At 32.2% G+C, this 288,358-nt stretch overlaps 6 protein-coding genes and 3 long non-coding RNA genes across 13 annotated transcripts; 5 read left to right on the forward strand and 4 right to left on the reverse strand.

Moving 5' to 3' along the window:
• Positions 1-5,033: 5,033 nt before the first annotated feature.
• Positions 5,034-8,486, forward strand: LOC131853099 (uncharacterized). Its single transcript, XM_059203915.1, has one exon. It carries the CDS (start codon positions 5,340-5,342, stop codon positions 8,484-8,486), a length of 3,147 nt encoding a protein of 1,048 aa, XP_059059898.1. The 5' UTR covers positions 5,034-5,339.
• A 1,389-nt stretch (positions 8,487-9,875) lies between these two features.
• On the forward strand, positions 9,876-44,855 carry LOC131853015 (uncharacterized). Its single transcript, XR_009357964.1, has 6 exons — positions 9,876-10,179; positions 15,083-15,171; positions 23,669-23,731; positions 23,931-24,011; positions 24,350-24,417; positions 44,692-44,855. It is a non-coding gene; the product is annotated as an uncharacterized LOC131853015 (long non-coding RNA).
• Positions 44,856-66,069: 21,214 nt separating this feature from the next.
• Positions 66,070-90,419, reverse strand: LOC131853000 (RING finger and SPRY domain-containing protein 1-like). Its single transcript, XM_059203785.1, has 10 exons — positions 90,353-90,419; positions 85,947-86,137; positions 79,465-79,645; positions 78,249-78,419; positions 77,685-77,892; positions 71,870-72,129; positions 70,315-70,532; positions 69,854-69,998; positions 68,695-68,810; positions 66,070-66,613 (listed from the first exon to the last, which is right to left on the reverse strand). Exons 2-10 carry the CDS (start codon positions 86,132-86,134, stop codon positions 66,526-66,528), a joined length of 1,575 nt encoding a protein of 524 aa, XP_059059768.1. The 5' UTR covers positions 86,135-86,137; positions 90,353-90,419; the 3' UTR covers positions 66,070-66,525.
• A 6,781-nt stretch (positions 90,420-97,200) lies between these two features.
• Positions 97,201-213,568, forward strand: LOC131853020 (uncharacterized). The gene is made up of 16 exons (XM_059203811.1): positions 97,201-97,678; positions 139,736-139,879; positions 191,905-191,967; positions 195,919-196,055; positions 197,006-197,187; positions 200,424-200,552; positions 201,889-202,009; positions 206,002-206,283; positions 206,575-206,764; positions 208,447-208,575; positions 209,364-209,595; positions 210,090-210,263; positions 210,625-210,830; positions 211,948-212,063; positions 212,296-212,382; positions 213,410-213,568. The coding sequence occupies exons 1-16, from the start codon at positions 97,201-97,203 to the stop codon at positions 213,566-213,568; spliced, it is 2,829 nt and encodes a 942-aa protein (XP_059059794.1).
• Positions 213,569-230,666: 17,098 nt separating this feature from the next.
• Positions 230,667-236,567, reverse strand: LOC131853100 (protein LSM14 homolog A-like). Its single transcript, XM_059203916.1, has 9 exons — positions 236,335-236,567; positions 235,121-235,447; positions 235,029-235,088; positions 233,717-233,823; positions 232,530-232,755; positions 232,203-232,390; positions 231,464-231,600; positions 231,125-231,271; positions 230,667-230,814 (listed from the first exon to the last, which is right to left on the reverse strand). Exons 1-9 carry the CDS (start codon positions 236,453-236,455, stop codon positions 230,667-230,669), a joined length of 1,461 nt encoding a protein of 486 aa, XP_059059899.1. The 5' UTR covers positions 236,456-236,567.
• A 4,994-nt stretch (positions 236,568-241,561) lies between these two features.
• LOC131852975 (maternal protein tudor-like) lies at positions 241,562-256,974 on the reverse strand. The gene is made up of 10 exons (XM_059203746.1): positions 254,667-256,974; positions 254,386-254,586; positions 252,884-252,981; positions 251,779-251,925; positions 248,513-249,465; positions 247,685-247,833; positions 246,871-247,032; positions 246,317-246,483; positions 245,676-245,911; positions 241,562-245,275 (listed from the first exon to the last, which is right to left on the reverse strand). Exons 1-10 carry the CDS (start codon positions 256,827-256,829, stop codon positions 244,032-244,034), a joined length of 5,520 nt encoding a protein of 1,839 aa, XP_059059729.1. The 5' UTR covers positions 256,830-256,974; the 3' UTR covers positions 241,562-244,031.
• Positions 256,975-259,201: 2,227 nt separating this feature from the next.
• Positions 259,202-262,810, forward strand: LOC131853033 (uncharacterized). Of its 3 annotated transcripts, XR_009357967.1 has the most exons (5): positions 259,202-259,358; positions 259,732-259,872; positions 260,208-260,322; positions 261,529-262,158; positions 262,585-262,810. It is a non-coding gene; the product is annotated as an uncharacterized LOC131853033 (long non-coding RNA). The 3 variants fall into 3 exon arrangements; XR_009357965.1 differs by lacking the exon at positions 259,732-259,872; XR_009357966.1 differs by lacking the exon at positions 259,202-259,358 and having other exon boundaries at positions 259,382-259,872.
• A 2,180-nt stretch (positions 262,811-264,990) lies between these two features.
• LOC131853038 (uncharacterized) lies at positions 264,991-267,717 on the reverse strand. Of its 3 annotated transcripts, none has more exons than XR_009357969.1 (4): positions 267,560-267,717; positions 266,423-266,551; positions 265,783-265,890; positions 264,991-265,055 (listed from the first exon to the last, which is right to left on the reverse strand). It is a non-coding gene; the product is annotated as an uncharacterized LOC131853038 (long non-coding RNA). The 3 variants fall into 3 exon arrangements; XR_009357968.1 differs by having other exon boundaries at positions 265,783-266,035; XR_009357970.1 differs by having other exon boundaries at positions 265,783-266,035; positions 266,419-266,551.
• Positions 267,718-283,394: 15,677 nt separating this feature from the next.
• Positions 283,395-286,034, forward strand: LOC131853101 (uncharacterized protein K02A2.6-like). The gene has a single exon (XM_059203917.1). The coding sequence runs from the start codon at positions 283,395-283,397 to the stop codon at positions 286,032-286,034; it is 2,640 nt and encodes an 879-aa protein (XP_059059900.1).
• Positions 286,035-288,358: the final 2,324 nt, after the last annotated feature.

Here is a 288,358-nt window from a genome sequence, read left to right on the forward strand (position 1 = left end):
AAGGTTTTCCGCAATTTGATGAACGCATAATACGCCGTCTAAGACATAAACAGGGAACAAATGGTAATTAACAATTCAATATAATATCTAGTTACAGATATTTAATACCAAATACATATATATATACTAATAGTCATATAACATTACCTCAAAAATCGAATATTGTTAGTGGCGGCTTACTCTGCTTACACCATGTTAATTTTCTATACTTTTATGTTGGCTATGTGACAGTTAATGACTTCATTTAGCATATTAGAACTACTCTGTCTCTTTTAAAAATTCCAAGATTTGTAGTTTTGTACTTATATCCTATATGTTCAGAAAAATCTTGACTTATTCCAAAAAACAGCAATATTCATAATATTAATACTAGATTTAAAGACAAACTTGCTGTCCCCAAGTATCGTTTAGAAAAATCAATAGGTCTTTTATGGGAATAGGTATAAAAATTTACAATAAGATACCAAAGGATATATTAGAATTACCCTTAAATAAATTCAAAACATCTGTTAAATCATATTTACTGAGCAAAGCCTATTACTCACTAAACGATTACTTAAATGACGAGCGTGCATGGCAAAAGTAATTCAATTGAGTTTCTTGCCAGTTCTTCTCAATTGGATCTATATACCGAACTGGACGGTAGGGAAAAAAAATAATAATGTAAAAACTTGACGTTCATAGGCGGCTAAATTGTCCTACATGAGTAAATGATTTTTGAATTGAATTGAATTATAGTCAAATGTTACTTTATCAGTATAACATATAATGTTACATAATAATTAAAGTCTAGTTTAATTAAGTCTATAACTCAGAATGCCTGGACAGATTTGAATGATTTATGTGTATGATTTGTGGGATTTTTCTCGGCTCTGAATAGAAGTACTAACCTAATATAAAAAAAATGGGTAAAATTCGTGGCAAGAAAGATATTTTGATATATGTAATCAATGCTCAAATGAAAATTTAAAAAATATAACAAATGCAAGCAGTCGGTCTCGAATTGATTGGTCTGAATAAGTCCAGATCCGTCAATCATCAGTTCATCCGGTTAGTACTTAAGTCGCGAAACCCGACAATCATTGTCTGTTTACGTTTATTGACAGACAATACAAAGTTCACGGGGTCAGCTGGTTTATTGACTCTTTTCTTAGAGTATTTTTGCGTATATAATCATTTAATTTGATCATTTTTTTAATACAGTTATATTATTACACCCGCCTGCGCTAACAGTTTACGCTGACGGGGCAGCAGTGGAAGATGATAAGATGATCATGAAGTCACGTCAGTTCAATGTGACATAGTACCAGGAACTTATCACGGAGGAGGTCAATCTGACATGGTACATTGCTAGCAATGGATCATTAATCCATATTACTAACAATCCTATTCCCTCCAATTCTGCTATGTTACTTCGTACAATTAAACTCAATTCCTGATTCATGAAAATGCTAAGGTCTAAAAGCAAAGGCTAAAATTATTTTTTGAACAAATGGATGGTTATGAACAGTATTACTTGATGTTCTTGTGCTGTTTATCCATATGTACTATAATTCTATGTTCTGTCTGCGGTAATGCTATGCTGTGCAATTAGTTCTTTTAGTGTAAACTCCACTCTTAAAGTCGCAAACAGTCTGAATTAGTTGGATCTAAATCAGAAAACAACCTTAATTGGGTTCCGCTGCATTCATTATCAAATAGACAATAGCCGGTATTGCATCATACTAATCGACGCCCTCGCTGTTGGCGTTCCGGCAAAATGAAAATAAAAAACTTAGGTAGTCACCTGTGCACTTTTGATTTCGTACGGATCCTAGTGCACCGGCAATCTGCTCCAAATGACTACCCGTTAGAGAGGCCACAATCGTGCGTTTCATTTCTTATTCGGGGCCGTACTTACTCAAGCGTCAGCAAGTGAAAAAAACTAGTTCATTGAATGCCGTAGAAAAGCCCCACAGCACACCTAGGATACACGAATACTGTGGATAAGGCATTTTTATTCAATTAGTATTATTTATGTTATCGGGTGTGTATGTTTTTAATGTAATCTTTACACTCTTTTCAGCTTTGAAAATAATATTTTTGTTACCCTTAGAAACGTGTTCTTTTAGTAATTGAAATGGCAAAGTAGTCCATCTGATGGTAAGTGGCAATCATCGCCTATATACATACTTATTATACTTAATCAACAATACCGATATCTCGCTATTATGTGATACTCGTTATACCACTCAAGCGTTACCACTTCGGATCCCAAAAATGGCTTGCCTCTTATTCTGTATTTTTTATTTTTATTGGGTTTACTAAACTGGATATTATATTATCTGTGTAAAGGTTCTCTGTGTCTTACAGAGAACATAACTTTACACAGATAAAATATTTAACCATTATAGCCATTTAAGTAATACATCCTACTAGAGACAGCATGCATAGCTTAATTTTTACACATCAAAAATGTACAAATTGTAATAAGTATTGGCCGTAACAGTTTACAGTATGAAATACTAGATGGCGCTGTGTCAATTCTAAAACGCGCTATAGTTTCGTTTTGATCATTACATGTATTCGTTGTAATGCAAAAATTAAATTGTCAATTAACCTTGGTACGTCTTTTATTTGTATAATACTTCTAGAGTGTTAAACATTGTGGTCCTTATCGAAGCCGGAAGTAAAGTTCAATTTTGAGTGGCTGGCAAGTTTTTGTGTTCGAGTACCGACGCAGTGGTGGATTGCCGCTTATGGTGCGTGGTGTCGCCGGTCTACGAGTGCATCGAGAGCGCCTGTCGGATATATCCGATAGGGGGCGCTGTAGCAGCCGGGAGAGAAACCACCAAGGAAAGTGAAGTTAAAGTGTGAGTGAGTGCCATAATAGTGAGAAAATAAAAAATTGTAAGTACTTTGAAATTATTAACTTAGAAAAATTTCCAATAAAAGTAGTGAAATTGGACTTAGAATAATTCGAGAAAAAGTGAACATACGGGGAATCCATGCCGGTTTTCAATCAGAGTTAATACAGTTTCAAACACTTAGAAAAATAATTGATATTTTGAACTTAGAAAATTAACGCAAAATTACTCAATCTACTGGACATAGAAGAATTTGTGCATCAGTGCTGTTATAGACTTTAAATAGTTTTAGATAAGTATAATAGTTAAATAAAAATATTGTTTTTATTTCAAAGTTTGTTTATAAATTAATAGGTGTTTCAATAGAATATTTGGGTTGTTTATTCATTGTATTGGTAAGAGTTGGTAAACTTTGTTTCTTTATTATTTCTAAAATTGTATTCTTTTATAATGGAGTCGTTAATTAATATACAGGATGATATTAAAACTAAAATTGTGAAAGCCAGAAGTAATTTTAAAAAATCACCTAAGGAACGTTTAACACAGGCTTATATCGAAACTAGGTTGGAAAATTTAGAAAGATCTTGGCTACAATTTACCAACACTCATTCAAAAATTATTAGTGACATACCTAAGTCTGAAATTGCAAAGTCTTCTTATACTCAAACTGATATGTATGAGCAAACTGAAGAGACTTATATAGATTACAAGACTGAATTAAAGGGGTTATTAACAAAATATTTAACTAGTACCGATACAGTGTTAAGTAAAGAAAAGGAAAGTCAGTCTCTCACAGTAAAATTATCTAGAATTTCCATTCCTGTATTCTCAGGACAATATTTAGAGTGGGTTAGTTTCAGAGATTTGTTTCTGTCTTTGGTACATAACAATAAGACGTTAGACGATGTACAACGTTTACATTATTTAAAAAGCCATCTCTCTGGAGAACCAGAACAATTACTACGTCACGTTCCTATCACACAGAGTAATTATAAAGTATGTTGGGATCTTATTGAGAAACGTTACAACAACAAAAGGTATCTTGCTAATTGTATTTTAAAGAGGTTCATGAGTCAAAAAAATGTAACGTCAGAGTCATCTACTGGTCTAAAAGAGCTTTTGGATACAACAAATGAGTGTATAAATGCATTAATAAATTTAGGCATTAATGTAACTTCGTGGGATATCATTGTAATTTATATAGTTAGTTTAAAATTGGATACTGAAACTAGAAAATTATGGGAAGTAAAAATTAGTGAAACTGGTGATGACTTACCTTCTCTAACACAATTTAAAAGTTTTCTTGAGAGTAGATTTAGATCGTTAGAATTTTTAGATAACAGATCTGTAAAAGTAAATTATTCTAATCGCACTCAATATAATACAAAATCACTTCATGTAACTACAGTATTTTCATGTGCTTATTGTAATGAAAACCATAAGATATACAAATGTAAAAAATTTGCAAAAGCAAACATAGACACGCGGCGTAATTTTGCTCAAACCAACAGTTTATGTTATAATTGTCTAGGTTCTAAGCATTCGGTTTACTCATGCCAACAAACCACTCGTTGTAAAATATGTAAGAAAAGACATCATTCATTACTACATCCTAGAAGTATAGTACAATCAGCCGATAATGAAGTAGGTAGTGATCAATCGGCTAATAGTGATGTCGTCGTACCAACGACATCAGCAACACAAGACGAAGCTAGAAATGTCGTAGCATGTTTTTCTAGGGTTGACACCCAAGTGTTATTGGCCACCGCTTTAGTTAAAATTGTTTCAAAGACTGGAAAGAATATCACCCTCAGGTCGTTGTTAGACCAAGGTTCGCAGGCTTCATTTATTACTGAAGCAGCAGTTCAGCTTCTTGGGTTAAAGAAATATTCAAGCAGAAGTCAAATATCAGGGCTAGGAAGTGATCAGGCTGGTTCTTTGACCTCTAAGTCTGTAGTGTTTTTAAAAATTCAATCACTCCATGACCCCAACTTTGTTGTTGATGTAAAGGCTCATGTTTTAAAGAAGCTAACTACTTTTCTTCCAGAACGAAAGGTTGTCTTACCAGTATTAACAGAACTGTCTAAATCAGATTTAGCAGATCCTACGTACACCACACCCAACAAGATTGACTTGTTATTGGGTGCTAAAGTTTATGGAATGATCTTGGAAGAGGGTCTTATTAGGAGATCATCTCAATCATTAGTTGCTCAAAAAACCAAGTTAGGTTGGATATTGTCAGGAGAGATAGAATCTTCTGGTAACAATGAGAAAGAGTGTTGTTACTCAATTGTTAGTTTGCATTCTCATTGTAATGAAAACGAACTCCTACGTAAATTTTGGGAGTTAGAATCAGACAATTCCAATCTGAATCGTAAACATCTCACGCCTGAAGAGCAGAGATGTGAGGAACTGTTCGTCGCCACTACCAAACGAGATTCATTCGGTAGGTATGTTGTCAAATTACCATTTCGTGATCAAAATCCAACTTGTATGTATGGTAATTCTCGAGATATAGCAGCTCGTAGGTTTTATTTGTTAGAAAAGAGATTATTAAAAAATCCTAAGTTAAAGATGGATTATTCAAATGTCATAAAGGACTATTTAGATTTGGGTCATATGGAGCTGGTACCTGATGATGAACGTGATAACAAAAACGCTGTTTATTTGCCACATCATCCCGTCATCAGAGAAGATAAAAGTACTACTCAAACACGCGTTGTGTTTGATGCTTCGTGCAAAGATTGCAACGGTGTATCCTTGAACGATGATCTAATGGTTGGTCCGACTCTTCAGTCCGATCTGAGACATCTTATCATGCGCTGGCGATTGTATCCTATATGTCTAGTGGCAGACATAACTAAAATGTATAGACAGGTGAAGGTTTTTCCTGAAGATACAAACTTTCAGCGTATCTTGTGGCGTAATCCAGATAATCAAAAGGATGACTTACAACATTATAGGTTACTCACAGTTACTTTTGGGACTGCTGCTGCACCTCATCTAGCGGTAAAGACCTTACAGCAGGTTGCTATTGATGAGGGTAATAAATATCCACACGTTTCTGAAAGAGTCCTCAGGGATTTTTATATGGATGACTTGTTGACCGGTTGTCAGAACGTTGAAGAAGGTCAAAGGGTCTATAAAGAAATGAAGATGTTACTAGGCTCAGCAGGATTCCAACTCAGGAAATGGTGTAGCAGTAGTGAACGTTTGCTAGAGAAAATAAAGGAAGGAAACGAGGATAAATTAAGTAATCTAGAACTAAAAATAGATTCAGTAATGAAGATACTTGGACTTACATGGAATCGACGCTCTGATGTCTTCGAATACTCCGTTCAGTTGCCGCCACTGAGCGAACCTGTCACTAAAAGAAAGGTTATATCGGATGTTGCACGATTGTTTGATCCTCTTGGCTGGATCGCACCCACCATTATAACTGCTAAAGTATTCATACAGAAGCTTTGGCTTTCTGGAATCGATTGGGATGAAGAACTTCCATCTCAGTTATTAAAAGAGTGGATTATATACAGAAACGAATTATGTTTACTTACCAATTTACAAATTCCTAGATGGATTAACTCGAGGGCCGATGACAAGTTAGTTGAATTACATGGTTTTAGTGACGCGTCGAATGTGGCATACGCTGCTGTAGTTTATGCACGTATAGTTAGTAGAAATGGTGTAATACATGTAAATTTACTTACCTCTAAAACCAAAGTTGCTCCTGTTAAACAGATATCCATTCCCAAACTCGAACTGTGTGGCGCCGTCTTGCTCGCGAAACTGCTCCTGGAAGTGTCAACGGTTCTTACTGTACCTAAAGAAAATATTCATGCTTGGACCGATTCAACGGTTGTACTCGCTTGGCTAAGAAGTCATCCGAGTAGGTGGAAGACTTTCATTGCTAACCGGGTTTCAGAAATACTAACGGTTCTTGATAGTAACCAGTGGTCACATGTCCAATCAAAGGACAACCCTGCGGATTGTGCCTCCAGAGGAGTCAAGCCTCAGGATTATCAAAATGATTTGTGGAGCACAGGACCACTTTGGCTGAAATCAGAAAATATTATTTATAAAAACAAAGAGGTAAATGATACAAACTTAGAAGAGAAAACAAACAAGGTATGTTATGCAACTACAACCGAGGAATTTAGTCTATGGAATAAATACTCATCATTGCGCAAACTTGTCAGAGTTGTTGCTCTATGTAGACGATTTCTTCTTTCACGAACTGCTCTCCAACCTGAAAAGAAAAACAAATATGTTAGTAATGAAGAATATACTGAAGCTTTGAATGTATGTATCCGACAACATCAATCTATATATTTTCAAGAAGATCTGTATAATTTAGAAAAATCTGGAAAACTTAATAATAAAAGCAAACTTACCTCTCTCAGTCCATTTGTTGATGATGTTGGTGTCTTGCGAGTTGGTGGACGATTACAGTATTCTCAAATGTCTGAAGAAATGAAACATCCTATCCTCATTGCTAAGAAATCTCATTTTACTCATTTATTAATTGCTGAGGCTCATTCCAGAACTGTTCATGGTGGACCTCAGCTCATGATAAATTACTTGCGAACCAAGTATTGGATTATAGACGTTAAAAATATGGTTAAATTGTACGTTCGTAAATGTGTTGTCTGTATTCGTCATGGATCTATTGTAAAACATCAGCTAATGGGTCAACTTCCTTCGGTAAGAGTTACAGCTTGCCGACCTTTTTTTCGTAGCGGTGTAGACTTTGCCGGTCCTATCAGCATTCGTACTAGTAAGGGTAGAGGTCATCACTCCTATAAAGGTTATATATGTCTTTTCATCTGCATGGCTACTAAAGCTGTTCACCTGGAGGCAGTGAGTGACTTAACCACTCAGGGTTTCTTGGCAGCTTTTAAGCGCTTTGTAGCAAGGCGAGGACATTGTGCCGATATATGGAGTGATAACGGTACGAATTTTATAGGTGCTGCTAGAGAACTTAAATCACTTTTTTCTACAGAAAGGTCTGCTATAGCGACAGAAATCGCAAATTCACTTGCTTGCAATGGCACTAAGTGGCATTTTATCCCTCCCCGCGCTCCAAACTTTGGTGGACTCTGGGAAGCAGGGATAAAGTCCACAAAATACCATCTTCAGCGCGTAATTGGAAACTCCACACTTACATATGAGGAAATGGCAACAGTCCTGACCCAAGTGGAAGCTTGTTTAAATTCCCGGCCACTCTCTCAGATTAGTAACAACCCTGGTGAACCATATGCACTTACCCCAGGGCATTTTTTGGTGGGAGAGCCCTTAGTTGTAGCTCCTGATTCAAATTATGAAGCTTGCAACCTTAGTAATCTCAAACGTTGGCAACTAACACAAAGGATGTTGCAGCATTTCTGGCGACGTTGGTCGCAAGATTACATTACTCAATTCTTTCATCGTCGTAAATGGAAACATCTCATTCAAGAACCAAATATTGGTGATGTAGTGTTGGTAAGGGAGGACGATTTACCACCTGCTAAATGGTTGTTTGGTTTAATAATTGATAAACATGAAGGTTTGGACAAGATTACACGCGTTGTTAGTCTTAAATGTAAGGGTAATATTATTAAAAGACCATTATCTAAGATATGTTTACTGCCTGTAACAGAATAAGTTGATTTGCAATGGCAGTCTATTTTCTAAGTAAATCTGTCAATTTGTCAGAATTTGTTATTGTTTAATTAAGCTTAAAGTAATTTTGTTAAGTATGTTAATTTCTACTCATGTTTTGTAATAGTTTTATAGCATTTTTGTTTGTCTATTCGCTCACCTTTAATATTGTTTATTTTGTATGTTAATTTTATTTTTTTGTAGTGATGAACAACTAAAGTACTGTAGTTGTCCATGGTGGGCGGTATGTACAAATTGTAATAAGTATTGGCCGTAACAGTTTACAGTATGAAATACTAGATGGCGCTGTGTCAATTCTAAAACGCGCTATAGTTTCGTTTTGATCATTACATGTATTCGTTGTAATGCAAAAATTAAATTGTCAATTAACCTTGGTACGTCTTTTATTTGTATAATACTTCTAGAGTGTTAAACAAAAAATAAAACTAAACAGTAATTTTATTCCAAGAGTATTCTTACAAAGCAAGCTGCGGCGGATAGAATAGGAATAGGTAAAATGTTATCGATATCTTTGAATAACAATCATTCATATCCATTATCGTGTTTGACCACGTTGATGTCTCATTTATCAATTACGTGGGAGAGTAGGCAGAATAGGATGTTGTGGAGATGTACGCGCGGTGCGGACTCGCGTGGTTGTTGACACGTCGCCGTCGGCCCGTTAAACGTATCGCCATTCGTTTCGCCTCCGGTCGGTGTCGACCGGAGGCGCTCGCTCCACTCAGCGTTTTTTGACAGCCGTGAATCATGACGCGCTATCGATTGTGATGGGAGCGAGGCGCCTCGACGCAAACGTGCCATTTAGGTACTTGGCCCGTGAATTAGAACTATACGTTGATATCGAAATCGTTAAATTTCAGCTATTTTGTTACGATTATACTTTATATTTTTATTCCCATACTCATTTCCGAAATATATTAATATTAACGTATATTTATTGTATTGTATTATAAAGTAGCAAAAAATTTCGTCGACCGGTGCCGGTCAATATTGTAAAGATGTTTAGAATTTTTGTCGTAGTTTGTAATGCGAGGCAATATTTATCTGTTTACATCAGGATATTTAATTTAAATTTCATGGGGAATGAAGTCGTGGTAACGAGAGCTAGTACCTATTCATATAATTTCATGCCGTTTGACCTTTGGAGGTGTTCGGTTGGGCACCTGTTATCGGGGCAGCAGTAATATGTCGTGTTGGTGTTTGCGGGCATTGAGGATGGGTGCGGGCGGGAACGCGTCGTGTTGCGGTACAGTGAGAGTGGCATGGTAGCGGCACCGGCCGCGGTCGATGAGCCCGCCGCCGCCGCAGAGGGCAGCACGGAGCTGTCGGGCGGGCGGGGCGGGGTGGGCTGCCTCGTCTCCCCGCGCCCCTTTCACCCACCCGTCTGCTCGCGCACTATGTAGAACCGCGCCGCGCGCTCACTAATGCGTCATACCGCCATCGAAATTGACGTGCATGCTGTCGCTCCTACTCGTCATTTCGCGCGCGCCATGTGAACTTCGGTGTTGACTTATATACGGGCTGAGATTAGTTCGATCGATCGATACGCATATTCGCAACTCAGTTTGGACACTAGTAACCATGAACAGTGACTTTGGTGCCCGTAGCAGTTCCCGTGACACTGGAGTGGTGCACGAGGTGGGCGCACGTGCACGCACTTTGATTCCGAATCTGAGTAAGTTTTGAGTTGGTTTATTTTAAAGTGTGAGTCGGGCGGTGACGTCGGCTGGTCAGTGGTGGTCGGCGAGGATGGTGCGGTGTTATTTCGGCCGGAATGCGGCCTCCGCCCCGCCGCGCATCGCCGGCGCCGAGCGCGCCGCGCGTAGCGTAATAAATAAAGGCGGGGCGCGGCTGCGTGCGCGCGCACCCTCCCGCGCCCTCCTGCCCTCGGGTCATTGACTCGCGCCCGACCGCCGCCGCCGACGCCGCCGAAGACAACAATTCTCAGAAGCGGCCCGCGCTCTTGGCCCCAGAGTGCTTCTTGTGGCCCTCGCCGAGACCAATGTCAATGCCGATGGTTTGGTTAAACGGCGGCGGAAATGCTCACCGCACAGCGTTCCTGTAGCATCCCATGACTGCAACGTCGTTTAGTTACTTGTCGCAGCATTCCGGCCATTGACCCCTACGTCCACACCTGGCCTCCTGACAACACCACCCTTCGTCAATAGCACGACTATAGAAGGCAAGAATAGTGTAGACCCGGTCTTTATTTTTGCGAGACCGGTTTTATAAATAGCCCAACCAACGTTTTTATTTCCTGTCGACAGAGCGATGCCGTTTGCCTGTGCGCCTCACGATAGCGGCATTTTTAGATTTTTTGTTATCCAGTTTAGTGGGTGCAGTTTTATTTTCCTCGACGTAGCTATACATCGCTCTTGATCTAATAACTTAGTTTTTTTATCTTATCGTTCGCCTATAACTCAACTGGACTTGTCTGAGAGCTGTTTGACGTTGGTATACGCCGTTTTTTATAATGAAGTCTCTGTAGCATTATATATTGTGTTTGTGTTATCATTGACTTGGTTATGATCCTCGTGTGGAACGGGTGAAATTGAAACGAAATGATCGACATTAACAAAACGAGCAACCCACACTAAACCGATTGTTTTACAAGATTACCCGGCAAACGCCGTTATATTATCAGCATTGCTCGTTTCGTGGAACGCTAAAAATAAAGCGTGAACTTCCCGGTTGAATGGCGTCGTCGGTGCGGCAGAGCGCGGGGAGTGGTAGGCAGCCATTGCCCTCACCCGGTTTGTTTACAACATGGGCTTGGTGAACAGACCGATCCTACATGCACCCTGTTAGAGATATATTAGGGTGCACAATCGCTCCCCCATACGGCATACGAGCGACCCCTGCGCTCGCGCCATCTGCGCGCGCACGATTAAAATAAACTGCCACCGACAGATAGCTAGCACAAAAACGAGCTTCGAGTCGGTCGCCAGGTGCAGTGCGACCATCCACAGCGGCGAAGGTGCGCCTAGTCTTAGGTCAGTTACTGCCACGAGATGGCGTAGGCCGAAGACCCCGCGGCTGCGTGCCAATGACCAGCTCGCCTCGCCGGGCCTCTCTCTCGCTCAAATCCACGTGTTCTTCATGTCAGCATACAAACTAGACATTGCAATGTTTTTTGAGCCTTCCATGAGAGTAAAATTGATTTTAAGTAATTGACTCTGAATTTCTATTGCATCTATTGAATTCCTACTGGAATGACTATCATAGACCTTTTCCACCCTGATCCATAAAGTACATTAATGGGACGGCACATATTGTTCCTTCCTTATGCACCATTATTGTTAGTCATTCCAATAAAATAGAAAGACTAGATTATTAATTAACCACTTTATAAGCAAACACTGGAGACTACCAACTGTTAAACTCTTAAAATTAAAAATAAACTTATATTAAAATACAATGAGTGCTTTAAAATAGCCATCGGCGTTGTGATTATAGTACATTTTGTATTAAATTTTCAATATAACAATATCCTCGGAGCTATAAAATATTTGAAGTAATGCGTATTATGAGAAAAACCACAAGAAGTTTTATAAATTGTTCTACAAATTAATTGTTATAATGTCATAACAAATTACGTGATTATCCATTGTGTGCGTATTTTCTCGCACACTGGATTTCAACAACTGAAGTGGGATTGCTTGGGCTTGCTATCCAAGCATCCTATATGCACAAATAATACAAAATTACTTTTTCATAAATAAATGTTATATTAGTCACGATTATTGTTGTTAATAGTGAAAAACAAGTAATAAATGTGGTCAAATATATTTGTTGCGAGCATGATTAGTTGTGCGAGCGGAGGCCGCGTGCGAAGTGGACTGCAACGAATCCATTGCCGACGCGGACACACGAATGGCACACGCAATCCTCGGTATGCGAAGAAAGCTCATCTCTCTTGCATCTATTGGAAGAAACATACATAAATCTACTATTAACTCGATAACCTCCTTTATAATTTTTGCTACTCAGAACGCACATATTTTTACCGTATATGAAATTTACATTTTGAAATAAAGACATTTGTAATTCCTCAATTTGCTATCATATGTGAAATGGCCGTCTCCATGAAATCGTTTAACATTTAACCAGACATCGTAGTCCATATATCCTACAATGAAGGAAGTACTTTAAACTAGTACCTCAGTAATGTGTTAACTTTTATATTAAACCAAAGATTATAAGATTATAGATTAATTGTAAAATAACTCACACATTGGTATCCTGGGTGTATATTTGTAGCTGTTGTAACCAAGAAGCTTGAGAATTGTAACTGTAAAAAACTCTATTAGCGAGTAGTTAAAGAAATTCACGAAAGATGACAAAGAATAATGATACTTGTGTGTTGCGTTACACACGAATAGTGTATAATGTAAACGAAGATGTGAATTTAATGTAGTTATCTCGTGATGGCGTTCAATCGTATCAATTGAACGCTGTAGTACATGTTGCACACGGCTGCGCACCATCTCATCTCACTGCAACGTTGTATTGTATGTCGCGCATTGCGTTTGGAAAGCTATTATTCCAAGCCATGCTCGATCGGTTGCTACATCGTTGAAGTCCCCACCCTCTTCATCTCATCCAGAGAATTGCAAATGTGGAATTTGTTCCTGGCACTTGCCACGCGTCTTTTCTGCGCTTATTGTATATTAGCGTTAGCAATCGTAGCGGTTGAGAAGTATAGATAGATATATAAACGGTTTAGTCCATAATTGTTTTGAAGAAATATATTATAGTCTGCATTCCTTCCTCTTGTGAAGTATTACATCCATTTCTTTAACAGTTGATACGATACGTTTATTGCGTGGACTGATTAGATTTTCACTTTCCAAGCTGCTCTGTGCACGGTATTTTAGTTCTGTCTAACAATATCCCAAATGTTTTCTAAATGTGCCATAACAAAAGCTGCGGACTTAGTAAACAGACTAGACGGGTACTAATTACGACGATTACAAATTAATATCAGTACTTTGTCCAATGAAATTAATGCCATGAAGGATTTTGCAGTTTATTTGTAAACTGTCTGGAATGCGAAATCGTCAGTTTTAGGCGAGTTTACAGTAATTGTTCTATTATAGGTAGATAAACACGGAAAGCATAAATAATACTAGCATTTATGTGCTCAGGCCGTTATATAATATAATCAATATGAGCGGATATTATAATTCTTATTAAACTTGGTTCGTCGCTGCCACAGTTGGTAACTTGAAATGCTAAGATACGTGACTTGGAATCGTATTATAGAATTTGAATCGACTTTGCATGCCCTGGTCGAGCGATGGATCATTGTCGCATCTAATTTACAGCCTTTTAGGATACGAACGACTTATTTAATATTCAAGATCTTTTGGAATACTTTAACAGAAACGGCACTATGATTGCAGTATTGCTCAGGCATAGTTGTAATAATTATCAATTGGTTATAAAAAAACAGTTGCATAAATCGCATGCTATCGTAGTCCATTATTAGTGTCGTAGTCCATTTAATAATGCTATAACTTAGCATTTGAAGGATACGTGTTCGTAGGTAGTTAGCTAATTAGTTATGCGACGGAATGTCTGTTAGTGTAAATGTTGGCCTCTGATTTGGCTGCAAGTTGCTAAAAACTGGTTTCGGTCTTGTAATGACGTCCACGCGACATTCCGTTATACTAAGTAGAGCGTCGCTGCGTGCATTCCATATTAACGTTATTTATGTATGACAGTAAGTAATATTCACATTTTCATACATTCTGTTACGGTTCTTTCGACCTTTACACCACAACTTATGCTTAATCAGTAGAAATGAATAAATTCCTTATAAACTTTAAGTAAATATTTCACAAAATGCATGCGTTTAATTGATGAATTTACATAGCATCGTGTAATATAATACGCTATGACTTCCTAATGAACTAATTCTGTCAATTGTGGTGAATATGTCGAGGCCGTGTTTAACGTCCGCATTACTAATTAGACAATTGCGAATTACTTGGATATCACAATTAGACATTCGCATTCAAAAGCAATATTTAAGTTTAAAATATAAATATAAACAATTAGTATAAGTATGAAATAATCCAAACGCACTTTACGCAATACTGGAACAACTCAACAAATACTGGGTTCAATACGTTAAAGCCTCTTAACTAAAAGGGATTTGTGATCGCGGGAATGTTGGGGCGAAGCGTCTATTCGTAGCCAATGCGCAGGTAGTCGACCGTTGGTATTCAACAAGTTGCCCTGAGACACAAAAACTTTAGTCAAGATTGCGCATTCTTCACCATTTATGCATGTCTATTGTTAGACTGCATTCTGAATTCCGTTATCGGTAAATATTTAAAACAAAGTTTTACAGTCAAATTACTCTTGCATTTTGTTCTTACGTTTTTTCTTAATGCGGCATAATAATGATCTTATTCAGGTTGCGTTGCAGCTATTTCTCTGCCCGTTTGTTTGAATGGAAACCAAGTTTGTTCAAGAACAACTCTCCTTACAATTATTTTAGCATTCTGTTTAATTGTGTATAATTCGTATTTTTAACCAGGTTTTTAAAATTAAATATTTTTTTGTTTCAGAAATGGAGACAGAAATTAAGAAAAAATGACGTATCGAGGTTTCAGTATGCCTGACTGCGGGAAAAATGGCTTAAACATCAAGCTTCCAGGTGAGGATTTTAATATGATAAATAATTTTATAAACTTAAAAAACATAAACAAGAATTGCATATACTTTAATTTAAAAGATATTATTTTAACGTCTTATATCTATTTTTAACATTAATGCTACTGTCCACTACTAAAATCATAAAGTACGGCTCGTAGATTCGTATTAAAAGTATTCAATATCGTGAACAATCTCTTAGTTACGTCTATTTTTTAGACCTGTTCAGCCGTCTTGTTGTAACAATGTGTCAAACAGATTTTGCTTCATTTCTTTGTTCTTTAGGGACTATCGTAAAAATTAAAATTACATGCCAGTACTTTTGTACTCTAAAACTAAATTTCACTTTACCAGTGAGAAAATTAGAGGCTCAGGCGCACTATCCAAAGGATCGGCTAAAATACTTTGTATGTCAACTTCCAGTATATGCTCTGTCGCATTTTTAGAATAGATTAAAATTGTAATTTATTCATAATTTAAGAGCTGCGCTCTTATCGGTGGAGCTTTTGACATTTTCCATCAATCTTTTTAGTTGTTAATAATACGACACGACTCCAACTTTTTCCTTAACCTGCTTGATATAACTGTGTAAAATTGTAAGGAACAATTAAATAGATTTAACTGTTGCTGTTTTACTGTTCTTTGTATATATTTATTCGTTAAGATAACGTACGAGTGTAACGTTCCGTGAGTGCGTTATGCGATACGGTTGTCATAACATCATAGTTATCGCGCGGTGACGTTAACGGCTTGTTTGTAGTAACGATTGTTTTCGTACGGGCCAATCCCTATCGCCCGATATGTTTATATAGATCGATTACTGGGGCTGTACGGGGCTCCTACTGCTGCTTTTCTTCTCATATGATGATCATGTTAAGAATTTGTCGGTATTTTGGCTGTTCATATAACAGCGTTGAGAATGCGTAGAGGAAGTGACGAGGAACACGGTTAAGGATCTTGTAGATTATCTCTAAAGTTTATGAAGTTGGTAGTAATTCTTTATAGCACTTTTAAGGACAAGTTTTCAAAATTTCAAATAACCGTTTGGAGATTTTGTTGCAAGTGAGCACTTAACTCAAAAAGAGATCTCTTCTAGGCAACCCAAAACAGCGTGACACATAAAGTGGTGTGTGGGTCACAAAATGTATGGAATTTCAGAGAAAATATTTTAAAAGACTGAATATTAAAATTTTTAGAAACAGACCTAAATGAGATTATACTGATGACATTAAAGATATTTCTTTAATGGACCGAATAAATTTATTAAATTTTTGCATACAAATAATACCTTACCGAATGCAAATATTCCATTTTGTTTAAATTTACCTTCGTTATGCTGTTTCAGTTACAGTGTTCTTTAGACGCTGTAATAGGTGAATACACTACACTGTCTTAATACCTAAAATTTATTTATATGCAGTTAAGAAACGTTATTTTTTAATAATGAAATAGTAATTAAGATGGAACAGCGACCAACGTTGACAAACTAGTCATGAATAAATAGCTTTAAATACATGAGCCTATTGATAGTTACAACTAAATGTGTAGTACAATGAATGAAGTCGACAGCGATAAGGATCCGTTGTAATGTCAAAGTCACAAACGCATACGTGTTGAAGTAGTGCAAGGCAAACAAACATACGTATTCGATACGACACGTTATTGGAGTATTCATAAATTTACTTTTATATAGCCATATGACATTGTTTGTGACAGCGCTATCAAATTGGAATTTAAAAATGAATCTGTATTATAGTGAACATGTACAACCTTGTTTGAAAATAATATGAGTTGAGTTTCGTGTCAGTTCATCTCAGTAGATTTGACATATCAAGAGTCTATAATCTACACGAATAAAGATATAATTTTATTTAAACACACTGTTCTAATAGGTCATTCCTAGTTGTATTATACTCTATATAATAATATTTTTGAATTTATTTTTAACTAACAATATAATTATGAATAAAAAATGCTACTCATGTATTATATCATTCGCGCATATATTTTAAAAAGGTGAAGGAAATATTCTTCCGATACTTCCTTGTGAGAGCAAATTATTTTAATGACTATGTTGTTTATTCAATGTACGGTTTAGTTACGAAGCTTGTTATTAAAGTTAAAGTGCTTGTCTTTTTATACAAGCAAGGAAAGTCGAGACTGTCGTATCTGTATTTACATAATCAGCACCTCATTGCACATTGGAGATTATTATAGTGACAGCTTACGTAGTACATTTTATATGTTGTGTGTTTACTGACTGTAGTTGTTATGTTCCTCGTGTCAGTGATTGCACTTAGCCTGTAAACAAATATACAATGTTTAACGGTAGCAATAGATAACCCTCGTAGATACCTAACTTACACAAACATACAAATTATATATAATTAACCCTTAACATTTAATAATAACGATAACAAACCAGACGATTTATTATTAAGATGTAAATCATAATCTTTTTCCTAAACAAACACTTTGTAAAATCTAATTATCTAAATAAAAACCTAACTAATCCAAAGATAAGATAAAAACAGTGTAGAATATTAGTTTGCGTAACTTTAACATCGCACGCAAATCGCAAAATGTTTTGCCACATTTTTCATTGTTGCCCCGATCCTACAGGTGGTGATATTAAATAGCCTATAGCAGTCGGGTATAATAAACCTATGTAACAATGAAAACATATTTAAAATCGGCTCAGCAGATTACCCCTAACAAACTAACATACAAACTTTACCACTTTATATTATTAATATAGATATCTCATTTGTCTGTGACTATCTCGGTGTAAAATATTATTTTTTATGATATTTTTATAAAATATCATTTTACATTATACCAGATATAATAATATATAAGAGTACCATCAACTACTCTTTCCAACAGTGAACGGTAAAATATTATTCAAATAAATGTAGTATTTCGGAATCTTACCCTTTCCATTTTGTTAATTGTATATAAAACATTATCCTCAAGGATTAAAAATTATGATATATATGAGATACTATAGGGTAAATACTAGGCTTGCGTTGTAGTTATATATTTTAGTGTTTTGTTATATGATAATTCTGTTATCTTGATTAGTAAATATTTAAATAGGTGTGAATATATACATCGCATAGAAAATATAGTATAATTATAACATTTACAACTTCTTGGTTATAAATTCTCAAAAGTGTGAGACCAGTAGATTACTATCAATGTAAATTAGCCAGCATAATCTGTTGCACTGAGTGCACAGATCAGCCGGTTACAAACTTGAATGGTGTTATAAAAGTTGGCGAAAAAACATGTGTCGTTGAACCCGATGAGGTGATGCACTACAGTGGGCCGTTAGCTTTAACCGAGGTCAGGTAAGTTATTGTTAAAGAATACTTGCGCCTGCCTGGAATTATGCGAAACGACTCAGCTGACTGTTTTACACCCTCCATTTTATTACCAAGCGGAAATTGCAAGAATTCGTGTTCACGTCATTACTTTATTAGTATTTTTTTGGGTTGAATTTAAAATATATAATTTTGTAATTTGTGATCAAGGGTTGTGTTTTATTCAATTCTGCATTGACTAGTTACGTAGTGACTGCATTGTTATCGAAATCGGTAGGGTTGCAACCCCCGCATGTGATTGTTGCCCGGTGTTGATTGCAGTTAATGATTTTTAATGAATCAAATATGTTCTTTATATACATATTCATTATTTTTATAACTAGCTGTCTCCCGCGGCATTGACTGCGTGTAAGTATTTTCTTTTAATTCGTACTATTTAGGAAATAGATTAGACATAAATAATATTTTATATGAAGTATCCGTTAGCTTATACGGATGCACTTGGTGTTATGTAATTATCCCATAGGAGTCCGTTACATATTTAGAATTGCACTGTTTCGAAATGCTATATTCTACCAGCTATGTGTCATTATGTAATTGGAATGTAATTGGAAACATTTGTATAATACTTGGTAGTGTAACCTGATAGTTTCTAATGCATTGTGTTGAGATATATCTTAGTTACATTTTATATTTTTACTTTTCGTATAATTCGATTATACTTGGTTATTGTAAAAAAATATTAAGCTTTCTTAAAGGTCGGCAACGAGCAAGGGATACCCCTGGTGTCCATAGGCTACGCTAACCGTTTAGACCAGACGGCCCATATTCTTATTTGCTACCTACGTTGTATAAGAAAATATTGTGTAGAGTTGGAATCTCTATAATACAGTAAATGCGATAATATATACACGTCGAATATTAGAAAATTTTAAAATATTATATTATTCTGAGAATATGTTGTAAATCTGTGACGATATGGCGAACGATACAAAGTATAAACTCAAACTACCCTTATTTAAATCGCTCAATTTGTGAAAATACATACATGTTCAATACCACACATGGCTGGTGTTGAACTTAAACATTTGAAATATTGGCCAGTTCTATCACTATCATTTCTGATTTCAGAATACAAGTAACCTCGCGTATTATAACGTCGTGACCATTTAATTTTCTGACCAACTATTAGAAAACGTTGGAACAAACATTATTAGGATAAAACGTAACGTACTAGCTTATTCATAAGCATAATCAAGTATACAGAAATTTTACTTAAGAACCAGATTAATGTTTGAGTAAATAATACGTCTAACATTATTGCAGTACATATGTTTACATTATAAAGCTTGTTTCGAATTTATTAACGAAGTATTTTAACCGTAATGATAATAACATGCTACTGAGAAAATTGCGTTATTTGGGAGTATTCCGGATATCGAAATTATGTTGTATTGATGAATATAAGGTAATTGGCATTAATAATCCGTATATTGTTTGGTTACAAAAATATGTTTCATTTCTAAATTATGGCTAGTGGTACCAAATTCACGTGCTGAACTACGCAACAAGACTCATACAAGCGGCGAAATTGCAAAATGGTTTCTATGAAGGGAGCGTGTAAGACCTAAATTCGTTTTACCCCAGTCGAAGGGGGGCGGGTATTTCACAAGCGCCACGAGTGGTAAGCGTGGCTACCACGCATGCGCTATACAATCGATTTCTAAATAAGTACAACAGGCTTTTCCGATATTCGCGAAAGATATCACGAAGTTTTAACTTTATTACTATTAGGAGACCGCCTTTACGATCCTTGCTTCATTAGCGGAATCTGATGGCGTTCTGACGTGATACATATCTGACAACAGTACTGCTTAACACATATTCATTTGTTTTTATTAGGTACTCTAATAGATTAATTCTCCATTTGGCTGTTAGTTGAAATGATAGCAATATAAACGTACAAATTTTACTGTACGTCAAGAAAACTTTAATTTACGACAGAAAATAGATGTTTAACACTGATATTGTGTTGATATCTGCATGGTTCAAGCGTGTTGATAGTCATTATAAGTGACAATCCTAGGCATACATACATATATAGTCTACTATTAACAGCATAGTCTAAAAAGTAGGTAATGAACACAGTATTTGGACGATAAATGTCATCTTCAAAGAGGTTTTCCATCGGACTGTATTTTGTGCTGCAACTTAATGATTTTGTCTTGAATCTAATCAAATCAAATAAAAATATCATTACTAAGGTAGATCTAATACAGACTTATGATATGTCAAATCTACCATCATTTCGGAATGATTCGGAATGAACAAGATAAAGAACATCATTGATGTCTATGATTCATTAAATTATTTTGAAACCTACAGTATATACCACAGAAATTCTCTATTATAACAGAAACAACTGTATTTGTAAATTGTTTAAATTTATGCAGTTGCAAATTTGAGCTAGTTGATATAAATAGCGTATATTAGGCATTCGTATAAACAGCTTATAGTTTTGAACACTAACTAACTAACTAACTAACAACATGCACTCTGTTATTTTAATGCAAACCGGTCATTTGTTGTGGAACAATAAGCACGCTGTGTTATTATTTTACTGCCGCCTATTGAAATTAGAATTTAGGGTAATATATGTTTGCTTTTACATTTAAATTCTCTCACTCCCTCTGTTGAAACAAGTTTTGTAATCAGTTGTTTAATATTTTAGGAATTACGATGATGATTATTATTTACACGTATAATTAGTAAAGATCACGGAATCTTGCATTGAAACAACGGTTCAACATTGCCAAAATATCGGGAACTCACTAAAAACAAAACGTAGTAAGATCCCGTAATTTTACTAATTATATGTACGTATAATAATGATTAATGAATTGATATTTTCACCAAGAGAAATTGTAAAAATGTGTGTATATTATTACTTATTCATTAATTCAATTCTAACATTCGGAAGTCTTACTTCACAGCAATACTCAATATTCTCGCACACACACAACATTTTGATTGATAAATTTTCAATGTAATGTGTATAAAAAGGCGTCCGAATTTCTTAGTAGAATGCTATAAAAATATACCAATAATTAGGCGTTAAGGAAAATGTTAGGCTCATTTATATTATTTACGTTTAAACGTATTTTATTTTTAACGTTAATTTTACTACAGAATAAAATTGTACATCTATAAATAGTATAAAAAGTATACTTATTTTCGTTTTCCGGGTCCTATTAAAAGCTGCATTGATTTTGCTACGATTTCTACTATACTTTCGCGAATTTCACACGGAAGGTTTGTATGTATAATACATATCTATACCTATATAGTTTTGCGGTTTCTGTCACAAACACTAAACCCGTGCAAAGCCGAGATGGACGCTAGTTTTGAATAAATGTGTGCGCAGTAGACTATAAATGCAGCTCTTTAACGAAGCTTATGAATGCAAATGACTTGTATTTTTATTATTAGAGGTTTATGTAAAGTGACTAAATTGCGTATCTACTTTGAATAAATTAACATTTCGGCCACCTAATCTTAATCTATATAACAGAGAACTAGAATAAAGTTATTGAAGAGTTAAATGAAACAATAGCACTGATACATATATTAGGTATTTAGTTATAGCTAATTATAGAATGTCGGTTAACTATTACACATGCTGCATGTATATACAATTATTAACGTTAGAGCAGTGACGTCAGCAATTGAGTTAAACCACAGCACTCATTATTTAATGATCATCAAGTGACTAGCCAACGTCAAATTACAACAATAGTCACACATACTTAGTTGTTAAAGGTGTTGTTTCCGTCTTTATTATTAACTCGGCATGTGTACAGTTTAAAATTGAAAGTTTTACGTCCGATTAGAAATGAGGCTGCTGTGAAAAGGAAAATACGCTCGGTCGAACTAACTTTGTGGGAGAAACTCTCTAGGTTTGTGGAAGTTGTATTCAGAAGTTGTAACAATTGTGTAGTATTTTATATTTAACTTACCTCTTTACGTACCCTCATTGATTTGTTACTCTCTGAGCTCATTTTTTTGTTTCTAGATGAAGTCAAAAGTCATTAACGAACTCTGGCTGAATTCTTGAAATTCCTACATGAATTTATACTAAAAATGTTTAATTAAATCATCTTATCTGGAAAAGGAATATTCCAAAGTTATTAGTGAATTTATTTTTGTAACATATCTGTAAGTAGAAAAATTATGGCACGCCTTAAATTATAGATCGAGCTCCTAACAAGTTTGCAGACTATATATTTATATGTTCATGGGTGGTAATCGCCTGTTGCCCAGATCCATTCTTGACAATGTTACAACTTGATGGAGTCGCATAGCGCCTTAACCACGGATGTACTTTAATATTCATGTAATTGTATGGTTCGCAAGAAATTATTGGCGATAAATTTCTGTAATATCTATGAGTATGTGTATCATAAGTACTCTGAATTATATTTTACATTTAAATTATCAATACCATATAATTATTGAATAAATGATTTACTTTCAAGTTAAAATGTTAATTAAAAAATTTAAAATGACTGTTTTCATAGGTTTCACTAGTTTAAATTATATTTTTATTCTTGAGTCCAAAATTATATTAATTTATAAATGGATTTTTGGTTCATTATTTACCGTAGTATTTTCAACGCAAATATTTTTTTGTTAACATAAAATAACCTATTTTAATATCGGAAAGACGAAAAAGAAAAAGATGCAAGCAATAATTCCAAGTATAGAAGCATCATCACAGTCTTATTAAAATCTGTCCAAAACCGTTGTATATTACACGTAACATAGAGAAAAAATACGGTATTTTAGAATCTGTTAAAATCCACCCAAAGAGTGGGCACGACCCGAGTAGCTGGCGCCTGCGCGAATCAGATGTCAGGGATGCGAGGCTTCCAGGTCGTTCCTTGGTGACTATAAACAGACGCGCTACACTTGAGCCAGTACGCCATGTGTGGCGGACGTGACAACTACACCGCTGCATCATGTCACCACGATCATTTCAATTAAACTACTAATACATCTTTCTTATTAGGTATTGATATTTCCTAACATTTAAGAACGTTTTAATATATTTTAATAACACTTAGGTTGAGGCATTTTCCAATAATAATCTAAAAGTTTCGTTTGTTTCTTTGACAGGCGAAAGGCGTTGGAAGTAATCTCAACTTTTGGCAGCATTTCTTGAATTCTGAGACATCAATGGTAAGTATTATAAATTCCATTTAAATAAGTTTATGTGTATGCTCTATGCGATAATATAATTATATATATACAGTATTTATGTGTTGTGCTGTGCAATAGCTGTGCGTCTCTTAATTTATGCGATTAGATATAGTTATAAAATATTAATTTTAGATAAGTATTGACTTCTGTGGATCAAGGAACATCTCTGTTGTTACAGAACCCCTGTGGATTATTATGGCAAGACAACCGTTGGCGTTGAAGCTAAATGATATTCTCAAGCTGTTAATCACAAATTAAGGTAATTATCGAAACATTTTAAATTCTCTTACATCTTTCTATATTAAATTAAGCGTAGATTTAAGGAATTATCTAGCAAATAAGCTAAATATCCGAGCGAGTAAATTGCAGGTGCGATTTGCACAACAGTTGAAGTAACAGTAGTGATAAGAAATTGACGACCGGTAACTTTGTTCTATCTGTTTCAGAGTTATTGGATCGTTGTTTCTAATCAAATGTCCATTGAAAATGCATTGAGTGCCAATCGAATGTTATGTAGATCTATAAGCCCGGTGTCGCTGGCGTATTAATTTAGAGTGGTATAAAACATTTGAACGGGTTTTATGATACATTTGACAGCTGGGAACAGTCCGGTCGCTGCGGCAGGAGGGGTGCTGTACTGACAGCTGATCACTCCACACACGCAGGTATGTAACAGAACGCGGCGTGAGAGAAAAACTAGTGTTACCCATTGTTATACTGCAAGCGAATACAGAAATCGTTTTCAATATAATGTGCATTTTTCTCTCACATTTCGCTGTTAAGTCATTATTTTATTTAATTGCGTTGTTTCCACATTACATTTTATTTTGAACATGTCTTTTTTTGCGCCTTGGCGATTTATTTTTTGTCATCACCTTGAAATTTCGACATTAAATACCAAACGTTTTGTTTTTTTTTGCAAAGTCAATAGTTCATTATATTTGGATTGGCAATCAACGTTATTGTGTAATAGTATTAGGGCTGCATGATTTCAGTTCGTATTATTATTTCTCTATTAGTAACTTATACAACTAATGGACAGAAAATGAAACACATATTTATTTAATTACTTAATTTTTACTTATTGACATGAAAATGACTACGTATGTGAAAATAGAAAAATAATAGTGAATAGAAGACTGGCCATACTTAGTCTATTTTTTTCTGCGGCGTTAGCCTGACAGTTAAAATTAAATACACTTCTACCATCAGCTTTATTTTCGTTCAACTAGAAAATGTGCTTATAAATAAAGATCTAAAATATAGTTGCAGTATATATTTTTTTATTTCTATTTTGTAAGTGACGGTCTAAATTTAGGTAACTTTAGCTTTTTAAATGGCAAATAAATAAATCTGAACTGAAATAAGTCAGACAGAAATATAGTTCAGTTTTACGACAAATGATGACAATATTCAATATAGAAAGAATATTAAATACCAAGTTTAAAAGAAATGTTTACAATTGAGGTTTATGATTTTTCTTTAAATTTACTTTTAATTCTACGAAATCACAATTTAAATATATATATATATTGACGAGTACAGTTCGCCTCTATACGGAGTACAAATTTATTTGTAATCGGGTTATAGTATATATCTACGAATAACCAGATCAGCTACTTCGATATTTTATTCTACTTAATTTCTATCAAAATTTATATAGATTTTTTTTTGTCGTACACAACACTAAAGTATATTTACATATATTTATTATATATATATATGATGAGGAAATCTTGATTTTTTTAAAATTATCCTACTTTCATTTTTCAATTTTTACGTCTTAAAGCAAATCAATTTTATTAGACTATATAACTGTCATAAATTGAGATGATAGTATTATGAATAATAAAGGTTTCTCGCTTGCTTCTAACACAATTTGAGAGATGTTACAAATTTATTACTTTATCTGCTTTCATATTTTTGGGTGTATTCACCACTATTATTTTGATTAAACATCGTTTAGTAAATACCATTATTAATTTTTTTTTGTTCCGAATCTTCATCTGCTTTAATCTGCTTTGATTAAATAATCAGTGCTTTCATTTCACAAATATTGATGTTCTTAAATTCTTATTGTATTAACCGATTTTTAATTGAGAATTCTATACAGGTTGGTCAATTCTCCACACTTTTAACTTGATTATTTTAATTTTGAATAGCAACAATTCATATCGACCAATAATATTCTCCCGTGTATAATTAGTAGATATAATAATTTTATTATATCTACTTACTTACTTATATATACTTACTTAGTGTATTGGTGTTAGCCTTATTGCCAACATATTAAATATGTTTTCTCGTATTTGTATATTATACGACAATAAATATTCTTCCCAAAATATTGCCAGTAATTGGTTCGTTTAATCAAGTTATAGTTTCAGAAGAAAATTATTTGTTCTTTTTTGAGTAAGCCCAATACCTTTTTTGCCGTTAAAAGAAAATTAAGGCTTATACTTTCTATAAAGTAGAAGTACTCTACTACTATAGTTACTACAATTACTTAAAAACAATACAAAGCAATACCATCTACTAAATTTCAGATACATTTCAAATATTCTATGAAAATACTCCCTACGTTACGTTTAGCTACGTATTTGTCCAACTACGCCAAGCAGGGATGCTACGGGAACTATCTAACGAGAACTCATACACAAAATATGAGATTTTACTAAGAAAATTAAAAAGTGATCAATAGCTACACTACAATTCAATGAAACAAAAATATCATATTCACGTTAAATAAATAAAATAAAAACCTGTACCTATTTTTAATTTTGTTAATTTCGTTATAAGTAGAGTCGGCTGCTTGTGATCTATTACGTCATATTTTTTGCACGGTAAACCTCTTCATCCGGCGGACTTCGAAAGCGACTTAACCTTTACAAATAATTGTCACTGAATAATTTAAAGGAATATGAGCTCAATTGTTCTAATTCATAGACGCGATTTTATTATAATTGTTGTGAAGCACAAACTAATTTTGTTTATACTATATAAAGGATCCGATAAATCTATCTATACATATAAATAAAACGGGAGTGCCTGTTTGTAATATCGAAATAACCGTTCTTTACTACATGCATATGAATATAAATACGGTGCATACACCAAAATAACATTTTTTACAATTTTTGTCTGTCTGTCTGTCGGTCCGTTTGTTCCGGCTAATCTCTGAAATGGCTGGACCGATTTTGACGGTACTTTTTTCGACAGGTAGCTGATGTAATAAGAAGTATTTTAGGCTACGTTTATTTTAGAAAATAAAGTTAAATAACCACGCGGACGAAGTCGCGGGAACAGCTAGTCTATAATATATTAAGTGCGCTCTACTAACTACAAAATTTTATTAATTGATTCGAATATTTATGTTCGAATAATTCAATCGATAGATTTTACAATTATGTATATTGTTTCCATATTAATTTCAGAAGTAACAGATATACAATATAAGTACCGCACAAATACAGCTTTAAAAAAAACGATACATCTTTTGAAAAGGACCTGAAAATTCGTTTCATATTAATAGATCCCCGATTTCAGATATTCAAAGTAATGCAAATAATTATATTATATAGGAACTGCCTTTATTGTCTTTGGTAAAAATAAAACCATAAAGCCTTATAGCTATACACAAACATTGCGTAATGGATTTTCTGGGAAACATTTTGTGATAACTAAGAAGTGGATCTTCCGCGTATTGCACTTAATACCCTGGGAAGATATATATCGTAAAGTAAGCACGTACACATGCACAAGTTGCAGTGTAGTAGATATGATAGCTCACTGTGATATACCTAGCCTTTTGTAGAAAGTAAAATGACTCGATACGTATATCATTACAAAACAATTGAGCTGTGCCGATTCTGTTTAATGGGAAAAAGTATTTATGCTTTTGTTATAAAGGTTAATAAATGTTATTAATTTTTTTACTATATATTTATTATTTGACGACATACTCTACGTCAAACTCATTTCATGATTTCTTTTACCCATCTATGCTTGTCACAAATGTGGCAAAACATGTATTTCCATAATATTAAATTAAATATTTATAGCATTTCGCAAAGTTAAATTCGTGTTTTGTATGAGGGTTTGATATGTGACAAGGGGTGGATCCCACTTTGTCACATAATGTCACACTTTTCTTACCTCGCACGTCGTACCTCTACCTCCCTCTTAAATTGTGACGTAATTTAGGGATTCCCCTTTAGTTTTGGTCACAATGGCTTTTAATATTTATATTATATTTATCTCATAATATATATTTTTAAATAAATTAAATATTAGTAATGCTATAATTAACTATAATAAAAAATTGTCAGTATTGCACATATATCTGACCGCGCCTTCGTCCGGGTGACCATGATTCATTGGAACGTAAAGTAACTTATGTACTTCTTTATACTAAGTACTATGTACGTATTTGCTAAAATTCTTGGTGCTTATTTAAACTGTTATGGCGTAAAAGCGTAACAAATGAACAGAATCACTTTTGCATTATTAATATTTGTCAGTTGAATTGCTCATATAGTTAAATAGTGCCATCTAATAAATTTTTGCATTATGTTTTTTATATTAACAAAGACATATAAAGATTATAATGTTTATACGTCTTTCTTTGTTATGTCTTCTAATAAGAAAAAAAGACCCGACTGCTAATTTGGTTTGAATATTTACTTTTATAACAATATATAATAATAGTAGTAAAGCACTAATCAGCATTGGCTACAGTAGGTGCTTAAATAGGTATCAACCACTGATATAGAAATTTCACTGACATCCCGTGATCACATCATTCTGCACACTGCACAATATATTACTAACTATTATGCTTTGTACGACGTATAGTTGCAAAAAACTCTTAGATAGTCCTTTAGTCGATATTACTCATCAATATAAACAAACACAAAATATATTTATTTAACGCTAAATTGATATTGTAGTATCTCAACGCTTCTATAAAATAAATGTGTACGTAATGAATGAATTTAATAGACCAATAAAGTAAGTAATTATAACAAAAGTAGGAAACAACAATACGTAATCTGCTCTTATAAAAACCGTAGAATTCGAATAAATACCTGATCAATTGTATCAGTATTATTTCTGTAAAAATATTCAAGAGCACGAAAAGATTTTCTCAATATACCTACCAGTTATAAAATACGTAATATGTTATGAAAAGGTATCTTCTCATGATGCCACTTCTGAATAATAAAATAAGTAACGGTACTAGATTTGATCCGTTTCATTGAACGTACGTTTACCTTTTTTATTGTAGTACACTTGTTTATTTTGTAATGGTATTATTTCAATAGAAATATTGAAGAACACGCTTGTGTTCTTTGTTGTTTCCTCAACAGGGCACTTACTTGTATTGAAAACGGAATATAACATGAAATATGTTATCTAATTACGATACTTATGAAGAATGAAATATATTGTATTTTAATATAGCTGTTGTTTGTTCCATTCAATGTTTTATTTATTTTTTATTTTTATTTATTTATTTATTTAATTCAGGCTACATGGCCCATATTATAAATACCTTATAGACTAACATACATAAGAAATAATAATCAAATATGTAAAATAAAATTGTCTCTATGGTCACGGCACTGACGACGGCAATCTGCCACGGTAGCGCCGATAGACCACCCCCTTCGGCCAGTAGTCCTCCTTCATTATAGTATGCCAATTTTTATAAAACTCTTATAGACTAAAAACTTAAACTTAAACAAATACTTTATTTACGAAGCACTTCATATTTGTTATTTAGATATACTGCATACATCTTCATTATCATTTTAATATCTCCGATGTACCTCTTGATATCGTGATCATCGACGTCTGTAACTTCACTCCCGGGTCTCGCTCTTATATTTTTACTAAAAAAACGAGTAATAATTTTCTTCCCTTTTGCCATATTAGCATTACGTTACATATATAGTTTTTCATATGGTCAAGGAACAGTCTTTTAGTAGACCATCTAAGTTTCTATGAGTTATTTCTTACGATTTCACGTCTATAAATACTAAATCACTCGTGGTGTAATTAGTATACGTAGAAAGTTTAACATGAGTTCTCTCACGACTTAATGTAAGTTTTCAATAAGTTTTTTTTTTCAACAACGCAATTATTACTGTAGAAATCGTTAGCCGTCATGTATATGTCAACTTTAGATAAAAAGACGTTTTAGAATCCAGTATATTTTGTGTATCTACAGAATTCATAATAAAACGATTTACTTAATTGTTTATTAATTGATATAAATGGTCTCACATGTTATTTTTAGACTAGAGATTTTCTTATTGTTGAAGAAACTGTGACAAGTAAAAACTAGGTATATAAAAGTGAAGCCATTTTCCCCTAAATTTGTGTTAGGAAATGGTAAAATACCTCAAAATCTGTCACAAAATATTACCAATAATAATTTAATATATTATACAGGTGACTTCTCCCATTGTAAATGTGGCATAATAGATACATAGAGGCAAAATGATTGATACTATAATTTAAAAAGAAATTAATCATATTAAAAAAAATATATATATACAGGTTTATATTTTATTGATAGCTTCACGTGTATATAACACGTCGCGTACGAAGCACAAATAATACATACGTAAGTAAGTTGATATAGTTAAACACCGAAATACAACCAAAATATTGTAATAGATATAATTCATACTTATATAAAATTATTTATGAGATAGGCACCCAGAATTGAGCTGGACGTTTTACTTGTAATTCTTTATCTAGGCTTCGTTTTAGTGTAATCGGTTCAATGATCTCACTTGGATCTAGATAACTACTTCTATATAGTAAATTGCCTTGATCCTTTGTAGCCATCTTACTTCAGAACATACAAAAACATTATATTTAATTCAATGGTCTGGAAAAATATTAACGTTGTTCTGTCATTATTTTTGTCGTTCATTTCTGTACATATTTAAGCTCTTTGTTCTTTTTTGAAAACAAAGCGCATTGGTGAATAGTATACTCGTAATTAAATGAGAAACTCAAACCTCTATGTTGTAGAAATATCTAGTAAAACTATTTATAAAGGTACCAATGTTTTAATAGTAATGGTAGAGACAGTCAAGTGACATATATTTGGTTTTATAGTATTTGATTAGAGAACACAAATAAATAAAATATATAAATATCAAAACAGTCTCTCAACATATATTGAGAAACTCTTTTGATATCAATATATAATATTTAAAGTTTACTTTTTGTATTCTTTAATGAAAGTTATAAAACAAAATTATATATATGTCACTTCACTGTCTACCATTTTACCATTAAAATATTTATCTCTTTATAAATAGTTTTACTGCATATTTCTACAACGTAAAGGTTTCAGTTTCCCATTTATATAAACGGCATGCATTTCATAACGATACCCAACAGTCCGTTTTGACAGCCCACGTCCCCGGGAGTCTGAACTGTAGCGGCCGAATGCATTTTCAATTACACGACGCGACGGGACGCAAGTATTATTTCCGTATGCCAAATTGTCAGGCACATTTTAACGTCGACGTACCGGACGTATCCGCCATATATAGATGTACTACGGGTTGTTGTCACACTCTACTTGTGACCATTTTAAAGCAATGGATATTATGACCTATTTAATATTTCAACCTAATAACATGTTTAAGATAACAATATTTTAATAATACAATGAATGCGTGCGTACCTTATCAAATTGCAATTTCAGAAATCATAACTGTGTACATTTACAAATATTATGTGTTGTTCTCTAGTGTATTAAATATAATATATTATATAATAATTTTCGATAAGTCTTATAGTTTCAGAAAATTATTTAGTATTAAGCGACTCTACCTCTCGCGGCCGCGCAATTAATTTTAACATTGCGGAAACCTAAATTTATCCTAACTTCAAAACTATTCGCTTAATTAAACCAAAACAAGTGTATTTCTAAACATATAGCTTTAAGATATACAATGGACCCAATGATATTCTCCATTGTGTATACTACTGCTGATTATGCTTTATATGTGATAAATATATGTATATAATTAATAATATATTATATATACATATATATATGTTTCACCCAAATGTCCATCAGTTGAATTGTTCATTCATTTCGTATCTACATATATTAATATACAAAATTATGTATGGTTGTAATTAACATAAAATATATACATATAATATGTAATGCATAATACTAAAATACCTGAGTGATGACAGAAATATTCTAAAAGACATGTTGTATTTATTGCTTGTTAACAATTTTCATGTTTATTAATATTTTACTGTTTGTATTATAATATATCGGGCGGCTATAAGTGTAACTGCATCAGTCTTGTTTGATAATTACTATTCTCTGATATCTTTATGATATGTACATAGCTGTGGCGTCGTGGTGTTTTGCTTTTTGCGATTGATTTGCATTTCATATTATGTATTCAATACTACGAAATATTTATATACGTTTGCCGCATAAATAAAAGTTAAAACACATTTTTATACATATTTATATATGTATTAAATCAACAGCCTTACCAGCTCTATAGTCAGAATAAGGCATGACGCCACCTTTCATAATCAGACTAATTTAAATGAAGCAGTTACACTTGTGCCCCTTTGTTGTTGTAACCTTTAGCACCTCAATCCAGGCCGGCCCTTGCTCCCTGCCCTATGAAAGACATGGGTAGTGAGATGTCCTGTACATCACAATTCTCACTACCTTGTCTTTCATGCGGATCGAGCATATTTCTGCATTCTTCGTGAACTACGAACAGAAGAGCTTGCATTGAAGACCTTCCGTATGATATTGTACTTGTCTATGGAGTATGTACCTAAATTTTATATAAAACTGTATCTGCTATATTGTTAACACAGTAATATAAAAGCGTTTTCTGATTTATTTGTTATTAATTATATGTAGTGATTGCTGTACAATCGTTAGTTGGTTATTAATACTGAAAAAGGATACTCATTATTTAAACAGATTAGCTTCTTTATTATTCTTAAAAGATTTTATAATATAAATATAAACCATTTAAAGATTAAGATTTTGCACTTCAATTAGTTTGAGTCTAAGTTATTTATGACTAACACAGTCTAAACAGATAGTATAAATAATATCTAAAATATGACACAGGTATATATGTGGACGTATGAATAAAAATCTTTTTACATTTTGAACTCCTTGTAGCGTTAAGAAAAAATAAAAAATATCTTATGGAAAGTGATGATTACGAGTTTTGCAGGCATCAAGCCGCTAAATCAGTAATAAAAAGAGTAATGTAAATAAGAAAAAATCCAAATAATTGATTTATTGAAATTATTTATTTATTAAAACCGCGGAAATAATAATTCGAGTAGATACTTACATAACAGGAAATAAATAAGAAAGGCAAAGGTCATGTTGTTATTAATAACAGGAAAAAAATAAACTTGTGTTTATTTTAGACGTTTTCTGACGACTTGGACCCTTAATGTAATTTTAGAAGATTTACTTTACAAATTTGAAATTGTAATAAATATAAATAGACCAGTCACCCATGTTTTGGAATAAATTCCGTTAGTTTTCTGTCCTATGACATCGTTACACACTTTACTTTGGGTACAGTAATTAATTAATCTTAATGTTTATTTTTCACGATATGAGTCAAAATAATTAATAATGCCTAAAATATTTGTCGATACATTAAATAATAACCTATCTTTTGCGTCTTTGATAGAATAAATTACATTTTACCGACTGAATAATTTTATCCAACATATTTACTCACTTACCCGAGTCAATAATCATTACTCCAATCTCTTTTTATACACAAACACTCTGAAACGACGTGCTACTATGTAATCCTTTTCTATTCAATTAAAAAACTTTAAAATTTTCTATATGTAATTTAAATATTAAACGGTGATGTAGTAAAAAGCTGTGCACTCTATACATATTCAATTGTCACAGAGTAGAACTGAGAATCTGAGGTTTTGATATACAATATATACACAGTTGGCGTTGTTAAGAAAATATATAATTTATTTATTTATTAGATTTCTATTTAAAGAGAAGATTAAATTGTCTTTAGCTTGTTATGTATAATTAGGTTTATATATTTTTAGTCAGTCTTCTTTACTATCATATTGAGTTGATGCGTAGGTATATAATCGTATATATCTTGGTTGAAACTTTGTTATGATCTCATTAAATTTGACCACTAAGAAGAAAAAAGACAGAATATCCTCATAGAAACGGATAACCGTTGCCAATAGCTATGATTTTAGAATAAACCAAATTTGTATCATGCTTCTGTTTTATTAAGAAAATTTCTTTGTGTATTGTCAAAATTACAGTAACACATTTGCTTGGTTTTATGAATTTGGGTCCCAAGTGTTAACACGTTATTCTTATCATAATATTCTTCAAATCGATTCATACTTACATTTTATATTCATTAAACCGAGACCTACCTCTTTATAAAATAATCTTTATTTCCTAATTTATTGCTATTAAGACTTACCTGTTCATCTCGACTGTTTTATAGTCATATCCACGTTTTGTCACCTAATGTAGGACACCCACGCTACGATACTATTATACATAACTAACATTCTGTTGAAATTTTCCGACACCGTGTAACATAGTGATGAGAACTGTGGTATTGTTCATTATCTTCAGTTTAATTTGATAATTGCGATCTTACCGAGTTGGTTTTTTTTCTTACTAGCTGTTACCAGCGACATCTTTTGCAAAATTTTCATTCCCTATTCTAGATTATTGTTCAGATAAAAGATAACCTATGTACGTTCTCGTGTCATAGTGATAAATTTTAATAAGTAATGAAAATTAGTAGATATCTATAAAAACGTAACAAACGAGCAAACAGAGATACCTTCGAATTAATAATATTAGTATTAAAAGTATGATTTATTATAAAAGTCACTAGTTATGATCAGCAACTTTGTCTGCTTTTGGACATAAAATGTAGCCTATGTCCGTACTAGTGATACTATCTATTTCGTTCCATCGTTTAGTCGTTGAATCATAAACAGTAGTAATTTCCTACACTTTTAGTCCTCGTGCAGACCAGCATGATAGGGTAGTATATAGGGTTCTTAATTTTAAACTATATAAATATTATTGATCCCACTGATTTTTTAAACATTTAAATGGAGGGATAAATTTTCCGTTCCTGTGGTGATATGCTTGGTGGACGTTTGCACGTAATAAGGAGGAGGCCACCCATTTGTTAAAATGGTCTAATAATGCAAACAATTTTAGAAGTTTCTTTACTGCTTTAATTAGTTAATAAGTATTATAATGCTTACTATTTTTACATAAATTAATAATTGTTAACGCCATTAACATTGACGTAGCATTAACAAAACGTTCTAAGATGTAATTAGGTAACACATCAAAGTTCATTTCATGTTTTTGCGTTGCTTTCGCTAAAGTCTTTAAACATTTAGAGTATACCAATTTTATCAACCGAGGCTTATATTATGTTTTTTATTGAGAACGTCTCTGCTATCTAAATAATCTCGATGATTCTTTCCGTTATTTATTTCTATATCCGAATTTCCAATACCGTGCTTTAGAAAAAGAGCCTACCTTCAACTTCAAATAGTCTGTAGTTGTAACGGGTATTTCAACAAGAACTTTGTTTTTAAATCACATCGAAACTATACGACAGTTTTCACATTTAGTTTGTGGCATATCTGTTTTAGAAACTTGGGTAATTTCACTGGAAAATTAAAGTCACTATGAAGTGAGAAGTACTATAGAATTTACATTTCTTAATATTCGAGATATTTCGGTCAACACAAACACCCTTCAGATACCGGTGTTAAGAATTTGGTCAATAAAGAGTCGACTGACTAATACTTAATGTTTTTTTTTCGGACTACTCTAACGTTGTTGGCCTCAGCTGGCCTTTACAACTTCACAACGGACCATAGGGGCCGAGTGCAGATGGCGCTCCTAACTCCGGCTTACTTAGATATTTTTTTTGTAAATACATACCTACATAGTATATATAGTAAATACCCAGACCGATACGAACAATCATACTCATTAGATCGATTTGTCGCACGGTGCACAAATGTTAAACAAACCCCCGACCGTCGAAAGTAAAGCGGTGTGCTAAAGCGCTAGACCACCGAGGGCGCCAAGTTGAAGTAATATTATTATTAAAAACAATTATAACATATTGGTATAGTGTATATATATTTTAAATAATAGTTTTGTGCAACACATATATTCATAATAGTACGAGTATTATTATGTATATAAATACAACAGTACGTTATGTCTGTCTGTGTGTTTATTATCTCTTAATAATGAGCTGGTTAAATTTTTAAGAATCTTAATGAAAATTGACATGATTTTTTTTTCGGACTACTCTAATGCTGTTGGCCGCAGTTGGCCTTTACAGCTCCACCGGACGATAGGGGACTAATGTAGATAGCACTCCAAACCCACGGAAAGACTTATGCAGCGGCTGAAGGCCAACTCCCGCCTGACGGATACGACTTTAGTTTGAGGGCACCGCTAGGGGGTCGTACCTCGGCTCAGGCCGTCGTAATTTCTATATATAATGTGTATCACAAACGAGTATTCGATTGAATTCGTTCGAGAGAATACATCGCTGTCGTGAGCCACAGTGTTGGTGAAGATCCAATTCTTTACAATGTGCAAATTATTGATGATGGATATCTTTAACATGTGGTTTCAGCAAGACCAAGCCATAAGTTACACAGCCACCGAACAGTGAATCTATTGCGAATCATATTTACCAAATGCGGAATGTTATGCACTCCACTTCACAGCTGAAGAGCTGTCAAGTGGCTAGCTCGATCATGTGATTTAACACTGTTGGATTATTTTATTGTAGGGTTATGTTATACGGAGCCAATCGAATGCATTGCGGCCTTAAAACTCGTTAAAACTTAAGTCGTGGAGTAATTTACGAATTAGACCCGCCATTTTGCTAATATTAGTCGATATCTGATGCCGTTTTCATTCATAATTGCTAAAATTTTGCTTTTTTTAAACTATCACAATTTGAATCAATGTCATCTAAAACTATTATTTTAATTTGTAAACAATGTTCTTGTTAAAAGAACCCTTTATTACACATAGATAGTCTTTATGTGGGGAATAAAATATTAATTAGGTATTACTTCTTCAATATAAATTTATTTGATCTTTTATGTTACTATATGCGTTAAACATGCAATTATATAAGTGACAGGTCTTTAATATTGTAATAATATGATTACATTGAAGCCATTCAATAGTTGAATTATTATTAAATCAAATATAACGAGGTTGATTCGCGTAGTATAGTGCGTACTTATCGTATACGCTATATATAATTATATCGGTAGTAATGACACAATCTATTCGTAATATAAAATGGCATTGACCTTAATATATACTTGTCTGGTCATTGACAATGAAGTCAACGTACTAGCAGTGGGATTTATTGAAATTTCTGTAAATAAAAAATGTGTGTATATCAATATGTTGAACATATCTATTTCATATCGGTACGTATGTATCTGAGGCAGTATATATAGATATCGTTACAATTAAATATATAGGTGAGGTACATAAAATATTGATTAATCCTTAAATTTCTTCATTAATACTTTTTGTAACACTAAATGTATTTAATATCAATATGTTGAACATATCTATTTCATATCGGTACATATGTATCAGAGGCAGTATATATTGTTATCGATATAATTAAACATATAGGTGAGGTACACAAAATTTTTATTGATCCTTAAATTGCTTTATTAATACTCTTTGTAACACTAAATGTGTTTAATATCAATATGTTGAACATATCTATTTTATATCGGTACATGTGTCAGAGGCAGTATATATAGCTATCATTATAATTAAATACATAGGTGAGGTACATAAAATATTGATTAATCCTTAAATTGGGTCCTTAATACTGTTTGCAACAGTTTCCTAAATATGGTTGGTTACATACCGTTTAGCTCTTCCCACAGACTATGGTTATATATTGTTCTATATTAATAGACAACCGTATCATCTTGCTAATACGTACCTCCCTGTAAAATAATTGACAAAGCAAATACTAATATTAATAGACAAACGAATACCTGCAACCCCCAACCCCCAACAAGAGGGGCGAACCTGGGGGTCTACTTCGAAATTACAAATCTGAATATTCGGTTTAGACCGATACTTGATCGCATATTTTGCATACCTTTGTCAATATCAAATTATTAATCCAATTAAAATTGTTTGGAGTAGAATATTGCTGCTGTGTAGGGATTGATAGCGTAATTGTTTTGTTATGTTACTCGTACATACGCTCTGTGAGCCTCTGTGAGCCTCTGTGAGCCTCTGTGCCATGGGTGCGTAATAAAAATATCACTTGGGTGGACCTATTGATTAACAAAGAGTTTTGATTTCACTTCATTCAGATTATTTACTTTATTTAAAAAAAAAGTTTGTAACGGTTGTTATACTGATTTTCATGTGTTGATACATATTGAGCAGATTAAATGATGTTTAGTACTACAAATCATCCACTGACGGGTTCGCTGCGCCGTCGACTTTACATTTCTTTCATTTAGATATACTTCATGTTCTTAGTTAGGCTATCTCTCTATTTCTGTGTCTATGTTAGCCTCTTTTTCAAACGACGTACTAATTTAACTGGATTATTTATTTATGTATTCACAAATTGTATTTATGAGTACAATTTTTTTAACACATTAAAGTTATAAAAATTGTACTCATAAATATGATTGATTGTTTTGATTTGGATATTTCTCTCTGTATTATGTTTAAAGTGTTAAAGTATTTCTATCACCGTTTGTTCAGCATAGGATTAGATGGCCCTGTGTGAAATGTCCCAAGTAACTATTATTATAAAAAAAATAACACTTATGTTTGTGAAAATAATTTATGTTATTATGATGATTTAAACATTTATCATAGTACTGTAAGAAAACTGACACGAACACAATTAACACCACCTTTTTTTTAACTGGGGAAAATCTACATGGAGACATGGTACTGCTGGACTCTTATTGACTATAAACCCCCTTAAAATATGTTCCTTCTCTTAACCTTTAGTTAGAATTTCGTGATGCGCAAGCAATCTGCCACAACCCTGACGCGACACTTACGACGACACCACCTAGAATATTCAAATGTCTCCGTTTTCTCTACAACCATACTTATAAACAGACCTCGGCTTAACTTATACATATTATAAAAACTGATATATGTGGGAAGTTATATAAGAAATAATATTATTAGAAAACTGCATTCATTTTTTATATAGTAACTAATGAGTAATGAATTGATGGATGTTGTTCTGTATGAACTAAGAATATTGAACTTGCATTAGTATAATTATAAAAAAAGATAGAGCGAAATCGGTCATATTTCAAATTCTTGTCCTAAACTGGTCTAGGTTGCGAACTCTGAAAAAGGGCAAGCACAACAGATCTATGTAGGTCGTGATGCTAAGTCCAAGCACCTGACAATAGCACAAAACCCCAATAAAGAAATGGGGCTTCTCTATAATTATGTAATTATTTTGCATTGCTATGCAATATATTTAACTATTATTTGTACAACAAATTACATTTCCCTCCTTTCCTTTGTTTCGATGACTCGTTTATTATATTAACTCGACGCTAATCATGTGGTTATTGCAATATGCACCGTAATTACAGTTGTCATATCTGATTAGAGAGTTAAACGAACTTTCATGTATTGATCTGGAAAACAATGTATGTAACAAAGGAACAGGCATTTCAAATATTTAGCGTCAAACCGTAACAAAGGTAATGAAGCCTATAACCATTTATTACAGTAACAATCCATTTTGTGTAAAATGTACCTTCAATTATCCATATCGTGCAGGTAATAATGCATATAAAACAGGACTGCATATGCTAGCGGCACATACTACGTACACAATGGTTTGGGAGGAGCGCCACTCCTCCCTTCTAATGTTTCTCCCTCCTTGCAGTTAATGAACGTCAAGTACCATTTACTGCACTTTGATTATTATTTTTGCGGAAATGCGGTAGACCTTTTAATTTAGGCACGTAGCTCAAATAAAAAATGTATGGAAAACTCTAGCAAAACCGAATGTTTAATCTACATTTACAATTGAAACAACAGCTCGATACATAAATTTTATTCTCACCTACATTTCTCAGTTATATCAGGATCAAGACCGAGGTTATTTCCAAATAAAAATAAACCTTAGTAGGAAACCTGTATACTGATTTTTTGTTGTCTAAAATTTTTTTAATGTTTCAATGACGCCTAGCAACCCTATTCGTAACGATCAAACTACTCATTACATCGTAACAAGTAACTTTATTTGACTTCGTGTTAGGGTTTCGCGTGTTTTAGAGGCATCAACGAGGTGACTAATGCATCGAATGTCCATTAAATAAAAACGTTTTAAAAGCCTGAAAATAAATCAAATTGTAGATATACTTCATGGTTTGCCAGCATCTAACATTTCGCCAATACGAAGTATAGTATTTTAGAAATATAAATATATTTTTGTCAAATAATTATAGGAATAGATATAACAGCAAAACTTTGCTTTTGGTAATTTTATAAAATTCTAATATTGTACTAGGATTGTTTAAAACTACCGAAACCATATAACAACAACAACATAAAAATCTTTCTTTTTATAATGTTGTATTGTCTACTTGTGTATGTCGTGTGTAACTAATTTGTTATGGACGGGATTTTACCACATGTACATTTACAACATAAAACGAGGACATGCGAAGGTAGACTAGACTCCCTATAATCTACAATCAATCTACTGCTATTCAATTTACTCGTGATTATGGCATATTACGATAAATTGCTAGTGCATTTAGTTTGTAGTTGCCTAATCGTTTCTGTGATTTACTGTCCACTGTTATATGCAAATATACCCTTTACTAATAGCAACGTTGTGTTCATATGGTCTAATAAAAGAAATTAGATATTCAGTCGAACGAAGTTCTTGTTGGAACTGTATTTTTACAATGTTTGAAACATACTACCTTTTCACATAATTATTAATTCTGGTAACTTATACATAATATTCTCTATCTATACCATACTCTTCCTAAACGGTTTGACAGATTATTATGAAATTTTATATGCATATTCAGTAGTTCCGAGAATCGACTACTATCAATTTTTCATACCCCTAAGTGAAAAGGGTCCACGCCTAACTTTTTATTTATTTAACAATTTTTTATAATGATGCATTAAAATACATACTACCCTAAGTTTTCACCCTACTGGTGATAGAACCCCTATAATAGCGATATTAGTACCTACATGCTAAAACGTTTACCGGGACACCTAATAGATATGTATATACAAGTCTAACTCTATAGCAACGTAGGATCCTATGAATAGACTTCAGACTAATTTACCGTTAACTACTATTCAATCTATGCATAGTACGAATTTGTGGTGAACGTACGTCGGTGTTATAATTAACACGTGTCCATCACTGCGAATACATTGGAAATTAATCACGCTGCCTTCAGCAGACGTCTATTCAATAGTCCCCTGTACTAATAATCGCCTTGGACGAACAAAGGTGTCAGTAGATCTATAGAATAGCAGTCAGCTGCACCATGCAATCAAGGGCTGATGCATAATATTCGATAGTGGGTGGTAGGTATTTCACTTCAATAATTTGAATCGTGATTCAGTTATCTTAATTTAAATATCAGATAAGACATTAAATAAGCTTAAAGTAATCAATAATTACGTATTTTGAACTGGAATAATAATATTATAATAGTTAAACAATACTTGTTTTTCAGTTTCGATACAGACTTAGCAGTAATTTAAAATAACAGCAATGTAATTTATAAATATAACTTAACTACAATACAAATAAGAACCAAAATTGTTTATAGTTCTATAACAAGGCCAATACCTAATATTATGACTTATAAATAATATATCAACAATAGACATTTGCCTTTCTGGGAATTAATTGGATACTTTCTAAGTAATATAACTAATAAATAAATCATTGTGCTTATTATTATCTACCTGTAGGCGAATAATCTGTTTTTATCACAGCTTTCATACGCAAATATACCTACCTACGTATATTGTGGAGCAGTTATTATTTATTGCTTTCCCTCATATACTTACAAGCTCGCCGGCTTCAATGAATAATATCTTTGTGTGACGTCAGTTATGGCCGTGAAAAACAACCACATTTACAGCTCGAGAAGGTTGAAAATACTAAAACAGATGTCGCTGTTTCCATCGCTGTTGACACCCAGGACTCGTAATTAGCAACTGAGGTTATCAATAATTGCCAAGGAACTCGATAGAATATTATTATATTTGTCAAAGTGGAATAATTATTGTCATATTAGGTATTCTATCAACATAATTATTTGTATAGTTTATAATACATGTTACAATGGAGCACTGATATCTATAGCACAGGTGTAGTACCTAGTTTAGGTTATCAGGGTCCTCATTTAGTATTGCGCAACTTTCTACCATTTGATTGTTCAGCTAACTAACCTCAACTATTATGTACTGCTCCTTTTTAATGTTGGTAAACTTGTGGTGGTACAAATCAGCATGATTGTTATTAATTATTGGTATAACTGATCTTATGTAATTCAGCATTCCGTAGGAACATAGGTGTGCGAACATAGGTAGTATGTGTGAGTCACTTCTCGGAAAAGTTGGAATCCGATAATTTGAGCAGGAATCTAACACGATCTCTCATAGCAGACGTTTGTATGATGTATAGAGTGCGGCTTTAACTATGGCGGAGTTCTGCATTTCTCTTGTATCGAACAAATATTTACGTATTATCCCACTACGTTGTAAGCAATAGAGTTGAAAATACAAGTTAAATATCACAAATTGCAGATTGCTATTCATGAAATCTGTCTTGTCCTTTTTAGCTCCGTAGCAGTAGTAATCAGTATATAGGTATTTTAATCTCACAAATGGCAAGTCACGAAACAATAGTGGTCATTGTATCTATAGATGACGATCCTCGCTTTCCGTAGTCAGTCGGTGAGCTTGTTTGCATCAAATTTCTTTTATCATTTCTATAGGCTACAGTTATGCCATTTACTTCGCATTCGGTATATATATACATATAATTACGACATTACTATGTATGCACAATACCATATTAGCGTCATCGATCCATAATTTATTATGAAATGTATAATGTATTCAATAATAATCATTCGATGTCAATAAATCCCGTTACCTACCTACCTGCCTTGTGTTTCAACGCTGATTCCGGCGACATTTTTAAACATTGACTCATTTTCAACTTTCGACCATTTCTATTAGTGTATGTGTGTGTGTGTGTGTTACAACTTAGAAGATAGAACGCACCGTTATGTGTCATAGTACTGAATACCAAGAATGTGACTATGAATGATACAGAGATCATGGTATACTTTTGAAACGTTCGAATACAAATATTTAAACTTGAGATGTCTTATATATATTATCTGTTACTGTGCCCAATATTTTCAAAAACACGTGTTAGTTATTATATAACAATTAATTAGTATATGTTAGTTATGACAGATTTATTATTTTACATTAACGTTATTTTCTTTAATATGGTGTTTTTGGGGTGCAAATCTTAATCTTAATAAGACCCAACTTGACATACGCAATAAATACTATCTGATGTGAAAAAAATATATCGTATGAACTAGATTAATACACGTTGTGGTCAACGAGTTAGAAGTGTACAGTTTTGCAAAGTTTGTTATTAATGTTTCGTTGCTTATGAAGAAGAAAAGTGTATAATTGTAAAACGTATTATGCAGAACTACACTGTAATTACAGATGTATGAACTAATGAACAAGAATTCTCAGCACTGGATATAAAAAATAAGCCAACATACGATTTTACAGCAAACCATGCATTTATATGATTGTGTGGTTAATGTGATTGTTGCTATTTCCATCATTGTTTTAGCATGTTACATTTTCAGGCCGGATAGACATTCAATGTGGCCCTGCCATCAAAGTTGGTTTGTCATAGATCATGACGCAGCTATCACAGCCAGCTTTGATGAGCATGGCCTCATTAGTAACAGCACACTAGTCTCGTACCAAATCCGCAGTGTGACAGAACAGGAGATGAGCCGTGCGATTCTCGGGCCTAGCCTGTCAAAGCGGTGGTGAAATGTATATCCGTCATCATATCACAGCCACTTTGATGTGGTCGGTTTACGGAGATGAGCGCTACCTAATACGACTACGGCGGCTGGACAAGTCCGTGGCCCATTCGTAAAAATGGTTGTGCCATGTCGCTTCATCATATCACAGCCATTTTTGACGAGTTGGGCTGTGAGATGTCACTACGTAGACTAAAAGAGGCGGAACTGCGACTGTTTCTGGAGTGTTTTGTAGCTCACAAAGTGGTTGTCATATGTGTACTATGGTCATATCACAGCCAGCTTTGATGAGCGACAAGACAGCACCGACACCACATCGCCTTATTTATGTTTTGTATTTGCAGACTTTGGCGGAATTGGCAGCTGTGAGCCGGCAAAGTGGTTGTGACGTGATACTTTCCATTGAACATATCACAGCCAGCTTTGTTGACTTTACTGTTGCTAAATTACATCTGGAAGAATCGCAAGATATTTTTTATTATTAAAATATTTCTGTACCTTTTATCTTTGTTGAATGTATAACTAGTTTAGTATTGTAATTGTTTTTATCTTTAGTGTTTTTTTGTGTAACTACTTATTACTACTAACTTATAATAACTTTTAAATTGTAATTGTTCTAAATATAAATTGTTTTGTATACATATATCGTTTTCATGTGCAGTTATACCAACAACATTAAATTTGATTGTAACTTGTTTTTTTTTGTCTTTCAGGTTCCTACCAGATATCAAGCTTCTGGTTTACCTATCAACGTGTAGCATCTATGTTATATTGTTTATGCTAGTTTAAATATAAATGTATCTTCTATTTATTTGTTGACTCGGAAAATCTAAATAGGTACTTACAGATTTGTGATATATGTTAATAAATTTTGTACCCACACTAAGTTGTTTGTATATTATTTTGTAACCTTCCATAAAACCACTAATTAAAACATTCAAAAAGTTATGCAGCACTAGTAGACAGGCTGCACACAACCTTCCAATTAAATCTACTCCACATGAGATAATCGAAGTAATCACACATTACTTTACATTTTTTTTTGGACGATAAACACATAAGAGCATGAATAGAATAGAATAGAAAATAATTTATTCAAATAAACTTAATTTAAGCACTTTTGAATAGTCAACATTTTTTTTAATCTACCGCTTATTCGAAAAGTTGTCTCATCACAAGAAGAATAAGCAAGAAACTTGTGTGTTGCTCTTTTAAACAATCCTTGTGAATTTACAAGTCGAAACATGTGAATACAAACTACCATGTATTTCTAAATCCTACTAATTTTAAACACGTGAGACTTGGATAAATGTATGGACTGGTATTTGTTGCTATTTGAAATATATATATATTTAAAAATAATTGAAAGGATTTTAATTAAACTACAGTATTATAAGTTCTACAACAGAACAACGTAGGCTAAAAATTGAAAGGATGTGTAAATTGGACGAAATGTAATAAGTATCAAGTTATAGGTACACTAATATAATAAGAAATAATAAGTCGTGGAGATAATATATATATTTAATTTGAATGGGTACTATACTAACAATGTGTAAAATACAGTATTTAATTACAATTACTAAAGTACTATAAATATTACTAATTTACAATATAGACGACGAAAAACACGTCATTCAAAACCGAGCAGTTTGTTTGGCAGCTAGCATCAATTTTATAAGTTACAACGTGATCATAACTAAATTGTAATGCGTAAAAACATGATTAATATAAAGATATACATATTAGTTAACACTTAGGCGATAACATAATAGTACAAATTATTAATAAGTATTGAAACTTTATAATATTAATTAGAATAAAGTTTCAATTCAATCTTATAATTCAAAAAATTCAATCTTCTAATAATAGTAATATAATATAATATCTCAGGACAATTTACACAACGCCATCTAACCCTAGGCTAAGCAGAGCTTGTGTTATGGGTACTAGACAACCGATATAAATTCATGGATACATTTTTTTTTGTAAATAAGTACATATTATACATAGAAAACACCCAGACCGATACAAACAATCATACTCATGAATACAAATGTTTGTAACCGTGCGAGGAATCGAACCCACGACCATCGGATAATAAAGCGGTGTGCTAAACCACTAGACCACCGAGGCTATAGAATAATAGGTACAAATTCAAAAGAGAATCCTTTTGCATCCAATGGTCTTTAGTTAAGTCTTGATTATTATGCGTCGAGTGGTCGAATTATCAAAAGCATATTATTTAAAACGAGATATTATATCCCAACAGTTTTATATAATACGAAAATGGTACTCTAAAAATAGGTGTGCTTGAAAATGTTGAACCGTATATGTCGTGCATATTCATGAAAATAAAAACATATTTTTTATGTGACACAAAATATTTGCGAACTCTGCAGTTCACTCTCCCGTGATGGGCGGTGCTATATAGGAGAATTTAAATTTTAAAACACGACACCATCTGTAAAATCAAACTACAAACTCACATGCCAGAGGAGTTTTTAACTGCTGAACGTTCTGATGAAAAACTTTGTTGTCATATGAGTGCATTTAGCACTCATATGACAAAAAAGTTTTGCTTTGCTCGACGTTCTGAACAAAATGTAAAAAATTGCACCCCAATTGTAGAATTGCAAAACTCTCTTGAAGTTGAAGAAACAAAGGTCGCGTATGTACCTTTTTAGGATTCATAAGGCACCCAATTCAATACTCATGTATTATACAGAAACATCATAATCGGACCACTATAGAATGCGTGGTTGTTCATCCGGCCAGCGTCCGTTTGGGTCATTGTCAATGCTAATTTATAAACGAGTGCAAGCGTAGTGCTTGTTGCAAGTATAACCAGATATTTTATTCATGACGGCCATTTCTACAGCCATCGCACTCGTTTTTATTCAACACCTCACGCCTAATGTCTGAATATTATAAGATCCAGCGAGACAGGGATACCCATGCAGACAATATGGTATAAAATGTGTCTCGTTTCATCCATCCGACCACCGGCTTGATTTATTAGTAGTTTTTCGCTTATAAGCTAGAAAATTGATAGTGAAATGACGATACGGAAGCAATTTGTCGACGGTAAGAATAACACGAGTGGCACGTGTCGAATACGTTCATGTCTATATCTATAGGTGATAGTTATTATAGCATACAGATACCGAGTTAGATATTTCAAGGCAATACTTGAAATTTAAATTAATTATGGCTAGTAAGACAAACTAAATATTGTCTAAAGCATTGCCGTGTCTAAACTGTCACCCCACCTTACATTTTATTGTTGATATTTAGTATATAAGATCAATATATTCACTCCTTAAATCCTCATTGCTGGTTGGCACTATTTTTTTTTATTAAATATTTATATTTTTACGATCATAATTGTTTTTTTCATAATTTTGTCGACCGTAAGCATTATTTCGTATAATGCTTACGGTCGACAAAGTTTGTTCTCCATATAATATTATATTACAATATCTTATACTAAACCTTTGATTACCATGATTGTTGGATGCACAGACCCCATCGTACTACACACCCATAGTGCCATTCTGGCATGCAAAGAAATTATATACAGAGAAATAGCAATAGGATCGTACTTTAACAATTGCTTAAGATATCTTTGACGTGGATTTCCAGTACTAAATGTTGTCAACATTTAGTACTGGAAATCCTGGAATGGGACTTAGAAGATACAGGTAAGTGGATGGTTTGTATGAATTAACAAAATTAACATTCTGTTTAAAATTGCACATAGTAATTATAAAGTACGTAAACCACACGTAAGGACACACCCAATATTTCTTGTTATCGAGGGTAGAATTATAGTTGTCACTATAGTTCCATTCCTAGAATTTTACATAACCCTAACTATAGGTTGTATATAACTTCGACTAGCTTATGATGTTTTAATGCCGTTATGACCCATATTTTCAATGAATGTATGTTGAATAAAGCATTTGCTTACGACTGTTTTAGCCTACAAATACCGCGCTGTTAAATTATCATATTTCAATTATTACAGACTGTTATAATATGTCAAATCTACCGTCAGTTCGGAGTGTTTTCCGAGCTGGGAAGAACTGATAAGAAACTCAGCTCTTATTCTTTTCAAATGAGCTTGTAGGTACAAGTTTACATAAAGACAGATTCATTTTTAAATTCAAATTAGGAGTATGTGTATAAAATTATTGATGTACTTTTCTTATTTCCTACTCTTGCGATAGTGATGGTATCCTTCATATATCTATGTAATATAGTATGTACTTATCACAGGCCTTCAACTGATATCCTAGGGAACGAAATGAAAGAATGAGATATGCATTTTTCCTACCTTACTGCATGGTACTGTTATGTACTAAATAATGGTAATCATATTTACAAGCTCACAAGGATTTGGCTATTTTCCAAAATTTACGACTAATTAATCATATTATAGCAACGTAACACAGTTATTTAACTAGCACGGAAGGTAATGATTTTTTAACTGTACCCTCAAAAAGTATAATTCATGTGATTAATTTTGATTGAAATAAAATATTGTTATAATTACACTTTTAAATATTTCTCAGGAATAAGAGTAGGTGGATATACATATGTTCGTTTGATTACGGCTCACCTGATGGTAAGTGTTGATCGTGATCACAATATCATCTATTGTACTTGTAATATGATTATTATGAAGATTGCTTTTAGCAATAAGGCCGCCTTCCTGTGACGATACGTATCCTTTGTTACATTGTTTGTCATTCTAAAGTATTTAATATTTAAAGTATATTCTATCTATCTATCACATGATGCCCGTGGTACCACTCACGCATTACCATTCCGCACTATACTAGCCTATGTCACCATACCCTGTTATTTCGCTGTACTACAAATACACATAATATGTTGAATGAACATAGAGGTTAATATACATAATTGTATTTGAGTAATAAATTCTGTCATTGTTAAAAAATATATTGATAGATTAAAAGTTACGTTTAACATCATGTTCGTATTTTATTAAAAATATCCATTGAAATCTAGGTCATTTCACTCGGAATATCTCCCAATTCAACATAATACACACCCTTAAACACATCTTACTTTGGCGGTTAAAGTATTTACATGCATACGACTTTAAACCAAAGTATACCTCAGTAATATGAGTGTAGTGGAGGGAAGGCGATTGTAACGAATGGCAACTAGCGACCTCATTGCTAACAATGTTCCATATCAGATCCTCCACGTTGTCTCCCTCGAAACCATCGTCGTCGTCTAGCATTCTCCACTGGTGCCCTGACAGCGAATAACGTTAGCGTGGCTGCAGCATACCATTAACACTGCTCGTTATCGACATCATCCCCACATGTTAGAACCTAAGCGGTCTCGGACAATGCGGTTTCAGAGGAGCTTCCTCCTGCGTACATTTCATGAACTACCTGCTGCGATTTTCTCACGAGACTACAGCATGAGGTTTTCAAGAAGGATAAGGTTTCTGAAGGATCCGTAACATGCAAGTAACACCCCTGGTGTCTCAGGTAATCATAGACTACCGTTACCATTTATCATCAGATGGGCCGTATGCTTCCGCCACCGTAATAGTATAAAAAAATCATTAAAAAATGTAGTCACAATATATATATCTATATTTATTTAAATATATTTAGCCAATTTGGTGTTTCACTAACATGTTGTTACCAACGATGTATATGAAAATACTAGCTGTGCCCGCGGTTTCCTCCGCGTTAAATTTCAATATAAAATATAGCATATGTATTATTCTGACGCATAAGCTATATTACTGTAAAGTTTCATCAAAATCCGTTCAGTAGTTTTAGAGTGAAAGAGTAAAAAGCTTACAAACTTCCGCGTTTACAATATTATCAAGATGTAGTAGTTATAATGTATTCCAGACCGTCACTAACAATTTATATCAAGGAAAATTTTGCGTATCGATGCCCATCATCGATCGTCGACCGCCATTTGGACGCTGTTTGCGCGCGCAACGACATGGCGTTCAGTCCATGAGGTGTGACAACATTTCTAAGAAATGTTCATGTACGTACTATATACCTTCGTGATTCAATGAACACATCATTATGTCTGCTTTTGGCACTAATGGGGGCGTATACAATCTGGATAGCAGGATATCTATTTTAAGCTGCAAAGCTACTTTTGTCTTCTAACAACACTTTTATTTAAGTATTAATTATGAATTGAAATTGTCTAGACACCTACGTCATTCAGTACCCATGGCGCACAGGGAATTCGTTGCGTGCTGTTAATATACTCCAGAATAATCGATTTACCTATTTGGAAAATAGACGATTAATTCGAGCATGAAAGAAATCGAAGCGTCATGTCAAATTTGTGCACGAATGCGGGAACCTAATGCAGGAGCTGGAAAAAACTGGTGCGGGAACACAACGACTATTATTAAAAATCTTTATTAATCGTAACATATATGTATATTTTCCAAAATGGCTCACAGAGTAGTATCAAAAATGACATAAAAACAGATTATCAAAATAATATAAACTTTATAACAAGAATGGTGGACAAGCTGCCAGGAAAATGTAAAATTAAGGGTTCTTGCATTGTAGTAGATATTATTTAGAATTTATATGAATAGGTAGGTACATTCAGTAATTTACACGCGTATCAGTATAATAACAATCACTCACTAAACGATTACTCGAATGACGAGCGTGCATGGCAATAGTTGTTCATGCCCCGTGCATTTTCATTTAATGTTAGTATGTCTAATACATCTATATAAACATACAATGTAATTAAACTGGCTTTTAAATAAAAAGTTATTGAGTTCCTTGCCAGTTCTTCTCAATTGGATCCATATACTGAACTGGACGGTAGGGAAAAAAATATAATATAAAAAAATTTACGTTAAGCGGCTAAAATGTCTTACATGAATAAATTTTTGAATTTGAATAATTAAAGCTATAAGTATATTGTCAATCTTTGGTAGAACTGATGCCTAGAATCAATCATTAAAAGAGATAAAGAACCATAGCTTGTAATATCTTATATTTATAGTTCAATTAATTTTTTGGATGATATCTGAATAGTGCACTCGGTTACATAGATGACATAGATTAATACCAGTGAAAAATTATAGGATCAGCTTGAAGTCAAATGAGTTAGCACATCGTGATGAATTCACTGAGAATTAACGACTATGGTGTCATGGAGAAACATAGAAAACACCCAGACGATAAAGTACAAATGTTTGTACCGCGCGAGGAATTGAACCCACGACCATCAGAAGTAAAGCACTGTGCTACACCGCTAGACAACCGATATCGTCGATGGGTCCGTTTGAAGGTCGCTCTCACACGATTCATTATTATCATTCAGGTCATCGTACCCTATTAGTAATAAACTCAACCCTTATTATGTGTATTAAAGCAACAGACGATACTATGAAATCAAGATGTTTATTAAAAGGAAATTTCTATTATAACTGCAGTACCTGTATGTACGAGATATAATATTTGATCCTACAGGACATTGTATGTAAGTCAGTTCAGATTATAATGATACCCATTTTTAACAAATTTTTTTTTGAGGACGTTAGTAAAAAAATAAGTAAAACTATGTATACGTTTTATAACGCTTTATTATTCATTTTGTGACTCCAAATAGTTAACAATATTTAATACAGTTTACCTAAACATTTTAATTCTCGATATGCAATACAGGTTCGAGAAATATAGATGTTATTTATTTACACACTCTAGTAGACACTTAGTGATAACAACACTTAAGAGTTTATAAATTTCATTAAGAGTAAAGCTTGTTAAATCCATTAAAGTTAATTGTATTCTAAAATATAATTATATTACTAAAATATAATGAACAAAGTTTGGTAATCTCGATAAATTAAGTTTTGACTAGTGCCGAGATGTCTGTGAACACACAAATCACACGGATTTCATTCAATATTAATAAAAATATATAATAAATAAGATAGTAAGTAGAAGAAATATTTAGTATTAGGTAGTATAGATATTACATAAGCAAGTAAAGAATTAGTTTTTTATTTATTGTTAATGATGAATGATAATGAATATTCACCACTAAAATTAGTAGTAGTTTTGAAATTACCAAACTTTAGTAGCCTATTATATATACATACAATTATAAAAGCTTAAAATAGTGCAACTTAAAATAACATTAAGGCATAGCATATTATAGTTATTCATTTGTAAATTTAATAAAATGTTGAATTAAAATTGGTGAGTAGGTACATACTAAGTGTCATGTTATTTGATGTAATTATACTGTGTGCATGTGCACATGGTGCGGGTGACTGTCATTAATTTTACATTTAACAATTGTTTCATTTAAGTTAATACAGTTATTAATGATTAAATATATCACGAATGTGGTACAGCTGAAATACTAAATGATAATTTGTAAATCACGGCAACTTTTAAGAGTGAAACGAAACGTTAATGAAACTGTTAAAAAATTGTTCTAATATTATAGGCCGTAGCTGGTCTTTACAGATGTACGAAAATATATGAACAACATATTGCTATTCAATTTAGACTGAAAAAGGAATAAAAGAAAAACAAACGCTTGTTGGGATTAACTCAAACTTTATATGGACGTATTGCATTTGATGTCAAGGTCCATAATCAGTGATGCACCGGAACTATGGACTTTTGCACTTAATTCTTAAGTATGTACCCACATCATTAACCGATTATGAAGGGACAATGGAGATGTTATAATTGATCATCAATTTCAGAAACACAACACTAAAAAGTATGTACAAAAAATACATTTGCAGTACTTATCAGTATTTTTAAAATTTCTTATCAGAATATAAACTTGCCAAGTTCTCATGGTTACTACAATGAAATTACAGACATGTACTAGTACTATAATTAATATATATAATAACTTCAAATTTATGTACAAACTACGATTTTTCTTTGCCATTCAGTTTTCTTATATAATTTACATGTCATTTACTAATAATTAGATACTATATTTCTATTCCTAGGATACACTAACTAACTAATTAGGTCGTTTAAGAATATATAATGTATTATTATTGATTATTATATTCTAGGTATCTGAACGTGTATACAATATGAGAATATATTTTTTTATTAACCATTAATTTAATATTTGTGAGATGACGTGATTAAAAAAATAGACTATAATATTTATATTAATAAGTGATATAAATTTTTATACTATTATTATATAATACATACACGTTGATTTGCAAATTAAAATCGCTATTAGAAAATATGGTATCGTAGAAGGGTGAAAATTTAAGGTTTCATATAATATTTTTTTATACACAATCCTTATCAATTAAAAATTGAAGCCGATTCTCAGAATATGCATATAAAATTTCAAATAAAGTCAATAGTCATAAATCAAGCCGTTTCGGAGGAAAATGGTAACTAACAGAGATTAAGTGCGTAGCGGTTTCTATGTTGATTGTCGCATGCCTAATCCTTGTTGTTATTTAAATATAAGTAAATCAATATTTATTTAAGAGAGCAACACACAAGTTTCTTGCTTATTCTTCTTGTGATGAATCTGCATTCCGAAAAAGTGGTAGAAAAAAAAACTTGACTATTCAAAAGTGAAGTTCATTTGAATAAAAAAAAACTAGACACGAGAATTTTATATACAAGATTAGGTATAACTGAAATTTTGATTACATTGAAGCAAATTATAATTTATTAATATATTTATGTAAACATCAGGTACATTTAATGAAAAACTAAGGTTAGGGGGAGATTACAACAGGGAATTACGTATGAACTTAATACGTCTAGAACCTAAATAGGGCTCGAGTCAGTTACAAGTATTTAATAACCAGTAATCAAGCATTGAAATACTAAATTGCACAAAATTGATGGGGTGAGTGCACGTGCGTGCAAGGGTAGCAAAAGTAATTAATTTTATACGTACATATCGCAACACATTTATAAAACAAACGAACAAACAAACAAATTATTAGTCTAACCGGTGCATAATAATAAGTAATAATAATAATGTATAAAATAATAATGTATATATATAAGGTGTATTTACGTACAATGTATGTAATTTAAATATAAACCCATAACACTGGACAATACAACGCCATCTATTCCTGATACAAATACATAGATATACCTTTTTTTTTAAATATATACATAATATACATAGAATACACTCAGACGGATACGAACAATCATACTCATGAATACAAATGTTTGTACCGTGCGAGGAATCGAACTCGCAACCATCGGAAATAAATCAGTGTGCTAAGCCGCTAGACCATCGACGCTGTCATAATAATTAACTTCCCATATTATTAAATGTAATTGATCAGTTTAATGATAGTGCAAAATCATGTAAGTAACGTGAATAATTATACATATGGTGTCATATCACGAGATATGCAACGTTGGCGTGGTTTTAATTGATATAATATAGGTAATGTGTTTTATTTCATAACAATTCACACAGCACCAACCAAGTTATGCTAGCGAAACTTGTGTTATGTTTACTGGATAACTGATACAAATACATAGATTATTTTTGTAAATACATATATATTATACATAGAAAACACCCAGATCGATACAAACAATCATACTCTTGAATACAAATGTCTGTGCCGTGCGAGGAACTAAACCCGCGACCATCGGAAGTAAGGCTGTGTGCTATACCTAGCGGTTAACCACCGAGGCCGTCCATCTATAAGTTTGTTATTACTAAAACAATACAATAACTTTGTTCAGCTTACTGAAACTGCTATAATTTACGGAAAATTACATTATTTCACGAAACTATTATTAAATTAAACTAAATTAAGAACTAATAGAATGTGATAACGCAATAAAAATAAATCTTAAATTTAATAAGTCTTGTAATGGTGTTTTATGTGAATATATATGTATATATATACAGTTATAAGATGTATTGTAACTGTTATGACAAATTACAAATATACTTACACGTCTAGTGACAATAATCAAATACAATATAAGTTATATATAATGATCAGGGTTCATGCTCGCTTCTAAATTATTACGACAATTATTTTACTTTAACTGTGGTTTAATTTGATATTGTCTTGTGGCATAAATGTAAATATAATTTATATTAATGCGTAAAGTGATAATGAATGCCACAAGTCATATATTGCGTGAATAACATTGTATATTATATACATTATACTGTGTACATACAATTGTGATTATTTAAATTATATCCGAGAAATGATTTACTAACAATTTGTTACTTAAATTGTACACAAAACTAGTTATGATTAATTTTAATACTTTATACATTACTTTCTTTAATTACGGGTAGGGTAGTTACTATACATTTATGGGTAAAATAAAAATAGATACTATTAAAATAAATACATTAGTTATATTTTACATTTAACAAACTTTATTTACTTCCAAATATCTTTAGATTTAATTAATTTATATATATAATTATTTATTTATAATTATTTATTTATTTTATAAGGCTAATTAACCATGCATCGTATGACATAATATATTTTATACCACATAGGTAGGCAAATAAGCATACGGCCCATCTGATGGTAAACGGTTACCGTAGCCTATGAACGCCTGAAACATCAGGGCTGTCACGTGCGCATTCATATAATTATTTTATGTCTTAATAATATGAACAGATATGAATTAAAATGTATATCGGACTAACTGTAAGGGATAGATATAATACCAACAAAGAATTAAAGCCAAGCGATGGCAAAAAAAACTAATTAATAAAATTGTGCTAAATTGGCGAACTCTAAGCCAAAGTTAGACTATACAAAATACAGTGAAGTGAGAATGCTCTATTTGTGAACTAGCTTAACTACTAGTAGGTATACTTTGCTACTTTTTTACTTTTTCATCGAACACATTAACTGCTAAGAGCCATATGTACAAGAAATAATAATTTACATTATTAATTCTACTTAATAAAATACTTTGTTAATATATTTCTAGTCCTACCTACCATTGAACAAATTTATTTAACATTATAGAGATCACCACGTATACAGCTATAAGAGAATTAGATTTATTTATTATTTGACAAATAAAACATGTTATTAATTAAATTTATCATTCTAATCATTGTTCTAATAACATATAAATATAAATACGGTACATACACCAAAATAACATTTTTTTCAATTTTTGTCTGTCTGTCCGTTTGTTCAATCTAATCTTTGAAACGGCTGGACCGATTTTGACGGGATTTTTATTGGCAGATAGCTGATGTAATAAGGAGTAAATTAGTCTACTTTTATTTTATATTTTAGAAAAATAAAGTTAAATTCCACGCGGACGAAGTCGCGAGTATAGCTAGTTGTAAATATATTTTAGAAATAGCAAAGTAAACGACATTTATCTATAAGCGACAACAAATAGCATTCGGTGTTAGAAATCGGCCATGATCGTAACATTGACCTGGGTTTGTATGCAGCCTTTGATTGGAGTAATCAAACACTACTCCACTCATACTAGTACAAGGTTCAATGTTACTATCAACGCATCATTCTCTATCAATTGGTAAACAAGTGCATTTGTAAGGTCTTTCCGTATAGTGCATACAATGTTGCGATAACAAAAAGCTTAATATGTAATATTAATTAATAAGATACTTTGTTAGATTATGATAGGTACATGTTTACATTTAAATAATAAATGCAGTGTATTGAAAATAACAAATTACAATGTCTCATGTAATCATATATAAACACATCTATACATATAAATAAAATTGGAGTGCCTGTTTGTAATATTGAAATAACCGTTATTTAAGACATGCATATGAATATAAATACGGTACATACACCAAACTAACATTTTTTACAATTTTTGTCTGTGTGTCTATTTGTTCCGGCTAATCTCTGAAATAGCTGGACTGATTTTGGCGGGACTTTTATTGGCAGGTAGCTGATGTAATAAAAAGTAAGTTAAGATACTGTTTTTTTTAGAAAAATAAAGTTAAATTCCACGCAGACGAAGTCGCGGTTACAGCTACGGTATGATATTAATTTAAAAGCATAAGTCATAGTACGTATGGGGTAAGGGCGGCAGATTGTTCTCAATGTAATATAAATAACTTCCTACAAGTGGTTTTCATTCGCGACTTCCCTGACGTGACCCAGACAGACACATTTCATGACAATTGGTTGATCCGTTATGTTGCTAAGAGACAACAAATACCCACTTTCACGCTGTTATCGTTACTAATATTATATATGTGAATGAAAGTTGTTTGGACGCGAAATATTTGTACATACATATACATTGACATAACATAATAAACAATGGGAGAATGAACGAAGACTAATTTTTACCGATAGTAGGTAAGGAAGGAGCAAAGGAGCAAAGGAGGAGCAAGGAGTTTAGTGCAAAACTAGTTTATAATATTCATTAAGAGAGGGGAAAGAGGATAGTTAGTAATGTCGACAATATACCCATTGCTAGCAATGTACCATCAGGTCAGGGTCATGTTAAGCCACGCGGTTCCCCCTGGAAACCGTCGCAATAAATTCCTGGTGAATTTGTCACGATATGCTAACTGAGCTGACCTCATGCTCATCTTTTCATCCTCAACTGGTGTCCCGTAAGCGTAAACCATTAGCTCAGGCGGGTGCACTGTTCCATTATCATTACAAAAAGAAACATTAAGAATTCACGTAGAATCTTATGTACAAATATAATTTAAAACAACGTGTTTTATTATGTAGGGAATTCGGTTTAATTTCACATTAACTGAGGGTACTTAGAAAACGGCAAACTATGAAGAAAATAAGTAATAGTATTTTTTAAAATTTAAACCAGGAACACAATTTAGATAAATTTAGACTCAATGTAATGAAGATAAGATTTCCTTTTGATTATTTAGGTATTTGTATGTGCTTTTAAGTGTAGTATTATATTCACACTATAATAAAGCCTACCAATTATCCTCACTCCTTAATAATATTATAAATGTGAAAGTATTGATGTCTGAACCAGTCAACATGTAATTTTGTACACATGTTCTTGGTAGAATAAACATAACATACATTTTATTAAAAACAACAAATTATTTTGTTCAAAGCGAGCGAAACCGCGGGTAGAAGTAGATACATATTTTATTAATATATGGTTACGAAATGGTACGCGCACTTGCGCTGAGGGTATATTCTTGATATTAGAATGAACATAGGACACTTTTTATTTAAAAAAAAACAAATTATTTTGTTCCATGCGAGCGAAACCGCGGGAAGTAGAAGATACATATTTTACTAATTAATGGTTACGAAATAGTTTGCAAAGGGTATAAAGAATAATAGAATGAGGATGAAATCATAAGTTTCCAGAGGGGACCGCATAGAAGTAGCTTCATTACCAGCATAGATTCGTCCCTAGCTCTCATTACAGACGAGCCCCTTTCCCCACTATACCTACATATTGGCAGTGTGTAAAAATTATTCTATTAATTACAAATTGTTTACAATCGTAACAGAATAATACTTGAAAGGAGGAAGTTCATCTTATATATAATATGCGGATATAATTGATGAAACACAGCGAATGTATTGATAGCTATAGTCAGTTATTGAACACAGATATTTGACACTACCTAATTTAGAGATTTGTATTTCATTTTAATGGAGATTTATATTGTGCGTATGTATATATATATATATATATATATATATATATAATATAAAATAAATAAATAACACTGGACAATTAAGACGGCGCCTTCTAGTCACACGGTAAGCAGAGCTTGTGTTATGGGTACTAGACAACTGATATAAATAATTATAGTTTTTTTGTAAATACATGTATAAAATATCCAAACCGATATAAACATTCATATTCATTAATACAAATGTTTGCACTGTGCCAGGAATCGAACCCGTGACATTCGGAAGCAAAGCGGTGATAGACCGTTAGACCACCGAGGTCGTCGATATAATTTGTTTGCTATTAGATGCTCTCTGTTTAATCTATACATATAAATAAAATTGGAGTCTGTTTATAATATTGAATGAGAAATAACTGTTTTTTACTACATACATATGAATATAAATACGGTACATACACCAAAATATTATTTTTTACAATTTTTGTCTGTCTGTCTGTCGGTCTGTTTGTTCCGGGTAATCTCTGAAATGGCTGGACCGATTTTGACGGGACCTTTTTTGGCAGGTAGCTGATTAATATGCAGTAACTTAGGCTACTTTTATTTTAGAAAAATAAAATAAAATTCCACGCGGACGAAGTCGCGGGAACAGCTAGTATAATACAATAACAGAAGGACAAAAGATACACAGATATGTAAATTGATGTTAAAGTTGTTCTAAACTAAAGAGTATGTATCTATAGCAAAACTTTTTCTAAATTAGAACATATAATAACCAATAAAATATAATAAAATAACCGATATTTTGAACTAATACTATATTAAATAGATATGACTTTATCTTTATAGATTTAAATACTTAAAAATATAAATTTATACATATTTAGAACTTAAAATTTACTACGATATTCGGTTTATTTATCACGACGAATAGGGACGAAGGAAAAATAGGGTTGACAAATTTATAACATTTATTTATTTCTGTGGTTATAAGTATCTGCATATAATTAAAACAGTTTTTTTTTATTTCACTATATACTAGTTACTAGTGCATACATGAATATGATTGTGCTACTATTCAGAAGATCGCGTAGAATCACGACAAAAACAACCACAATTTTACTAAATATTCATGTATATGAATATTGTACGTCTATTTGATAAATGAGCAGATTTGATAGGAAAATAATCTTAAAACAACATAAAAATTATAAATTGTAAAAAATTCAATAAGAGGTAAGGTATGCCACGGTAACATTAATACAATATTGGTCAACATATATTATATTAGAAGACGTCTTATAAATATATACATATTTACATAGTAACAAAATATGTATGTCATTATACATCAAAGAGAATTATTGTTACATTTTAAAAATAATAAATATACTGCTATTTAGTTATATTTTAAATATATATGTTTGTTAATCATTATTATTACATAGTATAAAACAAAGTCGCTGTCGCTATCAGTCCCTATGTATGTGTGCTAGTCTTTAAAATTACGCAACGGATTTCGAATCGGTTTTTTTAATAGATAAAGTGTTTGTAGAGGAAGGTTTATATATATAATACATGTATACACGTACAAAGCCGTGGCGAGTAGCTATAAATGTATAAAAATTAAAAGACTATGTACAGATTCATAAGATAAATAAAAAAATAACAGTATAGCCTCAAATTAAGAGACCAAAATAAAGCTTCTTACAGTAGTACTGATTACATTTAGCTCATTGTTCCACATCCGTAACTCTAAATTCGTACTCCCTACTCGCCTTAATTATAATATTAATTTTAAATCTTTGAATATGACTTATTTAGTGACAATTTTGTGAATATTTTTTAATACACTAAACTACTAAAGGCCTCAAGATTTAAAGCAAACAAAGTTAGCAATATTATATAAACTTGATAACATATAGCTTTAATTTTGAGTATTAAAAATGTTTTAACGGCTATCAGTACCTAAACCTATAACAGATCACACAGTAAATGTTAATAATATTATAAACGCAAAGGTTGGAAAGTATGGAAGTTTGTTACTCTTTCACGCAAAAACTACTGAACGGATTATGGTAAAACTTTACAGTAATACAGTTTATACATAAGATTAACATTGAGGCTATAAATTTCGCGGGTAAATCCGCACACATAGCTGGTATTAAATAAATACTTTTCAATGAAGATGGAAGATAAATGTTATTTCAAATTACTCATTATCTATACCAAACGTGTGTATTGTAATCTTTTAATTTTAACTACATACATTCTTCTTTTTGTATCCTGATTTAGAATTGAAAATTCCATATATCTTTTTATTTTACGTCCAAATATGACTGAGTACTAACCAGAGTACATCCGAAACAGATTTTCAGAATAGATTCAGTAGTTAATAAGTGTATTTTTGTTTTACATATGTACTTCTTGTGGTGTCCTCTTTTAGGATAATGCAGTATAAGGTAACACAACCAGATAAAGCAACATCAATATTTTCCATAGAGTAGATAGACACAGGACAGGTGAAAGTACACCAGGACCTCTTCAATTCGAACGCCCTACCCCTAATTTACATTAAAAATCTCCCGAAAAACTAAAATTAAATGTATGAGACACTAAATAAAATGACGTTTTCTAAAATTCTAAATTTATTCATGTAGGTCTATTACAGACTCTTATGATATGTCAAATCCACCGTCAGTTCAGTATGATTTCGAGATGAGAAGAACTGACAAGAAACTCGGTTCGTATTCTTTTCAAATAAATTCAAATTTGGGAGAATATAGTGACCACCAGCATATGCTATTACAAAAGCAAAAAGTCTAATTAGTGTTCGCAACCTGAACAGACCAATCCCCACAAGCAGCAAATGTTCACGAGTATGACGGATTTATAAATGAATATACATACAGTTAAAATTTCAACAAACTTCACGATACTATTCTTCTTATTTTTATTCGATACGCTCTTGTCAGAAAGGTCGTAGTCATTATGTTCTAAGGTGAGAGATGTCATCCGCCGTACAACAGCTCGCCATTTCTCCTTACTGGCTGCCATACTGGTACACTCGTGGAGTGAATCATACTATAGTTCTATTTTAAAGACGATACTTCATCATTATTATATGGTAGAAAACAAAGTAGCTGTCGCTGTCTGTCTGTCGGTTTTTTTGTAATAGATAGTGTGATTCAAGAGGAAGATTTATTTATATAAACATGTACAGGTGTACCTGTGCGAAGCCGGGGCGAGTAGCTAGTATTTAATAAAATATACCATATAAATACTGTTTACTACAATCCTAAAACCGAACTGGGCCTAAATTTTTGAAATTCGGTTTAAAGAGGTCCTGTTGCAGTGCCTTGACAATTTACGTGTATAAGGGAGGCCTTGTATAGAACTGAGTATGATAATAATGAGATATGGATGATAAATAATAGCTAACAACACTAGGCTGGATATCTGGACGGAATAATATAACAATCGGATGAATTTAGTAAATTTTATAACGACTAGATTGATATCTGTATAAAGTATAATAAAAATACTAAAAATGTGTTTAAAATTAATGGCTACTTACGTAAAAAAGTGTATAGAATTTAAAAGTAACTATGGCGATTTAATTGTGGCATTATTTTTAAAACTTATGATAATTTGGAATAATATTTTATAACTTTGTGCGGGAATTTATTGAAATTACTATGTTTTCGTCTTTCGTGAACATTGTTTCGAATTGATACGGTAATCTTCATCAGGGCGATTAAATCTTATTATACAAAGAGTATCGCCTCGCAGACAAAAACATAGTAAGTTGATCAAAATCCCGTACATGGTTATAAAAAAATAACTGTATCATTCAATAAATTTATTTTAATTCAATCTTATCAATTAAAAGTATAGTTATTGTTGAAAAATAATATATTCTCCCGTCAAATACTTTGGTATAAATGTCACCATAATATTTATGTGATATGTATCATGAACAATTTATATTTGCTTTTTTTAACTTCAATTATTCAAGTTATGATAATTTTTTACATCACGGCTAGCCAGGAGGCATCAGAAAGAATCATGTGCTTCTCCTATCCTAAAAGTTATCGCTTTAATACTTCAATATAATAATACAGTGTAATAATCATTACTTTCATTACTTCATATATTAAATTGAAGAGTACTATAAAATTAAACTATAAAATTATTTAAATAACCTTAGTATTATTTTAGTAATTTTACTAAAATAATACTAAGGTTACTAAATATGTTTATAGTATTACTAGCTGTTGAGATTCTGCTCGTTTGAAATATTTTTTTCACAATACTGTATATGTGTATAAACAATATTTCTTATTAAATGTCTACACCCTATAATCAATCCCAAAAATTACAACAATTCCGTATGGGGCTTAATTTTGAATTTTCACTTGCAGCAGTGTACACTTTTATACTCCCTGCACTTCTGGAAGCATTATGGTGTTAAAGCGCAACTTTTAAAATAAATATTAAGGTGACATTAAGAAATATATGTACTTATTTCCAACTACATATAGAATTGTCTACGACAGGCAAAGTAATGAAAAAGGATTAAATATATACATATATATACATGTAATTTCATTAAACACCAAATCCGACATTTATCCATATAAAAATAGGCTTTACTTTTTATTATAACCCCTCACAAAGAAACTAAATTGTGCATAATTAGATGTCCTATTGGCGTAAATAATTATTGAAATTGCTACATATTTGTGAATGTGTGACTACTTTGTAACTATAATATATAATAAGATATTTAATTAACATTACAAGCTGCTAATTAGAGCCACATCATATCACCCTGAAGGTAGTGGACATCACAACCAAGTGTAAATAAAATGTTGCAATAACTCAATCAACTTAGTCGTATTATTTCTATACTACAAACTAGTTACGACCCTCGACCTAACCCAACCACCTACGGTCAATAACAGATAGTAATACACATCCTGGATAGTTATGGAATGTTCCAGAAGGATTTAATGAATCAGGCAAAATGATATCTCCACAGCTACTTTTTGATGATTGAATTTAGGAAGTTAGTGCTTTATCGGGCTTGATACAAAATAATATTTCAAATGTAATTTTACTATATGAAAAATATGTGTAAATTTTCTAACTTTGTTCTTAATATTGTGTTCTTTACTCAAAAATCAATTTAAAATGAAGCGAAATGAAATAAATTAATGCTATCAAATACATTTATTCTAACTTCTATCATTTTATAACGAATATAAAGCACATTCTATTTATCTAGCTATAATTCATTTGCATATACCTTAATTTACTCAATTATAGGGTAAAAATTAACGAAACCTATAGATCACAATACTATAAGCAGTATCTATGAATTTATATATTTATAAGACACATTAAACAATTTGAAAGCTTGCTAATGGCCATATATTTTATTATTGTACTAATATATGATTATTTTAATTTACAATGTGACTATGTGTACCCTACAAATTAAAAAATTTAAATTTTCAGTACTTTACGAATACGCATAAAATTTTCATAATTTGTACAAAATAAAAACCATAGATTATTTGTGACAATATTGATATAGAATAAAAAATATTCAGTGTAGTTGAGACAAAACCCATACTGTAATCATATTTAAGGTTACTGCATTAATCTATTATTCCCCAACTTGACAAAATTCTGTCAATAGTAAATATAGTAAAACTGAAATAATATGTAGTTATTGTATAAAGTTGAAATTTATGAAATATATAATAGAATAAAGAAAACAGTAAAAAGTATACGGATAAAATAATAATTTGACGCGTTTATTAAATAATATTAGATTCATATTATATACTGTATATGTTACAACATAAATTGAGCATATTTTGATAAATATTTTTTTCCTTTATACAAGAATAGAATATTATTACTTATTATAACATGTTATATATTACTCGCATGAAAATAAAATGCTATGACAATTACATAATCTAGTAAAACAATTGGTTCGGATTCTCGTTACGGCAGCAACCATGCACTGTAATATAATACTAAGCAACAAAGCCAAGCCAGCACGAGGCCACATATACGGGTGATATTTGTCTTCGTGACAACTATTTGTCTCCCACACCAAATCACAGATGAAATTATGATGAAATACGATGAAATTACGATGAAATTATGAAAAAAACAAACGATTAATCATAATATCTTATTAATATTATAAACGCGAGAGTTTGTGATTATGAGTGGATGTTTGTTATTCTTTTTAACGGATTTTCATGAAACTTTACATTTATACATAAGAATATCAAATAAGCTATAAATTTCACGCAGGTAAAACCGCGGGCACAGCTAGGACAATTAACACAGCGCCATCTAGTCCAACGGTAAGCAGATCTAGTGTTATGGGACAATTGACTTGACTTGATTGCAATTGACTTACTAGACAACTGATATAAATTTTATTTTTGTAAATAGATACATAAGGCATAGAAGACACCCAGATCTATAGAAACAATCACACTCATGAATACAAACGTTTCCACCGTGCAAATATTTAGAACCCGCGACTATCGGAAGTAAAGCGATGTGTTAGACCGCTAGACCACCGAGGCCGTCTAATATTGTCTTATCGGAGAGAAATTATCTAGTTTAGTTACAGTTAGTAACTAAACTAGAAAATTCTCTCGGAGACTTTTTAAATTCTCCTTCGTTTCTTAATTATCTTACAATGTGTGCTAAATTTAGTGTAATTCGTTAAAATATTGTCGTATATTCTCACTATGATATATCTTGTTCTCAATTAATGGAATCAAAAATAATTTATTCATATAGGACATTTCAGACGTTATGAACGTAATTTTTTTGTATAATATTTTTTTTTCCTTCCGTCCAGTTCTGTATTCAATTAAGAAGAACTGGCTAGAAACTCTATTGATTTTCTTTTTTAAAATCTAGTTTATTTAAGTATGTAAGTGTCTATATGTAATATTAAATGAAAATCCCTTGCATGAACAACTATTGCCATGCACGTTTGTCATTTTAGTAATCGTTTAGTGAGTAATAGGCTTTACTTTTCTCTTGGGATATAATGTAATATTACAACCGTATCTTAAAGTGCGTGGTAATAGGATAAAGAATATTTGCCACTCGGACAAATGTCACCCCGTAAATGCTAGCTTCTACGGTAACTACTAATTATATAGTTTTTAAACTTTTTAGTACACATTATTAATATAGTTCAAAATATGTTTTTAACACGAATAATTATATGGCAAATAAAGGTATTCAATAACAAATAATATTAATTGTCGACGAAATATGGATAATTTTTATTCTAAAATAAATGTGCAACCTAGTCGAAACATCGACAGAGGTAAATAGGTAAATACCTTCATCTTATTAATATTATAAACGCGTGAAAATGAAAATGCGTGAGTATGGATGGATGTTTGTTACTCTTTCACGTAAAAATTACTTAACGTATTTTGATGAAACTTTACAGTAATATAGCTTATATATCTTCAGAATAACATATAGGCAATAAACTTCACGCGTGAAACCGTAGCCACAGCTAGTTAGCTATAAAATTATTCGTGTTAAAACCTGTTTAACAATATTAATAATTATATCGCGTCAGTCTCTGAGAAACGAGTCAGCCGTATCACGTATCGCTATCCCAACTGATACCTGACACATGTTAGGAAGTCTCGGGGTCGTAGATCGGACACTTGATCATCTAATTCCAGTTCCTCATCGGCATCGCATTGTATCTGCATCGGTGACGGAGTGCTGACTCTAGAGGGGGTGGGGGATTCATCCAGGGTGATGTTGGGGCTGGGCGACTCGCTTCGCTCCCGGCTGCCGGGCAAACTCTGGGAGCGAGACTTGTCTTGTCATGTGTCCTCTATCCTAATATTTACTATGGCCGCCCGGCACATTGGACACTCCTTCAGTTGCGAGGTGCACAGCGAGCAGAATCCCCTGTAATATACAATTTATTATTAAAAATAACATCGTTGCTTTAAATGTTATATCTATATGTAATATATAGAATATACCATTATATTACTAGAATATGATTGGCATGTGTTCAGACAGGAAAATGGTTGTGGTTTCTTCCTACATTTTCATAAAAGCTAGCCGTTTTCTTATTTAGGATATTACAAGAGTTAGTAGCGAATTACTAATACATGCAAACTCAGGTCATACTATGAAACTATAACAAATGTAACATAACAATTCAACATTACAAAATATATGCAACAGTAGGTTAAAGTTTAGCGAAATTATCGTGTTTTTGTCATTGTACTTATATAACATATATGTACGTATATGCGCAATTTGAAAATTAATTATTACAGGATATACACCAATATGACTGATGACGATGACTATGCTATGCTATATGTCGAGCTTGCTTGCATAGCATAGTGGTGGTCTAGTGGTTTAGCACACCCACTCACTTCCGATGGTCGTGGGTTCAATTCCTCGCACGACGGTCTGGGTATTTTCTATGTACATATATTACGTATGTATTTACAAAAAATATCTATGTCTTTATATCAGTTGCCTAGTACCCATAACGCAAGCTCTGTTTACCGCGGGACTGGATGATGTTGTGTGAATTGTCCACGAATATTAGATATTACTAGCTGTCCCGGCAAACGTTGTTTTGCCATATAAATTAAAATCGCTATTAAAAAATTAGGGTTCATGCTAGAATGGTGAAAATTTAGGATTGTATGTATTTTTCAATCCTAAATAATAATAAAATGAAAATAAAATATGGCGAAAAAATAGAAAAATTATTATTAGGGGTGGATATTCCTTACCACATAGAGGTATAAAAATATATAGTAGCCGATTCTCAGACCTACTGAATATGCATATAAAATTTCATAAAAATCAATCAAGTCATTTGGGAGGAATATGGTAACTAACATTGTGACACGAGAATTTTATATATAAGAAGATTTTATATTATGTTAATTATTTCTGTTACGAAACTGTTACTTGCTGATGGGGAAACCTATCATTATCAACTACTATACTACAACTACCTAACAATATCTCAACAGTTGTGCTATTCTTGACCAATAATTAAGATAAAAAATGTATTCTTTAATATCGTATCCTATATATAGACTTGAACATGCTTGAACTGCGCTATATGCAGCGTGTTGCTATAGGGTAGTGATAATTTTATATAACAACATGAAAGATAACATTATGCAAGTGTCGTGGGTTTATTTGCAATTAATTACTACCCATATTGATAAAGACATATTTGTTTTATGTTACATTTTGTATACATTTTATTCATTTAAATATCAGTATCAACACAAACAACATATGTGTAAATAAGCCGTTGCATTGATTTAAAAAATAAAAAACAACGAGACTTCGACTGAAGTATGGATGTTTGATGTAATCTAATTCAAGTCTGTCCAGTTGCAAACTAAATTAGTCATAAATTTCAAAATCTTAGTCATAAAATTAAAAATGAATAATATAACATAAAAAGTGTATTTGGTAGTCAATTTACTCAAGAATTTAAGCGATTTGACTTTGCTGTGATAGAAAAATAATGAATACTGAGATCAATAATGCTATTCATTTATTAATTAACCATATATAATATCAAATTTAAAAATAAATTATGAATGCCAGACATTTTAGCCACTTATGAACGTCAAATTATTATATTAATAGTTATTCCCTACCATCCAGTTCAGATTATAGATTCAATTAAGAAGAACAGGCAAGAAACACAATTAAATTTCTTATTATTGTTATTTAAAAAATGTTTACTTATATAGGTGTCTATGACTAACATTAAATGAAAATTCCTATCGCTATTAGGAATCAACTATCAAACATAGACAACTATGTATGATGTTAAGTTTATTTTTACACAATTTATAAATATCTGACAAACAGTAGACGTACATAAAACTGAAAGAAAAACCAAAATCGTAGTTTACTGTAACTACGATTTTAATTTCTCTTTCAGTTCTGTTTTTTTTATATAAATAAATTTAAGAAGACGAATAAATAATTACCTGTGACCACATGGAATAAGAACACAGCAGGCGGTGTCGTCAAAACAGAGCGTGCACGAGTCTTCCTTCACGCTGGAACACCTCAGCTGTTCTAAATATATCCGCCTTGGCACGACCTGTGCAAATATTATTTAGTAAATACATATTTACAAACAATCATACTAATGAACACAAATGTATATAATAGTGAGCGATAATTCGAACCCGCGTTCTTCGGAAGTAAGGGCTGCTAAGTAGCTAGACCACCGAGTCATGGATGTGCTGTAGACATATACCATGGCGAAACCGCTATTTAGCAATAAGTCAGCCCTTTGTTACCTCAATATTGTAATTACGTTGTTTTTTATATTTGGTATACATATTAATTTATGCAATTGTTATTGTCTTCTTGTGAGAGGAACAATAGAGTTTCATTCATTCATCCATATATGTTTTTCGGACGACTCTAATGCCGTCTGCCGCAGCTGGCCTTTACAGCTTCACTGGACGATAGGGGGCGAATGCAGATGGCACACCAAACCAAAAGAAGTCCTTATGGAGCGGCTGAAGGCGAACTCCCGCCTGATTGAAACGACTTTAGTCTGAGGGCACCGCTAGGGGTTCGAACCTCGACTCAGGCCGTCGTAATTTTGATCCCTTCCGATGGATCCCCAGTCCAATGGACTGGGGCTCCATCGGAAGGGGTACATGTCTGTGATATAAAAAACGTTATATACTCTAATGACTACAATGGGGATGAGCAACAAGTGGCCAGCGAGCTACTTGCGGCCCGTAAAACATATTTTTGAGGCCCGCCAAACATTCATTCAACATTCATTCAATCAATATATTGTTATAAAGTTAATCATAAAACTATGGTATGGTATACATTAAACTGTAACATTTCTTGGGACCAGACTTGTTCAAACATGTAATACGAACGTTTGCATTGAACTTTGTTCAATTGAACAAAAATCTATACTTTCTGAAATTTAAAAATTTGTTAATTATAATGTTTATTATGAATAAAGTTTTGTAGATTATTAAAAGGTATTACTATTTAAAGGTACTTTATGTGCAGCCCGCCAAAAACTTTTAATATTTAAATTGTCCCGTCGATTAAAAAGTTTGCTCACCATGGGTCTACTGCATTGTTACCCCTTAGGAAATGAATTCTTACCTTCTTTTGCTCATCAGTGAGATATCCATGGGCGTTGAAAGATGAGAATGGTCTGTCTGTGGGTGGATACTTGAACGGCTCGTGACCAAAGTTAAATCTACATTGTTGAAATGCCATGAAGCTAGCCGCTGCGAAGAAACCCAATCTGATGTATAAAATAAAAGATGTTAACGTATAAGTTATGATGAGGATATTAGTATGACATATTAATAATAAATAATAACTGTGGACCATTCAAACAGCACCATCGGTAAGCAGAGCTTGTGTTATGAGTACTAGATGACTGACATAAATACTTAGATAATTTTGTTTTTTTTAAATGCATAATATACATAGAAAATACCTCGATCGATACAAATAATCATACTAATGAAATGTTTGTGCCGTGCGTGGAATCAAATCCGCGACCATCGTCGAAGATAGATAGAGATAGAGACATACAAATGTTAAGAATTAATTACCTGGTTGTTTCGAATATTTCCTTACAAGATTGGATGCGTAGCCCATTGATGTAGAATATGACTTCTTTGGTGTTAATGTCTATTAGACAGCCCAGGATGTCGCCGGGCCTCCACGCGGGCACCTCTGTTACTGCGGACGGTCGTGCCCTGTACCACACCAGTTTACGGCACCCGTCGTATGATAATGAATATAGGTCATCGCCGATGCCGAATCCTTCCTGTATTGTAAACAAAAATAATTAATAGTAAATTTATTGTGCACAAGACAGATACAAAATGGACGTAATTATGTTTTTATATTTATACTATTTCCAGATGAATTTATAGATGATAGCAATATATAGCAAGAATAAGTTTATTTGCGGACAACGTTATAATTTTAATTTTCATACTGCTTTCTTGATATATGATAGCGTAGCGGCTTTTGTATTGATTGCCGCATGCATCCTTATGTAAAGTGCGAATACTGTAACTACCATATAGTAATTTTTGTAGCTGTGACGTGGTCGTGTGGAATGAGTAGTCATGCTCACTAAAATGTCCAGACATGTGGCGGCGTGGTGGGCCGGGTCAATGGGCTCCCTAAAATATGGTCGAGCGCAGTGATGGCTGGCTCATCCGTCATACTCGTGAACGAGTGCTGCTTGTAGGGACTGGTCTGCTCTTATCACTACGACTGATTTAATCTTATTGCATGATTATATTTGACCCAAAAAATTAGTGCTTGTTGGTAGTTTGTATTCACACGTTTCGACTTGTAAATGTAAACTTACAAGGATTATTTAAAAGAGCAACACACAAGTTTCTTGCTCGTTCTTCTTGTGATGAGACAGCTTTCCGAACGAGTGGTAGATAAAAAACAAATTGTTATGACTATTCAAAAGTGCTTAAATTAAGTTTATTTGAATAAATGATTTTCTATTCTATTCTATTCTAAAAAAAAATTTAGAGGTGGACTACCCCTAACACTTAGGGAAATGAAAAATAGATGTTGGCCGATTCTCAGACCTACTCAATACGCTCACAAAATTTCATGAGAATCATGGGAGAGAAATATGGGAACAAAAACTGTGACACGAGAATTTTATATATAAAATTAACTACTCCAGCCGCAATTAGATACGACTAAAGTTTCTTTGATTTATAAGTATATAATATTAATCAAATGTTACTTATATGTATACATACATGAAACAATAATAATATTTATTTCAACATATAATTTAACTTAATAAATTATTATTATTTTTGATACCTGACATACAAACTTATGAATACTTATGACACATATGTATGTGTCATAAGTATTCATAAGTTTGTATGTATATAATTATTATATAATTTTATAGTATTAATAACATAAGAGGTGTGTTCCTCTTTTGTTATTAATACTATAAAATTAGTTTCTACTCCATTTCTATCTATAAAAACCTATCTATTTGTGTCGTACGAGGAATCGAACCTGCCATCATTGAACGTAAAGCGGTTGTCTAACGTAAATCGTTAGATCACCGAGGTCGTGGAACATCAAAATCGGCAGTTTATATAGACTTACATGATTCAAAAAATGGCTATTCTTGGTTGCCCATCCAATCTGCATGACCCCGGGCGTGACTATCAGCGACTCGTAGTACCAGCAGCCGTCGTCCACTTGGAACGTGCAGCGAACACTTTCAAAAGAGTTCGAATCGCACCTCGCCTCCAGACCGTTGCACGAGATCTTGAGGTACTCGCTCACGTCGTGAGAATTTAGTATCACATTTATGCCGGACATGTCCACTAATTCGTAGGATAATTTTCTGTCCTCTACTATAACTGTAATTATAAATAAATAATGTACTTATAAGTATATTAGCATAAAATAAATAACTATGGACAATAAACACAGTGCCATCTAGTTAACCAACTAGTAGTAGAGCTTGTGTTATGAGTACTAGACTACTGATATAAATACTTATACTTTGTTTGTAAATATATTCATAATATAAATAACAAACAGCATCATGAATATGTTTGTACCATGCGACGAATCGAACCCGCGACTATCGGAAGAAAATCGGTTCTATACCACCGAGGCTGTTGTCCGTATATTTTGTTATAATTTATAGTAGGTACCTATTTGTGACAATGCAATCGCTACGTATGAATCCTATCTGTCACCGCAGTTATTAACTGTTGTGTTAAATTTATACTTTATTTATTTAAATATATTACTATTTGCAATATATGTAGGTAGTTAAGTGAATCACAAATACAATTGTTGTAGGGTAGGTTGCGCTCTCTCGAATTAAATGTTATATAGTGAACGGACGTATTTTATTGTGCTCCTCAAATAACTGATATCAGTACATATTTTACAGTGGCGACGAGGAATAAAGTGCTTATGAGCGTGTACTTAAAGGTCGTAATAGTGATTTATAGTAAAAGTATAAAATGTCTGTGGGCAAAATCGGACCTTTCGACCTTGACAAAGACAACTGGGAAACGTATGTCGACCGGCTAGAACAGTATTTTGTGGCGAACGCTGTGAAAACGGAACTACAAGTGGCTACCTTAATAACAGTTATCGGAAGTGATGCGTATGACTTTATGGTTAATCTGTGTACGCCGACGAAACCCGCAAATAAAAGTTATGCTGACTTAGTGACACTCATGAAGGGACACTTGAATCCTAAACCCAGTATGTTAGCGGAAAGATTTAAATTTAGGCAGCGTATACAAAAGTCAGAAGAAACCATATCTAATTTTGTGGCGGAATTAAAAAAAATTAGCAAACAATGCGGATTTTCGGCGGATAGTTTAAGAGAAATCTAAGAGATCAATTCGTGTGCGGATTAATCAATGATGATATCAGGCAGAGGTTATTTACTGAGTATGACACGATCCCGTTCGAGCGAGCATATAAGATTGCTGTGTCGATGGAGGCAGCCGAGACGAACGCGGCCTTGATAGAAGACTGTACCAGGAGCAGACCAGGTGACAGTAGGCAAGGGGCGGCGCGCTCAGCGGCGGCCGAGCTGCATCACATCGGACACGCGGCGGGCGGCGGGGGCAGAGCACGCGGCCGGTCGGCCGCCGACCATTATCGCCGGCGAGCTACGCAGCAATACGAACACGGTCCAAGCGGCACGAGCGGAGCGGACGGGGGCACGAGCGGAGCGGACAGGAGACAATATACACACACCAGATCGAACAGAAACCAGAATTACAGCGGGAAAAATAGATGTAACGTATGTGGGGGGAACATGAGTCTGTTTCATGTAAATTTAAGGCCTATGTTTGTAGAGTGTGTAATCGAAGTGGACACTTAAAGAAGATGTACCCAAGAATACAGAGTCATAAATCGCTGTACAATTTACAAGAAGAACAGGTGCGGTATTTGGACAAATCGGACAGTGATAATAGTGACGAGGTAAATAATTATTCATTACACACAAATTTGAAATGCTTTGGACCATAGACCGTCAATATAAATATTGAAGGTGTATGGTTAAAAATGGAAATAGATACTGGGAGTGCTATATCATGTATAAATGTGGATTGTTACAATAATTATTTCAAACCTTGTAAGTTAAAACCTTGTAATTTAGTGTTAAGGTACTATACAGGGGAAACTGTATCCCCATTGGGCAAAATTACACCGGTAGTAAAATACAACGAGTTATGCAAAAAATTAGATTTATACATAATAGATAAGGGGAAAACTTGCCTATTGGGTAGAAATTGGTTAGAAGAATTAGAAATAGATAAATCATTGTCGGCATTGTCATGTTACAGAATAGGGACTTCGACGGATACCTTTAATATTAGGGAATTCAGTTCCAGATACTGTGAGGTGTTCGAGGACAAGTTGGGACGGTTCACCGGAGGCACGGTAGGGTTCCGGCTGCGTCCGGACGCGCGGCCGGTATTCATGCGGGCGCGGCCGCTCGCGTACGCGCTGCGCGAGCCCGTGGGCCGCGCGCTCGACCAGATGCTGAGAGACGGAATCATCAAGCCGGTCACTACCTCCGACTGGGCCACGCCCATCGTACCGGTAATGAAGAAGGACGGCACCATACGGGTATGCGCAGATTTTAAGATCACTCTCAATAAATGTCTCGAGGTGGACCACTATCCCCTTCCGAAGGTAGAATACTTACTTACAAAATTGCATGGCGGGAATAAATTTACAAAATTAGATTTATGGCAAGCGTACGCACAGTTTGAGCTAGACGAATCAAAAAAATACACGGTAATTAATACACATAAGGGATTATTTATGTACAATAGACTGATCTACGGGTTAGCGTCGAGTCCTGGAATTTTTCAAAGAAAACTGGAGCAACTTTTTGCAGATATACCGACAGTAGGGGTGTTTTTAGACGACTTAATTATTACAGGCAGGGATGACGAGTCACACATACAGACATTACATAAAGTTTTTGAAAGGTTACAAAAATATGGGTTAAAGATAAAAAAAGAGAAATGTACATTTTTTGCAGACTCGGTAACGTATCTAGGGTTCGTTATAAGTAAAAAAGGGGTTCATACCTATCCTGAGAAGATCGAAGCAATAAAAAAAAGCCCCTATACCAAACAATATTACGGAGTTACGTTCCTTTTTGGGACTTGTAATGTATTATGCTAAATTTGTGCCTAATCTAAGTACAGTATTGAGCCCACTATATCACTTATTAAAAAAAGAAGTTAAGTATGAGTGGAACGTGCAATGTATGAATGCATTTAATAAAATAAAATGTATGTTAATTTCTAGTGTAGTATTAGCCCATTATTCGTCGGAGCTGCCTATAGTGCTGACGACGGACACCAGCAGTACGGGAATAGGAGCCGTTATTTCACATATTATGACTGGAGGACAGGAGAGGCCAATAGCGTACGCATCCCGAGTTCTCAATGCAGCCGAGAGATCCTATTCTCAGATTGATAGAGAAGCCCTGGCTATAATTTACGGGGTGCGTAAGTTTCATCAATATCTGTATGGCCGGAGATTTACGCTCCGAACAGATCATAAACCGCTTGTATCAATTTTTGGAGATAAAACCGGTATACCGATAATGGCAGCTAGCAGGTTGCAGCGCTGGGCTGTAATTTTAGCGGGATATGACTATGCCATAGAATACGTACGAAGCCAGAACAATGCAGCATTATCTCGGTTACCGATAGGAAAAGAAAAATTAAAGGGCAAAGAAATAACTTATTTAAATTTTATTCAAAATTTTTTACCAATAACAAGGAAAGTAGTACAAAATAGTATTATGAAGGATGATATAATAATGAAAATAGTATATTTTTTACAATCAGGGTGGCCGAACGATTGTAAAGATGAAACCCTAAAGCCTTTTTTTTATTCGCAGAAATGAGTTGTATCTCGATAGGGGTTGTATAATCTGGGGCTATCGGTTGGTGATACCTAATGCATTGAGAGCGGAGTTACTGAAAGAACTACATGTTGGACATTTAGGAATTGTTAAAATGAAGAGTATAGCACGCGGTATTATTTGGTGGCCAGGTATAGATTTAGACATCGAGAACACATGTAAGCAGTGCATCACGTGTGCGGTAGAGGGCACTGCACCACCGCATGTACCACCGCAACCGTGGCCCTATATTAAAGAGCCGTGGTCGCGTTTGCACATTGATTTCCTAGGACCATTTCAAGGTAAAAGGTTTTTAGTAATTATAGATGCTACAAGTAAATGGCTAGAAATATTCCTAATGGCGAGAAGCACGGGAACAGCGGTTATAAAAGTACTCCGTGAGACTTTTGCACGGTTTGGGCTTCCCAAGGAAGTTGTTTCTGATAATGGACCACCATTCAGTAGTCGAGAGTATGCTGAATTTATGGCAAACAATGGTATTAAAACGACGTTTACCCCTGTGTATCACCCCTCGGAGAACGCGGTCAAACTGTGCAAACGCGCGATTAAGAAATCATTAAGAGATGGTAGTGATTTAGATGCATCATTACAAACTTATCTGTTAATGTATAGAAATGTAGAACACAGTACCACTGGAGTACCGCCTGCGATGCTATTACAGCGTAGAAAGTTAAGGTGTAGGCTGGATTTACTACGAGAAGATAGGCAGGTAGAAATACAGGAATCGCAACAAAGACAAGTACATAACGCAGGCGGTACACCAAAAACTATTAATGTAGGGGACACCGTATGGGCGCGAGACTATACAGGAAAAAAGTGGATAGAAGGTATAATCAACAATAAAGTAGGTTCTAGAAATTATATTGTAAGTAGGGAAGGGGGTCCATCCATTAAAAGACATGCAGATCAGATCAAAAAAAGACGTAGTAGCTGTTATGGTGTGCCTTCAACTACACATATAGTAGTTTCATCGCAACATACGAACACGGGTGTTGATGATTCCGTAACTGAGTCCATGGATATGCAAGCTATTACACAGTTAGGAGCAGATGTAGAAATTTCAGGTGGAGGTGAGGTTCACGTAACTTCAAATTTGGCATTATCCCCTGGAGTTTCTACAAAATCGGATATTGATAACCCCATAGAAACACCGGTGAGCCGTCTCAAACGATGTAGGAAGTCTGTACATAGATATGGGTTCGACTTCGACTAATGTAAAAAAAAAAAATGTTTTATTTGTAAAATATAATTGTACTAGTATATAAGGGTGGAGGTGTAATATATGTAGGTAGTTAAGTGAATCACAAATACAATTGTTGTAGGGTAGGTTGCGCTCTCTCGAATTAAATGTTATATAGTGAACGGACGTATTTTATTGTGCTCCTCAAATAACTGATATCAGTACATATTTTACACTATTGAGAGAGTGAAGTGAGTATTTTCACATTAAAACATCTCGCTCTTTGGGATGAGACAGCTTTCCGAATGAGCGGTATTAAAAAAAGTGATGATTCAAAAGTGCTTTTAAATAAATTATTTCAGATTCTACTGGCTGTGCCCGTTACTTCATTCGCGTGGTTATCAAAAACACTTCATACATATTTATTCGGTTCAGTTTATAATATTAGTATAGATTCTATTCGGAATAACTATTACATTAAACGGTAGTTTTTGGGTAGACATAGATCAGAACATTTGATCTTGTCCTCTCCTAACGCATACATACACTTCATAATTACATACCCCCTCCGATCGATCCCCCGTCCAATTCAAACGGGGATCGGTATTACGACGGCCTGAGCCGAGGTTCGAACCCCTAGCGGGGCCCTCAGACTAAAGTCGTATCCATCAGGCGGGAGTTGGCCTTCAGCCGCTCCATAAGTCCTTCCGCGGGTTTGGAGTGCCATCTGCACTCGCCTCATATCATCCGATGAAGCTGTAAAGGCCAGCTGCGGCCAACAGCATTTGAGTAGTTCGAAAAAAACTTACATAAATTATCTAAGGCCCACTTCGCACAGAAGCCAACCTGTCTCCACATATGGTCATCGTTATCTGATAGCCTCTCCAGCACCAGTAAGGGGTTCTCCGGTTCACGGTCCAGTCTATTTTTTATAGTCAATTTATTTTCAGTCGTATGTGCGAATTTCTCTAGAGCAATCAGCGCGAACAGAACAATACACGCATCACGTTTGCTTATCTGTCAAAGAAATGTGTCATAACATTATTATTAGGTTAACTTTGATCATAATTGTAGAGCTAAAATTATCACTATTATTTATTTATTTCATATTATAATAAATTTGCACCATGCGAGGAGTCGAACCCGCGACCATTGGATGTAGTAGAACAGCGTGTTAAACAGCTAGACCACCCAAGCCATATTTGATTGTGTACGACGACCTCATCATCATCTGCTTCTTTCTTATCCCATTTACATATTTGTGGTCGGCGTAATATGTTTTTCTCTTCCATCATCACCGTTCGCAATTATCTCGTTATTTACTCCCTTTCGTACCATCGTTGTGTAGACGACAATGAAAGTAAAAAACAAACCAGGAATGTGAGTAGATAGTCGAGTGTGTTCTCAGTGAGCACAGCGACGCTGTTAGGTCCAGCGAGCTTCTCAGCTATGCAGCCGAGCACCACGCAGATGTTCCTCTCCACGCGGATGTTCAGGTCACCAGTGTTGGCGCGCTCAGAACACAGGCCGAATAACTGCGTCACCTGCAATCATTACATTATTCAATAGCAATATCCATTACAACTATCTTTATAATAATACTTTGACGGTCAGTAATACAATAAATATATGAACCGATGTTCTGGTGAAATAATCTCGCTATTGTCAGCCTCTCTTCAAATGTTGCAGTAAGAGCAATTGCGAACAATCTTATTTTCTGTTACGCGTGGATTAGAAAATATTGAGTCTTCTATAGGAAATGTGATCCTGTGATGATCCTTCGGTATATTATTGTAAATTTTGATACAAATTCACAATAAGATACCGAAAGATATACTGGAATTACCTTTAAATAAATTCAAAACATCTGTTAAATCATATTTATTGAGTAATGCATATTACACACTAAACGATTACTTGAATGAAACATGCTTGGGAATAGTAGTTTGTGCACGGGATTCTCACTTAATGTTAGATATAGACACCAACTAGAGTAGAGAATGTAAATAAACTGACATAAAAAAAATCAATTGAGTTTCTTGCCAGTTCTCAACTGAATCTGTATTCTGAACTGGAGGGAAGGAAAAATATTTAACTTACAATTCGAAGTTCATAAGCGGCTGCATGTCCTACATCTATAAATTATTTAATTTGACTTTATTTATTTGGTTCAAGTGTTGAATGATAGTTTCGGTGTCACTAAATTGTTATTCTAGAACCACTTTAGACTAAATTACTTTTCAACCCAACTGTGAAAGCGGTAGTAAAAATTGTATTGTATACTAGCTGTACATGAGACTTCGTTCCCGTGTAATTTAACTTTAGATTTGCATTTTTCTAAAATAAAAGTAGCCTAAGTTACTCCTTATTATATCAGCTACCTGCCAAAAAACGTCAAAATCGGACTAGCCATTTCAGAGATTAGCCGGAACAAACAGACAGACAGACAAAAATTGTAATAAATGTTACTTTGGTGTATGTACCGTATTTATATTTATATGCATATAGTAGAAAACGGTTATTTCAATATTACAAACAGACACTCCAATTTTATTTATATATGTATAGATGTATAGATAATTTACTAACCCTTATCACTGAATCTTTGGACGGCAGCGGACAGTCGTCAAACAAGATAGTGATGGCGGAAGGCCCAAAAGGATCTTCCAAAGGTATTACATTCACCATGGACGAAACCACTTGTATCCAGCCCTCTTCTTTATCAGCTATCACATGAAGCTTCACCAATGAAACTGGGGATTCTTCATCACTGAAATTACAAAATGAAATAACATGACTTATAAAACATATTTCTAATTAAAAAATGCACTATATTACTAACTAGCTGTACCCGAGACTTCGTCCGCGTGGAATTTAACTTTTTTTTTCTAAAATAAAAGTAGCCTAGTTAGTAGTAGTAGTTACTCCCTATTACATCAGCTACCTGCCAAAAAGTCCCGTTAAAATCGGTTCAGCCATTTCAGAGATTAGCCGGAACAAACAGACCGACAGACAAACAAAAATTTTAAAAAGTGTTATTTTTGTGTATATACCATATTTATATTCATATGCATGTAGTAATAAACGGTTATTTAAATATTACAAACAGACACTCTAATCTTATTTATATGTATAGATTACTAATATTATCCAATTTCTACAAACTGTTTTAAATTAAAAAAACATTTATTCATGTAGGATATTTTAATCAGTTATGAACGTATTTTTTTTGTATTATAAATTGTTCCCTACCAGTTCAACAAATAAACAAGAAACTCAATTGAATTTGGTTTTTGTTTAATCGCCAGCAGGTTCGCAGGTTTTGTCTTTTCTAATTCCATCTAAATCTGTTAATGTATACAGATTAATAATACTAGAATGAGATTTTATGTATATAATAGATGATTTCTTATAAGTTTCAGTAACAAAAATGGCTGTTGGTCCGATTTATATTAGGTACATGCCTTATCTATGAGGTATTTGTAAATATTTATATTATTGTGATTGCAGATAAGCTATAAATAGCGACAACGTCCTTTTTATAGTAAAATGTACTCTATTCATAGTATTTTCAGTAGTATTTCAAATGACGCACGTTCTTCAATGAAATATATCTATATTACTAGTCGACCAAACGACGCAAACGTTGTTTTGTCACATAAATTAAAATCGCTATTAAAAAATAGGGGTTGGTAATAGGAGGGTGAGAATTTTGGGTTGTGTGTATTTTCTAATGCCACATTATAAAAAAAACTAAATTTTATCAAAAAAATAAAAAAGTTAGGGATGGACAAACCTTATCACTTAAGAGTATGAAAAATAGATAGTAGCTGATTCTCAGACCTACTGAATATGCATATAAATCTCATAAAAATCAATCAAGCAGTTTCCGAGGAGTATGGCAACTAACAATGTGACACGAGAATTATACATACATATAGGATAGGATTATACATTTGTATCTAACAAATAATATAAACCAGGATATATTTTTATTTATCATAACTCTAATATACATATTCGAAATGTGTGATATATATGTATTAAAAATCATAATACAGTAAGCAATAAAAATAAGTAGGTTTAAAACATTATACACATTATTATATAACAAGTACATAAACAAGGTCAGGGACATGTAAGCTATAAATTGCGAAATAATAACGCATACATAAACTATTGTTACAATACAGGAGGTACTCGCATATTTTAAATATATTCATATTCTGGAAACGCATTGGCAATCATACTGTAATTAAACGCACGCATATATCTTTGTATAATATCATATAAAGTAGTAGCAGCTAAAATAGTGTGTTATATTTTTTTAGATTTGACGGCCTCGGTGGTGTAGCGGTTTAACACACTGCTTTACTTCTGATGCTCGCGGGTTCGATTCTTCGCACGGTGCAAAGATTTATATTCATGAGTATAATTGTTTGTATCGATCTGGGTGTTTTCTATGTATGTATTTACAAAAAGAATGTTTATGCATTTATATTAGTTGCCTAGTACCCATAACAATTTTATAATTTGCAGTCGTCCCGTGGTTAAATTGCGACCATAATTAATAATAAATTGTGATTGTATCAGGGTACTGCTGTCAAAGATTATTAATAAAATGGTATATAATTCTGAAACGTAGTTATGCTTTGTTCAATTTATTTTGTTTAAGAAAATAATGTAATAATCATTATAAAAAACTTCCCTTTCGCATTCTTTGTGTAATCCTTAACTTTTGGATATTTTATATACTTTGTTCGTACAAGCAGTATAAAGTTTTGTTTCGCTTATCAATGTATAAGATTATAACCCAGGACAATGCATACAGCTCTTTAGGATCAAACTATGCACATACAGTACTAAAGAAGTAACTGAGATAATGTTTTTTTTGTAATTACATAATAACCCAGGATAGTGCACACAGCGCTATCTAGGATCAAACTATGCACAGGCAGTACTGCAGAACTAACAGAAACTCTTCATTTGTTTTTTAATTACATAATAACCCGCGATAATGCGCACAGCACGCACAGCTAGTACTAAAGAAGTAACAGAAATACTAACATTTTTTGTAATTACATAATAACCCAGGATAATGCACACTGTACTAACTAGGATCAAACTATGCACAGGCAGTACTGCAGAACTACAGAAACACTTCATTTGTTTTTTAATTACATAATAACCCGCGATAATACGCACAGCACGCACAGCTAGTACTAAAGAAGTAACAGAGATACTATATTTTTTTGTAATTATAAGTGTAATTATATAATAACCCGGGATAATGCACACAGCACTATCTAAGATCAACCTATGCACAGCTAGAACTAAAGAAGTAATAGAAATACTATATTTCTTTGTAAGTACTTAAGAACCCAGAATAACGCACAGAGCATTATCTAGGATCAATCTATGCACAGCCGGTACTAAATAAGTAAAAGAAATACTTTTTTTGTAATTACATAATAACCCAGGATAATGCACGCAGCGCCATCTAGGATCAAACAATGCACAACCAGTACTTATTTTACGGTTAAGTACGTACTGACCGGATTTTGATAAAATTTTACAATAATATATCTTATGCATCAGAATAATATATAGGCTATAATTTTTATTAAAATTTATATATTGTACTTTTCGCAGCTGAAACTGCGGGCACAGCACAGCACAGTTATATAAATGCGAAAGTTTGTAATATAGATGTTTGTTATTCTTTCACGCAAAAACTACTGAACGGATTTTGATGAAACTTTACAATAATATAGCTTATGCATCAGAACAACATATAGACTATATTTTATATTGAAATTTGACGCGTGTAATACTTATTTAGGACCAGCTGTGCCTACAGCTAGTCCTAAATATGTTAATATTGATTTTTCTACTATCTACGTACCTACATATAGGCACCCTATATTAATGATATGGGCAAATGACAATAAACAAATAAACGTTGAACATTAAATGATATGACTGGTAATAGTTCCCTATTATCACGTATTGCCAACCTTTAATAAAATAATCGATTGCTTTAACATACACTAGCTATGCCTACAACTTCGTACGCATGGTAAATGGTATAAGAATCCGTATAATTTTGGTAAATTAATGGAAATAAAATACAGTGCTATATGAAACGTCCTGCCGAGGTTTTCTCACGAGAAACGCATGGGGTTTTTCAAGAAGGGTATATTAAGGTTTCTTAAGGCTCGGCAACGCGCATCACTCATGGTGTCTATTTACCTGGGCCATTAGTAGCTAAATAAATATTTGTTTGTATGGAGATCGTCCATAAGTGTGTTTTTTGAAAAAAGTAATATCTACTTAACGTATAAATATTTTTATACATGTACGATTTATTTGTATATATGATTCTATGAATTAGCAACCGGAATGTAGACATGTACACAAACAAAAATGTTTAATACACAAAATGTACGTGTATAAAACTCCGTATGTAGTAGATCTACATGTATTATACGTGTGTAAATCATAATGTCTTCTCAGAAGAGACGCACAGCAAAAACCAAACGTTCGCTCGTGAAGTGCATGCTCCAGTTTCCACGAGTTGCAATCTATGCAAAAATTCTTATGTAGAATGCGTAGGATGGTAACGTACGCGGTGAAGTATAGCAAAATTTATATCAACAACAACACTCTCAAAGTAATGTTAGTGAAAGCATATTTTTATGGTAAACAACTTACCGGCACACCCTATGGTAAACGGTAACTATCACCTATATACATCAACAGCACTATACATTCATATGTCCCCTCCGATCGATCCCCCGTACAATTCAAACGAAGATAGAAATTACGAAGGTCTGAGGCGAGGTTCGAACCCCTATCGGTGCCCTCAGACTAAAGCCGTATCCTCGTATAATTAAACGCAAAGCAAGCTGATACCAGCAGAAAAATGTATTTTATTTTTTAATAATTATATACCATAGGTCTAATATGACATTCTGCGAAGCCCGCGATATTTATATTATTAGACTGGTGTATACATTCATTAGTTTTCATTGGGTTGTAGCCTATTTGATTCCAAACACAAAAAATAGTTTAAGTAGTTTTAAACTAATTTAATAATAACAATATTAAATTGAAGCCTATAAGTAGATAAACACAGATAATTTCGTGAAGGATTTTTTTTTTGGAATTATATAAACTAGGTGGAGGGCGTCGATATTCGCAACACAGTTTTATACTTCTGTGAATATCATCGTTTCTTCAGTAAATTAGTACACATGTTTTCTGTATTAAGTAAATAAATAAATTATAAGACAATTACTAAAATCTACTCAGAATAGAATTAATAGTAGTAACAAACATTCTATGTAAAAAGAGTTGAAGTAAAAACACCTTTTACAAGATCAGTTCAAAACATACCAACATAGGAAAATTGAATAACTTTAATTATCAATTAGTATATTACCAACAAATGTACGAATACAAAATTTATTCATAGCATTGGTACTTAAACATTGAAAAAAAAAAATCTCACACGAAGCAAAGTACAAATTTTTATTTGCATAAAAGTGTAATTTGTTATTTTTCATCAGAATGCTGAACAAAGGTCAATATCTTTACTGGATAAGTATATACCATATTTTATATAGAGGCTTTTTTTATTTGGAATTCCATCCATATTATGTTAGTAACCAAGCTATATAGGTACTATGTTAATAAATATACTAGCTAACCCCGCGAACTACGTTCCGTCTCAAAGATAAACATGTCAAAGGTTTTTTAAAGTTACGCAATAAATTTCTGAACGCACCCTGTTTGACAGGTATCAGCAGTTTGTATGGGAAAATAAAATTGTTGATTGTATTATTTTACATCAAATTTATATTTTTATATACATTACTTCAAATTTTATCACCGTTTAAACCTTCCATGGACTGCCACGAAAAAATTGACCAAATCGACTCAGCCGTTCTCGAGTTTTAGCGAGACTCAATCCATTTTTATATAGAAGATATATATAAATATATGTACATATATATATTTATCAGTTCATATAACTGTGTCGAAGTAAGCATATGCTTTCGTTTTCAAATCTAATCAAATAAAAAACCATTTATACTATATAATCAAATTGTAGGACGTTTTAGCCGCTTAAGAACAACATTTTTGTATATATTTCCCTACCGTCTAATTTAATAGGTATACCCACACATTGTGTGTCTTTTTAAGATAATTATATAAGAGTTAGATGAGTAGATACAGATTCTCAGTCATCTGTATCCTGCACTGGCATATTAGTTTGTTGCCCTAGTCATTAGTGATATTAATATCAATAATAAATAATATGTGCTCAGTAAATCATGGACAATGAAGTGTTTACGTAAATGTTAGTTTATATCCGCGACGAGGTTCGTGTCATTGGTTCTTATTGATTTAATGGGATAAGATGAAGGTATCCTCTACAAGTACTATATATAGTACTTGTAGAGGATACCGAGGTAAATTGAGAGACTAGCTTCCGAGACGCCAAGAAGGAACGAAAAAAAAATTCCCATAATTTTTAATAATTGCAAAAATAAATAGATTCAAATAGATGGGATGAATGTATGTAAGTGTGATCTGGGGATAATCCTATAGACTGTAAAACTATTTCCAAAAAGATACAAGTACTATACATTTAAAAATAGAGACGGGTCGGATAATCATTAAGAAATAACTATCAAAAATTGTCACATACCTTTTAATAATTGTAGAAATAAATAGATTCGAAGAGATAGGGAGAATGTAAGTGTAATCTTGAGATAATCATAAAGATTGTAAAAACTATTTCCAAAATCGGTTCATTATTTACGAAAATACTATATAATATAATTTATACTAAGTGTAATCTTAGAAAACATCTTTCAAAACATTTACATAATAAGCCTTAGAGTTGATGCTAAATTCAAAACAAATATTAAGCAAACTTATGTAAACAATTATTCATGAACTTCACCTCACCGCTTGATTACCAACAGTTGAGTGCAATCCCAAAGGCTTATTATTATGTCAATGCTCAAAGATCATCAGTAGGAATATAAATGTAGCCTTACTTGTCAACGAATGAAGCTATCAATGTGAGCATCTCGAGGACGAGCTGGTCGACTATTAGTGAGTCGACAACTTTAGGCAACTGCACCCTTGGTTCCACTGAAGTCAGGGACGCCGCAGTGGTTGCTGCAGGCGGTGCGTACGCCCCTCCTTCATGTGGTGCCTTATCTTTGCACCAACACAGGCCCATTACCTTTAAATAGTATAATTGATTAATACATTTTTAATCTGCCACAAAAAAGAACCACTATATCTAATAAAGTTCATATATATAATAATAATTATTATTATATATATATAATTGATAATTAATTTTTTAATCTGCCAACTTCTTGGATTGTAATTTATTAAAATGAACCACTAAATCTAATGAATTTAGACAGACCAGTCTTACGTTGGGAGGAATGACTACTCCCGAGTTCGGATACAGACTGTAGTTATTACAATAGATTACCCGTTATATATATGGTTGGTACCATATACACGACCCCTCCCCGGCAATAATAAAAAATATACATACAGACATAGTTTGTATATTTTTTTTTCCATTTAATGATCAGTATGCAAAATCTGATCAAACTGGATCAGATTTTGACAAGAATCAAATGAAGTGAAATTGTTAAATTTATATAGTTATTTTTATTTCAAACCATGGGAATAAAAATTAAAAGATGGATAGTAAATCGGTATTTTGTGAGCATTTTTATATATAAGATGTTTAGATAAAACAATACCAATTCTGTTAAATAAACAAAACAAAAAAGGTTTGCATAATATGAATGAGTAGTCAGCAGCATACATATATAATTAGACAGTGATCATATCGAAAAAACATTAGTTTTAAACACAATTCTGTTGTTACTTTATTTTTATTTTTAAATCCTTGGTACTAACAAGAAATCATTAAAAATGTCTGAAACCTTTTTATATTATTTTTCTTTTTTGGATTTTGGACTAAATCCCATTATCTGCATTAATGTGATATAATATATATTCGTAAATAGAGATTTGACATTGATTTTATCTAAACTTCCTACTCAATTTTTTTTTGTAGGTCGTGGGAGATAATGTCAATGTTAAAGTTCCCTTTAAAGAACATTAATAACTATTTAAAGTAAAAATTAATTATAAGTTTAAACATATTAAAAATAAGCAACAATAATTATTTATTTAGTTAATAAAACAATGATAACATGTTGTACATAGAAACAGTTGAAAAAATAATTATGTCTTAATAATTTTAACTATTTATAGCAAGTCTTAGTACATACGTCTGTCATATACTCATAATAGTCAAATAAAGTTCGAATTTAAACAATAATGTGACCAGTTTTGGCACAATAAATCAAAATAAGTCTACAAATACGTGAATAATAATATTGGAGATAGAAATTCTGATTCATTAAGTTGACGGAAAAGTAAATATTAATTTCGGAAAAGTTAATATTTGAAATACACATTTTTTCAAAATAACTTGATAAAGAATATATGAAAAAATGATTTAAATAAAAGTTGAGAAAAAATAATTCTGCACAAAACAGGTCCTCTTTACGCTGTTAATCAATATTCATCTCATATTAATATTTTAAGTTACTTATAAGTCCATTCTAAATATAACTTCTTTAAAATTCCAGTAAATAATTTAGCCGTCACAAATATGTCGGATTATATATGAAATTAAATAAATGTAAAACATCACATTAAAATTAAGTACTTGGAATTCATCAAGTAAAATCTTATCAAGTTCATCTGTATTGGGAATGGAATTTGTACCATATAACATTACTAAACACATAATGAGCAGAAATTGATACCCCGACTCAATTAATAAACTGCATACATACTGTAATATTAACTTTATTGACCACACCCAACATGCATATATGAGAGAAAAAAATCTGACTCAACAAATCTAAGTAACTTCCAAGTTGTTTGTTTCTGCGAATCGTTTCCTGTCACTAAGATTATATTGTGGTTTCATCTTATATTGGAATGCTACCACATCCATAATTATCTAATTGGCATATATATAACTATTTACTTAATACACAAAATATTTTCTAATTACTCATTAAAATTTTCTAAATAAAATAGTTTCAATTAGTTAAAACTATACATAGCAACATTTAATGCTACAATTCAACTTTTATGTACACACTAATCTATTATTACAGTATATGGTATACTACTACTAACATTAACAAAATTAGTATTCAAAGACAGTTTACAGACAACCTTTATCAGTATATAACATAACAATAAATACAATATTTAGTACAGAAATATGTAGTAATGTTCAAAAGTATTTAGAATATCAATTCATATCCATAGCCGTACCGTAAGAAACACTTTCATCCTTATATTATATTGAGACTCACTTTCACTGTTTAATATTAGTCACCATTTTCATCCAACTATATCTATAATTTATTGATTATTTCCTCTTTCTAAAATCAGGTGTATTGCCTATATCTACAAATAGTTCTATAAATATCTTACTTCTTACTTCCTCTAAATATTGCCTTAAGTTCTTTTATCATTTGATTCCATCTTGATGTCCTGTTTATCTTTTCTGTAGTCATCCGACTTCTTTCTTTATTATATGTCTATTTTGTCTATCCATTAAACTATTATTTTTCCTTAAATTTAGATAACTATATCTTCATCATTTCATATGAAATGCATATATTCTAAATATATGATATATTAATTTATATATCCTGCTGTGAGCATCATCATTGTTGTGTTGTGATGTGTGATGTAATAAATATTATTCAATTCCATATTTAATACTCTATGCAATATTTAATGTCTAGCATAAATCACTACTCGAGGGTTCGGATACAGATCACATTTATTATTATAGATAACATGTTATATACATATATGGTACACTATACACCACAGACCTTCAGTCTAAGTACTACAATTTCAGGAATTAATAACAACAATAAACCAACAGAGAAATAGGATCATCTTACTAAATGCATAATTCATAAAAAAGCCAGAAGCTCTGATTTTGTATGACCAACTGGCTAAACATACTGAAGTAACCTTAAAAATATCAACATAACATAAAAATATAAAACCTCATAATTACAATTGAAAAAGAAATATAATATATACATATATATATTATATTTAAGTATTAACTAATATATTAATATATAATATAATGCAAATGTATTTACATAGTTGTAATTTAGCATCCCCTCCAAGAAACACATTATACAATTACAATTTTTGCTGTATCAAATTACAGGCTCAAGTTAATTAATATACATATCCAATGAGAAATTAAAAAAAAACCTTTAATAACTACTACTACCATCATTGGGTGCACAGATTCTAGGGCACTACACACAGTCCCACACAACATATATATATGTATATATTGTATTATTAGTAAAAAACAATCTTCAATTCTATGACAATACAACCAACAAATAATAACCATATTTTTGGAAAATGTAAAAATATGAGAATAACATAAATAATAATGTAATTTGCCTCGCTGTCTAATGGTGATATTGATTCTAAAACCTAAACTTGGAAGTGACATCAGCACTGAGCTGGCACACAAATTAAATAAAGACATATCATAGCTTCCTATGACACCCTGAAGGTCAACACAAAAAACCAACTAAAAAGTTGTAAACACAATTATGTAGAGTTATTTTATAATATCTTACATCTTCTTGACCTCAATGTTAAACACATATTTTATATATTTCTTAGATTCAACATTGCCCTGGAGATTTTATTATAGGAGTATATATATATTTATACATGTATATATATAAATATATATGTTAAATGACATTTTAGTATAATTTGTCTAAAATAAATATGATGAATATCAGAATTCTCAGATTTATTAATTTGAAAATTTAATAGCAACAAAATGCTAAATAGAAACATCATGAACATACATATTTCGTAAAATAAAACATTGTAACAAAATGATATGATAGTTTTTAACAAGAACAGAAAGTAAATTTTCTACAATACCTAACTACCATTCATACCAACAGTTCTTGTTTCACACATTCTGAACATTAAATAATTTATTCATAGTCAATATTTACAATGTAATCATTTATACACTATTGTCTATTATGTTCAAATTTAGTTTCAGATTTAAATGGTTTTCATTTTAAATAAAGGAAGTCTAAAGGAAGTCTAAAACAAGAACAAACAAGAGCTACGTTATTTTAGGGAGGAAGTAATTACTATACATAGATATTTACTTAAAAAAGTTATTTTTATATCTACATATATATGATGTTGATAGGCTTTTATAATAAGATAAGTATAAAAATAAATATCATATAACACTTATAGAAAAAAAATGCCATCTGGGCAGTGCGAGTGTGAATCATAATATTAATTTCACTTATTCACTTACCGTAATTTACTCTTCATTTCTTTTAACCACTATAAATACTTGTTGGCGACTTAGTGACTTCACAAACGTTATTAACAAGAGAAAAGTAATTAAGCATTGAATAATAAATCAGATAATTTTATTTTTGTAAACAGTCTTGAAATGAAAACGAATGAAATGAAACTAGAGAACGAAATCGTGAGCTTGAATGTGAATGTCAGTTGGTTCTTAAGTCAAAAAAATCAAATGTGTCATTCCGGCCGTCATAATATGTCATTCCTGCCGTCATAATATGTCATTCCTGCCGTCATAATATGTCAATCCGGCCGTCATAATATGTCATTCTAGCTTCAAAATGTTCACAGAGTATGCTCGAACCTTTTGAAAAATTGATTAATAAAGAAAGACTGTATTTACACTCCATAGTGATAAATTCCCTACAACTTCTATTTTTTTTTTGTCGCCAATTTACCAAGTATTAAGAAACTAATTAGGTGTGTGGAGATTAGCTAGCAATATTCTAAGTGCCACTCATAACAATCTCTTTCCTCTCAATATATTGTGTTTTCTATTTTTTATTTGGTCACTTGTTTCATTCTCTAGCGTTTGAATTTCAGATTTTTGGGTTAACATTAATATGGTAAAAACTACTATAACCTCCAAACTTTAGTTTTGTTTTTCGTCCTTACGAATCCCACCCAAACATTTTTGTCTACCAACAATGTAACGCGACACAACATCAAAATATAACCCAATTTGTGGGGAAAAACCTTCAATATGGCATCAATGCACGTAGCATAGACAACTTAGCAAATAACCACTATGTTTAGAAGACCACCTCGGCATTTTAACATTATATATAGAACTTCTTTTTATAATCTAGATAATAGCAGCAGCTATAATGTAAGCGGAAAAGATGTTCAACAAAATTTAATTTGATTCTACTGCGAAAGTAGAATCAAATTAAATTTAAACCTGGCACAGAGTACACTATCTAAGGATTCTAATATTGAATGATGATGAATGACATCAGTTTATTATCAATCACAGTTAAATATTATTTATATCTTCGTCCACGAAATGTAGCGGGAGCATTTAAATCAACACTAATATTATAAAGAGGCAAAGTTAGTGAATTTGTGAGATTGTGGGTCGTAATTATGCATTCACTGAAGCGACATTTATGAAAATTATACTGATTATATACATTGATTCAATTCGATCTATTATCAAATGGACGACTGTAGGCTATATATACATAATATTTAAAAACTTATCAATTTATTTTTTAATTTCCATTTTTACTTCTTCTAATTTTGATTTGGACTGTAGTGTACGTACCAAAATCATCCACTATCAAAAATTGTTCATCGATGCGGTCACGTAATCGATTTAGTACAAAAAGTAAATTTTATTTTGTTAATATCACTACTAGTGAGTCGGATAGTTATATAAATATAAGTAGTAAGCATATATATATCTATATATATTGTGGATAATAATGGAATTGTGCACCCGCCTGCGCTAACGATTTACGCTGGCGGGGTACCAGTGGAGGATAATAAGATGTTCATGATGAGGTCAGGCCATTTAGCTGGTATCTAGGGGGAACCGCCTGGAGGTCAACCTGACATGGAACATTACTAGCAATAAGATCGTCAGTCCACATTACTAACAATCCCCTTTCCTTCCTAGTAGTAACTATATTACATAATAGTTACTTCCTTGCTGGCTACTGTTATGAAAATACCTTAAAATATAAATAACCTGAATGCTCATAGTAGACAGGTGAGTATTAAAATAATGAATGTCGAACATACAAATCACACATATTGTTTGTCTTTCGACCCGGATACTAAGGTCTACCGTAGTTTGTCTTCAGCAATATTATCTTTGGTCTGAACGATGATGAGATCGTTAAGAAAATGCTACACAACATATTTTACTTGCGCATAAAGTAGAAATGTATAGATTGTTTTTTTTAATGTATTACTTTTTTGGGTATCATAATTATTACATAATTTACGAGATCAACATTATTTACAATGAGTATAAGATACCTCTATTACATTTAGATGTCAAATTCTATACGCGATTTTATAAAGAAGAAAAAGGCGGGAAGATTTATTTTACGTACGTTGTGTGTTGTTTTTTTCTGCATGTGAAGTTTGCTGATTGTCTTTATGTTATTGCTGATTCCAGAAGACCCAGAAGACGCCGTGTAATAGAATCTATAACAATATATAAAAACAGACTAATTTCAATATTTCACTTATTTTATTCATCATAATGTAGCGAAATCTTCAGAAAAAAATACTATCCGACCACCTGAAGTTCAGTTAAAAATAATAACATAAAAGATACGTAGATTTTATTTTGTAGACTGTTGATCACTTTCATGTATATAATATCTTGCGTTCAATAGTTAATTTGGTTCATTGAGTTTATGTGACAGCGGTGAATCTATCAAATGATATACGATATTACACAAAACTAATAATAATAAAAATAATCCTGGACAATTAACACAGTTAGTTCAAGTTTTAGTTAGTCCCTGGGTAAGCAGAGCTTGTGGGTACTAGAGAACTGATAGATATACGTAGTTCTTTTTATAAATTAATACATAACGTACACAAGAAAACACCCAGACCGATACAATCATACTCATGAATACAAATGTTGACACCGTGCGAGATATCGAACCCACGACCATCGGAAGTAAAGCGGTGTGTTAAACCCCTAGACCACCGTGGCCGTCAAAACTGTATAATATATTTTATTTACCATTTGTCATTCCACTTATTTGCATAAAAGGAAAACTTATTGCCTTATTTATTTAAAAACTCAACGATATTTGATTTATACGAGAGTCATCTATTCATTATTGATTAAAATGAATTGTAGGCTTAAAGTTGATTACGATTGACAGTCATTGATCAAAAGTTGTTATAAAATATATTGTAGGCGATACAAAGTGTATTGAGTTATCTTTAGTCTGTTTTTTAATCCCGGAGACAAATTTAACATTACCGATAATACCAGATTATAATATTTTTTAAATAGAGTTGTGGCACTATCGGAAATTAATATTAATTACCCATTTCTATTGGTTATCAGAAATAATATGAGGATGTATATTTTAAACACATTATTACAAAAATGTAATATGTACGTAAATTTTAAAAATCTATCGTGGAAATATCATTTAAAGTTTTACAACTAATATGTTAAAATGAAAGTTTCCGATTAGACAAATCGGTATGGCAGGTACACCACTACCGCGCTATAGGTGGTAACATTATTTGACAATTTGACATTTACACCTGTCAATTTAGTATCCGTGATCAAATTACAGACTATAGTAGAAAATATGATAAATTATTGGTAGTAAATAGTACTATGAAATGAAAGGAAAATTCTTGGAGGTATAGATGCGTGACAACTTTGTTCTTCGGATGAGGCATGAGGCATGAACTTGTAAGTACCATTAGTATCACAACTTGATGTACTTTTCAGTTTTTAGTGCCAACGGCGACATCGCTTTTCTATGATGGTCGCGAGTTCGATTCCTTGCACCGTACACATTTGTATTCATGAGTGTTTGTGGTTTGTATCGGTATATATTATGTATGTAATTACAGAAAATATCTAAATATTTATATCAGTTGTCTAGTACTCATAACAAGCTGTCACAGAAAAATATCAAACATTTATATCTACTATTATGTACAAATATATAACAATGGGCAAGCTCTCTCTTGCAACAATGAGCGGCCTTATCGCTGAAAAGTGATTTCTTTCAGGCAACCTTAGGGTAGAGAGATGCGATTGTACTTGAGTCTGGTCGAGATGTAACAAGGCAATTCAATGTTCATTATGCAGGCCGAGATAGGAGGCTGTACCACAGGTGGTTGAAGACGCATCTCAAGATTAAAAATATCTGCAACAGGTACTAATATCGTACTGAAATGAATACCAGACCATGATCATTGATTGGTAGAATTTACGCTAAAAATACATTTTGTATTTATAATATATAATTCTGACTTCTCGAAACTTTCTGTTACTATATGGTATATAAACATTTATATGATATATAGACTTTAGTCTGTGAGCATCACTAGGAGTTCGAACTTCAGCTCAGACCGTCGTAATTTCGATCTCCGTTTGAATTGACGGGGGATTGATTGGAGGGGGATTCCTCTTATTTGAACACTAGCTACTCGCGCCGGCTTCGCACGGGTATGTGTGTATTATATACATAAACCTCTCCCTTAAATCAGTCTACCTATTGAGAAAGACGTTTCAAAATCCGTTGCCTTGTTTTAAAGATTTAAGCATACATAATGACAGGCGGTGACAGCGACTTGTTTTATATTATCTAACAATAATAATGATAGTGAATCCACTCTCATCATATCATTTGACACTGGTACTTTTGTCAGTATCAAGCGTTATTACCATTGATTACCTATCGCGGATGATATTAGCTTTTTATGGGACTGTTCCTATTCCTTCGTCATGACCCAAATTCTTAGCGGACATTCACATGACATACTGTATCTGCATCGCTTATACATTATCGATGTCAACACGCGATCATGTGGCAATATAACGGTATAATCTATTCAGTAATATAAGTAATATAATGCATGCAATAATAATCATACAATCCTTACTCGTTACTAATATTATAAACGCAAGTAACTCTATCTGTCAGTCGCGCTATCACGCCAAAATAACTAAATCAATTAAAATTAAATTTCGTACAGATTCCTCGAGAGTCGAAAGGATATAGGCTACTTTTTAATGTGAAAAAAGGATTGTAAGGAATTGAAAGAGGAGATGAAAGGTTGTATAGAAAATATCATAATGTTTAAAGTTAAAACCTAGAAACTTATTTTATAGGCATTTGATTAAATATAAAAAAAAAAAAAAATTGAGTGTGTAAATTTTTTAAAAGTAGATAAAACAAATATCTGATGAATGTTTGTATGGAAATTCGTCATTCGTTGTCTACTCCACGTGGACGAATTCGCGGCCACAGCTAGTTTAATATATAAATATCTCGCGAAACAGTTTAATCGAGTTTTATGTAAATTTTGGTGTACATTTTGATAACTCTGGCAATAGTTATTATTTATGTATCCATTTAGAGATAACTAGTTATTTTTTATATCCGTAGTTGATAATGGTAGCCTATTCAGAAGTAATTTGTATAGTCAAAAGTCAGCTTGTATCATATAATATAAATGTAAATAAACTTCACTCTTTACATGAGTATAAATTTAAATACAGAGTGTAGAAGGCGAAATCCTGGTGTAAACCAATATATGAGTTTATATACAACCCTTAACATAAAAAAATGTTTGCCTCATGTCTGCCTAATATTAGATGGATTATCAGAATCGTTGTACAATAATGACGGTCGGATCGTATAAAATCAGGGATATTTTATTCCTTCTTGAATAAAATGTTTCACGAATTAAAACGCGATAAAGTAAGTCGCATACAGATAATTAAGTGTCTCAAAACGTTCAATACAGTAACTAATAATATAAATAAAAGATTATTTGGTTATATATCATTATTATCATCATTACATAGTATAAATCAAATCAAAGTCGCTGTCGCTGTCTGTTCCCTATGTAAGCTTAAAATTTTAAAACTACGCAACGGATTTTGAAGTTTTTTTTTAATAGATAGAGTGATCCTAGAGGAAGGTTTATATATATAATACATGTACGCCCGTGTGAAGCCGAGGCCAGTACATCAATATCTCCAGAAAATACAAATATTATTGTAACCATAATTTCTTGTAATTACATATAAAATATTTCATAAAAATGTCTTTTATGCGATTAATTAATTAGGTCTATTATTTTTGTCTTTTTGCAGCGACATAAGTTATTAATTTTTCCATTATTCTGGTGTCTGACCACTTGTGTTTAATGGCAAGATCAGGGTGCCTGTAATCTTAAACGAATACCTAAAGAACCTTCAGTGAGGGCAGGAGCACAATGTTATTGTTTACCATAAATACACGCTCTCGTGAGGTGTTGCAGGCGCAGCGGTATTCCAGCCTCCCCTGCGGTGAACTAATCGCATATAATTAGTCAGTATCTACTTGTATATTCACAAGTAAATACTACTTGGTTTATTTTTTATTGCTCTTGAACTTTTAGTTGCAGAACGATCTCAAAAACGTATAATATTCTTGTTGTTTATAATTTTTTTCAGTAGATAAAAATTATATTATATAATATGTTTAATTCAAAGAGGTACCTGCGTGCTTTATTGAAGAAAAATAAAAATTATATATAAATCTTGATGTATTCACAAGTAAATACTTCTTGGTTGATTTTGTATTACTCTGGAAACTTTTAGTTACAGAACGATCTCATAGACGTATAATTTACGTATTGTTTACATATTTTTTTCAGAAGATAAAAAAATATATAATCTGTTTAATACAAAGAGGTACTTGCGTACTTTATTTAAAAAAAAAAATATAATATAAATCTTGATCGGGTTTCAAATTCGATCCGTTCAATTCTGTAGCACGATCGCGGCGAGTTATTTACTTTCTGTGTTAGTTCGCAGTACGGCTGTGGATGGAGTATATGTAATGTTTAACGTGTCTAATTGATGAGAGGCAGTGACGAATGTTTATGGCGGGTATGGTATCTCGACGGTGTTTGTGTAGATGGTCGTTTTGATGGTCGCGTCGCGTTGTCGAAACGGGCGGGCGGCTGCGATCGATAGGCGGGCGGGCGGGCGCGGCGCTGCAGTCGACGATCCGCCCGTCGCGGCGTCGTCGCCGTCTTACGACACTCCGGCGACTGCCCGCGTCGCGACAACACGCGACGATGCGTGGCGACCGTGCCGCCCGCGACACGCGCCATAATAAAGATCACGAAAACTTAAAATCGTCACTGAAAAAGGGGACCAGGGCCAAAAAGCATAGGGTGGTATTTGATGAGAGCGCAAATGAATTTTTCGAGGCCGATTATATTATCGTGGTGCGAGACGAATGTGGGTATTCCGATGAAGGAGAAGGCGAAGAATGCTCCGGTTGTGGAGCATGCGAGCGCCACCAGGAACCCGAGCCCGGGGCGCTCAGTCCTCCGGAGGGGTACAAAGATATGGGGCTGTTCAATCGGGACGGGACTCTACGGGAACAAGCGTGGTGGGACGCCGGCGACGTGGTTTTGGTGGGCGAGAGATCCGGCACGGTGTTCACGCCGCAGCACCTTCAACTGCTACGTCGACTACAACGTGAAAGAATGCTCCGTTCTACCATTTGTGCCGACTGCGACGCGCACGCCGCGCTCCACCAGCCTCTCGGTGAGTCACCTCTGTCCTCGCCAAGGACAAACGTAGTCCCGTCGTCCTCGCTCCCTCTACTCGTTTTACGAAGCTGAGCGTTTGTTCATCTATAGTCCGCAACGCAGCTGGCGATCCACAGTCGATGATAAACTTGAATGAAAAAAACCTTAAAGTATACGAGCACCTTTCACACTTAATCGCTCGTTAACCTGTTCTAATATAACAAAATTAATATTTCATAAATACTTATTTTACAGTAAAAACATACAAACAACATGTTTAGGTTACGGGATTCTGCAAATGCGACTGTGGATGGATAATGCTTCGCGACTGGAATACGCATTTGCTGGTAACTTTCAATATCAGCGATTCCTAAACGTATTATATAAATGAATCAATTACAAGGAGCTACAGCGAAAACGTCGGCGAATGCGCTTGAACTAATAATAAACAGTTTCGTAAGAATCATAATAACGTATAAAGTCATTTGGGATCGTTATCAGAACAAGTGACGTAGACAAGGCGTCATGTTTCAAAACACCCGACAACCCATTGTCCTCGTCTAAAGTGAGAGCACTCGATGACTTTAGCCTTTTTTCGCGTTCATGGTCGAGCAAAGACGCTCAGACTGTTTACCGAATATTGCAAGACAATATTATAGAATTTTCTCAATAAAAACATACGCTACGTAGGTGTTTTACGCAAAATAATAGAAATTCCGTATTTAATGTTTATAATGTTGAAGGTACGCCTTGTAAACAAACACGTTAACCGATAAATACGTAACATCAATCAGTACGTTAGATTTTTGTTTACAAACGTTATTGTGTTTTAAAAAGTATTTCTTTCCAATAGTTAAATGACAAATATATAACACGTACGTACGTAAAAATAAAACACGTAATAATTGATAAACAAATGTTAAGGTAAATAAAGTTTTAATATTTCTTTATCAGTCTATTTTCAAATCGTAGTTTGTACCTACGTATACTTATCATTTATTAAATTAACATGACATAATCATTCTAATCAACAATGAAAGTACAATTATGATAGGTATACTGAAATAACAGTTTATATAACTAAATGAATTAACCAACATATTTAGTTAGTTTAAATACTATATTTAGTTTCTCACTATCTCCGAAAAGTCTATTGTAATCACAATTAGGGAATATGCATATGATTTAAATAAAAAAACATTTCAATAAAGTTTTCTCTAAAACTTATCTGATTAAAATATTTCAAGAGAGTAAAATCGTACCAAAAAGTATTACGAAAATATAGTTGTGAACGTACTTTTCATGAAAACAGCACCCTTTCAGGTATACAATAATTTATAATGTATATAAATAAGAACGCAGTTTTAATATTCGTACAGAAAATATGAAGTACATTTCAAGAAGAAACGGGTGAGGTCGCTGAATGTTTTTACGATTCAGAGACACTACACGATAAAGCAAATTCTACGGTTTGAACTAGACGTGGTCGAAAAGATATTCCAGACGAAATTGAAAATTCAAATTACTACGTCCATTTGTTGTGTATACTGTCAGAGATAACGTAATACATTAGTACTGTCATAAGTGGTACCTACTAATTACACTGCTACTGTATTCGCGTGACACTTGGAATCGAATAACGCTTATAAAGTAAACGCATTTAACTGTGCATACAACAAATAATTGAATATGATCCCGATCGCCTGCCTGCGAATATATTTGCATCGAATATAGTGGGAAATAATATCGAATTTATAAATGGGTTACTATAAAATGTAAAATAAAATAATTATATTCGGATGCTTCATCGAGGTGTTTATTAGAGGCTTTTTATCATTCATCCCATTAATCAATGAATCCAAAAGGCGAATAACAACATTACATTTTTAATGGATGGTAATTGAACGGTGCATTTGGTGTTTTAACGGTACATACACACCGGCGGGGCACTAGTGTAGGATGATAAAATGAGTCAACGTGTTGTATACTTTACTGACTAATCGGAAATGTATTTATTATTCTAACTTTATATTTAAATTTACAGTTATTTTATTCTTGTTTATACTTAAATGTCTTGACAACCGTTTCTAATATATATCTGCGTATTCCAAGACTTTTTCTGTATTTTCTTTTTACCTAAGTATATATATGGTATATACATATAAAATAAAACTGCAAGACAACGTCACGAAGTAACTCAGCCCATCATGGAAAATTGACCAGGAATTAACGATAGTCTCCAGGGGAACTGATTGAAGGTCGATTTGACGTGACATATTACTAGCAATGGGTCAACTAGTCCCCTGAAAGACGCTCCTCCATTATTACAATCTTCTTTCTTTTTTTTATATATAAAAGTGAAATGACATTTGTTAGTCTTGCTACAACTCGAGAACAACTGGACAGATTTGGCTAATTTTATTTTTGACATATTTTTAGAACTCCAATAATGTTTAAATGGTGAGAAAATATGACATGGAAAATAGAAAACATAACTATTTAATTTCCTCTTACGAATATTTGAATGCATTCTGATACATTATAGAAAACAATTGGTGACATATTAATTTAGTGTACCAGGACATATAAATTACTGCATGTATAGATAGGAAATAGTTAAGTAATTGAGGAATCCACTCTCCGTATCAATCAATTGTACTACACAAATAAAGCGCCAATAAACATTAGTCAATTCAGCCCCTGAGCGACTCATGCTCGCTACAATACATGCCTATGACGTGTCAGACGGACGTGGTGCACGCCAATACATCATAGGCGGTAATCCTATTCAGCGGCTTTCACGGCCAGTTAAAACATACCAACACTACATGTACGATATATATGTAACACTTTGTGATTTCGAAATGGAGTGAATACTGCTGATTAACGTTGAAATTTGAACGTTTCATCTCTATGTCTTATTGTTAGCTAATATATAAAATTCTCGTGTCACAGGTGTCGTGTTTATAGTCCTCTGAAATGACTTGACCGATTATGATGATATTTTATATATGTATATTCAGTAAGTCTGAGAATGTTGTTATTGAATGGTTTATAACAAATTTTTATAACCCTAAGTGTTAAGGGTGCCTAATAACAATTTTTTTATAAAAAAAATATGTTTATTACAGTTTTTTTTATTATGTGGCATTAAAAAATACATATAGCCCCAAATTTTCACCCTTCTACCATCAGCACCTATTTTATAATAGCGATTTTCATTTAGGTATATGGCGAAACAACTTTGCGGGGCAGCTAGTTAATATATAATAATAATTATGAACGCGAACGTTTGTGAGTATGGATGTTTGTTACTCTATCACGCAAAAACTACGGAACGGATTTTGATGAAACTTTGCAGTAGTATAGCTTATACATCGGAATAACATATATGCTATAAATTACACGCGGGTGAAACCGCGGGCACAGCTAGTTGTATATAAAGCGTAGTCCTTTTTTGCTCATCCGTGAATGCGTCACATTTCTTATCGTCATTATTCAACATTTCTTATACTTTACGTCATTTGTTATATGAACACACATACAAATAACCACGTTTAATGTCAGTGTACATACTGTAATCATTAAATAGCTATTACCTGCGAAGTGTTCGTATTTTATAAGAACTATGTTATATGGCATAATCTGAGATCGATTCAATTGTTTAGTAGTCTAAACGTAACATTTATACAGATGGACAGACAGACATGCAACTATATTTGTATTCGCATGGAACTATATTCATACTTTAAAATAAAAAACAACGTAATTATAGCAAACATATACTTTCAAAACATATGAAAAGTCAAGAGGATATGCTTACGGAAACTCAATAAAAAAAACGTGGGTTACTAATTATACGCATAAATAATGACCGCATCAAATGTGATTGGGCAAAATATGACCCAGTTAACAAAAGTTTTCCTACAAAAATCAGTATTAACCAACTATTAATTTTATGTAGTAATTTTTTTTAAACCATTTAATTAAAAAAGATAAAATGAATTGGTATTTAGTGAACAAGTAAAAATACAAACAAAACAAAAAGTAAAAAAACGGTTAAATTAAAGTAATTTCAATGCATTTAGTTAGATGAACAAAATAACTTATATTAATATCCGAAACCTTATTATAAATCTTCATATATCTTATATATAACATTCTCGTCTTATAAGTTAGTTACCATATTCCTCCTAAATGATTAACTTTAATATATTATTTTTGTTTGTCATATTTTGGTCTGAATCCCATTGTCTGCATTAATGCGACATAAATATTCGTAAACTAGAGATGTTTATCTAAACTTCCTACTCTATTTTTTCTATAGGCCGTGGGTAAAGATTTCATACAGTATATACAAAATATCGGAATAGGATTAGGGTTGTCACCTTTTTTGCAGTGAAAATACATTGGTTATTATAGGTAAGAAAAAACGGAGATAATATCAAAATAAAGTACAATTTATTTTTCTTTCTTGTTATTGTTTATTTTAAAACATATTTTTTATTGCTTTTTGCAGTTTTTATCAAATTAGTATCTCTATTAAATAATTGCACGGCATCTTTACATTCTATATTTAGATTAAAATAAATAATGAATAAAATCGATTCAGTCAGCACCAATCGATAAATTTCGTTTAATGAAAAGATACATTCGACTAAACTTTTCAAAATCTCAAAGAAATCAAATCTAGCGAAATAAAGTATTTTCATCTACTTTATTGTTCACATAAAGCATAGAGTACAATTACCTGAAATAACGTACAATACTTTATTATAAAGTACGGGTGGTAACCCTAAATAGGATGTACATACTCAAATATTCCGTATGTTTTGAAACTGCGGTGCTCGCCGCTCGTCTAGCTCGCTATCACTGAGAATTGTACTGTAGTAATGTAGGTACCTAGTGTACTGTAGTAACCTGTCTCGATGCAGCACGATGTTGGTCTCACGTCTGAGCGACATTCAATCAGGTAGTTGGGCGTCGACTTGTTTACTATTGGTCATAATTTATATTATTATTACGAGTTGCTGTTTTCTTATTATTTCTATTTAAAAAATTGATAATCGTGCACCTATAGGGATAAATATTATCGTATCTTTAAATTCTTTAAAAAATATTCGTAGTTTCAGACTTTATCTAGCATAAATAGCATAGTGTGAGATTTTTTAAGATTATAAGTAGAAAATAATGAAGAAAATAGTGACTAGTAGATGGTGAGGGATGGAAACTAAGACGTCGGCGACGAGCAAAAGAAAACGGCACCGGTATGGTCGGAGAAGATTGTGTATTTGACTTATGTCATATAAAAACAATATAGGTATAATATTATAAAAAACATAAATAATAAAAAAGTCGCTGTCGCTGTCTGTATGTTTAAATCTTTAAAACTACGCAACGGATTTTGAAGCGATTTTTTTAATAGATACAGTGATTCTAGAGGAAGGTTTATGTATATAATACATATACGGGCGAAGCCGGGGCGAGTAGCAAGTGTATAATAAATAAGTTCTATCTCAACAAGGTTAACATTTACGGGATAATACCAAACTACTAGAACTAGATGAATACGCTACGTTTTGATTTAGCGAATGTACCTACCTATTAAATTACAGACTATTAAAAACGATCATCTATACGAGTTTAGTTGAAAAAGAAAATTAATTTAGTGTGACACCAGATTTGTTCGTTGTAGTAAGTAAGTATGAAGTAATTAAAGAAGCGATGTTTCGTCTCTCAACTTGTATCTTCTAATATAGAAAAAGTTATAATATACTAATATAGATAAAGTACTTGTATCTTGTTTATTGCTATAGGCTACTAGTTATCGTAATTATGATTGATACACCTATTCCGAATATAGTACAAACTAATGTCTATGAAAAATAAATAAATCGTTTATGTATTACATTTCCATACATTACAAGATCGAAATGATTTTGTAGTAAAATAGAGTCGCTGCAAATATAATTTGAAATTACCAATGGGGTCTGTATGAAGTTCCCTTAACACAGTTTGGCTACATAATTCATTATTAATGCTTGTACGAAATTCGACATCTATACATAGGAGTGTTTGTTTATTGCGTGAAATATGGATCGAATAAAACAGTGTAGTGATACAGTATAGATATACAATTGGGGCACCAGTCGACTAAGATAAGAGTAAAAAACAGACAGTTTGGTCCAAAATAGCAAATTCATCAGATATCAAGCACGAAGATATCTATGGAGAACTGCGTAGAGATTGACATGACTGTGTTAACGAGTAGGTACACTATGGGGAGGGCAATAATGACTACTCGTGTGTAAATTTAACAACTTTACTACTATTTTCAATATCATTATTATATTACATAGTATAAAACAATGTCGCTGTCGCTGTCTGTCCCTAAATCTTTAAAACTACGCAACGGATTATGAAGCGGTTTTTTTAATAAATAGAGTGATTGAAGAGGAAGATTTATATACATATATAATACAGGTACATCCGGACGAAGTCGGGGCGAGTAGTAGTCATATATAAAATTTTCGTGACACAATGTTGGTTATCATACTCCTTCTATACGGCTTGACCGATTTTGTAAGATTTTTTTATGCATATTCAGTTGGTCTGAGCATTGGCTATAGAGGATAGAAGAGTAAGTTAGCAATAGGGACTAATGGTTCCATTCCTGTCTATATACCTATGACCTATTATGATATGAACTTGTTTATATCCAGCAGAACTCCCTAAAGACCATTATTTTGATTGCGAAACTCGTCGCGAGACTGAAGATCTAACCAGGCATTCTCAACTTACCTTCGTCCACTGAATACTGTTAGCATAAGCCCATTACAGGCGCTATATGGATAGCGCCTAGCCTTTTTCATTATTAATTAAAAAAAAGAACTTTAATTCACATTACTAGCAATATCATTTGTCTCTACAGAGAAGTCTTATGGTAGAAATCGATCTATTTTAATAGGTTTGTAAGATAATGCATCCACTTATTTTCTAAACAGTTTTCACTGGCATTTATTTCAAATCTCTAGAGTTTGTATAATTAAAAACTGAAGTAGATAACTCGTACTGTAGATTACAAGTCATATAAGTAAGAATCTAATTTACATACTATACAACTCTCATTTATTATTATTTAGTAATTTATTGGATATTTTCGAAGATACCATAAGTAGGTACTCTTATGGTAATTACCTACTTAAAACGTACCCAAATATATTAATTTGTAAATATGTGTTTAAGGATACTTTTAATTTTATTGGAAAATCTGTTAAAAACCTGTTTGATGTTCGTAATCTTATATATAAAATTTTCGTGTCACAATGTTAGCTACCACAGGTACTCCTCCGAAACGGCTTGACTGATTTTTATAAAATTTTATTGCAGTAGGTCTGTGAATCGGCTACTACCTATTTCTTTTACCCTAAGTGATAAGAGTTGTACACATTTTTATTATTTTATGACTTTTTTTATTTTAAAATTTGTGATGTATCATTAAACATATATACAACCTTAAATTATCACCCTTCTATTCACCAACTCCTATTTATTAATAGCGATTTTAACTTATATGGCAAAAGAACGTTCAGTCAGTAAAATATGAATCACTCCATTATTTATTTAATGTAAAGACGTGAATACATAGAAAACTACTCATTATATAAATAAACGAAATGCAACTATAAATATTATATACCTTGATAATTCTCCCATTATGAGGTCGTCTTCAAGTTACTAAGCGGATTACTAGTCGCACTGAGAATTATAACAATCGTGAGAGACACTCGCTTCTCATTACAATAATAAATAGATTCCTTACTCATATTATATTGTTTTTAGTTGCACTGCAGTTATTGTAACTTGACCTGGTGTTCCCACCACATTTATCTCTATTATGTCATTCGTGAAACTTGATACTTTCTTCAGTACCTACCTTTTTACTTACACGTAGGTAATCACGATGCAGTTAATATTGAATTTTACAACATACGAGCGAATTAATTATCTCTAATTATATGTATGTAGAAGATAATACTATTATATATTTACAACTTTTACAAAAGCTCTTGTTGTTCCGTTTGTCTTTTTGTAATAATGTAAAGCCTAGAAATTTTATTTCTGTCATCCTTGGTGATCTAGCGGTTTAGCGAATTGTCTTATTTTCCGACGGTCGCGCGTTCGATTCCGTACGTATCCGTTAGGCAGAAGTTGGCCTTCAGCCGCTCCATAAGTCTACCCGCGGATTTGGAGTGCCATCTGCGAATGCAGATTATGGAGCGGCTGAGGGTGAGTACCCTCTATCGTTCCGTCAAGCTGACTCTATCATTCAGACCAGCTACGGCTTCTAATGATGTTAAGCATTGGAATAGTTAAAAAAAAGTAAAGGTACGATAACTTGTACGGTGTAAGCACTTGTATACATAAGTATGATTGTTTGTATAGGTCTATATGTTTACAAAAGAAAATGTATTTAAGTATTTACATCAGTTGGCTAGCAGGTACCCATATCGCAACCTCTGCTTATCTTGTGACAAGATGGCGCTATGTGGATTGTCCAGGGTTATTTTTATGAAATATACTTTAGATATATAAATCGTAGATCATTCTTATATAATTGCATAAATGTATACAGAATAGCATGTTTAATTTGTACTAAAACTCAAGTTTATTGTTAATTAAAACTCGCTCTAACAGCTACTGCAAGTTACGCATTCATGGCTACTTAGGGCATACCTAAATGTTATGCCTGGCCCGAGTTCTGTACTAACAAAATATCTAACACCAGATATATATATATATAGTTAATTTTAGCTACGGGAATGTAAACTGAAAATAATCCTTTTCTTTTTTCGGACTACTCTTATGCTGTTGACTGCAACTGGCCTTTACAGCTTCACCGGACGTTAGGGGGCGAGTGCAGATGGCACTCCAAACCCGCGGAAGGACTTGTGAAGCGGCTGAAGGCCAACTCCTGTCTGACGGATACTACTTTAGTCTGAGGGTACCACTAGGGGTTCGAACCTCGGTTCAGGCCGTCGTAATTTAGATCCCCGAACTGGACGGGGGATCGATCGGAGGGGAAAATAATTCTTCTAATTAATTATTGTATTGCTAAGAAACGAACGCACCTAACCCAGGCAACTCTATGCTTGGCCCGTTTCGAAATAAAATAAGAATTTAACATAAACTGCCAAGTGTCGAATACAAAATAAAATGTAAAAATAAGTTTCCTTGAAATAAATGTCCCATTCAATACTTTTAGCAACAAGCGAACGTGACAATGTCACAAAAACCCGTGTATGATTTTTTAACTCAAATAATCATTCACAAGATTTAGACAGCTTATGGTCGCTACATTTTATGTACTTATGTGTCCATATACGTACTGTAAAGTGAAACAACTTAAGAGGCGGTGGCACTGTAAATGAACGTGATGATAATTTTGTAATACACTTACATGTACTTTTATAGTAGTAATTAAGTACATGAAGTGAAAATATATGAAGTAAAAAGATACTGTGAAATTTAATAACCTTCTAATACATACGCCTTAAACATATATGTATATATAATAAATAATCGTTTCGTATTTCGCTGACATTTTTGTTCTGGCTAGGCATAGTAGGATAGACAACCCGAAAGTGAAACTGTCCCGTAAAAATCGGAAAGATAGTCACTTAAGAATGAATTAGCATACATTCAGAAATATCTACATATGTACTTCGATCCTCTTTTAAAGTCCTCTTCATTCCTCGCCTTCACCCCCTTGAAATTGCGTAGGGACTCACCTCGTCTTATACACAATTATAATATTTTTAATAGCAGTCCACGAAATTCCTTCGATTCATAGAGTCGCATTTCGCAGTCTCGTATCGGCTGTCTTGTAGGCGGCTGCGTTAGTTGAGGAAAAAAAGGTAATCTTTTACATGATTTTTACAACATATTCTTGTCAATTTAAAACTCCAATTGTTGTATCACTAATACCACTAATTATATATTAATTATTACTATAATTAAATTAATAATAGTTATATTAACTATCATGAATTTAATAATAATAATAGTAATAATATAATATATTTCTTAATTTATCTCTTTATTAATTAATGAATTTCCATACTTGACTTTTTCATTGGTGTTTTAAATTCAAATTTGTAAATAAGCGTCAAATTATATAAATGATTAAAAATTATGTAAATTTCACATCTATAATTTTATTTAGAACTTAGTTTTATTTGAAGTTATTGCTTCTGTGAATGCTTTTACAATGTCCGTTTTTCTGTAGTCACATCTAAAGACATCGCTGGCTATCAGGCAAGAGTAATGTCATAATATTTATGTTCTTGTTTTCATACAGTGAATGTATGAAACAATATCAATAGTTTACATTAAGTTATTCCTTTGTTTATTTCATATAATCGGATTTATACAATAGTGGTACATATATATATGTGTGTATATGTACCACTATTTAAGGTAATTCATATATATTTTATTGGAATTTCTAATGTGGAGTTGCATTTACAGTATCTGAAACTAATGAAGTACTATTGAATTAACGAATTACTTATATGTATCTACAATGTATATACAGAATCGAGCTAATATTTAAACGCAATTATTTAGACTGTTTTCAAAAACAATTAAATCTGTCTTCATCGCCTCCGATGGATCTCCCTTTTAATTCAAACGGGGATCGAAATTACGACATCCTGTGCCGAGGTTCGAACCCCTAGCGGTGCCCTCAGGTTAAAGTCGTATCCGTCAGGCGGGAGTTGGCCTTCAGCCGCTGCATAAGTCTTTCCGTGGGTTTGGAGTGCTATCTGCATTAGTCCTCTATCGTCCAATAGCATTAGAGTAGTCCGAAAAAAAATCATGTCATTTTCATTAGGATTCTTAAAAATTTTACCGGCTCATTATTAAGAGATAATAAACACACAGGCAGACATAACGTACTGTTGTATTTATATACATAATAATACTCGTACTATTATGAATATATGCATTGCACAAAACTATTATTAAAAATTGTATACCCTATACCAATATGTTATAATTGTTTTTAATAATAATATTACTTCAACTTGGCGCCCTCGGTGGTCTAGCGCTTTAGCACACCGCTTTACTTTCGACGGTCGGGGGTTTGATTAACATTTGTGCACCGTGCGACAAATCGATCTAATGAGTCTGATTGTTCGTATCGGTCTGGGTATTTACTATATATTACTGCTTACCATGGAACTAGATGGCGCCGTGTTATTTATGCAAGTTTATTTAAATTAGATAATTTAATGTAGTTCTTCATTTCAACTGCAGGTACTGTAAATGTTAAAAGAATAACTTATGCCAGCTTATCAGTGTATATCACTTTTAATTTTGCGACGAGAGGATGAAATAACGACCGATCCTCAGTGTTCGGCTTGAGTTACCTAATTTAATTCACAAATTGCTTCTTCAAGAGTCTTACTACGTTCAAGTCAAGGAAAATTTTATCTTCATTAATTATATCAACTGTACAAAAAAATTAAGTACCTTCGTTGATAAATAATGACAAGAATTAAAAATACTATGACAGACGAAAGTAATTTATATTTAGTTTCCTTTCATGGAAATTTTTCAACCATAAGCCGCTGTTCCTTCTGGTAAGAAAAAGCTAAGCTAACTACCGTTACTATACTAATGAAGCAGATCATTGAATATTTTATTTTAAACTACTACTTATACAAAAATTATACATAACCTCTTTCTATCATCATATGAATTGTAGGTAGCGGGGATGAATTATGAGTAGATACATACTTGTCCTAGATACAACCAATTACCTCTCAATTACCTATGATTTCTACCATCATTACATGTCTGGCGGTCCTCCCCTTCACCCTCGTAGGAAAAATCCTATGTAACTATGCCGACATACAATTCAAAACCTTCTCACCACCCCAGTGATTTTTTAACATAAAATATTTCCATCATAGGTAATTTCACATATTCATCCTATATAATTGCCCCCTCCATACTTAATGAATTTCTAATGTTATACTGTGCCGGGCCGTCCTTCCCATCCTACTAGCTAACAGCTATACTTATGTATCTATACCAAAAAAATACATGTAACCTCCCCGTCACCCAATGATTTTTGGAATATATTTACATACGTAATTTTACCTACGTAAGCTCTTATTATTGTTTTTACAAAGAAGCGTAGGAAGGTATTAGGACAGTACATTTTATTTTTCTTATTAGCAAAATTGTTTTCTCCTTGTCAAGATTACTAATTATAATGTTAATTTGAGTGCTTTCATCTAAATTGACACTATTCAAAGTGTATTTATTGGAGTCTGAAATGTAGATTCGCCGTGGGGAATAATTTACATATGGCGACGAAACAGTAGATTTATTTTCTCTTTGTCAATGTGATTTTTGAGGGTAGAGAGAGAATTAACGGTGGACACACAGTTTAACGTATGTTCTACGATCCATTGGACATCAAACGTATTTGGACAGAGCAAAAATGGACGACTTTGCTTTGCAGGTGGGCGCTGCGGTTCGGTTCGCCGATACCGCAAACATTGTTTGTTTGCGGTATCGAGCGGTGACTGTAGGTGCAAGTCTGAATAAAAAAAAACTATATTGTAACAACAGCCATTGTTCAACAGATAGTTAAAACGACTATATATCTTTTTATACCTTATCTTATTCTACTAAACCGGCATTTTAAATACTGTCGAATTTATTTAAAAAATTGATAGAATTTTATTCATACCTAAAAGTCGAACACTAATAAGTTACGACTGAGTAAACTAATTATTGCAATTATTATTTTTTATACTTTGACTGAGTAGATTTCTTTCGATACGCATATCTATACATATCAACTCATATAGGTATATACCATATACCCTCCTCCATAAGCGTCAATAATATCTATGTATCTGTGGTCACGAATAATTACTTCTGCTATAATTTTAAATTACTTCTACTCTATTACGACTCCCTTATAAGTACTTATGTCCGACTTATAACGTTCGTTGACTTTCCGATTTAAGTCGCTGAACCCACGAAAGGTGACCGTCACAATATGCAGTGTGAGACGACCGAGGGTAACGTACTCCAGCCAAAACCATCGCCAAAACAATCAATATTAGTGCAATGGTAACATAAATTGATTCTGTTAAGACATTTAAACTTATTCATTTCGTTACTTTGTTTTTAATCTTGATCTTTATAGAACCGTACTCCTTGTGAGTTTTTGTTGTCGTAAACTTAAAATTATATTTTCCCACAGACGAATTTCATTCAAGTGTCATTCATTCTTATTAACTGAAACCGCTTTTGGCTTTGAGCAGTAGAGTCATAAAGTAAGCCTATAGATAATTTTATAATGGCATACAACATCATCTATAGGATTAGATCATCATTATCCTCTATTTCCTTTATCCACTTTATTTTGGGATTGGTGTAACGTGTTTTTCTCTTCTATCATTATATAATAGCATTAAAGTTTCTGTTTTATATATTCAAGAATTTATTAAAAAAGTCCATCAGAAAAAAGAGCGCCAAGATATTTTTTCATATTTGTTCTTGTCTTTCAAATAGGTATTTTTTATAAATATAATATTTGTTTCAGTTATAATACGGAAACTGGAATAAACAATAATATAGATAAAATTTTATTTCAATTAATTAATAAATCACTGTTGCATACAGGTTGCACTGTAATCGGTAATCGGAGCGTATGATTTTGATTTTTCCAATTTGGTGGCGTTTTCATTTCGTTTATAAAATTAATACGCATGAAAGAATATGCTTCCCACATACACGTTACGTTATAAATAAATTGGTGCTCATTATGCATTCCATTAATTAACAAATTGAATAATGGCTGAATAATGTCACATGGCATCGCTGTGGCTGCTAGCAATTTGCACAATTGTACATGCCACAATTGCGCTCGTGAAATATCACAATAAGCGTTGTTCTCGCATAAAATAGTTCATATTAAATGCGGACTTTCATTGTTGATGCCTTATGAAAACTCGCACTGATATTTACCACAATGTTGTTTGTTGTGTTTACTACGATGTGTTTTAGATATTGCGGCCGCTCGTCTCGCAGCTTTCGCTTTCATTAAGCCCTTTACTTTCACTAGATAAAACCTCAAGTTCTAAGTAGTAATTTATGATGTCATTATATTATATATAGTTTAATGAAAATACGACTAAGTAGCAAGTACTATTAGGATTCGTATAAGAAACAATGTGATAAAAACATCTGACGGGACTGGAACTGGTATGAGTGGTGTGGAAAAGGCTGAGTGTGTTTCCAATTAGGCCCTGGTAATGTAAAGACTTAAGATCTCTAAGGATCTTTTTAGCATCGTATGAATGTATCCACTTAACAATTTTTGCGAGATAATCGGTTTATAAATATTGAACGGAACAACATTATTACCTATGTAATAGGTACGGCATGTAAATATTTTGACTAATTTTTTTCAACTGTAAGGTTCAAGACTTTCAAAACGTTATACCGACTAAGATTATTTTAATGGAAAACTTCTAAAGTGGTCGTACTTTTAAATACCTTGTTATTCTTTTGCACAACATACATAGAAGTATGAAACAATTAAACAGATAATGTTATATATTGTATAATTTTCAGCGTAGCCAAATATATTATAATGTTACCACAAATATCGAGCGGTTGTGTTTAATATTGTACAAAATACATCAAAATAATAATTGTTAATAATAGTTTTTGACGAAACAGTTTCAACTTGTAATTTAATATGACTCCTTTAATTATATTACAAAACACGCCAATTCAGTATATTATTTCGAGATTATTTATAGAATGGTAATATATTTATAGAATATTTTCTCATGATATAAATATGCTAAAATATACTATTAATATCCTTATATTGCGAATCTATCACAGCTAAATTGCTAAATCAATAAAAAGTGAAAAGTTTATTAAGCCATTGACAGTACCTACACTGTAGAGTTTATTGATAAGAAAATCAAGTTAATATTGTTCACTTCTTCGAGGCTCTCTGAAATTGAAAAGATCAGAAACAAAGTTTTCAAACTGTCACGACTGAATTTATCAGTAAGTAGTATCAAGTTTTATTTTGCACCGCGAATACGATATTGTTTACTAGACAATGAGGAAGTGAATATGTTTTAATATTGCTATTGATTATATATATATATTAGTTTTTATAATTTTGTATACCAATACCAGCTGAACTGTAGAAACTGTGAATTAATGAAATATAACAATGTGATCTTTATATAATCTTTAACATTTACTTTACATGAATATATGTAGTCAAGGTGTAGACTGTATAAAGATAGTACAGTTTTAATTGTTGTTTAGTAACATTTACTTTATAATTGAATGAATTTATATTCGTCGGCTAATGGGGACGAGGAGCAGTTTGGTCGCCGAACACTCAACACTAGGCTTCCGAGCTAGCTCGGAAGCCTAGTGTTTATATATCGGATATATCCGAGCTCTATTCAACGCCTGATGAAGCCTCGTTCAGAGGTGAAATCGGAATATGATAATAACGGAGAGAAATTGAGCAATAGAGAAGGATGTAGCGGTGGCCAGGTTTACACACTGAATATATGTGGTGGCACAAAATCTAATAAATTCGGAATTCAACAAAATAATTTAAATTAATTAAATAATATAATATGCTTCCGCAAAATAATACCTAATTCGATAAAATATAAATTTACATTATAGTTTTCTTGTATAAAAATATTCAGTGAACCGTATCAACAGATAGTCTCTAAGTCGAGACCGCATCGCCGGTGGCGCCTCGACAGAAAATGAGAATTCCTTTGTCTGCGTAAGGTGTTTTATTTTATATTCGACTTGAAATATTCAAGCTAGCAAGCTATCTGTTGTAATATAGTTGCCAGAGACGTAAAGAGGATTATGAGCATCTCTGAACTATTGTGCTCTAGGGATTCTCTCCGTGATGTCATTCCTGAGAGAATATGGTGTAACGGCCCGTAACTACTTCTACTGTTTCAGAACACAGGGCACAATTCTATTGTTTGGTGTCTTTTAAAATACATCATATAAGTATCTTAGTAACTGTCGTATATTTGAAACACAAATCTGACTAATATTATAAACGCGAAAGTTTGAGTATGGATGTTTGTTACGCTTTCACACAAAAAATACTAAACGGATTTTTATGAAACTATACAGTAATATAGCTTATTATACAGCAGAATAACACATAAGCTATAATTTAATAAGATAATATGTATATTTGCCGAAATATAATGATAAATGTTAAGTAAATGTGATACAAACTAGGTTGCGCAGGTCAGTTAGTAATGAAATAAATTATTGAATATCTTATACATAGAATAAACATAAAAGGAAAGCGCAAGTGTTTGCTGGGTATAGATCAATAAATACGTGGTTAACTGTAAACTCACCGCTTCGAAATGTCTACATCCGATTGAAGCGTGAATATTAAATACTAATATAATGCACTATTCCGTATTTCATATTTGTGTGTTCACACGAGATTAAAAATTAAAGTAAAAACTGGAATTGATATTCTGTTTGCTTAATTATTTAATTGGTATATTTAGTGCATATAAATATAGGTAGACAGGACAGACCGACATAGTATACGTTAAATGTATAACGGTTTGAGTGGTCTATTTGTTTGACACACCGCCTTTGTTGGTACGGTCGCGGGTTCGATTCCTGGCACGTTTTATTTTTTCCGGAGCATCACCAAAGCGAATAGTGGGCCGTCGACTTAAAGGCTAATTTAAAGGCTCTACCCATGTCACAAATATTTATATTCATGGGTATCTTTGTTTTGTATTAGTCTGGATGTTTTCTATGTATATTATGTATGTGTTTTCAAAAAAACTATATATATTTGTACTTATATCAATTGTATAGCACCCATAATAAGTTCTGCTTAGTTTGAAACTCTTCTCTGTTCTCTCTACTCTTCTTGAAATTTTGACTCTAACAGAATTGCCCTAGGGAATTATTATTGATTATTTAAGCTATTATATTATTTTGTTGAGATTTACAGAATCTATAAAAATACCAATAGTTATTATCCATCAATCCAGAAAGTTATTTCGTGTAACACCACACTAGTCTCACAAAACGAGTAGGTAAACAACATATTTTTTATAGTTACTTAGTTTAATTACTAATTGACAGACTGAGAACTGGCATTGTACATATATTATTCAGCTTTAATAAACGTAATTCCCAATGAGGGGTATGATTAACGAACTTTGTGAAAGGTCCTACCCACACCTTGGTATCTTAAACAGGACCTAGGGTGGGTGATTGTGAACTTGGGATCTTATATTTATAGTTCTACTATCTATAAATATACTGACTCTATGATTAGCTGAGATGAACATTTTTATTTTTAGTTTGATTAGCTTTAGATGATATGGCCGGCAAGCTGAGATTTGCCACACAAATGAATCACGGCTTTTAGTGACTCTTTTGGTTAACTACCTTAATTCGTTTGGAGGACAATTATTTTAGTCAAATGTCGGCCTCTATGAACAATTATTTTGCAGAGAAAACTACCGAGTATAATTTGGATGGGTTAGAAAGATGTTAGGAGAAGTTTGTATTGTGTAGAGTTACAAGGATATAGGATATATAAAAATATTTGAGAAAAAACATTGTTAAGTCGGAAACTTTTCAAACTCATTTACTGGTGTATATCAGTTGTCTAATACATATAATACAGGCTCTGCTTAGCCTGTGACTAGATGGTGCTGAGTGCATTGCCTAGTATAATTATTTTTAATTTCAATGCCTTCGAACTCTGTAATTTTACTGTCCCATCTCTGCCTTAAGCTTATAAAGTAGATGCAAACGACTTTGTACATAATACGACAATAAGAATTTTGTACAAATAATTTATGAAGTTTCTAACTTCTGAGGTAGGTATAGAAAATATTGTGTCTCAGAAGTCAGTCCACTTGCATATTGTAAGTGAATTTGTCAGGCAATTTTAGAATTTAAATAGGTAAGTGTAATCGCGTTATGTGTGTACTTGTGAGTGTGTGTCTCTGTGTCTGTGCGTGTGTGGGTATGTGTTTATACAAGTGTCTCGATAGAGTGTTATAAAACCATTACTCATTGACAAGGCTGTTAAGAGATGTTTTGTGGCCGCAAACTTTCTCTAAATAAAACCCCATTCACAGTATGCACAAAGGAGGTATAAAAAAGTAAATGAACATCTTTTGTGCGTCCTTTACGCCTTGCTGCTACGATATGCAATTGACGTACCCTTCCGGTGCGCTATCTGGATTTCCTGTCGATGTATGAAGGTTTATAAAAATAACGTTTAAATCATACGTCGGGTTTCGGAAATGAATTCTGCATGCGTATTTATTTTATATTTTGACTTGAAATAATTTTACTGTATTTAAATTCTTTATGCTTATTTGTAGTGATGAATAATACATATGTACTTATATGTATATATATATATACTAGCAGATCCGCCCGACATTCCGACACGCATTGCTGTGGCTAAGGTTCTTGAATAAAATAATATTACGATTATAAAATGAGATGTAACCTATCTTTCAAGTTAGATCAAATTGCACACAATGTGCATATCAAATTTGCAATCGGTTCAGTAGAGTCCATCGCGGAGAAACAACGTGACACGTAATTTTCATACAATATATTATAAAATTATACATATAGATGTGTTTTATATAAGAGTATATAAATATTTAAAATGTCACGTAGAATTACCTAGGTAGGTATTGATAGATGTAGATATAGATGAAGGTATATCTACATCTATCAATACCTTTATTACGTATGGAATATTATCTTTGGTACAATTGATTTATTTTAGTTAGTTAAACAATATAATCCGAGATGACGCACTCTGCCTGCATTAATTCATTGTAATCTAAGTTAAGTAATTAATTGTTCTATAGATTATTATCTAGAAACAGGCTTCTCCAACAGTACATCGCTATCGTTTGATAGATTATTATCTAGGAGAAACAGGTTTCTCCTAAACTAGTGTAAATTTGTATGGTATGTCTTGTATTGTATCTACTGTATGATAGTCGACGAAGTAACATTAGTTAATAATTAGGTATTCTGTACCTATCCCATACGAGGCATTTATATTAATATTAATACTAGCTTATATTTAAATAGTTAATATACGTAGAAACAGATTATAATCTTAATATTTTTACTAAATTGTAGGAACATTAATAACTTCCTCGTATTGATAGTTCTACTTCTATAGGTCACGGCATATTTGTCATTGGTCTATTATAAGCTAGCTACTCGCCCCGGCTTCGCACGGATGTACATGTATTAAACATATAAACCTTCCTCTAGAATCACTCTATCTATTAAAAAAACCGCTTCAAAATCCGTTGCGTAGTTTTAAAGATTTAAGCATACATAGGGACGGGCAGACAGCGACGGCAACTTTATTTTATACTATGTAATGATAATTAAATAATATCATAATCTCAGACAAATAATAGTAATCTTAGAACAATGTGATATTGAATACAAAATATTTGTGCCGTATAAGGAATCGAACCCGCGACTATTGGAAGTAACGCAGTGTAACCGCTAGACGACCGAGGCACACTAATATTAATATTAAAAATATACAAATCGTTGGTCGTGTTGTTGTAATAATAACCTAAGTAGATACTCGTAGTAGATGGTAATAGGTTTATTTACGCTATGAAAACTACGGTGTCGCCTCATAACTTTACAACTCTCGCTCTCGGTGGGCGCCTACGATGTCACTGTCGCTATTTCAATTTTCAACACTTTCACTCGACAAACTTCACAAGGCGGAGCTACTCCATTCAACAATATTTTTTATTCGTAGAAAAATATAGTTGAATGGAAATATATTTACATTTTCTGTATCGAATTTCATTATTATTTTTATATTCATTGATATATTAGACGTATCAACATCGAAGTCTTATTTTTTGTGTAACAAATATTTAAATGAGGTAATTACTTTCATTTAAGGGGCTTAGGCCGGGAATTACTTTCGTATATCTTTGAATGAATATATCGTAAAACTACAATAGATGTATAAATGAGAAGTGAGACGGTGTTGATGAACGATAAACCTAAAAGTTATTTGTATTGTCTTCATAATAACTGTATTCATACAGATATTAAAAATGAGAAACTGTGTCTCTCTGTCTGTTATTCATTCGTGACTGAATAGATCTTAATGAAAATTAATTATTTGAAGATAGTGCTGCTGATGTACATATACTTTTATACTTCATATTTACATTGTATCTTCTATTAATATGTTATTATATACTAACTGTGCTTTAAATGTCAGTAAAAAAATATAGCCTATATGTTATTCTGATAAATAAGCTATATTACTGTAAAGTTTCATTAAAATCCGTTCAGTTGTTTTTGCGTGAAAGAGTACCATCTATACTCACAAACTTTGGAGTTTATAATAGATATTAATAAGAGCTTTGAATACCGAACGATTTAGTGTGTAATAAAGAATTGTGACAGACAACCAGAGATAGATCGGTGTTGCTAAACCAGGCGAGGCTATCGAATGTTTCAAAAAGAATCTGTCAACAGCCAGTATTAGTAACGATCGATAATGAGAATTATCGATTACATTATCGATCATTCGGTGCAATTTTATTTTTATCTGCAATTCATTCTAAAGAATCTACCGAATGACCATGAATTTACTTTTTCCTCTACCATAAGTATACTTAGACGACTGAAAGAGAATATAAGAAATGAGTCAGAAAAAATATTTTACGTTTGTAAAATAAGATTTCTGAACTAGACTAATATTATCTACAGTAATACTATTTATAGATGCTTATTTGTTTTCTTTTACAACAGAAATGAAAATAAAGCTTTCACTATAAATTTTGTAGTCCCATAGTTACCCAAATGGCTAAGGCAGAACATCTGTAAAACTGCCTGTATTAAATCACAGCCACAAAACTTTTGCAGCATTTTCGTAGCGCAAGTTCTTCATCTTCTTGTGAAGTTTAATGTAGATTCATGAAACTTTACAACAAATGATGGAACAAAACACAATATTTATAGTTAAATAACAGTTGAAAATTTAAGACAGTAGGCACTTTCTTCTTACCATAAAATATTTTTTCATTAGATCCAGATAAAAACCTTTTTCCATTTACCAGTTTAGCCTACTACCAGTATCCAAAGTGTTAGAATTAAAAAAGTTTGTTCATTTCCCTTATCCCTTTACCTATCAATGTAAAAACTGTATGCCCATATATAGCTCTAGTACTTTGATTACAATATGTAGGTACTATACAATAATCCAGGGGTAAAGGGATAGTTAGCAATGTGGACTACTGACCTCATGTCAGGTTAACCTTCACGAGGTCCTCCCTGCAAACTATGGTGATAAATTCTACGAATTTTCTACGATAGGCTAATTGACCTGACCTCATTCTCATATCATCCACCACTAGTGCCCTGTCAGCGTAAACCGTTAGCGGACGGGTGCACCATTCCATTATCATTAAAAAAAATAACTCAATAATTTTTAACCAAATTTTATTATTACTAATTTTCTGATTCATAATCAACCGATCTTAGAACTTAAAACATAGCTGCTGCAATTCTCACAATGCATATGTGACACGTTCCTGGCTAATTTTTCATACCTATTACAATAACTACAGTGAGGCCGTTGTATTTACGTATGACCTTCAGACAAATTTAGGGCTAATCGTTCCACTTAACGTTAGGGCTGCCAGCATTGATCACGTTATTTTAGACTAGACAATTCTACGCTTTCACGGCTCCCGATCACTGGGACTTTTCATGTTAAATATAGCATATATTAATCAGTCGTATGAATTTTGAAAGAATCTTTTGAATAGTGATCTCGTCTAATATCCTTTTCTCTGTTATAGTATTATCGAAGGTTAATTTAATTTTATATATTTGGAATTGACCACCCGCCAGAAACTAAAATGCAGTTTTTTAGAAACTTTTTGCCACACATTGTGAAATCACCTTCCAGCTATGGTATTTCCGAACCGATACGATATTGAAACCTTCAAGGAAAGAGGTTATTCCTTCTTAAAAGGCTGGCAACGCACTTGCAATTCTCCTGGTGCTGCAGGTGCTTATGAGCGGTATCACTTACCATCACTTACCATCCAGTGAGCCTCAAGCTTGTTTGTGCTATAAATATGAAATATAAAAAAAAATTCTAATAAAATAAAATAAAAATACGTTTATCTGTTTAGACTTAATTTATTAACTTGGAGAAAATTGCTTCCATTTAGACTCTTTTTTTTTAACTTGAGAGAATTGCTCATTATGGCGCACCCACCTCGAGGGAGGCGAACGAGTACTCTGAGACTCACTCACTAAAAACTCCCAGATGTCACCAGGCGCCTGTTGCTGAAATCCCGATCGTCCGAGATGATTATTTATTAAACGCGCTTATGATAAGTTAAATATGCCGACAGATGGGAATGTAGTTCGAGCAGAGTTAAACAGCATAAAAGTTAGCTGTGACACTTCTAATAAAATTATGCACAGTTCCTATTTATTGATATGATATAGAATACTCTTAGAAAATTAGATTTGAGTTTGAATCCATTGTATTTAAATATATATTATTCACTGCACTTACAATACAAAATAATAGCAATTCCTTACGATGTGCATACAATAAAAAATAAAAATGTTTTGTTATAGTAGGTATTATTATAGGTTAGCAATATAAATTTACAAATAAAACTACAAAGGATTATCTTTTCATTGAAAAAATCAACCTACATGAACGAGAAAATTTAAACTTTCTAGTTATAAGCACGAGTCACAATTACTCTAAGGCAGTATCGTTAGATTTATTCTATAAATTTGTATATTTTAATACTAATTTTGAGGCGTTTATAATTTATATTTAAAATATATTATTGAACATATATGTTCTGAGTGCTCTTAATTTTCTCTTTGCATAATAAATGGGACTCTGGAACATGTATCTTTTAGTAGTTTTCATAAGTTCCTTCTACACAAAGACTGTAATACTTAAAGAAAGAAAATACATAGCTAATTAGGTAAAAAGGCCAATTAAAAAGCAATTTTGTAACAATGATTAGGTATACAATTATTATCCTAGATCTTCAGTTACAAAAAACTTTCTAAGCTATATAGTAATTTAGCTTCCTACTCTACAATTCTAATCAAATCTATTACGTCACTAATGACCGGATAATTAAATAAAAACAAATTTGTATTGACTTAAATGCATCACAAAATTATTATTTCATCCAATAACATGAGTTGTAGACAGCCCTAAATATTGGGGACCTCACTTAATAATTGACTATTAACGATTGTGTGTACTCTACGAGTACAAGAACAATAGTATGATTGTTCATAATTTTTAAACATTTTAAACAATATGTTAGTTAATGTTAAGAATTAAATAATACAATATTTATTATTAAGAATAAATAAATAATATTGCGATTTATTAAACTTGTTATGCACACATTTAACGAAGTTCATAAAATAATAACATTTATTCAAAACGCAACACACAAGTTGCTTTTTCTTTTTTAAATGAATCTGCATTCCGAATGAGCGGTAGAATAAAAAATAAGTTTATTCAAAAGTGCTTGTACTGAGTTTAATCGAATAATTTCTATTTCTATTTACTTAAAAAATTATAGAAAATTCAATTGTGATTTTTGTTTGAGAAAAACATATTTAAGAAAATTAGGCAAAAAAGTTTCATCTATATTTGCTACAAATTAGTAACCTACAGTATTTTGTATTTTTTTTTTACCAAAATGTGGGCAATAGTACGAATGGACTGTATGCTTGATATTAATCAAACAATGGATAGAAAACGGTAAATATTTATAATAAAGGTACAGCAGCAAGGCAAAAGTGTCAACATAGAAATGTCTTGATTTTATAATTTCTTCCAATAAATTGCACATATTTTGAAATGTATGTAAAGTATGCAATGAAATGGAGTGCAATACAAACGATCTGTATGGAATAAGTGGGTACAAATCAAACGATTTGGTCCTATTGAAGTGCACCGTTACGGAAATTTCAGCCTTATCAAAGAGCAATACGGATGATTGGCATTTGATGTCAAGACCAACTGAAAGCTTTAGTCGTAAGGGCCCTATACAGGTGTGTGGGGTAGATGCTCGACGTTGTTTCGGGGATTAGCTGTATGAAAATGTGTTGCAGTGAAATGCAGGCACTGGATCGCTTGCCTCGGGCGCCTATTATTTGATTCTATTCACGATTCCTCTGATATAATTGGACGTGTCGGTTTCGAGCAATTAGTTACTGTAGCTCTATTTGGAGTTTGTGTATTAATTTACTACAATTATTCGACGTATGTTGAATTGTATATACACACACATATAGTGATTAGACTATAATTATTTTAAACTAGCTTTGCCTATGGCTTCGTCTGCATATATTATTATATAACTTTCGTCCTCTGACTTTCAGCAGCGCTAATTTAAAACTGTAATACACAAATAAAGGTGCGTATGACGGACTTAACACTTGTGGTGTAATGAGTATATATTATTAAAAATAACAATGTAACTAAAATTCTATATTTAGATTAAGCGTAATCATATTAATAATAAAATAAGTAATTCTTCTACCCTTAACCAATACATTGGTGAAAACCCCATCGATCACTATTCACGTGTCTTATTTTACATGTTTTGCTATTTATAATCCTACAAAAAGAAAAACATCATGATATGTAACTAAGATACTATTCCTTAAGTAAATTAGTGTCCTTAAGCAATTCATTAGTGAAAAATCCATCAAAACCCTGTCACAGATTTTTCACAATACTCATTTTGACGGACAGACGTATAAATAATAATTTAAGAAAAACGTGTTAGGCTATCTTTCATAAATAGACAATAACGATAATAAGAACCCTGTTAGTTTTATAGTCACAACTAGTCATGACTACTGAACAAGTAGTAGAAATACTTATTTTTTTGTAAATATTACTAGTATCTATATATTAATATGTGTAAAAAAAATTTAGTACTTCATTTTACGAAAACTACCCGGACGGCTATAGCTATAATTGATCGCTATATCATATATATGTATACTCTCTACTATTAGTAGAATTAGGATTTCTGTAAACGATACCTGAAAGCAATCAGACAAGTGTAAAACAATTAACAGAGCACACAATAGGAAATCACATGAAAATTCTCATTGGAAATGTGGTCTGCACGTACAACGGTATTTGTGGGCCAATGTGCAAATATTCCATACGTATTGAGTTAGCACTCATCATAACCACAACATTTAACGCCGGTGGGATCTATTAACACTTTTTGATTGTTAAAATGACAAACACTTTGATATCAATACTTGTCATAGGTAAATGTAAAACCTATGAATATTGTTACCTAACATGTGACCACGGAAAATTATAGTTGGTATTATTTATTAAATCGCTTTAAAATCTCTGTTTTCGTATCAAATGTTTTTTTTTAGAAAATATTTCGGCCGGGCATTATATTCGAATTTTACCTTTGTTGTTGTCGACCGCGGACCGGAAGACGCAGCGTGCGAAGGTCTCACAAGGTGTACCGACGATCTGGTCAAGATCGCTGGAAAGCGTTGGTAGTGAGCAGCGCAGGACCAATCGTCGTGGAGATTTCTGGAGGAGGCCTTTATGCAGCAGTGGACGTCTTCTATAAATAAGAGAAGGCATTAGATACATCACATTGCTTCACATAAATAAATAAAGTTCCGATTTGATTTTCTCAAACGTACTTCTAAATAGACCCATAATAATAAGAGGGAAACTTTTCTAAATTGGGTCGGTCTGAGTGTTTTGGGTTATGTACTTATGTACAGTTATATATTATTCGTATATCTATTTGCTCATTGTATACGAATCTATTTTAGAATATGTTTCTAGATTCGATAGTACAATTTAACAAAGGTTAAAATTGTGCTTGGTGCAAAGATAACCATATTTTGCCGTTGAAACAATTAAAATGCTTATGCAGTAAAAAAAATATTCTTAAAATAGTAGTAATATAATTCATAAGGTATCTACCTAACTTATTATTTGTCGATAAAAGTAAAAGCAATCTAAGTGTATCCGATTCAATAACTTAGAAACTTCTTTTAAGTATACTTATTGGGACTTTTTTTACCTAAAGAATTATTTAGAAGTTAAATATGTAAGGTTTTTTATTTTATTGGTTGTTGCTGTCTCTAACGCCTAATTTTTTTTTATTTTTCAACTTTTTTTTATTAAGTATGTGGCATTGAAAATACATACAACCCTAAAACTTCACACTTCCATCACCAGCCCCTATTTTTTAATTGCGATTTCAATTTATATGGCAATACCATGTTTGCGTGGTCAGCTATATATATATATACGTAATGAGTACAATGGTTATTTATTTCATATTCGTAGGTATGTATATATGTATATCACTCTTGCTTTTACAACAATTACTTTTAAATGACGAAACATTTTCCAAATACGTAAGTGCTTCTGGATCTAAAATGTAATACCTTAGTACCCTTTCTTTATTATACTAAAACTCGCACCGTAATATCAATGTAAATTTTACTAAAATACGTAATAGAATCATTTTAAAAAGAGCATCAAATTTTCAGCGTTCAGGAAAAAATGCTGACTAAACTATATTGTAAGGTAAAAATATAGCAAAACCTGGCTTGCTGAAGTGGCGAAGAATGTCATATATGAATATTTCGCATATTTTATTTAGCTTCTCAAGTTCTTTGCATTCTTTAAAAATATTGTACGTTATTTTTGCATCGTTTCTGTAGACTACCTCTTCTGGTCGTATGTTTTAGCTTTTAATATTATACAACAAGCGAGAGAATACTCGTGTATTTTTCAAATACTGATTTTTTTATTTAGTGCCATATTCTGCTAAAAATATTCGGGTTTTAAATATGAAATGAAACCAAATAATTAAAATATATTTAATAATCTAAACCACTAAAAACGAAATAAGGAAGGTCATCGTTCTTGCTTTAAAAATGATGAATTTTCATACAACTCAATCAACAACCTAAAACACAAATTTTAAGCTTCTAGCTTTGAAAATGACGACGATGACTTCCATACAATCTTTCCCTTTCAACCCCTTACAACTTTCTTTATTTATATTTAATCAACAGCGTAAATAAGTTTCAAGATTCTAGCCTTAAAAATGACAATACTGCCATACAATCTTTTAACTCACCTTTTAACCCCTTATAATCAAATTTTCTTTATTTATGAATAATCCTAAAATATATGTTTCTAGCTTCAACTCGAAGATAGAAACTTATTTTTCTGTGTACTATTTCATTTATATCGGTTCAGTAGGTGTGCCATGTAAGCTAGACAGACAGACAGACATAATTACTTTCATATATATAAGGTATTTAATAAACTAAAATAAAAAAGCTTTGGTTTTCAAAAATGTTTCATCGTTCTAGGTTAAAAAATGAATTTCCATAAAAACTTTCATCCCTTATTTTATTTTACGGGTAGGTTTTACAAACAAGTTTTCAAGGGTAAATGTTTTACAAACTTTAAATGTCATATTTATTTATATTTAATCAACAGCCTTAAAAATCAGTTTCAAACTCCTCGCTTAAAAAATGACGACTCCTCCATACAACCTTGCTTCTCCCTTTTTCAACCACTTTTTCGCATTAAAAAGTAGCCTATATCCTTTCTCAGGGTCTAGACTATATGTGTACCAAATTTCATTTAAATTGGTTCAGTGTTAGTGTGAAAGCGAGACACACTGCCAGACAGACAGGCAGACAGAGTTTCTTTCAAATTTATAATATTAGTAAGGAAATATATATATTGAATGTTTCGTAGTTTTTCTGCTGGTTGTACACATAAATCTAACTGAACCATAGTACTAGCTCTTGTAGAGAACAAGAGTTTCTTTATGGACAATAAGCTCTAAATCCTCTTTGTAACGAAGCGCACTCAGTTACGATGGGCACAATGCCGCATACATTACAGTGTCTTAGCACTAGTTGCCCTATATCGTGTGAAATAGTATAAAAATCGTGTTTTAACCCAGATACATTTTTCAAGTATTATTTAAATTCAGCTAGACAACTGTTATCATTCATTCATCCATATCCAAATAGTTTTAGAAATTAATTTGATTTTGTTTAAAATATGTTAGGAATGAAACTTATGTTTATATAATTTATTTTGTTATTTACAAGATACATATAGTACATATAAATATATATGAATAAAATATATGAAAAAGTATACAACATACTTAATCGACTTACATATCTGACATGATATAATGAAAACAGCAGATAGAACGTAACAAATAAGATAGGTCTAATTCTGAAATTTCATTGGTTAGTTAGTGTTACTTTATAACAGAAACACAGTTTATAAATCAAACTGCTTGGTAGTCATCAAATTTACCGTCACATATATCTAGTCACAGAAATTTACCGAGGTAGGGAGTCCCCTACCTCGGTCAATTTCTAGTGGTCAAGTATTTTGAAGTCACAGACGTCCATTACAAAAAAAGAAAAATTAAATTGATTTTTTTTAAATATTTGTACGATGAATAGATGTGCATAGTTAATCAGCGATTATCTAAATATATGCAATATAAATATACCTATGTCCTATTTGCTTATAATTAAGATTGCGCTAAATATATTAACTGTGTTGTAATATATTACCTATATACATTGATGTCCGTATAGCTACATATTTTATGTCGTATTTTGTAAATTAACAAACAGTTTCAACTGTTGTAAATACAATTTTTAAATAAGCATTTAGCATAGGTTTACCTAGAAACCTCTTTAATATATTTTGCTAAAATGGATATTTAACTAAAAATGTTTACGTAAGATATTTATGCAGTAAACGGATTTACATATAGGTTAGATGCGAGGGAAACGAAGCGAAGACCCGTTTAGGTTTCCTTTAAGAAGGATCTCTTCAGGGTTATGTTACTTCAGTTAATATCCTCTACATCACGTAATTCAGATAATATGAATTCAGATATATATTAGCGAAGGTATAACATAGTTTTCATTGCCTATGTCATCATACTACTAATTTTAGTTTATATGCTCACACTTAAACTATTACGATTAAAAATATATATACAATAACAGTGCCCGTAGATAAGCGCGCGATAAATTAAAAAAAATATATCACCTACGTGTTATTCTAGCTAAGCTATATATATATATATTGTAAAGTTTCATCGAAATCCGTTCAGTAATTTTTGCGTGAAAAAGTAACAAACCTCCATACTTACAAACTATCGCATTTATAATATTAAAAGAATTAATAAGATATGTGCATATTTTACTGTAGTGATATTATTACAGTTTGCATATTTTTATATTCTTATATCTAATTACATATTATAAAAATAAATAATATAAACAAAGTGTCACAAATAAAATAATATTACATTATATACAAACGAAATTAGCCTCAATACTACAAAAATTACATTTTCATTTCGTCTGTATTTTCTGTATTCTATCTCATTCAATGAACGTTAAAATGATCAAATTATTAAATTAAAAATGCGTATTTCGATTTCGCTACCACAATCATGTTGTAAATATTAAGATATTTATTAAATTTTCAGTGATCCTGGACACCCATTACGCCCACGTTGTATACGAAAACACTGTTCAATATTTATGGAGAGATGGAATTTATTCTTATTTTTGTGGCCAATATTCTTGGTGTCTGTTTCTAAATTTATATTTTCCATCCTTGCTAATATTATAAATGCGAAAGTAACTCTGTCTGTCTGTCTCGCTTTCACGTCAAAACTACTGAATCGATGTAAATGAAATTTGATACCCAGATAGACTAGACCATGAGGAAGGAGAAAGGCTACTTTTTAATGTGAAAAAAGGGTTGTAAGGGGTTGAACCCTCCTTTGAAAGGTTGTGTAGAAGAATCGTCACTTTTAAAGCTAGAAGCTTGAAACTTATTTTTTCGACTGTTAATTGAATTATATGGAATTCTGTATCGTCATTTTTTTTTCTAAAACGATGAAACTGTTTCATTTGGTTTTTATTGGGATAGGTTATTAAATACTTTTTCATTATTTGGTCAAGGTCACTATTTTACGCGGACGAAATCGTGGGTATAGCTAGTCTTTTATATAAATACTCTTTTTAAAAGTTTCTCTGTTTACACTTAAACACTGAAGGTATATTTGAAATATTTTATTTTAGCACTTTCACGAATGAAAGGAGCGGGCGCGCCGGTAAGCTTGCAAATGTTGCTTACATTTCTGTGATTTTCCAAGTCTTCTTGCTGTTCTTGCTCATTTTAAAATAATTATTATATTCATAACCTTATACCAGTGTAATTAAGAGAACACTGCATAATGGTGCAGGTAACTAGTTATATACTAAGTACTAAACGTTTTTAACATCAATTACTAATGAAACACATCTGTATGATGTAGCTTATTTAAAGATATTAAATATCTCTTAACACTATAATTCAGAATAACTTTATTATATCACTAACAAGTAGTTGTGATATACAATACACCGAATTCACGAGTTATTGTTTTTAACCTAATACGAATTCCGTACATTGTTTCAAGCCAGAAGGGTGTCTTATGATGCGGGTTCTGAGAATATTCAATTCAGGAATTCATTCGCCACATCTTTAAATATAAGTAATAGATAGCAAATACTTTCCAAGGACATTGTATCCTCTCAAATGAAGAGACAGAATGTACTCAGAAAGTTGTGAGAAATAATATATTATCCAGATAAGAAACTTACTTTATATACTATGATAAAGTTCTTGTGTACCTAAGTATGGACATATACAACATTTTATCTCGAATGAAACTACATTCCAAGTAAATAAATAAATAACTCTGGACAATTAACTCAGCGCCATCTAGTCGCACGGTATGCTGAGCTTGTGTTATGATGTTAATGGTGTACTTAGATATTTTTGTTGTAAATGCATACAAAATATATACAGAAAACACCCAGATCTATGCAAACAATCATACTCACCAATAAGTTTGTCCCGTACCAGGAATGAAACCCCCGACTAACCGGAATTAAAGCGGTGTGTTCAACCGCTAGACCATCGAGGCCGTCTGTAGTAGGACAAGAAAGAATAAATAAATAATTACACTTAAAACAAATTTTTTATTCTTAGAACCGTATATAAATACATGTCGATCTCATTCAGTTTATATTAGCTGTAACCGCGACTTCGACCACATGAAACAAAACAAACAAACCTTGACCAAATAAAGAAAAAATATCTAATAATCGAAACCAAAAATCCAAAGTCAAAAGTCCAAAAATGGGACTACGTTTAAATTACAATTTAAACCCCTTAAAACCGTAACATTTTTTAATGTTATATTTAATCAACAACCTAAAAAATAAGTATCAACTTCTAGCTTTAAAAATGACTTTTCTTTTAACTCCATCTCCCCTTTGAACTATACTAATATATATATATATATATATATGTATATATATGTACGTATATCTACTGCGAGAGGCTTCACAAGTATTTATCAATTTGCTACGATATTCGATATTACCGCAGATAATTGGAATAGGGTTGACAATTGTTACTGATAATATCTCCTGTCCTGGTATGCATGTATGCACATAACGCTACAATAGTCTCGTTGCCGCTTACCCGGACGACTGGGAGTCAGTAGTGGGCGGATCCGCCCACGACTTTCATTCTATGAAATAGTGTAAATTTAATATTTCATAACTCAAAATGTTACTTGTGTATTCAGTGACAATAACTAAAATTAAAGTATCAAATAAAATAAGGGAAGTAATCTATTAATTGAGTTATATCTCTATATTGGATCTAAGTTAGAAATATATATTAATTAATCTATACATATAAATAAAATTGGTGTGTCTGTTTGTAATATTGAAATAACCGTTTTTTTACTACAAGCATATTAATATAAATACACCAAAATAACAATTTTTGTCTGTCTGTCTGTTTGTTTCGGCTAATCTCTGAAATGGCTATACCGATTTTGACGGGACTTTTCTTGGCAGGTAGCTCATGTAATAAGGAGTAACTTCGGATACTTTTATTTTAGAAAAATAAAGTTATATTCCACGCGGACGAAGTGGCGGGAACAACTAGTTACAAAATATAGCAAATAAATGAGAATTTAAATGATAAAAGTTACCAATATTCATATATTTAGAAAATTGTAGCAAGTAAATTTAGAATTTCAATGATAAAATAATATCGAAACTTATCTAAGTATTACTAAAGACCGTGTCACTGAATATGTTTATGACAGCTAATTCAAGAAGTCGTTAGCACAATTTAATGTACTAAATTTAAAATAAAGACTAAAAGTATTGTGAAAGGCACAGGAGTAGGTCGTGTGTCGCTCTTGAAACGTGCTTCTACATAATTAAGAGCTTAAAAAGTCCTTAAAGACGCTTACAGCTATCGAAATAATATACATTAGTTTAATGTGCTTAGGAACATATTAAACATAAATGAGTTTACAATCTATCTAATTATACCGATAATTTTATTCATATATATGTATACATAAATAAAATGAACGACTAAGATTTCATCCAATCCTAATTTATTCTTTATATTGTACTAGCCACTGCCAGCCAGGTGTACATATGTTATATATAAAAACCTTCCTCTAGAATCACTCTATCTATTTAAAAAAACACTTCAAAATCCATTGAGTAGTTTTAAAGATTTAAGCAGACTGCGACAGCGACCTTATTTTATACTATGTAATGATTCATCTAACAAGCTTGAATTTATAGAATTGATATATTAATGAATAAATAGGGGGTTTCGAACTCAAATTATGTTAAGTGCAGAATATAGTCCATACGCAACTAACTAACTGTAAGAATTAAGATTTTTCATAACGACAAAGAGCAAGCATATGAAACTGTCTAACTATTTCCCCTAAAACAGCCATACGATTAATTTTATATTATTAAGAAAAGTTAGGGAGTAACATTAAAGTTAAAACAATAAAAAATGTCAATACTATTAAAGATAACTTTATGAAATTTAAACTGTTCATGATGCTTCATAATATTATTATAATATATTTGTTATTAAGTTTGGCGATATTACAAACCGTAATACCTTGGGATTTTTGTGGTAAACAAAAATAATAATAATAAGAGGTGTTTTTTGAGGGTTAACATAAAAAACCCTTGGGTTTTTATCTATATCTTTATTTTACACGAGTAAACTGAATGAGTCTTAATGATACATGAATATAGATCATGAGATCGTACAGATGCTATCTCCAAAAAACGTTTTATTAAAACCGACGAAGTTGCAGGTAACGGGTACTTTACTATAAACTTATTTCAATCAAAACATACAGCACTCGGGGCAACGTGCTCCCTTATTTAAAGTTATTTAACGTCATTAAATGTTTTATAATTAAAAGAAACGACAACGTCAGAAGTTGAATAAATAGAACGTACAAGTTACGGTAAACTGTAATATGTTCTTAATTATTAGATTTTCTACGATGGGAACCTTCTAAAATAAATAGTAGCCTCTAAAGGGGATTTCATTTAGTCGATGAAGTCAGATAAGATACCTAGTTGGTTGTTATTTGAACGAACTTCATTTACTTTCTATTCGTTTAGTTCTAAGTGTTATACGTTGTTAACGTTGTTTACAACAAATCTTTTAATATTGCACTACAATATATCTCGCATTAATATATAATTTTGAATGCACCTGAAATTCTATAACGTTTCATAATTAATGTTTCAAACATAACAATATCTCATTAAAATATCAAAATCTCAAATTTCGTGCAATGTCGATAATTTTAGGAAATAAATACAATGTAGCGAATAATATTATTATTATGGGCAATGAAAATATTAAACAGTAACATTTAGTTTCAAATGTATATAAATATAAATTAAAATACTTGTTTGTTTTCAAAATTAAGTAATAATTTTTTCAAATACTATTACAACAATTGCCTTACTCCGATTCTGACATATTATTGTATAACATATAAATACTTATTTATACCTTTCAAATTAAATATTTGCGTATATTGGTATATATTAAGATACAACGATATCTTCGACATAAACTGACAGATATATAAGAGTAACTTCTAATGCAATTTAATATTTATTTCTATTTCACTTCCTGATAGATATTTTCGTATACTTTTCTTATTGAAACATTATATTAAAATCTATGGAAATAAATTTACTTTATTTTTATTTTTTCTATTATTTCGGGCAACTTAATAAATGGTTTATAAACTTATTTTTAGATATAGTTATAGTATGAGTTCTTATCTGTGGTTATACTGAATCACGAAATACACTGTACAATAAATGATTACCGGAATTTAATAAAGATGCGATGAAATCGGTTTTATATTAGATGCTTACTGTAAAAGTAAAATGTTGTATGTAATTACTAGTATTCAAATATTTAACAGTCGAAACACAAATAAAAACAAACTCATATCAAAGTGATTCGATTTTCATCATTATTATGTCCATTTTATAAAACCATTCCAATCTCTCGTTTGTTAGTCCAGGCGTTAATAAAATATAGTGAAAAAAGCAATCTACCGATAATACTCGTAGAAATCAACTAACGAGTATAACCAATTCATTCCGCTTGAAGATAATAAAAAAAAGAGTATCCTACAAACTGGTTGAACACATAGAATAGTAAGTTTTGAATTGACTACTCAAAAGGGTTTCACTCACAAATATAAAAATATAAGTATTTTTATTCGATATCTCTGATATGTTTTTTAATTATTATTCGCTGTTGCTAGCAACAAATAAATATAATATGCTTTAAGTCTATGGTAATAGTATCTAATACAGAAGTCCCATAGGGTGGCACCGTTGATTCTTTTTCTATCTTTTTTCCATGATTTTGTCTATCATACGCTGCTCAGTGAAAATTAATTCATGTCATTGGATAATTAAAACAATATACGTCATAAAATCTATTGAACTGTATATTTTTTAATTAATATCACTACTATTTTCTTAGATGAGCTTAGTCAGAGTTATTGGGTACGTCTCGGTGAACGCAAGACTTCAGATACTCATTCGCTTCGAATATTTGAATCCAAAGCCTGATGCCGTCTCTTAGATTTTTCTCTGTTATCAATTAGTAGATATATATTAGAATAAGTCAGAAATAAAAAATTTTATAAAAAGTTTTTGGTGTCGGTCACATGTAAATCCACCATGCCATCATGCCACCACACCATGTGCGCTGTAGCATGGTGCGGGTGACAGTATCATTAATGCTTCGGTTCACTCTTAAAAGTTGTCGCGATTTACAAAATAAGACTTAGTATTTCAGTCGTAATATATGAAATCAAGTTGTTAAATGTAAAATTAGTAACTGTCACCTGCACCATACTACAGCGCTCACAGTATAGATATTTTTTTTGTAAATATGTACATAATTTACATCGTAGACTCTCAGATTGATACAAATAATCATACTAATGAATACAAATGCGTGCGAAGAATCGAACCCGCGACCATCAGAAGCAAAACGGTGTGCTAAACCGCTAGACTACCGAGGTCGTCAAAATATTATTTATGGAAGATGTTGACTTAAAGCTGAAGCATGCGGTGAATTTACAGTGTAACCCCCCGGCTGGTACAGTAAATACTAAGATAGTATCCACCTATTCATACCTATACTAACGTATTCATACCTACCTCGTATATCCGTCTCTTTCTTTTACACGGATGATAAAATCGATAAATTTGGATTTATAGTCCAAGCGGGTGGTCGTAAAAAGTATGTTACTGTGATTTTACTAGATTCTTGTTGTAAGCTGCAGAAAGAAATTTATGAAGTCTATGTCTGAATCTGAATAAAATAGTGTGTAATAAGTCGAAAATTAAATGAAATATTTAATGCTTGAAAAGTTTCACACATTTTATAATTTCTGACATGCAACCGACAAGACTTGTCTGTTGCATGTCAGAAATGTTAATTCTGGTTATTCTTATAATTAAAGAGCCGTATTTATATAAATATTAAGTACCTACATTTTTTACAATATCAGTATATCCACTACTTATTAATGAAATATTTATAAATTATACATGTTCGTACTATGTATTGTATTAAATATAACAATCAAATAAACAAAATATCTATCTATCTAAGTACTCCTGAATACTGTAGTAAGATTTACTTACTTATGTTACACTTTTTGAGGTGAATTATATACAACTAGCAGACCCGGCCATGCATTGCTGTGGCTAAGGTTTTTGAATAAAATAATATTGCGACTATAAATTGAGATGTAAGCTATCTTTCAAGTTGGATCAAATTACACACAATGTGCAAATAAAATTTGCGATTGATTCAGTAGTTTATTAGTCCATTGCGGGCAAACAACGTGACACCTATTTTTTATAAATAAAGTTAGTGTTGATATAAGTTGTCCCATATCAAAACGATCCACCTCATCCCAGGGAAACATCTTATTTAGTATGAAAATAACATCCTGATAAAATTATCACGACAACCGTCTAACTGGCCTTACTATTTCATTGGATTTTCATGGAGGATAATACCTCCATTGATACGTCGCCAGAATATACCACTAGTGCAGACAGGGGCACCTGGGCACTATTCCATTAGCATACAATTACAACAAATATAGGTAGCTACACTCATATGAGTATTACCTTATTATTATAAACGCGAAAGTTTGTGAGTATGGATGAATGTTTGTTACTCTTTCACGCAAAAACTACTCAATGGATTTTGTTGAAACTTTACAGTGATATAGCTTATACACCAGAATAACACATATGCTATAAATTTCACGCGAGTGAAACCGCGGGCGCAGCTAGTACAATATATACGTATATGCAGTTACAGGTTAATTTTACCCTGCTCCAACCTAGATACTGCATAATGCAAACTTTTCGAAATGAATAATAATAGGTACTATATAATAATAGGTATTATATAGTAGGTAATACTTATGTCTAGTCTTAAAATAGGTGATATACCAAATGTAATAATACAAAAGGTATCTGGTATTAAATATTTTATAATAAAATTGTTTTTGTTTGTTGTCAAAGCTTAAAGTTGGCTAGCTGAGATTCCTATGAGAGAATTTCGGCATTGTTCTCTTATAATCTTAATATCATACAATTGCTAGTTCTTTTCCGCGAATTAGTACAGCTTTTTATTTATATAATAAAAACAGCAATTTATATAATAAAAATCTCATCTCATTTACAAAACGCGATCTAGACCCAAAATCACAAATGTTTTTGTCGTGCGAGGAATCGAACCCACGACCATCGGAAGAAAGGCGGTGTGCTAAACCGCTAGACAACCGAGGCCGTCACTATGTACTGTAATAACTATGTATTGTACAATAAAGCATTACAATGAAACAAACACTAATATAACGAGATACGCGTAATGTAATTATTTTGTCCTTTGTACCACAAGTGTCGAATAATCATATCTACAAATAGTATTGTCCATAATAACTGAATCTGATTTTGTAAAGTGCTCTTCACAATAAATCAGTAATTCCATTATGCGATTGATACGTACGTAACATTCATGAAAAGAGCACAATATGCAAAATGGATAATAGCTCTTATTGAATGTTTAAAATATCAATGTTCAATATAAATTGTATATTACACGATAACGTACGAAATAAAAGTATAATATGCAAATTTATTATACATATTTTGGTATTGATATTTTCACAATGCACAATTCGCGGGAACTGTTTTATTGTAAACACAGTTATTGATATAGGTGATAAAAAATGAAACATTTTATACACCGGTGCTACAAACGATGTTATTGTTTCACCATAGGTTATGGGAATAAAACAAAAGCGACTGCACTATGCTTGTTACCTACACTGAAAAGTCCAGGTTTCAACAATGTAGAATATTAAAGGCCTGCAGTGAATTTTCGCATACTAACACTGATCGTGATCGTTATCACTAAACTGCGGATGCTGGGAGGATTCCAATCAAAAGGCTATTCTTCTCGATACATTTCATGTGACTATCATATGCTTCGGAGCACAACAGCAATGTTACACAAAGACTATTAATTTCTTCTTTCACTTATATATGCATTTTCCACTTATAGCTTTTATAACGAACCGAACTGTGTACACAATATGTTGATTCTATTTTTAATGTCAGTAGGTAGGACTGTTATGGTCAAATTAGTAATTATATCTTGTATTCAATAATATACATGAGTATATGAAACACACATTTCATCTTTACTATTCATATATTTACTTCAAGTTTGTAAGCTTAAATAATATTAATTAATTAAAAACATATTGTGGTGGTTATCTCACTCAAACTAGACTGAAATCTGCTTTAGCGGGGCACGCTGGTGAATGGTTACCGTTGACGGTAATACAAGCATACCAACCGCTTAGGGTTCTTAAATTTATTAACAAGCACGCATTAGTAGATATATTTACCTACATTGCGACTGTATTTACAATAAAAAATATATTAATGTATTCTATAAGTTGGAAGACAATACAAGCCCTGCTCTGCAAAATTATTAATTAAAGTTTGTTTATTCCTGTGAAATATGTTAAATCAAATTAAAAATCATTTATTTATGTAGGACATTTTATCCGCTGATGAACGTAATTTTTTTGTATTTTTATTTTTTTACTATCGTCCAGTTCAGTATACAAATACAATTGAGATGAACTGGCAAGAAACTCAATTGAATTACAGTTTTTTTTTAATTGCACAGTATGAAGAATAGCAAGAATATATATTTATAAATATATGAAATCATATATACTTAAAAAAAATAATCCTTTGTTTGACATCTTCAATATTAACCTCATTTCACTGTCATGTGTAGCCTAGCTTATATTAGACCAAATTTTTGGCAAAGTTTGCGTAATAAAATGTGTATAATATTGAGCACAATATGAAGAATACGGAAAATATGTATGTAATAAACACAAAATCTCAGTTGAACGAGTCGTAAATAGGTACAAAGAGAATATAGCTATTGTGAGTTGTGATATAAATGTGAAACTTTAATAATACTATACATAATATAGAATCTACGTAACCATTGAGAAACTTCTCGGTTTTTCGTTACTTCATTGACTGTAAATGTATTTCGTAGGAATCGTTATTTTTGTAAACATGCTTTTATCGGGATTCCTTCAGGTGTTACAGTTCATTACTCCGACTTAAATGGAACATTTGTGTGAATGAAATCCAATTACTAATTTAAAACTCAGCTTCGAGCGTATGGCTTTATTTTATTTAAATTACTGAATCCTTATAACATAATATTTTATTACAAATTCTATTTTCTACAATAGAAAATAAATATTAATTACGAAACATACGTTTAATTAGTGTAAAGATAATATACCTTACTTTACCTAGTTTTATATATGTTAATATATAAAACTAAAAAAACTTGTAGCCGTTTTTTACCAACATTATGCGACATGGAAAATTCGGCAAAGCTTACACAGCGCCATCTAGTCCTAAGTTTAGCTAGCTAACGCTTGTGTTATGGGTACTAGATAATTGATAAATACAGATATATATATTTTTTCGTAAATTAATACACATACACATTATATATAGAAAACACCCAGACAGATACAAAATACATACTTATGAATACAAATGTTTGTACCGTGTGAGGAATCGAACCCACGACCATTGGAAGTAAGGCGGTATGCTAAAATGCTAGATCACCGTCACGTCCGTTTTAAATTCATAGTTAATATTTATCATATTTGACAGTAGAACCTTAGTAATTTAAAAAATTGATAGTTTTATTAAATATACGGAATAACCATCAAAAAGCGGTAATGGTTATTCACGAAATATAAATGTAAGCTGTAAAATACGTTGCAAATAGTAATTGTTAGCACTTAGTTTAATACTCGTTGCAACTACGCATTTACGGATATATTTTATTTTAATCCGCTTCGTATTACTTGTTATCTCGTATTACCATCACTTCACGGAATAATAAATTTAATAAAATTATTTTATATTTCCGGAAATTCATTTCCAGATATATTACAGTGTTAAATATTAAATGCATTTACAATTATTCTTAACCTGATTTATGCAGTGGAAAATTGTGATCTAGAGGAAAAGAATATTAAATATTGAAGATAGCAGATTGCCGTCGCAGCAAGCATTCTTTTATTAGAATAAAAATTGCATTCAAAGATTTCAACCGTAGTCTACTCAACGTCGGTAAATCGCAATAGAAAAGAAACTTACATTTTTATTAAACGAATCAATATCGCGTAATATGCATGAATTCTCTCGTAAACATTTCGTCTGACATTTAGAGAATACTATGAAATGTTGCAATATAGTAAGCTATATTGCAACATTTCATACTATCCTTATCTTAGTCCTTAAGCCTTAATCTTTACATAGTATAAAGCAAAGTCGCTGTCGCTATCTGTCCCTATGTAGGCTTAAATCTTTAAAATTACACAACGGATTTTGAAGCGGTTTTTTATAGATAGAGTCATTCAAGAGGAAGGTTTATATGAATAATACATGTACACTCGTGCGAAGCCGGGGCGAGTAGCTAGTAATATTATAAATGTGAAAGTAGGGTTGTTTGTTCGCTTTCACGCAAAAACTACTGAACCGATCATCACGAAATTTTGTACATATGTTCTTAGAGGTATTAGAATGAACATAGGATACTTTTTTATTAAAAAAACAAATATTTTTGATTCAATGCGAGCGAAGCCGCGGGTAGAAGCTAGTAATATTATTAACGCGAATGTTTGCGAGTATGGATGCATGTTTGTTACTCTTTCACGCAAAAAGTAATAATCGAATTTTGATGAAACTTTACAGTAATGTAGCTTATACATTAGAATAGCATATTAATTAAATAGATATTGTGTAAATTGGGCGAAATATAATGATAAATATAAAGTAAGTGTGATACAGACGAAGTTGCGCGGGTTGGCTTCGGGTATTTTAGAAACTTTTGCCGGAAAAGTATCATCATGACCATTATTTTTAAGTTATCGTATAAAGTGCATGGTCTCACCTTTTCCGAGCAGATTGCTTTGTAGATTAGGTTTTCGTTTTAAAGACACCTAGGTATATAAATACCTATACATTGTAAATAAACTGGCTTTTAAAAAAAAAGTAATTCAATTGAGTTTCTTGCCAGCTCTTCTCAATTGTATTGGTAGGGGAAAAAATTATAATGTAAAAACTTGACGTTCATAAGCGGCTAAAATGTCCTACATGAAGAAATGATTTTTGAATTTGAATTTGAATTTTAACGTCAAAATATTACAGTGTATGCGTGATGACTTTGTTCTTAGAAATTGCAACACATAGAAATTGCTACGTGTGTCATGTAAGGACGTGACAACCCTGTTCATGTATATGCAATAGCCACCGTAAATAATGTGGACCATCGGCTAGTTATCATAAAGACCAGGTGACCCACAGGATATAAATTTCTAAATGATTATTTATAGCCAACTTGAATGGTTTTAAGTTACCTATAAATAAACATTCAGAAATGCTTGTTCAATGAAAATGGAAATCAATAAAATGGCTATATCTGTCCATGGACAAGGTTTTCTATAAATTTAACATAAAATGTGTTATATAATTAAGAATTGATTCAAATATTAATTTAATTGTAATAATCTTATAAAAGTTTGTTGCTCTTGCACGCAAAAACTACTGAACGGATTTTAATGAAACTTTGCAGTAGTATAGCTTATACATCAGAATAACACATAGCCTGTGTTAAAAAATTTCACGCGAGCGAAGTCGCGGGTATAGCTATTAATTAATAATTGTAGGGAGAATACAAAAACATTAGTCATAATTTGATTATAATATTGATTTAATGTTGCAGAAATGGAGTACAGTTACGAAGAGGACGAGGGTAGTGACGTAGACAGAGAGTTGCGTCCAGTGGCGCGGCGGACCGCTAAACATATCGCCGCCGGAGAAGAGAGGCCCAGGATCAATTCCAGCCAGCAGACCACTCCCACTGACGGTAAGTAACATTACAATACTTATAAGATATATAAGATAAGACAAAAAATACGGTTGGCTTGCATTATTTACACTACATATACCATTAAATATCTGCGTCTTATAAATGTAAGAGAGCACTGATACAATAGCACAGGTGTAATACCTAGTTTGGAATATCAGGGTCCTCATTTTGTATTGCGCAACTTTCTGCCATTCAATTACCTAGCTAATAGCTCTCCTTTTTAATCTTGTGGTTGTACAAATAAAGCATTATTATTATAGTCGCACTTTCTCAGCTTTTGCTGGTTTTTTTCCAAACTTACGGGCCAAAGAAACCAAGTATTATTATTATTATTATCATTTATATATATTTTATATATCTCCCTTTTTACTGGGTTAATACGTTTATTTATTGTTATTATTTTTGTTAATTAAAAAAATATACTGTGTTCTTCTGAACCGAAGTAGCTATCCATACTGGACGGTAGGGATAGCGATAAAAATATGACTCAAGAGGCCGATGTATGAAGTCTTATATTAATAAATAATTCGTAGTAGGAGTTTACGCTTGTCGGCTAAAAATAATACGTATCTTGTATATATGTTAAATATCTAAATCAATAAAAAAGATACGCCCATTATTTTTTTTGTATGGGATTAATTTTTTTTATATAGCAATAGACTCGAATCCACAACCAATGAAATTGTACCCACCACCACTACCTATAAAATGAAAATTAGACCCAATAATTATAAATTATTGCATTTATTTTCATAATCTAAAGGTTTTATTATACCAAATAGCCCAGATAAAGTAAGCTCAAGTTAAGTAAATCTTTCTGTAGTAGTATTATTTTAAAATTAACAAGATTATTTTACCTACTGACACAAAATTTAAAAATCTGTATTTCAATATAAATTTTAAACACTTTTGAAGAGAACAATTCAATCATTTTTGTATATTCCGCAAGCGGAATGCAGCTTCAGCCAATTCGATTTACACAAGAAGAATATATTATTTATTTTCCAGCATTTCAGTGCGCATTTCTTGAATACTACCTGAATAAGATTCAAGTATGTTCGGTATATGTGGCCATTATTCGTTTCACATATTCCCAACTTTACAAATACTGTAGTATAATATGTATTGTGTACAGTAAATACAATTTTTGTTAAGATAAATAATAATTCTTGTATTATATTAATATTTATTTATCTCTCTTTCTTATAGAAATGCAAACCTTATTCTCTATTTTAGACGCAAATGTGGATTTTTCAAAAAATCCTTCTCTTATTTAGATTACTCAAGAAATTTACTTCCTCGTGTTTCTAATTTCGGCTTTACGGCCTCAAATAAAGTCGTTGAGTCCCAATTAGCACTTCTATCTTTACGTTAAACTGTAAGCTATTATATTTCCCTCGTAATTCAAGTTAGCTGTACATTATTACTATAAATAGAATCTATAATTATTTTACCGGTGATGCGTGGAGCACATTTGCAACTCTGATAGTTATCGATTATTCAATTAGTATGCCAATTTGCATTGATTTGCATGCATGAAACAAAAGAGACCAACCTAGGATGCTTGTACTTCTAATGAATACTTGGGTAAGTGTATACACTTACACCAACTTCGTATAACTCTGGAATCACAATGTTGCACTGTCTAAGTGCGGTAGTGTGGTTTGAAAGTTATGAGCGTACTGTTAAATTAATGTAATGTAGTAGATATGTATAAATAATATCCTATGTTAATTTTCATGCTTAAGCTATAAACATTCAAAAGGAAGATGCCTTTATGTTACAATATTTAAAATTATATAAGTCAACCGTGAAACAATTAAAATTTGAATAGAAATAAGTATAGGTACTATTCTTATTCACACAACAAATGGTCCATATTAATTTTGCATGCCATTTGCCTTCTAAATTACGTATGACTTTTCAGACGAAATAAAGATATTTTTATTTGATAAAATACATTAAAAACCTCTACAAAAATAATCATTGCGCTCCAGCAATTACTGCATTCGCACGTTTCAGGACTATAACCGGCTGCATACTAATTTAATTATGGTTTGTAGCACTTCCACTATGAAGCTGGATCTAACGCCACTCTATTTATAAAGTGTGTCAGGTGAATAGGGTAGGAGTTACACAAAATATTCAAATAAACTATATTTATGGTACAATGTATAACTGAAAAAATATCTTCATCAGTTGTTAAGATAACACACTGTTTTTCTTTCATACCCACTGTTAGAGCAAAGTAAATACTTTATAACGTTTTTCTTTGGTAGTGTATGAATACACCTGACTTATACATATTTCATATCTACATATTATTATACTATGCTAATATAGAATTTAGTTAATTTATATCTCTCAGTATAAAGTGAAATCTGCCAATTCAAATCATTTTTAAATCTTTTACAAGCGAATTATAAGTATACACGAAAATACTAAATAGTTATAGAATATTATTAACATATTAGAACTCTCAAATTTTGCTCATTGGTTTTTAACTATATATCTAAATATATATATATATCCATTCTTGCCTGTTCGCAATCCTCTCGTTATTTACTCTTTTTTTAAACATATCATCTTAAACACAGTCCATCATCTCTTTTTCGGTTTTCCTCTGCCCTTATAATCACACACATTCAAATGTAACACCTTTCTTAAAATATTATCATCACTAGGTATTACATTCCCATACAAATAAACGGTTACTCTTCAACCTTTCCGACATCATCGACATATACTATGCTACTATGTATTTATATCAGTATACTATTTAAAAGTTGTTATCTGTTTTATTAGAGAGATTCATACATAAACGAGATCGTGACTATGAATGCCTACTATAAAGGTACAGGCAAACTACGTACGCGTTCATCAAATAAATCAGACCTCTACCGACTCACATTCGGTAGTCGGGGCTTCAATTTTCAGAAGATTTATTGAACAATGGCTCATCAATTTATATTCATATAGAAAAAAGTTTAAGGATGTTTATACATAACAATGTGATTTCATAAAACAAATATTATATTCCTCAAGTATATTACATATTACCCATATTATAAATGCGAAAGTTTATGAGTATGGATGGATAGATGGATGTATGTTTGTTACTGTTTCACGCAAAAGCTACTGAGTGGATTTTAGTAAAATGTTACATATAAACATGAAGAAATAATCTTCATATAAAAGAAAATAAAATTAACTGTGTAGAGGACTCAAATTAAATAAAATAATTTATAATAATTATACATCACAAAAACACATAGGCTATTTGCATGCGAGAGAAACCGCGGGAAGCTAGAAAGATATAAATAACTTATTATATAATTAAAAACATTTTATATAAGTGCTTATTATGACTGTCTTCTCTGTCTATAGGTGCTTTATATTTTTAATCGTGCTGTATCGAATTATTGCAAACAAAACAAGAGAAAAGTACCATGACATGATATATTTACGCAGTATCAGTTTTCGTGGCCTGCACCCGCATGGAAACCGTTTATTTTTGTTCTATATTTTATCAATGCGTTTATACATCAACGTAGCATAACAAAGAAGAACAAAGAACACATAAAATAAAATACAGAAGTTTTCAATTTGATGCGTATGTTGATCTATAGAAAATATACTCGATTATTTCTTGATGGATTTTGATAAAACATACACTTACGTGTTCTTAGATTGGGTTCACACCTCACTACATTAAAGCATTTACTGAAAATCCAGCTCTTTTTATAATAACTTTAATATAGATATATATAACATACCTACAACCTGCAACGTTGATTCAAAAATAAATGGAATTAGATTCAGCTGCATAGATTTGGTCATTCTCATTTTATATTTCAGAAAAATATGAAATTTATTATATACCTAATAATATATTTTACTTATGAAATACAATATCGTTAAGCATATAATACAATAATAATTACTCGATGTATACTTAGGGCGCCAATAAGATATTTCTAATATTATATGAATATTAGAAATATCTTATTGGCGTCGTGGTATGATATAATTACATATAATTATTAGATACTAGCTGAACCCGCGACTTCGTCCGCGTGGAATAGTGACCTTGACCAAATAAAGTAAAAATATCAAAAAGATACTAGTTCTAGCATCAAATGGCGAATTTCCATACAAACGTTTATACCCTAATTTAATTTAAACCCCATAAATATGTTGCCGACTTCCTTTTTTAAGAATACAACCGTGAGATTCAATAACAAAGTTAATTGTAAATATTGCAACAAATTATTGTTTTCTGTTTCCTCTTAGTTTAATGGAATAAAAATCTAACAGCTTGTAAATAAATTGAATCTTTATTGCAACAGATAAAACTGTTAAAGTAAAAGACTATCGCTGTATCGGTTCCACAATTGAATTCTATTAGCGCTGTACCAGGGACGGATAGAAATAACATTGTATTCCTTTAAAAGTAGTTCCACAATCCAGTTGAAAGTAGGGCAATGAAATAGAAAGGAAACATAGTAAAGAGTTGATCACTTAATGTTTTGAATAATATTACCATTTGGAAACATGATTTCCGTATCTACACTAATTTGACACTAATTTTATAAAGATAGTGTGAATTTCTGAAACTACTGTAATCTTTTAGTACATTGTTTTAGGCTAATTATATTTATATTTTCAATCTAGAAATCGGAGAAGCCGTTATTATTTTGGCATCATTACACAGTATAAAACAAAGTCGCTGTCACTGTCTGTCCGTCCCTATGTAGGCTTAAATCTTTAAACGTACGCAACGGATTTTGAAGCGTTAGAGTGCTTCTAGAAGAAAGTTTATATATATAATACATGTACACCTGTACGAAGCCGAGGCGAGTAGCTAGTATTTAATAAAGTATTAAGCTTGTTTATTTATGCTTATAAAATATATATTTATCTATAAGTGTATATAGTATCTAGTGTGCCTCCTACCTTCTTTCTCTATGTAAATACACTCTGTTAACAGCAGGTGTCTGTAAAAGATTGCAAATAGGGACAACACCGCCTTTTGTAAAACATTTTTTCATTGTTTTTTACTTATTTTTCTTCGTTTATGTGTGCGCAATAAAGAGTTATTATTATTATGATAATAATCTCAGTACAATTCACACAGTGCCATCTAGACCCATCTAAAGCTTGTGTTATGGGTTCTATACAACTGATACAAATAGGTACATAGATATTTGTTTTCGTAGTTTATGAACCAAAGTGCTTCTAAATAATAGAGTTAGATCGAAGTCGAGTAACATTCGATCACGATTCATTTCTGATTTACCCCCTCACTGGATAAGACTTCAAAGGTCGTAAGTTTAAATCAGACCAACTCCCAAAAATATGTGGATCCATTTAAATTCTTGGTGATGGTAAACAACATTGATAAATCGAATTAATCTGAGAGGACGGTATGCTCGACTCTCGCTTGTAGAATGTGTTCGGTGAAATGTAATCATCACATAACAGGATTAGTTCTAGTGGATATATTAAATTACCAAGCTGAAACCCATTGGAATGTTATAAACGAATAAATAAATAACTCTGGACAATTAACACAGCGCCATCTAGTCCCACGGTAAGCAGAGCTTGTTGTTATGGGTACTAGACAATTGATATAATAAATATTTACATACTTTTTTTTGTAAATACATTCATCCAGAAATCACCTAGATCGATACAAACAATCATACTCATGAATACAAATGTTTGCACCGTGCGAGGAATTGAACCCGCGGTCATAAGAAGTAAAGCGGTGCGCTTAACCGCTAGACCACAGAGGTCGTAGATCCCAAGGAATCGAAATATGAAAATAATATTCAAACTTGATTTGTAATTTGTGTAATTTTGCAGATAGGTAAGTTTTATAACAATTATTTCTTCATGTTTAGAGAGTGTTCTCCATGAAAGTTAGTAATAGGTACTTGAAATGCTATCGCTAGTTACTTGATAGGTGTATGCTATACGTGTAATGTGAAATTGTCTGTCTAACTTATACCTATACTTGAAGTTTATAAACTTTGAGCACTGGTTACTAAGTTAGACAACTCGACGGATGAGCTAGATATGTTACAACGATACTTTCACGAGTCGATACAGAGTTGAAATGAGCGAAATACAGATTAATTTCCCTGCCACACACAGAATATTAAAAGCAATTACTGCTCTGTGAGTCTAGTTCTATTTAATTATTTTAGGAACATTAACGGTGCAAGTTTATATGTTACTAGCTTTTACCCGCGGCTTCGCACGCATAACTTCATTGCTGGCTATGGCTATGGCGCTGAAGTAGCAAAGTGCTGATATCTTATTTTTTGTCTTTTATAAAAATACATTTGTTTTTTTTTATAAAAAGTATTCTATGTTCATTCCAATACCTCCAAGAATATGTGTATAAAATTTCGTGATGATCGGTTCAGTATTTGTTGCGTGAAAGCCTAACATACAACTTTCCTTTCACATTTATAATATCAGTAAGGATTCCATTACCTTATACTTCTTTCTATTTTATAAAACTCTCCAAAACTATCTCATCCTCAGTAGGTAGTACCTACCAATTTTAATTACCAGTTAGTGTTCTTAAGTAATTTAATTTAGTTAATTAATAAGAACACTAACTGTGCCCGCGACTTCGTTCGCGTGGTTATCAAAACATTATCGTTTTCCCCGTTTTTGCAATATTTGTCACTGATGCTTCTCTTCTATTGGTCGTGCCTGCTTTTATATACTTTAAAGCTTCCTTGACAAATGGACTATCTAACACAAAAATAAAGTTACAATTCGTACAAGTAGTTCCTGAGATTAACGCGTTCAAACGAACAAACAAGTTCTACAGCTTTATAATGTTAGTACATATATTATTTAAACGAAGTTAAAATAAAGAATTTATTTGTGTGTGTAACGGGATACCTGTAACGAAATTCAACGAATTATTATATTTTTTGCAATCGATACCGACGACCTATTCGAATTCCCATGTTGGTACCTATATATCATATCAATGTGCCAGAAATGGTAATCGATTTGTTTTGTTTATGGACGAATACATACTTGTTATGTAGTATATTCATGTTAAAAAATAAAATGAATGGTGCTCTTTGTGTCTAAACTAATTCTATTGTAAGCCACGTTTTTATTATAATACTAAATGTACAGGATTCCTTACATTCTGGCCGCTTGCTGGCACGACATTCCTTATATTTAAATATTTATATTTTTATATGAATATTTGGTTTCTACGGTTTTGATATACAGTATTGTTCTTGCCTTCTGCTACCATACTAGTTTTGTTACGACATATATTTATATAATATACTATTATACATTCACATTGCGACTTTAATTATCACCATCATTGGCAGCACCGACCCCAGAGACCTACACGTAGTCCCACACACTAAAGATGATCTCCCCTCCGATCGATCCCCCATCCAATTCAATCGATATTACGAAGGCCTGAGTCGAGGTTCGAACCCCTAGCGGTGCCCTCAGACTTCAGTCGTATCCGTCAGGCGGAAGTTGCCTTAAGTCCTTCCACGGGTTTGGAGTGCCATCTGCTCTCGTCCGGTGAAGCTGTAAACGCCAGCTGCAGCCAACAGCATTAGAGTAGAAACTAAAGATGATACAATATACAATGATTGATAGTTTCATGAATACTGAATTCAAATTATTTCCATTTCACAGTCCCGTAGGTATAACTAACGTTGATGACCTAGAATTGCTAGCTATTGCATAGTAACTGCATTACCTTGATTGAAAGTTTGTTCCCGAGTTGGCGCCTCGTCACTGTAACTCAATTATCATGACTTACGCTACTGGTACGGGTTAAATTAGATTGAACTACTATTTCAAACGAAGATTGAAAGTGTTAGAGTTAATTTAGAACTTTGTAACAAAACTATTGTCCAGTCTGACTAGTCTCTATAATGTAATTATTCTGTAATAGAACTGATTCATAGTGACAGTGAGTCTGTGGGTCTGTGACAAGGAGTAGGTTTCTACTAATAAGGAATCTGGCAGATTATTAGCGCTGCTGGAATAAAAATCATCAGCTTTTGCTGAGCGTGTTAGGTATTGTTTTTTTTTGGTATCTTATAATAATATATTTTTGTTAGATATTCCTTCTTTGTCTTTAATACAATAAAATGAATTGACTAAGATAGATTTGGTTCATATTCGTTAACATTTATAAAATTATTTAATGAGTAAGATATAGTTCTATTCTGACGGGGCACTAAGGTACTTAAAAATTTCAATGCAAGACCTCTTTTGCATTGAAATTTCTAAGTACCTTAGTGCAGTAACACGAGCGTCTTCTGACAATGTTTATATGCTCTTGCAACGGTTGAGTTACCTAGTAATGATAATGAGTTATTATAATAGTGATAATGAGTTAGTATAATAGTGATAATGAGTTATTACAATGATGACAATTAGTTGTTATAATGATGATAATGAGTTACTATAATTATAGTAATGATAATATCATAACAGATTACTCTTGTTATTTTAGTCCTTCAGCATCAAAGCAGCATGTTAATTCCTGCATTGCATCTTCACGGCAAATATAGTTATGATAATCATATTATAACCAGTTTTATACGACTTTCGACTTAAACGTTATATGTATAGAGTCTAGTATTGTGATTTCAATCTTTAAAGTTTCGAAACGAAATACTGTTTTGTATGGAACTTAAAACATTTATTTTGCAACTAACTGAGCTTGCGATTTCGTACCCGTGGTAGAACAGTTTATAACTTTTAATAAAAGAAAAACAAGGTTGTATGTTAAGTATATATTCATGAAAACTGGTTATAAAGTTATGAATTTTCTTAGAAATGTGTTCTGATGAGCGAGCACAGATGTATAGAAAAATACAGGAAAATTAATTGTTTGACTTAAATTCATAAATACCTCAAATATTTTTTTTCACACATAACAGTGAATAAAAAGAAAACAAATACACTTACTTATGAACTTCGCAATAAATATGTCGCGTTAACAACTCTGATTTCATAATATATTGCCATTTAATGTAATATGGTTTATTAACATTTTTGTAAGATTTCCATTTCTTACGTTGATTAACTTGAAATATTAATAATTTCTTCATGTTTGCGGTAATAGGTTTCGACATTTAGTTCATGGATTTTAAAGCTATAATAGTTGAAAAAATATTACAGATTAAGTATTATTTATTTATAAAAATACATGTATAGGACCTAGTTATTATTCTAACTAAGAGGTAATTCAGATTTAACTATATATCATATTGTTTAAAGCCATTTAACAGAATTACTCTTTTATATGTAAAGATGTAAATTCAATAGATATTTTTAATGTAAATGATTATGCATAAAACAAAAAGTTTTTACCGAATAATCGTATTCTTATGAAACCCACAAAAACACGTTTTTATAAGAATATTTTTTCTTCAATATTCCTCATCATCCTTTTTTCGTATTTGATTAGGTAAATATTTTCTAATACTTAACATTCTATATTATGTTTTGCTCTTTTCATGTTATGGAGAGTTTCCTCGTATATGAAAGGCATTATTATATCTGAGGTATTGTGTCACGGTGTATCAGTAATATTAAATTTATTTCTAAATGATATTTAAGATCAATCTATGTAAATAAGATATGGACAATGATAAAAAGGAAACATTCCGTCTTTATATTTGTTTATGTAAAGTGTGATACATATATTAGTTGTATATAATATTATATAGAATTCAAAGTTACACAAGTAGCGGTGCCCACATTTATACATAAACGCCATCAAGTTATTCTACATGTAAAGTTTAAGTTTAGAAAACAATTAGTTGAAATATTCAAATAGTACTTACGTGCTACTCTATTCTGAAATATAGGTTGAACAACATCTATCACATACATTTTTATATTGTATTACATATATTACAATCAATTCCGAAATGCATTGTAACATACGTATGTTGCTTTATCTACTTTCGTAATATATTACACTTTATTAACATGGTGAGTTATTGTTTACATTCAAACAAATACAGTCTTTACTTGGACGTTTCTCTATTAATTTATATCCTAAGTTATAATTCAGAATAGATATAAATACGATACGATAAGATGCTGCATCTTCTATAGACTTGTGTGGTGTAGTACAAATTCTAATGGCGAACTAATACTTATTTGTGCATGAGTACGGTTTGTACGACTATCAACCTAATCTACTAGTATGTCCGGCTTTATTCGGGTGACTGGCAACCCTAAGTAGAACTAACACCACTTACCCAGAGAGAGACTACGAAACCTATCAAATACTATAATTATACGTAACAATAGCTTCATTTCGCTTTCATCAGAGACGGGTGAGGATGGTCTATATCTTTCCATTGTTATACTATCGACTATTCAATCTCTAAATTTATAAACGTCTCTATGTTGTTTCTTGGCTTAAAATAGATCAAACTGTTATTGATTTTTGCAAACTTTCGGCGTGCATACGTATATCAGTTTTTTCATTCCTTGTGGGCGATAAAACTTGTGTGAGATGAATTAAACAACGGAAAAAATAGTAAGTACTTATAAAGTATATAAGAACAGTAACAGTGAAAAAGTGACTAAAATCTATATGTGACTATACATATAAATAGATTATAGTCACTTTTTCAAATTATATATCGATATATATGACAATTAAATAAAAATTGATACAAAAATATTAAAAAAGTGTGCAAAGTTTGCAACAGTTCGTATGTAAATAACTATTTCATCACAAAAATAAATATTAAAAAAACTGTGCAAAGAGTTTGGTACATTTACTTTTCATTTGTAAATAACTATATCCTCGGACACTCAACGTGACCCGATTGTATGTTTTTTTATTGTATGGTAATGCGTGAGGGTATTATATAATACATATACGGCTAAAATACTCAAAACTTGAAAACAAAAAATAATATTTATTCAGTGCTTTTTAGTTAGAGTATAAACAGAAATAAGAGCTAAAATTAAATTTATATATACATAATTAGCTTAATTCAACATGTATATAGATAATTAAAATTAAACAAAAAATAAACATATTTACGTACTTATTGGCACTGAAATATCGTATCTCCATGCACCGTATTACTTACTCTGCTCTGTAGTATTTTCATGTGAACATGCCTCTGGTTTACAATGGCAAATTACAGTACTTTAATATAATAGTTTCTTTTATATGTAAAATGTACAAATACATTAAATATATAGATCGTTTGTATATCTGTGTGTACAGACTACTACAGACAATAACGCATGCACTTGCACAGTCTTGCTAATCTCAGAAATCCAGTTACATTTAGTGTCTGCTTTATTTCAATGTGTTTACAATATAAAAGTTAACTTTATGATTCGTAACACCACACGTACAGAGAGGTAGCACGGCACAGTTAGCTTTAAATAAAAATACACAACGTTCTGTCAGAAATAAGAAAACGAATAAAGACTCTACAAACATTAATAAAGGCAATTCTAGCATTGCAGTGGGTACTTAAATAAACCTGGACAACTACCACAGCGTTGTCTAGTCCCACTATAAGCAGAGCTTGTGTTATAGGTACCTACTGGACAACTGATATAAATACTTAGATATTTAATTAGTTGTAAGTACATAGAAAACACTCAGACCGATACAAATATTAATAAAGCAAATTCTAACATTGCAGTATTTAATAAATAAATAACCTTGGACAATTAACACAGCGCTATCTAGTCCCACTATAACAGAGCTTGTGTTATGTGTACTAGACAACTGATATAAATACTTAGATATTTTTGTTGTAAATACATAGAAAACATCCAGACCGATACAAACAATAATACTTAATAGAAATGTTTACACTAATAGACATTATTAAACCCTTGTTGTTTAAAAATGTTTGAATTCGTATAAAAAAGAAATAAAAATAGAAAGTGGACTGTATTTTTTTGCAAGAAAATAATGGAAAAGGAAGGAGAAAACGATTTCGCTTAGAAAGAACGTCTTTCACACTCCGAACACTCCAAAAGTAAGCAAAGTAACATCAAACTTACTCACCTTTGCTCAGGAACATCCCGATTTGTTGTACGGTTTAGTGGCCACACACTTTAGAGTATATATTTTATTAAAAACAATTGTTATATGAATTAAATCAATATTTAATATTGTTGTAAAATAGTTTAAAAAACGGAGCTTCCTTTTTCTTTGGATTAACAATGCACTGATTCGTAATACCACAGATAACATAATATTACATATACTAAGTCGTAGTCGTAATACTAAGGCTAATGAAAAGCTTTTTGGACCAGTGTACCTACACATATATAAATTTCATAAAAACTTATTAATACATTTCGACGTTTATCCCTGACAAACATCGCAATCCGATGATTTATAAATATACGAGTATACCAATATAAAATTTATAATCATATTCATCAAAAACTTCCACGAACTTATATTTTTGGTTTGGTCGCAGTTTTACTTGACTAATTCATTTATTCACCACTGTGATTTTTATTAACTCTGTTTGATCTCGTGACCAAAAATATTATTACAAAAAATTAAATTTCATTCATTTTTTATGTAGGTAACTTTTTTTTTCTCTCTCTTTGTAAACATAGCAAAACATAATTTATTTAATAATTATGTTTATCTGAAAAATATCTAAATACTTTTAGAACGAAATTCGTAGTTAAAAGTATTCTGAATACATTTACTTTTTAATTTTCTTGCATTATACGAGCACAGGAATAGTCACATTTTTCATGCGACGCTACCATCGACCGTTAGTTATAAATAAAACCTGGTGAGAGATGTAAATTCAGGTCAAAAGGGTTAGGTTAGGGTAGTATAATGCTTTCAATGTTAACAGCATCAAAAATGTGTAATCCCCCAACTTAACTGAAAAAAACATAAAATACCATTACGATATTACGACTCACAGAAATAGTGTAGTTCATTTTGCAGCAAAAGCCTACAAGTTTAAATAAATACCGCTGTGGATCAAACAGCGCCGTTTACTGGCGTATGATATAAAATCCTTTGCATTTATATTTTCCGAGCAAATCAAATACACTGGCTTTTGCAGCGATTGCTAGTTTGTACTAAAATGTTTATTTTGTAAATGTTTACACTAGTAAAATTTGGCATTTTATTTAACGGAAAATACGTCAACCGTGCATTAAAAGTTATTAAGTCTCTGAAGAGATTGATCTCTTCGATTGGAAAAAGAATAAAATAAATCGGTTAAAAGAATCCAAAAAGGTATTGCCACGTATATATACTCAATTGAGATATTGCCATGTTTCAAGTAGATTGAAATTAACTCCACTAAAGAAGACCATGTTAGGTAACTTAACAATTCTTATAAACTATATACATAACGTAGACAATAATAGTATGGTATATGCAAAACTAATAGGCATTTGCTGTTAGTTTATATTAAGAACTAATATTGCAATTTCATTAAAAGTGACAAAGTACTTGTATCTAACTAAGTAGGTCTAGAGTCTTGGGTAATGTCCAAAGTGCCCGCCCTTAAAATTTAATTATGGTCCTCAAATGGGCCGGCCTTTTCATTTACTAACTGCTAAATAAGCCATATAAATAACTAGCTGTACCCGCGTATTCACCTGCATTAAATTTCAATAAAAAATTGTTATTTTAATGCACAAGCTATATTAATATAAAGTTTCATCATAATCCGTTCAGTAGTTTTTGTGTGAAAGAATAATAAACATCCATACTTACAAACTTTCGCGTTTATAGTATTATTAATATGAGCCGTGGACTAGTTTACTAGCCTGAATTACTCCCAATAGGTCATGTGTCCAAATCTAGCCGACATATAGAAAACATAGTTCTTTTTATACTTTTCACTGATTCGCCGGTGACGACATCTCTAAGCTATGTAGCGATTGTAGGGTGCGATTAGGCAGAAATTACACGATAAAAGATTGACATTTTAGTTATCTCTGGAATAAAAACGCTTGACTTCTTATTTCATAAATGTAAGGCAAGAAAATACCTATGTATGTCTATAACAGGTATCATACCTGAAGAGACGGCTGTAGATTCGCCGCCTATCACGTTGGATTTTAATATACTCAGCAAAATGTGGACATGTAGTTTAGCGTTTACCTAAATTTTGACTAGGTACTTTTGACTCTGACTACCCCATCTGGGAGTCCGTGACTGTATATTATGTTATTTTAATCTTGTTAATAGTCCTGTTAATATATTTCATATTAGGTATTCCCGTATATAACATGGTTTATTGTCACCACCGATCGATACCTCGTCCAATTTAAACCTATCGATATTACAATGGCCCGAGCCGAGGTTCGAACTTTCGAGGTTCCTAGCGGTGCCCTCAGACTAATCTCGTATCCTTCAGGCGGGAGTTAGCCTTCAGCTCCGTCCTTCCGCGGGTTTAGAGTGCCATCTGCACCCGTCCGATCGTCCAGTGAAGCTGTAAAGGCCAGCTGCGTCTAACAACATTTGAGTAGTCTGAAATAAAAATTTGTTTACTGTTTGATAAATAATAATCTAACAAGAAACGGATTTATTCTTTATTCTTTAGTGAAATCAACTGTTTTTGTATAATTATTACTTTTTATAAATGGTGAATTTTACTTTAGGTATAGAAATATAGTATTAGGAGATTGACACAAAGTTATTATGAGGCTTTGTTATTCTCTCCAATGTACATTAACAGTTATATATTTATATTAATAGGTTACATATACATATATATTACTTATATATATTATGCTGTGTATTTGTATTTTTTGTAGGTATATATTAATAGTCTTATTTTGTGGTAGCTTGTATCCGTATTCTCAATTTTCAATTATCCAGTAATTTTGCCACTAGAGGTGCCATCTATGCACCGATACAAGAAACTTTAGATTCCTTATCGACTCACACACGTTACAGGCGGCTGTCGAAACAAAAGAAAATTACGTTGAGTAGTAAATAGTCGTAATGCGTTAATAACGGCAGTGATTCAAGTGTGATCAAGTTATACTAAAATTAAGTTATTAATAACCGTTTGTGCTGAGCTAGCCTTAGTGAAATATTACTATAAACTGGTGAATGTAGTCCAGCTGTCAAAGATTTTTATTTATTTATTTACTTAATACAGAAAACATGTGTACTGATTTACTGAAGAAATGATGATATTCACGGAAGTATAAAACTGTGTTGCGAATATCTTCTGCATCCAGGATTGATTCAATCCTTTGAGAGATCGCTTTCAGCCATGAACTGTAAGTCTTCTTACTTTTTACTGATCTCAAAACTAGAACTAGCGAGTCACAACAATGTGTGGACCGTTTTTTTTCGGACTACTCTAATGCTGTTGGCCGCAGGTGGCCTGCGGCTTACAACTTCACCGGATGATAGTGGAGATGCCACTCCAAACGCGCGGAATGACTTATGGAGCAGCTGAAGGCCACCTCCCGCCTGACGGATACAACTATAGTCTGAGGGCACCGTTAGCAGTTCGTACCTCTGCTCCGGCAGTCGTAATTTTGATCTCCACTTAAATTGGACAAGGGATCGATCGCAGGGGTGTGTGGGCCGGCCCAGCCAGTGTTATTTATAAGTAGCTGACCCACGCGACTTTGTCTAGGTTACATTTTTCCTGTTTTGCAATATTTTTCATTACAGCGCCGACCCCGTATTGGCGATAATGTGATGTTATATAGCAAATAGCTTTTGTGGATAAATTACCTATAAAATAATACTATCAAATTATAATAATAATAAAAGAATCCCCAAAATCAGTTATTATCCCTAATTTCCAAATTGACAAACTACGTCGTCTTAATGTTAGTACAATGTATAGGAATTATTTTTGTCAGATTTTAAAAGTTAGAAGCTTGAAACTTATTGTTTAAGCTGTTGAATAAATATAAGTAAATACGACTTTCAAAGTAAAGTAAATTAGGCAATGAAATGGAAATTCCTCATTCGTCGTCTATTCCACACAGACGAAGTTCCTGTCACAGTTAGATTACCTACTATAAAAATGTAATATTGTTTGTGAAAATTATCACACACGATATCATATTTTCATAGTAATCTAACTGTGTTCTCTGTAGATGAAGTGTTTATGTACATATTTTCCTACGATATCTTGCAATTCCGCTCAGTGATTGAATAAAAATGCATGGTACAGAGGTAAATCCTCCAGTAAGTGCTTTTCTTCACTCTCTTCTATACTGCACCCTTATTTTCCGCGAACAAATTTACAAAGAATATATTGTAAAACTATATATAACGCGACTTTCCGCGTGTACATTTATATTCACCATGACGATTAATTCATTAAACATGTAACATATAAGCCATATATACAACACTATTTATTATTTTAGTAATAAATTAATTAACAATAGTATGCACATGGCGTCATTAAAATAAAAATAAAAAACTAAACTATCCTTTTTATTTTTTAAGATTTCTTTAGCCCCGCCCCTATTTTCATTCTTGTTTAGCAACTTTTGTTATAATTGCGACGGATTTTTTTGAAACTTTTACACAATCATTCAATAGATAAACAGTTTTTGCCACATCGTGATTATATTATATGTAAATTGTATCTATTTCATATTTTATTATTGAAAATATTTTGTAAATCACTAAAATTTTAACTCTAAATCGAAATTATGTTATTATTTCTTGTATACCATACACTTGCTTAGTGGTAGGTCGTATATATATTATATATAGTATACACATAACATAATATTACACAATTATTATAACAAGTAAAGAAAAGGAACACCTTAGGGTTTTCAGCTGGTAAGAGTCCGGCAGCACCTGCCTACCCTCGGGGCGCGGGTCTCCCAGAGGATTTACCCCAAGTAAAAAAAGTTATACTTTTTACCTTTCCATAATTACTTACTACTTACGTATTATATATACATATAATTGAGCTTTGCTACGAAGTAGCATATTCGAACATAAGCCGGAAAATTAGATTTTAGAGTCCGACTGAAACTGGCTTTCCAGCCGAAACCGAAACCGAATATTCGGCCGATCCTTTAGTTTCGGCCGAAACTGAAACTAACGTGGTCAAATATAAAATTCCTTAAAATACTGATATTTGGTGCATTTTACCCCTTAATCTGCATTAATTACCACATTAAAATATAGTTTGTTGTAATCATTTATTTAATATAATATAAAATCTTATTAATATATTTTTTGTTATTATTTCAAATTTTTTTACTATTATTAAATATTAGAAAAAAAAAGTTTTTGTATTATTTAATACAATAGTAATAATAATGATATATTTAATTTTATTTGATTGTATAGTTATTGGTATCAATTCATTAAAAAACTATATTATGATATTCAAAATGTCACTATTACTCGCATGTATTATTATATAAATATTTCCAATAATTTGTATAAGGTACTAATTATATGCCTAATTAACTACGTCGAATGTTAAACATTTGATTACCATCGCAGAGGCGGCATGTTAGGCATTCGGATGCCGGCTCCCTGTTTAGAGCTATGTCCAAAGCGTTCAAACGGCAAATAGAATTTGCTGCCTACAATTAATTAACTGTTAAATAACTAGCAATTAATCAGTTACTTATATAAATAATAAATGTTTGACTGCCTCGGTGGTTTAGCGGTTTAGCACATCGATTTACTTCCGATAGTCGCAGGTTCGATTCCTCGCACCGTGCAAATATTTGTATTCATGAGTATGATTGTTAGTATCGGTCTGGGTGTTTTCGGATTCTGGATGAATCGAATGGTTGTAATAACAACCATTCGAGCTGTAATATTTTTTCCATATTAACTAGATGTCAATAATTATAATTACAGCTTGATAGCTTTGTACTGGTGAAATATAATCTATATTGAACGATTAATTGGTGATCTGTACAAGTAAATTTATTCTGTATAAATTTACTTGTATTTTTAATATTTTATGTAAGAAGATTATTCTGACGCTTTTAGTTGAAAAAGTGCATTATAGACAGTACATACTAAAATAAAAGAAATATTAGAAAGAAAATGGGTAGTACTGAACTGGATACAACTAAAACGTAAGCTTTTTTAACTAAAACGTAAAAAAGCTTACGTTTTAGTTGTATCCTGCTTGTATTCATATAATCATCTTAAAATAGCTAAACTCATATCCAAGATATTTGTTAAAGCTAAGTTAATGCTAATTCAAGAGCTTGCTACCAGGACAAATATTTTAGTTATCATATTATGTTTGAATACCAATTTAACACAACAAATTTAGATGAAGGATCCAGTATATATAGAGGAAAAGCTAATTTATATTCTATCAAAAGTGATATATAAGCTAAAATGTTTCTTAGATGTAATAATGTTTAATCCATCAATGTACAGTACTATTTGGTCTATCTGTGTAAAATCATATATATTTACATTACTTAAAATACGTATTTTAAATTTACTTTTCTATTACAATTATGGTATGAAGATATCATTAAAAAAATCTAGTTATTTTTCATAACATGCTAGACTTTCCAAAAAGTCGCCTTCATTATTTCAGTCTTAACTTTATTATTGCTATGTTTCGGTTGGAGATTGAATTAGGTGGAAATTACAGGTTATGATGCATATCCTTAGTCCTATGGAATGGCAACACATGAGTTGAAAATTACCTAAAATAAGGCTACAATATACAGAGTATTCTATTGTGTATTTTGTGAACCTTTTTAGGAGGTCGTTCTTGTTATGGCTAGTATACTATTAAACTGACGTAGGTTGGTGCGTAAATACTGAATTATCGTTGAAAAACGTAGTTAATCTTGCGAAGGTAGACAGGGATGGCAGATGTTCTTTACCCAAAATTCGTTATAAACAAACTACAACTGTAGGCAACGTCCTTGATACTAGCTAACTATGTATATTATAGTAATTTGCTAGTTATCAATAGGTACAAGATTATTTGAACAGCAAAGCGGAAATATACACTGGCAGCCACCTCATATGAACTACAGATTTATTGTTAGTCGCTATTTGTCATTTTGTTATAGGTATGTCAAAATTATTTAGTATCTGGAATTTAGACATATCCTTACTAATATTATAAATGCGAAAGTAACTCTGTCTGTCTGTCTCGCTTTCACGCCAAAACTACTGAACCGATTTATATGAAAATTTTTAATGCGAAAAAAGAGTTGTAATGGTTTTCATTTTTATGGATGATAATGGAATGATGCAACCGCCTGCGCTAATGGTTTACGCTGGCGGGGCAGCAGTGGAGGATGCTGAGCATGAGGTCAGGTCAGTTAGTCCATCGTGACAAATTCACAAAGAATTTATTATGATGGTTTCCAGGGGAACCGCGTGGAGGTCAACCTGACATGGTACATTGCTAGCAGTGGAGTCAGGAGTCCACATTACTAACAATCCCCTTCCCCCCAGTTGTAATGGGTTGAAAGGACAGATGTAAGTTTGTATGGAATATCGTCATCTTTGAAGCTAGAACGATGAAACTTTTTTCTTTGCCTTTTTTGGCTTAGATTATCGTATACCATCTAGATGCAAAGTTTCATTACAATTGGTCGTGGTCTGTGGTGGTTGGTAATGCATCTACGTCGATATTGATATAGTTTTTTACATATGTTAAAATGTTTGTTTAATAAAAATTTGCTATTTTTAATATTTACAGCACTTTTCCAGTAATTGATACAACTAGTTAGTGACAAGTTTTATGTTCAGATTACGATGCGGATTTTGTTGGTTATTAGATACGAATGACGAAAAGCATTATATTCGAACACCAACCGGTTGTATTAGGAAGCAAGCAACTGACAAAGTAGCTCAACAAGGAGAAATAGAAACAACTGGATATTGAAAACTAGAGAATTAGTCGTCCTTCGAACCTGCAGCCCAGCTTATTTTTTCTCTGCCCGTTGTAATAAATACCGAGTATTTTTTTTAAATAGTAAGTTCATTTTATGGCGTCACGAGCATCAAGTTATTATGTGATGTTTATGATGCACCTCATGTATCGCCTTTACAGAGGACTTAAGTATTTCCGCCTGTTGTTGTGTTTATCCTGTAATTTAACTCCTTAAATTATACTTCAACCAAAACATAGTTTACAAAGAAATAGGCGAGACTGAGGTAGCAGACGAGTTTTACAATGTTTACCTGTGTTAAATGAATGAAAGTTAAGAAAACCTTCTTCAAGAAATTAGAACAAAGATAGTCTAGGTCAGTGAATTGATCAAGATACTCCGAGAGACACTTGTTTTATTTGTTAAGACCTGAATACTGTCGGGCGAAGGTACTGTCTTAGTTTTACGGTAATGATCTTTTTAATCTATAAATTGTTCATTCTACAGTAGTTTATCAGTAAATTTCAAGCCATTGCTATAAATAAATAAATAACCCTGGACAATTAACACAGCGCCATCTAGTCCCACGGTAAGCAAAACTTGTGTTGTGGGTACTAGACAACTAAAACAAATACTTGATTTTTTTTGTAAATACATACATAATATACATAGTAAACACTCAGACCAAAACAAGATATCCATGAATACAAATGTTTACACCGTGCGAGGAATCGAACCTGCGACCATCGGATGTATTGTGTATGTGTTTTATATTTCAAAATTTTATGTTTTCTACATTTTTATTAAATTTTCTCGTATAATTGTTATTGTACTTGATATAAAATACTAGCTGACCCGCGCATCTTTGTAATTTCCGTCCAATTATCAAGAAAGAGTAACAAACATCCACGTTTATAATATTAATAATACATACTACAATACTCTATAACGCTGTCACTAAATTAATTTCCTATAATACTAAATGAATATTTGAATGAGCGGGTAAATAAATAAAGTTCTCACGACTTTAAATGCGAGTAGAGATTTTATCTCGTGTCGAATGTCAGATGCATTTTATAGCCGATATTCACCTTATCGTTTCAAATTCAGCGTAATATTTATTTATTTTATTTTCATCTCTTTATATCCGCTTCCATCAATTGCTGAAGCGTATAAAACAATTATAACTTTTCGTTGCGGTGTGGTTTACTTTATTATTTTTAACACTGGCATAAAATAAATGTTAAATTTACAAACGTCGAATTACTGACAAACGTTTCAAGCAAAACTAACTTTGATGTATCTTATCTTAATGATATTATAAACGCGAATATTTGTAAGTATAGGGCCGTCCATAATGACACGTGGTGAGGTTTAAAACTGCTATGGATGTTTATTACTCTTTCACGCAAAAACTACTTAACGAATTTTTATTAAACTACAGTAATATAGCTTAGACATCAGAATAACACATATTATATTTTGTATTGAAATTTAAAGCGGATAAAACCGCGGGCACAGCTTGTTAATATATTATTTATAAACGCGAAAGTTTATGAGTATCAATAGATGTTCGTTACTCTTTTACGCAAAAACTACTGAACGGATTTTGATGAAATAAGAAGCTTATTCATCAGGCTATAAATTTCACGCGAGTGAAACCGCGGGTACAACTCATAACTTAACAAAGGAAAGTAGTGTATTTACCTACAGCTTTCAAATAAGATATTAACTTAAATTACATGTTTGCGAGTGTATTTTTTGCTTCCTACAAAGAAAATAAAATTCATAATGTCGTATAAATTTTACTAAGGTGCTCTGAACTCTTTTCCGAGAATGTCGGAAGTTGTCGATTATGCTTGCGGTTATTCATATAGTCATATGTTGCTACATAGAACGCCCACACAAGACACGATAAATTATTTTAAAAGGATATTAAAGAATTATTTAACAACAGAATTAGGCATTGTAATTCAATTTCACATAAATAAGTCTAACCTGTTTCTCTTGATAAACAATGAACCTTGCTTATTGATCTAAAGTAAAAGGTCATAGAGATAAATCAAGCTTACATATTAGATATACGTTTGATGACCCCATTGCTGCTAGCAAGGAGAAGGAGGTCAACTTGACATAGTACATCCATGTCAAGTTGACCTCCACGGTACCCTCTGGAAACCATCACGAATTCCTGGTGAATTTGCCACGATGCGGGCTAACTGACCTGAGCTCATGTTCATCCTATCGTTTTCCAGTGGTGCCCCGCCAGCGTAAACGGTTAGCACAGACGGGTGAACCATACCCTTATGAACCGTAAAATAACTAGACGTTTGAAAAATGGTAACATATAAAGAGTATTTTACAGTGATTATACTTCGACTGCTGACTTGAAAAGAGTCTGAATTTGTGAATTCCATTGGGAGTAAATCTAATAAGTAAATAACCCTGAACCATCTAGTCCCATCATAAGCGGAGCTTGTGTTATGGGTACATACTTGAGAACTGATATAAATACTTAAATACATTTTTTTTGTAAATACATAACATACATAGAAAACACCCAGACTGATACAAACTATTATACTAAGAAATATAAATGTTTGTACCGTACGAACAATCGAACCTGCGACCATCGGAAGTAAAGCGGTGTGCTAAACCGCTGACCACTGCGGCTATCAGATCTACTTGTTTACAATTTCTATATAGTATAAAAAATAAATATTAACCCATTTGAATGGATTGATGTCAGATTTATCTACAAGTCGGCTTGTAGTGCTCTCAGCATGACGTGGTGCGAGCATTTTATTGAGCATCGTGAACGTGAACAGGCAACTTCAATAAAAATGATTCAGTAGTTGCATTTCAAACGTTACTAGACAGACAAATAGAATAACGTCTAACATATCTCCCACGTCCAATTATGTGCGGTCACCGCATTTCAATTTATTTTTCTTGTGCATTTCTATCAATCGTCATGTTTATATTCCTATATCTAATATGTCAAAGTAGATTTGTTATAAGAAACTTATTGAAATGGTTGATGTATCCAGTAGACATAGATAAACATCAACTACTCTCATATTTCTATGTATAACGTGCTCTATTTTATTAATGTACGTTGAAAACTAAACGTAATTGTTATTTAGTGTAAATATATAATTGTAATCTTGTTTTTGTGTAATTGTTGTCTTTTTGTAAGAAAGTTTCAAATGTAAGTGTAGTTGTTTCAGAAAATAGCCCTATTCTGACAAAATTAATACGCGATTAACATTACACTAATTCGATAATGTAATGTTGGTCGCTTGTCTATTTTCTGAAGCTTTTATACATCTTTTTTATATATTCTTTCTGCATGAAGATTTTATACATCTAATACGAATACATACACTGAAATGCATACAGGAGAATAGAACAGTTTTTGTAACAGGTTATAAGAAATTAGAAATTAGTCGATTGAACAAACTAATAACAGTAATAAGAATAACCAATGCTAATCCACACAGCGCCATCTAGTTCCAAGCCAAGCAAAGGTTGTGTTGTCAACTGATATGAACACTTAGATATTTTTTTTGTAAATACATACATAGAAAATACCCAGACCAATTAAAACAATCATAGTCATTAATACAAATGTTTGCTAAACTGCAAGACCACGGAGGTCGTGAAACATTTTTAGTTACTTTGTATTTCCCAATAAGTCACCATCTATTAATTGGATGGCTTTAAAACACGAGCGATCTGTCTACGAGCTGAGAAATACCGTATAATATTTATACAAAATGTCCATATATCATTATGTGCTCGATTTTAGGGATTTAGGTTACTTTGAGGGCGAAAACAGGAGAGAGTGAGGGGTGCGCGTGCATGGCCTTGACCCGTATTTCGTCGCAGAAATAACTCGCGCTCAATTCAACATACTGCGAGATAAAGTCGAACTATTTAAAATCAATTACTATTAGCTGAATACAGGAAAAGTGGTGAATGGGAAGCAAAAAGACCAGTTAGTCTACGAGACGTGACGTAGCAAGATATAAAAAGACTCGTAGGAATGCGTAGTATGTCTATAAATAGCAAGAACATGAATGAATGTACGCTAACATAAAATTGAACGAGCTACTGGAATTCAAAACTAAAACAGAGAGAGAGAGAGAAATTGCACAGAGTTGGCGTCATTGAAACTTTCACCTTTTCCTGCCGCTATTATAACTACATTCATTGCAAGAACAATTTTGTTTTCTGTTTGTAGTGGTGACATATTGGAGTTAAATTACTGGATACGCAGGAAAATATCTTAGTTCTCAAAGTAGGAAAAGTAGTTTCCTCATTGTTTATTCTGTGATATCGTAGTCGTATTGTTGTTTATATTAGTAGGAGGTAGTTACTACCGTTAGCAAAGGCCATCAGATTTTATGATGCTTCAACTAATACGTGTTCCTATCGTATATATATATATACGTGTTATATCCCTTTTGTATCTAAGTCGCAAATTTCCATATTTTCTATTGTAATTTCTAATAATACAATGAGGACACTATGTTATGCTAATATCTTGCGATGACCATTTACTAGCATCCTTTTTCAATGATATGTATATATGATAGGTGCTAGATGATGGTAAATAGCTGAAAGGCAGTGGATGCTTTAATTAGAATAATTCCATTGCTTTATCTCGATAACGATGAGAATCTGATTTATAACTACAACAGGCTTGAGTAAATATGCTGCAATCATCTACAATTCGTTCAAATCTAGTATAGATTTAATACTCTAGGTACTTAGGTATAAAAAGGCAGTGATTTATTATACAGTTATAATAAAAGCTACCTGTACCAAATATTAATAAAAACGATTTTTAAAAAAATTGTGTACAGTTTCCCACATTTTACTAAGTAATTTTGTTGTAGGCGGTCGCTAGAAAATGTTTTACATTTCTCAAGTTTAAATGTATACATAATTTCATTGAAAAAGAATTACAAAATTACATTTATTTTTCGTTATTTATGTTTGCCGATAATAACTTTGTAAATAAATAATATATTTATATTTACAAATTTACGCGTGGTAAGTTCACGCGTAAATGTGTCCGTGATAAAATTGAGTTCATTATTAATATACTTAATAATTTTATTTACCATTAAATTATTCATGTTAAGACCCGGTTAATTATATTATTAATGTGTATTTAATCGCATAATTAACCATAATGCAAAAACTGTTCAGGTTATGATGGCTCTTATATGGGGCCATATGGGAAGCACCAGCTTTCAAATTAAAAAAGAATCATCTAAGTCTGTTTACCTATAAACCTCCTGCTTTTTTGAAGTCGGTTTTAAATTAGTACTATGATTTTTGTTATGAGTGTAAGTATAGTTATACGTATTTTAATTGTAAACCTGTTTATGATCCTCAATAAATAAATAGATTTATATTATATAAATCTATTTATTTATTTAGGATCTCTGATCAACGGTAGACTGGTAGAGAATGCCATCGGGCATTAAAGTCGCCATGTATACAATTTTATGTTCAAAAGAATAAACAAAATTTAAGAAAAGTTTTCTAGCCCGTTCATTAAACTCACAAGAACTAGGGGTTGTGTTAAGTATGCTGCAGCAAACATTTAGAATGACTTACCCCCGCCAGTTTGTTCATCACTGATTTTATCCTTATAAACATTTCGGGCCAAATGTAGCAAATGGTTACTACAAGATTGTTCTTTCGTAGCGTTGTAATCTACTAAGTTGTGTCGAAGAATATATGGGTGTACGCGCTCGTCCGCCTCTGATTGTATATATTATAAGTAATACTAAATAATGTCTAGTTTTTATTTAATTTTGTTATTGTCCAATTTTATTAGTTTCTAATTTTGTGAAGTTATTGTCCAATTTTTATGTTTACTTTGTTAGTAGAGGACAATTTAGAACTTAAGCGCTATCGTCATCGACAATCTATATTAAGTATATTTATTTTTTAATAAAAACTATAGATATATACATATATATATATATATATATATATCTACAGAATAGCAGAGAGGGTGGACTCACTACCCCCTTTGAGTTATAGACCGTTTTGTCTCGTTTATTAGTTTTAATTTTTATTATAAGCTACAACTGTATTAATTTTTATAAGAGACAAATAAAGATGATTATTATTATTATTACATATAACTTTTGATTTAAAATAAAACACAAATTACAAATACTTAAATTAGGAATTTGTCTATAATTTGTTTTCTATTTCGTAAGCCGTTTGGAACATTCTGCGCGACCATAGATCAAAAAGTTGTGTTAAACGGAACGTCGTTCTTCTAACCGTGACTATCATAAATTCACGAGCGCACTGAAGCGGTTGTCGTTGTTAACAAGTCCTTTGTACCTTCCAAAGGTCTTACTGTCAATTTATCTTTTTGCGAGTTAAATACCATAAAATTAAAATTCAACAGATCCTTTTGCTGTATTCGTAGACACAAAGGTTCCTTAATATGGTTTCATGAAGTGCTTTAGTACAAAACAAGTTAAATCCTCCGCAATTATTTATCGGCGACATATACGCCCACTTTCTTTTATACTGATTATTATAATATACTGTGATATTGAATTGAGTTTTACAAACGAAATTTCCCAGTGAACCTCAGTCTCCTACGTACAATATGTAATAATATAGAGGAACAAATATTGTAAATGGGATTTATTCTTCATTATTCACTTATATAAACAAAAATATATATTCAAAAGAACACACCATCATTCTTCTCGTGATGAATCTGCGTTCCGAATGAGTGATAGAATCGAAAATATGACTATTCAAAAGTTCTTGTATTCAGTTTATTTGAATAAAATTATTTCTATTTTGTAGTGGAATTCAAAGATTATATTCTAAGGCTAAGGCAGTGGACAAATAAGGTTCTACGAGGCGAAAAATAGCGGTAACAAATCATAAGGTAAACCAGGCAAGAACGAATACAAATTGCGATATACATATACGTACGTAGTTCAGGTAAAGAACATACCTATATGTACATAGTTCCTTAGCTGTCGTAATAGAAACAAATTGTAAAATTAATAGTGGAGTACAATATTAGTAAACATGAATTTAGTTGATTATATTAATTAGCACGAAAAAGATAGAATTAATCACAGATGAAGATAATACAATGAATATCTCTAATTATTAGAGTAGGTATTTAATATAACCCAACGCCAAAAGACCAGCGTAGTAAAAATTTATTCAATTACAAAAAATCTATTACACATTATTCAGCTAACTAATAATCTATTTTATTAAAATGATTTATTTTGCGAACAAAAATTAGAAAATTTATTATTATAATCACAGATAATATAATATTACATTATAACTAAAAAACTATTTCCTTAAATTGATTTATTGTGCAAATAAAAATATGTATTTGCTTAATAATATTTTTATGAAATAAAAAATATAATATAATATCCATCGCTAACTTCTAAATTGTGAAAAAATATGTCGTATTTTGCACGTCTATACAAACTGGACTAATCTATTAAATTCAAGTTATCAGATCATTAATAATTACTACGAGTAAAGCAAAATACCAATATAGTACGCGAAAATGAATAAAACCTTTTAAATGGTTCAGGCTGTCATTTTCGCTTAGACTAATAGAATAAAATAGAAAATCATTTATTCAAATAAACTCACATTGAAGCACTTTTGAATAGGAATAATGAAATAAATATCTTAGTATCCACTTAGAAACTTCTGAAAATTGTTGACTAAAACTTCGAATTTGTTATTACGGTGACACGTTATATATATTATTTTATATTATTATTATTAATTAATATATTATAAACCCGAAGGTTTGTAAGTAAATGAAGGTTTGTTACTCTTTTACATAAAAACTACAGAACGAATTTTGATGAAACTTTACTGTGATAGAGCTAATACATCAGAATAACACATAGACTATAATTTAAAAATATATTATGTAAATTGAGTGATATATAATGATAAATGTCAAGTCAGTATGATGCAGACGAAGTTGCGCGGGTCAGCTATAATAGTTATACTATATATGTATAAACTCCTAATCCAGTTATAATATGTACTGTATTTAATTATATAACTTATAGATACTTTGCTTCATATAAATGTATTCACTTTAAACAAAAATATGTCACTTGTATTAACTAAATATTATCTGTATTAACTATTTAAATCGTCAGTAAAGTTTTGAACATCGTGCATGTTAAATGTACATTAATAATAATCTCTTTGTTGGTCCACACTGTCGAAACAAAAACCTCGAAACTTCAGTAGAAATCTACATGTCACGTGAAAGCTTGGGTCAGCTTTATGCCATGGATTAATTAAACTGCTATGAGAAATATAATGACCCTAAACTTTAAGCCTTTTATCTATTTACACTCTGACTATTTCTGTACAAATTGTATAATCATTAAAAAGGATACATTTAATTGGTTTTACAGTATATAGGCAACTGTTTGTAATTAGTCAATGATTATTTTTACCTCTTGTGTACACTATATTATGTATATACAGGGGCATTACTGCTAATATTATAAACTATTAATATTGGAAAATTTTATTTATATCTGAATGTGTTACAACAAATAAAATAACCCTAGACAAATAACACAACGCCATCTAGTCCCACGGTAAGCAGAGCTAATGTTATGGATACTAGACAACTGATAAATACTTAATTTTTTTGTAAATTCATACATACTAATAAATATCCAGAAACTTAGAAATTTCCAGACCGATACAAAATATTATACTACAGAATATTTTTAATATTTGTATCGTGCGAGAAATCGAACCTGCAACCATCGCAAGTGAAGCGGTATTCTAAGACCGCTAGTCCACCGACGCAGTCAAACAATAGGAGATACTAATCCAAGTACATTTTTAAAAATATGGACTATCACTTGGTCATATACCAACTTAGTTACCTCTAGTATTAGCCACATGTTTTTATCAATTCAAATAAGAGAATAAAAGTCGATTAGTAGACATCAGTGTTATATAACAAGTATGCTGAAAACATGACCGACGTGAAATGGCAATAAATGCCAATTAACATAAGGCAAACTTCCAGTGCAAGTACTGCACTTACAACAACAAACAAAGCTCCACTGAACTTAGTCAGGGAGCGGCGGCATTTAACAAAGTTTTGTTTGTTGTCACATAACACGAACAGTCCGTCGTAACTGTCCATCAAACTACAGCTACTGGATGAAATTCCGTTTTAAGCATGATTTCCGAAACATATAACTTCCGTACATGTAAAGTGAATTAGCGTAAAAGTTTTGTTTAAGAAAGTACCATCCATATACCCTTCTCACAATCAGCATCTTTGTATCGATAACTTACAAAACGTCTTAAGATCCCTATGGGATAAAAACGGAGAGTGGTGTAGCATATAATTTTGCATTCGTTGTTAAAAAACTGCGGCAATTATGCAAAGAAATGTTTATAAGCATTGTATTTTGACTACGCCGCTCTATAATGTGGTTATGAATAAAAAATCATGAAGAAGATGACTTAAAACAAATTGTCTGTTCCTAGTCCAGACAATTTAGTTTAGATATATTTAAATTAATAAGCCCACAGCTATCTCTGTTACAATTAAACTTGTTAATGATGTTTATCCATTGCTCGGAGAAGTAGGGACTTACAATTAAAACATAACTAGAGTGGCTTTAAACTTGTTTTTTCCGGACTACACTAATGCTGTTAGCTGCAGCCAGCCTTTACAGCTTCACTGGACGATAGGGGGCGAGTGCAGATGGTACTCCAAACCCGCGGAAGGACTCACGGAGCGCCTGAAGGAAACTCCCGCCTGAGGGATACGACTTTAGTCTGAGGGCACCGCAAAACTCAGCTCAGGTCGTCGTTATTTCGATCCCCGTCTGAATTGTACCGGGGATCGAACAATGGATATCGTGACCTAAAGAAAAGTCGTAGCCTACGAGTCTACGACTATTTTTCTGTAAAATGAGACAACTTATTATAATAAAATCATGCAAACACCCAAATAAAAAACTAAATTTATAACTTATTTTTTAATAGGAGTATTGTTTATATAAATATAAATAAATAATTAAATATTATATTTGTAATTATAATAAGCTGCTATTAGCCCTTTTTTAGTAAACGATCAAGTATAAGCACGATAAACTTTAGAATACATCTGTACGACTATTACAAATGATTGAACTACAAAATGGACGTGAATTTCCGATATGTATTGCGAAAGTATTAGGTATGCCCGTTGTGTTAGTTCGAAGTGATTCATTCTCTCTTATTTGAATTGCTATTATGCATGTTACTGTACTAGCGAGAATAAAAAAGCGAGAGCGCGCGCGGGACTCATTATCCCCAGTTTCCGCGGCTAGATATTGTTTTATTTATTTGAAAAGCTTATTTCCTTCTTACTCTGTACTTAACCTAAATTAGGCATCCGTTATGAAAATAATAGGATACCTAAAACGTTATTTAAGACTCGGTTAATAATTTAAATAATGTATATTGAACAGGAAAGTTTAAAAATAACTATACCTAAAACATTTTAAAACCAGAGACCGTTCTTATATATATATATATATATTGTAATAAACAAATAGGATTTATTTGAAAATAATTTATTTATCCTATAAATATAATACAACTCGGTAGAATTTGTAGTCATTCCATACTTATTTATAAACAGCTTTCATTATTATTTATTATATCGAATAAATAATATCCATGTGAAAATTATACGATAAATACCTATATTATAATTTCTTTGTTAAGTCTAAGTTCTTTGTTAGCACCTTTCATTATAATTTCCAATATTAATCAATAAATCTCACCAATGCAATTATGTATGTAATGGAAATAGTACGATTATAATTTAAGACTATAAATATAATTGAAAGAGTAGCATACTCTATATATACACATACTTATGTGATTATATTATATGTATTCCATATAAGAATATTATTTATATTTAGACATGTAGGTACTTAAAAATACCATCGTAGATAGAATCATGTCAAGTATTAAAGTAATATGTAAAATTGATTGAAATTAATTTAGATACATTGATCTATCAATGTATCTAAATTAATTTCAATCAACCATGTAACATGGCATAAATTGTTGTTATGCTCAAAGTAAGTAAAATGGTAAACTTATTAAAATACACATCAGCAAAATGTCAATAATAAAATCATATATAATCAGGAAAAGTAAATAACATTGTTCTTCTACAGTTTAGTAGTTCTTACAGTCTACCTAAGACTAAAAGAACTACTTATTTACTTTGTTATTCCATTGTTATTTAAGGCTAAAAAAAGATTAAAATTGAAATACAAATGCAGTCGCAGAAATATCGAATGCTTTTAAAATGTTTTTTCGTCTCTTTTAACTGGTTTACACGTAACTACTGAACGTGTAGGAAATGGACGAGAAATTTCTCGGTCGGGCTGAATTTTTGTAAAAAAGTTGTCCCATTGTTTATTTCCTACATTGTTCATTTTGTACCTGGTTCGTTTGAAATCATTACAAAATATATATTACGGGATATTTTCCACCTGTAGATATGTATAGATATAGGTTATAATTACAAAGTTTTTTTCAAATCTATTATATTTACAACCTTGCGTTCGAAAATTATTCATCCTTACCTTTTTACATACCTATTACATTTATTCTATATATAAAAATATATTTGTTAAGCTATAGGAACGTTAAACAATAACATAAAATCCCAGTTCATATTAGGATTATTTTTTACATTTTTCTGTTGGACACAAGTTGACATACATAGCAAACGGACAAAGACGAGATTATCCGCAAAGAGAAATTTTATTTAGCTTCCATTGAAATGCTTTGTATACTATTCTCGCTTTCTCGTATTTGAACGTAAATAGGAAAAAATATCAAGATTTAGAACTTTATTTTAAGACGTAATACGCCACGATTACAAATGTTGATTAACAAATAAATGACTCTAATATTAGACCTAGGTTAGTAGGGGTACTAGGACATAGGTACATTAGGTCTAACGTAGATCTACCAACTCTCATGAAATAATATTTTCAGGACAAATATAGCTGATTACACACTCGTATATTTATAAAATATTTGTAAGTATCTAAGCTAAATTTATCAATTTATTTTTGTAAACTGTGAAAAGTTATTTCATTGTAATAATAAAAACTATAATATGTGCGTTTTTTTAAGGTTATTACGATTTATTAGGTAAAAGTATCAAAATAGTGAAAAATTACTATAATATAAATATCTAATATTAGACATTTGACGATTACACTGTGGAATTAATAAAGAATTGTATTTTAAAAATAGTTTCCACTGACTGATTTCAATTAGTATTTTTAATTGTGAGATTTACAAATTAAATCGGCGCAGATGTCATGACGTCAACGCCAATTTGGCACAAATTAAAACCAGTACAAAGTAGCTAAATATGTTATTTCAGGCTAGTCTATAAATTGTTACTACACTATGATGATTATAATATAAAGTATATTGATTCAAACTTTTCTTTAAGAACATTATAATGAGTAACTGAGAATAAAGAAAACCCCATTTGTTAATGGAAAGTTCAAAGTAATCATGTACTTTTATAACTTTAAAGAATATAATACATAATAAATACATAACATGGTACCTGCCTTGGATTTATTAAGTTAATCTTAGAAGTGAATGGATATTAATTTATACTGACAAGATTCCATCGTTATTATCGTATTATCTATCAGCTTTGAAACTACGCTTGGCCTGATAACATTAAAACGAAGTAATCCTAACTTAATATCATAAATGTAAAAGTTTTTATAAAGATGTTCATGATATACCCACGACCTCGGTGGTCTGGGGGGAAGGGGGTTAGTAATGTGGACTCATAACCCATTACTAGCAATGTACCATGTCAATTCGACCTTCTCCCCCTGGAAACCGCGTGGAGGTCAAATTGACATCGTGACAAATTTCCGGTCAATTTGTCACTATGGGCTAACTGATCTGACTTCACGTTCATCCTATCATCCTCCACTGGTACCCCGCCAGCGTAAACCGTTAGCGCAGGCGGGTGCACCATTCCATTATTATCCTCTAAAAAATGAGACCTCGGTGGACTAGGGGTTTAGCATACCGTCTCCGATGGTCGCGGGTTCGATTCCTCGTACGGTACAAACATTTGTATTGTTTTATTGAATGTGTGTGATTGTTTGTATCGGTCTGAGCGTTTTCTAAGTATAATATGTATGTATTTAAGAAAAAAATATATGTATTTGTATCATCATATTCAGCAATTATCATAACACAAGCTTTAGCTAGCTTATCTTGGGTATAGATGGCGCTATGTGAATTGCCTGTGTGAATTGAAAATTGAGATTATTATTAATATAAATTTTCGTTTATTCTTTTATATTTGTATCAATACTTTATAGATATATTATATATTATTTATATTTATATATTAGCACACCGAACATATTACAATCAAATCATTTTATTAGGAGCGTGTAGTTTGCTGCAAAACTGTATTGTAAAAATAACACTATGTATGCAATTGCATGCCTAAAAGCTAAATTATATAGATGCATGCAATATACGCTAGATAAGGCTACATTATATATGATTATGACAAATATGATGATATACAATACACAGTAGAGATGTCTATTTAAATTGTAGAACATAATCTTGATATATTTCTGAATTATTCAGTACAAAATAATGGCTAGAAATCTATACATATAAATAAAATTGGAGTATCTGTTTATATATTTATGTTTTTTTACTATATGCATATGAATATAAATACGGTACATACACCTAAATAATAATTTTTACAATTTTATTCTGTCTATTCGTTCTGGCTAGTCTCTGAAATGGCTGAGCGGATTTTGATGGGACTTGGAGGTATTTGATGTAATAAGGAGTAACTTAAACTACTTTTTTTAAGAAAATTTCTCAAATTAACTTTTCTGTTAAATTCCACGCGGACGAAGTCGCGAATACAGCTAGTATATAATATACTTAATGTACTGCATGACGACCTAGTATATGACATTTAAGAAATTAAAGGGTTTGGCCTTTTTTGTGACCTTTCAATTTGACAATATTTGTATCTCCGTCTGCATCTATTTTATTAATGTTTATATTTGACTATGTAACAATATTTGTACACAGCAGGGGCCAGTTCTATAATAAGAATAGTAAATAAAATTCCTTGTTTAATTTTAGTATATAGTTTTCTAATACTTACCATCAACATCTAAAAACACAATATTGCATGAAGCCGTACAAATTGGATCGATTCAGGATTAAAACTAGTACCTACACAGTTAAAAAAAGAAAAAGCAGAACGGAAATATTTCTATTATTTTATGATGACAAAGGATACTTAACTCATAATACAATAAAAAGTAGAGGACATGAATAATAAACAGGTTTAAATATTATTTCTATTTAAGTTGAAAGCATTCTCTGACTTTAAATGAAGGTTGCATTAATTGCCGACTAGTTAAAATGTTTAGTTTAAAATGTTTAATAAAAACCTTATTTATAAAATGAAGAATTACAAAAAGTATGTGTTTTGTTTACATATTTTAAAAATATGTATTTTTCATTTAGTTTTCTAAATACAAATTGATAAATTATTATGCATTTCAAATTTTAAATGTAAAAAGTATTTGCATTTTCTACATGAATACATTTGGTGAAATATTTTGCACATATCTGCTTTACAGAGAGGTCTATTTACACACATCCCGTTCAAAGCCAGGTTGAGTTATCATTTCTGTAGAATAATTTCGAATAGCTCTTTCATCTACGTTTAGATTTTCTGGTTTACGTAAAATATAGCACGATAAAGGTAAGAATTTATTAAAAGGTATTTATTATTTCTATTAACATTATTTATTTGACTGAAGAATTAATCTCGTCCCCTTTAACGGATACCGTGATAGAGGTTATCTGTATTGATTCCCGATTAATTTCGATTATTCACCGTCTTTCGACATTAATTAGGAATGAATGTAGGACTACTGAAATATATATTATTTTAAGTCTATTCTGGATACCATGGGATAACAATGATTTTTAATTGCTAAACTTATTTCTAGACCAACTCCTACTGACCTAAAAGCTGAAGCATTCCACGTCTAACGTATTTAAGATTAGCCTATATAGTGAAGTAAAACCGTCTTCATGTTGGAGACAGTGAGTGTCCGCTCCATATGTAACTACCTTTTTTGAAGATTTTTGTGTCAGCATAGTATTTTATTACAAAAGGTATTTACCATCAGATGAGATAAGAACTAGCGCAATCCCATTTTTAATAAAAAAAAATATATATTTATTCAAATAAGGAACAAACACTAACAGCTCATAATCCTTTCACGGTTACTAAAATCAGATCATTGTAACATAATAATTTTAAATATAATAATTACAGACCATTACCAGTATAAACGTTTTTTTTTAATTAATATCTTTTTGAACATGATGCTCTAGTGTAACGTTGTATCCTATAACCAACGGACATTTGTCAATCCTTGACAAATAACTTCGAATTTTTGAATGAAAAGATAATCAATCATAAATGAAATCATAACCCTTTCCCATGTTACGGCGTAGTCGGTTAACCATAGTAATAATGTATGTTATATAGGTGCGTAGACTGTTGTTACCTAATACACTAAAGGTTAAGGTTACATTGTTTTCTGTTTGGAATTTCTTAGTTCAAGTTCACTGTCGCCTAACTCCCGACCTAACAATTTTGTCATTAGGTAACCTATTTTGCGATATACTTCCGAAGTATTTAGAAATTGTTACAGGTTTTGTAATAAAAAAAGAACATAACAACATTTTTTATTATTGAGATGGTCTTTTAGTTTCACCGTAGTAGTATATAGATATGAAGTAAAAATAGCTAGCTTTATAAAAAGCTTTTGTTCTGTGGTAACATTTTTTAATTGGTACAAGCTTTCATAGAAAATGTTGTTATGTTCTTTTTATTACAAAACTAAATTAAAGATTACAAAAAAACGTTACCACAGAACAAAAGCTTTTTATAAAGCTAGCTATTTTTACTTCATATCTATATACTATTTTATTTTTTATTCATCAGTTTTCGGTGAAACTAAAAGACCATCCCAAAAACCCAATGGAATTCCATTTCATTCCATTTCTAGTTACAGGGGCTCGAATTTTGCTTTGTACTATACGGAAATAAAAAAATAAAAATTGGATAGCACTGCGAAAATAACTTTTAACAAGCATCACTGTTTTGGTACAGCACCCTTAAAAACCAATTGGAACGAACAGTGCCGGTGCGCGTATGCATTTTTTTATATTTTTTACCAAACGTAGAACAACAAACTATTAATTAACTTACTTCATTAGTGTAACATAAAGTTAAGCCACAATTGTTTATTTTATACAATTTCGTTTTTTACAAAATTCCTTTGAATTATAAATACGTACAAATTTATACATAAAACTATGTCTCTTTATTTTACAAGCGTTATGTCCTGGAACTCCCTGCCTAAGACATCCGTGCATTTCCTTCTAAATGTATTTTAAATAAAGGAGTTAATACTTTCGCAAAAAGGTATAAGAGCCTTATTGCAGTTCTGTGAATACGATTTCATTCTGTCATTATTATCATCTTATTTATATTTGTAGTTTGTTTATTATTATTACATGTATGTATGTTATATTTTATTATGTACTAGCTGTTCCCGCGACTTCGTCCACGTGGAATTTTAATTTTATTTTTCTAGAATAAAAGATTTTTTCTAAAATAAAAGTAGACTAAGTTACTCCTTATTACGTCTGCTACCTGTCAAAAAAAGTCCCGTCAATCGATCCAGCCATTTCAGAGATTAGCCGAAACAAACAGACTGAGAAAAATTGTAAATAAAAAAATTTTGGTGTATGTACCGTATTTATATTCTTATGCATGTAGTAAAAAACGGTTATTTCAGTACTACAAACAGACACTCCAATTTTATTCATATGTATAAATAAGTATATCTATTTAATATATTATATATTTTTATTAAATTAACTAAACCGCCTTCAAGTATCTCTGCACTCCCTAAGGTCGGCTGCTAGGCAATGCCAATGCATTAAACCCGCCTATTGTACAATTCAATAAAGTTTCAATAAATAAATATAAGTAGGGAATAACAACGAAGTTTGAAAACTATTATGAGTACTAGAGTTAATAGGCCAAGCTACTTCGGTTTACTACCGAGACTTCAAGACTCGGTAAACTACGAAGAGTATTAAAAAGAAGTAAGGAAAAATCCAATATATTTATTTATAGCAGTAATATAAGAACTATATTTTCTACAAGCGATACGGCTCGGCTTAGCACGATTGCAGTAGCCTATTGTAAGATCGACTGATTTAAAAAATAAAATTCACCCCGCAATATTATTTGCAGATAAATGTTGATTTCTGTAGTTGAGATATAATATTTTTGAAATCAATTTTTCTAAGAATATCCGTAACGACTACGTAATAAATATTTCCCCGTTGTAAAATAGAATAAAGATTAATATTATCGTGTTAGTCTTTGGGCAGTGCCTCAAAATCAGTGGTTTCCTGCTTGTATGCAGCAAACAATACACTGAGGTTACAACCTTTTTGCGTATGGGCTATACACACATACTACGTTACTCACACCGTTTATTTTGTACCTGAATTGTATTTTATCTGTATTGTATTTTTTTGAGTGACCAATGTAATTGGGTAATATTATAAAGAGCTTCATTTAAGTATTCACCTTCCACTTTTCCAAGGCTATGTACATTTACACGTGAATAATCTTAATGTGTTACGGTATAACGCATAGGTTGAGTGCAATATTTTTTAATTACTGCGCACGTACATATAAAGCAGCTCCTTCGCATGCAAAGACAGACGTAGAAAGGAGGCTGGCAGCGTGCCAACTCCTCTATCTCAAAATTTAAGCTACCAGTATATTCAGACATACGCAGCCCTCATACATACCCGTGTAAAAGACGAATAAGAACCGTATTAACACGTGCCCAGAGATCAGGCGTGGTTGGATAAACATTCCTTGTATTCGGCCTGTTGTTTTCTTCATTAGGACCGTGGAACTAAGCCTGCTATCGCAGATTCCTGATATCACTGTGTCGTATTGCGTATGATTTCTTATTTTCATTTCATGTCTCGCATTTGATTATCTTTTTATTTTGAAATACACAAACTATTAAAATACGTTACGATGATTCTGTTAGCATTTAGTTTTTATAATTTAACGCAGTGATGGCTGGCTCATTCGTCATACTCGTGATCGAGTGCTACTTGTGGAAACTGGTCTGCTCTAATCACTACGACTGATTTAATCTTATTGTGTATTTAATATTCGACCCCAGTATATTAGTGCTAGTTGGTATTTTGTATTCACGTATTTAAAATTAAAAATGTAAAGTTACAATGATTATTTAAAAGAGCAACACGCAATTTTCTTGCTCATTCTTCTTGTGCTGAGACAGCTTTCCGAATGAGCGGTAGAGTAAAAAAAGGATAACTAACTGACTATTCAAAAGTGCTTAAATTAAGTACACTTGAATAAATTATTTTCTTTTCTATTCCATTCTTAACATTTTTAGCTCTCGCTATAAAGTGGTAATAGTTTAACACTATTGTATGTATATAGTTATAACAAAATTAATTTTAAAAATACTAACCTATAAAATTACTACTTATGAATATTGTCAGAGATTCTCGTATAAAATTAGTATATTTATTTAGTTATCCTTTCTTCAGCTGGGTTTGTAAGCTTAGCGACTTTTTAAGCCAATGATAACAGAAACCAGCTTACTATATATAACATTGCTAATTGTTGATGGTCATATTTTGATAGCGTAAAATCCAATACCGTAATAAATAAGCTTCAATATGTTACATTAACTGAAGTATTCCTGAACACGTTTTAGTGGTTAAACTACTCTGTGGAAACGTCTTGTGGCTTTGCTATACAGCACCGTGTGAGTTAATTGATTGTTTGTATAGTGACGTAGTGTAGGTAATTAAATTAAGTACCTTCAATTTAGTTGTAAATGAATTAGTTTTTTTTTGCGCAACCAAATAATCAGATTCCATCCACATTAATATTGCAACTTCAAAAATATTTCTACCTATTCGTTGCCTTTTCACGGCTAAATCACTGAATGGAATATTATGAAATTTAATACGAAGATAGATGCTATCACGAGAATTATATAGGCAGACATCTTTCATCTAAAAAATCAGGTAAAGTTGCGTTGTCCGCCACTTAGTCTTATAGACATATTAAACTAAGAATTGTTTTCGTCTTTTATTATATATAGTTATATTAACATTAACAATAAAACATATTGCTTATTTAAAGTACTGAAACACGAGCATTTAATGAAAAAATGAAAAACTCTCACATAAAAAAAATAACAATACATAAGTTAATATGAATACCAAATATAAAAAAAAAACATAATTACAATATATAGAGGTAACAATGGTCGGCCTTATAACTAAATAGGGATTTCTTCCAGACAAACTTAGGATAGAGAGGAGTGATTGAACTGTGTCTGGTCGAGGCATAATAATTAATTATTGTAAATATTATTATATTAAGTTGTCATAGATAGACTGTAATGGACATTTTTGCATTAATCTACCGACGTAACACTTGCAAAATCTTGGGAAGGGCAAAACGTCGCGACGGCAGATTGAGTTTATTATAGAGAATCTGTTCGATGTCCGTCTGAGTCGCTTGGATCGTTTCGATAGTAATTTAGAAGCAACTTCCACAATACATCTGATAATCTTACTGTATATATGTATATATAAAATTCTCATGTCACAATGCTAGTTACCATTCTCCTCCGAATCGGCTTGACCGATTTTAACGAAATTTTATATGCGTATTCAGTAGGTCTGAGTATCGGCTACATCAATTTTTCATACTCCTAAATTATAAGGGTTGTCGACCACTATCATATTTTTTAACATTTTTGTTATTTTTATAATTTTATTAAAACAATTAAAAATACATACAGTCCTATATTTTCATCCTTCTAACACCAATCCATATTTTAGCGATTAATAGCAATTTTTATTTATATGGCAAAACAACGTGGTTAGCTAATAATATATACGGACGTTCCTCCAATCTGTTTCGAACGTAACAATACTTCAGTTTACGTAAAGCCTACGTCCGAAGCCGGTCAATACGATACTCCACAGTTTGATATTATACAATCAAGTTATTATTGGTCATCCTATTGCGAGAGATTATGGGTGCAGATACCGGCTCAATATATGTAATATACACACTACAAATATTTGTAGCAGATAATGGAAATTGAAAAATAATATTTTGATATTTGAGTCCCAGATATTTTATGATTTTTGATCGGTAATAAGGTCTCTGAAAGAAGATACAAATACATACGTTTCTTTACCACAAGCTGTTGAATGTAACAATGACAATTGTAATAGACAATTTGTGTTGTAAATAATAGTATACAAAAATAGATTTGGATGTCATAAAAAACGTATTTTTTTAATTAAAGGCTTTTGGGCTAAAGGTAGCCTATAGTACTGCGACCTACACAAATCTATTGTGCTCGCCCTGTTTTAGAGTTCGCTGCCGAGGCCGGTCAGTAACAAGAATTGAAGTATATTCTCAGAAGCGACGGTTTTTATCTCAGGATAGGAGGATACACTTTCCAAAAGGCATATTTCGTTTATGCATGAGTAAGCAACAACTATATAGAATGTGTAGTGGTGTTTCCTTTTCTATTTGCCAAAAAGTCTGTAAGCTTATAAGCACAAAATAAAAAATTAAATAAACACAAAGCAAACTTAGGCCTGTTATGTTATGTGTTTATTTAATTTTATATTTGACTGTGATCAGTCAAAAAACGTATACGACTCTTCGATAATGACGTAGTTGCGTGGAGCGGGCAGCCGTGTGCTCAAAAAAGGAAAAATCTAACGTTCTGATAATTCTTTGGTATTTATTTCATGAATATAAAATAAACTCTATTTTAATAATTCCATTGCCAAAGTTACCGTGTTTTACGGATCGATAAATAATAAATCACTTCAATTTGAGCGAATTTATACTTTTCGGTGGTTAAACATTGAATTGAAAAACACGTGGCTTTAAAACGACTATATTTTATTTCTGTGCTGAAAATTGCAATTTATTATTGAGTTGCGGTCTAAAGGACGGATTGATCTGAAAATACGTGCAATTTCTAATATATAACTGAAAGTACTTAAATTACAACCTTCCTCTTGAATCATTCTTAAATATCTATTAAAAAACCGCTTCTAAATCCGACGCTCTAGATCGTTACAGCAATCAGTAACTGTTACATGTTATTTTGACTGATGACCTTTAATTGTTTATGTTATGTATATACATAAAAAAATAAAATTCAAAATAAAATAATGGATTTCCTTACACGTCTTTTGTGAGGCAAAAACGTGTAAGTATGCATGTAATAATAATAACCCCTGTACAATTAATATAGCGCCACAAATTCCACTGTAAGCAGAGCTTGTGTTATGGGTACTAGACAACTGATATAAATACTTAGATATATATTTTTTCAAATACATATATATCTAAAGATAGATAGAAAACACCCAGACCGATACACACAATGATACTCATGAATACAAATGTTTGCATCGTGTGAGGAACCGAACCCGCGACCATCGGAAGTGAAGCGGTGTGTTAAACCACTTAACCGACGAGGCTGTCATATTGATTATATACTGACAAATTAAGCTCAATTTTAATATATTAAAATTAATGGAAAGCGATTTCATACAAATATTTGAGAGAAGTAGATGCAAAGTAAAGTTTTTACAGTTCACAATTGCAAATGTAAATTAGAATTGTAACATTGTAGATTTTAATGTTCCAAATGAGAATTGTTACAGCTTACTGCAGTGTAATAAAACATTTTTAAAACGTTCGTTCATTTCTAAACTATGGACCCCTTATATACGAGTATTGATCGAAAACGATTTAAATACGTAAACTTCTTTTGTAGCTATACCTGACTTTTTTTATATTACTATGCTGGCAAATCTGTGGTAAATAGTTACCGTAGAGACACCGAGGTGTTACATGCGCGGTGCCGACCCTAAAGAAACCTTAATATACACTTCTTAAACCCCATACCGTAGTCTTGTGAGAAAACATCGGCAGGTAATTCATTCCACAATATCTAAGTGTACACGGGAGGAAGCTCCTCATTAACCGCACTGTCCGAGACCACTTAACTTCTGGCATGTGGCGATTAATTTTCTGTCGATGACGAGCGGTGCGATGGTAAAAGTCGTTTATGTTTAATTAACTTACTTAGTTAATTAAACGCAAATACCTATGTATTTGTGACAACAGGCGAGGACAATCAATTTTTGCATGATTTGTATGTGTTGATGGCGTGATATTATAAAGTATTTTGTCACATGGCTTCACAAAGACCGTGTCAAGGATATGTCTAGGACATCGATTCAATCTGAAAAGTAGTTTTCAATAATAAATATTATAAAAATATTGTGGATGCGCCAGCATGAGTTTTATTCACATCATTTTAGAATTTTATATGATACGCTTCAACTGTACATTTTTAAACCGTATATTCTTGTTCATACAAGCGGATCCGGCTGACATAATCCCGCCTAGAAAAGATCAGTCAGACCAGCCGTTTTGCAGTAGTTATGTTACAAACACACGCAGGGAAGATTTATATCTATTGATATTGTAATCTATAGTAATATTATAAAAAGGAGAAAAAGATGAAGTTTGTCTGTTTGTTTATTCGGGGTAATCTCTGGTTCTACTGCAGTTTTTAAAAATTATTTCATTGTTAGAAAGGTCTTGTCTTCGAGTGCTATATGTTACATAACATCGCGCTACAACCAATAGGAGTGGAGCAGCAATGAAAATGTGTCAAAAAATAGTTTGAGTGATTCCGCTAAAAATGCGTAAACAGTTAAAAATATAAAAAATGAAAAATATATATAATGAAATTATTCTCCTTTAAAAGTTCTAAATGGATTCTCAAGCCTCGCCCCCTCCTACCAGTAGAGAAGCGCGCAGCCTTTTAAGGAGGTGGCATCCCCTGATCACACCTCAGGCCCACGCAGTGATCTGGAGCATCTTTGGACCCCTCTTCTAAGAGCGCTAAGGCTGGACTTGCTTGGTATAAAGTTTGATTGCCCGTCCTCTTCCCCACTCCTTTCCTTGGGCGGGAATCATTTCTTCGTGGTCTGCCGGCCTACGGTGCGCATGCCCAGGCTAACAGTATAGCACGGCGAGGCACCAATGATAAATTGAGTATGCAGTTAATTCACGCACCAGTATACCATGAATAAATCAAACTAGTTTCCGAGAGAACCGTGTGGAGATCGAATTGACAGGGCAACAACGTCCCAATTAATAACAATCCCCTGTTCATTACTCTTTCTCAGTTTATGCCTAGATATGTTGCGTATTTGCATGATCATGGGTGATTCGGAATGTGATTTCGTTTTTTTTTTTTTGGAATAAGAACATAGTTTTAGTATAATGAATAACACAGACCTCACATGTTGTTATAAACATCTGAATTCCATGTCAGCGGTCTCACGTGTCACTGTTCACTAATTGACATTTTGTATCTACTTGAACCGACTCTTCAGAAGGTATTGTATCTTCGATATCATAATTTTGCAAATCAGTTCTAGCACTGGCATACTGTCAACATTTCTGTTCCATACACATCGGTTAATTTATTTATAGCTAGAACAGCATTTTGACATTTTCTATAGTAATAAAGTAATGGCGTTAACGAAAAACTATTTCGTAGAATAGGCCTTTTGCAATATCAGCTTTTAAATCATATACTCGTACCTATAATGATTATACGGCTTAAGTTTGAAGTTAGGTTTGAAAAAATACAATTAAATCATCTATCGGGTAAAAATATACCTAACAACGCAATTTGCATCTTTCAGGTAACCTCTTAAAACAACAACTAATGTAACAACTTTATATGTAGGTTCAATCATCGTTAATCAAACAAAACAAACGAAAATAAATACATTAGTTATATAATGCATCTATTATTTAATTAATTAACACTTATTAATGGTGAACCTAAAGCTCACAAGAATAAACATATTAATTTATACCTCTCTAAATACCACCTGTATTTCTCTAAGTTTACTTTAGACTAAATTAACAAAAAATAAACATCAAATTGTGTGGAACTATCACACCGAATTTGTCACTATTTTACGATTTCTTGATAAATAAATGTTTAATGTGTAAAATTTTGTTTTTTATTTAGACATTAGACTTTATACTTATCGTGAGAAACTTCAAACTTCATAAGTCAGTACTATATATAATATACTGACTGTAGCGTACACTTTCACTGGAAATGTACCTATCATACGGTCTAACAACTTTTCGATACAACGAGAAACTATAATCAAATTATCGACTGCGGAGTAACCAACTTATCTGTGAACTGAAGGCCGGAGCCACAAGCTTTGTAGGTTGACATTTTTGTAAATAAAGACTGAATTGAAAGTGGCTAACATAATTTGGAGCTGTGTTATGTTTTTTTTAATTCTTTACTGCACTAGACAAAGAAAACACACAAAATAATAAACTGATACAGAAGGTGGTCTTATCGCTAAGACATCTCTTCTAGACTACTAGTTTGTGTATTATAAGTGTATATAGTTATTAGGTATATATTTGAAGTCAAAATGTCTTTAGTTTTCACAATTACATCTTAGCGCTTTATCGGCTTAATCCATCATGATTGATATTGTTATTATTAAAGAATAACACAGACTACTTTTCCGCAGTTAATCAATTTGACTTGAATTCGATAAAAAATAGTATTAAGTACCGTAATTGATCATTCCAATATGATAAATGTAGAAGCTTGTCAGGATGTTCTACGGTGTCGATTTTGGCAATTTGTTACTAAATTCCTCTTAATAAATTCGCAATAAACTTTATAGACACGACACGACACGATACGACACTTATGACGTGATATTTTTTATCATAATTGACGTGATATACCTAACACTAATAAGGAATAATATTTAGTCAGGACAATTTACACAGCGGCATCTAGTCCCAAGCTTAGCAGAAACAACATTACATAGAAAACACCCAGGCCGATACAATCATACTCATGAATATAAATATTTGTGCCGTGCGAGGATCGAACCTGCGACCTTAGGAAGTAAAGCGGTGTGCTAACCCGCTAGACCGAGGCCGTCAATGCGTCTTTTCTTTGACCACTGAATTAACTTATGCAACACGCATAATGATTGAACACTGTAAAATACTATTGGGGCTCATCTATCCTAATTATTATGTTCGCAAATGAAATAGTGGATCTAAATTAAGCCGGCTCATAATATTGAAATTTGTGTAGAGATTTTCTAGATTAAATTGGCCTACATTTGGAAACCTGCTGTCTGTTCGTAGCCAGGTATAAATCCAAAATTAGCTGAATTAGTTCATTAGCTACGATGTGACTTCAATAAATCCTATTATAGCGTACTAGTAGTCAATTTATAACAAATTAGGATTATTACATACTAGTGGGTAATTTTTATAAAAGTAATAAGCTATATAAGAAGCAAATTAGGATAATAATGACGCAATCTCATCTGTATTCATGTTTCAGTCGGATAGGTATCTATCTAATTTAGTAATACCTATCTAATAGACTAAATAACAGTATTCAATTGCGATTCGTAATTTTCTATGAATCATAATCAATAGGTTCTTTTTGGTATTCTTTATGTAGAAATAAAAGTGACTTTTATACAAAAGTAAAATAGATAAGCCTGAATAATTTACACAGCGCCATCTAGTCCCACGGTAAGCTGAGTTTGCGTTATGGATACTAGACGACTGATATAAATACTTAGATTTTTTTTTTAATTTATACATAATATACCTACATAGAAAACACCCAGACTGATATAAACAATCATACTCATGAATACAACTGTTTGTACCGTGCGAATAATCAAACCCTCGACATTGCTCGAGGGTTTGGTTATTCGCACGAAACGCGGTGTCCTATATCGCTAGACCACTGAGGCCGTCAAACTGGCTGTGATATTATTATTTTTATATATTAACATGTGACATGTAAATACATGTTATTAAACTGAATCTAAGTCGGTATAATATTTTTAAGACTTGTTTTTTTTTCGAACTACTCTAATGCTGTTGGCCGCAGCTGGTCTTTACGGCTTCACCGGACGTTAGGGGGCCGAGTACAGATGGTACTCCAAACCAAAGAAGGACTTATGGAGCAGGTGAAAGCTAAGAAGCGGCTTTAGGCCAACTCTCGCCTGACGGATACGACTTCAATCTGAGGGCACCGCTAGGAGTTCGAACCCCTCATGCCATCGTAATTTCGATCCCCGTTTGAATCGGACGGGGGATCGATCGGAGGGAAGACAGGGATCGATCGGAGGGGTTATAATATGTATGAACAGTAAATCTATAGGTATTAAATAATTGGTTATCCTCCGACGGTTACAATTTACAATATAATTTAATTAATTATTAATTTCTTAGCCAAGTTTGTGAAAAAATATTTAAATTACGTTAACGAAAGTTACTTAATCGATATCTAATAGCTTACTTAATTATCTTGACTTATATATAGATTAATGTACAGTTATTAAATGATTTTAATGTAAGTTTCAATCACATCTGTGAAATATATTTAATAGTACTCGCTAATAATTTAACCTTCTGTGGTGCAAGTATTTTTAATATCAATCCAGTACTTACTTTAAGTTTATCCTTTTCAAACAAACTCAGATCTTTCCTAGTATAATATTAGCTTACATAATGTGATATCATCGCAAACTCTGAACTAATAATGTTCCTTTACATATTTGATATTAAATATTTACTTTTTTATTAGATCACCTAAAGGATTTTTATTCAAACATAAAAGCATTTTCTAATCTATACATATACATATAAATAAAATTGGAATGTCTGTTTGTAATATTGAAATAACCGTTTTTTACTACATGTATATTAATATAAATACGGTACATACACTGAAAACAAAATTTTTTACAATTTTTGTCTGTCTGTCTGTTTGTTCCGGCTAATCTCTGAAATGGCTGGACCGATTTTGACGGGACTTTTATTGGCAGGTAGCTGATGTAATACGGAGTAAGTTATGCTTATTTTATTTTAGAAAAATAAAACTAGCATAAGTTAAATTCCACGCGAACGAAATTGCGGGTGCAGCTAGTGTAACATAAAACAAGCCACAGTTCCAAAAAACAGCAATATTCATAATATTAATACTAGATTTAAAGACAAACTTGCTGTCCCCAAGTATCGTTTAGAAAAAGTTAATAGGTCTTTTATGGGAATAGGTATAAAAATTTACAATAAGACAAGGATGTGTTGGAATTACCCTTAAATAAATTCAAAACATCTGTTAAATCATATTCACTGAGCAAAGCCTATTACTCACTAAACAATTACTTGAATGACGAGTGTGCATGGCAATAGTTGTTCATGCACTGAATTTTCATTTAATGTTAGATATAGACACCTATATAAATATACATTGTAAATAAACTGGCTTTTAAAAAAAAAGTAATGCAATTGAGTTTCTTGCCAATTCTTCTTAATTGGATCTATATACCGAACTGGACGGTAGGGGAAAAATTAAAATTAGAATGTTAAAATTTGACGTTCATAAGCGGCTAAAATATCTTACATGAATAAATGATTTTTTTAATTTAAGCAGTCACTACTTTTTACTTTTATCCTATACATCTATCTATAGATGGGATAGTTAGAGGTAAAATCAATTATACATGGTGGACGCAACAGTCAACATGCCACATTTCGCTGGATTTATTTAAATCCATTGTGGCATCCACTGGGGTAGGGTGTGGGGGAGGGGAGAGCATTGTCTGTCAGATTAAATTTTGGTTTGATATCTGTATTTTTTTAAATACGGAGTCAGTAAAAAATATAACCGGCCACACAAATTTTTTGGTGTCGCCCAGATTTGAACTTAATATCTCTTGGATATTCAATATAGGCACTAGGCCAAAAAGTTGAGATTTTTCGTTTTCTAAAAGATTTTCTTACTTACTATTTATGTCTACTTCCGGGCAATTATAAATAGTAATTAAGAAAATCAGTTTCAGTAGCTGTGACGTGGTCGAGTGGAAAGAGTAGTCATGCTCACTAAAATGTCCAGACATGTGGCGTGGTGGGCCGGGTCATTGGGCTCCCTAAAATATGGTCGAGCGCAGTGATGGCTGGCTCATCCGTCATACTCGTGAACGAGTGCTGCTTGTAGGGACTGGTCTGCTCTTGTCACTACGACTGATTTAATCTTATTGTGTATTTATATTTGACCCAATAAAAATAGTGCTGATTGGTATTTTGTATTCACACGTTTCGACTGCACAATGTAAACTTACAAGGATTATTTAAAAGAGCAACACACAAGTTTCTTGCTCGTTCTTCTTAGACAGCTTTCCGAACGAGTGGTAGATAAAAAACAAATTGTTATGACTATTCAAAAGTGCTTAAATTAAGTTTATTTGAATAAATGATTTTCTATTTCTAATTCACAAAGTGCCATCAAGCTATGCAGAGCTTGTGTTATGGATACTCTAGACAACTGATACAAATACATAGAATTTGTTTTAAATTTAGAAACAGTCAGACCGATACAGACTGTCATACTCATGATCATGAAACACGAATAAATATTTGTGCCGTGCAAGGATCGAACTCGCGACCTTCAGGAGTAAAGCGATGTGCTAAACCGCTCTTTTTCACTGGAGAGTGAGTCAGAGATAAAATCGGATGTTCAAATGGTGGTGTCGCCCATATTTGAACTTACTACCTCTTGGGTATTATTCAGTAGGACATTATGTTAAGAAGTCGTCATTTTTCTTTTTTAAATACAAATTCTTAATTATTATTTACATTCTCGTGTGTATCGTGTATCATTTTATTTTTACCGAACATTTCTTTTGCCTTACCTGCCGAGCCCTAGCTCAGTTAATAACATATTATTTTTATTCCACTGTATACTGAAGTAACTATTTAGATAGGTACAAAAACGTAATTGCCATATAAAGCCACCCCCGCAAACAGTTAGTATTCATGAAATGTACCTCGTAAGAATATATTGTTACGGTAATTGTGTAACTATGTACATTATATTAATAATATGTCTAATTTAGATTTTGTTGTTGTTTTATTTTACCGAGGTGATCTTTGTAAAAGTCGTCGTGTTTCGAACGAAGGGTGATAAAGAGTAACTTTGCAGCATACAGAGGCATGACATCCGAGTCTATACACTAATGGTATCACGGGTGTAACGACTTACGTATTGCTGTTCAAGTCGGAAACTGTTTCCAAATACATAAAAAAAATAAAGAAAGTGATTAAGTATATTTCGAAAATAGAATAGTCAGTTGGTCTGAGTCATAATACGCTGATATTTCTTTTTATTGATGATGATAAAAATGATGCAGTTATCTGAGTTAGAGAAAGTTACTTACGCGTTTATAATATAGTATTAATAAGGATTTTAATTTGAAATTAAATATTTACATTAACAAATAATTTGTTAAGACCCTAGCTAGTTGTGGACGCCATTTGACATGTTCATATTGCGGCTATTAAACTCGTTTTTGTTAGAGTCCAGCGCGGCAACTGGCGAATATGGACTCTAATCTCGTCACTCGGATTTGGTTTGTTATTAGAGTTCCCTTCAACGGCGAGTCGGTCTGAAGTATAATTGACATAGTTTTTGTGTTGGCGAAATTAAAATAGTACACAACTTTTCGGCCTAAGTTGGAATAATCCATACATAAACCAAAACGTTCGTGGTCAGGGTCCCCAGCGACATGCTGCCCACTTTCATTAAGGAGGACTACTGGCCGAAGGTGGTGGTGTATCGGCACTACCGGGGCAGATTGCCGTTGTCAGTGCCGTGACAATAAAGACAATTGAATTTATATATTATTTTTTCTTATTTATTATAAGTTATTTATACTCGTAAAATGACTTGAATTAAATAAAATAATAAATAAAAGAAATTCAAAGTCGGGCAAAACAAAATAATAAAATGAATTATTAATTGAAACTATTTAATATGTAAACTTATATAATGTAATGGCCATGAATTAGGTATTATTAAAAAAAACTATTGCCAGAGATTACCCTAAACATCTAAACGCCTTTGCAAATATTTACCTCTCTATAATGATACCTACAGTAAGTACAGTTTTATACATATGTTATAGGTAAGTAGGAGTACGGTCCACATATTAATTGACCCGTGTTAATAAATTACTAATGCCATTAAAAGCTGTCATCACGTCATACATACATTAAGAAATAATATTGGCAATGTACATAGTATTAAAACAGGACCATATTCAGTAGGTAGAGGTAATATGTTGTACAACGATGAAATAATAATATCATGTTTATTACACAACATTATTTGTGGGAAATTATTAATAAACGCAACATCATCTAATTCCAAACTGAGCGAAACATTCAATATTTTCGTGATTTACTCGTATTCCAATCCTTACTAATAAATGAGAAAGATCATAGGCTGCCTTTTAATACGAAAAATGGGTTAAAAGATTATATGGAAGTATCATCATTTTAGAAACTAGAAGACTAAAACTTCTTTTTTAGACTATTGATTCAAAATAATTAAAGAAAAAAGGGTTGGAAGGAGTTGAAAGGAGAGATGGAAGGTTTTGCGGAAGTATTGTCATTTTTAAAGCTAGAAACTTGAACATGTTTTTTAGGGTGAAGTTTGTATAAATGTTATGCTTATGGGGTTAAAATAATGTAGGGGGTGAAAGTTTGTATAAAGAATTGACATTTTTTAAGCTATAACGATGACACTTTATTTTTTATTTTTTCACAAATGTAGATCCATATATACAACACTTTTAAAATTTATATACGTAGATTTAACGTACAATATTTAACATAAAAAAGGTTTAAAGGTAGCGCGTAAATATTCAAGATTGTATGCATATTTTATGCAAGTCATAAAAATAATGAATTTACAAATGAAACATTAATTACTGGGGTGGACTGATTTTAGAATAGAACGTAAATTATAAAAAATAAATTACGTTCTATTCTAAAATCTACCGAATATACACACAAAATCGTTCAAGCCGTTTCGAAGGAGTTTTGTTACAAATACTATGCCATTAAAAAAAAGTGTTCGAAACGAGTGCACAGACTTCTCTCATGTCTATAAATAAGAATATGTTCTTACATGTTATACCTTGTAACTATAGATAGGTTCTTTGTTGTATAATTATATTGTACATATATCATACACAAATAAAAAATTGGTTCAAATAAAGAATCTATATAAGCCCACTGAAAAGATGTACCTATTTACTTTCATAACATTATTTCGATATCTCATACATTTTGGTTTTCTTGGCTTTTGTTTCAGTGTAATGATGTGAATTAAGAAATTGTGATGTTTTTGGAGGTATTACCTATATGTACTATATATATTTAAGGTTCAGAGAAATGAAATACCGGTTTATAGACTTATTACTCTAAATATATATGAAATTTAATATGACATACACTATAATATGAAATTTACCTAATACTAGCTTATTTTATCAATATTTGGAATTCGTACGAATTTCAGGTATGAAATAACAGAAGGGGAGGAGGGATCATTTCAATAAAACCGCTTTCAGCTCCTACACCTAAAGATCTGTTTACCATACTGTGATAAGAACTCAGTTTCGAATGACGTAAAAAGTTAAAGGACAAAACGATCTTTATTTTTCTTTTTTAAATATGAAGCGGTTAACTATTGTATATTTTCATTTAATATTTACCATTGTGCATATGATATGGTTAGTAATATTTTTGATTACACACTAGTATTGGCAAGATTGCAATATAAAATAGAACACCCATACTTAGTAGTTAGTAATATTTATTTTATGCTTAAAAAGATATTTTGTTACAGAAAGTCCACAAGATCTTTGTCTAGAAGAAATACAAACAGAATTGCCGTCGGCTCCATTGACCAGTAAGTAACTAAACGTCTTAACCTCTCCACTTTATGTCTCGCTTTGAAACTTATAAATAAAATTATGCAAAATAGACAAGCGCCGGAGCTAGTAGATACCGTACTATGCTTGAGGCCATCATCAATAATCAATTTTCAGGATATTGTACAATAATATGAGGGGAAACATTTAAGTAACCATTAAATATGAATAATAATATATATTAATATTAAGAGGAATAAACCCAAATGTGAGAAGGATAAATACATTGGTTACTCATTTTTAAATTATTTAAAATTATTGTGACGTTTGTAACTTTACCTTTATCGCCTCTATTTATTATTCCGCAACTGAGGTGGAATAGTATTAATTGCATAGACATATATGCATAATTTATATAGGTATTTACAGATAATGCATCGCCGCTCACATACGAGTAAATCTCTGTGCGCTGGAGTTAATCTATACCGTAAACGCAGCTTTACGTGCATCAGTAATTACAATACATTAACGGATTTAGAATACTAATAACCAGGCTCATAATAATTATGTACTTATTACTAGAAATAATTAAATAAATTTATAATTATTTTTTATACATTCATGCTATTGCAAAATGCATTTTATATTATATCATAGCATCACATATTACGTTTTTATTGGAAAATAATGATAATTAAATATTTTATTATAATAATTTATTATAATACTAGATAGCCGGCGATCTTACGTACCTTAAATACCACAGAGAATTTTACAGTATCACCTAAAACATAGTTAGTTTGTTTTCCCTGATCAATCCCATTAAAATCACTCTATTTTTTTATGAAAAAATTATATTAAAAAAATACTTAAAAAAGTACTTTTACGTTTTTGCGGAGAATGTTTTAAAGCATTCAGGTAATTAAACTTCCATTAATGTTCCAAAAATTTGTTTAACCCGATTTATTCACAATACTTTTACTGGTTCTATTTTTAGTTGTATACATACATATACTATATGCTTAGAGAAACACTATCGTATACTTTTTTCTAGTGATTACTTGTAATAATTACCTACTCTTTTCTAATTTAATAAACAAAGGTAATTTAATATACAAATTACCTTTTTATATAAAACTAGCTGGTCCGGCAAACGTTGTTTTGTCTTAAAATAAAAAAAATTAGGGTGGACTACCCCTAACATTTAGGCGATGAAAAATAGATGTTGACCAATTCTCAGAACTACTTAATACGCTCACAAAATTTCATGAGAATCGGTCAAGCCGTTTCGGAGGAGTATGGGAACGAAAACTGTGACACGAGAATTTTCTATAAGATTCTACGCACAATGTCTATGAATCCACCCACACCGCCAACAATATTTTTAAACGAAAATATTAGTTCCGTTCAGAGTAAAAAATTAGGTATACCTACATATTACATAAATGAATTTATACGACCAATATAGTACATCCTACAGTGTAGAACGTAACTATACTAGTTTAAATCGGAAAACACCATTTTCACTTTATTGGCGTATTGTAAGAACACGGCTGCTAACGCAATTAGTTCATCTTCAGAGACGCACGTAACAGGCCTGTTACTGACGTTTACAGGACACGGTAATTGGTCGCAAGACAATTTTAAAATGGATTTCTGTTACTGTAATATACGGATTAAGACTGCAATAGAACTGTAGTGTACGTGACACTAAACTTCTTGACTGAATATAGCATGTTCAGTGCAATGGACACTTATAGAAAATGTTGTAAAGATTAGAATTAAGACACTAACAGAAGTATAGTCTACGTGACACAAGATGCATTAAGTATTTATATTTTTCACTCTACATTTTTTTTTCTTTTTTAATTTATTTAATAAAGATAATAGTACAGTTGTTTTTATACATTGACTCGCCAAACTGTAGAATTTATTTAGTTATATACATATAGTATGTTCCGTGCAATGGATATTAGTAGAAAACGTTATAAAGATTATTAGTACTATCTTCATTACATAGTATAAAATAAAGTCGCTGTCGCGGTCTGTCCCTATGTATGCTTAAATCTTTAAAACTACACAACGGATTTTGAAGCGATTTTTTTTAATAGATAGAGTGATTCTAGAGGAAGGTATATATATAATACATGTACACCCGTGCGAAGCCGGGGCGAGTAGCTAGTAATGTATATATTAAGACACTAACAGAAGTATAGTCTACGTGGCACAAGATGCATTAAGTTAATATTTTTCTCTCTGAATATGGCATGTAATTCTGTGCACCTGATATTAGTAGACGTGTTATATCTCAATGACATACATGTATTTTTAATAGAATACCAAGACTTAGTTTCCTAACAGTAGCTTTTAGGAAGAAGATAAATATACACATATAAACGCTCTCACTTCATGTCTCTGAGTGTATTGTATAATAATAATAATAAACTGTACTAACAATAATTTACGTAGTTACAGTTATTCTTCTTATAAACTATTATATTTTCGTTAAATGCGCATCATGCAGATAATTTACTAATAGTATCTAAACTTAGTAGGTAGCTATATATTGCATATTTAGCACACTATTCTGTAGTGAGTAATTTAAATAAATTCATCGTTACAGTTATTTTAAACAATGTTCATAGTTTATTCAGTCACCCGAAATTTAAATCAATCCTATAAATGATAATTGAAATTTCGCTCCATTCAGCCTTACAAGGTAATTTAAATATTGAATAAATTTCTTTGATATCTCTTATCAAAGAATATTTACGCTAAATAATCTGATTTTAATAAATAACTATAATCAATGCTGGGGTATTCAGATGAATACGGTATGGTATTGAGTATTTTCGCATGTACACAATATACGTAATGTATCACTCATTCACATAATAATACATTATAAAACTATACATACGAGTATAACATAAATTGGAGTGTCTAGAGTGAATTGAAATAACCATTTTTTACTACAAACATATGAATATAAATACGGTACATACACCAACATAACACTTTTGCAATTTTTGTCTGTCTGTCTGTTTGTTCCGGCTAATCGCTGAAATGGCTGGTCCGATTTTGACGGAACTCTTTTTAGCAGGTAGCTGATGTAATAAGGAGTAACTTAGGCTACTTTTATTTTAGAAAAATAAAATAAAACTAATTAACTTTTTTGTTAAACTCCACGCGGACGAAGTCGCAGGAACAGTTAGTAATAAATATAATCCAATAAATATCATTTGATGCACTTAGCATAATGTTTGCATGATAATAATCCATTATATTTTGATGTCGAATTTGGAATATTTAACACTTCATTAATTCAATTATTAATTTATTCTCTGGTCGTCAAACATAATAAATCAAATATATATACGAATTTTACCAGATGTTTGGAAATGAAAAGTTAATATTCTTATCTTCTTATTAGTATTTCTTACTTTAGAGTTCTTTCGAGTACTATACAAATACTTCGTTCTTTAGTTCGATCGTACTTTAGAGTACTATACAAATATTTAAAAACTGTTTATATTTACCTATATAGTGTTTTAGGGCTAAAGATTTTAGCCCTAAAACTCTGTATAATTATACTATCTGTGCCCGCGACTCCGTTCGCGTGACATGAAGACATTGATCAAATAAAGGAATAATATTTAAAAATGTAACCAAAAAAGCCGATGAAATAAATTTCATCATTATAGCTTCAAATATTTCTTTTCTTTATATTTAATCAACAGCCTAAAAAATAGGATTCAATCTTTTAGCTTTAAAAATGACGATACTTCCATACAACCTTTTATATCACCTTTCAACCCTTTTGAGTCCGTTTTTCGTATTTAAAAGTAGCCTATATCCTCTCTCAAGTTCTATAAATCTAGACTATCTGTTTGTCAAATTTCATTTAAATCGGTTCTGTAGTTTTAGCGTGAAATCGAGACATACTTTTACATTAACAAGTAAGGATTTAACATATATTATTTGTTTAGGTGAAGAAAGTGATACTGCCGAGACAGATGGACGACTGTCATCTGAAAATTCGCCATTACGTCAACGCCGGGGCGGAATATTGAAAGGGGGACGATTATGGAAATCGATGGACACTGACAAAGACAACAGCGAACAGGTATACCTTTACTTTAGACGCAACGTTTTGTTTTACTAGAATTTATAATAAATGTTGTAAATTTAGATTGCGGACCTTGTAAACTAAAATTAGTTTCATAATATAAATTCCATCAAAGGTTTTGTATAAACTTTTGTTTTGCTTGCATATTTCGTGGTGCTTCACGCGAGTTTATCCGCTTATATGGAGTTTACAGGTTTATTCGTAGCTAGTAGTTAGTTATTAGAGAAATTAAGCCACGAGGTGTAAAATAAATTAAAATATACAAAATATCTTTATTCATGTCGATCTTTTACAGACTCTTATGATATGTGAAATCTACCGTCAGTTCGGAACGATTATGAGATGAGAAGAACTGACAAAACTCAGCTCGTGTTCATTTCAAATATATAGTAAAATGAACTAAAACAAATAGAAATAAATAATTAAATTCAATTGTCAATTATATTGCTATTATTAACTTATATTGACGACATGTTAGAGATGAATTCAAAAACCGTAACATTGCAGTAGATGCATAACAGTTTTACCTTTAATAAAACTTTCTGATAGCTAATATATATTATCAACAAAACCGTTGGTATGTTACCGTTATTTCTCAACTTATCGAATTAAAAATAAAACTTCAACATTTCTGAATAAAATATACTACAATATTTTTTAAGTACCGGTTAGTTATATTCCAGTCATATTTTATGTATTATTTAAAATTTAATACGGAATTTCTATATAAAGGATTCTGCGGAGTTCTACGAGTACGTTTCAACCAATAATGCCACCAACTGCTCGATACACAAGCGAGAAATGGCATTGAAACTAATGAGTACAAACACACGGTGCCTTAGTTGCAATTTAATGGCAACACACTGATAATAATAAATATAATCTAAGGTTCTATATTATAACGTATCTAATAACAATGAGTTCTTTTACACATTTTAACTAATCAGCAGAACGATGACCAACGATCGACAACTACAGCGAGCGACGAAGATGGTTCGATGACTCCTCGCTCTGTACGGTTCGTGGAGCGAGCAAGCGAGACTTCTGACACGGCCCCAAGTGAATCCGAAACAACACATAACTCTGACAATGAAACGACGTCACAGAACAGCACCAACACTACCCACAGGTACAACTTCGTGAGAAAGTTTAAGTTTAGTTAGACTACTGCGCCAATGTCAAACAAGCTGTCGACCTAGTTGATAGAAATTGAAAACAGTGTTACCTAACTGTATTAACTAGAAATTGAAAACAGTGCCACCTAACTCTATTAATTAAATAAAACTTAGAATGCCACCAGTCATAAACAAGGATTACTTATTTTTATAACTTATTATAATGATCTCTTGGATTGAATATCGAATTACAATCGCGAGAATAATTATGTTATAATACAAATTAACTTAGTGATTATTAATATTAAAATCATGTGTGAGAAGATTGAAATTAACAGTATTATTCAAAGAAAAACCATGAAAATTATTCGTGTACGTTGATCTCAAGAGGAATCACAAAAAAGTAAAATATTATATCTAAAAATGGGTTATCAAAATAATATAGGTATTTTTAAAAATAAGGGTGAGCGAGCTGCCAGCAACATCATGCTGGTTCTATAAAAAACATATCATCGATTATATGGTTTAAATAGTTCAGCAAAACAACAGTAACCGTACAAGTTTGTACATGAAGTTTAGATTTAATTTAACAATAATATATACCAAGTACTTTACAAAAAAAATAAGTTCATTTAAATAAATAAATTTTATAACCATAAGCTTTACTACATAAGTAAATTGTACGATGATCCTCAGGTTTCTTAATCAGACGTTTATCAACATCTGTCAGCGAACTGTTAGCAAATATCGACGCTAACCAACCCAGCTCCAAACCGGGTGAGGTTGTCAAATAGGCTTTTGATACAATTGCCTTTACAATATAGTATATTGGTGAATTATAAAATCTTATAATTTTAATTGTAATATTTCAAGTTTTGATAAAAGCCTTACAAAAGGTGTATCTACTTATATTCTCTACAGATTTTCATATGCTATCCCTGAGGAAAAGGGAGTAAGATCAAGGTCATAATCTAACTAGATATCATTTCCTTTTTACCTTTTTTCAAAGCATAAGAACGCACGCATTACAGCTTTGCGGCAGAAATAAGTATTTGTACGCCTACAGCCCGGCCGCTCAGAGTGGTCGGGATCGAATGGGTGATATAACTTTGAACTATTTGATTTATTAATGGGTGATAATATTAAAAATTTATTAATTATTCGAACTTACAAGAAACATATTCATTTTGGGCTATAATTATTAACTACTTAACTAATATAAAAAATATATATTTTAAAACTCAAACCACATTAAACAGCGCTGTTCTAAGGTTATTATCATTACATAGTATAAAACGAAATCGCTGTGTGTTTTTTACTTTTAAAAAAATATTGTTTTTGTATTAAGTTAGAAGTTAATACCTGCCAGATCGCGCAAACTCTGAGCAGCCCGACTTTAACCAGTAGAGCTGTACGTTTTACCGACATCGTTAATCAATGTTGCTATTCAAAAGAACGGATATGATGCGGGTTACAACGCAGACGCGACAGTTGTTAATGATCCGAGGTCCGATGATTGTATCCCACGGGTTCAATTTCAATACATTGTCGAATTATTTAAATGATAGTGCATCTTCAAGTTATACCTATAAAATGCAAGAGAATTCACACGTCCAAATCTAATATGTACTTATTACCACTTATATTATATATAAAAAATTAAATGGTAAAATAAATCTTAAACTACTATATTATGATTTGCAAAAAAACAATTTGAAATGTTGAGAATTTGAAAACTACAAATAGAATTATTTATAATATTAACCGGGTCTTAACATGAATAATTTTATGGCAAATAAAGGTATTTAATAATAGAATGCAAACTAGGCACTTTCTGTCGGTCTATTTGATGAGTTAACTGAAAAACTCCTCGCTAAAAGTCCTATGTAAATTACTATTTGTCCTAAAGTTGACTTAGAGATAACAAGCACGAGAAATAGCGATTATAATAAAATTCACTTCTACCTATATAAATAAAATAAATGTTAGAGCGGTGCTAAATCAATATTTATTAATAATACAAGTAAGATGGGAAAATTGCTGAAGAAAAAAAATAAAATCCGACTCCTGAAGCTTTATTGAATGCACTATATTTTCAAAGGAAGTAATTATGAAGAAACTCGTGAAGTTTTCAAACTGATGCCCTGATAAATTAACCTTAAAGGCTGAGAATATCTGGCCTCATTTCATATTGAAGTATATATTGTGTATAATTTATATTTGTTTGTATAATAATTGCTTATTCATATATTTAAATTGATTAATTTAATCTATTCTATACACCAGATCTATCATATATATTTTGTAGGACTATAATAATTAATTAATTAATATTTACTATTTATTATAGAATCGTAATGTTAAAAAAAAATAAGTACTACGTTTTTTACGAACTTTAGCTATAGATACAGATAATGGACGCAAATATGTTAAGTTTTTTTAAATTATTATACAATAATTTTCAAGTCTTGAAATGAGTTACAAAAGTAGGACATTATATATTTTCTTAATGAAATGAGGATTTGTGCATTTTAGTAAGGGGAAGTTTGGCAAAACTTTATAATTTAACTACCTGTCCCGGCAAACGTTGTTTTGCCATATAAAAGACTTTGGGCAAAATCTGACCCAGTTGATAAAAGGTTTCCTACAAAAATCAAATGAAGTGAAATTGTTAAGTATTAACCAACTATTAAATATAATGATATTGTTTGAAAACCGTGGGAATAAAAATTAAGAGATGAATAATAAATCGGTATTCAGTGAGCATTTTCATATATAAAATGTTTAGATGGAACAATTTTAATTAAGCATTCTGTTAAATAAACAAAACAACCAATATTAATATCCCAAACCTTGTTATATATTTTTTTCGATATGACATTTCTCATTTATATTAGTGCACCGCCAACAATCATTCTCTACACCATTCATGATTGGTAAAAGGTATAAAAAATATGTAGATAGTACCCGATTCTAATACCTACTGAATATGCTATATATATAAAATTTCATAAAAATCGGTCAAGTATTTTGGAGTAGTATGGTAAAATTGTGACACGAGAATTTTATACATAAGACTAGCTGTGCTTGCGATTTCATCCGCGTGAAATTTATAGCCTGCATGTTATTCTCACGTATAAGCTATATTATTGTAAAGTAATCAGAATCTGTTCAGTAGTTTGTGCGAACATCCATCAATTCTCACAAACTTTCGACTTTACAATATTAATAAGATAAATTTATTCAACAGACTTGAAACGCCACTGATTCTCACAATACACTCCCCCAAAGCGAACTCGGCGGTTCAACAGTTGTTCAACAGTGGTCGACCGCCGCCGCCAGCAATTGAGCCTCAGTTGGTTACTTCAGAAACACTCCGGTAATATACTAATAATACAAATGTGCTTTGTTGTCTTTCTGTTATCGCTTTTTTCATCACGGAACAGCTAAATAATATTTCATAAATTTTAACAGGACGATAAATATAAATTATATTTGATCCTAATAGCAGTCAAGATTGTCGCATGTAATCGCGAATAACATCTAGTTCGTATATATAGGTATTTACAATATTATGATCGTTAGTAATGAAGCTTCTTGAAGTTGTGTGTTTTTTATTAATCACACAAAAGGTTTGTGTGTGTACGCTACTTTATAAACGTGTTTAGACTTAAATGACAAATGTAGAACAGATACATCATAATGAATATTGAATATATACTGTATTATATACAAATTATAAATGAGACATTTACATATGTCAATATTCTCGTGGCAAACAACACTTTTACATTATACTAGCTATTCCCGCGACTTCGTCCGCGTGGAATTTTAACTTTATTTTTCTAAAAAACAGTAGCCTAAGTTGCTCCTTATTGCATCAGCTACATGCCAAAAAAAGTCCCAAGTCAAAATCGGTCCAGCCATTTCAGAGACTAGCCGGAACAAATAGACAAACAAAAATTGTAAATAATGTTATTTTGGTGTATGTACCGTATTTATATTCATATGCATGCAGTAAAAACGTTTATTTCAATATTACAAACAGACTCTTCAATTTTATTTATATGTATATATAGATAATGTGTATAATTGTGAATAATCACGATTAAATATTAATAAATGTGGTGTATTACAGCAGACCATCGCGACTGTTATCCTGAATGTGGCATTAATTGTCGATGTTGTGGTTGTATGTAACATATCCTCATATTTCGCTCGGAATATTTTTAATCCAGCGTGGCGGGGAGAGGGAGCCTATCGCAGTCTCCGATAAATTCAGAATTAATTTCAGAGAGTCAGTATAAATATAAATAAATAATACTAAACCAGAACAATTCAGACAGTGCCATCTAGTTCCAAGCTAAGCAGAGCTTGTGTTATGGTTATGTGTACTAGACAACTGATATTAGCATACATAGATATTTTTTTTAATATATACATAATAATATAAAAAATACCTAGACCCCAACAATCATACTCATGAATAGAAATGTTTGTACCGTGCGAAGAATCGTACCCGCGACAATCGGAAGAAAAGCCGTGTGCTATACTGTTAGTCAAAAAGGCACACAAATGTTTTCTTTGGTGTCGTCCAAATATAAACGCAGGAAATCTTGGGGATGATTCAGGGTAATAAAGCATTAGATTAAGACTCTCAAGTTTTTACACAAATTGACATGGCAAGATACAATTAGTGTTGTAATGTTAAGCAGAGCGTGGGATGCCGGCGTGAGGCCGAAGACAGAAGACGCAGCAGTTCGACGGGTGGCTGAGAGGAATGCGTTGCGCTGTTCATTGCTGCGTAGTGAAGCAAGAAAGAAACAACAACCAAAGGTAAGAATACGTTTTACTACTGGAAAATAATATCTCAGAAAAATAAATCTTTATTATTAATTTGAAAACCTGTTTAATAAATAAAAAAACGAATATTACTAATTGTCTAGGTTATTTCATATAATCCGCCAAATTAATTTTGTATTTCAAACCTAAATAGAATAAATAAAGAAATTCTACAAAAAAATGAGCAAACAAGCTAATAGCCCAATTTTTGTTGAATGCTTAGGTAAATATTTATTGCTGATGTAGAAGAGATTCTTTTAAATCTTGAATAATCACTTTAACACTGATCCTCGCTGGAGCCGAGAGCTCACTAAAAGAATAAAATTGAAAGCTTAGAACATAATTTATACATAATAATAAATTCTTAGTGATAAGCAAATTGAATCTATGAATAGCAAAAGTATCGAGAATTAAATCCTGATTGACTGACTGTCTCGCATACATACTAAAGTTCCAAACACAAAGTTTTGACAATGTGTAGGTTCCATTTATAACGCAGGCACCTCTTAAGAAACAGTTTAGAGTTTAGTAAACGTACTTTGATAATGTAAATTGACGTTATTCTAGAATATTAATCAATTAATTACTAGGCAATTGTATTACTAAGGAAAACCGGAATAGATTACGGACTATATATAGTCAATAACAAAAACTTCATTTTCAGGGCTTCCTTTTAACAAATTAATCCATGTATAAAATACACATATACAGCCTTTTAAAAAGCCATTACCATATTGTTCAATATGTAAATGACACGGACGTTAATTGGTCTTAATTGTGAACAAAGTGCAGTGGTGCAGTCAGATAATAATTTATATAATACGATAGTTAATAATGTTCTATTGAGTGGTCTTAATTTAAAAATTTACAACGAAAGTATATTGTTAAAGAATTTTATCATTGATTGATTCTGCACTTATTTTTCTTTTCTAAACAAGAGTAAGTAACATAACTCAAGCGTCCTTGCTGTGTAATGTGTTACATTATTTAAAGTACTTATAATAATATTACGTTAACAGTATACCATAAAAGTATCTAATTTGTATTAATGTATTCTCAACGTGGCCAAGTTGCCTTACTAAAATTTTAGAATGGTGGCAATGACTGTTTATTCGTAACGACTTACGATTACGGGATTAATTCATGAACTACTAATTCCCTAAGGTAGTGCTTGTAAATAATAATTTGTTCTTTTTGGTAAATATTTTAATCACATTTGGTGTATTTACGCACTCATGGTAAAAAGTGTTAGGAATTAATTTCATTTGAATGCCAAAATATTTTTATTGAATTCCATTTTTCATTTCGTTTCGTTTTCAGGTCGTATGATATGTGTATTTGATAAAAAAAATATGAGATGGAACGTATAATATTTTACATGAAATAAAGTTTTTGTTGAGGGTTTCATACATTTATTGATTAAATATGAAATATAAAACATTTCTAGAAAAATTCTTGTTAGGACATATCTAGTTGTTTACGTATTATTAATTGAGTTAGTATATTCGTCGGTATATGACGACCTCGATGGTCTAACGGTTTAGTACGCACTTTACGTCCTATGGTCGCGGGTTCGATTCCTCGGATTGTTCAAAGATGAGTATAATTGTTTAATCTGTATAGGTGTTTTCTATATACGAGTATATTAAGTATGTATTTACCAAAAAATGTATGCATGTACTTATATCAGTAGTTTAGTAACCCTAACACAAGCTCTGCTTAGCATGGGACTAGATGTTGCTGTGTCAATTATCCAGGGTTATTTATTATTCGATTTTCTCTAATTGAACAAAAAATATAACAAGTAACTAAGTGTGAACAGGTACCGCAACTCGATTGTAGAGAATAGGGGTAATGCTACGTATATGTTCATGACCTGACCTCGTTTTAGAGAGATACTTTTCCCTTTCGTTTGCCTCGCCGACCTTCAGGCAGTCTCAGACATCTAATTACTGTCGCTGTAGAAAAGTTGCGGGATAATATGCCGACTTAGTAATAAGCCTGAAATCAAGTAATGCCTACTCTGAACTAACCAAAATTTACGAAAGTATAAAAGATCTCAGGGCAAAAACAAATAGCGTTTAAAATATTAAATTGCCCGAAACTGAAACAATTGTACATAGGTAGGTAGGTAGGCGTGGTAGAAATTAATCCTACTTTAATGTTATAAACACAAAAGTTTTTGGAGATGGAGGACTAGCTTAACTTTGTAACTTCGTCTCAAATAAAGCTGGGTGCACAGAAAGATGGAAACATATCCCTGGTAATATACAGGATAATTTTTACGCGCATTTATTGAGGAGTGCCCTAGGATATATACTAGCGTAAATAAGTAGCTTAAATTGGCATGCGGCGTAAATAAAATTTAGTCAATCAATCACCTGTAAGTAAGCCTTAGAAATTATGAAAGAATCGCTGCCTACGTATTGGCGCAATATCATATGCCTGACGATTTTGAATGCTTAAAATGAATATCGAACATGGAACATTACTCAACAAATTAAAAGACAAAATAAATATTATGCTCCTAAATTAATAATATTTCATACGAATCTTTATTTGTCTGTTGCCAATACAGATTTACAATATAGATTGATAACCATAAAACTCATGTTCGCCATTTCAAATGTATAATGTGACATATAGTGTAGGTGTCCAATGCGTGGCAATTAGCTAAAGTAATTAATAGTATTAATAGTAGTAGTATAAATATTATATTAGGCATAAATTACTTCTAAAAAGTGTAGGTAGGTAAGTAATTAAGAATTAAGAATGTTCCGTTTCTTTAGTAAAAGAAACGGAACTTTCTTTCTTAAGTAAAAGTAGCTTTACTTTCGTTTCTTTTAGTAGGGTAATTATGCTATACCTACGTCATGGGTATCCACCGTAATATTGTAGCAGGTCCAACTGCATTGTCAATCAAAAATTAATAATTAGGCGCTCCACACACATCGTGTCCCGTTAAAAAACACGCTTCATCACCATTCAATATGTTACTACTTTATGACACCAAAATAACATTATTATAGATAATAATATTATTCAAAAAGTGAAATGTTCTATTGGCTCATATATTTTACCGTAACTTAATTAGATATTATATTATACCATAATTATACTACAAAGAGATACAAATTACATTTACATTTGGATTAAATTCTAAGTTTTGTCAACTCGTAAATGCAACATTGTGTAGATTTGAGAAATCTACATCTCTATCTAATGCCTCATAAACCATACCGAGGTTATATAACGTTGCATCCACGAGCAGATATAAACATCTTGTGTCTGTCATCATTGGAATTTAGTACTTTGACCGAGGTAGACTTACTTTGTAAGTTGTTTTTCAGGTTAAGGGTAACATTGTAGACATGATCTCTTAATCCTTTTAAATAGCAACGCATGAGTGGTAACCACGGAATGACATGATTTCTGACATGATGTGCTGTTTATTAATATATGTAGGAAAGGGTTACCCCACAATGTCAGATACCACCGTCAGTTTGTTAGTGATTCCAATATAGAATATCATATTCCAATTAATCACGGCAGGTTCAAAAGAGGAAAAGATTTGGAGAAAGTCACGAAATATCACGTGTATTAAAATTTAATTAAACGGACATAGTACCCGCTAGCGACATTTCTAGTCTTTGAAATTACCCCAATGCAGGAGAGCTTTATCAATTTACCTTATAACCTGATTGCCCAAGTCCGAGGATTAATCGTCAGCAGCTTGCGATAAATGATCCATTACCTTAATGTCTATGTGCAGATTTTTATTGGTATACTTAATTTTCCTTAGTTATATAATAATACATCATAATTTGATTATATTTAAAAACTTTAGACATTTATGCTTATTTGATACCAAAAAAATACAGTATAAGTGGGGTTAGAATACTTAAAATGTATCACCAGGTAAAGTTCAAAATAAGATTAAAAGATACACGTAATTAATATTAATTGTTGGTGTATGTACTATGCAGCAGGAGACGACATCACTAGCAGAACGGATTCGACTCCTGACATGCGACGTAGATGAAGAAACAGAGCAGCAGCGACCACCGCCTGCCGGAGCCAGCACCGAAAAATTGTCCAACAATAGCGACAAATCCAGTGACAAATCATACAACAGCGTTGATAAGAACAGTGAGAAAGCGTTTGGAAGCGCCTCTTCATCCTCCTCGTCTTCGACTCTCTCTGCACCGGTGCCAACAAGACAACAACATCCACCCGATTTGGGCGATGTGCATCAAGAACCGCAGAAGGTTAGTCCTTGTAATTCTTAGGTCACACTTTGTTTCCTAAAACAATCTTATTTGATTGAAAACACAGTAAATAAAGAATAGTTGCAGAATTCCAGTACAGTCGTAAAATAGCTATGCCGCCACTTTTCCTTGCGGACCTGCACTTCCGAACACAATAGCGGACTTATTGTTATTTTACAAAGGAAAGGTAGCAATACTCTGAAACTTTGCTATGTTATCCTATACTAGGCTATCCTTTTCTAAGAATACATATCGTAGAATGTTATTTACATTCTATTATTATTTCCGCAGCCAAAACCAGAACCGCGTAGACAGTTCCTTTCTACATTAGCTCCACTAACGGCTTGCGTTGGAAGTGCTGCACATCATGAGGGTTTCTATTATTTGCCTCCTGAGAGGACCACTGCTTCATCAGCTACTAATATTGACCTTCAAGAACATAATGATGCACCGGCACCAGACATCGTTGCTGGTACACCAGGTAAATATTTTATCATCAGACCACATGTTCACATTTTTCCCGTAGTTGCATAATTCACCAATGCTCCTCTACTATTGGTTTCCTAATGTTTTATAGCCTATATATAGTCTTTCATTATAAATGAGCTATAAAACACAATTTTTTTTCTATTCGAACAGGTTTCAATTCGCTTTCTAATAAGCAAATAAACAGATTTCAGATTCAATGTTTGTATTGATACGCTAATGTGTACTTCTGTTGCCTCATTCATTTTGTTTTTTAAATAGATTAAAATCTGAATATTATAATGTTATATCAAAATCGGACAAAATAGTGAACAATTAAATTATTTTATATTTTTGGTTGTACTTCAGTTTTTAAGTTATATCCGAGCACAGATCACTGGTATATATAATAAATATAAATTTAGTTATCAAAATATGTAAATTAACTTATATCTTATTCACTGTTAAATTTGAAGCAATCTCCAATTACTTGCTTACGCAGAAATATAAATCTGTTAATTATACAATAATTAAAGTTCAAGTTCAATATCAACGTTGAATGTTGTTAAATTAGAAAGCAGAACTAGTCTATAAATAGGTTAATATATCAGGACAGGATTATTTTATCTAATTCGTTATACTAAATCTAATGTTAAATAATTATTTTTGAAATTTTGGCAGTAACTTGTTGCCGTTTTTTTTTTTCTTTGTAAAATCTACCCTTTTCTTGGTATTGTAGTTATTACTTTGAGAACGTCATATTCCGTTATCTAAGTAGTAAATAGTTTACAAATAAGGTTAAATAACGTGTTCTTCTGTTATTCTTATAATAGATATGGTAGTAAAATATTCAGAGAGGGTAAACACTGCAACTGCATCATGAATAAATAAACAAAGTTATAAAGACTCGACTCGAGTTACACAAAGCGCCACTTATTCAATGTGAGAAAAATACACCTAACTGCAGGAATCTCTATTTAGTGGCGTACTTAGAAAATGTTATCACTTCTCCTTTTGACGCGATTAGCGAAACAAAGGATGAATTTATCGATGCAACAAAGTAAAGCGTAGAGGATTTTCAGACACAAGTATTGACCAGTCTGCTGCTTAATTCTAGGCTGAGAGAGCCGTAACCAATAAAATATGACATTAAAAAATAGGGGATGGCGATAGAATGGTGAAAATATAGGATTGTATGTATTTTTAATGCCTCTAAAAAAATATAAAAATATCCAAAATGTTAAAAAAATATGTTAGTGGTCGACAACTCTTATCACTTAGGGGTATAAAAAATAGATGGTAGCCGATTCTCAGACCTACTGATTATGTATATGAAATTTTATAAAAATCGTTCTAGCTCTTTTGGAGAAGTATAAATTTCTCGTATGATAATGTTATTTACATTATCATACGAGAATTTTATATATAAGACTACTCGGCCCGGCTTCTCACTGGTGTACATGTATTATTATATGTAAACCTTCCTCTTGAATCCCTCTATTGAAAGAAAACGCTTCAAAATCCGTTGCATTGTATTAAAGATTTAGTCGCTACATAGGGACAGACAGCGACAGCGACTTTGTTTTATACTATGTAATAATTATGATGATGATGATGATTAAATGAAGACCAGTTACATTAGTAATAGATGTACGGTAGACGTATCATAGATACTAGAGTAATATATGAAATATATAGGTGCTGGTGATGGTGACGACGGACTTGCTGCTTTCGCCCGAGCGACTGCTCCAAGAACAGAACGATTGAGACAACGCTACGGTCAAGAATCGCAACCAGGCAGCAGTGATGACGAGCACGATGACTACGGTCAGTGATGATGATGATGATGTAATCCCGGCCGATTTCGGCCACGGCGACTGTCTTCAACTCCGGTTTTGCCGTTTATGTGCCCGCATGTGACTTATCTAGCCAATTTTGTTTGTAAAAATCCTCGCACATTGCGAGCACGATGCACACCGTTCACATAAGCTGATAGTATGTCAACTATAAAATGTTCTACTAAATGATAACTATTGTGTATTAGTTGGACATCTACAATATAATACGTAAATTCTAATTAATTAATCAAGTCCTGCGTTCTCATTATGTTTTCGTTCATGACAGATGGTCCCATTTTGCGTTATGCCTACCTAAATATTTGAAACAAGGAATATATTATTCAAAAAGCGTCGTGGCCTATTTACAACCATGACTTACAGCCTAAGCGACGCAAGTTTCATTATCATCTATAGCAATATTGAAATATTGAATTTTATGACCGGTTGGATGTAATAATTTTGGTAAAGAAATCTTATCTTTGATTCAACTCAACTATCCGGAAACGTGATACCTGTTGATATCAGGTTTTTTTGTTGGTATACAAAGTGGCTGACAATGCAGATAATATTTTAAGGAAAGTGTAAAAGATGATATGGTAAGAAAGCGAGTAAATAACCGGATAACTGCGAACGGGGATGAATGGAAGAGAACAACATATTACGGCGACACTAAATAAAAGGCATAAGGAAGAAGCAGATAATGACAGAGTGGCTACTGAATATTAATGTGGCTATGTTCTATTCTTTTAATAACATTTGTTTTACTAATAACCTCAGGTTTCCATCGGCGCCCAGCTGTCCGAGGCATAGCTGTGAAGCAACAGTTAGGAGCATCAGACGAAATCCTTCAGCAAATGCAAAATGATCTCCAGCCATCTCCAGGCGCTACATCGACACAGATGCCAACTCATTCATGCCAACGTACAAACTCGAATTATTCATGGCCGTACTACTCGGAGGCAAACTTGAACTCCAGGCCACAGAGTCGAGCCAGCGCTAGTTCTAATTGGTAAAAACCTTTTAATGCACTTATTTGGATTTATTTACTTATTCTGTTATCTAACATTTTATGAGATTCATCAATTAAAACAAAAACATAGAGTTAATGTAAACTTTTTCTTATATTGTGACTTTTCCCATTTGAAACATCGTCAGTACCTCATGTCAGAGTATTCTTAAACAAATGTCCCGATTAATATATTTACATGTTCTACACAAATTCCAATAAAAATAGTCCTACATATCAGTAACGGTCTCGATGGTGTAGCAGCTTTTCTTCCGTTAGTTGCGGTTCGATTTCTCCCACGGTGCAAACATTTGTATTTGTGAATATATTGCTTGTATCGATCTGGGTGTTTTCTATGTGTATTATGTATGTATTTACAAAAAAAAACAAATATCTATATTCGTTGTCTAGTACCCATAAAACAAGATCTGCTTACGGTGGGACTAGATGGACTAGTTTTCCACGGTTATTTATTTATTTATTGTATATTTCAACAGGTCAAAATCTTCAGACTACGTGACAGCGCGCCAATGTGGTAGTACTTCAGTTCCTCAGCAACACAGCGATGCTTGCTATGCCCACGCTCAGAACATGGCTTCATACGCACATTACCAGCATAGGCAACAGCAGGAGAATATGTACAGAAATTGTTCTCTCTACGCAAACGTCGGGTAAATATGTAACTCTCTTATAGTCTCTAAATAACCGCGGAAAATATTTTTACACCAAAATCCGTTTCACTTTCCAGCACATGGTCTTAAAAATCAGTCAAAATCTATCACTGACAGGATATCTATTTTGTTTCAATTTCTATTGGACTATAAAGAAATTGCTATTCCTTTATTCTGAGTACAGTAATTAAAATTGCATAAGGCAACCATTATTTTCCAATATTCTCTGGTTTTACCCATATTTAACCAGTCTTTTCCTGTATACTCCACAATATCATAAGCCCACCGTCTTACTGGTCATTCAATTTCCTATTTCCTTTCCAGTATGTGGTTTTGATTGTCCATTTTTCATGTGTAACAGATGTTCAGACAGCAGCCAGGAACTGTACAGCTCACAAACAAGTTCCGAGCAGACGTCACCAGTTCGCTCGGTAGCTCGCTGTCGCAGGCCGGAATCTCCGCCTCCCATCAGGAGCAATCATCAGCTACTGTATGTCCCGTACAGCAACCACTATCACTATCAACACCAACAACACGAGTATGGGGCGCATTGGACTGCCAATGACTGTAAGTATTTAGTTTGCAAAATACGAATTTCTATGAAACGTATCTTAACTATTAAAACGTAACTTTCGTAAGAAATCCTTATTATTAATGAATATTATAAATGAGAAAGTAACTCTATCTGTCTGTTTCGTTTTCATGCCAAATCTACTGGACTGATTAAAATTAAATGTAGTTGTGACATGTAAATGTTAAAGTCATTTATCAAAATGTAAGTCAATATAATGAATGGACTGTATGTGTGATGTAAATCAAATAATGGATAGAAAATTGTAAATTCTTATAATGAAGATACGTGTACAAACGGATGTAAGACAAAAAGTTACATTAATAATATATGACAATTCTAAAAAAAAACAATTAAAACGGGTACAAAAATAAACATATAAAAATGTGAAAAGAGTTTGCAACAATAGTACACAAATAGTCTAGACCCTGAGGAAGGACATATGCTAATTTTTAATGCGATAAAAAGTAGTAAGGGCTAGAACGGGGAGATGAAAATATGTATTGTTGTATCGTTATTTTTAATGCTCGAAGCTTGAAACTTACTTTTTGCGGCTGTTGATTAAATATAAATAAAGACGACATTCAGAGTTTGTAAAAATTAAGGTAAAATAAATTAGGGACGAAAGTTTTTATAAGAAATCGTCTTTTATGAAGCTAGGACAATGAAACTTTTCCTGTTGACTTTTTTGGGTTAGATAATTGAATATTTTTTTACACTAGTGCCCCCGGTCGCCCTTCCAATCAATCCCCCATCCAATTCAAACGTGGATCGAAATTAGAATGGCCTGAGCTGAGGTTCGAACCCCCAGCAGTGCTCTTAGACTAAGTTGTATTCGTCAGGTGTGAGTTGGTTTCAGCCGCTCCATAAGTCCTTCCGCGGGTTTGGAGTACCATCTGCACTTGCCCCCTATCGTCCGGTGGAGCATTAGAGTAGTCTTAAAAAAAACATTTATCCCTGTTCGCAAGCATCACGTTACGTCACGTTTTCTCCCTTTCTTACCATATCATATTTCAGACCTAATATACTAAAACGCTTTCTTTAATAATTTTTTTTAAACAAATTAATGTGAGAATTGGCATAACTTATAGCCAATATTTCGTCATTTTACAGACAGTCGCATGCACTCGTATTACCAGCAACAGAGTCGAAGCGGTACCAACACGCCTCAGCCAGCTGCTGCCACCCAACCACAGAGGGCGCACTACACCCACGCACTTCAACTACAAGTAAAGATATTTTTCAATTTTAATCGCTTATGAACGTAACATGTATTGTATTAATATTTTTATCCCTACCGTTCTTTAAAGAGACGATTGCGATTCTATTCGTAATGGCCCATAAAAACAGAATGAAGGTCTCCTTATTGTACAGGTAGTATTTGCTACTAGGCGAATTTGGCCCTGATTACGACTAACCTTGTATATACCGTATAATCAATATACCATTATGTATTTTCAGAGTTTGTGCCCAGCTCCAGCCAGATACAGGCCTGTACCAGCAGCTCAGCCAGGCGGAGGCAAACAGATGATCTGTTATTCTGAAAAGGTATCATTTTCCTATAAATTTCTCCGTTCATGTACCAAGCAGATCGTATGATCTTTAATGAAGTACTAAAACGTTGCTTATCTATACTATCGTATCGGAGTTCCTGTTTGTTTTTGTTTTTCTTCTTTCGTGTGATTGACTGATCTTGTTTCGTGTGACACTTGACGTGACGTGTTCGGTTACTTTATGACTGTACAAATTATTGTAGTCGGCTTACGGCTTCGCTCGGGTGTATTACAAATCTTTGAATATTAATATAAGCACTCTATATATTAATAAGAACTGCATTAAAATTCTTTCCATAATTCCGTAAACAATCTAAACGTACCGACAGTGGCAATAACTGTCTTGTCTCTGTTTATATATGAAGATTACTGCAGATAGTTGCAGAACTGAAAATACGACCCTATAGTCTCGTGGAATACCCTATATTCCACGTATTCCATATAGGCAGCAATAATAATATACTTGCCTGCCTATACAATATGTAGGCAAATATAACAATAAAAAAATACCCTGTCGATGTTTTCTCACGAGACTATAGCATGGGGTTTTTCAAGAAGGGTATATTAAGGTTTATTAAAGGTTATCAAGGCGCATAACATCCGTGGTGTTTCAGGCGTCCATAGGCTACGATAACCATTTACCATCAGATGGTTCGTATGATTGTTTGCCACCATAGTAGAATAAAAAAATATTACAATAGTCTGAAATAAACAAATATATGTTTATATTTATATTTTTTTTTAAATTTATTGTAACTACATTATTAATATTTTACAAAAATACAGTCCTCTTAGCCTACTCATATTTACTATAAGTAGCTTTGTCTGGAAGCTGTATTCCTTTTATAGTATACGATTATTATTACTAATATTTGTTATTATCCATTTTACAATTTACCACTGTTACAAAGATATATTGTATATAAAGAACATATCTATTTTTTTTTTAAATAAAATATGTCCTCCGTGGAGAGATGCATTGATGGTCAGCAATGTTAGTTACTAACATGTGATGTCTGTAGGTGGCTGCGCCTCTGTACCAGCCGGCGCCTGGTTCGCCATCACGCTCATCCTCTGCCAGGGGAGCGCCAGAAGGAGCACCGGCCGGTGTCGCAGCGTCCAGCGCTACATCTCCGATGGCATCAGCACCTAATCCTGTCTACTATGCTATGAACGTCTGACGGGGGGACTAGGTGATGTACCTAATCACTATCACAATACTGACAGCCACAATTGGCAATTTTTTTAAGATAATGTAATGTAGTACCCGCCTTCACTAACACTGGAGGGGCACCAGTGAAGGATGATAAGATGAGCAAGAGGTCAGGTCAGTTAGCTCATCGTGACAAATTCACCAAGAATTTATCACGATGCTTTTGATGCCAGGGGGAACCGCGTGAAGGTAACCTGACTAGCAATGTACCATACATTGTTAGTCATAAGATCATCAGTCCACATTACTAAAAATTCGCTTTTCCCCCATACTGGTCAATTATGGGTGAAAAAGTCAATGTTAGTAATTTAGCACACTTACTCTCAGGTAATCGCAGATTCAATTCTTCGCACTGAGCGAACACTTTCATGAGTGTTGTGTTGTTTGTATCGGTCTGAGTGTTTTCTATGAATGTTACGTGTTTTATATATATCTACAAAAAAAGTATTTATTCGTACATCAGTTGTCTGGTACCCATACACAAGCCCTGCTTAGCTTGAAATTAGAGAATGCTGTGTATTCTCCTGGATTGTTATTAAGACAAAGAAAAATGCTGTAGGTATTTTATTGTACAGGTTAATTAAGAATAATAATAAAAATGTATTAAACAGGAAAGTATAAAAATAAATGTAGTAATAAATTTTCAAGGACAATTCACACAGCGCCATCTAGTCCCAAGCTAAATAGAACTTTTGTTATGGTTACTAGACAACTGATACAAATAAGCTGATACATTTTTTTTGTAAATGTACTAATGTACATAGAAAACACCTAGACCAGAATAGGTAATTATTATAGTATACGACTATGGACCAGCGTTTGTTGATTGAATTTCATAATTTGTATTTGAAATATCTACTATACACTTTAAGTTCACTTTGGTAAATTATTCATAGTTATAATAGGTGTATAATATTTATTAAAAATGGGTTTAATAAACCCATTTTTAATAATAATTATACGACTTTCATCAAATATGTTTACTAGTAACTTACTCAATGTGTAATATTTATAGTTTCCAGTATAGGTGTATGATATAAAGAGATAAAGAAAAAGTTTTAAAGGAGGTATAATAGGTGATTATAATGTCCTAAAAGGGATACTCGTATTCTGTAGAAGCTATGGCGATAACAGCGAGTAAATATTGAAATTACAGCAAACAGGACATTATGAGTTAAAGGAAGTTAACAATTGTAATCATAATTATAAATTTTATATTGTAGGTGAAAATCGTGGTGGGCCCCTTAGGAGAGGTCCGTATCAGCGTACAACCGAATCAAGCCACGCCGGCTCCGACTTCAGTTGACTCTGGAAAAAATCCTATTGGAAAGCAGTCTGAAGGGAACCCCTCTAGTCGCCCAAGGCGTCGTTGAATGTTTGAATGACTTTAATTTTAATTACGTTGCATCTAATACAAATCTAGAAAAAGGGCTCACGTTATTAATTTATACGGTATATAGAAAACTAGTCATGGGCAACTTCAAGTACCTACCAAGGTTATTAGTGTAATAATGTTACGTTATTGTGTATATAATACTTTATATTATGTATATATATACATATATATACTTATTTATATTTGTTCATATATATTTATACAAAAAATCTATTCACTGACCAATTTCTTTCTGAAATTTGTTCAGAAATTACCATTGTTTTTATTGCAAAGTTGCCAAATCTATTATAATATATAAATCTAGAGTGTCTACGTTGTATAAAATTATTATCTGTTAATTTTTGTTTTGCTAAATTCTAATATACAATATAATTAAAATATATATATAAATACTGCGAAACAAATTGTTAGCTCCTTAATAAAAATTTTTGCTCCCTTTATTTTAAAGCATAAAAAAATTTATGCCAAAAAAGATATGTAGTAGAAAATATGAAATAAATTGATTGAAAAATTCAGTAATAACGTATATATGAATCTTATAAGTGCAATACAAAATCTGGTGTCCATTATTATCTATTCCACTATATTATTTTACTAACTGACTACTTCTTGGATTGTGCTATATTTGAGAAACTAGGGATCGAAAATCTTCGGGATACATGATTCTTAGTCCTAAATCTACTTGCCCTACCATAAGAAAATATAGCATACTTTTAAATTAAATTTATTTTTAAGTATAAGTATTAAAGCTATATGTACGTTTTTATGTTAAATTTCAACTTGATAGTGATGAAAGAAATCTCTAATTCTTTTCTTTAATTAACTCTTATGTTGCATAATATATTATTTATAGAAAGTTATCGGTATGTCAAAAAAATTGCAGTTACTTTCTTTGATTATGCTATTCTCTAATCTTGTCTGTCCTCCTAATATTGGTGTAATTATTATTATATAATTAAGAAATTCTGTATTAATTCCCTATCTGTTTAGGGATTAGGTACAACTATTTCTATTGTATGTTGAGCCTTACAGACTCGACTATAAGAATTAGTCAATCGTTTCTTTTATTTACATTCTGGTAAAACTTCATATAAATCTATCACTTAAAAATATATCCAATTAAATAGCTACCTGCCCCGGCTTCGCACGGGTGTACATGTATTATTATATATATAAAACTTCCTCGTGAATCTTCTCTATTGCTAAAAACTGCATTACAATCCATTGTGTAGTTTAAAAGATCTAAGAAAAACGTCAGCGGAAGTGACTTCATTTTATATTGTGTAATAATGATAAAGATGTGAAAGTAGAAAAAATCTGTATTATATGTATTTTTTCGGGAAGCCGCAACTTTGTAGGCAATATCAATGTTTTAAAATTAAGGATACTCAATAATATGTGTCTGTCTATTCATCTTATTATTATAGTAATATACAACCTCGGCATAGCCAAAGATTAGCTCATGAAGTATTAGAATTGTATTGAAGTAAGTTCAACCGCGTGCAACCACGTAAAAATTTGTTAGATAAAATGTTGTTCTATGATTGATGACACATTTGTGACAATTTACATTTAATATAACATTGAAACATTAAGTAAGACGAGCTGCAATGTTATATACAACGGACATGTATAGAACATTATTTTAATGTATGGTACGGTTTTAAACACGAGTAAATATACTAGAGGCTTAAGTATTCACCTACATTCATTTTCTGCAAAAACAGTACCAAAAATAAGTATCATTTAGATCTTTTTAGTACCTCTTTTAAAATCATTCAGGTAGAATATTAATATATATTGTAATTTCTATTTTATTTCTAGTGGAATGATTATTTTAGGAAAATAATACTGTGAATGATGATATAAAGAAATATTAGATTGAAATAAAGATATGTTTGTTATAAGCAATAGTATTAACCGAAAATTACAAAGATGAGTGCCAAATATTACTGGAAATAAGCAGTATTAGAATAATAGGTAACTTTTATTTTTGTATAGGTAGTATGAATTAATTAGACTTTTCCGTAGCCGGCCTAGAGTTCTCTTAATAGTCTAATAAGAGTCATGTTATAAAATTACAAATGGACGGACTTGTTAGAATAATTATGTGACACACATGTTTAGATTGTTTAGGATTAATCTGCCATAAGGTTAATTTTATTATTACATTTATTTGATATTAAGTACATAATTTGTTCTTAATTATTATCATCGTGCTTTAGATTAATAAATTATTGCAGATGGGTTAAATGTGAATCACCCTGATTTTCATTTGTTTTTCTTAATTGTTCTATTAATACATATTTTAAGACAATAACTTTGTTTAAAGATAGTTTTTACGCGTTGAATAGATTAAATTTGAGTATTGTTTTTATAATATACAGACTTATTAGTTAATACATTTTATAAATATTGTTTGAATTGCTTATGTAATATGGTTAATAGGTGTAACATCGAGCTAATTTAACAAGAAGTGCCTCTTTAGGCAAATTATTTTATAGAAGAAAAAAAAACAAAACTATATCGCACAACTGAAAGACCAAAACGGAGACCAACGACAACCTCTTTCCATTGAAAATTAGAAATATTTTTGAGATAAATACGACGTGCAAACGATGTGCCGTGCAAAAAAATAGTTCGTTAGTAAACACATTCAATATAGGACCGTTAAAGTATTTTTACACTACTGTTAGCGTGAATCCAATGATATGTAGGTATTTGCAGCACTAAATAATATATGCCTCTAGATATTTGATGAATTTTATCATTGTAGAACGCTGACGAACCGTGATATAGAACAATAAGTAGGTACGAATATCTGTGAAATATGCCTGTTATAGCAATATTGCTAAAGACTGATATTTCCCAATGATTGATACTGGTTACATTTACTGGAGGCATTATTATTGGGCTGGTAATGTATAGTTGGAATGTTAAAATATGATACATCTGAAATTCTATCCATATTTATAGTGTGCTGTTTCCAGTGGCGTAACAATTTAGGTCCAGGTCTAGAATAAGTGTAGGTTTTGCGCGCCACCAAACAGCAGGGTACTTATTTAGTTATTTTAGTCATAACCATTGTCTACTTTACGTCTTTCTAGTTATAGTAAAAGTCATAGAATTAGATCTCATTGTCAAGATGGTCGATTCAGCAATGTTATGTTACGCTGTCACAATACATTATAATGTTGTAACGATACATTATTTTTAACATTTTATGTCGTTACTACATATTACATTATTATCAATAAGTACCTCTATTCAAAGTAATTTATAACTTTTAATGTGAAGAAGTACTTATATTAATCATTTGTTAGCTTTAAATGTTAAGATATAAGTGAAACGTTTTGTCACTTAATGTATCTTTCAAGTTGATTGTGCAGTCAACTTTTGTATTCTACAGGCATGGGCAACTGATCTTCTAGAGATGTTACATTATCATTATAATTACATTACATGAGTACAGCATTACTACTTACATACATTTAACTCTAAAATATACATAATACATTTGGTAATGTAATAACTCTTAAAATTGACAGCATAGATACATATTCATGCTGTCGGAATAACCATCTTGCACTATAGGAATTTTTTTTTATGTGCTGACATTACACCTACCTTTTAGAATGTTTCTAAAGTTATATACTATAATTAGAAACTATAAATCTAAAATTGTATTTTGTATTTTGCTGCCAGTAGATTAACCACCCTGGCAAGTAATATTTCTATGTGATATATATTTATATAAATTTCAAGATACATTGTAGTATAAAATTAAATATATATATAAACACTTGCAATAAAATATCTGTCATTAATTAGTACAAAATCATGCACAGTAGGTATTGTTACGCCGACTGACTGTATGTAGACGGTAAAAGGTACTAAAGAAACCATGTAAAGAATCTCAGTTTTGGGACAATGATATTTATATAATTGTTACTTATTAAAATACGCAAGATAAATTTAATCTGTATTGTAAATTATACGATGTAAATAAATATATTTGAAAATTACGAAGCATTTGGCTTTGTAGTATAGAATATAAGAGTTACGTAATTGTCAGTATATAAATAATCAGTGTCATAATTTCTATGCATATTTTGGATATACCTAGTGGGTATTATTGAAAAGATAGGGAGATAGGGAGAATGAAAGTTTATTATTAGGATTAACTCAATTCGATGTTTAAACATGTCTCTTTAATCTCTTAACACTAGCTTTAAATGTTATATGTTATGTATGATTACCTGAACACCTCTGAAATTCGATTTAAAATGAAAAATAGAAAAATAACTCGTTGTTTTATAATAGGTATCTAATCAGATACAGGCATTGTTGGCCGAGCATTGCTCGGGATCAAATATGTAATAATTAAAAGACTCCATTCATGTTATTGGTGATGGAAGTACTTAATAATAGTTAATTTTGAGCCTCTGAAAGTTGCGTTTAAACCGAATCGGAATTATTAGCACGTGTCTCTTTCTTCTTACAAGAACACACATTTCTATACGATAGCTGTTGGTTACATGTAATGAAATAGTATTTACATATAAAAGTAATTAACTGTCTACCAAAATCAGCGCAGATATTTAAAAAAGTGCTGAAAATAAATGGCGCCTTGTTATAGATATTTATAAGTAGATACTTACCTACGTAGATGTTTTTTTAGTATTTAGTCACAAATATAATTATTAAGTTTATGTGATACTCCTTTTGTTATGTTTTTAAAAATGAGTCAACACAAAAGGCCATATGAATTTTAATAAACAATATAGGCATATCCGTATACTATATTACTAACAAAGACTTTTCGTCTATAAATCCAGCAAATAACTTTTGTAACGTACAAAAAGTGCATTTCAGATATTGAAAAACATAGATAGGTACATCTTAACACCTCTGAAGCGATATTACAGCCAATAGATCCCGGGCGTTTCACACCGGTGCACCCTGTTGCCCCTCCGACCGATACCCCATCCAATTCAAACGTAATTAAGAACTTCGAACCCTTAGCGGTGCCCTCAGACTAGGTACAGTCGTATCCGTCAGACGGGAGTTGGCCTTCTGAGAGCGCAATCTGCACTCACCCCCTATCGTCCGGTGAAACTATAAAGACCAGCTGAGGCTAACAACTTAGAGTAGACAGAAAAAAAAAAACTTAGTTCTCTAAATTTTCTCTCCAAGCCTGTTTGAGTCGGGAAAGCACTCTTACCCTTATCACTCAAAGTACACCTCCATTCGTTCAGATATCTATGTGTACCAACTGACTGTATTGATTCTGAAGTGTGCCTAAATTACACTCACGTTTTCATTTTATTTAATATTGGGTATACAATTTAAAATTAAATTAAATTATTATTAACTCTGTGATTAATGTTGAATATAATTCATAGGTAACAAACTTTAATTAATTTATTACCCGTGTCACGGTTTGTACTCAACAAGATTTTAAAAGTATAAAAGTAGTTCAACCTTGCTTAAAATATATAGCTGAATAATTTATCATCATTATTATTATTATTTAAAAAGAAATATTACTTAGGCTGGTATCTACATAAATATTGCAATATTCAATTTGATTACAAACATTACTGTACAATGTAGAGAAAATAATAAAAATAACATTTACATTTTATCTCAGGCCTAAGAGACAAGGGTCGGCAGATATTGTAACTCCTACACTAAACAGCTATATGCCTCCTTACTAACCTCAATTGTTGATATTTAAAAGATACTGAAGGCCTTCAACAACACTAGTTTATTCTAAAAGTATTTTTATACGTCGATATATAATTTTTAGCACGTATTTTTAAGTAGGAGTTCTCAGTTTCGGTAGAGGTACCTGTTTCAAGTTAAATTTAAATTAGCTATGTTACTATCATTACATGTGTTGAAAATATAAAATACTAATATGCACAGCTGCGCATTTTTATAAATAAAAACTACTTACAAGTTCTGATTATCTGTTACTTAAATTTTAATTTACTGGCTAAAAAATGTCAGTGGAACCAAAGATAATCTTTAAATAAAAGTATTAAATTTAATACATTGCATTTAGAAATTGTTGTTAATTTAGTGGGTACCAACGTTTAAATGCTTAAATGTTAAATTTCCATAGTAACATGTACAGAGTACCCACGAAATATTTATTTTAACATAATATTAAAGGTATGGAATACCGTTTATATGTATTTTAGATGTGTAACATCATTCCTCTAGCTTTTCTGCTATCTGGGGGAATTATATTATAAGAAAAGCGAAAATTGTAACAGAAATTTTCTGTTATTTGATTAAAGCAATGACCGCGCGCGGAGATTCAATTGACCGTCAGAGAGTACCTACCTAATAATATTCAAGATGTCCGATGTTACACATCGTATGCGACTACTATAATGTTCGCTCGTGTTTTGTTTTGTTTGTAAGCGTTAGAAGTGATAAGCTATTTTAACTAATAAATCCAGATGTATAATGAGTGTTAGGGCAAAACATTTGCCATAAATATTTCAGATTACCCGTGTACAAATGTATTTGTAGATCGGAAAACAAATAAAAAGCTAAAAATAATGATTGGTTTTTTTATCGGTATTTTATACACATCAAAGATTAGTACAACAAATCCCTAATGCAGATAAAAAATAATTGGTAATTAAAACTAAACAACTTCCAAAGCTGCATAGCGTTGAAAAAGTACATACAAAGGTAGTCGTAAGGTAAACTTTTTGTACGACTTTATAATTTGTTTGAACATCTTTACGTTCGTTGGAAGTTTTGCCAAAAAAAATATACCTATATTTGTTACAACTCAGATAAAAATATTAACTCATCGAGTCTTTATGATCAACTCAATTTTATGTTGAATTATGGGGTTAATATTATATTGTTGGCATAAACGTAAAAAGTAAGCTAAAGATAATCCTTCGTCTACTCAGTTTTTTATAATCAGCCTAAATTACCATATTTGTTTTAGACATGTACTAAAACCGTGTTCAATTTATATGACGATAACTGTTTTATATGTTCTAAACCACTATCAATTGCAGTTACATGTGTCTCGACCTGTGACGTCACTTAACAAACTAGCCGTAAAAGGACAAAATCAATTAAAGATCAGTGTATTTTAAAGCAATGAGGGTGCGAGAGCGAATGCCGATACCCGAACTCCAAGCCCACCCCTCTATCCCGAGGAAGTAACCGCATCGTTACCAGCAGCGACTGCGACGCGACGCCATGGAAACTTGTTAAAGACGATATTAAAGTCACAACCTTATGTATAATGGACCTGACCCACGCAACTTGGTCTGAGTTGAAGAACCAATGAAAAGTAATAAACAACCATCTAAATAAAAAAAACAATTACAGGTATATGCATTAATATTTGTTCCAATATTGGATATTAAAGACACAATTGAATTATATAATAGTAACCTAACATTTCGTCATTGTTTCAGTTTTGTGTTTCTAGGTCATCATATGTTCATCATATATCGTGATATGTTCTTTGTGTAACACGTTTTCTAACTTTATTAGGAAATAAATATTGAATAGTTATCTACAAAAACCAGAAATAACAGATTAGAAATATTAAGTGTATATGTTGTATATGTTTAAATATAATAATGTCTATAATTTTGATTATAACTTAAATTTAGCTTGATCATTAATAATGTACATTGATAATAATTTTAATTTGTAGAAATAAATGTCTTTTAAATATAAATTATTTTTTATTCTGCATTGTTTTGTAGATCAGAAACGATCTGTGTGTCCCTGACGATTTTTTTCTTATAAATTCGAAATTTAAGTGCCCACATATTTTTATTGGTGGCCAGTATTGTCAAGTGTAGTAATCAAGGCGAGGATAGAACCTGCTTAGATAAAAAGTGCATTATCTAAAGGAAGAGTTTGAGTAGCAACAGAATTTAATTGATCAGGTAAATTAGGATAGGACTACGATCATTGTAGGATAAAATACGTTAATGACTACTCTAGATGGAAGTAGACATAAATATGACTATATCTCTGACTACTGTTGACATATTGAATATAGCATTTGAAATGTTCATATTCTTTGAGTATATTTAAATTAAACATGTAAGTTGACAAGTCTATGTATACTTGTCAACTCACATTAACCAAAATTAATCGGAGACGGGCTCCGATTAATTTTGGATTATTATGGGATGTCAAAAATATAAATTGAAGCAGAGAATTTCTCTTTCAACCTAATTTGAATTCACGACCTGTTAAGTCGGGAGTAAACCATTAAGCTACATAGTGGCATAATCATAAATGTTACATTAAATCAATAAGGCCAGATTACATGCATTAGTTTTTATTAACAATGATATAACCTTTAGAAAACATAAATTTTAGCAAAAGTCGTTAACGTAACATACGTTTATGTGGCAGCATAGCTTTTATTCAGCTAAGTATATTGTTGTCATCCGAATCAGTTAAATTCAACATAACTGTCTATCAGTGCTAACACTAGATTCTGGACAGCTCGTATTTGTATTTCCACTGATTCAAAGTTCTCTTGCAAACTGTTAACTTCGAATTGCATGCGTTGACGTACCTAAAACATAAAATATTTATTTTAGACCAGCATTTATCTCTTTACAAAGCAACTATCGCCTGTACATACATTGTACATCAACATGGCCCTCTGTACCTTTTCACTACCATATTGAATATTCACCCTTTAGCCGAAAACCAAGGAAGTTTCATACAAAGCTGACTTTTTGGCAACAGACAGATGCAGCATAGACTGCGACAATTTTGCACAAAATATGCCATAGTAAACATAGTAACTTAATAATCAGTAGAAATGGGGATGGGTCCCATGATGTTAAATACTTTTTTTGATAAATAAACACATATTAAACATACATAATGTATACATATCAGTTGTACCATACCCATAACACAAGCACCGTTTAGCGTGAGACTACCTACATGGCGCTGTGTCGTCCAGGATGACAGTAAAAATTATAATCTATATTAGTGGGTAACAGACCTGACTGACTTCATTCTCATCCTATGCAGGCTTCCACTGGTGCCTCGCCGAGGCATACTGTTAGCAAAATTTTCCATAAAGAAACCTATTATAATTACTAATCGATATAAACTCACCTCATCTCTTTTTTTCTGACAAGATCTAGATAGTGCTAGACTTTTGATTAACTGTCTATCAAGTTCGTAAATCTGAATTTGCATGTGTCGCTTCATGGAATCAGCTCGTTGTTTACAGTGATTTAAGGATCGAAAGGTTTCCTCTTTGATTTCATCCAAATTTTTTATTCTTTGTGTATATTGAGCTGTTTTCTCGTTAAATCTAATTTCGAACCGTGACATCATATCTTCGATTCCCGACAATATATGGCTAGGAAATAGACAAAAGAAAAGAAATCCATTTATTTATGTATATTTTAGCTTAATCAATGAATAAAATAAAATATGCTCAGTAATTAATAATGTGCTACCGAAATAAACTACGATAAGAATTGTCTTAGTTTTTGAAATAGAATAAGTTCTCAGCGAGATATATGAGAAGGACTAAATAAACAACTTACTAGGATAGGTACTTACCTGTTCTCATCCATTTCTTTATTGAATTCATTAATCTTCTTTTGCTTTTTATCTATTGTAAGCTTTAGCTTTCTATCTTCACCGCTCAATTCTGCCTCTTCGAGATTATTACTTGGAACTTTTGCAAGCTGGAAATATGAAACTTTTTTTAGCTGGCAGAAGTATAGACGATACCTTAAATTTTCTATTGTCTTAGAAAGTAACAATAAGTTGTTTCTACTTTATTTCTACCATTCATTCACATTCTGAATCAACATAGTATAGTTAGTCATAATTTTATACAAATACTTTCAAATTAATTTCTCTCAATATTACTGTTCAGAATCTTTATATAATATACTTATATTATTATAGATATTTGTATCAATTTTGTTGTGTTAAGTTCAATAGAAAGAACGAACAACAAAAGTTTAAAGAATTGTAAAATAATGACTTTAGTTTTTCAGTCGGCTGTAGTTTTTATTATTTATCTGTCATGTGTTAATATAATATAATTTACTAAATAAATACAAAACAAAACTGACAATACTTTTAGACATAATGCTTTATCGAACATCTATGTACTAATAGTCAAAATATTACGTTATTTGTGGTAATAGTAGGTACCTAATAGTTATAAACCCAAGATATAGTAGGCAATAACGTATACGTTTTACCTTATCTTTTTGTGTTTGCAGCTCATTAGAAAGTTGACTGACACTATCTTCAACTAACTGCTGAAACTGTTGTGCCACTTGATAATGAATGTTTGCTTCTATGAGCAAATCCGGCAGAGGTGCTAAATCTAGCAGGTTTTCTTGAAAGTCCATCTGAGAAAAATTATAAATAATACTGTTAACTACTGCAAATTGTTTTCTATAATATGAAACTACATCAATACTGATGATGTGAAAAATGGCTCCATACCTTCAATTTATTGATTTTGTTTTCAATCTCCTCTGAAACGTGTATATTATCCATCTTAAAGTCGTCTAGTTGCTGTCTTAGTTCTTTCACTACTTGTTGAACTTGAAAATGCTGAAGAGAAAAACATTAACAGTCTACCTTTTTTATTTGTCGCAGATCAATATCATGTGAGTCAACTACTTATAAACCTATCTAAAAAAGTAAAATATGAATACAAAATAGCTTGGTTTATATATGTATGTACATACTATGATGCTTTTGGTTTATGATATTTTTTTGTAATATCTATATGAAAAATAAATATTTATATATAATTGTAGTATACTTTACACAAATTACTGTAATTTTATATTATCTGTCTGTCATTTCCCAGCTACCAAGTCATTTGGGTTCAAGCATGCAAGTAAAGCACGGAAACAAAATGGCGTTTGAACAAAGATACATGAACAAGATGGTTGTCCCAAACCATCACGTGTGCATCAGCTTGTTTACCAAAATTAGAAGGACAAAATCATATAACAGTCGAATCCACAAGTTTTATTTTCTGCCAGTCAATTTCAAGTTGACCTTGTAAAAGATACGCCGAACAATGCCCTAACGTGCATGTTCTCAGTGCATGAATTAAAAATCATTAGATATAATTCCATAAACTTTTTAAGGCTTTAGTTGACCTAGTTATAGACAATTAAATAATAATTATTCATAAGCAGCAAAATAAAATGGCTACCTTCACGCGATATTTCTTTAACTGTTCATCCCCATCAACGCCCATTAACTTCAATTCTTCAATTTCTTCTCTTAAATCTCTTATTTTTAATTTTATATAAGAGACCTCCACTTCGGAAAACATTTGTATTTCCTATTGTTTAAACAATAATTATTTAATAAAGGCATCGCCACGTGTATGATTACATAATATACTTATAATGCATCTAAATATTTTTAATATTTATACCGAGGTAATCTTCTTCTTAGTATTTAGGAATAGCAACTCATCAGATCAGAAGAAATGTCCGTAGACGACGGTTACCATTTACCATCAGGCGGACCGTCAGCTTATTTTACATTCCAATTACATATAAAAATATATTACGATTGAAATTGTATTTTAATGCAGTATTGACCTATTGGCTTATAAAAATAATAGTTGTAAAATTTCTTACCATTTCTATGCTTTTTGAAATTGGAGTTTTGAAAAAGAATAGAATACTGCAGTAACCGTTGCGACGCAATAAACTGAACGACGATGTAATACAAAATGGTGGATGATGACGATGTCTTAGCTTATATGCTCAGTATAATTTAATCATACCCGCAATTATTTTGTAAAATTCGTTTTACAAAAAAATTGCGGGTAGGTATAATGAAACCAATCCTACGTCACGCACATCTACGGATGACAAATAGATTAAACACAAAAATTTAATACAAGTGATATAGATAAATATAAATAGTAAATATAATTTACTGAATATGTTTCAGTATATTAAATTTAATAAATAATGTGTTTTTTAGTTATCCGAAAAATATTACATATAGCAACATTTTTGGCTTTAAACATAATAAATCACGCACGTCTATGGATTACAAATAGATTAATTATAAAAATTGACTAAAACTTATGTATATATTTATATGAATAGCACATAATTTAGTTAATGTTTCTCTATATTAATTTTAATAAAACAATGTTTTATTTGGTAATCCTAAATATATTATAGCAACAAATTTTGTATACTGACAATACTATAGATACAATTAATAAACATAATAAATGTACCTAATTATGAATTATTGCAGCGACCGTGCCGATGATATTATTACAAACGCAACATTATCTATCTATCTATCTATCATCACTATCAATTATTATTTGCTTTATTTAGTTAGTCTTAATATTACTTAAGAAATAAAATTAGTTTTAGTTTTAAATTTTTAATCACTCAATAGTAAATGACTGTAATAGAAAGAAAATGAATTTATTAGATAAGTACCGCCGAATATCCGGCGGCCGGATATCCGGCTATTCGGTCAGATCGTTGGCCGAATATCCGGTTCATCTCTAGTCTGAAACAAACTGCTATCCGTTTCATCTCTAGTCTAAAAAGAAAGAAAAAAATATTTATATGGATAAGAGAGCCTTCCATATTTTTATAGTTAAGAGACAATTGCAATTTTTATGCTAAATTCTTACTACCTCGTTTATCTTAACTTACTGCAATTCAATGACATAAATTATATACTTGTTTATTGATATAATAATATTTATCACAAGAATAATTTGGTCTTGTTTAAAGAAATTTTTTATTGACTATTTGACTTTACCTTAAATTATCTTACCTAAATAGTCATATAGTAATAGATATTATTTATGACATCCAGATGCCCTTAGTGGTTACATTTCGAAAGTACCCCACCACGACCGTGGTCTACCGTTTTGAGTGACATAAGTAGATAAATTCCCCTCCATTCATGTATTTAACAAAAATATAATGTCTTTTGAGTACACTATTGACACATAAGCTAGCAGGTTCACTACAATTCTTGACAACAGAGTCAAAAACAGATGCATTATGACCCTTCTAGTACCACAAATAGTGTATTTAGCTGTACAAAACCATCTACATATAATCTTATAATTAAGTAATTATGAGAACCGAGTATTTAATTACCTGATGAGGAGTTAAAATCACCTGTTTGGTGTTGATTAGGTACATACTTTCAATTATATTTAGCATATTTATATTGATTAATTGCACGTAATTTATGTATGTATATAATATCTTATACTGGCTGTTCCTGCGACTTAGTCCTTTCAAACCCTTACAACTCATTTTTATTTATTTATATTTAATAAATAACCTAAAAAATAAGTTTCAGGGTTCTGCAATAAAAGGTTATAGGTGTATGTTATTTTAAAATAATATCACTATGTAACATTTGTTATAAATATATATTTCCATGATAATACAATCAGGTACAGTTTTTTGAGTAAGGTATTTACAAATATATCGTATTTCTGTAAAAAAATAAGGTAAATTTCCAAATCAAAAGAACTTACTTACAGCAACACTGTAATATACAATTTTGTTCTAATTTTATAAAAGAAATTAAACTAAGTACTTTTTTTCAGAACATTCTCAATTTATACATAATGTGTTTGTGTGGTAAAACAAAGAGTTGCTCGATAAATTCTGGCAATGATCAAAATGGCGATGACCACTGAATAACCTAAATAAAATATATACACAAAACCAAAAACATTTTTGTTTAACTAAACGAAGCACTATAGATGAAGAAGGCAATGGCATCATCGTGAGACCAGCACCAGTCCACCAGACCACCAGCAGAACTCCACGCGGTTCCCATAAGAAAACATTATGTTAAATTCCTGATGAATTTGCCACAATCGGCTAACTGACCTGACTTCATACTCATCTTATCATCCACCACAGGAGCCCCGCCAGCGTAAACCACTAGCGCAGGCGAGTGCACCCTACCCTACCCTTTACAAAACATGAAAATGACCCTTTGGACATAATAAATCATAAGTACATTAACTCTCATTACAGTCTAAATAAACACAAATGAGGATAACAGGTGAAAAGCTTTATGAAAATATAATTTACTGAAAATACTTCGAATTACACAATGCACATTCTTTGGTACATAGCCAAGCCTCGATTTATTTTACTCGAGACAACTTACATAGCCCTATCCCATTACAGGACATTTACATCATTTTTACTATTGCTTTTTACAAATACTTTCCATGACATATAAGTGCCCAATATATAAAAATATTTCAAATGACACTGCAAATTCTTTGGCACATAACCTAGCCTCGATTTATTTTAATCGAGACAATTTACACAGCTCTATCTAACCATTTAAAGAGAAGGATGATTTACATCATTTTAAAGGCAATAGTGCCGTTTACAATTGTGCTCCATGACATTCAAGTCAATTTAAGTGATTAAGTGGCCAATATATGAAAATGTTTCAAATTAGAATATGCAAATTCTTTGGTACAAACTCTATCTATCCTCGATTTATTTTAATAAAGACATATTAAATGTTTACTTCCGTAATTTAATAATTTAGCCATTCACATTTACCTTTTACAATCACTTTCCATGACATATAAGTCAATTTATGTGATTAACTGCACAATATTGAGTAGGCATTACTCAGAACTATATTTACAAACAGTGAACTCATCCGAGCTTATCCCCGAACACTAAACACAACGCTTAGTAGCATGCTTACGGGGATTTCCTTCTTACACTTTCTATAATATTGGATACAACACTAACACACCAAAACAATGTCCAGCAACTTGAATCCTTATGATCCTTACAATATTCTTTCCCGTAAAAGCAACATTACATTTTCGATTCCATTACAATTATGATCAATTTTATAACATACACTTCTCCGTTACTTTCTATTAGTCCTTGCGATAATGAGTTAATATTCGATATAGTATCTTGTGGGGACATTCTCTTCTACTTGGCTGTAAAGAAAAAAATATGTAGATTAGTTTAAATATGTAACTATTGTTGCCGTTGTTTCCTACTCCAACTTAGACAGGAATGTAGTAAGTTCCAATCTGACTAACACAAAAAACTTGGTGTGTAAATGTATCATCGGTGATGAAAATACCGGTAACAAATTAAAATAATCCGAGAGCGACATTGTATTTAAAATACACCCAATAATAATAATATTGCTATTAGATTATTTCTTAAGAATCTGTCAAGCCTAAGCGGTTTCGGAGTTTTTATATAAATACACATACACATGCATCTTTTTTCAACCAACATTCAAATGTATTTCAAGTCTTTCAAGTTTTCCCCCATATATTTTTATATATTACTATTAGTATATACCTAGTTATGATCGCGGAATTCGCCTATGTGGGTCATAACCTACATATAAGTTATGTTAAAATTTATTCTGTAGTTTTTGCACGAAAGAGTAACAGACAAAGATCCATGACCTACAGTTATGGATCTTTGTTTGTCTGGACTTCCGCGTTTATTACATTAGTAATATGTCTAGTAATCTGCTATAATCTATCTAGTCTAATAAGATTAAAAAGATATTCTCTTTTTTATGCAGCTTCAGAAAAAGGTTATTTTTATTGAATGACTCACCTGCACTAGAGACGGAGGGCGACCGGCTGCTGAGCTTCATTCGAGGCGGAATTTACATCGGGCGCGTGATTCCGCGGCTGGCAGCTCTCGTTAGCATTCACGTTGGGGTCGGAAGGATTGGTGCGACCGCGGCCACCACGCATCGGCCTCCACCTCCACCACCATGGGAAATAATGAAATGAAAGTGGTAGATGATGATAGGATGAGAAAAAACTCTGGTTAATTCTGGTTCATTGCTGCGGCGGTGGGTTTACGCAGCCCCGGATATAAAAAAAAAGCTCTAGTGGCGGCAAATTCGAACTTGGCATATTAATATAGCATCAATAACGCGTCTTTGACAATTTGAGTACTGAGACGTGAAGTAAATTGTTTATATTCGATGTATTCGACATTTTTTAACTTTGCCCCGTCTCAAAAACATGAAGATCCAGGGCTGAGTGTACGTGTGATAATGGTGACTCACGGCTTGTATTGAGGGTTGTGATGCGGCTGGTGTCGCCAGCCCGTTCGTCCGCGCCACGCGCCACGCTGTGCCATCCCGAAGCCGTGCGTCTCCTTGTACACCTTACGCTCAGTTCTCGAGTCTGTTCGCTGGCTACGACCCATCGACCTGTTCACAACGAACATATACACACTAATTTATTATCTACTAAATCCCGTTATCTTCCTACAATGTTGGAAGCGGCCATCGAAACTTATAATCGAAACTTTCAATTTGATATAAATCCTATGTATAGGTCTTCTAGAGATTTAGATTTTTCGCAACTTTCCTTAAGATTACTTAGCTTCTTGCGTAATATACCTTTTACCAGCCTCGCAGGAGATGCTATCAAAGAAACTCTTCTTCTTATCGTATCCAGCGAAGCCTTTATCTTCAAGCTCCGCCTCGCCAGCGCCAGTCTCATTCCCTAAACCATCCTTCTTCTCAACCTCAGCATTCTATGAAACATGAATGATAAATTAGATAGATATTCATTACGTTCTTTTAGTAAATGGTACCAACCAAATAAAATATGAAGTTAAATACAACAATACATATCTACTTGTTGTTTACATGCTTTTTTGGCAACTCAATTGTATTTAGATTAATTCCTGAATTTTAGGTCACAAAGTTCTTAATCGTAATAATTATATTACTGTCAATTCTGTACCGAAATTTCATACGGTTAGAATGAAAATATGTTAATAATCCTGGGCAATTCACAAAGCGCCAATTCATCTAGTCCTAAGTTAAGTATTGCTTGTATTATTGATAGTAAACATAGATATAAATACTTATATACCTACATTTTTTAAATATACACATAGGATACATAAAACACCCAGATCGATATAAACAATCATAAACATTTGTACCGAGCGAGGAAACGAAACTAGGACCATCGAAAATAAAGGCAGTGTGCTAAACCGCTAGACCACCAAGGCCGTCAACGCCGTTAGTATAGTTCATGTTGACACTATAACATCGCAAGACATCCACTATCTTATATAAAATCTCTGCATATAACATGTCTGTAATAGATTCAACTAGCAAACCTCACCTCTGTCTTTCTGTCGCCATCAGAAATCTTAGTCTTCTCAAGTTGGCTTCGCAGCTCCTCAAATTTAGTATTTGGTTGTATAAACTCATAGTTATTATCAAACTTAAGAGTGTTCTTGTTCTGATGCAAGAACCCGCGACCACTACCGCGCGGCCGCCCTCTCCGACCACTCCGTCCATACCATTGACCTATTAAAACAATAAAAACCTTTTGACAATGCCTCTGTCTACCCCGCATGCAAACATACCGTTGTAACTATAATTATAGATGGGGATCTATAATTATAGTTACGACGGTATGTTTGCATGTTTTCTCTAACGGACTCACTAGGCTGATTGTGGTGACCTTGGCCTTGTTGGTGTTGAGCATTTTGGTCCTGGGACTGCTGATGCTGCTGGGGACCGGGGGCCGTGTCGGCACCACCACTTGGATAACGCTGACGGTTGCTTGTCCTATTGCGGTTGGGTTGTTGTTTCTGGTCACCTGCTCCAGAGCTGCTGCCGCGACAGCTGTCCCGCTGTTGCCGTGAGCCTCTTCCAACTGCACTCATCTGCTAGAAAAAGTCACAAACGTTATCTATATTTTTAGTATATATCTGTAATAATAATGACAGTAACTCAAAAGGGAAATATAATTCCTTATATAATTCTATTATAATTCCTTGTTTGTGGTACATATCCAAACACATACTGCAAAAGTTTTTTTGATATTCAGTCAAAGAATGTAAATTGCTGGTCTTTTTTAGGATGATAACAGAATGGTACCCGCCTGCGCTAACGGTATACGCTGGCGGGGAACCAGTGGAAGATGATAAGATGAGTATGAGGTCAGGTCTAACTGACCTGACCTATCTGACAAATTCATTTATCATGATGGTTTCCAGGGAGAACGGCGTTGAGGTCAACCTAACGTGGACTGATGACCCCAATACCAGCAATGTACCATCATTGCTAGTATTGGGGTCATTAGTCCACACTACCAACAATTTTCTTTCCCCTAAATTGCTGGTAATAAGCAAGTAATATAATGTCACAAATTTGCAAAATGTTATGATGCATCAACATGACTTCTTGCTATTATCCCGCAGTTGGGAAAAGATATCTCTTTAGAGATTGTTGGCCGGGTTGTTTGAATTTAATATGCTCTTTCCCAAGTCAACTCTATCAGGAAGATATCAACTAACTGTGTTTTTTATATTTATTTGGGGATTTGGGCTATTGTCAGGTGCTATGCTAGGTACTTGTAACACTGCGACCTGTATAGATCTATTATGCTCACCCTTATTCAAAGTTCGCTACCTAGACCCGTGAGGGACAAGAATTGAAGGATATTCTTAGGAGTGATTGTTATCTCCTCATGATAGATTGTATACTTTCCAAAGGAGTATTTCGTTTATGCATGAGTGGGTTACAACCACATAGTGCAGTGCCGTTTCCTTTTCTGTGAGGGTAAATAATTTCTGGTACTATACAAATCATGTCATGTGTAAGCTGATGTACAAATATAAATAATACCTGAGTCCCTTGATCTGCAGTAGGTCTCATCCTCTGACCTTCGACGGCAAGAATTCCAGAGCTTGAAGCATTTTGTTGAGATACACCAATAACATCAAGAATGGAATCTAATAAAACAAAACTTATTGAGTACCTTGTCATAATTATACAATTTTTATATAATTTTAATTCCAATGATACTGCATAAAAATATTTCTTAGTTTTAAATAATTAATATTGATTAAAAAGCATACCTAGTATGCCAAATATAAAAAAAATAATATCTTTAAATATTCAAGAATAACTTCTGTAGTGATAACTTCAAATATTATAGACTTCCTTTATAATGTATAAACAATACATTGCCATTAGATATTGAGGACAATGTTAGTGACTTAAATTAATAGAAATTAAATAAGTGAATATTTAATTTCTATTAATTTAAGTCACTAGTCACATTCAAAACTAGGGATGAATAGCAAGTTTCACACTTTTCCTAAAGTATAAACTTCTGAAAGTACTGAAGTGATATAGTGTTGTTATAAATGTTCTGATATTAAAAGAAGCGTAATGAAAGCATATAGATTATATACATGATTTTTTTTGCAATGACACTTCTATACAGAAATATATATTTCAAGTTTTTTTAGTAATAATTACTAAAAAAACTTACAAAAATTAAATCTTAGGAATAACTCAATGAATATAAATAATATTTTAATTGCATAGGTAACAAGCAATAGACCAAGGAGTATGAATGTAGGTTGCAATTTTTCTGTAGTTGTTTGTATAACAACATTTTCAATGAAAATATTATTACTTTATATATGTAAGGAAACATGATTTTACATATATTAATGTGTCCAAGTATAAAGTTAGTAAATATCAATGTACAACAAAATACATTAAAATAAAAGGGATTGTGAAAAAAATCAAGTAATATGATACTAAATAATAGTAATAAAAATAAAGTGGTATAGGATATATAAACGTGCTTGCATGCATCCTTTACAATACAAATTTGAGCTGAACACTATATTAGATAGATAGATAGATAATAGTTTTTATTTGTATCTTAGTACACATCAAATGACAAGTACCTACAATATAACAATTCAATAAGGGTAAACCTGCATGTGTGTGCTACAGTAATACAAAATTGGTACATAGCTCAGTGTGGAGAATCACTCAAGGAGCAAAACACTGATTTTCAGCTACTTATTTAAAATAGAATGATTTATAATACAATTATGCATAAGTTTGTCAGTGAGTAGCAAAAAATGCAACATAGCATGAATCTAGAGATCAAAGCTACAATCAACCATTGAAAGACCTTGGTCTTTTACTTGATTGGAGAGGTGTATCATTTCTGATCCAATTGCAGCAGTCATAGGTAGGAACAGCAGGATCTAGTTCCACTAACATGGGGTGGAGACAACTCACTGGAATTGTTGATCAAAGCTTGAGCACTGTCAGTGGACCCTGCTATTTGATGGTATTGAGTGTATTGCAGCTGACCAGCAACTGGCTGAGTGAACTGCCCCACAAATTGGGTTGGTGGTGATAGGCCACCTCCAAGCGAAGGTGGCAACGATATCTGCATGATGGCTGGATCGTTCGACAAGGCTGGCACATTATCAATCACACTGATGTCCTTGATGTCAGATCCACGGAAGAAGATGTAGTCATACACTTGGCTCTGGGGTCCTATAGGATATTTTGTCTGACGATCCTCAGTACCAAATGATCGAACTGTGTAAGAACAAAAAATAGCTTAATCCTTTAAAAATTTACTAGCGTTGTAGGTAGTTTTATAAATACTGCCATTATGAACACCAAAATTTCTTTTCCTCTATAGCAGAAATAATTTGAGAATATACTGTGTATGAGGAAGGACACATTGTGAAATCACCTTCCAGCAATGGTATTTCGGAACCGATACAATATTGAAACCTTCAATAAAAGAGCTTATTCCTTTTTAAAAGGCCGACAACGTACTTGCAATTCCCCTGGTGTTGCGGGTGTTATGGGCGGCGGTAATCACTTACCATCAGGTGAGCCGCATTCTCGTTTGTCCCGTGTTATAAAAAAAAAGGAAACTTAAGTTATTTAGTTACTAATTATTAAAACAGCTGTTGGTTTAATATTTTTTTAACACATGTCCTTTAGTACTTATAAATTAATTTAGTGAAAATTATGAGTTCTTTTTTAAAATTTTAATATGTAATTTATCAACATCACCAAGGCGCTACTGAATTCTAGTTCTTTCTATATTAAGATTCGAGGGTAGAAACAAAACAATGAGGTTCACATTACCCAGTTCATAACTAACCGTTATCAACACATTTCAAAAAGTAAACAACAATTCACATATAATACAAGAACATACATGTCTGTACCCAGTATATGTCCAGGGGGGCAGTGAGAATTTTGTAGATTGTGGCGCCTGCTTACTGCGCGGTATTTTTAAAAACCAACTCTCATAATTTAAGAAGACGCATCAATAGATCATCCAAAAATAAATAAGTCTAATTGGAAAAATAGTCGTAAACAGATAGTAAAATTATAGTATAGTACAGTAAATAGATAGTAAAATAGGCGCAGTATCTGTTAAATCTAGTTCAAATATGTCAACTTACCACTAGCCAGAGCGATGATACCTTCTTGGAGATCGAAGGTAAAAAGTCTGCCTTCATAACGGATATCAGCTAAGGATATTAGACTTAATTTCGAGTATAATTCAGGCATTCGAGGTCTCATAATGTCAATTTAAGTAAAACCTATCGATGACAAAGATTTTTTATGATTTCATTGAACAAGTTTATACAGTGTCTAGAAGAAAATGACTGAAGGGAAGTAGGCAACAAATGGAGCGCTTATAAACAGCTAAGGTGCCACAGACAATTGCAAATGGTTTGTTGATGCATTAGAGTCTATGCCCAACCTATTAATAAAATCCATATAAAACCACGTATACTTTAATATAATTTAAAAACTAATTATCGTTATAAACTTCCTATCGCTTTTGCTTCAGAATAAAATTTTGCTTCCATTTTTATTATCTCTTATTATAAAAATAAGCCGGTAAAATATCTTCCGATATTTTGCATAGAAGGCTAAAAATGACAATAGAAATAAAATACTTTCCATGAGCGCATTTAAGCAGTCCTCAAATACAATACAACTGTCCGCAAAACTTACTATAAGCGCTAAGAGGACTATTACAAAATGATGCCGCTCAACTTTAGGTTTAATCGCATGGATTTACGCACACATACAGTAATACACGCACACAGACGCAAATAACCGTGTAGCTCAATCGGTGTGGATTTAGTATGAACCATTTTGATCCTTGTAATATTTTAATTAATAATGTGATATGTTTCTACTTAACTGAGACTACTTATTGGATTTTTTTAAATAACGTGATTTATCTTAATTATCAAAGTGCTAATAATGACCATATTTTTTTATTATATTATTCCTAGAGGGTTGATGTCAGGATGCTGGCCGATTGTACAACTAAAAGCCAAAACCTTAAGTAATATGAGTAACAAATAATTTGGATAAGGACAGGAAGATGAAATTACTATAACATAAATTTACTAATTAATTCTTCTTACATATTAATTCAGTTTATTTATTAATAGATACAATATAATTTATTATAAGATACAATATAATTATTTTATTTATATATAATAGTTCTGTTTTCAAGGCTTTGTTTTGATTTAAAGGTCCCATCTTTATATGTATATTAGGTGTGTCCGCGACTTCGTCAGCGTGGTATAATGAAATTGACCAAATAAAGGAAATATATTTAGATTATAACCTAAAAAAGTTTCTTTGTTTCAATTAAACAATGACGATACTTTTATACAACCTTTCATCTCCGCTTTTAATCCCTTACAATACTTTTTTCGCACTATAAAGTAGTCTATGACCTTTCTCAGGGTATACTATCTGTGTATATGTATATCTATCTATATAGACTACCTGTGTATATATATGGTAGTGAATTTACAAGATACAGGGGAATAACACCCGAGTTTTCAGGAATGGTAACGCATGAGGGAAACAATGTGCTGATATGAACATGGCAGGTACTGCTCATGTATATAGGCGACGGTTACCCCTTTCCATCAGGAGAGCCGTCAGCTTGTTTTCCTTTCTAAGTTGTAAAAAAAAAGCTTCAACTGCTATCATTGCTGTTCCTGCATCATTGACGTCGCCGCATGATATTGGCTGATATTGCAGCTTCTCGTTCTTGGTTGGCCGATTCTTGATTCTTGATAAATAATTAATTGTTAATGTCAAACCTTTTTATAAATTATTATAAGACGCCTCATTGATTATATGTAATGAAATCACCATGAGCTATAGGGATTTTGGACAGAACCTTAAAAGACCTTAGAAACACCTCTGCTCTCATTGGCGGGATTACTTTTATACTTTTGCTGGAGATTTCTGAAAGACTCTCTGTGTCATTAACATCGTCTCCCTTATGGACTTTAATTGAAAGTTTAAAACTACTGACAAATTTGAGAGCTCATTTTTATGGAAGCACAGATAGTGATTTCCCACACTAAATGCTCAAACTTGAGGAAGGAATTTCTCAAAAGCATGATCCAGTCATGAAATTTAAGCCCGCCGAACATGTGCAATGGCGTCCCATTGGATATATTGCTTACTAAAGAATTGAAGCTTATATACCAAGAATACCGATGATTCCAACTGATCTGCCAATACCATTTTAACGGCTTCAATTTCCGGTTAAAATATCATCTACACATGTAATAGATCTATGTATGTTTTGATCTTAAAAAACTACGCAGATTTTGATTCGTTGTTATTTAATAGACAGAATAGACTCAAGAGGAAGGTTTATATATAACGTCCCAATACTGTACACGGATCTTTAAACGCGCGATAACCTATATATCCCATATTCACGCGGGCGAAGCCGCGAGCTAAAAGCTAGTCTCTAAATAAAAACATTTATAATGTTGTTGACTTTTCACCCAAACACGCATAATTATTTGACATAACTGTACAGTAATGAAAGTCCAACGAGTATAATAACAGAATAGCTGCAATTTAGAAATATCTGTATTGTGTAAAATAAAATAAAATTGGATAAAATATCTCTAAACATTAAGGAATATAATTTATATATAATTTGGTAATTTATTTACAATCCACATTGCATACTAGATGATATACACTATATAACACAAGACAAATGTACGTAAAAATAATAATGGTATTTTTATAAACAATAACCCTATTTTAATTTAGAAAAAAACTACAAAATAAACATAGAGTAAAATTGGTTTACATTTTCTTACATTTTTCTCTCAGATAAGCGTTATTTTTTAAAATACTAAAATGTTCTCTTTTTTAATTTTAACAATTAATTGCCATTAGTGTGACGAAATACCATGCTCTTGTGCTTTTCATAGTCCAGCAGGGTAGGTAGGTTTTATTTGTAGCATAACTGTACTTTTGTCTTGGCATGCTAAAATAAATATTATTATTATATATATATATGTATATATATATTTAACAACAACTTTAAATTAATATTCGTAGAAATAAGTATATATTAGCAAAATTAATTAAATATTACTTAAATTATCAAAATGGTTTAGTCGCTCTATACTAATGTTCACTGACGAATGTCTTATCTTAGCGGTGTTGTAAAAAATGGCATAGGCCCTACCTCGACGAGCGCTAGCGCGCCACTGAGAATTTACTTTTGGCGCAACGGAATTTATACAACTTTAAATTATTATTATTGTTTATTTTTTTCTTAGAAACTTATATATTTTTTTTATATTTCTAATTTACAAGTATATTAACTTTATTATTATGTTTTTTTTATGCAAAAATTTCGTTGTATTTATGAGAAAATTAGAAATGATTATGGCAAAGTTTTGTTGAAATTTCGGGTTTCATTATGATCAATTTTTTAGATATTTAAGTTGAAAATGAAAAAATGGACGATGCTGTCTCAATTTATAAAGTAATTATCAAGTTTTAGTACAAATATCATATCAATTTATGTTTGTTTATTAATGAACGACGACCCCAAACTTCTGTCATTTAGCGTTTTTGAATAAACTATTTTAGAAATTAGGAAGACTAACAAAGAGAAAATTAACATTTCAAATATGTTGTTTTTAAGATTAGATATCTATCTATATAATTCAGGAATCAAAATGTATATCCGACTCTTAATTTCTTAGAACCAGAACCCCAAAGACACTGCTTTTAGGCCAAAAAATGTGAAAGGCCTCTTATCCTGCTACAAGATTGTTTCCGTAAATTTCACCTTTTCTTTGTATAAACAATTTGAAACGTCATGGCGTCTATTATCCTAAAGTTTTTTGCACGACTGGTATATCAATTAAAGCAATGTTACACCATCACGCATGACTGTATGCACGCAGTTCTCTTTGAGTTTCTTTTAAAGGATAAACATGTTGCAAAAGTTACTTTATGATCTTTATTTAGTTTAATGTGAATTATATACTATAATTGCATAAAAATATTACAATTGTAAGTAGCTACTTTGAGTAATGCTTCATTTTTAGAATAATTTGAATTAGATGGCAGATTATTGTCTCACCGGAAATGCACCACAGCCATATCATTAACGATTCTTAGTTTTGACGTCGCGTAATGTATTGCAAATTTTATGATGTATTACAAATTTGATTATTTTAATGACATGTAACTAATACGATACGAACGATGACGAACATATAAGAATGTTTAAAACATGTACGACGTACTGTGCAATCCTATAACAGTGTTCTACTATAGCATTCAGCATACAAACAATTACACTATGAAAAGACGCTTTTCAAAGTTTTCAATTGTACTTTAGCGATTGGTCTGAGTAAATCTGAAAAGCTCATTAGTACTGGATAAGTACTTTTTTTAAAATTCCTTTTGAAAGTTACAATAAGTTTAAAGATGTATAGATATTATTGTAAGTCTATATATTAAATGATATTTTGGCAACCAATAAAATTTGTATAACTGAAGAATGGAGTGTTTCAATTCCATAAAGATAAAATTAGAAAAACAACAATTTGATATCACGTATACTTTTATTTAAAGACCTTTATTTTTTAAACAATCAGCCTTCAAACTTATCTAATTTATGAACATAAAGAGTTTCTCGAATGTTATAACTTGATCGAAATCACCGAAATCTAATGGACAATATTCATACAAAAAATCACTTCAAATAGAAATACCAGAGTTCTTATGACTAAATCAATTTTGAGAGTATTATAAAACTACTCATATTGTAGTCAAAAAAGTAAATTGTATGAGTAGTGAGTACTTACGACATCGATACATATTATTATCATAAAAAGTAGACCATATTATTAAAAATTCCAGAGTTATTTTTCTTATTACTAAATTCAATTTTGGGAGTATTATAAAACTACTCACATTGCAGTCAAAACAGTCAGTTGTATGAGTAGTTAGTACTTACGACATCGATACATATTATTATCATAAAAAGTAGACCATATTAATAAAAATCCCAGAGTTCTTATTACTAAATTCAATTTTGGGAGTATTATAAAACTACTCACATTGCAGTCAAAACAGTAAGTTGTATGAGTAGTGAGTACTTACGACATCGATACATATTATTATCATAAAACTTAGACCATATCAGTAAAAATCCCAGAGTTATTTTTCTTATTACTAAAATCAATTTTGAGAGTATTATAAAACTACTCACATTGCAGTCAAAACAGTAAGTTATACGAGTAGTTAGTACTTACGACATCGATACATATCATTACAATAAAAAGTAGACCATATTATTAAAAATTCCAGAGTTATTTTTCTTATTACTAAATTCAATTTTGGGAGTATTATAAAACTACTCACATTGCAGTCAAAACAGTCAGTTGTATGAGTAGTTAGTACTTACGACATCGATACATATTATTATCATAAAAAGTAGACCATATTATTAAAAAGCCCAGAGTTATTTTTCTTATTACTAAATTCAATTTTGGGAGTATTATAAAACTACTGACATTGCAGTCAAAATAGTCAGTTGTATGAGTAGTTAGTACTTACGACATTGATACATATTACTATCATTAAAAGTAGACCATATTATTAAAAATTCCGGAGTTATTTTTCTTATTACTAAATTCAATTTTGGGAGTATTATAAAACTACTCACATTGCAGTCAAAACAGTAAGTTGTATGAGTAGTTAGTACTTACGACATCGATACATATCATTATCATAAAACTTAGACCATATTATTAAAAATCCCAGAGTTATTTTTCTTATTACTAAATTCAATTTTGGGAGTATTATAAAACTACTCACATTGCAGTCAAAACAGTAAGTTGTATGAGTAGTTAGTACTTACGACATCGATACATATTATTATCATAAAAAGTAGACCATATTATTAAAAATCCCAGAGTTCATAGTACTAAATTCAATTTTGAGAGTATTATAAAACTACCCACATTGCAGTCAAAACAGTAAGTTGTATGAGTAGTTAGTACTTAAGACATAGATACTAATTATATTCATAAAAAAATGACTAAATTATAAGAAATACCAGAGTTCTTATTACTAAATCAATTTTCAGAGTATTATAAAACTACTCACATTGCAGTCAAAACAGTCAGTTGTAAGAGTAGTTAGTACTTAAGACATCGATACATATCATTATCATAAAACTTAGACCATATTATTAAAAATTCCAGAGTTATTTTTCTTATTCCTAAATTCAATTTTGGGAGTATTATAAAACTACTCACATTGCAGTCAAAACAATAAGTTGTATGAGTAGTTAGTACTTACGACATCGATACATATTATTATCATAAAAAGTAGACCATATTATTAAAAATCCCAGAGTTCTTAGTACTAAATTCAATTTTGAGAGTATTATAAAACTACCCACATTGCAGTCAAAACAGTAAGTTGTATGAGTAGTTAGTACTTAAGACATAGATACTAATTATATTCATAAAAAAATGACTAAATTATAAGAAATCCCAGAGTTCTTATTACTAAATCAATTTTCAGAGTATTATAAAACTACTGACATTGCAGTCAAAACAGTCAGTTGTAAGAGTAGTTAGTACTTAAGACATTGATACATATTATTATCATAAAAAGTAGACCATATTATTAAAAATCCCAGAGTTCTTAGTACTAAATTCAATTTTGAGAGTATTATAAAACTACCCACATTGCAGTCAAAACAGTAAGTTGTATGAGTAGTTAGTACTTAAGACATAGATACTAATTATATTTATAAAAAAATGACTAAATTATAAGAAATCCCAGAGTTCTTATTACTAAATAAATTTTCAGAGTATTATAAAACTACTCACATTGCAGTCAAAACAGTCAGTTGTAAGAGTAGTTAGTACTTAAGACATCGATACAAATTATATTAATAAAAAAATTACTACATTATTAGGAATTCCCGAGTTCTTATTACTAAATCAATTTTGGGAGTACTATAAAACTACTCACATTGCAGTCAAAACAGTCAGTTGTATGAGTAGTTAGTACTTACGACATCAATATATATGACATGAAAATGAGTATCTATAGGTTTTCTAAATTGTCCATTTTAAATGTATGCGACTTATTAAATTATATAGAATAAATTATAGAGATATAACAAAATAAAAATAACAAAATTTCTTGTGTAACAAGAATAAAAAATTATAAAAAATAGTATTTATAAATCACAAATTAGTGACAGACAAAAGTACATGAGACATATTTCAAATACAATGATGTAAAAAAAATAGGTGAACGTAAAAACTACAATATTATAATATATCAGTCAATTAGTTTTCCAACTTACTGTATACTAGTCTTACAATCTAAAAACTAAGTTTAGTTAAACTAATAAAATTATTTATGCAAATGTACGTAAGTCAAGTGTAGTATAAGTAAATTTGTCTCGTAGTGAGATATATGAGATCATATTATACGGAATTAATTAAATTTTACAAATTTAATTATTCACCTTGAACACTGTCTGATTTATTCTTTGTAACTGCAACTAGATCTTTAGTCGTTGATTCCATCATGATGATTCCTTAGCAGCAGTAACTTGCAGAGGATGACAGTTTAGCATGATTATCATCACTGGTATAACCTATATCTGTATTAATGTAATCTTTCGATTCATCACGTTCAGGAGAATAGATAGTTTTTTTGTCTGTAGTTTCTGAATATGTATCTTTTCTGATAAATTTCACAGTGTATCTGTGGAAACATTTTTAAGTGGAGTGTTCGCTAGACTTTGTGTTTAATTTTTTTTCTCCAGATTTTCTGATGAAATGTTCTTATCTGGCGAATTCTCTGTAGAATCTGATTCTTTCGCTCCACTTGTCTCAATAGCTACGTCGTCATTTAAAACGTCAATAATACCTTCAAAACACTTATTCCCTATAACTGTCTCAGTGCTACTAATACTTTCATCCAGATCTGTTTCAAAAGTGCTCTCACTAACTAGCTCCTCTGCTGGTATGTCATTTAAAACATTTTTTTCTGTTTTCTCAAGCCTCATGGCGTACCCTTCAGATACTAACTTATCGGTAATATTGATACCATTAACAATTAAGTCAACATAAGTAGTGATATCTTTCATGACTATTAGAGCATCTACAGGGGATGATATATCACCAACAAGTTGAATGAAGTACCCTGATGCAAGCTCAGACCACTGTCTCATGCCAGTTGGTACAGCATTAACACTTGCTTTAACAGCGTAACACTCAATATCTTTCAGTTTATCTGGTATAACTTTTATTAAACCAGGTTGGTTGCCCAATACATCTGTATTACCATAGTCAATAAACCGTACAGTAGTGGTATCAGAATCAGAGTAAAGTATTTCGGCGCGGTACCACTGGTCGTCAGCTAAATATTTCGCTACACACAAAGTGCCCAGTTCACGACTTTCGATATCCGTATATGTTGCTGCATTACTCTGAAGTTCAGCTTGAATTTCTTTTATTTTGTCAATTTTATCAATCATCTGTAGCCAGAATTGCCCTGGTGTATCAATGTGACTAATATACACTTGATTACAGCCAAGTGGTAATGAAATTTGTTCTTCTCCTGTAGCATCAATTTTTGGTTCATCGTTGGATATTATTTGTTGAGTGGCTAATTGTTCATTCACAAGTTTCATAGATAAGTCTGTACCATCTAACTGTAAGCTTGCAAGCCAACCATTGTTACCGAAAGATAAAGTGACTTGAACCTCTTTTTCATTGGTCCATTCTGTTAGTTTGGCTAATGCGTCTTCTTGAAGGGCAACAAGATCTAAACTAGCAACAAGGGCAAGTGCACAAGGTTCATAGAATTTACTGTCAAGTTTTTTGACACCTGTTTTAGGTACTGTTTCACTGTTTCCATAATCTGGAAATTGAACTCGGAGATCATTTTCTTCAACACTGATAATGATTGCGCGATACCAGTTCCCGTCTTTAAATTTAATAGCACATAATCCGTCCACTTCAAAGCTTGTAAGATCTTCTGGAGTTCCTAGGAATGACAAAAAGTTAAATATAATACAGATTTAACTTAGACTTAATACAGACCAAATAGTTTAGGTTGTCCAGACAAGTTTAAATCCCTAATTGGATAACTCTTATTACGTTTAGAGGAATTCCTTACCTACAAATGCAGGTGGATTAGCAAGTAATACCATATAAACTATATAGCATACAGCCCAATGATGGTGAAACCACCAGGCATGTAATAGGCATGTTGTCACTCATTTAGAAACTCTCATATGCTTTATTATTAAAAATCCAGGCTGTATTCTCTACAGAAAAGTAAGACTACTTATTCCACAATCTGAGTATCATCAAAGCAAAAATTTTCAGAAACTGAATATTACATTATGAGGGGTACTAAAATAATGTATTTTATGATTAATTACCTTCTTCATAAAATTTGTATAGATCAGTCAGTAACAGTGCTATCTTGTTACGATCAGCAGACTTTTGAAGGTAAAATTCGTTTAGATTTTCGAAATGAGATATGTATGCCAGTCCAAAATTGTCATTAAAAACAGATGTCGTACAGAGCTGGACCACTTCATTATATGCACCTTCATCTGGCTCAAATATGGCCACTTTCTGGCCAGTCACACTGTCGTATAGTGTTGATACCAAACTAAAAAATATTGATAATTACATATGTAACAACATTATAGAGACATGTCGTTGACGCGGAAAATAATATATAAAAAATCCGGTAAAATGCGAGTTAGACTAACATCTATCAGTCTCTAAAAACGTGATAAATTTCAGAATAATAAAATAGTGCTATAACCATATGGGTTTTATCTTTTAAAGTTGGAACAAATACAAGACATGGTTACGAAATATTTAAATTAGTAAGACCCTAACTTCATGCTAAGTGTAGCTTAGTGTTATTCGTCACATGATTTATGACTGTCTATGGAATCACAGAATGTGCTTCAGACCAAGAAAGAAAGCTTTAGAAAAGACCTATATTTTGGTTGATATTTATCTTTGATATATGTGAATGCAATGAAAATGACGATTAAGACAATACCTGATGTCCTGTAAATCATTGATGTATATAATATATTTTTTAGCTGTGAGACGTTCCTTAAGTTCATCAAGTGATAGTAGCATCTTAGACTCTGTTGTGAGGTTGTTTAATTTGCATTCCAGTGATTGGTAGTAGTATACACGCAGCTCACTTGGCAATATCATAAGCTACGACAAATTATAAAATGTGTTACTTGAAACTGAAGTATTTTAAACTTGTACCATTTTATATTTCTATAGTGGTATCATTGTCGGCCAGAAGTACAGTGTGTTGAACTCATTGAGAAGTAGACAAAGATTTTTTTCAAATGGGGCTAGTTTATTTTTATTTTTTACAAACAAAAAATATTTTATATTTTTTTTATGGATGTTAATAGAATGATACATCCGCATGCGCTAACGATTAACGGTGGCGGGGCCTGGTGATGCCCCGTATGATGATAAAATAAGCACGAGTCAAATTGGTAAGTGGCAATTTACAACTATAGTTTCCAATGGGAAACGCGTGGTGGTCATCCTGAGATGGTACATTTAAATATATATAAGTGTACTTACGTTTTCCAAAGTTGTAGTCACATTATTTCCATAATCAGGCAATTCAGCTTTTATGTTAGCCGTATCTGCTATATCACGGAGAATAGCGCGGTATATCTTGCCTTCGTATTTCAATGTGCAATGAATGCCTTCCTCGATGATGCCCGCTGATAATGGAGTAAACTAAAACAAGATAATACTTAGAATATAGAGTATAGAGCAGGGGTGGCCAACAGGTCGATCGATTCAGATTGGTCCAGTAGATCATGGCAAGGCAAAAAATATAAACACGTAGAGCAGACGGCGCTATGTTTATCGTCGAAAAGGTTGGCAATTTCCAACTATAAGCGTGAAATACTTACACTAATATAAAGGTAAATAAGTACCTAGATACTAAGAAAAATTTACAAAAAAATTTTTTGTATTCAACCCAAAAAACGATATAGTGCTTCGTTGAATAACAAACTATTACTAAACGCATGCGCAGTTAATTCGCCAGTTTGTGGGTGCATGTGAAATCCGTGAATTAGTTGCTGAGTTTCACCATCGTACCACCCGCCAGAAACCTAAAATAACATCCTAATCAACTGGATGACTGGCAATTCTCTACAGTGTTGCCACGCACATTGTGGAATCACCTTCCAGCAATGGTATTCCCAAACCGATACGGTATTGAAACCGTCAAGAGCTTATTCCCGACAACGCACTTGCAATTCCCCTGGTGTTGCGAGTGCTCATGGGCGGCGGTAATCACTTACGATCAGGTGACCCGCATGATCGTTTGTTGCCTGTGCTATAAATAAAAATAAAACTTGGCTAATAAAAATAAACTTACTTTTGACTCATCCAAGTTATTGATGGCACTCTCTACTAGAGCTGCTTTGTCTAAATCTAGTTGGACGTAGAATTTTTCGAATGACTCCACGTGGGTGACTTTGCATAAAATTTGTTGCCCCACGATAATTGACAGATCGATGATTTCATCTGAAAACATAGAATTCTTATCTTCCAAGTAAACATCATTTATACTAAAGGTGCCTGCATTTCGCCCGCGTTAAAATTCAATAAAAAATATAGCCTCTGTGTTTTTCTGATGCCTTATGCATCAGAAAAACACATATATTACTTCAAAATTTCATCAAAATCCGTTCAGTAGTTTTTGCGTGAAAGAGTAACAAACATCCATACTTACAAACTTTCGCATTTAGAGTACTAATAAGATAACATAGGAAATTTATTGCCACTTACGCACATTAAAATTGTTTATTAATTAATATCAGTACCGCCCAGTTCGCGTAGCTTAAAGAAAAATCAAATAAACTAGGTACATTTTTCTTTTCAGTTAGTTAATAATTTACGTAATGACAGCCACAGTTTACTGACATGCTGTTATAGTTACATTCATCGATATTCATGGCTTTCGTTTTCATTTGATTTCTTGATTCGGAGTGTTAAAAATGATACATTAAAAGGAGGTTCTGTATTGCCATTAAACAGCTATGTACTAAAAAACTAAATAGAGTACATACAATACTGTTCAGTGATGTCCATGTTTTCGCTAAAGCCTAAATTTGCCATTGTACGTGAGTTTTAGCCGCTTGTTGTTTGCAAAGGTACATAATAAAATACAGAAAACAATAAGTATATATATATATAAGATAACCTCTCAAAGTAACAGGTGACTGATGTTCAGACAATGCAGCCAGACTTTTCTCGACGAGCGTATCTGCAACGCTAGCGCCATTGTTCCAAAGAGTTACAATGTACTGTTGGTCCTCTAAGCAGTCTTGGAACACACACTGATATCGAGATGCACTGAAACAGTGATCTAACTCTGGGCTCGCCTTCCATGCCCCGTCCTTTGGTGAAACCCCCAATAGAGAACAATGAACAGCTATCTTAGGGAGCTCCATTAACTGTCTATTCAATTGCCATATATCTTTTGCCTCCACCAAATGCTTATTTCCGAAATCTACATATTTAACTATAAATTGTGAGGGCGACTGGACAGCAAGCACAGTAGCACGATACAACACTCCGTCAGTAGGGTACCGCGCCAACACTGATGCTCCCACGGGCAGTACTCCAGTATAACATTTCACACCTTTATACCATCCAGGTATTTTATGCATCATTTCGATGAATTTCGGTTTTAGAGATAATAATTCTACGTAAAAATTTTCCGGAGATATTATCCATGAAATTGATACGTCGCATTGGGCACCAACTTCGACTGGTGGTTCAATAAAGCGAGTCTCTAAGGGAATTGGATCTTGTAACTCTCTATATAGTATTCTATTTAAATTGGTTCGAGTATTGTAAGCCGGAGCATCACCGTATCGCTCTCGTCGGCCGCTTTCCTGAGAACGGTAACGCCTTTCAAACTCAGAATTCAAGGAGCGCTCTACGCGTTCTCTTTGTGTGAAGTTACTTCGTGTCATGTCGCCCTGTTGTCTGTTTTCACCGAATTCCCTCCTAGGATTCCAATTTTCATTTTGGTCTTCCCAATAGACTCTTCTCTCACCCCGGAATTCCCTACGGTCTGAACTATTCTCCCTGTTTCTATTTCCCCAGTCATCACTTCTGATATCTTCATATTGGTCAAAGCCAACATCACTGCAAATAATATTATCACATTAGTCGAACATTAGGATTAAGAGGATTGTATTCCCCTTTAGCTTATATATTCTTATGTAATTTATGCAAAGCTATACACTTACATTGACATAAAATCGAATATTATATTACAGATAGGAATAGATGCAGTAAATAGTTATCCCATCACCATTTTTTTATTTTAATTGAAAACCACCACAGTATGTATGGTTTCTAAAGTACCACATGTGAACAGAGATGCTCTCTATTCATATGTGTGAACAGTATCAATAGAATCATCAACAATCAGTACAAATAGTACATCAATAGAATCAGATGAGTCTATTCTATTGATATAATACAAGACTATATTGTAAACATCCATTCGCATTACTGCAATATTAAATTTATAGCTTTGCAAAATGAAAATGCTATATAGTAAGAATGACATTATTAAATATTTTAAACCGAACCGCCCAACCAAAGAAAGCTTTTAAATAAATGTATGTATATATTCCAATATAGATAAATAAGCTTAGATTGAGCGTATTTATATATTTCTTTTCGGAATCGTTAGGGTTTACTGCCTTACTGGTTCCATAACATTTTTGGTCATATTGATAGTTGATTTGTTTTTGTGGAATATAATGCACTTATTATATATAGATACACGACACAAACAATGTAAAATTAATAAATGTAATTGAGTAGATAACATTAAATGGTACCACCACACTAAGCAACTATAGAGAGAAAAATGTATATACAATATAAGTAGCAAATGCAAAAATAAACAAAACATGTGCTGCAAACATAAATATACATAGTGCAATATAAATTAATTATAATAAAATCAAAAGCCAGCAAATAGACAGAAAGCTCAAAGTGCGTTGGCTAACAAAGCGTGACCAAGGAAATAGGGCGAGACAACAAGACCAATGCTAATACAAATATTAATGCTTCACTTAAAAACTGATACTTATTATAGATTAATAAATGAATGTCTGCTGGCAATTTTCATACAATTGCGAGCAGACATTAAAGCATATTAGCATCTATTTTCCAGTATTCATCAATTCAAAATTTAAGATCTACTAGTTCGTGTAATACTTATTTTTTTTATTTTAACATCTAGTATTTCTTATACTTCTTGAACTACAACATCAGAATATAAGGATGAAAATTTCATACGTGCACCTATTTAAATGTTACAAAAAAGTCTACAGACAAAGCTATAATGAGTAGATTTAATTAGTAACTATTTCTATGGGTCTAATGCTTTTTTTGTGCTTCTTAGAGTCTCTCAAAATTAAGAGTATTAAATGTTAATAAGAAATTTGTTATTGCAAAAAGATACTAAGAGTTATTTTTTTATATGACAAAGCTTATTACGATTAATTGCATTAATATGGGATGAGGATTGAAAGTGAGGCGAAAGGCTCAGGCTCCTCTCCAGCAATCTCCAGGTGTATCCAGCAACACCAGTACCGTTTTAATCTATCTTGCACCTTTTTGATGGGTGTTCAGGGTGTCTAAAGAGGCAGCCTCTGCTGCCTGTGTTAGCCTTTTGTCAAGTCCAGTTGTATCCTTATTCTTCTATCCGGACTATGGACCGGGTTTATCGTGATGATGTGATCCAACCTAGGTTTTCTTCTGTTGAAGTTATGTAGATTACCAATTTAAGTTTCTCTATTGCATATTATTAGGTATACCTTACTATATTGTGTATATAAATTGCAATATCAGAATCCTTTGACATTCAAGCGCGTGTTGATTGATTAATGCATGATAAACATTATATAGGAGCAGGACACTGTCGACTATATACGGACCAGGAGTAACCTGACTTTGAGGGTGACGCAGCTGGAGTCGAGTCTCAAGGCGTTTGTGGCCCGGATCCCCACCAACATGCTGCCCACCTTCATGAAGGAGGACTACTGTCAGATGGAGGTGGTGTATCGGCGCTACCGTAGCAAATTGCCGTCGTCAGTGCCGTGACCACATAATCGATTTCAATATATTAGTATTATAATATTAATTCATATGTATGTTAGTCTATAAGGTATTTATAATTTGGGCCTAGTATGTGTATTACATTGTATCTTCGCCAGACTTAGATGCTATTCACGACTTCAATAAACCAAAATTTATTAGGCGTATATTTTGTCTACAAGATAATATAATTTATTAAATTATTACAAACAAGGATCATCGTCTAAATTTGACAAATATCTTAAATTGTTATTGAATGTCTTTAGATTACGTGGGCACATCAATAGGCTTGCTTAGCCGTTTTATAGTCATAATCGTGATCCTATAAAACTATACACTTACCTGTTCCTATTATTATCACGGTAATATGGTCGACTGAGAGGCGGTTGGAAGGTGGACTGAGATGGGATATCCGGCCAATTATAGTCAGGAGTCGATACAGACGCTGTCGCGGCGTTATCTGCCATATCCCATGGATTTTCTTCACGCCTAAAATATTTATTAATATGATTTCTCCACTCATGGAATACTAACAGTATACCGATACCTGGATGATTTCGGGTAAAAGTATCCTATATAGTAATAAAGTATATGAACTATCTCTGTACGAAATTTCATTCAAATCCATCCAATAGTTTTTGGCCGAGAATAACAAATATTCATCTATGCACGGTCTTCCGAAATTGAAGATAACAAAACATCATATCTATGAAATAATTCAAATAACGTATCGTAAACAACTATCAAATCAAAGTATATTCATGTAGGTCTATTACAGACACTTATGATATGTCAAATCTACAGTCAGTTCGGGCTGCTTTTGAGATCAGAAGAACTGACAACAAAGTCAGCTCGTAATCTTTTCAAAAATTATTTACAATAATACAGATTCATTTATAAATTCAAATTTGGGAGAATAGAATGACAACCAGCATAAGTTATTGCAATTTTATCAAAAGCAAGTGTAATGTAATCAGTGTTCATAACCTGAACAGACCAGCAAGCAAAACCCGTTCAGGAGTATGACGGATGAGGCAGCCATCATTGCACTCAACTATATTAGAGGGAGCACATTGACCCTGTCCACCACGACACCATAAGTTTGAAATTTAAGCAAGCATGACTATTTTAAATTCAAAACAAATGAGATAATATTATAAGCTGAATGATATTATATTTAGTTTTTTTTATACATCAGTATATTTTTTAAAGAAAATTTTTTTTTAATATAGAAACCATGGAAAATGTACATATTCCTGTTTGAAATGTGATACTTTAAATATAATATATTTTTTATTAGTGGGTAGACAGTAACTAACATTTTACTACAATACATATCACATTATATTACTATAGTAATGAAGGGCACCTACCCTTAATTACTATAGTAATATAATGTGATATCACACACACACATCAGCCATGATCCTGTAGAATTAATACTCACCCGGCACGAGAGCTGCCGGCTCCTTCTGCAAACTCCTCGTTTCTTCGAGAGCTGAAGGTGTCAGGTGCTTCATAACGACTTGGAGTAGTCACTCTTGCCTATTTATAATTTATATTGTGTTACATAATAAATACAACACGTTTAAATAATTAAAATGTTGCTAACACAGAAATATTCCACCGAAGTATACTTTTGACGGCATCAGTGATCCATCGGTTTAGCACATCACTTACTTCCGATGGTCGCAGGGTCGATTCCTCGCACGATCCAAACATTTGTATTCATGAGAATGATTATTGTGGTTGATTTCAATGTATATTATGTATGTTGGTATTTACAAAAAAATCTATCTAAGTATTATATTTATATCGGTTGTCGAGTTCCCCTAACACAAGCACTGCTTAGCTTGTAAGTAGATGGCGCTGTGTGAATTGGCCAGGAATATAATTATTATTATACTTTGTACAAAGTTGTCTGCGTGGGTACGTATCTGTGAACTCTTGGAAGTGTGAAACAGAGCAGTAAAATTACAGATCATGACATCTCATAGTCCTCAGGAATGGGGGGAATGGAATTGTTAATAATGTCGATTGAGGAACCCATCGCTAGGAATGTACCATGTTAGGTTGACCTCTTATTGTTTCCCCTGGAAACCATCGTGAAAAGTTCCTTGAAATTTATCACGATGGGCTAACTGACCTGACTTCATACTAATCTTATCATCCACTTATACCCCGTCAGCGGAAACCGTTAGCGCAGGTGTAAATACCATTCCATCATCATCAATAAAAAAAATCGTATAAAAAAATAGCAACCCTTGAAGAGCATCACGCGAATCACACGATAATGACATGATGCCGTAGTGCTGTTCATATACATACACAATAGTGGCCGCATTACATTAATTTTCATACATCATTATTCTATTGCCAAAATGAATGCTATAAGAAATGTTATTAAGTGTTACATTTAAGTCATTGTTTCATAATGTCAGTGTTCAACATAATTATAGATGTCAAACACACTATAAAGGAAAGCTACCTATAATAATTACAACATTATTATATGGTATATCTACTTATATAAAAAGTCTATTTTATGTCCATGTAGAGAAATCTGACTATGTTTTATTATTTAATTGTATCCCAAGACTTAGATGAATATATAAACTACTGTGTTAATCAAATTTAATTTAAATCCATTCAGAATAATATCTATTTTATCTATTTTTTAAACCATATGAAATTTTAAAATAAAATATAAATATCATTGTGATATCATTGTTTTATTTTCCTACAAGATGAAATCTTTATGTATAATAATATATTGGTAAAATAAGAACTCTATAGTTTCAATTTATAATATATGAATTGAAATTTATGGACAGGTTATTTAGTAGCTAAAGGCTTTCAAAAGCCTTGCATTCTATCTTTAAGTTGCCGAAATATGAAACAACCAAGCAGAAATGAATAGTAAAAGTATAATATACTTTAATCACTTACCTCATTGCTGCCGCGTGCTTTTGAAAGTTGAGTCACCTTCTTTGCCACATCTAGTGGCGGAGTAACAGTTTCATCAAAAAGAGAAACTATTATGGTGTCACCAGATAGTACACCAACAATTTGAGCCATCAAAGTCTTTTCCAGAACCAGATTTTCGAACAATTGTGATGTCTTTCTCTCATTTGGTTTTTTCAAGAAGCCCTAATTAGAAAAACATATACATTTATATATATGTAGAATAATATAAGAGAATATTAAGTATTTATTAACCAGATATTTACCTTCAGTGCACATTTTATAGCCTGTGCAGGTGTTCTCATGAGGTCTGGAGTAATAGTTCTGAGATCTGATATATTAACTTCTTGTTCATTACCGTAGTCTACATATGCCACTATCACTTTGCTTCCCCTTTTATTTGTGATTCTTGCTCTATACCAATTGTCATCATAAGGAAATCTTGCACAGCAAGCAGCACCCACAGGCAACTCTCCAGGTGAAGAACTGTTCTCACAGTGTTCTCTCACTGTATTCTTTATTTCATTCAGGACAGTAAGCATGTCTGACAAGTGGATATAAAACTTTATACAACTGTCCACATATGACACTATGACCGATTTTTTTGATCTTAAAGACAGCATATTCATACGCTTGAATGGAAATTTATCTTTCATGTTTTGTATTAAAAGATCTAGAACATTCTTATTATCCAAATACAACTCTACATATTGAATCAATGGAGGACCTTCGGGTTCCACAACTTGCAATGTAAGTATGTTCCCCGTCACTAATTGTTTGAAAGTATCAGTGAGCTGTGGACTCCTCTCTAACCTTTTCAGTCCAGATAAACAGAACCTAGTGCCAAAAACATTAAGCTTTACAAACTCTTCAGGGATATCAAATATATCGTAATAAGACACCATTTCAATATCACCAAAATCAACAAAACAGAGTTTGCATTGAGACCCCGATAAATTCATAACAATTGCTCGACAAATTATCCTGTCCTCAGGTATCCTAGCGAGGCATGCTGTACCAATCATCGGTGGTTCTGTAAGACTATTGTGTGGCAGATCATTTATATCTTCCATCATTTTTTCGAATTTGTCTGCATTTTGAACAAACTGCACTGTAAAAAGCTCAGGTCCTTCTTCAGCATATGTTACACAAACTCTGTGTCGAGAGTTGATTTCCTGGAAAGTGGTTTTGTATGCAGTGGATTTCTTTGGGGAAAGTGAGTTGTCATCTGTAAGATCATGTGGTGCTGACGACGGTCCTGCTGTCGGTGCTGACGACGGTCCTGCTGTTGGTGCTGACGACGGTCCTGCCGTCGGTGCTGACGACGGTCCTGCCGTCGGTGCTGACGACGGTCCTGCCGTCGTTGCTGACGACGGTCCTGCCGTCGGTGCTGACGACGGTCCTGCTGTCGGTGCTGACGACGGTCCTGCTGTCGGTTCTGACGACGGTCTTGCTGTCGGTGCTGACGACGGTCCTGCCATCGGTGCTGCCGACGGTCCTGCCATCGGTTCTACTGTCGGTGCTGCCGATGGTGTTGCCACTGGTGCCCCATGTTGAGATTGGTATAAAGGTATAAGATTTCCAGAATTCCTTAGTAGTTGGTTAACCATATATCTTTGACTGATCATTGAAGGAGATAGTACAGGGACATTGAATGGAATTGCAAGATTTTGTTGCAAATAAATTGGTGATGCAGGATTAATAGGAAGGTTTTCATTTGTTAAAAATGGTATATGTTCAGTATATGCAGGTAGTTCATTTCCAAAGGAAGCTTGCTGCCAATTTGATACTTGATTATAAACAGACATTTGTAAAAGTGACACCTCCTGATTATTTAATGGAATAGAAATACCTGATCTATTTCTTACAAGGTATGTAGATAAATCAGTACCCTTGAACTGAACCGAAATAATAGACAGTGCGCGAGTTTGTATATCAATTGTAACTGGATATTCATTATAACAGAGTAAATTTTGAAGTTTATGGATAAATGATTCCTCCCATTTTCCTGAAGGATGCATAATTCTTGAAAGATAATAATCAGTAGCTTGACCAGGCATTTGCAAAAATATTGCATCATAACTATCCAGAAATCTGATGGTATGTGTAGAAATGTCTTCTTTGTTACCATAATCGATAAAATGTACACCAACGACACCTGTAGCTAACTTGTCCGTGTTAATGATTTTTGCTCTATAGTAAACACCGTCTCTGTACTTCACTGCGCATACAATGCCCTCTCGAAGGGCTGCCAGGGAAAGCACTCCAATCCCTCTATCAAGACTATCACAGACGCTCTCAAATAGAGATTTTAACATCAATGCTGGTTGCCTATCAAGCTGCCCACTTATTTTCAGAAAATGTCCCTCACAATCCACATGAGTCACGTAGAGACTAAAAAATCTCGAAATTTCAGATGAAATAGCCATATTGACTATTATTAATAATTATAAATAGTGAAAAGATACTATTAAAATGAGTTCATCTTACTGTACTAAAATGACGAATAATTAAATACACAGCACAAAAACTGTAGACTCACGGTACGCAGAAATGGCTGCTTCTTTGCGTTTTTTTTTTATTAATGCATTTAGGTTTCACTTGGCTTGCTACTAGCATTGGCACAATGCCTATTCGCCAAAATCAAATTTAGGTAACTGGAAGACGGAGTTCGAAACAGATTTGCCAACATGACTAATAGAAAATTTGCTAAGTTGCTACTAAAAAAATTATGCCGTTAGAAAATAGTGCCATAAAATATGCTAACTTTTTCAAGGTCAAATAAAACGTTATTTAATTTTAAATGTTTAATAATCAACTAACTAAATATATTTTATGTTTTAATCAATTATATTGTCGCTGATTGACAGATTGCCGACAATGGCAAAGGTAATCTTAATAATTTTGAAACAGGATAAAAATTATTCTGCCAAAAGTCTTGTCCCTTTATACCAACTTGTAAGTGCGATAGGGACAAACTTTTGTCAGTGGAATTATTTCGTGTCTATTGTTTATTTCATTGTTAAATTTTATTAGCTACTCGCACTGGCTTCGCACGGGTGTACATGTATTATATATATAAATCTTCCTCTTGAATCACTCTATCTATTTAAAAATTCTGCTTTTAATTTCGTTGCGTAGATTTAAAAATGTAAGCATACATAGGGACAGACAGCGACAGCGACTCTATTTTATATTATGTAATGATAATAAGTCATAATAATTCTTATAAACATACGTTAGATGCCGAAGAAAAATAAATATGCTAAACAACGTAAAAATATGCCAAATCTACATAAAATTTGCTAAAATCCTGATAGTGGTCTGAAGTAGGAACGAAGTTAAATTTACATTTTCCTATATATATATAATAAAGTACTCTGTGATTTACATCAAACAAACGAAATAAAGAATAGTGATGTTTACGACTGTAATGGGAATTCTGTGTGAGATGTCTGTGTCTATAGTCGTATTTTTAATTAGACGAAGTCAACTGACGTTTACTGTGTTGTCAGTATTTGATAAAATAAAAATAGTGTTGTGACAAAGTGAATAATTGAAAAAAATCCTGAATTAATGGAATTGCCTCAATTGTCTAGTCTAGTGAATAGTTAGTGTTACGAACTGCCGATATCGGGTACGGGGTTCGAATTTTAGCTGTGCTTTATACATACCAACAAGTTTTCGACAACTATGTTCCTCTAGTATCTACCTATACTGAATACAGAGTATTTGAAACATGAAGAAAAAAATTGCGAGGAAACTTTTAAGACTGTCCTATTTACAATACATCATGTAGTTAAAACTATAGATGTATAAAATATCTAACATAATATAGTTAGGTAATAAAAATAAAAAACTTGGCTTATTACAAAGTTTGTTTTTATTCATCATCAGATAAAAAAATCATTGTTGCTTTCGGTGACATTAATTATAAATCTGTCTGAAAAATTGACAATAATTTATCTTTGAAACAGTGTTTTGGTCCACGTTTCTCCAGAGACTGAAATTGTTCATTTTCTTTGTATTCTTTTAACACATTGTAGACTGAGGTCACACCAATTCCCAAAAAGTTAGCTGTTTTTGAAATACATTATTTTTTTTCGGGAGCCTCAATAGGTAATAGTGATGCAACTTTCTCCTCAAATACGTGTTTGTAGACGTTTTGTATCATAAGTTTTTCGGTAACGCTTAAAGCAATCCGTGGTCTCTTCTTTCTTGGAGACAAGCTTTGGCTTGACATGCATGGTTGAGGATCCATTTCCATCCATCCATGAGGAGAATACATTGGTACGAAACAATATAGCAAATATACAATATACACTATTACAACAAACACAACAGAAGGAAAAAATTATCAAAAACAATAACAAAACAGTGTGAGCGCAAAAAAAAGCATTCGTGCTCTCAGACCAGAGGTTAGAAGCCGAATTACGAACAAAATGACGACCGACGCTCGCGACGTTGACGATGACGTGTTGGCACTAATGGCTACTAGTGCCACAGCGCGCTTTGTAATAAGCTGTCAAATAACTGATTGTAGTTACATAACACTAGTAACTTATATCAGAACACTTTCATACAACTTTATTGTAAAATAGAAATAATATTATTTTGTAGTTTGAAATGATTAACTATTCACACTCATTGTTCATTCATCTGACCGAGAACTGAACGCATCACTATTACTTTAAATATGGCAACATTATTTCATAACGTGACATTAGCTACTGTCAGTTAGCTTCGCCCTCTTGAGTAGTATATTCTTTGGCTTCGCCTAATTAAAAATACTACTATAAACCTCTTAACAATTTTATTGTTTTTATTACCAAGACTACACAGTCAACTAACTACCATCATGAAATTAAACATGGTTCTCCGAGTATACACCCTTCATTGGACTCAATGCAGTTGTCGACAAGAACCAAGAATGTTTTATTTACGATGTTTCCTACAAGGTGAGCCACTTGAAATTATAAAAAAAACCTACCAATAGTGTCAGCAAGTTACCAGGAAGTAAAACAATTATTAAAATGTTTCTAAGCTAATTTGTACAAAATAACATACATACAAAACATGTAAAATTACACCATTAATCTTCCTAAAAATAAATATATAAACAAGACAATTTGTAATAAAAAACAAAATCAACAGCTTGCAATCAAGCAATTAACTACATTGAAAATTTTCAATTATAACATTGACAATTGGGACCCTCTTATAATGTGCATTCTTGAAAGAAAATCGGATGTGTATTATGAGTTAGATATAGGGAATTTCAACCCATTGGGTATCATAAACCTACTGTCAATACCCTTATTGATTTCTTAGGGAAATGAGCCCTTGTACTTGAGAATGCTGCAGAGCTATAGGTGCAGTAGTCTCCGAAGGCAACCAATATTGCAACCAGCATTGGTTTGCCAGGATCTACATCCAGGAAGTCAGCACCGCCGCCAACAGCCTGCACTCAATGTAGGTTGAAATGTAAAATAAATTATTTGTTCAAAATTTAAACTAATGACAGCTGCAAATCAAATAAACAACAGTTTGTAAAACAAAGAACAATGGAACTGAAGTGCATGTGAAAACATTGCTTGACAGTGGTTCACAAGTATAATTTGCACCCCAGAAATAGGTATTGGTCATAATAACAAAATAGTTAAGCATTTTAACCATATGCCATGTTATCCACAAAAATGCATTAAATTAGTAGTATAGTAATTTAATATTAATCTGACACTAGCCGACAGGGATTTTATATGCCAAGTAACATGCATATATTATAATTGGCTGATATCTTCTCCCAGGTGTTCCTGCCCTCTGAGCGTCATGTTATCATTCATGTGTTGCTGCTATAGAAAGACGGCACGAGTAAACTTCAACCTCGTGTCCTTAATACTCAATTTAGCCATGTTATTGCAGGTTTGGTTCTAACATTTCAAAATTCACACAGTCAATAATACTCATCTCTGGTTTGGAAATGTCTTGTTTTTCTGTAGTGTTTTCAGAATATTTATCAGAACATGACCATTGTAAAAAATATTTTGTGAATCTGTAAAATTTCATAGTCAATACAATACAATAGTTTCTCTGCTTCCTTAAGTTACCATTAGAAACTATAAAGAAAACACTTGGGATTTCCTGTAATTTAGCCATGAAATGGTTTCGAAATCTAAAAATTACATTTCAAAAAGATATTTACTTCATGATCTATATAATAAAAATATTCATGCCTATATACGACCAATACCAACATGACTCGTCTTCTCATCCTGTCTATTTTTTGCCAGTTATTGCAGTAGGTTGGATAAATGAACTACCAAGTGACATGCAGTGTTTTATGTGTCAATCAAGATCAAAAAGACTCTCTGAATGATAAGCCAATAGAATGTCCTGCTGCATGGTCCAAAAAGAAGTAATAGAGATAGTATTATTGCTTTAAACTACAAAATATAATATATTCTTGTAACATGTATTAAAAATATGTTTAGACAAATCCTGTTAAATTCTAAGCATAGATCTTTACAGAATATCCTATGAAGATATGCCTCTAAGGATACTATGCAATGTATACAGTTAAATACTGTTACATATGGGCTTAAAACCTATCCTAGTTGCCCACAAGTTGCCTAAAGGAGTTAGCCAATAAAGATAAAGTGGAATATCCATTGGCTGCATATATTTATTTATAATTATGTCTTTGTTAATGTCATTCTTGTCTTGAATCACAACAAATCCTTGAGTTCATAATTGAGTCAAATTTTCTTTCCCTATTAGAGATAGGCAGCTTTCAACTTCACTAATGGTTCTCAAATTATTAAAATTTTGATTTAGAAAGGGACAATCACTACCTTAAAGCACTAGGTATCAATTATACAGATTCATTTATGATTTCATATCCAAAAAATAATGATCATGCCTTGTACTAAGCATAAAATTGTAAGTTGTTTTGGGCAATTTTATGCTTGGTTAGCTGGACTTATTGTGGACAATGCCCAGGTTTTGGGCAAGCACAAATTGCATGGCAATCACAGCTGCCTGATGAGTTGCTAAAACTGCGTGACATGTCCATATTAAATGTACCGAGCTATGCAAGTTTGGGTAATGCTTGTTATATTAAAATTGTAGATTTCTGAAAAAATTCTAAACAGGGATGACTGGAAGGGAAAAACATATTACGTCCACCCCAAATACATGGGATATGGAAGAAGCAGATGATGACAGATTTGTGATGCCTCGAGTACTACCGCTTGTGCTGTACAAATGTGTCGACAGAAGATAGATTTTCGTGCTGCCGAACAGGTAATGTTAATGTTACTTTACTCTGTTCTAAGTCTGTACTAAATCAAAACATATCCGTCTCTAGGCTTGAGGTCAGTGCTGTTGTACTGTTTGCAAAATTAACTGCTAGAACCTGTATAAGCTGAAAAACTATATTTATTACAATGAACTTATTCTGTGGTAGGTTTAGGATAGGTTTACTTAAATTAGTTTTAAAAGCTGTTAATTTAAAATCTGACTCACAAATTGTATTAGCGTGAATTAACACTAATATCAATATATTGAATCCATATATGGTGAACGGAGTTAGGATAATTTCACAGTTAACAATTAATTGCATTTGATCTTATATCAATTCAAAGGAGAAACCGGCAGGCTGCACTTGTAGAAGCCTCCAAGCCAACAAGCTGGAGGATATGGTTCTGAATCCTCCTGTGGTGGTATGGTCCAGGAACCCCACTCAGTGCTTATTACAAGGTAATAGAACATGACTTACCATTACCCTGGGACTTACCAGAGATTAAATCTGTTTCGATTTTTATGTGCAATGGGTTGTACAGGCCCTGATAGCAACTACCTATGTACCTGATAGTCCTCATAAAAAATTACAACACTATACAATAATTACATCTGTGTGAGGCTGGAATGGAACACTAGTTTGTAATATTAGTGAGCACAATAAAGATAAATTATTGCCAAACTATTTCAAATCTTAATGTTTCATTATTTTCGAGGTAAAGGCTTGGTGTGCCTGCTTATGCTAACAAAATACGCTGGCGGTTTAACAATGGAGTATACAAGGAAGTTTAGTCTTTTAGCCCATTTGCCCATTCTGGCGAATTCACAAGGAAATTAACTATTGATAATTTTCAGGAGAGGGACTGATTTATTATTTGATTATAGGTGTACTCAAAAATGCTACAGAATATGAAATAACCGGGCATGGTAAGATTATGAAGACTACTGTGACAGGAGTTGAAAGATTCCATAAAACTTTGGAAGAAGCTCAAGCTGATCAACTAGGTGCGCTGGTCCACCATAAAGAGTTAATAAATAAAACGAGGAATGGTTATGGTTAAGCCTGGTACAGTTCACCTCATGATAATATTGGAGCTGCTGTTTATATACTGAGCAAGTGGACATTCAAAGCTATTCACATCATTCATCCAGTTACAAATGTTTGTTCTCAATCACAGGGGATTGTGCATCTCATAATTCTTGATAAAGAAAGTTTAATGCCAGGAGAAGATGCAAAGTAAGTTCTGAATTCTAAATACAGTTTAAATAATGATTTAACCTTCCGCCACATAAATAAATTTATTTATTTATTATTTATTATTCAGCAAATCTACTTAGACTAATTATGCCATATTATTTTATTGCATGGTAAATTCTTCCTGTTTATATTACTGGATCATGGTCATAGTAACATAATTCTTGATATATTCTCATTTCCCTGGGTACATCTAAATATGTATAAAGTGGCAAGTGGCGAGCTAACCAACATTTCTAGCATTAATTTGATTTGTTATTGGTGTTTCCATTACTGGAGAGTGAGTTAGAAATATAAATTAACTTATTGATCTCTACTTGAACCTAAATGTAATGTAAACTACTGATGTAGCCGCAACACTCATGTTACTATTATATGTATTATTTATGTTTTGTTATAGGTTGAATATAAAATGAAAATATGAACGCTGTAAATGGAGATTAGATTAACTAACCTTAGCAACTGGAGTTGACAATAATTTATCTGATGACGAAAGATTGACTGGTTTAGATAGCAAGAAAGGACGAGAAAAGGCCTCAGCAAAGTAAAATATGTAATTGGATTTCATTTTAAGCCTAGTCCTGTAATGTGAACTACATTGTTATGTTATGCATATAAAATGATTAAAATACTATAAAAAGAATGTGTTTTATTGTTGTATTGTTACATGGAATGAATAGGGTGTTCATTCATAACCAGTATATATAAATATACATGCTATCGATACACTTAGACTCGTCTCAAAGTGGATGATAGGATGAGTACTAAGTCAGGACAGTCAGTTCATTGTGGCAAATTCACCAGGAATTAACCATGATTCTCTCTTTGTAACAATGGACAACTTATTTGTAATTAAAATTACACCTCTACAGTTGAACTAAAATCACAAGTAGACCTACCTTTAGTTCTGTGAATAGACTAACTCCTCAGAAAATAGCACGAACTCAATTATATAAATTCAGGCAATGAAACTATTTTTAAAATGTATTAGCTTTTCCATCCACCCCTACAAGCGCCTTACATACTAAAGAAATGAAGTATTTGTATCAGTTGTCTAGTACCTAATAAGCTCTGCATAGCTTGGGAGTCGATGGACCATACATCAGACTGTGTAATTCACACAGTCTGATGGATGGTCCATCGACTACAATTATTATTCAAGTATTTTGTAAATTGAATTATATACTTTCAACAAAATTCAATATTCAATTGCTTTTTTAAACTACAGTATGCATATGTTAAATTAATCTAAATTATAAATGTTTTAATAAAATGATCATCTTTGCATTTTTTAAAAAGTTACACAAATTTATTAGGAGATATTGCCAGTCCTTGTTTAAAAACAATAGAATTTTACTGGAGATAGGTCACAACAGCTGCTGTCTATATTATTATCCAATGTTTTGAATAGGTAAACAAAAGTAAAGAAAACAATGTATTTAAAAGCTTTTATTATATATTACGAACCTGAATAAATAACGATATTATTCACCAACTAGTTATATTTTACACATTCCAAATCAAGAAGCAGATTAAAATTACTTTTTATTAGGATACAACCTTTATCTATTATTATTTTCTATAGTTTTATATCAGAACTTGTATAGAAATACAATGTTTTTCAAAGCATTTTCTTTTGATATGGTCACATTTACATTTGTGATGTGATATATAGGTATGTATAAAAGTGTTATTGAAATTAATTATCAATATTATCTTCTTCCATTGTAATGTGTTATGAAACAGCTTAACATTATATTTAATCTTAATAGAGCTTAATGGAATAAAACATTGTTTTAATTGATAATTTCAGTTTAGTATATATGATTTATATGCAGTTTTACTTCCAGTTGTTTTTTACTTTATTGTTAAACAAAGAAAGTTAAATATATCTGGTCGGAGCAGGTCATGAACACTAATTAGACTTTTTGCTTATGCAATAGCATATGCTGGTTGGTGGTCACTCTATTCTCCCAAATTTGAATTTAAAAATGAATCTGTATTATTGTAAATATATCCAACATTTATTTGAAACAAAGCTGAGTTTTTGTCAGTTCTTCTCATCTCGAAAACATTCCAAACTGTCGAGTCTGTAGTAGACCTATATGAATAAAGATATTTTGTATATATTATTAGGAGGGCACAGAAAATTTTGTTCTATACATTATTTTCTATATATCATCAAAATTTGCATGCCCATGAATTGGGGTAATTAAACAGTTGTCAATAATATTATTAGCATGATCTAACTGTATAATATGCAAATAAAAATTAATTTAATTTAATTTTTAACTAGCCTGCATTCTGATTGTAGATTGCCTGATCTTCCTTAACTTGTTTTCATTTGTTTCTTCAGTTGTAGGGCCATTGTAATTTCAGGGGGTAATAGTGCAGGCACAGACACAAACAAGTTGCTATCACCCATTAATTTTCTTGCAAGCCATATGAAAGGTTTTTCAAAATTGTAATTTCACATACCAGAGATTTCATAATACTAAAATACGACATAGTAAGTATTAGAAACCTACTATTATTAGTATTAAAGAAATTAACTTTATCAGAATAATAGTAATTAGTTTGGAAAATCAAAACTAATTACTATTATTCTGATAACAATAACAATCAAACATATTTGGCAAATAAATATAAATGGATTAGTCCTGGTTGTTATCTTCCAATTAGTTAAATAGAGCTTTAATTTTTTTAGACAACATCAACTTGTTTTGTACGGACAAAGAATGTTATTGATTAAATAAGAAATACAACTGACTCAAATAAAACAAGAGTTCTATCATTTGATATTCATATCAGTAATTAATAAAGCTCACCTGAAGATTCTTTTTCCTGTGGAACACAATTGAATTTGCTGGCCTTTTCTGTTTACTTTGTGGCCACATAGTACAATTCAAATGCCTTCATATTCATGTTCCAAGTCCCTGTGCCAGTTTCATACATTTTTGTAAGTAACATGAGAGGTCACACAAATATTATGATAACTTATCAACCTTCAACATAGTAACTATCTTCTAGAGCTCTATACTTTTTTTAGCCAGCAGTATCCCAAACTTTAAATGTTATAGCCTTCCGATTGGTGCAGTACACCAAAGTAAATATATAATAAAATCCCGGAAACCATAAAACAAGAAGATAAAATTAATTAATTTAAAAAAAGGCTTAAAGAACTACTGACCGACAAAGCTTACTATACAGTAAAATAATTTTTAACAGACGTACTATAGGAGCTAACTGGACACTACAACAGATCTAAATTTTAAATTTTATTATGGGAATGAGTCATCTACGAAATTGCCATACTCTTTAAACAGAGTCCATGTGTATTGTTAATTTATCATATGTAAATTTATGTATATGCATGTGCAATTATAAATAAATAAATAAAGAAATACTTTGTCTGTCTGTGGTGACATTTTTTATGAATTACAGGTTATATACATTTGGAATACCTACTATGGCATCAATCCTCTCTTCCAAATTGTAAAGTGGAATCAACATGTTAACCCTCCACCAGTGGTTATTCAATTTCGTCGCATTTCTGTTGCCTTTGCTTTAGTGTGACGTTTTTTTAAATGCCAGTACCTATTATTTTAAAAACAAAATATAAGCAGTTTTAGGTTATGCATGAAACAAAAAAATGTTTTAGATGTAAAACACTCCTTAGCCGTGCTGTAAAAGTGATTTCTATATCTCAGGAGTCTTAACAACTCCTATGCCTCCACCATTATTATTGTTATTAACAAACTTATTCCAATTATTTATTAAACCTATATATATTGGGTTTGCTGTACTGCCCAATGATTATAATAATAACTATGGACGATTCACACCGTTATCCATTTCCAAGATTAGCAGAGCTCCTGTTATGGGTACTGGACAACTGATATAAATATTTTTTTTTGTAAATACATACAAAATATACATAGCAAACAACAAGACTAATACAAACAATCATACTTTTGGATACAAATGTTTGTACTGTGCAAGGAATCAAACCCATAATCAGATGTAAGGCGGTGTCTAAACCGCTAGACCATCGAAGCCATGTACAACGTACCTCAAATCTTTAAGGAGTACAACTTTATATACATAAATTTAAGAGGCCGCGCTGTTAACGATTAGAATAGAAGGCTGACATTTTTTTTGTACACTTTTTAAATAAGCAATTTACTAATAATATTACTTAAATGTTTCATTAAAATCTTTTTGCGTGATAGAGTAACAAACATAATTCTTGATTAAGATCATAACAATTTCAATAAATTATTATTATCTAATTGCCATTTTCCTATATTAAATAGATATTTAACTAGTTAGTCATAAATTGTGCAAATTTTACTCGGATACTCCGAAATTTGGCGGCTTGTCGGCATATATACACAAGTCCTGCTTATATTACAAAGACAAAGTAAATGAGTTAGCTGCATAAAATTCTTCTTCAGTCGTTAGCCGTTCTTATAATGTCAGTCCATCTCGTTAAAACATACCTGTATAATTAGAATAATCATACCTACTTAATTTTTAAAATTCAATCAAATATCAATTAATAAATTTAAAATAAATAAACAAGAAATAAATGATAGAATTTACCTTATAATATTTTGAAGGAAAAAAATCGTTTCAATTTCAAAACAATCAACAAGTCTATCAACCCAACAAATTAAAAGGTACCCATCTAAATGTATAAGCTATCTAGGGTTCTACCTTTTTAAATTTATCGAATTAATAAGATTCGCTGCAATTTCATAGTAGTGTTTTGTTTGATAGTTTTTTTAATAATATTTCATTCATGGCCATGGATACAAGTCCTTCAGTCGAACGCATTTTATAAACTGAAATGATTTTATAAATTTCAGCAAAAACGACTTCATATAGTCTTAAATAAATAGATAATTAAATTAATAATAAATATTTATTTAACTTAATCTATTTATTTAACTTCAACAGAAAAAAGCCGTTCAGTTCATAAAAATGACGTCACTTACTTAACGGAAGCTTTCTTTATACTGTTAATTAAATATGTATTGGGCAATTAGTACTCACTTGACATTACCATAAAATTTCTTTTTTGGTAACTCTAATCAGAAACGTCTTCAGGAAAAAAAAATGTCCAGATTATTTTTATTTTTTTATATGGCAAAACGCGGGAAATATCGAACAGGGGCCGCCCTGTTAGATATTTAGTTTAGTCTTTAGTCTTTAATTTCTTTTAATTTTATTTGAATCAGTTGAGTATAAGTTGCGTAAATAGACTTTTATAATATTATTTTTACAATTCTGATGAGTTCTATTAATTTTTGTAGGAGAAAAAACTAATGCATATTGAATGTACCTAACATTGGAATAATAATCAATACGCCTGTAAAAATATAAATAGCAACCTTTATCAGTAAGTAGTTCCTGTCTTCAATAATTTTGAAGGTGTAGCGGAAGAACCTATAACATCCTAATTAAAGAAATATTTAATTAAACTGAGACTAACCGTTCCCCGATTATAATAATTATCAATTACAGCATTATCATTATATATTCAATAATAGCATTATCATCAAGAACCAAACTATTATTATTTTTACAATAATTATAATAGATAGATACATTTAATAAGTTAAAGTTAAGGCTTGGGACTAATGACGCTGTGTGCATTGTCCTGAGATATTATATTATCATTATATCCTCTTAATTTTATTTTAATACCATAACGCGTTTTTGAAATAAACTTTCTTGACTTGCACAGATAGACAACAAAGGAAACCCTAAAACAACCCACGCAAAAGGCATGATACTGGACAAACTCTATGATGTATTTAAAGTTTCCCCTTCCTTGATTCTTCCTCTTTTCATCTAGACGATCGATTTATTACATTCACTAGACGTATTAAGTACCTAATATCAGAAAGTACACTGAGTACCCCTCCTTTTTGATGAAATCCTAGTGCTACCTTTTCACGAAACATCATCTACAATGAAACTCGTGAATGAACTCTCCCATTTCTCTGTTAAGTGATGTTGCCCTGGTTATATGGGTAAATGGAAATATATCTGTTATAAATATAATATATAAACAAAAGTTTCAAGCTTCCGGATATGTAGTATACGTTTACCATCAGATGGACCGTAGGTATGCTTATTTGCCACCTATATGGTATAAAAAATAATATTGTGTGTATCACTAGATAATTTATTTCGTTTTGGATTTTCTTTAAATAGGGCTATTCTTGCAATATTCTTACATTAAATATGATACGATTGTAATGATTGAGGATCTCGAGTCTTAGCGAGAGTGCTTTAAAGCACTAAATATCATCACAGTTGCTTCTTAATACATTTCCGAAAACAAGAAAAAGTTGACAGCTTCACAGAAGTTAGCGATTGCACTAATAAAACATTACGAATTAAAAACAAACTACAGTTTTACCAAATGCTGATTTACTAAGGTTAGGAATTTGTTTGATCTCAATTATGATACATTTACAACAAGCTGCTAGTCTGACCGACATCTGCCTAAAAAAATAGATGCAAATGTTGCATAAAATACATTTTTTATACGCCCAAAAACTTTTACAATATTGAAGAGTTTTGAATTATAATAATATTTTAGTAGTCTAAAGAGAGACTGAAAATTTGCTTTCCGAATAACTGGTAGAATAAAAACAATATGCCTCATCAAATAATATTTATTAAGCTTATTTCTATTTAAGTTTGTTATCATGTGTCATGTGATATACCTAATTAAGTTTTAGTAATGGGGTGTTGTTTAACGTTAAAGTTTGTATTCAGTTAGTAATTACTCAACTTTTTCTCTTTTAAAGTTATATCAATAGATAAGAAGTTGATACCATAAATGCTGTATTCGTATTTTAAACCTCCCATTCAGAATTTTTTTATATATTTAAAATTAATATTAATTTATTAATTTTAAGTAAATAAAAATTTTCTGAACTACTAACGAGGCCTTTTCAATTATATAACGTTTTTTTTTATATTTTTCTAATAATAGTATGTTTTAGTTGGATGTCAATCCCTAACTGATTTCATCATGATTGAAAAAAATGTTGTGCCTGAACATAGTCAGTCACGTAATGTTTCATTTAATTTAGTATATAGTTGCATTATAAGCAGGCAAATAAAAAGAATTAAAACCCCTAATGCTTCAAATCTAATTTTGTAAGACATCTGCCATTACAATGAAACTTTTTATTTATTTATTTATTTATTCTTTATTGAACAAAAAAAAAAATTTTGTACAACAGGCGAGCTTAATGCCGTATGGCATTCTCTCCCAGCTAACCTTAGGGTATAAACAGAAAGCGTAATGGGGTATTAGCGAGAGCTGTTTTAAATTTGTTAATACATATAAATAACTATGCAAGATATATATATACATATATATATTATATAAATATACAGTAAACAAAATTATTATATACATGTAAGAATAAGTAAGATATATATTGAATTAATAAAATAATAAATACATACATACACGTTAAATATAGATAAATATACTAAAACTAACGCAATGCACAATAGTTAAAGCTAATTCTGCTGATTCTGAGTACTCAATAAGTATTTAAATAATTTATCTTTATAAAGTGGCTTAGATCGTGTTTTACGTAGGTTTACAGGTAATTGGTTCCAAAGGCTAATCGCAGTAACTGTAAATGAGTTGGACATAAAGCCTGAAAGATGTGAGGGAGTTGAGAGAAGGAGGTTATGGGATGAGCGAAGATCACGGGAATGGGAATCTCTGATAAACTGAAATCTATTTTTCAAATAAGTGGGAGAGAGAGGGTCATTAATGATAGAGAAGAGTGCGCATAGGATACGGAAGTCTCTGCGGTTACGGATGGTCAACCATTTAAGTTGTGAGCGAAAATTGGAAACGTGGTCATACTTCCGTAGTCCGAAGATGAACCGAATGCAGTTGTTAAGCAGACGCTCCAACTTATTCAGCTGATCTTGCGAAAGGTTAGTAAGACACACGTCAGCATAGTCGAAATGCGGAAGAATTAAGGATTGGACTAGAAGTAATTTAGTCGAAGGTGGGAGAAAGAATTTAAAGCGATATAACACACGCAATATACCTGTAACCCTACGACACACTTCGGTCACCTGCATATGCCACCTAAGTGTTGGATCAATGATCAAGCCGAGATTCTTAACCTGGGGACAGAATGAAATAATATTGTTCTCAAAACGCAGACACAGATTTTCCGTGTTTAATTTGGATAGCAGTTTAGAGCTACCGACAATTATAGCCTGGCATTTTTGAGGGTTAACTGATAAACCGAAGCGATAAGACCATCGGGATATATTGTTAAGGTCAGCATTCAGTAGATCTACAGCTGCAGAAATACCATTGGGATCGGCTTGAGAATAAAGCTGTAAATCATCTGCATAGAGATGGTAAGAGCATCTGAGGTGAGGTACGATGAGATTAATGAATAGTGAAAATAAAAATGGAGAGAGAATACCGCCTTGTGGAACGCCAGCAATCAATTCACACCAGTCAGACAGATTTTGTCCAGAACGAACGGCCTGCTGGCGACCACGAAGATAAGAGGAGAACCATTCCAGTACTGACGGGGAGAAGTTAAGATATGAAAGTAGCTCCAAAAGTAAATCATGGTCGACACAGTTAAAGGCATTAGAAAAGTCTATTAGTGCTAATATAGTAAGACGGGTGTTTTCCATGCCATCACGAATGTCTTCAGTTACATTAAGTAACGCAGTGGTAGTACTGTGTCCAGGACGAAAACCAGACTGAAAGGGACTAAGAAAGTTAGTGTTAGCTATAAATGACGAAACTTGTCTATGAGTAATAATTTCAAGAACTTTTGAGAGATATGGTAATATTGAAATAGGTCTATAATGACTTGGAAGAGTGGGATTAGTGATTTTGGGAAGTGGAATAACGCATGCTTTTAGCCATAAATTCGGAAAGCAGCCAGTTAATAGGGAGAAATTGACAATGTGAGTAAGAATTGGGAGAATTGTGTCTAATAAAAGAAGGATCATAGTTCTACTCACATTGTCTTGACCTTTAGCATTAGATTTAATAGAAGAAATAGCTTTGCGTATATCATCGTCAGTAACTGGAGAAAATGTGAATGAAAACTATACTTTTCAGAAAACTATACTGATATTTAATGATGAATAAATCCGTACTTTCAATGTACGTTTCAAGTTATATGTTAATAATACAATATTCGTATTACATAGGTAGGTATTTAAAATTATGTTTTACGATAATTTTATTGTATTTCATTGGATGTATCAAATAACTGTTATAAGAATGGATAAACATGCACAACATTAAAGTGCATCGGAAACCTCTGTAATTTTATAAAATCCTGGTTTTAGACGAGCACAGAATTGCACCATTGCAGCCAGCTACGTAAACTTAAGATCAAAAAAGTACATAGCAAACCTCTGTAATTTTATAAAATCCTGGTACTAGACGAACATGGAGTCACGACGTTGTAGCTAGGAAAAATACGCGCGATACTACTTACCTTCGTTTTTAAAAACATAACCAAATACTCCAGTCCTTTTGCAGCTAGCAAACTTTAATTTTACTGCAATAATTTGCGGTCTACTTTATATTTTGTAGGTACAAAGCAGAACAAACGAAAATTATTTGATTTGATTTTTCAATTCCAGAAAAGTTTTCATTTATCTACTAAGTGGTTAATTTAACTCTCTGTGTGAAATAAGTAGCTTTTTTGTAAAATAATCACTAAATAGCACACATTTAATACAGTACTGGAAAACCCTAATATTAAATGCACTCCAGTTTTAACATTAAAGTCTAATTTAAAATTTTTGGTATTTTTCACTTAAGTCCAATATTGTATTAGGTGTGTGTACATGAAAGTGTAACGTAGACTTCTCTTATTTGATGACATCAGTAACAACAACAACAACAAAACATCCATTATTTTTAAATTATTAAACGGGTCTTAATAATTTTATGGCAAGTAAAGGTTTACCTATCTCGACGTTTCGACTAGGTTGCACTAGTCACACATTTAAAAATACTAACATTACCTACATTACATACAAACCTTCTTACACTATTTTAATAAATAGATAAATTATCCGTAATTCCTTGTTTAATATGTTCGTAACTATACTTTCAATAATCTGAACTGGAACTAACTTGTAGTTTATTATTTTCCTAGGTAAAGTCTAGCCAATGAAAAAGAAAAACCTATGGCCGAAAAGAAAATAGAAAACATATAGTCAGAATAGTCGCCAAATAACAAGTTACACTATTAAAAACTTGTTGTAGTTGTTATTATAGAAACTGCAAATAGTTTCTGTTACTAGGACCACATGACGTAAAAAGAGGTAGCGGGGGATGCAATTCATTCAACAAGGTCATTGTGAAATATATTAAAAATATGAATTAAAACTGTATGCATTCTTTCATTTCTGGTACCACGTTAGATTATAACTTATTTAACATTAATATAAGACGATTACTATCACATTCCATCATTTCACTTCAGCAAAATTAATATTTTTCTGAAGGATCTTAAGCACAGAAGAATATTATCACAAATAATGCAAAGAGCTCAGCACCTACAAAATAACTATTAAATTTTACTGACTGAATTAAAAACTATGAAATAGACGTCGTTAACTCAAAAAAAAACCTATGACTAAGAACAAAACAGATAGCATTGTATGGCGAACGGTGGACAAATATCAGTTCTGGTAACTATACTTTCAATAATCTGAACTTTCCTAGATAACAATCTAACCATAGAAACTGCTACTAGTTTCTATTACTAGGAGCGCATTACATACGAAGAGGTAGTGTAGGAAGCACTTCCTTCGGAGTCGTAATATGCATTGCATTCTTCCATCTCTGGTACCAAGTTAGATAGATAATTTATTTAACATTAATATAAGCGCTATTACTATCTAAAGTCTTTTGTAAACTGAGTGAGTGAGAGAGAGAGAGATAATATAGAGTCTACTATAATTTTCCAAATACCTATAATACTTCTTATAATAGTCAATATGCATGATGTAACGTGAATTCATGCTATTAAGACACTATTGTTATTGCTACTTTGTCTCTTTCTTCTTTTTCTCGGTGGAAATACTTTTATTAATATTCACATTATAAATTATTATATTCAATTAACACGCTATCTACTCGCAAGATAAGCAAATCTTGTTATATGGGTACTAGATATATATACATATATATAAATATAAGTATTTATATTTGTAAACTCATACTGCTTTTAATAGATACAGACTTAAATAAAAAAAAGTTAAGCAAACAAAGGTCAACAATTAGCAGCTGAAAAGATGAAGATTTTTGTTTTGCTATGTAGATTGCATTAGTTTTTTTTTCAAAACTTCACGCCAAATTTTTTTCATAAAAGATTATTATGAATTAACTGCATTGAGTATGCAGTTCACAGGTCCGCATCACAGAAGCATTTTCTAAAATATTACTCTTAATATAAGGCATATTAATCCTATATTTTGAATCAAACCAAAAAGTAAAAATAATACAATTTTGGATAAATCTATATATTGTGGATTAAATTAATTACAAGATTTGTTATATTCGTTAAATTATGTGACATACACAAATAATTCCTATGAGGTAGATACCTATATGTATCGATATGTATGGTATATAGATAAAAGTATTATGTAGGAAGGGGAAGGATTGGTAATAAAGGAGACAAGTCATCCAGTCACTAGTAATGTCCTCTATCAATGAACTTCGGGACTAGAAGAACTGAACTAGAAATAGGCATGAAAATATTAGAAGAATACTACGAAGAAATAGTCGAATATCGCAGAAGTAGACGTAAAATCCTAGAGTAGAGCAAGCTAATCAGCTAAATCAAATAGCAAGTAATCTATTTTTCATTGTGTATATTCAGTAAACTTTTAGTTTCAGTAACGTAAAGTTTTGTAAACCTGGAGATTAAATTTACAGCTGTAAATTTCCAAATAATGTTATCACTTAAATCGGAGTAGTGGTATACCTACAAACCTACAAACGAATTTGTTTAATCGAAAACTTTTAATTTTAACCTATTACTTTAAAGCTATTTTGACGTTTCCACAACAGATTTTTAAAATGTTCATACCTATAAGTACTAGTGTTTTCGTTACTGTCGTTGTATTAACAACATAAAATTCATTTATGTCGTTTCGTAATGCATTTTAGTTTAAAAGTTATCTATTAGGTATTCTTACCGGTAAGAATACTTAATAGACATTGTAAAAATGGAATAAACATGTGTAAAAGAATATGAACTGTATAGTACCTACATACCTAGTATTAAGTCCAATGGATAGCGGTAACTAAAAATCGGTTAACCACGGTAGTAAACGTTGTTGTTACATTTTCCTAGATAAAATCTAGCCATAGAAACTGCAACTAGTTTCTGTTACTAGGAGGGCATAACATACGAAGAGGTACTGTAGGATGTACTTCATTCCTCCAATGTAAAAACAATTTAAAAAGAAATAAAAAAGTGTATTGCATTCTTCCAACTCTGGTACCCCGCCAGACTATAATTTAATTAACATTTTGATAAGCGCGATTAAATAATATCTCATTTTTATAATGTCACTTCAGCCAAATTGTTAATAATATTAACACGAGTTCAACACGTAGTACATTCTAATTTTACTTACTGATTTAAAAACAGAGATCTGGTAACTAAAAAAAAGAAGCCTATGTCCGAAAATAAAACAATGTATGGTGAAAACTGTAAGTTGCATGCACAACATTCATTTTGCCAGATAAATCTAGACATAGAAACTGCAACTAGTTTCTGTTACTAGGAGCGCATAACACACGAAGAGGCAGTATAGGATGCACTTTATTCGGGGTCTTTGTAAAATAAATAAAAACAAAAGCTGTATGCGTTCTTCCGTCTCTGTTACGCCAGATTATAACTTATTTAACATAATTATAACTTGTGATGACACGTGTCAACAATGTCATGTAAATATAGCTCTCTGTAATATTTAATTTTAAAAATCACAAAACGAATGAATTTTCCATAAAATATGAGTGTCGGTAGTTACTCACCACCTAAAAACCAAGTGATACCGTTTGCACAATAAACTATATACGTAAAGTGATTTAATAATGTGATTTACCTTTGTGACAAGCAGGCTCAGGTCAGTCAAAATATCTGATTTTAAGCCAGTTTAATTTTGGGTGCGCCTGAGGCCGGCTACTGGCTTCACGCGTACCCTTCGTCAAATACAGGAACATTTCTTGAGCCTGACACGCTCCGAATAGCAACCTGTCTACGGCTTGGGGTTCCGGTCTGCGCTCCTCACAAATGTCCCTGTGGCAGTGATGTCGACAAACTAGGACATCACGGACTGTCATGCCAAAAAAGTGCGGGCCGTTTCTCGAGACATGCCGCACTTAACGATATCATACGCCGGTCCCTTGCCACCGTCAACGTACCAAGTCTACTTGAGCCGACTGGTATTGCAAGAGACGATGGTAAGAGACCGGACGGTATGAGTTTGATTCCATGGAAGATGGGCCGGGTGCTGGTATGGGATGCAACCTGTGCAGACACGCTGGCCCCATCCCATCTACATGGAACCAACAACAGAGCTGGTGCGGCATGTGAAGCGGCTGAAAAAGCCAAAATATGTAAATACAGGGGTCTAGGCTCCGAATATGAATTTGTTCCATTCGGTGTCGAGACCCTTGGTCCGTGGGGTCCTAGCGCTATAAGACTCTTCAAAGAAATAACGAAAAGGTTAGTCGACATCACAGAAGACCGAAGAGCTGGCAGCTACCTTGGACAAAGAATTAGTCTAGCTATTCAAAGAGGGAACGCTGCCAGTATCTTCGGAACGTTGCCTAAAGGGACCACTTTTAATAATATATTTTAGTTATCATATTCTATTTTTTTTTTTTATGCTTTTTATTTTAGTTCTTAGTTGTACAATTAGGTTATGTAAATACTAGTTATATAATAATATTAAATATACGCATTATAACTTTTTATAACATATTAGCCATATTAACCTTTATCTGAAGGATCGTAAATAAATAATATGAAAAGAGCCCAGCACCTACAGAAATAACTATTCAATTCTACTGACTGAATAAAAACAATGAAATAGACTTGACTGAAATCTAAGGGCGAGAATAAACAGAATATCATAAGCATTACGAAATAATTAAAACTAACTTGTAAAGTTCATTTTCCTAGACAACATAAATCTAGCTATACAAACTGCAAATAGTTTCTGTTACTAGGAGCGCATAACATACGAAGAGGTACTGTAGGATGCATTATATTCGGGTTCTGCTGATGATGTCTTCAGATCAGTTGATGCATTCTTCCATCTCTGGTACGACATAACTATCTCCTTTTCATCATGTCACGACAGTCAAATTGTGAATAATATGCGAAAAGCTCAGCACCTATAAATAAGTGCATTTTCTAACTGAACTATGAAACAGACGTCAGTTAACACAAAAAAAAACCTATAACAAAAAAGAAAACAGAACATTTTAAAATAATAGCATCGCGAAATAATACGGTGAAAACTGTACAATTTTGCTAATATATTGCCGTAGAAATCTGCAAATAGTTTCTGTTACTAAGAGCGCATAATAAACGAAGATGTAGTGTAGCATGCACTGTATTCGGAGTTATTGGAAAATAAATAAAAACAAAAGTTATATGCTTTCTTCCACATCTGTTACACCAGATTATAACTTATTTAACATATATAAGACGATTACTATCTCATTGTCATCATGTCACTTTAGCTAAATTAACCTTTATTTGAAGGATTGTAAATATTGAAGAATCTCATCACAAATAATATGCAAAGCCCAGCACCTACCGAAATAACAATTTTACTGACTGAATAAAAACTATGAAACAGACGTCAACTGAAAACTAAGGCCGAGAATAAACAGAATAATTAAATAATTAAAATTTAATTGTTAACTTCATTTGTCCTGGACAACAAAATCTAGCTATAGAAACTGCAAATAGTTTCTGTTATTAGGAGCGCATAACATAGGAAGAGGTAGTGTAGCAGGCACTTTATTCGGGGTCATTGTAGGATAAATAAAAACAAAACTAAATGAACTGATCCATTCTCCCATCTTTGGTACGATAACTATCGCATTATTCACGACAATCAAAGCTAAAAAGCACCTATAGAAATAACAAGTGCATTTTTCTAACTGAACTATGAACAGTCAGTTAACTAAAAAAAAGGAAAGCTAAGCCCGAAAAGAAAAAAAAAGTAAGCGTAGAAATAAAAAAAAATAAGTAATTAATTTGTACGGTGAAAACTCTACATAGTAGTTTGTTTATCTGTGAGCCAATACAGGATTTCTCATAGAACAGGGTTTGGGCCCATCATTTTCCTAGATAAAATCTAGACATAGAAACTGCAACTAGTTTCTGATACTAGGACCGCATAACATACAAAGAGGTAGTGTGGAATGCATTTATTCAGGGTCATTGTAAAATAAATTAATAAAAAATTAAACTGTATGACCTTGCATTCGTCCATTTCCGTGTATTCGAAATTTAACTGGACACATATTTTTATTTGTGGCCAGCCAAGCGCTCTTTGCTCCTGTAAGCAAGCCAGTGATACAATCTGCTCCTTCTTAGTCTAGGAAGTTTGGAATAAGTTACAAGTGACCTGTGGAACAAAGATTATTTATTTCTGGTATCAACCAGTAAGTAAACTATGCCTTCATGAAAAACTTATAGTAGTAGGCCCATCATTTTCCTTCCTAGATAAAATCTAGACATAAAAACTGCAACTAGTTTCTGATACAAGGAGCGCATAACATACACAGATGTAGTGTAGGATGCACTTCATTCATTAAGGCAGGCGATTAAAAGAACCTTTACAATCGCTTAATCATCTTAGGCAGACAAATGCAATGAAATTATGAGATAAGATTAAATAACGGGGTAACACGATAATGAAATCTATAGTGCTGTTCATTTAGGTAGGCGACGGTTGTCGCTTACCTTCAGGTTACATACGCATTTCATTTTAGTTTTATTTTAGTTTAAATTAATATTCGACTTGTTTTCGAGTAGTGAGTGACCTTATTGCAGATATATTTAACAACAAGTTGAAGTGTTGCCGATACTATCCTTTTTGTATATAAGTACTTATTACTTTTTCACACCTACATACTATTAAGGAACTCGATTAACCTTTTCCTAAAGGATTGTAAACAGTGAAGAATCTTATCACAAATAATATGCAAAGAGCTCAGTACCTACAGAAATAACCATTAAATTTTACTGACTAAATAAAAACTATGAAATAAACATCAATTAACTTAAAAGAGAAACCTACATATAGCCGAAAATGAACAAAACATCATAGCATCGCGAAATAATTATATGGTGAACTGTGGAACAAAGATTAGTTCGTATTATCAACCAGTAAAACAACTGCTATAGGATTTTCCTAGATAAAATCTAGACATAGAAACTGCAACTAGTTTCTGGTACTAGGACCGCATAACGTATATAGAGGTAGTGTGGGATGCACTTCATTCAATACGGCAGTCGATTAAAAGAACCTTCATAGTCGCTTAATCATCTGAAGAAGGTAAATGCAGTGAACTTACGGGATAAGAGTAAATAACAGGTGTAACACGATAACATGAAATCTATAGCTATTTATTTATGGTAGTCGATGGTTGTCGCTTACCTTCAGGTTACATTCGTATTTCATTTTAGTTTAATTAAAATACTAAATATTCGACTTGTTTTCTGTGAACCTATGTACCTTGATCACTCAATGTACCTTATAGCAGGTAAACATTTAACAACAAGGTGAAGTGTTGCCGATACTATCTTATTATTACTATACTTATTACTATTTTATTACGTTTTTATAATTGACCGCTTGTTCTAATAAATAAATGCTGAACGTAAGTTTAATTCCTAAGACTAAAGAAACAACTATTTATTTTAACATCATAATCTATATATAACCAATATAACAATGAATTCTTTAAAATATTTATCTGATTTTTTTATTATTTTAAAATAACTATAAAAACTAATTTGTCTGTAAACCAATTAAAATTATACAAACACACACAATATTGTATGAGAAGTTTACCACAATACAATAATTAAAACCGTATTAAAATTGGTTAACACATTTCTGAAACCATAAAATACAAACAATAAAAATATGTAATCTGGCATTACATTTACGTAGTTAAAATTTATCTAGACATAGAAACTGCAAGTAGTTTCTGTTACTAGGAGCGCATAATATACGAGAGTTAGTCTTGAGTGCATTTCATTCGTTATATTCGTATTTCATCGTACTGTGTATGTACTAATGACGTAGACAGACGCGACTAAGATAGACTGTGTAAGTTTTACTTTTCTACTATGGACATAAAAATCTGCGTAAAATAGAAATATTGTCATCATTTAGCTCTTTGCATATTATTTATGATGAGATTCTTCAATCTCATCATAAATAATATGAGAGCTCAGCACCTATAGAAATAACGATTCATTTTACTGACAATAAAAACTATGAAACAAACATCAGTTAACTCGAAAAAAGAAACTTACAAAAAGAAAATGAACAAAACATCATAGCATCGCGAAATAATAATATGGTGAACTGGGGAACAAAGACTAGTTTTCATATCAACCAGTAAGTAAAACAACTGCTGTAGAATTTTCCTAGATAAAATCTAGACATAGAAACTGCAACTAGTTTCTGGTACTAGGACCGCATATCGTACAAAGAGGTAGTGTGGGATGCACTTCATTCAATACGGCAGGCGTATAAAAACCGTCATAGTCGCTTAATCATCTTAAGAAGAGAAATGCAGTGAACTTACGGAATAAGAGTAAATGTACAGGTGCAACATATGGGAGTATTTGGAGAAACATGAAGCGTCTGGTAATTGGACCAGCTCCCCGAAGCACTGGCTTACTGCGTAGAAAGGGATTACCCTAGACAGAGATTAACACGATAATATGAATTCTATAGCTGTTCATTTATGGTAGTCGATGGTTATCGCTTACCTTCAGGATATATTCGCATTTCATTTTAGTTTAATTAAAATACTAAATATTCGACTTGTTTTCTGTGAACCTATGTACCTTGATCACTCAATGTAAGGTACATTGAGTGATCAAGGTAGCAGGTAAACATTTAACAACAAGGTGAAGTGTTGCCGATACTATCTTATTATTACTATACTTATTACTATTTTATTACCTTTTTATAATTGACCGCTTGTTCTAATAAATAAATGCTGAACGTAAGTTTAATTCCTAAGACTAAAGAAACTATTTATTTTAACATCATAATCTATATATAACCAGCATTACAATGAATTCTTTAAAATATTTATTAGATTTTGTATTATTTTATCTGTAAGCCGATTAAAATTATACAAACACACACAATATTGTAAGAGGAGTGTACCACAATACATTAATTAAAACCATATTCAAATTGGTTAACCCATTACTGAAACCATATAAACAATAAAAATGTGTAATGTGATGCATTCTTACATTTTTAGAATATATTGTATTTTCATTATCAGTTTATTTTCAATTTCCATTTTCATATCATGTCTTCAGCGAAATACGAGACATATAAACTGCAACTAGTTTCTGTTACTAGGAGCGCATAATATAAGAGAGCTAGTCTCGGATGCACATAATTCGTTATATTCGTATTTCATCGTGCTGTGTGTGGTATAATAGATACTTTTTATAGACCAACGTCATATTTATAATTTATCTAGCTGTTGATTGACATTGTAGAAAAAACACGAAACTATGTCACTATATTCGTAACATATTAAATATATTCCTCAATTACTATATTTTAATACAACATAAATTTGGCGACGAGATGTCGTTGGAACGTTTTAATTTTAATATATTTGACAACAATACAGAAGACTGGGATTACTATATACAAAGATTTGAGATCGAGTTACAACATTTCATGGGCTTTCATGGGCTTGACGGAACAACATCAGATAGTAATAATAAGAGAAAACAATTACTTCTCTCCCGAATCGGTCCAACATCATTCAAGGTACTTGTGGATTATTTTCGACCGACTCCCGTGACATCGAAAACTTACGAGGAACTTATTAAAGTACTACATGAATATTATGGCAAGAAGACCTACGTTCTCTCCGAACGGTTATCTTTTGCTACAAGATATAGAAACGAAAATGAGACAATTTCACAATTTATACTACAACTTCGTTCACTCGCTGGATACTGTGAATTCGGAAATACACTAGAAGAACGAATTCGAGATCAACTAGTAATCGGCATTAATAACATTACATGGCAACAGGAACTCATCAAAGAACATCCAACGAATGATTCGAAACTTGCTGATATTATCGCTACACTGAACAAACTGGAACAAGCAGAAATACAGAGTCAACGTTTAACAAACAACAATTATACTACTATGGAAACTACTAATGAATCACCGCAAGCTGTAAACAAACTTAACATCAACAACAATAGAAAACCCGGAAAGAAAACAAACATTCCCTCAAAAAATGTATATTTTGTGGAGGAAAATACCACCAAAATTTGAACGACTGTCCTGCAAAGGGGAAAAGATGCAATGCTTGCAATAAAATGAACCATTTCTCGAGCGTTTGTATAGGTAGTGGTCATTTAAAAATAAACAAGTATAATACAAGACAAGTTTCAATAAAGAAACATCGTACTGATAGCGAAAATGAAGATTCTGATGCTGAGAGCACACACACTCGTGCGGTTGGTTTTCGTAATCCTGCCAGCAAAATTATGATATCGACGAAACTTAACAGTATAGAAGTTGATATGTTATATGACCCTGGGGCAGTACACTCAGTTATTGGCAAATTGTTATGGAAAGCAATTGGTCGACCAACACTAAAAAAATGTAAGAATCTTGTTGCCTACACAGACGTCAAGATCGAGACTCTGGGAATCTGCGACATAACCGTAATGGCCTTTAATAGTGTGAAGATATTATCAGCCTATGTAACAAAACATAATGACTTACCTTTATTTGGATTAAATTGGTGTTTACAATTCAACCTACCTATGCCACCGGGGGCTCGGCTCTGTAACATAAAAGAACCCATAACAAAAACAATTCCCCCTATAACAGGACAACATAATAAGGATGAGGTTGAATGTTTACTAAAGGACTTTAAAACACTATTTGATGGGAAATTAGGTACAATTAACTGTCATACTGCCAAGATCCATATTCCTAACAATGTACGTCCTAAGGCTTTCAGACCACGACCAGTTCCATTGGCCCTACAGGACCAAGTCAACGACGAATTACAGCGTTTAGTAAGAGAGGGGTTCTAGAACATATTGATACAATGGTAACGCCGATTGAGTGGGCATCACCTATAGTCATTGCAATTAAATCTAATGGAAACGTACGTATTTGTGCTGATTTCAAAGTAACGATCAACCAGCATGTACAAGTTGATGACTACCCCTTACCAAGGTTTGAGGAAATTACATCCAAATTAGCTGGGGGTCAATTGTTTACAAAAATAGACCTTAAAGACGCCTACCTTCAATTATTGGTACACCCGGACTCCAGGAAGTACTTAACGATCTCAAGACACAAGGGTTACTTCCAGTATAAAAGATTACCCTTTGGTATATCTTTTGCACCAGCAGTTTTTCAAAGAACCATGCATCAAATCCTAAGTGGGCTGGATGGTGTTGTATGTTACCTCGATGACATTTTGATAACGGCGGAAAACCGACATGAGCACATAAAACGAGTCAGAACAGTCTTACAAAGGCTACAAGAAGCAGGTATTAAAAGTCAGATAACTAAATGTTTCTGGTTACAGGAGAGTGTAACTTTCCTTGGTCATAAGATTGATAAAAACGGTTTACACCCAACATCGGAACGAGTTGAAGCTATCAAAAAAATGCCAACTCCAATGAACGTGGCCGAATTACGATCCTTTTTGGGTTCCATTACATACTATGGTAGATTTATAGACAATTTACATGTTAGATGTGCACCGTTGTATCGTCATTTGATGAAGAACCAAAAATGGGATTGGACCAGCGAGGATACCCAAATAACAAACGATCTGAAAAACATTTTAACATCGAACGAAACACTTGTCCACTATGATGAGAAACAGCCTATCTACGTTAGTAGCGATGCCTCTGATAAAGGAATTGGAGCAGTGTTATTTCATAAAATGAATAACATCATGCGTCCAGTCGCATTCGCCTCCAGAACTCTTTCCGAAACAGAACGTCGATACTCAATAATCGACAAAGAGGCATTAGGGATTGTTTATTCAGTAACAAAGTTCCATCAATACCTTTATGGACGAAAATTTACTTTGCTAACAGATCATAAGCCTCTTGAACGTATTTTTAGTCAAGAAAGAGAAACACCCAAAGTCGCAAGCAACCGATTACTTAGATGGGCCATGATCTTAAACAGTTACGAGTACACCATAAATTACCACACGGCTAAGGAGAATACTCCAGCAGATGCACTTTCAAGATTACCGCTGCCAAACTCTGATTTAACTATAGAAGAACGAACAGGGTTACCCCAATTTGCCCATCTCTTACATCTTAGACTGAGTAATATACCCGTAACAAAACAAAAACTTAGAAAAGAGACACTTAACGATATAAACCTTAACAAAATCAAAAACTTCATAACAAATTATTGGCCGGAAAAAAAAGAACTACCGATAGAAATGCATACTTACTTCGAGAAACGAGAACAATTGTCATTTGAAGATGGAATTATCCTGTGGAACGGAAGACTATGTATACCAAAAAAATTACAATCAGCCATACTAGAAATGTTACATGACGGACATAATGGGGTAAATGCTATGCAGTCACTGGCAAGATTGCATGTGTACTGGTCAAACATAGACAAAGATATTCAAAATTTTTCGAAACATTGCAAATTATGCCAATCTTCAAAAACCAACACTAACTCTGCACCGGTGTATCCTTGGGGAGTACCGCCGGAACCATGGCATAGATTACATATAGATTTTGCGGGACCATTTCTCGGGTACATGTGGCTTATAGCAATAGATGCTTATACAAAATGGCTGGAAGTTATACCAATGAAATCAACAACATCAAGAGCAACAATAAGTCGTCTAGACAACATATTCGCCACATTCGGTATTCCGAAATATATAGTTACAGATAATGGCCCTCAATTCATATCAAGCGAATTTAGAAGCTACTGTCAGAGTATTGGCACAACACACATAAAAACAACACCATATCACCCTAGAACTAATGGGTTAGCTGAACGTGCTGTCCGAACATTCAAAGAACGTATGCTTGCCTCGGATAAGAATATTGACATACATGGACGCCTTACCAGAATTCTTCAGGCATACCGGAACACAACCCGACGTTCAACGAACAGAACCCCTTACGAAGCGATGTTTGGAAGAATAATGCGTACTACCTTCGATTTATTGAAACCTAACATCCGAGACGATCTAGAAAGAACGCGATTATATAAGGAGTTGAGACCAACAAACAAAGAAGTTGTCCCACCAACATATAAACTTGGAGATAAGGTTTGGGTAAATAAGCCCTTGACAAAGGGATCAGATCCTGCAATAATAACGAAATGTAATGGACCATACTCTTACGAGGTGGAGTTTTCAAATGGAGTTCGTAGCCGTAAGCATTCCGATCAATTACGTCCAAGATTGAGCGGCAGTCAGGATGATGACCCTACAAGTGCTTACACCCACTACTATAAACGTATAGACACAGAGGATCAATTACAACATGGTGATTATAGAAATCAGTTATCACCGATACCCTCTACGAGCGCGCAACATCCTGAGGGTCCAATAGTGTTTCAAGATGAGGATGCAACTTTTCCGTCGACATCACGTGGCGCCACTGCCACTACCACAACACCGCAGCTGCAAGTGCCACGTCGTTCGCAACGCCAGCGGAAACTACCAGCACGATTAGGTTTATAGAGACTAGAAGCTTTGTTTTCCATTGGGAGGGAGTAATGTGGTATAATAGATACTTTTTATAGACCAACGTCATATTTATAATTTATCTAGCTGTTGATTGACATTGTAGAAAAAACACGAAACTATGTCACTATATTCGTAACATATTAAATATATTCCTCAATTACTATATTTTAATACAACACTGTGTATACTTATGACCCGGACAGACGCGACTGGATAGACTGTGTAAGTTTTTCTATGGATTTAAAAATTGAAAGATGAATTTGGATATTCGTAGAATAGAAATATTGTCATCACACATATTATTAAGGTACGCGATTAATCTTTATCTGAAGGATCGTAAATAGTGAAGAATTTCATCACTAATAATATGCAAAGGGCTCAGCACGTACAGAAATAACTATTTAATTTTATTTTACCGACTGAATAAAAACTATGAAACAGACATCAGTTAACTCAAAAAAAAAGAAACCTATCGAAAATGAACAAAACATCATATAATCGCGAAATAATTATATGGTGAACAAAGATTAGTTCTGGTATCAAACCAGTAAAACAACTTTCCATAATCCTACGGTACTATTATTAAAAACTTGTAGTTAGATTTTCCCTAGATAAAATCTAGACATAGAAACTGCAACTACTGTAGTTTCGAATACGAAGAGGTGCACTCCGTTCGTGATATTCGTATAAAATTTACAGTATTTTAAATTTGAAAGATGAATCTCTGGATCTTTGTTAATTAGAAATATTGTCATCACACATTTATTAAGGCAGGCGATTAAAACAATCTTCATAATCACAACATATGCAGACAAAAGACGTGAAATTATATAATGAAAATATATCATTTAGATAAGGGACATGGCCGCTTAGCCCTCTGGAATAGGAACACGTGACTTGTATAACGAGTATAATCACACAATAATATAAACTAATTGAAATTATACAAACATACACAATATTGGACGAGCTTACCACAATAAGTAAATAAAAATCGTATTCAAATTGTTACGAATTTTAATATCTCTTTAACCAAATAAAAAATAAACTATGGCATAAAACTGAGGCATTCTTACATTTCTAGTACCCCGCCGGATTATAATTTATTTAACATTAACATAAGCGTGTTTACTATCTTATTTTCATCATGTTACTTTAGCCAAACAATTCTTTTTCTGAAGCATAATACGCAGAAGAGCTCCAGCACCTACAGAAGTAACCAAGCAATTAATTTTTACGGACTGAATTAAAAAACTATGAAACAGACGTCAGTTAACTCAAAAAAAGAAGAGAAGAAGCGATAATCGCGAAATAATTATATGGTGAACAAAGATTAGTTCTGGTATGAATGATACCAGCCAAACCTTGGTTAAATTTTCCTAGACATAGAAACTACAACTAGTTTCTGTTACCAGGAGCGCATAACATATGAAAAGCTTACACTACCTCTTCGTATTGGATGCACTTCGCTCGTTATATTCGTATTTTATCGTGTTGGGTGTATGTACTAATGACCTGAATGGACGGGACTGGATAGACAGTGTAACTTTTACTTTTCCCCAATGGAATTAAAAATTAAAGTGAATGTGAACAACATTGCATTCAAAATTATTATACATATTTCAAAATTATTTTATCTCTAAACTGATTGAAATTATAAAATCATACACAATTTGTAAGAGGCTTACCATAATACTTTATTCAAATTGGTTAAGCCATCTCTGAAAATAGCGGACACAAACGTAGAGACAAAAAATAATAATAATTATTTTTGGCACTCTTACGTTGATAAAGGCCTTCGATAATAGATTTCTCATATTATTTCATATTACTTTATTCACAAATGTAACAAATCTCGTTACACAACAGCATGTCAAAAGTAATTACATTTTCAAGATAATTATGTCACAATTACAATTTTAAGTATTCGAAATAATAAATTAAATAATATATAACATAGTAATAAAAGTCACTTAATGGAAAATGTCATAATTGTACATTGGAATTCAGATATTCCGTCATATATATCGTATGTGAGTTTTCTCATTATACTGTGAAATTGAAAACTGTAAAATGAAAATTATTCATTCAAAATTCATCACGTCTTCTCCAATTAAGGTAGGATCTGCAAGCACGACATGCCTAATTGCGTCATAATATATGGTAATGTCATATATTATATATATTTTTAATACGGATTACATAGTTATGCTACATTTTTTCACCGTCATATAACTATATAAAAGTTGTTAAACTGCACAAAGCTCTCCCAACAAACAAGTAATATTGAAAAGTTTAGGGAGGAAACACTAATCGTC

Source organism: Achroia grisella, unplaced genomic scaffold, assembly GCF_030625045.1.
Source record: "Achroia grisella isolate CSIRO2021 unplaced genomic scaffold, CSIRO_AGI_Agris_v1 utg874, whole genome shotgun sequence".
NCBI classification, from domain to species: Eukaryota; Metazoa; Arthropoda; class Insecta; order Lepidoptera; family Pyralidae; genus Achroia; species Achroia grisella.

Excerpts from the sequence above, each read along its gene's own strand:
- LOC131853099 (XM_059203915.1), top strand. The coding sequence starts at position 5,340 with ATGTATGGTAATTCTCGAGATATAGCAGCTCGTAGGTTTTATTTGTTA.
- LOC131853000 (XM_059203785.1), bottom strand. The coding sequence starts at position 86,134 with ATGGGCCTGTGTTGGTGCAAAGATAAGGCACCACATGAAGGAGGGGCG. Across the intron at positions 77,893-78,248 it reads ACTATCTACTCACATTCCTG|ATAAGCAAACGTGATGCGTG; the intron begins GTTTGTTTTTTA and ends TTTCTTTGACAG. Across the intron at positions 68,811-69,853 it reads TCACTGATGAGCAAAAGAAG|GTCGTGCCAAGGCGGATATA; the intron begins GTAAGAATTCAT and ends ATATTTGCACAG.
- LOC131853020 (XM_059203811.1), top strand. The coding sequence starts at position 97,201 with ATGCGTGGCGACCGTGCCGCCCGCGACACGCGCCATAATAAAGATCAC. Across the intron at positions 196,056-197,005 it reads ACAAAGACAACAGCGAACAG|CAGAACGATGACCAACGATC; the intron begins GTATACCTTTAC and ends TTAACTAATCAG. Across the intron at positions 212,383-213,409 it reads TGATCTGTTATTCTGAAAAG|GTGGCTGCGCCTCTGTACCA; the intron begins GTATCATTTTCC and ends TGATGTCTGTAG.
- LOC131853100 (XM_059203916.1), bottom strand. The coding sequence starts at position 236,455 with ATGAGACCTCGAATGCCTGAATTATACTCGAAATTAAGTCTAATATCC. Across the intron at positions 232,756-233,716 it reads CTGCAGATCAAGGGACTCAG|CAGATGAGTGCAGTTGGAAG; the intron begins GTATTATTTATA and ends GACTTTTTCTAG. Across the intron at positions 230,815-231,124 it reads CACAACCCTCAATACAAGCC|GTGGAGGCCGATGCGTGGTG; the intron begins GTGAGTCACCAT and ends ATGGTGGTGGAG.
- LOC131852975 (XM_059203746.1), bottom strand. The coding sequence starts at position 256,829 with ATGGCTATTTCATCTGAAATTTCGAGATTTTTTAGTCTCTACGTGACT. Across the intron at positions 247,033-247,684 it reads ATAACTTGGATGAGTCAAAA|TTTACTCCATTATCAGCGGG; the intron begins GTAAGTTTATTT and ends ATCTTGTTTTAG. Across the intron at positions 245,276-245,675 it reads ATACAAATTTTATGAAGAAG|GAACTCCAGAAGATCTTACA; the intron begins GTAATTAATCAT and ends TGTCATTCCTAG.
- LOC131853101 (XM_059203917.1), top strand. The coding sequence starts at position 283,395 with ATGGTAACGCCGATTGAGTGGGCATCACCTATAGTCATTGCAATTAAA.